The sequence below is a fragment of the Aulonocara sp. 'chitande type north' Nkhata Bay genome, linkage group LG20, assembly GCF_057382095.1.
Source record: "Aulonocara sp. 'chitande type north' Nkhata Bay isolate Kocher_YH1m ecotype deep benthic linkage group LG20, A_spYH_male_GT1.1, whole genome shotgun sequence".
Classification (NCBI taxonomy): Eukaryota; Metazoa; Chordata; class Actinopteri; order Cichliformes; family Cichlidae; genus Aulonocara; species Aulonocara sp. 'chitande type north' Nkhata Bay.
The window spans coordinates 2875517-3160805 of record NC_141363.1 but is presented as its reverse complement, the minus strand read 5'-3'; the positions used below and the strand labels follow the sequence as shown (position 1 = coordinate 3160805).

The following is a 285289-nucleotide window of genomic DNA, read 5'->3' as shown; positions in this document are numbered from 1 at the left end:
TACGGTTTCCTTTGCTTGAGCTCCACTTGTTTTGAAATGAGTCGTCTTTATAATCAAATATGCTTTAATTTCAATTAAATCTGTTAATCTCATTTGCTCCAGGCCCAGAGAAACAATGAAGACGTAAATGCCATTCACCCTCTCTTCTCTGTCAACATTGACCACAGGGTGAGTTTCTTCTAGGATCTCAGACTGAACACATCACTTGAGTCATGATCCTGCTATCTTGTAAATTAAAAGCCAGTAAACGCCCTTAAATTGTATCAGCTTTAGTGAGCTTACATCAAGTATCACGTAACTTCCTGGCATGTTTGAAAGGTCTCCAGTGAATGAATAAACCCAGAGAGATTATCGCCTGACTGCACACTCTTACAGGCCTCTATTTTGCAGAGTAGTCATATTGTTTCCTTAAGAATTAGTGAAGCTTAAAGAAGAGCAAATGGCAAGTGAACTTTGGACTTAAGTACACATGATTACCAGAAATTTGACATGATAGTGTGCAGGTAACCCTCTAACTTTATTTACCTCCCACTCATGCATCATACCGTCATACAATCAACAGGATGTTACGCTCTCATTAGCAGTGGCTTAAATTGCTCTCTTTAGAGTTGCAAAAAGTTTGACTCAGGGGTCCACCAATTTCATGTTGCCAGCATTTTTTTGCCCCTCGTTGCTTGACGTTACCAAATGTCACTGACTTGCTGCTGTCTCTTTGCTGTTTCCTGTGTGGATGCATCCAAGGGGCCAGTGTCTGATTTATGGTTGGAATCTCTGCATTCATTCAAAACAACAAACTCATGTAAACATGAAACTCCAGTTCCACCTTTAGCTTTGTGTGATTCTCATTTAAAAATAAACCTTATCTGCCTCTTATTGGCACTTGTGCAGCCCCACAGGCCGTTCACTCTGAAACTCTCTCCATTTAAAACCATAAAACTACTATTTAAGCCAACTTTCTTCTGATTGGCTGTCCCTCATTTGCCTTATTTACTCTTGTCCTTAAACCTGTTTCCTTTCCCCCCCCTGCTCACTACAGGGTGCATGGAATGGCCCATGGGTGTCTACTGAAGTGGTTGCTGCCCTCATTGGTATCCTGGTCTACTACTTGGCTTTCAGCGCAAAGAGCACCATCCAAGCATAAACTGACCCAAAACAGCTTTTTAAATACTGGATCATTAAAGACTGATTTCTGATGGGGCTCGACCAATTATCCATCATCCAGTGTTGAGACAAACCAACAGGATTTTGCCACTTGATCTGCTTTGGGGCAAGGAGCAGAAGTAGCAGTCTTTGTATTTTTTTATTCAGACTGTGTCTCTTATGTGCTTTTGAGTCTTTAAAGATGAATTTTGACACACGATTGACTCTCGGTATGGGTGGAGTTTTGTAACAATGGTTTCTTCTTTTGGAAACAACAGATCAATAAACCTGGACTTTACAAATAAAGAAATCACATAGAGCTCATGCATTGTATTGGGTCCCGCTTAAACAGTGGAACATCCTGACCAGATTGTGCTGCAAAGGTCAAAGCTTCCATGCAAATGAAATGTCAATAATGTGGCTGCGCAGACTGGCCTGAACAGGTCGAGTGGATGTGTCTCCTCCAGGAAAGTGAATAAATGACTTTTATTTTATTGGTTGTAGTAAAGCGAAAATCTATAAATTCCTTTTTCTCTAGACAGATGGGAAGGTCTGTTATTTCACAGCAACACGTCATCTACAGTGCTTCTTTTTATTTTCCAGTCTAGAACTAGCTGCAATTAGTCACCTGAACTCAAGTAACAACCAGCTTTAAGCAGATTTATCTTTCACATGCTGAAGTAGTTGAATTGTATCCCATCTATGGGTGGCCAAGTCGCATGAAAATGTCTCCACCTTTCCTAACTCCCATGCAGCCCCAAAAACAGCATATTTAAATCTGCCTGTTAACGTGTTTACTTTGCAACACGTACAAAGCTACAGGAATTCAAGACGGCCTTGGGGTGAGGGAAAAATAAATCTATCTCAAGGAACACGAGCAGGATAAACCTACCCAAAATTAACAAACCAAAATATCTGTGGAGTTGGCAGAAAAAAAGAAAACCACATGTCAGTGTGGTTTTTCTGCTGTAGTCAGACAGACTTGGTTGGATGATGAGTAAATCCTTTGTGACAGTAACCATCTTGGCCGTTGCAGTCCACTTAAAATCTCTCTTGATAATCTAAGCATTTATGTTCATAAATCCGGTTACGATAAAAAAGTTTTAAGGCTTTGTGCGTAGTAAATATCATTTGTGCTAGCTTGCAAACTCTTGAAAAACAATTCCTTTTTTTTCTGTAAACATGTTCAGCTTGGAGGCTGTGGCTGAACTCTCAGTGGACATGATGGCTATTTTTGTCAGCGCAAGAGAGGCAGCGCTGTCCCACTGGTATTCCTCGATATTCACGGAGAGCAGTGCATTAAACAAGGCAGCACGTCAGCAGCTTGTGTCCTGTCACATTTTCTCATAACGGGGACACACACATGCACACATGCCAAAAAAAAGAAAAATCTGTTACAGATGTTAATTCTGTGAGCAGGGAGTGCGGTAGCTTGCATTTCCTTTCTAAATTCCTGTAGTGCATTGCCACTGGTTGAGCACACTGTGGCAGCTGTGTGCTGCTGATGGAGACTCGAGGCTGATGCCAGCTTCAACTTTACAGGCAGATTGGATGTGATTTTTACTGGTTGTGGTTTACTAATGTTATTATTATGTTGCCTTATGAACTCCATGCCCTCCTTCTGCATCCAGTTTATGACATAGAGGTGCTCAGGGGAAAGTCATGCTGATGTGATCTAGTTTATTACAGAGACTTAAACTTAGCTTATCTATTTCTGTCTGTGCCCCAAATAAGGTTTAGCAAAGACTCTTCACTCCACAGAAAAACAATTTAGCATCAACAAAAACAGCACAACTGCAGCCTCTCACTTAGTCCTATAGAGTTGATGTATACTGCGAGTAAAGTGATCTGCTCACATAAATACTGCACAGTGTAGAGAACACAAGGAGTTTCTCAGATGACCGCTTCTCTGCTGCTTTGTCATCACACATTCACACTTGTGGTTTAAGTGCTTTCGTCTTCTGGCACCTTGACAAGGAGAGAAGAAAGCCATCGCAGTGTTGTTAATTTAGAATAGGCAGGGGCTGGAAGGAATCCAGATGTTGCCTCACAGAGTCACCTATTGGACTGTGGGAAGTCGCGGACAGCTGGATGGAGAGATATAAATGGAACGGACAAATAAACACTCAATGGAGGCCAGCGAGTCGATGCTAACACAAAAACTCCTGCTTCTCTTTGTTGTGTGATGGAGTTCAAAGTGCGTAACTCCAGCCAGCACATTAGTGGCCATGACTGCCGATGTGGAATGAAATATTTAGAGATAAATGTTGTCCTTTTAGAAGGAATGATCCGACAGGAAGTCACAGTTTATTCTGTCAATGGCAAATTATTGTCCTATATCTTTGGTTTGTTTTTTCCCCATTTAAGAAAGTAATTTACAAGGTTGTGTAAACAATTCAGTCCCATTTCTATTTATATGATTACATAACCCAAGCTTTTAGTCTTGATTATCAGTGCAAAACATAATTTCTTCTTAAACGTCTCTCATATACAGTGGGGCAAAAAAGTATTTAGTCAGCCACCGATTGTGCAAGTTCCCCCACTTAAAATGATGACAGAGGTCAGTAATTTGCACCAGAGGTACACTTCAACTGTGAGAGACAGAATGTGAAAAAAAAATCCATGAATCCACATGGTAGGATTTGTAAAGAATTTATTCGTAAATTAGGGTGGAAAATAAGTATTTGGTCACCTCAAACAAGGAAAATCTCTGGCTCTCACAGACCTGTAACGTCTTCTGTAAGAAGCTTTTCTGTCCCCCACTCGTTACCTGTATGAATGGCACCTGTTTGAACTCATCATCTGTATAAAAGACAGCTGTCCACAGCCTCAAACAGTCAGACTCCAAACTCCGCCATGGCCAAGACCAAAGAGCTTTCGAAGGACACCAGGAAAAGTATTGTAGACCTGCACCAGACTGGGAAGAGTGAATCTACAATAGGCAAGCAGCTTGGTGTGAAAAAATCAACTGTGGGAGCAATCATCAGAAAATGGAAGACATACAAGACCACTGATAATCTCCCTCGATCTGGGGCTCCACGCAAGATCTCATCCCGTGGGGTCAAAATGATCATGAGAACGGTGAGCAAAGATCCCAGAACCACACGGGGGGACCTGGTGAATGACCTGCAGAGAGCTGGGACCAAAGTAACAAAGGTCACCATCAGTAACACACTACAACGGCAGGGAATCAAATCCCGCAGTGCCAGACGTGTTCCGCTGCTGAAGCCAGTGCATGTCCAGGCCCGTCTGAAGTTTGCCAGAGAGCACATGGATGATACAGCAGAGGATTGGGAGAATGTCATGTGGTCAGATGAAACCAAAGTAGAACTTTTTGGTATAAACTCAACTCGTCGTGTTTGGAGGAAGAAGAATACTGAGTTGCATCCCAAGAACACCATACCTACTGTGAAGCATGGGGGTGGAAACATCATGCTATGGGGCTGTTTTTATGCCAAGGGGACAGGACGACTGATCCGTGTTAAGGACAGAATGAATGGGGCCATGTATCGTGAGATTTTGAGCCAAAACCTCCTTCCATCAGTGAGAACTTTGAAGATGAAACGAGGCTGGGTCTTCCAACATGACAATGATCCAAAACACACCGCCCGGGCAACAAAGGAGTGGCTCCGTAAGAAGCATTTGAAAGTCCTGGAGTGGCCTAGCCAGTCTCCAGACCTCAACCCCATAGAAAATCTGTGGCGGGAGTTGAAAGTCCGTGTTGCTCGGCGACAGCCCCAAAACATCACTGCTCTCGAGAAGATCTGCATGGAGGAATGGGCCAAAATACCAGCTACTGTGTGTGCAAACCTGGTAAAGACCTATAGTAAACGTTTGACCTCTGTTATTGCCAACAAAGGTTATGTTACAAAGTATTGAGTTGTATTTTTGTTATTGACCAAATACTTATTTTCCACCCTGATTTATGAATAAATTCTTTACACATCCTACCATGTGGATTCATGGATTTTTTTTTTTCACATTCTGTCTCTCACAGTTGAAGTGTACCTCTGGTGCAAATTACTGACCTCTGTCATCATTTTAGGTGGGGGAACTTGCACAATCGGTGGCTGACTAAATACTTTTTTGCCCCACTGTATAGCCTTTTATCAAAAGTTTATCTTTATTATTCTTACACAAGACAAAACATTTGCTGTGAAATAAGGATAACTGCAGAGGAATTTGTGTGTGTGTGTGTGTGTGTGTGTGTGTGTGTGTGTGTGTGTGTGTGTGTGTGTGTGTGCGCGCGCTCAGAGGTGTGTAAAGCACACCGGCTCAGGCCACAGACCTCGATGGGCTTAGCGGGATTCAGCAATGTGGAAACCGGCATTGCACAAATAATTTTCACATGAAGTCAGGCTTTTCTGTCTGTTCCATAGGCATCGTTTTTCCTGCTCGTTCCTCACACTTTTCGCAAAGCAGAACAAAGTCAACAAAGTGTGGGGCTAACTCAGTAATCACAGAGCAGACTGTATCTTTTTACACTGGCTTCCCCTTCCTTCACTACAATAACAGTTCATGCTCTGGTTACTTCATGGTTTTGTTCGTACAGAGGAGGGTGTTATATGTACAGTTGCTCCAGCCCAAACAGCTTGACAGTGTTTGGGGTTACCATAACTCACTGTAGCTTCCAAACCTCTGCACTTATTTTCTCTGCATCTCATTCTTCTTGTCCTATTTGGGCATCCTCTCATCTGCTTTGCATGACAATGCAGTTTGCAGTAAAAAAAAAAGAACCATGTAAGGGAGGAAATTCCTTTCACTCCTTTTCCACAACATATTAAACATCCCATCCACATGTCACATCAAAAGGACAATATCTGGTGTACAGCTTTTGTTTGTGTTTGCATATTGGCTTGCGTGTGTCTGCGTGTGTGCATGCACTTCTTGCAGCTGGCCCAGAACTATTAAATGGGTGAAGACCAATGTTCCCTCTAAGCTGCGTGCGTGCGCAATTGCGCACTGCTGCCATGGTCTCTGCGCACAGAAAATCTGCGTTGCGCACAAAAAAAAATCTAACCTGAATTGAAATTAAAATTAAAACTTTAACAATTCTGTTTTGCAGTGTTAGTCAGTCAGTGACTGGCTGCTCCCGTATGGGATTAGAACGATGCCACCTTATCCCATAGTCCAGCCAATAACGCGATTCACATTCGTATATACGCAGCTAATCAACGTCGTTGACAGGCTATGACAGCGTCCTTGTGACACCGGTGTTTTAGCGAGCAAAGCGGCGTGGCTGATGTGGAGTGAAGCCACGTTAATGACAACTTGGACAACCATTGGAGATGTGAGCAGGACAGACGGAACAATTGACGGAAAAAGTGTGGACTTCATACCAGTTTTTAAATTGTGTTGATCGGCCACGTAAAACCAGAGTTATGATAAAAATATCTGCAATGTTTGGTTTTCTTCCTGAATACTGTCGTTGTTTATATTTACTGCGGGAAGAAACGGTAAAAACTGAGTTTTATAAGGAAAACGCTCCAAAGCACTCTCCACCTGTGAGCAAAACCAAAACCTCCCACCCTTTCCTATTGGTCAAAAAATGTACCATGTCGACCAATCAAAAAATGATATAGCAACATGGCATTTAGTGTTTAGGAAAGGGGGAGTTTTAGGAGTGATGGCGGTGTTTTGAGATGTGAGAGATTTGCAACGTTTAGTGCAAATCTTGTGTAGTTAGTGTGTAGTGTAGTCAATAGTTTTGTTGTGTGTGTCAGAAAAATGCTGTAATTATATATTCTTGATTTGAATACTGGCTTGTGTGAAATCCCAGAAATAAACCCCAGACAAAGCGATTCTGTGAACTAAGGTGCAGGTCTATTAGGTTATGCTGTGGTGATCCTCGGGTTGGGGGATGGGTGTTCATACTGGAGTGCAAAATTAAAACCAATGGAAGATGGACAAGAAAAGTTCAAAGCCATCAGGTGCTCAGTTTAGAAAAACAGAGGGAGTGTGGCAGTGGCGGCTAGGACCGCCACTGCCTGCAGGTATCAGGCTGTTGTTCTCCTTTATCTCATAGTGGACAGAAATTATTTTTTGGAGTGGCACAAATAATTTGTGTGGCATCAAATTTCATGCAGAACAGCTGATTGTTCTGTAAATAGTTTGAAATACTTATTTTAAAAAACACCTTGGCTGCATTTTTAGGTAAACAGCTGCAAAAAACTTTGTTTTTTTGCATAGCTCAGTTACTTTTTTGAAGAAGTAACTATATAATTAATTGCACAACATTGGTCATTATATCCTGTATTTTGCAGACAGAGTTACAGGACTCTCTCCCAGACCACAGACTCAGAATACAAGTCAGAGCTTTATACAAATAGAAAAAAGAAAGTTGTGTTTTCAAAATTGGAGTTCAAGTTATTTTTACTTCCAATAGTGTTAACATGCTACACAGGTCATGAACAAGATTATTTGTAAGTGGGCTAAAGCAGTTAATTAAAAGTAGTCTAACATAAATGTAAATGCTGTAATTTGATTATTTTTAATAAACCGTGTAACTTCAATGCTGGCGTGACCACAGTGCACACGTCTGATGTCGCTCACAGTGGCCCAAGGGACCGCTCAGGGAGTTTGTGTGTTCGCTCAGAAACATGAAAAATTAGAGGGAACATTGGTGAAGACACATAACAACAAATCATATCTAAGTGCATAAATGTCGTGGAAGCGTGTTGAACAAGCTCCTGTAAAATATTTGTAGATGCCATTTTATCAGACACCATGCACATGCCTGTTTGTACTATTAAGAAAGCAATGTTGCAGGTGAGGTGTGCGCACAACCGTGCCCAAAGTAATGAAAACAAGATGGCTGAAAGCGATAAAAAAAAGCTAACCTTGATCCCTCTGGCTCTCGGAGAAAGAACGTCTTTTAAATCAGTAAACACTTACAGACTAAGGAATCATAATTGCTGCCAATAGAATAAAAGTGTGGCTATATTTAGCAAACAAAGAAAAAATGCCCTTGGAAAAAGCCGCATTTAACTGCCCCCTTCTCTGTAAGCTGAAACAGTAAATGCAGATAAATTTTATGTGGAAAACAAAACAAACTCCACCAAATAGTTTACCATCTGTTTTAAGGCTAAGAGCATATAAACATCCTCTTGGTGTTAAAACATTTAAGATAGAGAAAAAGAGCAAAATGAAACCCTTTTGTGAGAAGACAAGATAAATTGGGGAGCCTGTTTCTCTTGCTTCCTCTGATAATAAAGTATGATGCTCTTTCCTAACGCAGACACAGGAGTCGATCTGGGCCAGTTGGGCCACCTGGTGTCTTGGAATGAGCCTCGGCCATCATTAGGTCTGCAGAGGGGTCTTGGGTTAAGCAATGCAGACGCATTGCTCAGTATGGTAAAAGTCCTGGCTCCAGGTCTGATTTATACCGGCTGTGGTGAAGGCTGGGGGTCTCAGTCATTCTTCAGAGCCACTGGTTGCACTCCTTGGCTGAATTTAAATTGATTTGAAGACGGAACTTGCCCTGTTTTCCTGCCCTTGTGACAGGCTCCCTGAGGGATAATTTATTTCTTTTATACCCCATTGCAGCCACACGGCTGGAAGGAAGTGCTGCCCTAACTGTAATGAAGAAGTGACCTTGAGTTTAGCCGTCACCCATGCTTCTGCATGGAAACCGTGAGCATTAGGGCATTCAGCATAAATATACACACACACACTGCAAGATTATAAAAACAGCAGTGACCTACCAGTTAGACCATCTATCATATGCTCTGACAAGAGAGAGATGGTGGTGGCTGTTTCAGTGAAAAATAGGAAATGCCAAGTCTTTTATAGGACTACTCAGGAAACTAAACTGACTCTATAGGAAATTCTGTCTGATGATGGGTCTATTTTTAGGGGATATTTAAAGATGTTCGTGCTATCTGCTTCTCAGTCAGTTGAAGTGCATTTATTATTTAGCCGTTTTAATGCTCACTAATGGCTGTACAGAAAGCACAATGCACAGCTGAGGAGTGTTCGGCCTCTCCCATCAATCTGAAAGGCTGGATGAAACTGAGGTTTGGCTCTTTGCGTGGAGAAGAATCATCCTCTGACCTCTCAACTTCCTGCTTGGGAGAGAGAAAAATACATGAACACCCTGAAGGTTTGGGAGAAGTTCATCTATTTCCTGATATAACAAAGTGAGACACGGGACATTGTTGCTGCAGAGTTTCATTTGGCTGATAATCAAAGCAGAGGCCTGTGTCTGGGGAACAAGTTTGCAGTGGCGTGCTGTAAACCCAAACACCACGGCCACGCAGAGGAAAAGGTGAGGCTTCTCCTTCGACCCAGACAAGTACTCTTGAGATACCTTGAAAGCATGCCGGTATTGTCCTGCAGACTCGAACAACACTGTTCTCTCACGAAAAAGAAAGATGCACCAAAGTGTCTCACTGTGAGTGCACATCATTAAAAAAAAAAAGATTATTTTCAACAGCATCTAATGGATAGACTGATCAAATACACACAATGTTATCACATTTCCTGTATGTACAGTAGCTTATATAATTATGCTATTGTAAAAACATACCATTAGAATATTTAAGTGTGTCATGCAGCTGAGGGCCATAATACTTTACTCTGTGCACAGAATAAAATGCAATATTATAAAAACTGTACCTGGAAGGCAGAAACAGGGAATAATATACATATATACTATCTAAGTATACATTAAATATATATATATTTGTGTGTACATTTTCATTTACACAACAATAAATAAATAAAGAGATTAAAGAACACATGGCTCATGGTGTGATATAACATATCCTATGATCCCTGCTCTGGAGGTATGCTCTGTCTAAAAATAACTTGGCTGACATCATTTACAGATTAATCCAGTGAGGGAGGCCCCCTCTAAAAATGTCTACTGACATTACAGGCACTTGGTTTGGACTTGGAGTATTTGCAATATTCATGTGAAGTGTTTTCTTAAATAGTAATTGTTTCTAGATGTACGCTAACGTGTAGGTTGGAATATGTCTACTGATAAGACTTTAAAGTCGAGCTTTTAAAAAACAATCTTTGGTTTGACACCGCCTTGTTTTCTTTCTTCCTTCTTTTTTAACTACACTGTACCTCAGACCATTGCAACATTCAGCTTTTATCTAGCACAAAATGTAATATTCTCTTCAATAAATATACTTTACAACGTTGATCACGATACACGGAATGCTGATAAATACTTCTCATGAGTTTCTTCTGTGCTGTGTTCTCGTTTCATACTTTCCGAAAAGCATGACGGGAAGGTTCTTTTATGTGCCTCATATGGCGTGTTTGTATAAAATACAGTCACATAATTGTGTCCCAGTTGAGCAAGGAAAACCAGGTTTATTTTTTTGTGCGGTGCTTTCCTTCTGCTGCACCGTCCTCAGGAGTGAATCTTAAGCCCATCTTGCTAACAAATCACTATTGTTGGAACCTGGAAGTGAATTCTTTCTTTGCCTCAAGCATCCTTCTCTAATCCTTTCTTTCTTTCTGTGGAATAACAAAGTTTGATCACGTTATTAGATTTCAACTACAGTCCTCCTGGGACCACTGCTGTAACATCCATGACATCCCCTGTCTGTTCTCCTGCAGTCTTATTCTCGTGTACTGTCTGCATGTGCTTCTTTTCTCTTCCTTCCAGCTTGGTTTTCTCTGCACCCATAGTTTTGTCTGCTGCTTTATACATTAGGCGTGCCATTAATGTAGCAATCCACCCCTTGCATTCCTGCTGCTCTACTGTATCCGAGCAGAGTAAGAGACTGTCCACAGTTCTGTTCAACAGCTACTGAGGTGAAAATGTTCTCACCTTCCAGTCCATTTCACCCCACAGATCCACCGAAACACTGTGTTATGAATGGTGCTGACATCTTCAGTGACAGCCGTCCTTACTGCTGGGGCGAGTAAGACAGGTGATTACAAATAGAAGTCCTGGTGAGAAGACAGCTGTCCTTTGATGCTGAAAACATCTGGTGGAGGTCGTCACAGTGCGTTCTCAGGCTGCGGCGCTGGAGGCGGTGACATCAGCAGAGTTGTGTGCAAAAGTACGTCCTTGCAGTGGGCGCGTGTGCACCCATGCATGCCTTTCGAGCATGTCTCTGTGTGTCTCGCTCTCCAGCTCATCAGTCTTTGTCAGTACAGGCTGTCCTTGGTGGTGGAGGTGTGTGTGGTGGTAGAGTCGTCAGGCAGGGAGCCCCGTCGTCCAGATCTTGACCCACAGTGGAGCAGATTTTGCAGCTCTCTTGACACGCTGCTGGAGAAAGCCGTGTAGATCCATGGGTTGGTGCACGAGTTCAGACTGGCCAGCAGCATCAGGATAGTGAAGGCCACTCCTGCAGAGGACACATACCGCCAAAAAGACAAGTCCAAAAATACATTTTCAAATGTACAACCTTTACGTTGGAAGGAAACATTCCTCTTAAAATGAGGACAAACTAAGGACAAATCACAGTGCAAGACACATTAGTCTCTCACCCCTTAGGAAACAAACATAAAAATGTGCAAATATTTAGCAGCAGAGCACTGTGCATTATTTTGTTTTTATTCTACTTCAAGAATTTGATTATAAATATCCCAGGGGAACAACTCCACACATACTTCCTCCTTCATATTTTTCATTTCTAATAGCAAGTCTATTGTGCATTAGGCAAAACACACTGAGAGCAGCTGAGAACAATGAATGAGACCGTTCTGATTTTAGAATAAAGCTGACAATAATCAGCTGAGTGTGGGGCTGTCTGCCAATCGGGGCTTTTATTTCATGAGAGTATGCTAATCATGCTTGTAGCTGCATGTGAGTACACTTTGTGTATGCATCTGTGCTCGTGTGTGTGCGTTTGTATTTGCGCTTGTTCCATGTGTTGCTTATGATTTTAACTATGCATGCCAGCTGCTGGCACCGATCATTGTTGATGAAATGTCAGCATCTGGCTCTGTTTCAGACTCTACGGGGGACATAAACAGGTTATTTACTGGCCTCTGGTGTTTGTCTTTAGTTTCAGCTCAGGAAAAAACAAACTTGTTTGTGACCTTGTATTATATTCTCTGTTGAGAGCTGGAGCTTGTACTTAGAATAATGAGTTAGATAGCCTAATATTTGGACCCACCAAGATGCTCAAAAGCATTGATTGGAGTTTTCTGTTAAAAATAGGAGCTTTTCAATTAGCTTTATGCTCTCTAAAGTGCAAAACAGGTAAATTAGCTCCATTAGGGCGATTAAATAGATTACATGAGCTAAGGAGAATCAATCCATCTGGGGTAAACAACATAAATGATTCACCTGACCGCACAGATGTTGCTTTCATTTCTTTTATGGGGTAGATTGGAAACATAAGTGGATGTTGCATCCATTAAGATGTTTATGACTAACCTTGGTCTGGAGGGTCTGGATCCCAGGCTGCCCACAGCTGGACAATGAAGAAAGGTGACCAGCAGATAGTATACACCAGCACAATGACCAGGGTCATCCTCACCGTCTTTGACATGGCTTTAGTGATACTTGGAGGTGGGGTGGCGGGGCGGTGAGGGGGAGCATAATCAAGGGAGCAGCGGGGAGAGTTGGTGTAGGGCTCCTGGCAATCTGAGCCGTTCACTGTTTGCTGATGCGCTGTTGTTCTTGTTGTTGTCACATGTTCCCCGTGGCAACTGTTACACTGAATATCAGGTGGTACATAGTCATAACATTCTCCCACTTGGCTGTTGGGTGTGTTATTGTGGGGGTTGTTATTTGCAACCTTTAAGAGTTGTCCTCCTCTTCCGTCCCAGCCTCCTCCTCCAGACGCCCGTCTCCCCCTCTCTCTGGATCGCTCGTCCTCCTTCCTAAAGCTGTGAAAGCGGAAGAGGATTTCGTTTTTCTTCATCTCAGCCATCACCATCCTCTCTGACTTCAGGTAGATGTTGTTGTGAATCTCGCGGAAGATTCTTATCTGAAATATAAGAACATTTTGAGAAATTACAACAGCTCAGTGAGAGGGAAAACTAGACATGCCATCATTCACGACCTAAAAGGCCCGAGGATTATGTTTTATCATGGGAACGTGGCAAATTCAGATGCTCGTGTTTGCTGCAGACTGTCCTGTTTGCAGTTTAGGTCAACACTGAACGGAAATTTGAAATGTAAAAAAAAGAGAGTATGTGTTGGCCTTAACCATCGGCCATAAACCAGTGTCAGACATTTTTATGTAACATTATTTAACGCCACGATTCCTTCGCTCTGTTACATAGCTACCATAAAACTTTATTGCACCAAAATGATTTGTGGTATTCTCCGGAGAAACCAAAACAACGACATGAAATCCATTACTAATAGGCGATTCATCCTTCCAACTATTTTTACTTTGATTCTGAAGGTTTGTTACAACTGAAGCTACACATTAATCCATCTTTCCATTCAGTTTATGGGATTTAATCGGGCGAGACACTTGAAACTTTCCAAATTACCTCCTTCAGCAGAAATAACATCATTCTCTCTTCCAGAAACGTTCTAAATATCCCTCTGGATTTGAAATCTGATATTCAAAATAGTGGGAAAAAGGTCCAGAATTCTATGTTTGGCACAGATCTGGTACATTCCTCTCCCTGGCAGGACGTTTTCAGACTGGGCAGACATCTCGGCAGTAGACCTCCAAGTGCTGTGTTAATTAGGGGAAAAAGCTGGAACCTAGAAATATCTTTCCCTAAATAGATCAGGACTGATGGGAGGCACCCCAGAATGTCATATCTGCCTGGGGATGCGACATAACACCAACCACAGTCTCCACAGGTTATTGAACAATGCGTGCCAAATACACTCTTGAAACCAAAACAGCATTTCATTCATGCCACAAGCCTCATTACTGGATAATGTTGCTCTGAACATGTAATCCTATAGTCAACACCCTTTGTGGACAGTGCAGAGTTCAGCCAGTACAACTAGAATTACCTGACAGATGGTGATGATGAGGGCGGGCAGGAGGAAGACAGTTACCGTCATCCAGGTGACGTAGGCTTTCAGCCCCCACAGCTCAGCAAAGTGACCCCAGCACTCGAACTCACCGGGAGCCACTTCTGAGCGAGAGAAGATGAACACCTGACAGAAACAACAAGGGAAAAGTGGTCAGCACACCCACAGACACTGATAATCTGCAGTGATCTCTTGAAGCTAAAAATAGACAAACATCTTGAGTTCTCCTGTGGAAATCAAGCTGCCTGTGTGTTCACCCCTTCCTACCTGCGGTATGCTGAGGATCAGTGCCAGGCCCCAGGCCACCATGACAGGAGTGTTCCAGCGGGACACTGTGCCCCCTCGGTAGGCCTGCAACGGGCAGCAGATGGCATGGTGCCGGTCTACTGTCATGGCAACTATCATATAGGAGGAAGCAAACATGCCAACAATCTGCAAGTACTTGATGGACCGGCATAGCAAATCCGGCCCTTGAAACCTCTCTGTAATGTCCCATATTAGCTGAGGAAGAACCTGAACACACAGATAAAAAGCAGTTATTTTTAAAATAAGTGTTTCTAATATATTCAGCGTATCAACAAGAAGTGCCTGTGCAGCCCAAACCCAATTTAGCACTTTGTCCGAGACTGTTATCTGAAAACTGCTTGAGCACATCAGTAAGCCACACCATGGCACTTAATGACATGTTCTTTACTATCCATGACAAGGGCACTGGGCAAGCCTGTTTTTTCATTTGTTTGTTTTTACCTCAAAAAACACCAAAGATATGGTCATCTACATACGAAAGTAGTTCTAAAACAAAAAAATCATTTATCCTGTTTGAATGATGTTTATAATTGCATTGCACAGCTGGACTGGGAAAAGCTGATCTTTTATATACATATATATATTTGACTGCCATTTTAAGAAATTTGTGCAGCTGAGTCACCGAGAAGCCAACTGGGTAGGAAAGCAGCAGAGACTTCAGAAAGAAATACAGATGCATTTCATTACTGTGAAAAGCCCTGACAGAGCCCTCACTCACTGCAGTGGGTTTTTTAAAGCATCTGAAAACAGACATTAAAGTACACTATAAGGCAGACAGTTTGTACAGTTATTACAAGTTTGAAAGTCAATATTTGGTATGACCAACTTTATTCTTCAACACAGACTGAGGTCTCTTAGTGAAACTTTCTTGTAAATTCTTTAAGTAGTCTACAGGAATAGTTCTCCAGGCTCCAGGATAGTTTCTCATTGGCTGTTTTTCTACCTACGTATGCACTGACAGTGTGCTTCCATGGCGGTATTGAAAAAAATCTGATGGTACTTTTCTGTGTTCATAATTCCATCAATTATGACAAGATCTCCACAAAAGCTCCGACATGTTGTTCAGATGGCTGCAGACACTCGCTGTTGTGCTTCTCTCCTGACCTCCTCCAACAGTACATATTGACATTTTGAACTAAAATTTTAAAATATGGATTTGTCCTTCATTCGTCCTGTTGCCACTGATTTTCGGTTCAGTTCTTGTGTAGTTTGGCACACACCATCCTTTTCTTTCTGTTTCCCTTCCTTAAGAATAACTTCCACTGAGACCATCTCTGATTAGGCTTTGGCAGTATAGTATATGAATCAACTGAAGGGCCAGATGCCTTTATCATTGTGGGGGGTATAGCTTAGTGGTAGAGCATTTGATTGCAGCTCAAGAGGTCTCTGGTTCAATTCCAGATACTCCCTGTGGAAGCTTAAAAAGCCTTTCTTAAAAATGGCTTCTTCACAGCCAGCTTTCCACCGAGATCTTTTTAACAAACAGTAAAAGGCTCATTTGAAGGCTCAGATGCACGTGTCGTCTTTGCTGTTTTGTTTTTTCTTATTTCTTAAGGACACAACTTTGAGATGTTGTTCATCTGCTATTGACTGTTTTTATTTTTTTAGGCCTACTGTTTCATCTTTATCTTCCAGACCTAAATTTTTTTTTACGTTTTATTTTAAGTTCATTTATTAAACACTTTTCACAGACAAGCAGCCTGTGAAATGGAGCGAGACAAAGATTTCACATGCGAGAGCAGTTGGGCAGAAGGAGGCAAGAACCTGACTGATTTTAAAATGTAATTCAGCAGGAGCTATAATTATGGTCTCAGTCTTGTTAGCATTTAAAACAAGGTAATTACTAGAGAGCCAGTCAGTATTCTTTCTGAGTTAAGCTGTGGACTCGGGTGGACAACCTATCAAGCTGAATGTCATCAGCATAGAAATGATAAAAAAAAAAAATGTAATTAAAAAATTGAATAATGGCAGGTAGAGGAAGCATGCAGGAAAAAAAATGGACCCAAAATCCCTTTTTAACCCCACAGGTTAGGGAGGAAATGTTAGAGGTGAACTTGTTTGTTCTAACAGAGAAGTTCCTATCAGAAAAGTAAGAAGTAAATAAGTCTAAAGCACAGCCAAATTCACCAGCCAAAACATGAAGCCTATAAAGCAGGATTTTTATGGTCAATGGTATCAAAGGCTTCACTGAAATCAGGCAAAAATGATTACAGAACAATTCCTCCATCAGAGGCCTTCAACAGCATGGTCTCAGTGGAACGCTACTTTTGAGAGCAAGACTGTAAAGGGTTAAAAATATAAAATTTGCATAGTAAAGATCTGAACTTATTTTCTGCTGTTTTTTCTAATATTTGCTTATAAATAGTCTTTTTTTTTCTTTTTTTTTAATTTTAATTACCACATTCCTTTTAAAAAGGTCAGGTACAAGGACTGGACTGAAATAACTGAAAAAGCCTCCAACGGCCAAAGAAATGCTGCATAACTATTGCTCATGACCACTTTAAAAATTACAGGAAAGTTTGAAGGTCTGGAGGCAAAATAAAAAAGAAATGCACAGTATTTATATTATAGGTATTTTTGTGGAACAGTGTATACAGCTGTAACAGATCCAGACAGTATATAACTCACAATTACATAGTTTAACACAGTTAAGTGAAAAAGAAATTCCCATGGAAGATAAAAATCAATATTAAGATGAGCAAGTTTTCAGTGTGACAAAAATTGTTAAAGATGAAATATTTAGACTTGAATAAAGACTCAAAAAGAAATAAACATGTTTTACTTATGGCAAAAACAAAACAAAACAGGCGTTTAACAAACTGAGACCATTTTGTAAATGTTTGTTTCATCCACTGCTGTGATCTATGTATATTCATGTTGCTATAATGCCTCAAAGAAACCCCTGTACTGACCTGAAAGAAAGCCACCACCAGGTCAGCCACACACAGGTTGACCATGAATATGTGCATCGGCGCGTTGTGCTTCCTCCGCCTCAGAAGCACCCACAACACAAAGCTGTTCCCCAAGGTGGTAAGAGCCAGCACCACCGCAAGCACTGCAATCTCAGCCCGGGCCAAGCCGATATCCCTCACCCTGGGCTGGGGAAGGGTGCGAGGTGTGCTATTGGAGCCATTCTCGGCAAAGATGCCAAAGAAGGATCCCCCACTGTGAGACGTGTTGAATGAGTTCAGTTCAGAAATAAACGAGGAAGAGAAGTTGTTTCTTCCTGTGGGGCCCAGAGCGGAGAGGCCTAACCTATCCCAGTCCGTTTCCAAACTGATGCTTTCCATTCCTGGAAGACAAACAAAGTGTTAATTTGGGAAAGCCAATAAAATCTATTGTTTATAGTTTGTATAAATGATGCTCTGCACAAACACAGTCTGCAGGAGTCAATCTGCTGCAGGGCTGTATGACTGTCCACTAGTGGATTTTGGCCAAGTCCAGATTATTATCAACAGACAATGAAATTGCACTGAATTATTACATCTGTGCATCTTATTGCATTTCCTGCAGTTGCCTAAAAATGCACTGTTCCTTACAGTATTGCTGAGAATCCAAAGCAAAGCACACACAGACTTCTCACATAAGCTGATGCAGATATAAATCACAGGAACTCTTTGTTGTTGGATCATCAGTAACAGTTTCACATCATGTACCACAAATAGCTCCTGTTGGGTAACCTCATCACATTCAACTCAAAGTAATGAGAGCCAGACACTCTGCCAATCATGCAAGTGTAATTATGTCTCAGATTTTAATAATTCTCCTGTCTGTTTGTCCCTCTCCCAAAGCTTCCCATTCGATCTGACGCAAGTCCAGTTTGGTTTATTTTCTTTCTAATTCTTTCTCAAGGTTGATTTGACAGCTTTGCCTCCTATCCCACCACCCTTATTCCTTCACGTCCCCTCTCATAATCATTCTCATCCCATGCTTACCCTTGTACATTCCTGTTTCCCCCTGTTTTTGTTCCCCTCTCTCCAGATTTTCTCTCATGCATCCAGGCGTTCTTTTCTCTTCTCTCTCTCTCCCAATCTAAATTAATTTTACGTTTATTTTTCTTTGCTTATAAATAAATGGCTGAAAAGAACAGAAAGTTGATAGGAATTAGATGACAATTTAAGAAACAGAGTCATGGGATGTAGAGGGCAGCCTTGGTCAAATAAACTGCATGTAGAGTAGCGTCTGAGAAGGGGGGGTGGGCGGTGGTGGAGAGTAGCGATACAGGCGGTGAGGAGAAAGGAGAAAAAAACTGCCCAGAAAAGGTAAAAGAATTGATTTTTGAGGGAGGGTGATTGGATGAGACTAGAGGAGTGGCAAAACATAGCTCCAAGGAGAGATGTGCACTTTTAATTATTTCGCTGTGAGTGATGATTGACACCGTGTTGATGTAATATTTTGACTAATATGCTGTGGAGTGGTCGTATATCTAAATGTGCCACTGAATGGGTGATAAGAGAGCTTCCATTTCTGCCTGATCAGAAGGAAAACGTGAGAATATTGAGCAATTGAATGTGACTATACATAACAAGGTTGTTCTCACTATTACGCTACCACCTAATGACCAGTTAGTAACAGTGGACGCACTCCTGGGTGTGTAAGGACGGCTGAACATACTGTCAAGCTTTACATGCTGGCTTTGCCAGAGGAATGTAATCAGATGAATGCATGACAGGCCTGGCCTGGTTGACTTCTCTTCCCAGCACAAATGTACAGCTGTGGGTGAAAAGAAGAGTATCTCAGTGGGATCATTCCTCAGAAAACAGAAAACTGCTCTCATGATTTGAGTGAATCCCTGCCGCCACACGAGGCAAACACAAGACTGCCATAAATGTCCAAACTAAATCAATCATTTTCTTTTTTTTTTTATTAACATTCCTCTATATTTAAAGGGTTGTATTAGTGGGAAGGTCGGTAGAGGAGAGGATCAGACGTAGCAATAACAGTTGTTTTTTTCATCTTTGTTAATTAAGGGTGTAGACAACAGGGCCCTTTTTCTCTGGGCTTCTTTTTGTTGGTTCTGAGGAGCCTTGTGCCCCTCTCTGTAATTACAGTATAATTCATGAGAAGGTTCTTTGTGCGGCTGCACCCCCAACCTAATTTCATTATATATATATTTCCATGTGATTCGTTTTTGATGTTCAGTCTGTTTTCAAGTATGCCTCGGTGCAGATAAGGTGCAATGGAGTTGTTACAATACCTGGAGTAAAGCTTAACTAAAGCTTTACTCCAGGTACTCAAGAAAGTCAAATAAAAGCATTGAAAACTGCTAAGCAGGAGCAGCTGTTAAGGTCCATCTGTCTGTAGATGACCACTGATGAGTACGTGCTGCATTTCTTTCTTCATAGCAGATTTTTATCTTCAAATTTATGACATTGTTCTGAGAAAATCTGAATCCCTTGTTTACCTAAACTCCCGGATAAGAAAATATGCTGAATGCTCATTTGCATTGCATGTGTATCCAAGAAATCTCAGTGAACTGTCTTCCGATTGCTCAAGCTCATCTACAGGAGACCCATGCATAGCCTGAAACCTGTGCCAGGAGTGCTCTCTGTCATATCATGAAATTTCTCAAACTGAAGCTGCACGATGAAGGTAAATAATGTCTGCAGAACATTGCTGGGTGCAGTTTAATATATTCCAAGCAGACCCCATTATTTCCATCTGTCTGACTGACTTAACACAAGTACAAATTATTCTTTGTGTGCTTGATAGACTGTAGACAGTACTTCTAGTAAAGTATGCTTTCTCTCTGATTGATGATGGAGTCTATCCCTCCCTTGCTTTGCTCTCCAGAGGCAAAGCAGAATGCAACCATCCATTTTCATAACCTCTCCGTGCTGTACTGCTGTCATAGCCACGGGGTTCATGCTCACAGAGCCTCAGGGAAGAAAGGAACATGTAGTTAAAGTGCACAAAAACCATTATAGATAGCATCCACTCACATCTTTCAACATCCGTGTCATCATTTCCAATTGTTCACACGTGTTTTGGTCATTCCCTTTCACAAACTACGATATGTTCAACATATGCCAAGATCCAAATACCAGATGTTTGAGACAAAGTATTTTTAAACCATTCTGAGGTGTGTTAAGGAACGAATGTCGTATAAAACCATGTTTTGATGTCAGTATTACAGTGTGTGACAAAATGCTTTTAAAGGAAGTTGAAAAAAAGGGTGCTATTATCCTTTAAGGCAAGACTTCACCCATTAGACACTCTGAAGGAGGTGCTTGTGCACTTGGTGGTTTAATCCAAACATAATGAAAAAGCCATCACCTCTCTGCCTGTCTTGTCAGCCCCTGGATTAGTTTCCTTTGACCAAGTTGACCGAGTCTGATTAATGAGGACCTCTTTGTTCTCATTACCAGCCGCCCAGACGATCTGTGGCTAATTTCTCCTTCTACTCAGTCTTCCTTCTCTTCTACTTTTTCCATCCGTTACCTGTTATTTTCGCTACACTTTCATCCACCCACTCCATTTCTCTGATTCTGATTCCCTCCTAACCATTCCACCACCTGTGATCACAGACAAAAGAGGAAGCCGCTTCTCCTGCAGAGGAAACTGGCTGTGACATGTTTTTTTGTTTTTGCTTCATTTTAATCACTGTCCCCATTAATTGACTTTGGCAGCAGGAAACAGGATTAAAAAGGTCTGGCCCAATCTGAATTCAAGTCAACTGAAACTAATAAAGCAAGCATTAGATGACAGCGTGTTATATATTTACCTTTGGTTTTCCGCTGTTTTTCCTCAATGTGATTCATGCACGACACAAATGAATCATGTGGGGTCACAGACCGGGCTGCGTGGCATTTCATCTGCATGATAAGGCAGCCACGGCCACGTTTTTCTCTTTAAGCCCCACAAATCTGTAAATTAGATCCCCGCTTGCACCCTCGCTGCGGCATTGATTCACCTCCTGAATGAGTCAGGTCAATGACAGCTAGATAGTTTGTGTATATTTATGCATTTCAGTTTGTGGAGGAACCTGCTGTACTCATTAAAAATCACATTCACGGTTCTCTATTTGAGTACATGTCACTCAGGTTCGCTCTCCAGCTGCAGCTCATATGAGCAATAATACAAATTATTCTTTTACTGTCTTCAACCCCAAACAGCCAAATAAATGATAATTATGCAGGGCCACACCTCATTATACACAGCGATTCAGTCATTGCTTAGATTACAGTCATATTGTATCAGATCAGATCAGGTCAGGTCAGGTCAGTAGACAGAACTCGTGCAGAAGGTCCAAGTCCTCTTATCGTTACTGATAAACCCCGTTCATTAGACCACTGGCTGTTTTTCTTGTTATGTATCATTAACTAGCACACCACCAACAAGTGAACCATTCAAAATGGGACCTTTTTTCACATCACATATAGCTGATAAAATATTCAGAGTATTCCCCCCAAAGATTGGAAAGTGGGGTGCAGTGTTACCACATCAGCTAAAACAGGCCTGGAGTTGATTTGGTCAGAGCTGCAGCACATGATGAAATGAACGCAAGTAAATGATTCCCTGTTAGAGACCAAAGTAAATTGACTGTTAAAATAACCGTGATGATGATTTTTTCCTGATGGAGGCTGCAATCAAGGAAGTTATTATTCCTCCATAATAGTTTGTGTGAGGGAGAAAAAAGAAGAAAACTTTGCGATTTATGGTGGAAAAAACCTTTTTCAATGACTTTGGTTGAGACAAAGAGCTTCCACAAAAAACACGTCTGCCAAAAAGCATTATTTGATTTAACTGACAGACAAGAAAGTTTGGCTTTTGTTGTTGTTGTTCATTTTTAAGTATGGGATCTGTTTTTGATTTAACTTAAACACAATTTTTGATTATTTCTTCACTGTTAGGAGGAAATTTACCATTGTGATAATAAGTTGTGTCAGACAATAAATCAATGACACTTGAATATACAGACGCATGCATGCCGTCCACTCACAGCCTGGGAAAACAAATCTTTTGTTTGTCTAAAGCCCTTTGAGTTTCCTTTAAAAAAAAAACATGTGCAGGGCACGTCTCTTACCTTGTTGTCAGTGCATGGTAAGCATTCTCACGCGTGTCCTTTTCTGTTGGCTTTGCTCTTGTCTTTGCGACTGTGGGACAGAGCATTAAAAGCCATCACTGTTACAGCTCATTTACGTTACAGGCAACAACAGATAACATTAACATCGTGACAGTTCCCCTGAGCTTCTGTAATCTGTGGAAAAACAGGACCACATCCATTTTCAATTAAGCTCTGCAATGACTTACATCTAATCAAGCACAATAACATACATGCTTTATGTTAAGAGAAATGACATCCTGAAAGTAGCTCTGGGAAACAATTAGGTTAGAATGATTTATTCACATTTTTTATTTCTGTTATTTAGAAAATTAGCCTAATTTAATTGCGGCGTTCCATCATTTGGAACAATTTTGTTTAATCAACCCAATAATTTACTACTTTGATTTACAGTCACCAGAGCACTTTTTCAAACAGTTGTACTGTTTCCAAAATATAAGATGTGTGTTTTGTTCCTTTTCTTGTTAAATAAAATATGTAAAATAAATATAATAAAATATATTTTCACTGTCTACAAACATGAAAGTAATATTATTAGATTATTGTATTATTATTAATGAGGAAACATGATTCTAAATACAAATATAAAAGAAACTGATAAAGCTCAGCCTGTTTATTAAAATTCTGCACACTGGGCTTTGATGGCATACTTGAGTTTTGAGCATAAATGAGATACTGTAGCCACACAAAGGCATGACCTCGATTGGGTTGTAAACAAATTGGAGGAATACAATGAGATTAAATTTAAGGCCCTGCTGGAAAGTTTTTCAGACAATGTTGAATAATGATTTAAATAATTAAAATAATTGTACATTTAACATAATAAGTATATGTTTAGCCATCAAATCCAGCAGTCATTATGGACTCAATAAGGTACTTACTTGTTCTACTTCAGTGGTGCATTTCTTTTATATGTCGCTTAATTTTACCCAAATTAATTCTTCTCAATCCATGTCTCTCCTTTTAGCCTCAGCTGAATCCTGAATGAATAAGGCAGCACAGGAATAAAAATCACTCTTCATCAGAGTCAGGTGTTGGTCAGTGTTAACAAAAAGTTCTTTAGGGAGCTCTTTGTTAGTCCTTTGCCTGCTGAGTGTACTCTCCTTGAGGTGTTGTAGTTCATTTGTAGTTCATTTTATTAAAGTAATCCATTTGATAGCCATGCGTGCCCTGGGTCCATTTGCGTCAGGTTATGCTTTTGCAATCTGCTGTGCCTTCACTAGCAGAAATGAATTTGATCTCCGTCCGTTCCTACCTCCCCCCTCTTCCCTCCACAGCTATCTCCTCCTCCTCCTAGGTCAACCAGCTTGTCCGCCAGGACTGAGGGTGGAGCCTGCAACCAGGAGTGGTGCAAGAGAGAGGGAGCGCGAGGGAGAGAGAGAGAGAGAGAGAGAGGGGAAGGGACCTGTTTTGTCATCCATAGCATTGCACTGAAGTATGGTGTCCACTCAATCACTGTGAGTCACTGGCAGACACAACCATCAGTCTTTACGTGCAGAATTCCTTTATATAATATTACAAGTAAGCAGTCCAGAACAGATACCTGCTGATATTATAAAAGAGAATATTCAGCTGTTAATTATAGCTCTAAATCCAGCTTCCCAGACACCCTCAGCTCCATTTCCTTCCCAACCCAACAGTTGAGCCATGTCAAGAGTCCCCACATGTCAGCTGAGGCTCAGACGAACCGCCCACTCTCACATTTGCTCTGTCCGGTCTCACAACAATACTGCCGTCAAAACATAAATCATAGCAAACAACACAATGTGCTAGAGACATATTTGAATTCCCAAAGAGAAAAAACTAAGCGCTGAAATAGCCAAATGTTATAGTTTCCTAGAAAATGTTATTATGAATCGGCAGAACATCTGCCTGCAGAGATGGAGACGCACTTCCTTCGACAGTGTAGAAGAAATTGTAGAAATTCAAAGGAGCTTAATCACCTGAAGTCGCAAATGCTCTCAGGGCAAGGAGGCAAAACATATCGTGGGGCCCAAGATTTATATTAATATCCAACACTCTAAAAAACAGTCACTGACAAAGAAACACACAAAATGCACAACCACATGCACACATTTGATATAATAACATGCATAAGAGCATGAATGTAAGCATCACTGCATACCGTCCAGCTTTGTTAATATTGTTTCAAAACACAACCAGAGAAAGTGAGCGCTGGAGAAAGAGACACAAACACACACTCCTGTGTTCAGGCGTGTTTGTGATACAGAGAGAGAGATGGTTAAGATGGAGAGGTACCACCCCGCCCTGTAGTGATTTATTGCTTGTGTAGTCATTGATACATGCTGCTGGTGTTTTTATTCAAAGCTCTCTCCTGTCCTCTTCCCTTCAATCTGATTTGTTGCTCAAGGACAAGGGCCGAAGTTCCACCCAACTAGGAATGCCGAATGGCTGACTCAGCTGAGCCAACCTCAGGTCCCACCTTTGGCACACAAACACAAGGCTGGAGCACAAAAACAAAACAAAGGTGCTTAAATGCCGTCTTTCAATTTGGATCTCAAGGCTCTCTCGCTCTCACACACTCTCACGCGTGTTGCTAAGAAAATTATGTTGGCCTGCACTCAAACACTCCAAGGTGTACACAATGAGCGAATTCACAAATTCATACTGGCAGCCACTTTAATGCGCAACTTTAAATGAAATAAATCGAGTCCAAAGTGGCAAAGTGATCTTCCCAAAATTATTTTGACATGTAAATTGCAGCTTCCCCTTACTTTCCCCCCAAAAGCTGAAGTTAACAGGACAAACTATAGTGATACGACATTTTGCAAATATTATATCGTTCCAATTCTGTGGCCCTTATGCACACATACAAACACACACACACACACACACACATACGTGTTTTCGTGATATATCAGTACGTATGACAAAAATGTGACAAATGGGAACGTGCCTTTCCGAAGGTCCTAGAGGCATGGGGATCTCAAAAAATTTGACCCATGCTTCCAGGAACACACCCATCTGTTGAGATTTTGGCTAGGGCTAAATTTTGGTCAAACCTGAATTTAATGCTACTTGTGAGGACACTGTCAGGTTTATGTGACTTATGAGTACCATAAGGTCACACACAGATATTTCATGTTTAGGTGAATTGTGAAGCCCATGGAAACACATAATTTTCAAGTATACATGACTTATAAGGACCAGGTAACGGTAGGTTCTGCATTTTTAGCTTGGCTCCTTTTGAGATTACAATATAATAGACATGGATGCACAATAGTAATGCTCATCAGTTGGGTAACTTCTGACAGAAATATCAGACATTTATGTGTTAATAAAACAGTAAATCTGAGCTGTGTAAAGACTTTTAAAAAAAAAAAAAGACATGGGTCAAATGTGGTCAGTCTACTTTTTAAGTCTTGATATTGTAATGCATTAATTCATTTTGTAGTGAATGTTCATGTGAATAAAAACGTGGAACATTATCTGCCTTTTTTATCATTTAATTGCAAAAAGCACCCAGCATAAACCACAGATTTATGAGTAAGAACAATGCAATACAGAAAACTGCAATACTGACATAACTGTGGAAGTAACAAAGTATCTCTCTTGCTTGTTTCTTTTTTTCTTGCATCTTTCTTTTAATGCTATGATCCTGTTGTGGCTGTAGTACCTTATGACAACCCAGTCTCTGCCTTTCAGAGCTGCCGGCTCTGCTTGGAGGCAGCAGTCACATTCCTTTTTACCTGGTACTTTGCAGCTTTTTATGAAGTGAAACATGCCGCTCAGCAACCTTCACTTCATCATTTGTCCACTTGCTTCTCACCGTCCCAGCTGTCATAAATGGAAACAAAAGAAAATATCTTAATGTGAATGCAAGAAAAGATAGAAAATATTCTAGTTTATAATGTGAATACAAAATGTTCTTAAACCTTGCTTTCTACTGGAGCACTTTAAAGGAGCAATAAGCACAATTCATCATACTTAGGTTGAAGGAATTAAAAATGACTATGTGAAGAACTAGAGGTGTAATTACATCTGGAGTACAGCATGAAGTCACAATCCCTCTCTCTGTGTTGATCTCCAGCCATAGACTTTGGTTTGGTTCACAGGCAGTGCAAAACAGCACACCTAGCAGTGAAAAGATATTGCTTATTGCTCCTTTAAGGATGCTTGGAATGAACCATTTGAAGTGCTGTGTTCTGCTGGGAATCAAATAAGATGAAATGATTTATGATAAAAGCTCTGAATAGTGTCATGTCTGAAAACAAACTTGTTCTTTGATCACAAGTATATTAACCTAAAACATTTTGTATTTGGGTGCCTTTACCCCTTCTTGGTGAAGTGTTGCTAATGTTTTTGTTGTCCAGGGTGATTGAGGCAGAGGTGCCCTTCATGTTGTCCAGGGCAGCTGAGTAAAGCGTGTGGCTTGGAACCCCCGGAATACTTGGTCCTTGAGCCTTTGAAAAGTAACAGTGAAATATGAGAATCAATGCATGCAATAGGTCTGTTTGCTTTTTTCTCTGCATTGTAGGCAAAGTCAGCGTTGGGCAGTGTGTAATTCTACATTAAGGGGCTAAGGGGCGATCGTGGCTCAAGAGTTGTAATCAGAAGGTTGCCGGTTCGAGCCCCAGCTCCGACAGTCTCGGTCGTTGTGTCCTTGGGAAAGACACTTCACCTGTTGCCTACTGGTGGTGGTCAGAGGGCCCGGTGGCGCCAGTGTCCGGCAGCCTCGCCTCTGTCAGTGCGCCCCAGGGTGGCTGTGGCTACAATGTAGCTGCCATCACCAGTGTGTGAATGTCTGTGTGAATGGGTGGATGACTGGATGTGTAAAGCGCTTTGGGGTCCTTAGGGACTAGTAAAGCGCTATATAAATATAGGATATTTACCATTTGATATGAATATTTTACATGTGAACATAATCTACTAATAATACTCATCACAGTGTGATTGTTTGAAATCGGATAGAGTGTTATTATCTTCATGACAAACATCCCTGCTGTTCAGTTTCAATGTAACACAAACTAGAGTTGTTGGTTCTACCAATTGAGAAAGGCTAAAAACAAAAAAACAAATTCATGTCCTTCACAGCTTAAAACAATCTGAGGACAATGTAACACAGAAATATCAAATTTAGTAGGAATAAAGATCAAGCTGATGCTTTAAAGGGAAAGTTAGGACTAACAAATGATATGCCAATTTCTTTCTCCTAAGATGTTCACAAACAAGTAATGCTAATGTTGAATATGGGAAACTTTCAATCAAACTGATTATTTTAATATAATCAAAGGGCACTTAATTTATGCACTAGGCCCAACTGACACATATACTTGATGCCAAATACAAAAAAATAATGTGTAACCTGTTGGAAGAATGAAGTGGGTGTGTCACTCACCAATTGGTCTGAAGGAGGTTGAGACAGGACCTCGGCACTTGGTGTCTGCAACAAAAGACAACAATATAACGTCAGAAACATTCTCTAGTATAAATCCCGACTATTTAATTAACTACAGATCATATTTGTATCAGTGAATATTATTACAGAAGGATCTGACTTCCTTATACCAGATTCTATAGAAACTTAACACTGTACGGTTCTGCTACCCAACGATATGAGGACAGTGTAACACACACTAGAGTTGTTGGTCCTACCACATGAGGAAGGCAACTGAAACACACTCCTGTCCTTCACAGCTTAAAACAATATGAGGACAGTGTAACACACACACTACAATCACTGGTCCTACCATATGAGGACTTCTACTTAAACACACTCCTGTCCTTCACAGCTTAAAACAATATGAGGACATGACGACTGAACACATGTAGAGTTCACATTCCTGACTTCTAACTTCTCCTGCTGTTGTCAATAAAAGCTCTAAACCCAACACTGATGTACAGCCATCTATTTCCCCAGAAATTAAATCATGTAAACTGATCAGCAGGAGCTTATTTTGACAAAAACATGTGTAAAACGACAAAAATATCAAATTTTGTCAGAATAAAGATCAAGCTGATGCTTTAAGGGAAAGTTTGGACTAACAAATGGTATAGACAATTACTTTATCCTAATGCTAATGTTGGTTTTGGTTAACTTCGACTAAAACTGATTGTTTTAGTACAATTAAAGTGCATTTCATTTATGCACTAGGCCCAACTGACACATATACTTGATGCCAAATACAAAAAAATAATGTGTAACCTGTTGGAAGAATGAAGTGGGTGTGTCACTCACCAATTGGTCTGAAGGAGGTTGAGACAGGACCTCGGCACTTGGTGTCTGCAACAAAAGACAACAATATAACGTCAGAAACATTCTCTAGTATAAATCCCGACTATTTAATTAACTACAGATCATATTTGTATCAGTGAATATTATTACAGAAGGATCTGACTTCCTTATACCAGATTCTATAGAAACTTAACACTGTACGGTTCTGCTACCCAACGATATGAGGACATTGTAACACACACTAGAGTTGTTGGTCCTACCACATGAGGAAGGCAACTGAAACACACTCCTGTCCTTCACAGCTTAAAACAATATGAGGACAGTGTAACACACACACACTACAATCACTGGTCCTACCATATGAGGACTTCTACTTAAACACACTCCTGTCCTTCACAGCTTAAAACAATATGAGGACATGACGACTGAACACATGTAGAGTTCACATTCCTGACTTCTAACTTCTCCTGCTGTTGTCAATAAAAGCTCTAAACCCAACACTGATGTACAGCCATCTATTTCCCCAGAAATTAAATCATGTAAACTGATCAGCGGGAGCTTATTTTGACAAAAACATGTGTAAAACGACAAAAATATCAAATTTTGTCAGAATAAAGATCAAGCTGATGCTTTAAGGGAAAGTTTGGACTAACAAATGGTATAGACAATTACTTTATCCTAATGCTAATGTTGGTTTTGGTTAACTTCGACTAAAACTGATTGTTTTAGTACAATTAAAGTGCATTTCATTTATGCACTAGGCCCAACTGACACATATACTTGATGCCAAATACAAAAAAATAATGTGTAACCTGTTGGAAGAATGAAGTGGGTGTGTCACTCACCAATTGGTCTGAAGGAGGTTGAGGCAGGACCTCGGCACTTGGTGTCTGCAACAAAAGACAACAATATAACGTCAGAAACATTCTCTAGTATAAATCCCGACTATTTAATTAACTACAGATCATATTTGTATCAGTGAATATTATTACAGAAGGATCTGACTTCCTTATACCAGATTCTATAGAAACTTAACACTGTACGGTTCTGCTACCCAACGATATGAGGACAGTGTAACACACACTAGAGTTGTTGGTCCTACCACATGAGGAAGGCAACTGAAACACACTCCTGTCCTTCACAGCTTAAAACAATATGAGGACAGTGTAACACACACACTACAATCACTGGTCCTACCATATGAGGACTTCTACTTAAACACACTCCTGTCCTTCACAGCTTAAAACAATATGAGGACATGACGACTGAACACATGTAGAGTTCACATTCCTGACTTCTAACTTCTCCTGCTGTTGTCAATAAAAGCTCTAAACCCAACACTGATGTACAGCCATCTATTTCCCCAGAAATTAAATCATGTAAACTGATCAGCGGGAGCTTATTTTGACAAAAACATGTGTAAAACGACAAAAATATCAAATTTTGTCAGAATAAAGATCAAGCTGATGCTTTAAGGGAAAGTTTGGACTAACAAATGGTATAGACAATTACTTTATCCTAATGCTAATGTTGGTTTTGGTTAACTTCGACTAAAACTGATTGTTTTAGTACAATTAAAGTGCATTTCATTTATGCACTAGGCCCAACTGACACATATACTTGATGCCAAATACAAAAAAATAATGTGTAACCTGTTGGAAGAATGAAGTGGGTGTGTCACTCACCAATTGGTCTGAAGGAGGTTGAGGCAGGACCTCGGCACCTGGTGTCTGCAACAAAAGACAACAATATAACGTCAGAAACATTCTCTAGTATAAATCCCGACTATTTAATTAACTACAGATCATATTTGTATCAGTGAATATTATTACAGAAGGATCTGACTTCCTTATACCAGATTCTATAGAAACTTAACACTGTACGGTTCTGCTACCCAACGATATGAGGACAGTGTAACACACACTAGAGTTGTTGGTCCTACCACATGAGGAAGGCAACTGAAACACACTCCTATCCTTCACAGCTTAAAACAATATGAGGACAGTGTAACACACACACTACAATCACTGGTCCTACCATATGAGGACTTCTACTTAAACACACTCCTGTCCTTCAATGCTTAAAACAATATGAGGACATGACGACTGAACACATGTAGAGTTCACATTCCTGACCTCTAACTTCTCCTGCTGTTGTCAATAAAAGCTCTAAACCCAACACTGATGTACAGCCATCTATTTCCCCAGAAATTAAATCATGTAAACTGATCAGCGGGAGCTTATTTTGACAAAAACATGTGTAAAACGACAAAAATATCAAATTTTGTCAGAATAAAGATCAAGCTGATGCTTTAAGGGAAAGTTTGGACTAACAAATGGTATAGACAATTACTTTATCCTAATGCTAATGTTGGTTTTGGTTAACTTCGACTAAAACTGATTGTTTTAGTACAATTAAAGTGCATTTCATTTATGCACTAGGCCCAACTGACACATATACTTGATGCCAAATACAAAAAAATAATGTGTAACCTGTTGGAAGAATGAAATGGGTGTGTCACTCACCAATTGGTCTGAAGGAGGTTGAGGCAGGACCTCGGCACTTGGTGTCTGCAACAAAAGACAACAATATAACGTCAGAAACATTCTCTAGTATAAATCCCGACTATTTAATTAACTACAGATCATATTTGTATCAGTGAATATTATTACAGAAGGATCTGACTTCCTTATACCAGATTCTATAGAAACTTAACACTGTACGGTTCTGCTACCCAACGATATGAGGACAGTGTAACACACACTAGAGTTGTTGGTCCTACCACATGAGGAAGGCAACTGAAACACACTCCTGTCCTTCACAGCTTAAAACAATATGAGGACAGTGTAACACACACACTACAATCACTGGTCCTACCATATGAGGACTTCTACTTAAACACACTCCTGTCCTTCACAGCTTAAAACAATATGAGGACAGTGTAACACACACACTACAATCACTGGTCCTACCATATGAGGACTTCTACTTAAACACACTCCTGTCCTTCACAGCTTAAAACAATATGAGGACATGACGACTGAACACATGTAGAGTTCACATTCCTGACTTCTAACTTCTCCTGCTGTTGTCAATAAAAGCTCTAAACCCAACACTGATGTACAGCCATCTATTTCCCCAGAAATTAAATCATGTAAACTGATCAGCGGGAGCTTATTTTGACAAAAACATGTGTAAAACGACAAAAATATCAAATTTTGTCAGAATAAAGATCAAGCTGATGCTTTAAGGGAAAGTTTGGACTAACAAATGGTATAGACAATTACTTTATCCTAATGCTAATGTTGGTTTTGGTTAACTTCGACTAAAACTGATTGTTTTAGTACAATTAAAGTGCATTTCATTTATGCACTAGGCCCAACTGACACATATACTTGATGCCAAATACAAAAAAATAATGTGTAACCTGTTGGAAGAATGAAGTGGGTGTGTCACTCACCAACTGGTCTGAAGGAGGTTGAGGCAGGACCTCGGCACCTGGTGTCTGCAACAAAAGACAACAATATAACGTCAGAAACATTCTCTAGTATAAATCCCGACTATTTAATTAACTACAGATCATATTTGTATCAGTGAATATTATTACAGAAGGATCTGACTTCCTTATACCAGATTCTATAGAAACTTAACACTGTACGGTTCTGCTACCCAACGATATGAGGACAGTGTAACACACACTAGAGTTGTTGGTCCTACCACATGAGGAAGGCAACTGAAACACACTCCTGTCCTTCACAGCTTAAAACAATATGAGGACAGTGTAACACACACACTACAATCACTGGTCCTACCATATGAGGACTTCTACTTAAACACACTCCTGTCCTTCACAGCTTAAAACAATATGAGGACATGACGACTGAACACATGTAGAGTTCACATTCCTGACCTCTAACTTCTCCTGCTGTTGTCAATAAAAGCTCTAAACCCAACACTGATGTACAGCCATCTATTTCCCCAGAAATTAAATCATGTAAACTGATCAGCGGGAGCTTATTTTGACAAAAACATGTGTAAAACGACAAAAATATCAAATTTTGTCAGAATAAAGATCAAGCTGATGCTTTAAGGGAAAGTTTGGACTAACAAATGGTATAGACAATTACTTTATCCTAATGCTAATGTTGGTTTTGGTTAACTTCGACTAAAACTGATTGTTTTAGTACAATTAAAGTGCATTTCATTTATGCACTAGGCCCAACTGACACATATACTTGATGCCAAATACAAAAAAATAATGTGTAACCTGTTGGAAGAATGAAGTGGGTGTGTCACTCACACACTGGTCTGAAGGAGGTTGAGGCAGGACCTCGGCACCTGGTGTCTGCAACAAAAGACAACAATATAACGTCAGAAACATTCTCTAGTATAAATCCCGACTATTTAACCCTCGTTTTACCCTAGCGAAAAAAGGGACCCGCTTGGGTAACTTTGGATTTTTGATTCTCAATATATCAGTCATTTTAAAGACTAGTTGCATGAAACTTGGCCAGGATGTGTGTTTTAGGATTATTTTTGAAATTCAATGATCCCCTCTATGGTGTGGTGTATAGTAAAGAAGATTCACATATGTACTACCTCCTTTTACCCTTGTATCCGTTTGGGCCCCATTGACTCCCATTATAATCACATATTTTCGATATACTGTAATCCTGACATGCGATAATGCCTTTCTCGTGAATACCTAATGGATCTAAGCCTCAGCCTTCAAAATAAAGGAAAAATAGGTTTTGGATCAAATGAGCACAATATTAGGTACAGCACCACCATAGACATTTTCAGTGCTTTTGAATGGAGGACATGGTTATCTTACTATGCAAAATACATGACAATAAAACAGCTGACCACCATAAAATAGTCTTGATGTAGTGGAACTGATATAAGAGAGTGGTGTGAATGTGATTGAGAATATATATATATATACTGTGTGTGTCGGTCACAAACAAAACGGCCCGTAGAGCCGCCTCCTTGAAGTGAACAACGGGAGCCTGCTCCGTTTTTTTCCTCCTTTCTCTGAACCTCTGTCAATGTTATTTTGCTTCACTTTGCACATGAGCCTTGTTTTTGCCCTCAGCAGAGAGGGGAGGGGTGCAAAAGCAGCCACGTGTTTGTTGAGCAGAGGGGGGAGGGGTGCAAAAGCAGCCACGTGTTTGCAGAGCAGAGGGGGAGGGGTGCAAAAACAGCCACCTGTTTGCTGAGCAGAGGGGGGGAGGGGCAGTCGTTACTCTCCCAGTGGCATCTCAACAGAGCCGGAGGGAGAGAGAGAGATCGTTTTGGATTCAAGTGCACACTTGAAGTCTGTGAGAATAGTTTGCAGCCTTGTCTTACTAGTCATTTCTGCACAGACGCCACTAAATGCACAGACTCACGCACACACAACACGAAGCGCACGGTCAATTTAGGGGAGCTTGGAAGCTGTGCTCATCGTGCAAACAGCGCGTTATTATCGTAACGGCTGCAAAAGTTAGGATATGTCCTGTCTGCAACATCCATCTTCACCTGTTGGAAGAATGAAGTGGGTGTGTCACTCACCAATTGGTCTGAAGGAGGTTGAGGCAGGACCTCGGCACTTGGTGTCTGCAACAAAAGACAACAATATAACGTCAGAAACATTCTCTAGTATAAATCCCGACTATTTAATTAACTACAGATCATATTTGTATCAGTGAATATTATTACAGAAGGATCTGACTTCCTTATACCAGATTCTATAGAAACTTAACACTGTACGGTTCTGCTACCCAACGATATGAGGACATTGTAACACACACTAGAGTTGTTGGTCCTACCACATGAGGAAGGCAACTGAAACACACTCCTGTCCTTCACAGCTTAAAACAATATGAGGACATGACGACTGAACACATGTAGAGTTCACATTCCTGACCTCTAACTTCTCCTGCTGTTGTCAATAAAAGCTCTAAACCCAACACTGATGTACAGCCATCTATTTCCCCAGAAATTAAATCATGTAAACTGATCAGCGGGAGCTTATTTTGACAAAAACATGTGTAAAACGACAAAAATATCAAATTTTGTCAGAATAAAGATCAAGCTGATGCTTTAAGGGAAAGTTTGGACTAACAAATGGTATAGACAATTACTTTATCCTAATGCTAATGTTGGTTTTGGTTAACTTCGACTAAAACTGATTGTTTTAGTACAATTAAAGTGCATTTCATTTATGCACTAGGCCCAACTGACACATATACTTGATGCCAAATACAAAAAAATAATGTGTAACCTGTTGGAAGAATGAAGTGGGTGTGTCACTCACCAATTGGTCTGAAGGAGGTTGAGACAGGACCTCGGCACCTGGTGTCTGCAACAAAAGACAACAATATAACGTCAGAAACATTCTCTAGTATAAATCCCGACTATTTAATTAACTACAGATCATATTTGTATCAGTGAATATTATTACAGAAGGATCTGACTTCCTTATACCAGATTCTATAGAAACTTAACACTGTACGGTTCTGCTACCCAACGATATGAGGACAGTGTAACACACACTAGAGTTGTTGGTCCTACCACATGAGGAAGGCAACTGAAACACACTCCTGTCCTTCACAGCTTAAAACAATATGAGGACAGTGTAACACACACTACAATCACTGGTCCTACCATATGAGGACTTCTACTTTCCTGTTGGAGGTTGAGACACGACAGAGGGACAGCAGGGTAGTAGCTTGCACAAATGATTCTATTGACACAACAGGGAAGTGAGATTAATGAACTGAACGCAACAGACTCTTTCAAAATAAAACAGGAAACATGGCATGAAAATACAAACGTGGTAATATACAGCCCTAACATAAACTCCTTAAAACGATATTAATAACGTTAAGCCAAACTCAACTAACCCGCCATTAAACATAAGAAACTCAAAAACCTTAGAATAACATCAGAAACGCTGGGCCAGAGACCCAGACCGTGAGCAAATAACTATAATATTATTGATTTGTGCTGAATAAGAAAACATTAATATTATCATTTAAATCCCCCCAAGCATATCTTGTGTTGAAAAAAAAAAGTGTGTTGCAGTTAGCTACACTGAGCTTAGACTGACTGTCTCTGCAGTTGAAGATGCAGAGCACATGCAAGGCCGCAGGTCCCTTTAACTCCGGTGGGAATTTAAAAACAGTTAAATTTAACTTCTAATATCTATTGTTAAAGATAAATCTTAAGTAATTTTTTAGCATTTATCATCATTCACCACTTTCAATTTGTTCAAATCGGTTGTGTATTGTTTTAATTCCGTTTAACTAACCTTAATTAGCTTGTTAAACATACAACTTTACCTCGCGGAGCTTTCGTCGACGCATGGATATCAAAGGTAAATACATACCTCAAGATAAATCTCTCCTGAGTGCTGAAGGTCCCGGATGTGCCGTTCACGCAGAGCTCCGGCGAGTTTGTATCTTGCCGTGACCAGCAGCTCTTTGGTTGACGCTTTCGAACAATCAGATGCATCTTTACTCACTTTTTGACCAATCAGAGACGTCGTTCTATGCTCCACTGACGAAATGCTGCATCCTCTCACCAGCCACGGTCTCTCCTCGTCCATTTAACAACAAAAACACAGCAACACGTGCTGGATTTGAGGTAGGAACACTTGAGAACTGTCACAATGTTTTGCAAACTGCTGTTACAGTTAATTTCGTTCCGTTAATTTGTTTGGTTCCTATTCTGAAGTAACACTTAATACACATGGGGTTAGCTTGCTGGTCTAGTTTAAGTTAGCATGGGCATGCTGTTCACTGATAGAGTAAGGCTAAAATTGTCCTGATATTGTCAGTGTGTTATCATAAACATGCAGCACCCCTAGACCCCCAAGTTAAAATACAGATAATAGATAAGCAATTTAAGAAAATAAGTATAATGTGTATAATAAATGATTTTACTGTCACTTTCCTGGGTCTGTTGACCCAGCGTTTTAAGTTTTAGTTTGTTTAGATGTCGATGTTTATTTATAAGTTCTTTAGGTTTGCTAAGTTCATTTGTTTATTAGATTACCCTTGTGATGTCTGTTTTATTGGGAAAGTCTTTGTCCTAAATGCAGTGAGTCTAGTTTTGTTTCCCCTTGTCCCAGCTGTTCCTCATCCCCTCATTATCTCTCTGTGTACTTGCAGTGGCTTGCAAAAGTATTCGTCCCTCTTTTCCACATTTTGTCACATTACTGCCACAAACACAAATTGTCATGGTCCTGGGTCGGTGACCCAGCGCTTTTAGTTTATTATTATGATGATGATGATGATGATTATTATTGTTTGAGTTCTATGTGTTATATTTGGTCTGCCTCTGAGTCTGTGTCTCTGTCTATGCTGTCACCCCGTCTGTTTGTGAATCTGTCTGTTTAGTTCTGTGTCTTGTTTGGTTCCCCGTGTCTGAGTTTCCTGTTTTATTGTGAAGGTCTCTGTCTGATGTGAGTGTGTTCAGTTTACGTTTCCCCTGTCCCGTCAGCTCTGATTCCTCCCAGCCGTGTTGCCCTCCTGTCTCTCATCCCCTGATTACTGGTGTGTGTATTTAAGCCCTGTGTGTTCTCCTGCCTGTTACTCGGTGTCCTGCTCGGCGGCTGCCGCGCATCCCTTTGTCGTATGCACCCAGGTCTGTTATTTTAGTTCTTCCCAGTTTAGGTGTCTTCAGTTATTTGTCATGCCCCACTGCTTGTTTGCCACTACACCTTGTAAATAAACTTCACTAGCATTTTCATCCACTGCTTGCATCTTGGGTCCTCCTTCCTCCACACCACACGGCTCGCCTTCCCAGCCGTGACACAAATCAATTTTAATGGAATCCAATTGCAGCAAAAGGTGGTTCTACAAAGTATTGACTCAGGGGGCTGAATAATTGCGCACACCCCACTTTTCAGTTATTTATTTGTAAAAAATGTTTGGAATCATGTATGATTTTTGTTCCACTTCTCACGTGTACACCACTTTGTATTGGTCTTTCACGTGGAATTCCAATAAAATTGATTCATGTTTGTGGCTGTAATGTGCCAAAATGTGGGAAAGTTAAAGGGGGCCGAATACTTTTGCAAGCCACTGTAAGTCCTGTCCTCATTTGTTCAGTGTCAGGTCATCTGTTGTCTTTGGTGCCACGTTTCCATGTTCCAGGTATCTTTGTATCCATGTCAGGTTTCATGGTTTGTTTGTTTTTTTTTTTAATAAAAAATATTTTCCCCAGGTTAGGTTATTGTTTAGCTTCACCTCTGCCTTTTGTTTTGTAATCTTTTAATTTCAATTCAATTTTATTTATATAGCGCCAAATCACAACAACAATCGCCTGAAGGCGCTTTATATTGTACAGTAGATCGCACAATAATAGATACAGAGAAAAACCCAACAATCATAGGACCACCTATGAGCAAGCGCTTTGGCGACAGTGGGAAGGAAAAACTCCCTTTTAACAGGAAGAAACCTCCAGCAGAACCAGGCTCAGGGAGCGGCGGGCATCTGCTGTGACCAGTTGGGGTGAGAAAAGGAAGACAGGACAAAGACATGCTGTGGATTAATAACAAGTATGATTCAGTGCAGAGAGGTCTATTAACACACAGTGAGTGAGAAAGGTGACTGGAAAGGAAAAAACTCAGTGCTTCATGGGAATCCCCCGGCTGCCTACGTCTATTGCAGCACAACTAAGGGAGGATCCAGGGTCACCTGATCCAGCCCTAACTATATGCTTTAGCAAAAAGGAAAGTTTGAAGCCTAATCTTAAAAGTAGAGATTAATAAACGGCTTGCTTTCTGTTAATATTCAAATTTTCTTTCACGTTCCTTTGTGTCAGCATTTTGGGTCCACTCCTCAAATTCATACATATGTCTAACCGTTTTTCCCCACTCGGCGACACACCCGTCGGGGGTCAAACTCTGGTAATTGGCAATTCTGTTCTCAGACATGTGAAGCTAGAGACACCGGAAACCATAGTCAATTGTCTTCCAGGGGCCAGAGCAGGCGACATTGAAGGAAATTTAAAACTGCTGGCTAAGGGTAAACGTAAATTCAGTAAAATCATAATTCACGTCGGCAGTAATGACACCCGGTTACGCCAATCGGAGGTCACTAAAATCAATATTGAATCGGTGTGTAACTTTGCCAAAACAATGTGGGACTCTGTAGTTTTCTCTGGTCCCCTCCCCAATCAGACCAAGAGTGACATGTTTAGCCGCATGTTCTCCTTAAATTGCTGGCTGTCTGAGTGGTGTCCCAGAAACGATGTGGGCTTCATAGATAATTGGCAAACCTTCTGGAGGAAACCTGGTCTTATAAGGAGAGACGGCAGCTCTCATTTCTAGAAATATGGACAAATTAATTAAACCCCCCATAATATGACTATCCAGAGTTGGGACCAGGAAGCAGAGTTGCAGTCTTACACGCCTCTCTGCAGCTTCTCTCCTCCTGCTACCCCCCCAAAAACCCATCTCCATAGAGACTGTGTCAGCTTCCAAAAAGACAAAAAACAAACTAAAAACCAGCAACAAACAACTTAAACATAAACAATCACAAAGAAAGAACAATACAGTATCCACATCCTAACTAAAGAGTAAAACAGTGAAATGTGGATTATTAAATATTAGGTCTCTCTCCTCCAAGTCTCTGTTAGTACATGACTTAATAATTGATCAACAAATTGATTTACTCTGCCTTACAGAAACCTGGTTTTAGCAGGATGATTATGTTAGTTTAAATGAATCAACACCCCCGAGTCATTCTAACTACCAGAAACCTCGAAGCACAGGCCGAGGGGGCGGTGTGGCAGCAATTTTTCACACCAGCCTATTAATTAATGAAAGACCAAGACAGACTTTTAATTCATTTGAAAGCCTGATGCTTAGCATTGTCCACTCCAGCTGAAAAATTTTAGAAACCAGTCTTATTTGTTATCATCTAATTGTCCACCTGGGCCTTACACAGAGTTTCTCTCTGATTTCTCAGACTTTTTATCTGATTTAGTGCTCAGCTCAGATAAAATAATTATTGTGGGTGATTTTAACATCCATGTAGATGCTAAGAATGACAGCCTCAACATGGCATTTAATCTGTTATTAGACTCAATTGGCTTCTCTCAACATGTAAAAGAACCCACCCACCACTTTAATCACACTCTAGATCTTGTTTTTAACATATGGCATAGAAACTGAACATTTAACAGTGTTTCCTGAAAACCCTCTCCTGTCTGATCATTTCCTGATAACATTTACATTTACAATAATTGATTACACAGCAGTGGAGAGTAGACTTTATCACAGATGTCTTTCTGAAAGCGCTGTAACTATGTTTAAGAATGTAATCCACCCACTGTTATCATCTTCAATGACCTGTACCAACACAGAGCAGAGCAGCTATCTGAACGCTGCTCCAACAGAGGTCGATCATCTTGTTAATAATTTCACCTCCTCACTACATATGACTCTGGATACTGTAGCTCCTGTGAAAACTAAGGTCTCAGATCAGAAGTACCTGACTCTGTGGTATAATTCTCAAACACGTAGCCTAAAGCAGATGACTCGTAATCTGGAGAGGAAATGGCGTGTCACAAATTTAGAGGATCATCATAATTGGAGAAATATTTTGCTGATTTATAAGAAAGCCCCCCGCAAAGCCAGAACATCTTACTATTTGTCACTGATTGAAGACAATAAGAACAACCCCAGGTTTCTCTTCAGCACTGTAGCCAGGCTGACAAACAGTCAGAGCTCTTTTGAGCCAACCATCGTTAACTAGTAATGACTTCATGAACTTCTTCACAAATAAAATTCTTATCATTAGAGAAAAAAATTACCAATAATCATCCCACAGATGTAACATTATCTACAGCTACTTTTAGTACCGTTGATGTTAAGTTAGACTCTTTTTCTCCAATTGATCTTTCTGAGTTAACTTCTATAATTACTTCCTCCAATCCTCCGTGTCTTTTAGACCCCATTCCTACAAAACTGCTCAAAGAAGTCCTGCCATTAATTAATGCTTCAATCTTAAATATGATCAACCTATCTCTAATAATCGGCTATGTACCACAGGCCTTCAAGCTGGCTGTAGTTAAACCTTTACTCAAAAAGCCATCTCTAGACCCAGCAGTCTTAGCTAATTATAGGCCAATCTCCAACCTTCCTTTCATATCAAAAATCCTTGAAAGAGTAGTTGTCAAACAGCTAACAGATCATCTGCAGAGGAATGGCTTATTTGAAGAGTTTCAGTCAGGTTTCAGAGCTCATCACAGCACAGAAACAGCTTTAGCGAAGGTTACAAATGATCTTCTTATGGCCTCTGACAGTGGACTCATCTCTGTGCTTGTCCTGCTAGGCCTTAGTGCAGCGTTCGATACTGTTGACCATAATATCCTATTAGAGCGATTAGAGCATGCTGTAGATATTACAGGTACTGCACTCCAGTGGTTTGTATCATATCTGTCTAATAGACTACAATTTGTTCATGTAAATGGAGAGTCCTCTTCACCCACTAAGGTCAATTATGGAGTTCCACAGGGTTCAGTGCTAGGACCAATTCTGTTTACATTATACATGCTTCCCCTAGGCAGTATCATTAGAAGACATAGCATACATTTTCACTGCTATGCAGATGACACCCAGCTCTATCTGTCCATGAAGCCAGATAACACACACCAATTAGTTAAAGTGCAGGAATGTCTTAAAGACATAAAGACCTGGATGGCCGCTAACTTTCTGCTTCTTAATTCAGATCAAACTGAGGTTATTGTACTCGGCCCTGAAAATCTTAGAAATATGGTATCTAACCAGATTCTTACTCTGGATGGCATTACCTTGGCCTCCAGTTATACTGTGAGGAACCTTGGAGTCATTTTTGACCAAGACATGTCCTTCAATGCACATATTAAACAAATATGTAAGACTGCTTTCTTTCATTTGTGCAACATCTCTAAAGTTAGAAATATCCTGTCTCTTAGTGACGCTGAAAAACTAGTTCATGCATTTGTTACTTCCAGGCTGGACTACTGTAATTCATTATTATCAGAATGTCCTAAAAACTCCCTGAAAAGCCTTCAGCTAATCCAAAATGCTGCAGCAAGAGTACTGACAGGGACTAGAAAGAGAGCAGATTTCTCCTGTTTTGGCTTCCCTTCATTGGCTTCCTGTTAAATCCAGAATTAAATTCAAAATTCTACTCCTCACATACAAGGTCTTAAATAATCAGGCCCCATCTTATCTTAATGACCTTGTAGTACCATATCACCCTATTAGAGCACGTCGCTCTCACACTGCAGGCTTACTTGTTGTTCCTAGAGTATTTAAAAGTAGAATGGGAGGCAGAGCCTTCAGTTTTCAGGCCCCTTTTCTGTGGAACCAGCTTCCAGTTTGGATTCGGGAGACAGACACTATCTCTACTTTCAAGATTAGGCTTAAAACGTTCCTTTTAGCTGAAGCATATAGTTAGGGCTGGACCAGGTGACCCTGAATCCTCCCTTAGTTATGCTGCAATAGACGTAGGCAGCCGGGGATTCCCATGATGCATTGAGTTTTTCCTTTCCAGTCACCTTTCTCACTCAGTATGTGTTAATAGACCTCTCTGCATTGAATCATATCTGTTATTAACCTCTGTCTCTCTTCCACAGCATGTCTTTCATCCTGTTTTCCTTCTCTCACCCCAACCAGTCGCAACAGATGGCCGCCCCTCCCTGAGCCTGGTTCTGCCAGAGGTTTCTTCCTGTTAAAAGGGAGTTTTTCCTTCCCACTGTCGCCAAAGCGCTTGCTCATAGGTGGTCATATGATTGTTGGGTTTTTCTCTGTATCTATGAAGCGCCTTGAGGTGACTTTTGTTGTGATTTGGTGCTATATAAATAAAATTGAATTGAAATTGAATTGTACTTCTGTGACATTTACAGTTGCTTAGTTAATTAAGTGACTTAATTACTCACTTTTATTTACTAATTGAATTACTAAATGAAGCTGGAATTGTGCATTCTGCAGTTTTTAATAGTGTGTTATTAGTTTTTAAAGAAACAATATGCATTTTATACTATATTGTAAAAAGTATAAGGTAAGTTGAATTTAAAATATAATTAATAAAGTGTTGACTTTTTTCATCAATTCTTGTAGATACACAGAGTCGAGACTGAGCCTGATGATCATACTGAATCAGATGACAGCGGCAGGAATCTCCAAGTTCAACTGCAGATTGCAGATGCAATTATATTAATGTAGATTAATATAAACTCTTCAAGGGTCAAAATCTGCACACACATCATTCTGCATAGTGAAGGTCAGACAATTTGTGCATTGATCTTGAGAAGTAAGACTCATTAATTAATAGTAATATAATTAGACAAATGTTGAAACTTTATATTTCGATACATTTTGTCAACAACAAAAGAAACCAAGCTGTGCAGGTACTGATAACTGAATCTAAAGACCTTCATTTTTGTCAAGATTTGCCTGATTTAACTGTTGTTACCCTTGCTTATAGCTCACCTTAATATGTATAAAAATGTGAAAAGTTTTTGATGTGTGTTAGAATGATTGTTTAATTGGCAAGGTTTGAACGAACAATTTTCAGAAGCCTCAAAATTCATCTGTTACTATTCCACGAATGATTGAAATAAAGTTCACCTCCATTTCAACATTGAATACGACTTTGGACATAAGAACTAAAAGGTGCTGTCCACGCATGTGTCCGCTAAGCCCCAGAAGGGTATAACCTGGGTCAAATGTGTTATTGTGTCTGACACACCTACAATATGAGGACTCGCAGAGTGACGTCACTGAAAGTGTGTTTAAAGTGTGTTAAGTTCCAAAACTGGCCAGTAGGCGGCGAAACTGAAAGTGAGCAAAAACGCTAAACACACTTAAACACACTTTTTCATAAAATTGTGATGTTTCAGGACTTTCGAGATTTTTGGTTTGGGAGCATGTTGGGAGCCTCTAGAACACTTTAGAAAGCTCAGAAAAATGAGGACCTCAAAAATGTCCTCATTTTTCTGAGCGTCCTCATTTTGTGAGTGTGTTATCATAAAATTGTCCTAAGATGTCATGAAAACAAGTACACACACACACACACACACACAGATCTAGGCACAGATAGCATGGTGCACTAATGAGTGACTTTCAACCCCAAATCCACTGATTGCTGTCCAGCAGACTCTGGATTGTCCCATGATGTCAGAAAACCTGGCCATTTCCCCCAGTGCTGCATCCAGGTTTACAAACGAACCATCCCTCAGCCAAACCATTTCATCCTGCTGCTGACAAGGTGGGACTTTAAGCTCCCTGGGAATGTCTCAAATCTGGTCTTAGAGGACATTTTGTCCCAAATGTAATCCACAGTCCACTTAATTTTTTTTAACAGCCATACATCACAACGGATGGCCACAGGAAAACTGAGGGAATTGTAAGGATGGACATTAGCCGTATAATTAAATTAGCTCGACTGGGAGTAAGTTTGGTCAGACTTTTGTTTCTTTTTAAGGTCATGTCAAGAGAACTTTGAAAAAAAAGTTACACTGTATGAAATATTTTATTTGGAAATGTAGAAGCTCATCAGGGTAGAACATCTTTAGTTAATTATATCCAGTCGCAGGGCAGCACTTAAGTTTAAAAGGAATGTGGGGACCTTTAAATGTTTCAATGTGTGACAAACCTTTCCTCTGACATTTTTAACTGGATGTTCTCCCACATGTTTGGGCTTATTTCCAGCTCCTACGATTGCGCCAAAAATAAAAATGACAGCTGTTTTCCTCTGAGATAGTGTCTCTTCTGCAAAGACCTTTTAGTGAATCTTCTCTGGCTGCTCTTAATTTGAACATAGGTGTTGGAAAATAACAAAATTCTGCACTGAGGCAATTGCTTAATGGGGTGTTTGGCCAATGTGTTTGGCTTTATCTCCCACACCTGTTACAGACCACAAACACAGCTACCCTCAACCTCAAAAGACAAAGAGATGAGGCTTAAGCGATCTTTGCTCAGAAGGACAGCAAGTACAGCAGGGCCATTTCTCTTCCTGCAGAATGGCCTGAATCCACCCGTGCCTTTGCTTAAGAAGCGCATATCACAGAACAACACCTGGTTTGACAAAGTTGGCGAAGAAAAGTTAAAAAAACATCTGAGGGAATTGTTAACTGTCAGATGAACCACAAATAACAGAGACAAACGAAGAATTTGAGATTTATCTTCTCTGAGTCTAAAATTACCAGAAAAGATGCCGAGGGAGACGTCTTTGCCATCGACGTGCAGTTTTACTTCTATTAAAGGCCGCTTTGCTGTTACTGCTCTCAGAGCTCCTTTCCAGAAGAATGCCAGAAACATGAAAACAACAGTCCTTTGAAATCCTCATAACTAATTTAACAGAGCTGCAGAGGTGAAAAAGAAGTCATTTAACAAACTTTTTTTTTTCCCCTCACAAACCGAGTGGTAAAGAAACTATATGAATTGTTTTGACTGGCCTTTCTGCCTGCACACCAATACAATGGAAGTGAAATCAATGTGTGGTGTTCACTGCAGCAGTTACATAAATGAGCATCAAGGGAAACATCCCATCCAGAAATAGTTTTTCTTTGATGCTAGCTAAACCACAAAACATTTCTTTGGGAGAGTAGTTCCACTGAACTTTGAGATTTTTTTTAACGTTCAGTATATTTCCATTCACAAATAGTAAAGCAGCGCAGACATATCTGATATGAATATCTCATGCACCTGGAAAAAAAATATCTCAGTGGGGATTTATGCACCTGAAATGGATCAAAGTGGATCCCGTGGTGGGATTATAAAAAAAACAAAACAAAACAAAAATGCATTCTTATGTTTCGTTTTTATAATTTTTATAATTTTATTTTATATTTGCCTGATTTCATTTTTTAAAATTAATATTCCATTTTTCATATCCCTGCATTTGCATTTAGAATTCTTAAAACTTAACTCTTCCCCTCCCTGACCCTGGCTCTGCTTGAAGTCTCTTCCTGTTAAATGGTAGTTCTTCTTTCCCACAGTCACCAAGTACCTGCTTATAGGGTTACCTTAAAATACGAGGCAAAGCCTGAATAATCCACATGAAGATGACTGATATTGTCTCAAGGTGTAATGTATATAAATAAAACTGAACTAATTAATTTCAACACTTCCTTTGCACTTTTGTAATTTCAGTCCCTTTCAAAGTAAGCGCACAGGTGGCTAGACAAAATGATAAAGTAATCGTTTTTCTATGAGCCCTTCAAATATCTTCAGTGATGGAACTGCAGCTAGGAGATCAGTGTGGAAAGAGGATATTGATGAAGCACTCTGGCAGGACATTATGTTACTGTTGAGATCAGGTTTGTGGTCTTTCAGCTACAAGATAATCTCTGCAAACAAATGTCCTGCTGATAGAGAGTGAAAACATTTCTAATATGTTTTGTTTAGTTCATATTAATTTCAAAAACTGTCCATGACATAATCTGTTCTGTGAAAGAACACATTAACGCAGGGGTGAATTAATCTGTCACATTATGTAGGGAGCTCTGCATCTGGTCACACTATGATAGTTACAACCACTTTTCATGGAAGAAATAGAGCTATTATCTGTGAGCTTTGACATTCTAATATCTGTCTAAGACATAGATGAATAAGCTGAATGGCAGACCTGCAATTCTCCCTGCCAAGCTGGATATTTATAGAAGCTTGTGAAGACAGATCTAAGCCACTGGCCTCACACATACAGATGGAGCACACAGCAAAGTCATTAAGTTGATAGCACACAAGAAGTTTCACCAAGCACTGCCGTTGTTGTTCCTGATCCTCACTGCTCTGCAAATGTAGGTGCAGAAGCGCGTTGATAATTTTACAGAATGTGAAAAATACATGACATTTCAGACGTTTCAGACCTTTATTTTATATTACAGTGTAAGAATCATATATCCCAGGTATAGTCTAATGTCTGTTTATAATTGTCTCGATTTATGTCACATAGTTACAGAGCACTTTCAAAAACTTTTTGCGTCTTTCATCTGTAAACTGTTGTTTTCTCAACACTGGAATTGAAGTAACGGCAGAAACCAGTATTTTTAGTACCTGATTCCTATACCCAGTAGCACTGTAAATTGTCAGCTGTGTTATGAAGTGAAGAAAGAGAAACTGTGAAAAAAAATACAGACAGGAACAAAAATCTACCGGTTAAATGTGTGCATGAGGAATGTGAGTCCTGAGCCATCAGAAGGATCGGGGTCTGCCCAGTCCAGGCATTTCGAGGAGATTAATAAATGCTGACTTAGCTTTTTCCTGATCTGCTGTTCATATTGACCGGACATGCCACCTGACAAAATCTCCTCTAAAAAAAACCCAAAAACACTGCTTTGATTGAAATGCAGGTCTTTCTGTTCATATTTTGAGTCCAGCAACATTTCACAGATGGCCATGCTTCTGCAATTTATGGAGGGAAGCTGTCATCATTCACTCCAAACTTTCCTGCCACAAGAATTCCAGGCAGACACTCTCTCTTCCCACAAAAATATTATAAAATATTACAGCACACTTAATAAAAGGAAACTTGTGAAAGAAAGCTTTGATGCCTGATGTGTGTATGTAAATCTTCTTAACGGAGAGATAATTCAGCACTCATAGATTTGAGCACTGCTCTGTCAATTTACAGTGTGAAGGATAATATCAGTAACAGGTTTTGTGGGAAAAATAAAACAAAACAAAAAAAACAAGGACGCTCCAAAATTAGAGCATGTGTGCAATATCAATATTTACAGTAAGCCTATAGGGGACCTGAGAAGTGAGCTCTTCAGCGGAAGCTGCATATAAATTTTTCCATCTAAAATTCAAACTTGTTTTTATTCATCTTTTTCTCTCTTCTGGTGGGTGCTCACTTTATTGGTCTGTTCAAGTCCCCCTACTGCACGACGCCATTGATGGATTATCTGTGTGCACAGCAAACACACAAAAGGCTTAGATAAGCGAAGGATAAACATCCAAGCATATCGACAGAAAAGACAAGAGACCAGAAAAGAATCAGGTAGGGAAGAGACGCAAAAGAGAGGAAACGAAAAGAAGCCTGTGACAATCACCAAAGCAAAGGACAAAGGGCAGTGCTTTTGTGGTCATAACACAGCATGAAGATGTTTTCAAATTGTTTTATTTGTGATGTTTCAGCTGCAATCAGAAAAAAAAAAATCAAAAATCAACTCTGAAAGCTCTCTGGCTCGAGTATTTTCTTCCCTCCTTTCCACTCTCCTTTGCAAACACTATCCATCCTGCCTAAACCTACATCTCCTCTGTGGGAAACCAAATGTTTGGGAACAGGAAAAACTAGATTGACTGTAATTCAAGCATAAAAGATGGATAGAACACAGCGGAATGGCAGACATCTGCAACCTAGGCAAAAAATAAGAGACACCATGAGGAAAAAGAATTAGAGAGATTAAGTGGGGAAAGGATGGCAAATTAGCAGAGAGGAAACTATCTGTCAGCGTTTAGAAAAATGAATAGATCTGTGACATCACAGTGGAAGACAGAGGAGAACTGTGCCAGAGGAGCCTCGGACGTGATGGTCCAGAAAAAACAGACTGTAAGCACAACGTGATGGTTGTGGGTTGGTGTGTACACGCAGCGTGTACATGAGCGAGGAGTGCAGCACATGTTTCCGTACAAATGGAAGTTTGTTTACAGTAGCGTAAGTGTGAGAAGTGGGTATGCAGATGGAGATGCAGATGTGGTGAATAGCACTCTGTGCTCTTCAGGGGGCTCTGGCATAAACTGGCAGTGTCAAGGTGTTTTTTTGCTCTCCACATTTCTTCCACTTTCTCAATGTCAGCCGACTCCCCACTGAATCTGGACATGATCTGTGGATGCATGCAGTGGGTCAAGGCGGCCTTGGTGCTACATTATGTTTGCTGCGTTTACTAGAATGATAATGATAATGAAAAGCCCTTATGATGATTTCTGCCTTTTGATTGGTTTGCATTCATGCGGGACCACGCTAAAAACAATAGGTTGGCTACAGCTATAACTCGGGCTAACTTTTAGATCTTGTCGATAGAAATGAAATGGGAACTGATTGTTATGTTTGATTATTTATCCTATAGTCTTTTAAGTCTGTGCTCTGTTTAGCAGGACTTCCCGGTGAATACCTCTTTCCATCCACAACTTTGGTCGAAACTGAATCATCGCAACAAGTAACGGATGCAAGAGAATGTGTCACCCTAACTTTGCCATACCTCTGACTCCTCTCTTTGCACCATTATCAGGTCCATGCCTATTAAAATGTCTGAATATTTGCTTCCCCACAAAACTTTGCTCATCCATTACCAGCTGATAAATTGCAACTTTGCTTGAACCCTGAAGTCACCACCAAAGTTTACATTTCTTGTTTGCTTGTTGGTTTTGCAAATCATCTTAGCATGGATTGGGTGATTTCAATCAAAATTTGGCAAAAATAGTGCATTTTCTCCAATGTATGAGAAGTATAATCTCATGATATCTAATCCATTATCACAACTATTTATTTGAAAATGAATAACTGCATAGTATTTACAACCTGTCAAACTGTCTCGCTTGTATGTCTGTGTTTTTTTAATTTATTTTGTATGTTATGCACAAACTGGTACCTATAAAGCACTTTTTACTACAAGCCTCATTCACCCAGTCACACACACACATTCATACAGCACTTTATTCTATGCCTAATAGCCTTGTATTACATTCACACACACACTCACACTCCAATTTATGCAACAGAAGAAAATTGGGGTTCAGTATCTTGCCCAAGGCCACTTCTACTTGCAGACTGAAGGAGCAGGAAATCGAACCGTCGACCTAAACGACCCAGTCTACCTCCTGAGCTATAAACTCACATGATTGCCCATCTCAAAGTCCTGCAGAGGGGCCATGGTTCAAAATCTTGTTTAGATTACACTTTTAAGTTTGTATTAGGTGTACATGGTACATTTTTCTAAATGATTTGTCTCTTGAAATTACCATGAAACAGCTGTCAGCCCGAGGGCAGGTTCAAGGAATGCAGTTAGAGCTAGTTTCTAGTGCTGCAGGCAAAATGTAATTAAACTGAATTGTGTAGGCAGTGGTGTGCTTGATTGATACTTGAAGGCAAAAGGGAGGGTGTATGCACAATGCACAGAGAGTGGGAGGAGTTGGGAGGGTCAAAAGGAACCCATTAGCTCAATTTTTGCTAACAGGATGCTTGCAGCAAGCTATTCAGGACATAAAAAAATAAATCTTTACCTGCATGCCTTAATGCAGTCCAGACTTTTAATGATCAAGAACAATAGAGTATGAAGAGAATAATGACACTGACGGAGTAAAGATAACTACCAGATGAACTGCAGCTATTTGAGTTAGACTCAGATAGGCAGTGTTATTTAAACTGGAAAAGACAAATGAAGAGTTACAGCTGGGGGAAAAATAGTGAAAATGTAGATCTATCAGTTTTACTTTGTGAATAGTAAAAGTCAGATAAAGAGGAAGCCCGGGGAAGAAAAGCAAGCCTTCCAAGGGAGTTTTTTTTTATGATAAATGGATGTAACATAAACACTACGAAGGCAAAGTAAACCCAGCTTGTAAATCCACTCTAACTGTTCAAGAAGTAAAGATGGAAGATGAATTGTAGCCGAAATGTAAAATAACCCACACGTGCATGTGAAAAAATAATTTTATATTATAGATGTTTGTGATCCCCTGTGCAAAACCACCATTCAAACCCACAAGTGTGTGCATAGGTGTGTCTTTGTCTACACAGTCCTGCATGCATGCAAGTGCTGACATCATAACTTTAAAGATGATTATGGGAATGGTGGAAAGAAGGTGAATGGGGTTGAATGAGTGCAGCGTCAAGGGCTCCACAGAGCTGAGTCTGACTGAGGACAACCAACAGATCGAGGAAGAGGGAAAAGAAGGGGAAACGGGTGAATAGTTCCCTGTGTCCACAGTGAAAGAAAAAGAGGGAGCTGCTTGGTATGTTTACATGTCACTGTAGTCCTTCAGTCTGATTGATTAGGCTTATGTGTTTGTGAACCTCTGTGCATGTGCCCCCGTGTGTGTTTCTGCATTAAAACACTACGCTTTCCCATCCCATTATTAAATGGAGTTATTATGTCTATTATGCAGTAAGTGTCAAACAGTGATATGTTGCTGAGTGTTGTTTCATTTAGTAATTCTTGGACACTGTAAGCAACGTCTGGGATATGCTAAGAGGCAAAGTATGCTAATAGGCTATAATTTATAATACCTTAAACTGTAAATCTAAGCTTGGCTCAATGCTGTTTTTGCCAGAGAGATGACATGGGAGGTATAGTTTACAAGATAATGATAATGAAGAAAATCTGATGCGGTTATTTGAAAATAAAAGTAACCACAGGTAATAAAGCCACAGTAACCAAAGCTGTAATTGTATCCAACAGTAAAAAGGATTATCTGTACTCTTAATTCATGTTTTCCCAAACAGCCCTGACCAGTAAGGTATAATCATCCCTTACAAACACTCTACTTAATGAGACATGGGCATTAGGGTGTTATTATAAGCATAATTCCATTATGCACAACTTCCACGAGTCACTGATCCGAGCGTGTCCTGATTTGTTCACTTATAGGGGAGCATTTCATTATAATAGCAGAATTTATAGCAAAGTGGGAGGCAAGCGCAGCTATTTACATACAAACGCAAACATTATTATATACGAGTGGACGTGTAGGAAGATTGTTCTCATCTCCTGTTACAGTCAATTAAACATTAAGTGTGTCAGTCACAATAGTGTTTGTGAGGTGTCGGGTTAGTGCCCTTTGCGGAGAGGCCCTCTTCACTGTTGGGGGTGTTTCTCTGTGTGGGAGCATGTGCATGTACCAACAGTCATGTGCACGTACATATATCTGTTTATTTAATGAATCCCTCTCGTGTGGTAAATGAGTCTTAACACCTGATCAGCCTCGGGGTGTCAGCCTGGCCAGTGGTGCTAATCTGATAGGTTAACTGTGTTAAGCTACACTAAACACACACGTTTGGTGACTTTGTGCTAAAGATACTTGGGATTCATATTAATGGGGCCCGATGGTTCCAATGTCAAGCTTTAGTGTGAGTGATTTCTATGGCACTGTGCCTTTAGGCACATGACCCCATAGTTCCCAGGAAGAGAGGAAAACGGGCTGTGGAAACCCAGCAGCAGTTTGACCACTCAGGTCATAAAAAAAGATCTCTGTGTACTGTTTTTTTTGGCGTTTCTCTCCTGGGACAGAGATGGCACTCGAAGTAGTAACTCAGAGTAACTGCATGAAACAAACTGTTCAGCTTGTTTAATCTGATGGCAAACACCTACAGAGCTGTGAACAAAATTTCCTCCCCTCCTGATCTCTTTTTTTTTTTGTAGGTTTAAGGGGAAATTACTTTTTCACTTAGGGTCAGGTAGGTTTGGAATTTTGTTACTTAAATGCTGCATTTTTTTTTGTTTACTCGTGTTGTCTGTGTCTAATATTAAAATTTGTTTGAGGATGTGTCTTTGCTCTTATTACTGCTTACTTTGGGTATCTGTGTTTGTAATGACAGGGTGATAAAAGGGCGGCGACTTTATCTCATCAACCGGTGAGATTAGATGAATAACACGTTTCAGTGTGTTCACTGTTCTTTCGACCACTTCTTCTGTGCTCTGATGATGCATTTTGAAGAAGTGAATACAATTTCTTTATTACTAAATTTTTAATTGAAGAATATTTAGAGACTAGAATATATTATAAGGGCACGAGACAAGGTCCTTAATAGGGAGTAAACCGTCTCTGGGTGGAGCCAGTTCTTCCGAGCTTCGTAGCAGATGTCCTGGGTGCACAAGGTCATATAGTTTAGAGTAACATAAACAGCACAGTCTGGGATCACATTTTATCTATCATGCAGGCTGTTAGCTTGAGTGATTTTAGACTTATTTATACAAACATGATGCATGCACAATCATACAGGTAAGGAAATCCCAAAAAGTTGTTTCTGTTTATTTGGACATAACGCTACAAATACTTTAAGATTAAATACATCCTGATGTGTAGTCCTATGTCAAAATAACATCATAGATTTTGATTACACATTTGTGGGCATGCATAGTGGTTAATGAGTGTGAACAAGGACGCAAAGGTATACGAAAGCAATATATTTAGTGTGCAGTCTTTGTGAGTCTGCTGTGCAGGGACTAGAGCTGATTTCTGTATTATATTTCAGTGGAACATGAGATGGTGATGGGAAGAGCTGACAGGGACTGAAAGGTGCCAGTGCATAGGGTAACCTGATTGCCCCGACTTGCTACCATTACTATTAAATCCTGTGCCACTTGCTTGCAGCCGATCTCCATGGTCACTGTGCACCTGACCTGCAAGACCCACTCTCCCTCTTTCTACAGGAGGAAGTGTCAGCACAATTGAGTGGAGCAGAGCAGAGCAGGAGCAAAGACCCACACACTGTGAAACACTGAGAGCAGCAGCACCGAGCTGAAATGAAACAGGTACACGTGACAGTTAGACCTTTTTTGCAACACCAACTCTGACTCGTTAGTCCCAAAAGATTTGTTTTTTGGGGGGGGGGGGGTTTATGGATAACACTGCAAAACACCATATTTCTGAGACTTTCATCGGTACACTGGTTTTTGAGCATGACGACATGTCTTCAAGCCCAGAAAAACAACATATAGTCTTGTGAGCAATAGTAAAAACCTGATTTTTATTAGAGGCCATCTTAAAAACAAAAAAACATTCGGGGGAGTTACATAAACACATAGCTCGTCAGAAGATTCTTTCCGTGATTTGATGTAATCGTTTAATGGTTAATAATTTCATTTTGGCAGGTTCACAAAGCGCAGAAGTGTTTGCTTTCTTGTACGAGCTGAAATGAGCCAGAACGCCTCACACTGAGCACCACGCGGACACAGTGTGACTTTGCATTGCTGGAGCGAGTGCAAGAGCTGAGGTGCACACACAAACTAAGCTGCTAGAACTCAAGCCTTCGGCTGAGTGTTTTATCAAGTAACAGCTTGCCGAAATTACAGCATGAGGTCATAATCTGTAAAAATCTGAAAAATGAAGCCATATGTAGAGAATATAGGCCATCAACAGTTGGCCTGTGCGCATTGTTTTTCTAAGATTATACAACCGGATGATGGGAAGCCACGGATAAGACAGCTGGGGGAATCTTTGAAGTGAGCAAATTAAGGGGCCAGGCAGGTATGCGCACTTGAAGGCCTGCTGAAAGAAACTTCAAATAAGCAGCAGCAGGAGAATGTGAGAAAAAAGTAGTCTAAGAGTCTAACCTTCACCCTAACGGGTATCATTCTTCATTCTTATAGCAGACCTATTACAGGGTAAACAAGCTGCATGTCATGATACATGACTTCGTCTGTTATTCCATCTTCATTCTTTCATGATCCTCCCAGCTGTTCCACAACAAACCTTCAAACACAGGATAACATTTAGAAATAAAAGCAGAATTATTAGATATTTCAATATTATTGCTTGAACAACTAAGAAACACTTTGAGTGATAAAAACTATCAACAACACGAGGCTTTAGAACTGTGACGTCTGAGACGCTTACAGCTTCATTCGCTTTGGATTTACCCAAAGACGGGTTGACTGGAGCTATTCAGAGGTGGCAAGATAAAAGAGTTGATGGAAGCGCAGTCAATTCTAGACTGTTTTCATATCTACTTCATCTCATGTGGTTTCGCAGCAGGTCACATCTAGTATGGTACTAATTAGCCTGCTCCTGAGGCCAGATCTGTTCTGGGTGCTAGTTAGGACTGTACTGCTTCTTTTCAGCTGATTCGCCAGCATCAGATCTTCCCTAAATTCACTCCTACAACCATGGATCAATACTCCTGACAGAGAAAACTAACTTTTTAAAAAACACTTTTTTCAGTATATATATATTCAGGTCTTCTTTGTATTGACTCAACGTAAGAACAGTCAGATGCCACGCATTTGAGGTTTTTTTGAGAGAACAGCATTGCCGGCCCCTTCAAATTTCATTTACGAACAGCAAGACGCAAGAATCCCACTGAGAAGTCACAGTGACGGCAGAAATATAATCAAAGTTAGGTTTTCTGGTGGATTTGCAGAAATCTGCTTTCATCAAGTCTTTTGAGATGCTTGAGTGGAGAGAGTAGAGCAGACATTCAAGGCAAAGGAGGGGGTCAAAACATATATAAATCAAGAAATGGTGAAATATATGAAAGGCAGAAAAAGGGAGTGGCACAAGCAAAAAGCATGAGCCCTTCCTTTGACAGATGTATGATCTAGATAATCGCAGAAAGAACTTTGGTTTAAAACATGAAAAATGGATAGCAAATTTGTCATTTTGGGGAGTTTTAGAGGGGTAGCATGACATATTTAGATTCTTAATAGCATGTATCTGGCAACAGGTGGGGGAAGAACAGTCATTGTGTGAACTGTAAGCTGAATTGCAGAACATGCATGAGATTTAGTAGAATACATGAGTGTCACTGGGAAATAGGGTTTGTTTTGGCAACCAGGAGAACAGACTTTTTATAAGCTGGTGAACACAGAGCTGGAGGGGGAGTTGTCAAAGTGCCAAGATGCTCCAGTTTCAGGGGAGCAGAGTTGTAATGACATAAGAGAAGTGTAATGTGGGTTGTCAAGCATGCAGCATGCTTGCCTTGATATAATGCAACTCTAGCAACACCCCCTGAACCCTGAGCAAGGGCACAGACGGTAAAACATTTAATAGCATCAGAGATTAGTAGAGTAATCAACAGAGTGAAAGAGACAAGAAAGGGAGCGAACAGGAAACGCTGGCAAGAATGCCATGTATGTTTCATATGGAACAAATCGCACACCAGTAAACAATCAATTACTGCTTCTCGTCTCTTTCTTGCTCCTCATCTGGCTGTTTTTTTTCTCTGATACAAGACAACAAATCAATCTTGTCAAAAAAATTTATTTTTTTTTTAAACAGCAAGGAAAATAAGCCAGCAAATTTATTATGAACATAAATCCAAGCAGAAATGGCTCCCAGGCTCTCTGTGCTCACGTTTTGCCAAGTTTCTCAGTGGGAGTGGGGAAAGCAATGCGTGAGGTACAGGAAAAGTGCTCAAGACATCAGGATTCTATTCAGAAACAATGCAGAAAGTGCCCCATGCTGACACTTCTTCATGCAAAATGTAACCACAGTGTGCCTCTGAGGTCAGGTCACAAAACTGAGAGAAGGGCAGTGCAAAGGGCTAAGATAGTGTAGCACGGGTGGAATTACTTTCTCTGGCTGGACCAAAGGTTACAGCGGTAATAAAAACATATGCAGATGTGCACACATAATCACATACATAAAATCAGATACTGATCATATCGGTATGCACATCCACTAGGACACGGCTATGCCTGGAGCCTTGATTTCCTCCCAGGGGATGAAACAAAAAACATTATGGCTTACAAATTAGAAAGCATGTGTGCTTTTCTTCAAATACTGTAAGTAACTATGGTTTGACTTTGAGCTCAGCGTAGTATCTGTTGTGTTTCAAGGGGAGTCAGGGTGGCCACCATAGTCAAAACTCCGGGAACTATGAGGTCAACATTGTGCTTGAACAAAGAGTCATCAAACTTTGTACAGATGCAAATTCATCAGGTAGGCTTAAATAGGATAAGGAGGAGAAACCACAGTCAGTGGAAAACACCTTATCAGAGCTGCAGCGATAAGAGTCATATGAGCTCACTCGGTGGCATTCTGCTGGTGTTAAAACCAACTGTGCAAAACGAATATATCAATTTTAAGCTCCTGATAAAAAGATAAGACCGACTCTAGTGATTTATCTGGCTCCTTTCATTCTGAAAGATAAAAGATGAAATTAACCAGCAAACTCCCTGATTATCAAACTGTATTCCTGCCCAGCAGGCATCACCCCAACTACCTATTCTTCATTTTCCTTTGATTACAGATGTGGCTAATAAAAATCACAGTGGAAGTCCCTGTGACGAGAAATCCAAGAGCGACCAAAACACACAAAAAGCCAGGCCAAAGAAACAGAGAATAGCTGACCTCTGACGTAGCTTAATGTAGCTAAGCCATAGCTGATGAGCGGGGGAAAAAAGTCCCATTAACAGAGAACAGACTAGACTAGATGCAGCTGTGCTCAGCAGTGGCTGATCCGAGGCAAGATGAATGATTACGATCACCTGCACTGCAAAGCGCAGTAGAGCTGACGTAACGTTTCATTGACTGCACATATATTTGTGTGCGTACCTTTGCTTCTGGAAACGATAACCTAAGTAAGATAATGGGATACGTTAGGTAGGTATTAATATGGTTAAATTAAGATGCCAGAGAATTACTGTAAGTCAGTGTGTAAGCTGTGTATATGTGTGGACAGTGATGGGGGCACATTAAGGACTGTGGAAATGATCTGAAGCAAACTAGGGCACTATCATGGGCCACAGGCTAATGAGCTCACATGTTTTAGAGCCAACGTCATATCACATGGTTTAACTAAAATTTTCAGATTAACATGCATCTTAGAGAGGTGGATGAAAGATATTAAACAAGGATTTCAAACACAGATGAAAAGGAAATGAGGGGGGAGGACGAAGATAATTATAAGTTGGTTAACCGGGCAGCAGCAGGAGGTTTAGTGAATGATATCAAGATTAAACATGCCTGTATTAGCAAATTAGCAAAATTTCTCGCATTAGTGTGGCCGGCGATCTAGAAATGGATGGTGTGCACTCTCATTTCGTTTCCTAGCTTAGCAGGAAAACTGATATGAACGCGAGTTAGATTACAACAAAGGTTACCATGAGCCACTTCACAGTAACACTGCTCTGCACAAAGCTATGCTGTTCAAAAGCACCAGAAACTCCATGCCCCTCAAGTTAATTTAGCACTTTTAAAAAATAGTTTTAAAAACAAAAACTTTGAGTTACACTGAAACAGATGTTTTAACCAATAAACAAGCACAAGCATACATGTGGAACATGTTAAGTATGAAAAATGATTTGAAATTAATTGAAATCTTACCTTGCATGTGCTTCTGGTTGTACACAGAAATATTTCCAGCAGAGTTTTGAGATATTTGTACGTCAGCCTAAACCAGGGGTCGGCAACCAAAGAGCCATTTGGAGCCGGTTCCCACGCAAAAGAAAACACTGGGAGCCGCAAATACTTTGTGACATCTAAAATGAAGACTGCATATATTGTTTTTTACCTTTATGCTTTGTGTGAACAACTAAGGTGTGTTGCCATGAAGTGGATAATTTCATTTGAATGTTCTCACTGAAACTATTTTGAGATCTGTAGATTATTTCTAACCAAGGACAACGTTTCAGCACAGAAAAGATTGTGTTGAATTTTCCAAAGGCGATTATTGAAAATTAAATTCCACGCACCTCAGACACTGATCACCATAAATCTGGGCATTAAAAAGTAACCATTTTGATGGCAAGATGATACTTTATGTAATATGGTTGCACCAGCCTTTTACGTGCAGCGTTTGCAGCAAAAAAACCTACAGTGTAGATTTTATACAGAGTTCCTACAAGGTCTGAATAGTAGCCCATAAAGGTGAAATGTCTGGTGGTTTATTTCAACATCTCTCTCACCCCTCACAACACGAGATCATTTGCTTAATGGCTTTGGCTCCAGTGGAGGCGCAGAGAGGAGCAGCTCAGGAGAGGTAATAAGACGGACAGTGTCTAGTATATCGACAGTGATGAGGAGTGACGGGAGATGTAGTGAGGTAAAAAGCCTGTTCCCCTGAGAGGAACAAGACCATTCAAAAAAACAAAAACAAAAAAACTAGTTCAAGGTAGGAAACCTCGCACAAAAACTACAACATTTAAGAGTGAATCCAAGTAAAACGGAGCACATGTAAAGGTCTGTCCATCAGTTGTGTCCGTGGAACAGACAAAAATAAAGACGAAGCAAGAGATTTAAAGAGCCAACTGGCAGGAGTTAAACTACATGCAGCACATTTCACACACTACACATCTTGATTCCCTGTGACAAGTAAATCTAAAAAAGGATGTGCCTCATCACAAAGGATTTTTCTCCTCAGTATGCAAATGTGCACACAGGGAGAACAGCTTGTAAGTTTCCCACAGAACTGCACAGATGATAAATTGTCTACTATCACTACACTGGGATGTGCGCCTATGACTGGAGGCCTTGCTGACGATAGTGAGCTAAACCACGATTGTTTGTATTCTGTAAGCAGCAGGCCGGTGCTGTGCTAGATCTGCTGCCTCACAGGACCGGACAGTGTATCTCAAAGCTGTGTGAGCAGAGAATTTTAAATAACTGGATCAATCAGTGGCAAAGGGTTTGGTTCGACCACATGAAACTATAATAAATTGGTTTCTAACATTTTCAGGCAGTGATGATAGTAAAGCCAAAATCCTTCACATTTTTCTAAGAAACGCGTGGTCTAAGCCCAAGAACCTGCTTCCTAGAAATTACATAAAAAAGCACAAGAATTATCTTAATATTCCCATTTTTATCCAACAATCTTCCTGCCAGATATTTTTGCATCCATGATTCCCCTACTGTGTTTACGCAATGCAGACAAAGAGCACACTGTGTGTTCTGCATATTGTCAAGACAGTGTATGTAATGAAGCACACATCCAAGCAGCTGTGAGTTTTTTGAGTGGCAGCTATAGAGAGTTGTGTTGCCACCTGGTGGCAACATGTAAAACAGCAACCTACCATCTAATTTTGAAGGTTAAGAAGTTGATGGAGCATGAAATTGTAAAACAAACAGAAAGATCAGCGAGCTTTTCTTACTTACTAATCTTTATCCCCAGCAAGAGGCCAGAACACAAAGCTTCAGAAGCACAGAGTCAAAGTAACAATGAGGCTTCCTCTTGAGCACATATCTGTACACTCAGTTGTCCATTTATGAGACACAGCTACTCAAAACAAATCCCAGTTATTAGAACAATCAGTATGACTTGTCAGCATAAAGCAGTACAGTTCTACAGACTCACAAATTAAAGCCTGAGAAATTATCATTAAAGCATATTAAACATTTCCAGAACAGGTTCAACAAAAAAAAAAAAAAAGAACTGTTAAAGAAACTATTTCAGTGGACAACCTTAATTTCAGCTAGGCGTATCTAACAATCTGGCAGCTTGCTCTCTCTGCATTTATATCCAATTAGTTTCTAGAGTGCATGTCAGCCACGTGCATCCTAATCCTTCGTAGTACTCAAAATACGTCTCAAATATGCTGAGAATTCAAACCTCTCTTCAAAAGAAAGATGTTAAGACATATAATTACTTTATTGATTACATCTTATGCTCACACACATACAAACAAAATGAAACCATTCTTTTCATATCAGGCGTTATGAGCATTTTCTTGGACAGACCCAAAAACAACAGTATAATATTGTGATATCATCCCTAGACCAAAAAAAGCCATTATGGCACAAGCAGTAAAGTTCCGGTTTGACAGCAGTCACGCTCCTCTATAGTGTATCACCTCTTCAAAGTACAGTTGCTGTGATAAGAACATAAATGATGTAACAGGACATAATGGGCACTTTACATTTATATTAAGCATTAATGACATTTTGGTTATTTAAAGTCTGTGATGTAATCATACAGTGAAAAATAAATAATGGCTGCTGCAGAAGGTATAGTGGAAGATGCGTGCCTATACTTGTATATTTAAATATCTAAAGTAGGCCCTTTCATGTTTCATACGAATCTCTAAGGAGATTCATATTCAGCTGAATAAGCTCCAGCAGTAAAACCGATGCTTGCAGGAGTGATAATGGAATTTTATCAAAACCCACCTTTTTAAACAGGTCATGTGAAACCTTGAAGTGAGAAAGCAGGCTCATTTGTATTGTGAACAGGTAAGTAAGCTGTGTGAAACGAGATGCTATGGAAACACGGACATCCTCTCTCAGAAGGTACACCTGTTTAAACTCAAACCACCTGATAAGAGCGTGGGTGCGTGAACCTGCCCGGTCATTCTTACAGCTCTGCCGTGAACTGTCCTTTACTCTGGATGACCCTCATGACGGACTGCACCACCTCTGATGTGGTTCCTTGACCCCCGAGATCTGCTGTGTGCAACTGCAAATAAAGAGAAAAAAAAAAATCATAAATAAGCTACAACAAACAAAAGAACAGGGTGCTAACAGATATGGTCCAAAATCCGTATTAAATTATTTAAGACCTTAACGTATGCTATGAAATCGTAGCACTGTGGATTGCATCTCATGCCGCATACTGTATTTGGATAGACGCTTTGTATTTTCTTTGTGCGTGCAAAGTGTAATCCGTTTCCCACAGTAACTAGTCCGATGCTGCACATGATCAGCAGGTTTTGGAATTTACTCAAGAAACAATCAGATCCCATAGAGTGTAGAGCTGCACAAGAGCTTTGTGAAAGGAAAAGGGGCACAATGCTGCTTTGTGTGAATGTATTGTGATGCCTTCTAGGAAGCATGCCAGAATTGTCACTGCGGCCTTAAATCCTATGTCACGCAACAATGGCCTGTGAGCTTCATGGCAGCGCGATAGGTGAGGAACCCATCAGTGAGGAAGGCTCACCCTGGTTTCGTTCATTGTGGTGAGGACTGCATTCCGGATCAGACTTGCATAATCATTAAGGCTGGAGACACAAAGAAGAAAAACATTATTTAAATATAATACAGTCACACCAATACACACACACACACACACACAGAAAACCAATGAAGAAGAATTTTTATCCGGAAAAGCTTACTTAAGGTGGTCCAGCATCAGGCAGCTAGCTAGCAGCATGGCAGTTGGGTTTGCAATGTTTTTTTCTGCAATACTTTTTCCTGTGTTTCTTGTGGCCTGAAACACCAGACAGACATGACTCATACATTTTCCATCCTTCAAAATTCTGAGAGAACTGTGTCCTACAAACCTATTCAAGCCTCCAACACTCACCGTTTCAAAGACAGCATAGTCACGACCATAATTGGCCCCAGGCACGAGGCCAGGTCCTCCCACCAGCCCCGCGCACACGTTGCTCACCACATTCCCGTACAGATTGGGCATGACCATCACATCAAACTGCTGTGGTTTGGACACGAGCTAAACGGCACAAATGGAGTTAAGTAAAACAAATAAAATCAGAAGAAGAACATTCCCCGGATTCCCTAAAATGTCATCATCTGTTACCTGCATTGTGGTATTGTCCACAATCATGCTGTCGAATGTGATGTCTGGATAACCCGAGGCCACTTCTCTGCAGCACTGCAGGAACAAGCCATCACCGAGCTTCCTGTTGAAACAGAAATGCCACACTCAGCATATCCAGGACTAAGAAACTCACCGTAGTAAACAAAAGGCCAGACGTGTTTGACAGGATACGTTTCCCAAAAGGTAACTTACATGATGTTAGCTTTGTGTACAGCAGTGACCCTGCGGCGACCTCTCTCCCTGGCCAGTTTGAAGGCATAATCAGCAATCCTGATGGAATTATTCCTGGTGATAATCTTTAGACTCTCCACTACCCCGGATACACTCTGGAAGTAGGACAAGAAGACAACAACAAATGAAATACAGTGACATGAGTTTAAACTGTACTAGAAAGATCAATAAGACTGTAGTGGGAATAAAGTGTCGTCTCTAAGACTACGCGTAATACTACATAAAGTAAAACTTCTGTCTACAAGGTAACACTAAACATTGAAAAAAACGATTAAGTGCAACAAACACAGAACAAAATTAGCAGTAAATAAAAAATAATCATTTTAATTAGTACTAAGTGGTTAATAATGTAACAATACGTTTCTGTACAAATTGTAAAACAGCATCTATAACTGTATTGTGTAAGCAAACATGGCTCAACAACTACAGTTACTGTGCTCAGAAGTTTATATACATTCATCATAGAGAATAAATGTAACGGAATGATTTCTTTGAACTGTTCTGTTTTCCCAGGGTGGAATGATTGTATAGCATCCATCTTTAATGACTTACAAAAATAAGGATTGGGTGCACAGGTTTTTATTTAGTTTCTCTGATTTACATACGGCCAGAACATAAATATGGGCACAAATATAAACATATACTTACTTAAATCTTTTAATAAGTGGTGCTGAATCTTCTTCAGTGTCTTTTAACTCGACAAGGTCAAGGAGTATCAACTTCTTTTTAGTCATTATGATTGACTACTGGTTCTTTCTCTTTACCAGAGCAAAAATGATTTGTCTGAGCACTCATTGGACTGATCAGTACTCTGAAAAAACTCACTGAAGATCTAAGAATGAAAACTGTAAATTTACACAAGGTGTGAAGATCTCTCTGAAGAATTTTAAACAACAGCAGATTCCAGGATCCTCAGTTCAAACAACTGTGCATGAGTACAAGTTATTCAGAGATGTCATCACTTCCACCAAGATCTGGAGGAAGACCCAAACCGTCACCCACAGGTGAGAGGAAACTGTTCAGGTACAACCACCAAGGCTCAAGCCTAACATGAACCTGAAACAGACAAATAACTAAGGGACAAATAAACAAATAATGGACTATGTTAGAGCCTGAATGTATACCTTTGACCATGTGTGCATTAGAGAAACTGAAATAAATTTGGACTTGTGCACCCAATTCCTTCTTTTTAAGTCATTAAAGATGTATGCTGTATAATCATTCCACCTTGAAAAACAAAACAAAACACTTCGAAAGCCCAAAATGACAACATTCACAGTGTAAACCTCTGAGCACAGTGGTAGCTTCGTGCACAGCAGGTACACATCCCGGCACACCAATGCACATTTTAGTCTGCTGTAGATTTGGATCTAATGCAGCATTTTCATGTTTCTTTGCAGCCCAGAAGTCTTATTTAGTTTCAGATAATCGTATTTTATCTGTTGCATTCTGAAGTCAATATTGTCTATATTAAATTCTATCATATGACCAAAAGATTTTGCACAGTTATTTTGATTTGGAAAATTAATGATGCATAGATGGCACCCAATTCCCTTTTCTAAAAAGAGACAGATAAGAAGTGTTTAAGGGACCATAAACATGTTTTTCAGCAGACAGTAGTATTGATTGTTTTTCCTCTTGCGTCTGACCTCATGCTCCAGACTGCTGTACTCTCCCTCTGTGTTCTCCCTGATGATCATGATGTCAATGTTCTTGTGGCGAGTCTGGACCCCGGGGAGGGACTGACAGTGCATCACATTGGCATACAGGTCCAAGCTCGTGCTGGTAGTCCACACAAAAGACCAAATTACGTAAGAAATGAGAGCTATTTCACACAAAAAAATGACCCTAATCTAGGAAACTAAAGATTTCATCTAAACTTACCGCAGCACATTATTTCTGGATTTGACAGACGCTGGCAGGGTATGTTTGGTTTCTATGTTACCTATCAAAAGAGGTAAGCAGTTTCACAGTTACTTTAGTTCAACTGTCTTATTAAAAATTATACTCTGCTTACAGCTATGTTCTGTTTTTCATGCTTTCATACTTTGATTGAAAAAAAAGAAGCTGTTTGCTTACCCTTCAGGGCAACTCCATTTCGCCGGATGGCAGTGATGGCATTATTCATGTCATCATCGGTCTCCAAAGCAGAGTTGACATTCACCATCTCAAAGTCAACTGGCACACAGGTGAACCTGCAGCACAATGTTCACAAACCACACAATGGATTCAATTCTTATGTGACTGTAGATGACATGTAATCACTCAACAGGACTGAGATTCAATCTAACCAACCTGAAAACTTCTCTGACATGATTGAGAAGCTCTGGACCGATCCCATCACCAGGTATGAGGGTCACAGTGTGCCTGCCTCCATACTTTGCTGGAGGGGGCTGGAAGATTGTTAAATGCCAAAGAATCAACTTCAATAAATAGAGACAATTGAAGGTTTGGCACCTTTTAAAGACAGATCATCCACTACAGTAAACATATGTTATGAAAAAAAAAGTTTACCTTTCTAAGTCTACAAATAATCTCATGAAAATAAGGTACACAGTGAATTTGATAGTTTTTGGTGTCTGCTTATGTCCACATTACCAATGACATAATAACAAATAGATATGGTGTAGTAATGTTCACTGTGGTGGGTTGACAATATCATGCAATACTTTAATACACAGAAGCAGTAGGAATTCTGAAGTCAAAAGAAAAGAATAATAGTAATAGTAGTAGTAGTATTAATAACAGTAGGAATTGCTGAAAATGCTGACAATGGACACAGCTTACAAATCACTGGCCAAAAATCAACCAGCACATGTCCAGAGCACCAAGTAAGTATGTTTGAGAGATTATTCTCAGGCAGTTAATAGTGTTTTTAGGTTTGACAAATATTTAAATAGATTTGATGATGTCATTACTGTGTTTATTATTGTGACTCAAGATGGTTAGAAATTCCAGTTGAAATTGATGGTAACAAAATTTCCATGCATCCATGCAACATGATGTTTAAAAACTGTTATATTATTTTGATCATGCTAGTGTTTTTATTCTCATCACACATCTTTTTTCCTATATCATAACCCCGTTATAGAAAATATTCTCGTTTAAGACATGATGCAGTGAATTGCAGTGAACCGTGTCACGAGTCAGCTACTTACAATGTTTTCTCCCTGTTGTTGAAGGTGAACAGAGGAAAGCAGAAGGACAAGAGTCAGTTTGATGTTTAGAAGAACAGGTTTGGTCCAAATAGTGGCAAACAGAGTAGTGTCATAACCTTCACCCCACAACAAAGTGGAAAAACACATATACACACACACACAGTTACACACAGTTCAGTTACACTGAAAAAGACAACTTCCAATGCAAAACATCCCGGAAACTGACAACAATCCCATGTACCGATCTGACTCACTCACAGTAAGCGAGGTCTTATTCCGGTGTCTGATCAAAGTTGTTCCAAATACCTGGAAAATACAAAGTGCAAATGATTTAGAGCGTGTTTTTAAATGGATCCCGTGTACGGATGCCGTAAAACCTGTGACCAACCCACAGATGTGGAAAAGCCCGCTAGCTTTGCTAATCAAATGATGTTAACAGCATGACCTTGTGTTAAAAAAATTATAACGGAGTTTAAATTAGAGCCACGCAACACCATTCACAAGCGAAAGAGCAAGGGCTGCGTGTCTTGTCTTACTTTAGCAGTGTTTCCAAGGCGTCCAACCCAGAAAGGATTCATTATTTTGGACGCGGAGAGTACGGCACTGTGGGCAGCCATCTTGATTTTGCAGCGCTGGTCGCGTGTTTAATAAGAGGAGCAGATGTGCCGATGTGACAGAAAGACTGTTCCTTTTTTTATTTATTTAATTTATTTTATTATTTCTTAAGTGTGATGTATATTGTAAGAATTTGAGTAAAAAAAACAAAACACTAAAAATAATTTTTAGAATCTTTTTTTTGGTCACGTGAGCCACTTCACGCAGACTCTGTACTGACGGGTTGAGGTCCGTGGAAAAGGCTCGGGGTGGGCTGTAGGTTATATCCGGAAGACAAATGGGCTAAATTAAACCAGGTCTTTTTCCATGTTCGTCGAAAGAGGATACCAACTTCAGCCTGTCTTCTTACTGAAAGCGTATTTATGTCAGGGACGACTCAATGAGGAAACAGCGCAAGAAATAGCAAAAAGTCCAGGGTGACAAGAGCAACAGCTCCTCGTTACTGTTCGTTACAGCCGGGCAAAGGCGGCAAAACAAGGCGATCCTCGCTTGTAAAGGTAAACAAGTGAACTTTTCCGGTTCTAATTCTAGTAGAAATGTAATTGACAACATCGCTAAGGGTTCATTCTTCAGTGTCTCGTCTCTGAGATTGTTTGGGTTCATTTTAAAACCTTTAAACGTCATCTCTGCAGAGCCATTTTGCAGGGCCACTGTAAAAAAAATTAATAAATAAAAACATAAAGCTAGGAAGAGAAACGTCACACAGAGGAAAAATACCCTTTTAAATAATTTAAAATAATTACATTTTTTATTCATGACTGTGTTTCTTTCAGATTTTATCATCTTTTAAAACTAAAGGTAGACTACAGGCAAAGACTATAATATTTGGTATAACTAGAAGCTGGGAAATGGTATTTTAAATAAGAACGTTTTACTAAAAAGTCTCCTGTCTTGTTAAACTACTTAAGCCACTCTAATGTCAATGCTTTTCTTCTCCCCAGGTCTATGAAAGAGTGAAGCATGAGATTAACAGGTGGGTTGATATTTTCAATGGGGATTTATTGATAAACCCATATGTTTCTGGCCTGAGCTGATGTGTCCTGATCATTGTGACAGGCCCCCTGCGAGCTGTGGCTGTGGTGCTGCTGGTGGGTTTCACCTGGCTGCTGGCAAACACCTTATTTGGAGGGGAGAGTGCGTCCTCTGTGCTGCATTTCTTCAGCGGTAAGAGGAATCAAGCGGAAACCAGTTAACTGACAAGCAAATAAAATTTACCAAACATGGAGGAAAATATGACTTTACACGTTGGATTGTTAGGTGTGTTTTATGCGAGTTAAATCTTTTGTGTTTGTATTGCTAACTGGTCAAAACAAGCAGTTGTTAAACTGCAATCAGTTTTTAATGTGTCTGCCATCTTAGTGACGAAGCTACAGACAAGTTATGTGTGTTGGTTTAAAGTTGATGCATGTTTGATGGCTGGATTTTCGGAATATAACATTGGTAAGTTTAATCAAGAAATCAGTTGCTTTTTGTTTGTTTGCTTTTTTTCAGGTACAAGTGAAGACGCAACACCAGGTAAGCAAACTGTACAGCATAACCTTACTCATTAATTAATACTTTCACAAAGTTGCATTCTTATCTTCCTTCTTATGATCAACATGTTTTTTAACAGAACCCCACCCACGAAAATATAAATGTGGACTTTCAGCCCCTTGTCCTCCAAAACATCTGGCTTTCCGTCTGGTGTCTGGTGCTGCCAACGTCATTGGCCCTAAAATCTGCCTAGAGGACAAGATGTGAGATTCAGTGTTAATTATTTCTGGTTCTTCATCTATGTCTTTGTCTCTCCTTAGTCCCTCCTTTTCCCCCCTTTTTTTTGTTTTGTTTTGTTTTCACACTGTTCTGTGTTTTTTCCTCTGTGCTGTCATAACCAGGCCTTCAAGCCTGTCTGGGGAGCTGAATGCAAGTATTGTTTCTTTCTGCTGGTCCCTCTCACCGTTTTGCCTGTTGTCTTGGCCCATATAAGTGTTACATAGTGTGAATAAGAGTTTAAATAGCTATGTATAAGCCTTGTGGTTTTGTCTAACAGGTTAGTGAGCAGTGTGAAGAACAATGTTGGCAGGGGACTAAACATAGCCTTGGTGAATGGTAAGACTCTTATTCTTCACGTTTTAGCAGACTATATTGTTTTTGTTTTTTAGCTCCTTTTTATGGTGCTGTTTTAACATTTTACTGATGTATCTTTGCTCCAGGGGTGACTGGCGAGCTTTTGGAGACGAAAACCTTTGATATGTGGGCAGGAGGTAATAAAAACCAGACATTAATGTTTAATATCCTGTAGTCCTGTAGTCCATACACTTTGGCAGTAACAACCCATAAACTGCACTTCAGATCTCATTTGATGCTCATTTTCAGATGTTTCTGACCTGTTGAAGTTTCTCCGGCCTCTTCATGAGGGAACACTTGTGTTTGTGGCCTCCTTTGATGATGCAGCTACAAAGTAAGGATTTGTGTTGTGCTCCCAGTTCCTCCCCTTTCACATTAGCCAATTTTAATAGAAACCTGGGAATAGTTCATATTATGAAGTATTGTGTTATAAATATTTAGTAGAGTAAAACAAAGAGGATTTTGCCTCATGTGCTGTCACATTTTCATGTATTTAATTTCTGCTATAAAATAAATTTGAATGCATTTATCTGGGAAGCCTAACAAGTTAAACAGTCACTGAGCAGTGCAAGGAAGAATATATGATAATGTGACAGTGAATGGCAGGCTTGACACAAAAGTTTTTCACCTTTTAAGATTTATCGGGGGTGCTACATGTGAACACCGACTTCATGATTCGATTTAAATTAGATTTACAAAGTGTAGAACTGAATTAAATCAGACTGATTCAATTAATTCTTGATGTCTTGGATGATGGTTATTAAAGTGTTCATGATGAGAATTTATTGCAGAGACCACCATATCTTCCTTATTAAGCAAATGGTGTTTGTAACTTTGTGGTTTCCTTGAAATAAAATTGTGCAGAGAGCATGTTTAAAAAAACCCTCTAAACTTGTTTGTTGTCTCTGGTTTTTTGTTTGTATTTTTCACTATGTCAGGCTGAATGAAGAGTCTCGACGGCTTTTTGAGGAGCTCGGGAGCACAGCTGTGAAGGATTTGGCCTTTAGAGACAGCTGGGTGTTTGTTGGAGCCAAGGGTATTGAGAATAAGAGTCCCTTTGAGCAGGTTTGTTCCTTTTACTATTAGTGCTGATCGAGGGCTGAAGGTGGAGTCGGTGTGCTGTCTTTGATGTGACGCCAATGTTCAGTAGAAAATATTCTTCCTGTGCGACTAGATCACAGTGCAACTGTCACAACAGTATTACAAAACAGCATTATCTATAACCACTCCTCTGAGATTATGGTCCATATTGATGTGATAACATCACACAGTTGCTACAGATTTGTAGGCTGCACATCCATGATGTATGTTTTTCCATTCAACCACATCCCAAAGGTGCTCTGTTGGATTGAGAGCTGTGACTGTGAGACTAAGACTGCAGAGGCTCTGTTTGCACTAAAGGCCAGCACACAACCACATTCTGAACTGTTGATACAAAGCAGGATGGATTCATGTTTTCATGTTGTTTACGCCAAATTCTGGCCCTACGGTCTGAATGTTGCAGCAGAAATCGAGACTTATCAGACCAGGAAACATTTTTCCCATCATCTATTGTTAACTTAATGTCAGTGACCCTGTGTGAATTGTAGCCTCAGTTTCTTGTTCTTAGCTGACAGGAATGGTACCCAGGGTGGTCTTTTACCACTGTAGTCCATTTTCTTTAAAATTCAACTTTTATAGATCCTCTTCTGTAAACCTGCATTTTAACAAGTCATAATTTAAGTTAATGCTGCATTTCTACAATGTGTCAGTTCTTCTCTGGCGTTGAGCTGCTGAGGAAAATCCCAGCAGTTTCTGAAATACTCGCAACAGCCTGTCTGGCACCAACAACCATGCCACGTTCAATGTCACTTAAGGCATCTTTCTTTGGGTTTCAGAAGTTTAAACATTAACCTGCTTTAAAAAAAAAAGATTAACCTACTGAAGTTTAAAGTTCAACAGGTCGTGTTGGCCATGGTAGCAACTCTGTACCTACATGCTTGGTGTTGCTGCCATGTGATTGGCTAATAAGATATTTGCATTTTTCATTTGATTTAGGGGTTTTTTTGCATCTGGACTACCACATGATAATGCAGATTTTTTTTTTTTTTTTTTTTTTTTTTTTTGGGGGGGTTTTTCAATGGCTGTTCAGCACTCTGTGTACAATTATTCAGCAGCTACTGTGCTATAGGAACCTGATCCCAGTCTGTTTTGCTGACATCATTTACGTTTGTCTTTCCCCCTTAGCGTATGAAAAACAGTAAAAGCAGCAACAAATATGAAGGCTGGCCCGAGTCACTGGAGATGGATGGCTGTATTCCTCTGCGGCCACCACTGGAAAGTTAACTCTGCCTGGTACCCCTCATATGCATTGCAACAGAACCTGGAGGAACTGTCAGAAGGTCCAGGAACTGCTTAATGGGTGACAAAATTCAAGCTCTGGACCACAAATAACTTTTTTATTTGTCCTCTCATGGCAGAGGCATGAGCTCAGTGCAAAGATCGTCTTGACTTGATATATTTAAAGTTGCTGAAACCTGCTGTAGAGGATTTCTGATTTAAGCTTTGTGAGCCACTTTTGAGCTGAAGTAATGCTTTGGAATCAAGTAAGATTATGTTAGGCTGTGGGAAACTTCAAAGTCCAACTCAGTGTTTCCATTATGAAAATTACTGCACCTGAGAAGAAAAAAAAAGATATGGAAAAGTTAGTAGATCGAGGCAGCCCTATACTCTCACTATGCAAATGTATAGAGCTTTTGGACTTACGCAATTCCTCTGCTTCCGCTCTCACATGAAACGGTTTGTCAGTGTACACAGCTTTGATGAGAGGATGAAGACTAATTATCTTGTTGGTTATAAAAACCAATGGACAAGTATGGATTATAGAAAGAGCTATCAGGTGAACTCAGTTGTCCTCCAAGTTTTATGTCCACATATATAAGGCTAAACTTGTGGTTTCCTTTAAGTTTCTATAAATGTATTTTTTTCTGTTACAATAACAAAATCAATTGATAATAATAATGTTGACTGATAATGAATGTTCTGCTAGGGTTATGAGTGTGATGGCAGATGGAGAAAAGAGAGAGTGAGCAGAGATAAAATGCACAGGCTTTAGGGCTGGGTAAATGCACACACACACACACACACACACGCAATGTGTATGATACTTATCAGGGAAAAGAACGTGCTGCCAGCTAGGCTGCAAACTTGCCAATGACTTAATTCATAGTGCCCTCTGTACATATTTTCTTACATTTCTTTTCCAGTAAGGCACCGCTTTTTTGACATTTACGGTGTGATTTATTCACTTCAGTCATCACCCAGGTATACTTTCCCTGAGCGCTGGAAAAAAATCTTACAGGAAACACTGCAAGTGTCAGATAACCAAAGTGTAACAGTGATGAGTGGATGAATACAGCTAGAGTAGGTCTTCCAAAGCCATTGTTGGAAATAGGTACATTTCTCTCTCTTCAGGACTGCCTATAGGTTTGTTTTGTTTTTTGTACTTGAGCAACAGCATAGATAAGTGTTTAATACTATGATGTAGAAAAAAATAAACATCTAAGTTAGTGGTTTCATGCTGGAAACCCTAATTCAGAGTAGAAAGAAAAACTGGGTCTGTGGACGTATTTTATATTTCATACTTTAATATGTTTTTGTTGTGTAATGTCAAATTCATTAGTAATAGTGCTTAGCTGCCATTGTTTCCGTAGAACATGATGTACACTAGTTGTTGCTCATCACAAGTTTACAGTTTTGTTTTTTCGTCTGTTTTTTTCTTTTTAAAATTATTCTTTGTCATTGTCCTTTAATAAAACTATTTATTTTTAAATACTTAAACAGAAAGCAAACTATTTGTGTGGGTTCATCACAACACTGCCAGTGGTTCTGAAGCTGTCCCAGGCCTGCAGGCATCTTTACACTCTTTGCTTTGCTTAAAGATTATTGGTATGGTTATTGATTGTTTTTTTTTTTTCTTTCTTTTTATGTTGAACGGATTAATTTTGCTTCTTGAAAGTCTAATATATATATATATATAAAGTGTAAAGACCTAGTTCTTCTCTATCGCTCTGTATGGTTACGTCTGTTTCAGTCGCCTTTCTGAATTAGGTTGTGCTACCAAAGTGTAATTTTTTTTTCTACAAAAGATTACAGTCTGTGCTTTTATTGTGACGACAATGATGATGAATAAAGTATGTTCTAATATCAGTGTGTTTTTTTTTTGTTTTTGTTTTTTTTGTTTTTTTCCCCGTGGGCCCTAATATTGAGTCATCTGCCATGCTTGGAGAAATTCACCAGAGGGCGACAAAAGGCAAAGTCTCACTGGGGTTACTCAGTTCATCCTGCTCAAGGCATTTGCTTCACTAATACGCTCTGCTGGGGATAAAAGCTTCGGACTGAATGCACCGTTTCTGCTTTGACGGAGTTCAGTGACAGCAAAGAATCGCGATGGTCGTTGAATCGGTACACTGTAACGTAGTAATGTCAAACACGATCAATTTCATTGTTTCATTGAAATGTGTTATGAGGCATTCAAGTCGTGGGAGAAAAATCGTGAATTCGCAATATGCGTTATTTGACGTTCAAAGGCACAAACTGGGGTTGAAAACCTGAGGTAGAAGAGCAAATCTGCACCCCAAATGCCTGACTTCTATCTTTTAGAATTAGATTGGGAATTGTTTTCACTGTCACAAAAGTAGAACTAAATTTAGTGCTGGATAGAGACCGGAAAGACTTTTTGCTCTCGTGGAAATCTTGTCATTAGCGTCATACCTTGCAAGAAAAACAGTATAACATGGATGTATATGCATGCATGTGTCCATATGCAGTTAAACGAGTAGTATAAACTAATTTTTATATTCCACTATTGCATTAAAATAAACTTTGAGGTACTTGAGCATTTCTCTTTAATAGTAAGTATTTATATTAAAAGCTACTTTGCGCTTGTACTAAGGTGTGTGTTGTGGATGTGCAATATCGTACTTCTTATCTGATAGTTAGAAGTTTCTATTTTAATTTATATGGATAATGTGGTGAATTGTTACAGAACAGAGAATGAAAGCTATAGTTAAAATCAGCTTCACCTTAACCAACTAATTGCAATGAAAGCATGAATAATGTGATGCAGGCGTGTCAAAAGACTCCAATCCGACCCCAATAAAAATGTTGGAAAACACGAGAAAGGCATAAATTATGGACTTTTAACTGTATTTTCATATAAGTTTTACAGAATTATCTTTACTGATAAAGGCCAAGCGTTTGCTCATTCTTGCTACACCAAATTCATAAAGCAATACATTATTTTTTACGACAGAGATAGAAATAGAAATTTATAGAACTATCTGGGGTTTCGGGGGGGTGGGGGGCTTGACACTGTTAGTTCATACGGTTAAGGCCAACGAGTAGTGCTGACACTTTTTTTCTTTTCTTTTTTTTTTAACTATAGCAGCATTTATATATCATAAAGGGAAAAAAGCTGTCATGTTCTGTTGAAACTGTGCTTCTTTTTCTTATATAAAGACATCCTAATGATTCAAAGTGGGATGTATGTACGAGGTAACGTGAGTTAGTCATTCCTGATCTAATGTATCAAATGAAAGTATAACATGCACATGATTTATTTAGAGTTTTCAGCTTTTTAAGTTTTTATTATTTTACCTCTATTCATGCTTTTGGTTTTAAACTTCAGATTTTTAATTGAGAAATTTCTTGTAGTTCTACTGAATACTTCTTCCACGAAAAGCTAACAAACACACATATAAACATAGTGTTTGAATTAATTATTTTTTATAATAGTATATAGATTTATGCAGCCGTGTCTCTGTCAGTCACACATAATGTTTCAATTGCCTTTGCAAGACCGCTGAAAACCCTGCTTCCTCCCCTGAAACAGATTTTTTACGACGAGCATTTGAATGCATCACCATATCCACACGATAAACTGCGGGCATAAACACGCGGCGTATCGCCCTCTAGTGGCGTAGTAAGCTAACTGTCGGTTTGTGTTGGTCCTCTGGCTGATGATGAGCCCTGTGGCAAGTGAGAACTGGCAGGCGGCGCGCGCTCAGTACACGCGAGAAACTGCAGAAGGCCGTTGGACTCGTACGTTGTAAATTATGTACATAAGTTGCTGATATTTTCCGGATACACATGAATGGCGTGTTGGTCAACTTTGAGCCAACAAACCGAGCAGCGAGTGAGAAAATCTGTAGACCGACGGCAAGCATCGTCTAAACTGGATACACGTATCCCAAGTGCTCCGCGCCCGTGTCTCACACAGACCGAGGATCGACGACTCCGGTGGGGATTTTCAACCTGACAACACCGCGAGAAGCCTGTAAAATGTAAAGAGGAAAAAAAACGACAGCAACAAACGAACCCAGCGGATTTTTTATTTTTGTTTTGCCGAAGCTTTTTTATTATACATTTTTTGAGCGTGTGTAAAATATTTTTGTAGGCAGAAAGTCCAGTGTAAATCTCCTGTAAATAACACCAAGGTTTGTAGATAGATAGCCGACTATATCCAGTTTTCTGTGAGTTTGCTAGCTATTCAGTCTAAATAACGCTGGACCGACGAGCTGCGATGTTGCATTTGGGTGAGTGATGTTTGTTGTTATTTTCATTTACAGTGCAGATAGTAATTTGCGTGATTACTGGACTGTGGTGCCCCGGTGAGGTGCTGTTGTTATTTTGTCCGTCTGTTTGGGCATTAAGAGATCGCTCAGGAGGTGTTTATCATCCCGACACATAATATTCCATTTTAATTCACGCGGTGTTAAAACACTTAGTGCAGACCTGCGGGCCCTCACACACCAACAGTGAGCCCATCATTCGAGTGATTTGAAATGTGCTCAGGGCAAGTCCTGGAGGTTTGATGATTTATTTATTTATTTTTTGTGATGGTGTCAGCCGTCTCAGTCACTATGCTCTCGCCCTGTATCGTGATTGTACTCTATGTTATGCGTGGCGTTTCCAAAGTCAGCTGAGCTATCTGCTAGCCAATAGCTGTACATCATGGTGCATGCACATCCAGGCATCACTGTGTTGGTACCATGTATTTATATACCTATGAATAACATACACGAACCAGTGAGTACTGCGTGACCGGCCACATCATGGGGGCTTTAAGCAATTTGCCAATTAATGTTAAAAAATGAAAATCACCCCTGCTGTCTCCCATCAGCAGCAAAAGGTATTGATATAATATTTATAAATGTATGCATTCCCTTAACTTCACCATTGATCTATAGCAAAACAGTGGTTTTATCCAGATGAGAGTAGTAGTGGTGCATTCAAAACATTAGAGAGGGCACTTGCTAAACTCCTGAAATCAACACTATGCTGAGCTCAGAGTACTCCAGCATCCATGAAAGTTCAGTGACTGAGGGAATGGGAAGGCTCATAGGAACTCCAGGAGTGGTAAGCCAATTTAGTGACATGTAATCCTGTTTCAACTTTGGCTGATTAAGGAGCCTTTCCCACACCTGGACCATAGGAATCTCTCAGAACTGGACAGCTCTGCTCGCAAAGGGGAATGAAAGAGAACAAAAAAAAAAAAAACAGGGTTAGATAACATATTCCCTCTCTCAGTGAACAGTACTCCGTGTGTGCTACCTACACTCTACTCTCCCATGCTTGACCTGGATTGGACAAAAGTCCTTGTTGTGTTTTCAGCCTTGCGTTTCCCTAATGGGAAGAGAACAAATAATTGTGTGTTTGATCCTGGTAACCAGGATTCGATATTTTTCATTGGGCTCCAGAGAAGAAAGCAACATGTGCGGAAGCACTTGTGTAGTCGAGGTGGAGAAATAATCACTTTAGTCTCAACTTTTTTTTTTATTTTGTATTGAAATTTAAAAAGTATTTATACACGTTAAACACAGACACATCTGCCTTTATATTTTATCTGTGGCCAACAGCTGAGACCTGTGTTGTTCTAAATAGCTTCCGCTTGACATTGGGCCCATTCAAAATTTGGCCAGCAGCTCTCAGACCTTGTGTTACCTCTAGCCTGTCTCCCCATATCACTCGGCCTCCATCTCCTCTTTAACCTCCTAAGACCCGAACTCTTCCACGGCATTAATTAATAAATTAAAAATGTAAAAAAAATTAATAAATGAGAGCCACATATGAGGATATTCGTTTAAAATTTTGATAGAACAGTAGCAGTATAACGTCCTCGTAAGAGGATATCAGGCCCTTGTAGAGCAACATTGAGTATTTTGGCCTAAATAACCCAAAATGTGATGTCCACATATGTGGACGCCAGGTCCTAGGAGGTTAAATCTCTGTGGGACGAATTTGCAGTTGTGAGAATTTGGACAGATTCAAGTTGTTGTATTGGTTATGTGTGGAAAAGTTAGTGTTGCAGACGGGAAGTGGTTTTATGTGGTTAGGTTTTGATCTGCACATGAGACATATTCAATGAATCAGTCACTTAAATGCAGCCAGATTTTTTCTTGCCAATTGGATCTTCTAAACATTTCTACTAATCCCTGACTCCCTGGTACACTGTAACCGGGCTCATTCAGTCAAGAAAATCAACAAAGGGATAGTATGCAAAGTTCTGCCTCTGACTAGACTAGACACATGCAAATGACCTGATAATACACTTTGCTATAATAACTTCATGCCTAAACTGCATCTGAAACTACCAGTTTAGCCTTGGAAGTTTGATTACAAGGCATTCGTTTTGTTATTTTAAATGAAGAACGAGTTGATGGAAAAACCTTTTGCCCCGTGGTAATTGTGTCTCTGTAGTAATGCGTTATTATCATTTCCATTCCAGAGCAGCGAGCGCAATCTCCCATTTATTTGCTTAATTAACTTTTTTTGATCTACATTATGCAAATGAAAAATAAAAAATAGCGGAAAATTTCACAGTTTCTAAATCCAGTGGTAATATTTTCACATGGCCTCTTCTGTCTTATTTTAACCGTGTGAGATAACCGCTCACATGAGACCAAGAGCGAGTCCTAAGAGTCGAGACGTTGTCACGACGGGACATTTGGTGTTTATTGCTTTAAAAATGATGGGATCAATGATGAATGGAGAACTGAGCTCTGTTTATTTAAATATTTTTTAAGAATTTATTTCTGATTTTAGGCGTGCACTTAAAGTACATTTATATGTTTATGGTCCTTTACTCTGCTCTCCCTCAGCCTTCTGCACCGAGTCGGGCAGTGACACAGAACATGCCATTGGAAACTATTCCTGCGCTAATATAATCACCTCATGTTTTCAGCCTTTTCTAAACACTAAAGGTATGTCTCCACTCCTCTCCGTGCACAACTGTAGCTGCTTTTGTTGGTGCAGAAATTTAGCTATAGTCACTGCTTTCATTCACACAAACATTGGCACATATTTTATCAGGCCGCCCCCACCTTTTGTCTGTGCCAGCCCACCGCCCTCCCTTTTCGCTCTCTTGTTCTCTTTCACACACATTTTTCCCACCCCTTCTGCCCCCACCCCACCCCCACTCAACTCACTCCTTCCCTCTGCCTCTGCTGACCGCCCGCTCCCACCAACTACAATCCCTTGCTGTACCCCTCGCCACTTTATAGTCGCTCTTTTTTTTTTCTTTTTTCATCTGTATGTCCCCCTCAATTGCAAAAACATAGCCGTCTGCACTTACACGCACACACGCACACAGTCCCCTGGCTCTTCCTTTGTATGCCTGCTTAATTTTTCAGCGGCTTTTTGTTTTGAGGGATTATTCTGCTTCCCTGTGAAGTGATTTATGGAAGTTGTGCAACCGGATTGCAGCATATTTGTTGTGTTTAAAGATATATGTTTGTCTAGGACTTGTGCTTTTGTCTTTAATGAGCGTAAACACAAGTTGCACAGAGCACATTTTTCCTGTGCTTCACACGTTTAAGCATAGAGGTAAAAGTTATAAGTGAAAACAAATAGAGGCTTCAGTGGGTATTGAGAATAGAACAGAAGTCACATCACTGAAGCAAAGTTGTCACATTGATTTTTGGTGCACATTTCAATAATGATTAGGCAGCAGCAGGTGTTCTCCCATGCAGGAGCCTCACCGTAGCCTGCAGGGCAGGAGGATTGCTGCACGTCAGTTGTTTAGTTCTCATGTACTTCGGCACTGATAGAAAACTGAACAGACAACGGCTCTGACACGGGAACTTGATGCGCGCTACGCACCAGAGTCATTTTGCTGCCAAAGCAAGATGTCATAGTTTTAGCTGCAGCATTGGTTTTATTATCTTTAACTTTAGTTTACCACGCTTGCCCACACGGGCAGTTGCTTGGTCATTTGGCTGGTGTCAGGAAATTCCTTTCGGCATTCTTTCATTGAAAGGGGACATGCAGTTTGGGTGCTAGTGACAGTTTGCTTTCGATGTGTGTCTGTGTGTGTGGTTTTTGTCTGTGTATAAAAGATACAAAGAGTGCTGAAGGGACAGAGGGATAAAGTTTGTTCTAACCTGCCGTCTGATATCTGTATCGTGAGTCTATGTGGGTGTGTTTGGAAGGGAGACTGATCGGGTGTGAGAGACAGTGATGGTTGAACGTGTTTGATGTGCTGTGATAACTCTGTCCGGTATGTGGCTTTCATGGGAACTCCTTGCCCTGGGGACATGGGCAAATAAGCTCTTGCTTAAAGGGCAACTTCCCTCTCTTTATCGGCTGTTGTTTTTCCCCCTTTATGCTCCCTACATCCTGTTAGCCTTTACCTTTTTAGACTCACTGTACACTACAGTATGTCCTCTGTGGGTTACCCAAACATACCCAGTTTTCTGTAGTTTTTTTAATCACTGTGCAGCAAGTCTTCGATTAGATGCATGCTTTTTGATAGTCTATCTAGTCTATCTAGTGATAGTCCGGTACAGGGTGCAGCACTTAAATGAGTAGACGACTGAAAATGAAACAGGGTTATGGTAATTGAATCAGTTCATACTTACTAGACTCAGCTTTTTAAAGCATGAGGATTTTCTGCTCTTTTTCTTCTGTGTTTATCATTTTAAATTTGGATACAAAATAATAGGACCTCAATTTTGAATTGTAAACACATACTGTTAGCTCCATTAGTTCTTGAAACAGTGACACAGCTGTGCTTCTGTACACCAGATCAGTCAAGAAGTAATTGAAGTGCATACTTTCAGCTTTTTTTTCAAGGGGATTAAGAAAAATATTGCATTAACTGCTTAGGAATTACAGCTGTTTATATGTAGGCCGAAAAAAGAAATGAAAAACTAAGTAAGATAATGTTAGATTTAACAATTGTTTTTAATACTTGGATGAAAATCCAAGTCTGATACTTCTATCAGCATTTACATTATCTTTTTTTTTTTAATTCATATTTTTATTAAGGTTTCAAAAGCAGGCATTCACAGTATGTACATCATGTAAGCATTCTTCATACTTAGGTTATCTGCCTTAAATACTGAAATAGTATTTTAATTTACATCCAAGTCATAAGGGAAGAATACTTACAACGATAGAAGTAATTGAAACCATCACATAATCCGAAAATCAAAAAACAAAAAACAAAACTAACAAACCTAAGAAAAGAGAAAAAAAAAGAAACAAAAAACAAAAAACAAAAACAAAAAAAAAAACAAAAAAAAACACGGATGTGTTGGTATGGGGTGATCCTATAAATATATATACATACATCATAATTATTGGTTTGTAATAGTAAAATCTGGCCTATGAGGCGTGATATATTTAACCCAGTTTTCCCAATATGATGTAAATTTCTCCAGCTTGTGGTTAACAGAAGCTGTTATCTTTTCCATGTTATAAATTTCCATTGTGATTTCCATCCATGTACTTATGTTTGGGCTCTCTGGGGATAACCATTTTCTGGTGATATTCTTTTTACAGGCCACCAATAAAATATTTATTAAATGTTTATCATATTTAGGCCATTCCTGAGGTATATATCCAAAGAACATAGTCTTACTCTCGAGAGGTATTTCACGTTTAAAGATATCTTGTAAGGCATTATGTATTTCTCTCCAATAATCCCTCAAGATTGAGCAGTCCCAGAAAATATGGTAATGATTTGCACTTTGATTTCCACAGTTCCTCCAACAAGCAGGGGGGTTATCATCATAATGAGACTTCTGAGAAGGTGTTATAAAGTATCTAATTAGGCACTTCCAGCCAAATTCCCTCCACTTTTGTGAGCTGGTACACATCCACTGATATCTCCATATTGCCGTCCATTCTTCCTCTAATATTTTTATCCCTCCTTCCTTCTCCCATTTTGTTCTAATATATGAAGTCGAATGTGGTTTCAAATCCATTAGACCCTTATAGAGACATGATACAATTCTATCAATAGTTTCTGAGTTATAGCTTTTTATAAACAGTTCCATCAAGCGTGTGTTTATCATTGTTACGTTTCTCATCTTCGTGTCGGCATAGTGCCTTAACTGCAGATATCGATAGAAGTCTTCTTTTTCTAATGAAAATGTTTTTCTAAGCATGTCAAAGCTGAACAATTTTCCATCCTTCATTATACTGCACAGGGCTGTTATGCCCTTACCTGTCCAGTCCTTGAATCTAGAATCCAGTTCATTAGGTTTGAACTCTGAGTCGTAAGCACACCATTTAAGAACTGTAATATTGGTCTCGAGTTTATATTCCTTTATAATAGTTCTCCATGTTTTAAGGGTCCTTTTCACCCACATGTTATCAGTATTTTTTATATAGGTTTGTAAGTTATTGTCAGCTAGAGTTGCCTGAATAGGTATAGACAGCATTTGTTCCTCAATGGTTTTCCATTGGGCAGTGTATGATTGGTTACACCAGCATATTATTGCTCTCATCTGCGCTGCAAAATAATAATATCTGAGGTCAGGGAGGCCCCATCCTCCCTTTTGCTTAGCCAGCTGTAGTGTTTTAAGGCGAACCCTTGGTCTTTTACCTTGCCATATATATCTAGATAACATTTTATCCCACTCATTAAATTGACTTTGGTTAATCTCTATTGGTAGGGTTTGAAATAGATACAAAAATCTTGGCAATACATTCATTTTAATAGAATCAATTCTTGAATTAAAACTAAAGAAAGGAATTAAATTCCATCTTACTATATCTTCCTTTATTTTTTTGTATAAGGGTAGGTAGTTCTGTTCAAATAGTTTTGTAAGGTCTTTCGGTAAATTTATGCCTAAATATTTAAAACACTCCGTTTGCCATACCAGAGAGTAGCTACATTTTATTTCTTCTGGTGGGCTGTAGTTATATGAGAGTAGCTGGGTTTTACCTATATTAATTTTATAGCCTGATAATTGGCCGTATTGTTCAAATGACTGCATCAGCTTGGGTAAAGAATATGTTGGGTGTCCAAGGTAAATCAAAATGTCATCCGCGTAGCAAGCCAGTTTATATTGTGTCCCTTTGATAAAAATTCCCTTAATGTCCTTATTTTGCCTGATGGATTGAGCTAGTGGTTCCAAGTATAGTGCAAAAAGTAACGGTGACCGTGCACAGCCCTGTCTAGTGCCCCTTTTTAGGGTAAAACTGTTGGATAGGCATCCATTAATTTTGATCCTGGCTGTAGGATTATCATATAATGCTTGTATCGTTTTAATAATCATATCATGAAAGCCAAATTTATATAGTACCCTGTAGAGGAACTTCCAATTGACAGAGTCAAAGGCTTTTTCAGCGTCTACACTCATCACAATTGCTTTGATTTTGTGTTTTTGTATATGGTCCATAATGTGTAGTGTCTTTCGTATATTGTCCTGTGTTTGGCGTTGATGTATGAAACCTGTTTGATCATTACATATCAGTGTTGGTAGGAACTCTTCTAGCCGTTTGGCCATGATAGATGTGAAAGCATTTACATTATCAATAAACACTAGTGACCAGTTCCACTTGCAACCATACATCTCCATGCCACAACATTGCCTCTGCCATGTTTGCAAATAATGTGCTTTAGCTCATGAGCTGTTTTCTTTCTTGCTCCATACCTTTCACTCCCTTTCATTCTGGTAGAAGCTCATCTTGGTTTCATCTGTCTGTGAAACTGCTTACTTTTTCAGTTTCTTCATTATTTTTTTGTGTCGTTTTTTGCACGTTATAATGGCTGTAATTAGTAAATTACTGAGCTCCTAAACAGTAAATAAATACTTTTGCAAAATAGTCTACACTTCTGTCACATACAGCAGCAAAATTATCAAAAACAGTGTCTCTGTCCAGAAACTTATGGACCTAACTGTGTAGGGTGCCTAGTCTTGCTAAAGGGTAAGGATAAGCAAACTAGCAGCTGTCCCCACATTCTGTTCTCCCCTGTTAACTTTAAGAAGTACACTCTTGACTATTTGTCAGATTCTTCTAAACATAGCTACAGGCTGAGAGCCTCTCACCAGAAGCGTTACCTGCAGCTAGTGAATCAGAGGGAAGTGCAGGGGAGATGCTGCTGCAAACATTAGTTAATCTTCTATCAACTTAATTGAGGACTATTTGATTCAAACACTGTTGATGTTTTTCTTTTAAAAAAAGTTAAAAGTAATAATAACAAACACATTTCTTAGTAATGTCAAGTAATTAATTTTTAGAAAATACAGAAAAGGGTAATATTACAAAGCCCTTTCTGAAAAAGCTGTAAAGTTTAAATGTAAGGGACGTCCTGCAACTAATTATGTTAATTAGATCAGTAACATGATTGGAGTATAAAAAAAAGAAGTTTACCAATCTACAAAAATAAAAATAATAATACTAAAAATCACATCTGAAAATTGTGGAACAATTTCTGAATACCGGTAATGTTCCTCAATGTAAAATTTTGAATATTTTGTCATTATCTCATCATCTATAGCAGCGGTCCCCAACCTTTTTTGCGCCACGGACCGGTTTATGCCCAACAATATTTTCACGGCCGGCCTTTAAGGTGTCGCGGATAAATACAACAAAATGAAAGTAGTACCGGTACCGAAAAAAAGAAGATTTATTCATAACACACGTGAAAAGACCCAGGAAAACCGAGTTAACGGTAAAAACGATAACAAAATAACGCTGAAAACCGATAAAAAAACTGAAAACCACACATTTCACACCTGAGCCTCAACTCTCGCGGCCCGGTACCAAACGACTCACGGACCGGTACCGGTCCGAGGCCCGGGGGTTGGGGACCGCTGATCTATGGTACATAATATCACCAACAGATCTGTAGAAATCAATGCTCAAGGAACAAGGCCAAAAAGTCAATGTTTCATGCTCATGATCTTCAAAAAGATCATGAGCATGTTTTAAATGCATTCTGTTATGGAAACCACTCAATTGGCTCAGAAACACTGCCAGAAATGGTACATGAATACTGTGCCATCCACAAATGTGGGTTAAATCTGTGCCATGCAAAGAAGACCCAGGACTGTTAGAATCCTATATCAGACAAGAATGGTACAAAATTGCTCTCCTCTAAGTCCAGTCTCCTCAGTTCAGAGATGTTTACAGACTGTTGTTGGTCTTGTCCCAACTCTTTTGAGATGTGTTGTTACCATCAAATTCAAACTTATATGTTTTCTGTGTTTTGCTACAAATAGAATATGGGTTTACGGCATTGCAGTCTATGTACATTTTATATAACGTCCCAACTGGAATTTGGGTTGTAGAATAGCCTTATATTTATTATTAACAACTGGCTAGTAGCTGCTGGACTTTGGAAAGAGAAAAAAGAACCCTCACTTGAGTGGTGCTGCTGATCGATCCATTTTCTTTATTACTTAATCTGTTTAATTGGAGAAGTGCAAGAAAAAAGACAGATGGAAGTATTTCATTTGGTGGATATTTGAATATTTTATTCATCAATCGGATTCCTAGAAAACAGCCTAAATAACAACATATTACATCACATTTGAAGGTTATTATTTGATGATTTTTTACAATGTTTGTTTTCTTTCGTTATAGTATTTGGGTGTGTCTTGCTTAATGCTGATGATGGCTTCTCTCTTAGCTTACGTATCTGTTCCTTGGAAATGTTGCTAAACTTGAATTGCTTGTTCTTCGGGAGCTTAGGCAGTTAGTCAACAGACAGTGTATTGCGCATTAGTTTGACTGACAGCTACTAGCATTGCACTTCAGACTCACTGCGTTTGAGCCTGGAGACACAATAGGCTTGATGTGAGTGTTAATGTCATTGTAATAAAAGAGATAATGGCTGTTGTGAGCTTCCAGATGATTCCCCTGTGGTAACCGTGGGCTTTGTTCGAGCTTAAAGACAAGTTCAGATTTGCTACTGTGACATTTCAGGGTCTGAGGCCGGCTGCTTCGGTGGGTTTCTTCATAGCCAAGTCGCTGTAACCACAGATTGTTTGGGTGCATAATTGCAGTAGGTTTCACATGTTCACTTTCAAATTAATATGTGTGAAGGTGTAAACTTATATTTGTTAATATCCTGAATTGGACTGCACTTCCTATTCACTACATTCCCATAACAATCCTTGTCTACGGCTGTTGTTGGTATCCATTAGTATGCTTCCTGTAACTTCAAATGCTTAGTCATAAGGTGACTTTGGGCCTTATTGCAACTTTTATTAGTAGTTAAACCCTGGCTCTAAGATGCACTCTCCAAAGTAACTCCAGGCTATGAGCCACTTAGAGATCATTTGCTGTAAGAAGGCAGGGGAGATACAATACCATGGGACAGGTGGGGAGTGATAGAGGAGAAGTGAAGATAAAGATGCCACTGGAAAGCTGCCCACTTCTGTCCACACAATGACACAAAAATCACCAAAAAAACCTAACAGCAATCTGGTACTTTTTATAGGAAGATCACTATTTCAGAAGAAACTTGCTTTGTTCACTTCTGCCTCACTTTACCTAAGGGCCAGTCAGTAGTTTCAAAAGATTACACTGCTTTAAATGGTTCCCAGGGTATGAGTAATACTGTAGTGGTGATAATCATAATCACAGTTGTGTAATCTTATGAGGCTTTTGTTGCATATGTGTGATAGTATCTCTCATACAGTTCAACAATCCCTCTGAGTATGAATTATTCACACTCAACCGAACTGGCCCATAGTTCATCATCCATTTTTAATGGTTGGGATTGTATACTCCTAACTGCAGCTTTCTGTTCGCTAATGGAGCTGTTGAGCACAACTTCAGACGCTAGACTCTGGTAAACATGTGATTGACGATTGATGAAACCATGTGTGATCACTGACCAGGCTCACGGGATATTCTTCAGAGACTCTTTCGGTTTAATTGTACACAAATGAGGCGTTTGTTGTGTTAAAATTACAGATGAAAATGTTTCTTTCTTAAGGTTCACCCTCTATGTGATTATGATGATATCTTGAAGTCATTCTTTCCATCCATTCACACTGGGCTGTTGGGGCTATTCCAAGTGTATCTTATTAAATATAAATAATGTACCAGTGTTTTTCTCAACAGATTTAAATATGTCAATCGACTGTGTTTTGTTTTTGTCTTGCAGGTTTACTTGAAGATTTCCGCATCAGAGTTTGAAATAATAACAGCGCTGCTTACCCCAGCTGGCTTGAAGAAAACCCTCCTGGTTTCCTGTGTTTGTTTGAGCCCTGAGATGTCTGATTCTTTCTGATTAGCACCAAACAAGTCGCTCCTGAAGAAAATGTAGGCAATGTTGAGAAGGAAAGTGAAGATAGAAACATCTCACCCTGCTTCTGTGCTTCTGTAAAGCAGCAGAGTAAAAGAGTCCGAGGAAGACGACGGAGGAAAAGAGTGACAGAGTGACCCGTTTGATCAAGGACAGCAGTCTCTTAACACGTTAAAAGAAGTGAGAGGGTGACCACAGAAAAAGAGAGAGACGGGGACTGACGGAGGAACAAAGGTTTGGAGGAGGAGGTCTAGCAGGGGTGGGAAAGCCCATTCCCCATGGCTACTGACCCAGGAGAGCCCGCAGGCACCGAGGATTCCTCGGAGAAACCTGATGGACAGAAGGAGGAGGACCCGGAGTGGGAGGGCAGGGTCGACCAACAAAGGGAGAGGACAGACAGCACCCCTATGGACTCATCCTCCTCCCAGACAGAAGCAGGGAGAGCAGCAACAGAAGAAGATGGAGGAATCAGAGGAGGCGGTGGTGGAGGAGAAGCCTCCCAGGAGGAGACCGTACTCAGACCTATTTCATTCTCCACACCCTCCCTACCCATCGATACAGGTCAGAAACGACTAAGAAGGGAGAAGCGCTTCTTCAGGAAGAGTGTGGAGATTTGTGAGGAAGACGATGAGGTGGATGTACCCACCTTGGCATCACATAGTGCCCCCCACCTGGAGCTGCGCTCATCAGACTCAGTCTTTAGTAGTAGTCCTCAGCAGCATGGGGTTGCTTCATCCTGTGCAACCTTGGGACATGAACCGTCTTGCACCAGCTCAGTCCATGAGCCTGGGAAAGATGCTCCTTCATCTGCACCTGTACCGAGGGGGAAGGAGAGGGACCGAGAACAGGAAGAGGAGGCAGAGATGAAAGCTGTTGCTACCTCTCCTGGAGGAAGGTTCCTCAAATTTGACATAGAACTAGGCAGAGGAGCCTTCAAGACCGTCTATAAAGGCCTAGACACCGAGACTTGGGTGGAGGTGGCTTGGTGTGAACTTCAGGTAAGACAGTCTGTTTTCTGCTTTTTTAAAAATTATTATAATCAGTGCACTTAAAGAACACAATGCCGTAGGTTTACTGGTAATACTTATACTTTATTTATCCACTTCAGAATTTAAACACAGTATTACTGTTGTAAAATGAACAGAGATCTGGAAATCTCAGCACGTAGTCTGCTTCCTATTCAGACTGTGTGACTGCAGTTCCGTGGAGACTGAGGTGAAAACGAGGAGCATCACTTGTAGCTGAGTGACAGCACACAGTGAAAGTGGAGGCATTGCCTTTTCTAGGACTGTATGAATAATAGAATAGACTGTCAGCATATCTTCTTGTTGTGATAGGTGTCCTATCAGAAAGACTATGCCATGTATTTACCTGAATTGTATGAAGGCGATTATTGTTTTTCAGGTTTGTATCAATGCTTGTTGTTCAAGGTTCTTTATTTGTATAACTATGCATGTGACAAATAAAGAACCTTGAACCTTGTAGGTGTAGTAATCAGGAAAGAAACAAATAACAGCACACATTGTCATGAATCGCTGTGCGGCAGGCGGGAGTTGGACCCAAAATGCAGGACTCACAGACTCGAGGGAATGAACTCAAAACACAGCTTTATTTGCCGGTAGAACAAACATACAAACTAAACTAAACTGGGAAGCCACAAACTAAGAACTTACAGCGAGACACAGGGAGATCCACACACAGCATGAGGGACGACGTCACGCCGAACAGAGGGAGACGCAGACAGAAATACACAGAGGGTTAACGAGGAAAGTGGGAACACACGGGGAACACAGGTGACACTGATAATCATAACGAGACAGGGCGGGGTGAACTGAACATGACATGTACAGGCGTGAGAGTCACAAAGTAAACAGGAAGTGCACAGAGGTTCAGACAGGAGGAGAGAGAGCACGGGGAAAACACAGACATAACGGGCTGGGGAAACATGAAACAACCACAAAGGGAGACGAGGGCTCATAAATACACAGGGCACACAGGGGGGGAGAGAGAGCACGGGGAGAACTTGGACATAATGGGCAGGGGAAACATGGAATAAAACATAAGGAGAGACGAGGGCTCACAGATACACAGAGGGGCACACAGGGGGTAAAAGCCATGAAGGGAAAACACTTAGGGAACAACACAACAGGGCAACTCAGAAAACATGGCCTAAATAAGGAACAAAATACAAACATACAAGAAAACTAAGAACACTGGGCCAACATGGCCCAGGACCATGACAGTACCCCCCCCTCAAGGGCTGGCTCCCGACAGCCCAAACCCGAAAAAACAAAAACAGAAAACAACCCACCCAGGGCGGGAGGCGGGGGACCAGGACGGAGGGACCAGAACGGGAAACAAAAACAAACAACAGAAAACACAGGAGCACATGACTATAGTCCAAATAAGGTTCAGGGGGCCGACCCAGAGCCCACAGGCACAAGAGTTCACGGGTCACACGGTCGGGGGGCCGACCAGGTGGGTGGCACAGGTGACAGAGCTGGTCCGGAGGCCGGCCGTGCGGAAGGCAGCGGCGATGGCGAAGGGGGGGACGACGACGGAGCAGTTCAGGGGGCCGACCGTGCGGAAGGCAGCGGCGGCGGCGAAGGAGACGACGGAGACGACGGAGCAGTTCAGGGGCCCGACCGCGCGGAAGGCAGCGGTGGCCCTCCAGTCTCAGTCGTGCTGGCCATGGCCTGGTGGGCACAGGACCAGACGAGGCAGGACCAGACGAGGCAGGACCAGACGGCGGCGATGCGGGGGCCGGACCAGGCGAAGCACAGGCTGAGGCTGGACCAGACGAGGACGAAGACTCGGGGGCCGGACCAGGCGAAGCACAGGCTGAGGCCGGACCAGACGAGGACGAAGACTCGGAGGCCAGACCAGACGAGGACGAAGACTCGGAGGCCGGACCAGACGAGGACGAAGACTCGGAGGCCGGACCAGACGAGGACGAAGACTCGGAGGCCGGACCAGACGAGGACGAAGACTCGGAGGCTGGACCAGGCGGAGCTGCAGAGGCTGAGGCTGGACCAGGCGTAGCAGAAGCACAGGCAGAGGCTGGCCCAGGCGTAGCAGAAGCACAGGCGGATGCAGCCGGACCAGGCGATGACGAAGACTCGGATGCAGCCGGACCAGGCGACGACGAGGAGGTCGCAGGTGGCGGCTGGACAGGCTCCTCGGGCCCTCCAGCTGATGCGGCGTGAGGCTGAACGGGCCCCTCGGACCCTCCAGCGGAGACAGGAGGCTGAACAGGCCCCTCGGACCCTCCAGCGGAGACAGGAGGCTGAACGGGCCCCTCGGGCCCTCCAGCGGAGACGGGTGGCTGAACGGGCTCCTCGGGCCCTCCAGCAGAGACGGGTGGCTGAACGGGCTCCTCGGGCCCTCCAGCGGAGACAGGTGGCTGAACGGGCTCAACGTTAAGCTGGCTAGAAAACTGCACTGCTACGGGGAACTGGGCCAAAGGTTCAGGTGCGAGCTGAGCTGCTGGACACACGGGGACCTGAGCTGCTGGACACACGGGGACCTGAGCTGCTGGACACACGGGGACCTGAGCTGCTAACGGTGGAGAAGTAAACGACTGCACAGGGGACTGAACTGATGTCTGTAGTAACGGTGGTGGTGAGAGTGGAGTAGGTGGTGGAGTTAATGACTTCACAGGGGAATGAACTAGAGGTAGTGACGGTTGTGGTGCTGGTGGTTGAGTGGGTGACTGTGCTAAAGGAGGCTGCACTGGGGACACTGGAGACTGCACTGGGGACACTGGAGACCGCACTGGGGACACTGGAGACCGCACTGGGGACACTGGAGACCGCACTGGGGAAAGCAGAGCTGCAGGAGACTGCGCTAGAGACTGCAGTGATGGTTGTAGTGGAGGTGTGACGGGTGGAGGAGTGGCTGAAGTGGCTGCGGGTCGGGCGGCTAGTGGCTCAGCTACAGAGCATATTAACGGCAGGGCTATGGGTTGAATGTCTGACTGAGTAGCAGCCTGAATGGCTGGGTGTAGTGATGGTGGTGGTGGAAGGGAAACAGGTGGTAGTGTGGATGACAGAACTAAGGGCGACTGAGTGGCAGACCGAACTGATGACTGAAGCGATGGTAGAGGTGAAAATGGAGCGTGTGGTGGAGTTAATGGCTGTGCTAGCGGGGACACAGGAGACGCAGCTTGTAGCTGGGCAGCTAAGAGAGCGTCAGGAGGCTGGGCAGCTGATAAACTGTTCACATTACCGTCCGTAGCACAAAACACAACCCCTGAACGAATAGTCCCACGGTTCGACACAGAAAAAGAGTCCTTATTCACCACAGCCGGCGATGTAAAAGTCCGAACGTCCGGCTGTGGGGTGGCGCGCCCGCGGCGTGATCGACGCTTCTTCCCCGCAGATAGCTCCAAAGGGCCGGGCAAAACCTCATCCGGCCGGTGAAACTGACGCGGCTGCTCCAGGGTGGCTGTTGTCTGTTGCTGCTGGGCCAAGTCTGATATTTCCCGAGTTCGCGCCGCCTCCCGGGCTTCATTCAAATTGGCCAATAAGTCCAAACATCCTCTGACCTGGCGGAGATGAGAATTTCCTTTGAGGATTGCTTCGATAGCATTTATCCCCACAATCTTTGCCCTTGTATTGGAAGTGTGGGTTATCCACTCGACTAGGCGTTGGACACGTATCAGATCGCTCTCCCCGGGTAAGTCTGCTGGGTCCATGTTGTGGTGACGTCGTACTGTCATGAATCGCTGTGCGGCAGGCGGGAGTTGGACCCAAAATGCAGGACTCACAGACTCGAGGGAATGAACTCAAAACACAGCTTTATTTGCCGGTAGAACAAACATACAAACTAAACTAAACTGGGAAGCCACAAACTAAGAACTTACAGGGAGATCCACACACAGCATGAGGGACGACGTCACGCCGAACAGAGGGAGACGCAGACAGAAATACACAGAGGGTTAACGAGGAAAGTGGGAACACACGGGGAACACAGGTGACACTGATAATCATAACGAGACAGGGCGGGGTGAACTGAACATGACATGTACAGGCGTGAGAGTCACAAAGTAAACAGGAAGTGCACAGAGGTTCAGACAGGAGGAGAGAGAGCACGGGGAAAACACAGACATAACGGGCTGGGGAAACATGAAACAACCACAAAGGGAGACGAGGGCTCATAATGTCATGTCATAAATGTCGAATTATTATAAATGTTTAATATGGCTCCTCTGTCAAAGCCTTTACACGCTGTAGCCCACCAAACGTAATTATGTGGAGAAGTAATGGGAAACATTGTTATATGGTGTGAATATTAAATATGGTGGGAGGCAGCCTCGTGGAGGAGCAAAGAAATGCATCCCTCTGACTCTTAGCCTCACAATAGACAGCAGTGTTACAGTTAGCCATCTGATCTGACTGCTGGCTTTGTGTGAGGAAAGTCAGTCATGTGTTTGGTTTGGAGCTAATTCCAAAACAAGAGTCTTGGCTAATCCTTGAGATCAGGCTCTTTCTGTTGGACTAACAAGCAGCAGGAATGCCCTCATCACCTTTTCTCGTATTACTCCCAACACTTACTGAAACAGGTTCATATCAGCAGTTGTTCAGAGCTACTTAAATAATCGACTTGCCCTTTTTTGGGGGAAATTTACAGAGCTTGCAAAGGTAGCATGTTTCACCTGCGGTATCAATGTTAGAATTGTGTTTTGCCACCAGACAGTTTTTTGTCATGACATCAGCAACAACATTTTTGTGATCATTTTTTGAAGATGAAAAGCCATCAGTGTTAAACTTCACCCATCCAGTCCTACTGAGAACAGCAAGTTTTGGGGGTAATTGTTATAAAACAGGCTGCTTCAATCCAAAATTATTAAGTCATTTGAGAAGATAATAGATAATTTACTGTATAATTAGATTTTGTATTACAAACAGATAGTGAATTGAGAAAAACAAACAGACTGTAATTCTGACACACAGAGCAACAGCTAGGAGAAGGGAAAAAGGCAGCGTGTGAGAAAGAAAAGTGACAGACACAGGAGGTGATCGTGAAGGGAAGAGAAGGAAAGACAGAGGGGGACACAATGAGCCAAACACAGGATTACCATGGCATCCCTCCCAGTGAGCAGCCATGTAGCTAATGCTAAGCTACCATACGCAGGGAGACACATGAACACACACAAACGTGCACATACACAGAGGCCTGGTCACACGCCTATAGATGCATCCAGTGCAACATTCAGTGCAACATTCTAGTCACTCGGTGCACATGATCTGACCCATTTACTCTAAATCACCAAAGTCTACTCATGGTTTCAATGTTTTCAGGTTGCCATTGACTAGACAAAAGTGATCATAATAATAATGACTTAAAGCCGTGATGGCAATGAAAAAGCACAGGACAGGATGATAAATGACTTGTACATGACTAGCCAGTACACTGTTTGATGCTGTCCACTTTACTGTGAGACTGCAGCCTGGGAGCACCAGACTCCTGTCCTCCTGTGACCATAAAGAAAGGGAAGCCGGGGGATTAGCTGTCCAAATGCAGCTTGAATGAGTGGGTAATTAAAGTTCACAGTGTGGACACCATCCCTCTTCTTTCCTTCCCTTTCCCAGGGAATTCCACACCTCACAGAGCAGAGCTATACATCAACCTTGCTATTGCTTCAGTCGTATATTGCCATCCATACAGGGGAATGTGTTTGTTTGAATCCCATAACTGGGAGCTGTTGCCCTCTTGTCTGTCTGTGTCAACATATCACTGTATGTGTCTGCCTGTCACCCTCCCTCTCTCTTTCTCTCTCACCCCACTTTCCCCCTGCACCCATACTCTCCCCCATCACTTTTTTGTCTGTTTGAGTGAGCATGCAGAGTGATCCAGGGAGTTAATTACAGTGGGTGCCTGTCAGGCTGGAACAAAAATCCTGCACAGACAGCATAACTCGGGAGGCAGAAACCAGACTGGTTCAACCCAGTCATCCCAGACAGGTCCAGCACACCCCAGGCCAGTTACATTCACAAGACTAGAAGCATTTAGTACTGAGTTTAACAATAGTCACCACTTTGGGTTTGGTGATTTTACTTGTTTTGTTTCAGAGAATTTTAGCTCCATATCAAAAGGTAAATGTCAGTGTAGGCACTCAGTAAGGGAATGACTTAAAGATTTGAGTTAACTGATTTGGGTTTTGTTTTTTTTTTGTTTGTTTGGTTTTTTTTTGTTTTTTTTATTATATTTTATTTTGGGGTTTTTTCTGTTGTTGTTTGTTGGTTGTTTTGTTTGTTTTAGTGTTGTGAAATGTTAAAAACAAATAAAGACTTCAATTATAAAAAAAAAAAAAAAAAAGGTAAATGTCAGCTTAGGAGGCTGCCTTCTCCAAACACTGTACCATGTGTGCTGGCTTGGTAAAGACTGCATGCAGTCAAGTCTGACAGTTTGGAAGTGATAAGAGAACACATTTGGATTTTTTTTGTTAACTGTCATATTGTATATGTTCTATTAAAAACTGTCAATTTTGCAGTGATCAAAGTATCTTAGTGAACGTCAACATGCTCATTGACTTGCAAAAGGTGTTTATTCTGGATATACTTCTTTGGGTTGGTCTGATACGACAACAATAAAAACAATAAAGGGAGGAGTCGGGATTGTGTTTGTTGTTTCTCATTGTGAAAGACCAGTCTGATCAGGAAAAGCAAAGACGTAGTAATGATGGGTGACTAAAATTAGTTCAGGCTAAATCAAATAGACTACAGCTGAACTGACTAGACCGATTGGATCAATCTAATCAAACTGGCCAGGCACATATTTGCTGGGTCTCTGATAGCTGACAAGTGTCCCTGGGGCTGTATCCTCCCCCCAGAGTCTTTATTACCTAACCAGCAACCAGAGATTCAGTTGCTATTGATTGCTGGAAACATTGACCGCATAACACTACCATTAACTGTATAGCTTGATTAGAAATCAATAAAAGGTTAGCACTGGTGATCCATTTTTTATGGTATGATAATTGTCAAAGGCAGCCCATTGAAAAAAATCTGTTTGGTCAGATAGCAGTCAGTTGTCACACCATTTCATCTGAAGAGTAGGTTTCTGGTTTGACAACATGTCGAACCAGAAATCTGTGAAGAATGTGGGACTAGCAAAAAGTTTGGTTTGTTTTGAAAACAAAAACGTAGACACATAGTATAAAAGTATAGTCTCTACCACTCCACAACAGTAGTACTACAGTAAAACAAGAAACAATTGAACACATTTCTTGTAGTGGTAAAGGCCTGCGTGTTGGCTAAAGGCTTCTATAGATCTTTGTAAACCTGGCCCACTGACCTGGAGTCTTAATCTGGTATGCAGGCAACCCTTTTGCAGCAATCTGTCTTGTTAGTTTGGGCTGTTGGAGCTTAGAGTAATCTAATCTTAGCCATCCACCACCTTAAAACGCTAACTGCAGAACAAGATACGGTGCATGCACCCTGATAAATGTATAAATATACACCTTCAGTATGAATAACGCTCCTCGGATAGTGCTCCAAATTAGTCCCCTTTATCCTGCTATAGCCATCTCAGATAAGAATGTAACCCCAGTGTAATATACGTATATGTGATACCTATACAGTGCTTGCCAAAATAGATGGTTTAAGACTCACATGGTGCATTCATGATCCCAGCTTCATGCCGTCGACTTATGTACTTTGTAAGCTATATCCTTCCCATTTACCCTGGTGTTTTATGAGGCTACTTAATAACCCGCGGCTTGACCTTCTGCTCTACCAGATGTCTGATCCAAAAAAAATCTCACGGTGCACATGGTGCTTAGATCTTATTCTGTTTACTGATTTATAGTACTGAAGTCCCTGCCACAGATGCACCATGTAAAAAAATACATGATGTTGAAAGTTTTAACAAAATAAGAGGAGCATTACAAAGTATTACATACTTAAATATTTTGTGCAGTAACTATGGCCAAAATCAGTCATTATAATGCAGGGTGAAATAATTACTTCACATGTCTGAGATTCTACAATTACCATTGTGGGCCCATCTATGACACACTTTAAGTAAAAACTGAATATCAAAATATTTCTGAAAGAGAAAGGTTCCTCCTTTTAGGGATCACCACAGTGGATCAACTGCCTCTGTCTCACCCCATTCCTAGCATCCTTCTCTGTAACACCATCCGTTATCCAGTATATCTACTATCCTTCCTCTGCACATGTCCAAACCCTCTCAGCTTTACTTCTCTAACTGCTTAACCAGAGTTATCCAGAGTTACTGCTGTCTTTTTGGTAGTTCCACAATCTTCAAATCATACATCATACATAGAAGACTGACACTAGGAGTACAATAGGTTTCTGGCCTCTCCCATTTATTTACACAGTATATGTGTAAATGTCGAATTTTTATGATTTCTCTATTTGAAAGCAGAAATGTGGAACTGTCTGTGTGTTTATGTTGCTTTGTCATTTAATTGATGGTTAACAAATTGCTTTGCAACTGTTTTTCTTTCCCTCTGGTGTCTATTTTGTCATTTTGTTTGCAAACTCCATGTCTGCAAATTGCTGTTTTACCAATGCATTATTTGTACTGTCATATCTATCCATTTATATTTTTGACCATTAATCTAATTCAGCATCTCAGGGTGGTGGAAGAAAGGGCAGCATTCACCTTGGGCACAATGTCACTGCATCACCGTCCCAACACCGAGTGATAGACAGCCCTTCACACCAATAACCGATTTATAATCACCAATTAATCTAACAATATCAGACTTTTGTGATCTTTTGGCTTATTAATAATACAGTTAGAGGGATTTCTTCATTGATGCTGTGCCTCCATTTATGAGAATATTAGTGTGAATGTGTGAGCTGGTTCACAGTGGGCAGCAGGCTTGTGTGAGTACGTCTAGACAGATATTAACTGAACTCTTAATAACCTTTGCTGACCCTAAGGGTGGCTGATGATGCAATGCTCTGTGGGGAGACAAAATAGACGCTGAGGAGGCAACAGACACAGTCACACTGTTTCACAGTGTGCCAGACAATGAGGTAGACTGGAGCTCTGAACGAGGACACAGACAGTACTCCCTGACAAAATACAGCACAGCGTGAGCACACGCGAAAATATGAGAACAGGTAGAAGCAGGCAGCATTGAGACTCACATTTGCATAAGAATGCTCAAACATAGTAACATGACAGACTTAGTAGTAAAGGCAGGAAGGTGTAAGGGCAAGGCTATTCTGAGGAACTAATTCTTAGTGAGTGCAAAAAGGAGCAGCTTTTTTGTTGATGCTTCTTCTCCGTTGAGAGGGGAGGGTGAAGAGATTGCTTAATATTTCCAGAAAAGGACACCAAACCAGCATCAACACAGAGAGCAAAAGTGCTCTGAAAAGATAAGTACAGAGCTTTTAGTGTAGGCAGAAAAATGTATATCAATATATAACGTGACAGAAGGCTGCATATCGACATTACATGAAAATCTGTTGATCTGTGTCCAAATATCTGCAGTACTCCACCTTCCTGTGGGGAGGCGGGGTTTGTGGGGAAAAAAGCAAGCTTAACATCAATGAAATCGATTAGTGGAAACCAAGTGTTATGATGACTTCTATTTATAGTGAGGTCTGTTTGTGACACAGTAGTGGCTGCCACCCAATCCCCATTGATAATAAGTGAAACATACTGTATTGTTTTGTTTTTATTTCTTCGTAAGTTCTTTGCATAAATGGCATAAAATTAGATTTTTTTAATAATACAAAACCATGACACGTAACTTTCCTGTTAAACCTGTGATAATTCCCTGAAATAGCAGGTCCCTAGGTTAATAAAGCTCAAATGACCGCATACCTGAAAAGATGGATTTGTATACATGGATATAGCAACAGTTGTTAATGACAGAGTCTAAAAATACACACTCACTTAGTGGAGCCAGCAAAGTCATCTCTCACTGTGAAATGCTTTAATTGACAGTTTTATGTGACTCTTAATAAATTCTCAAATCACTATCACAACATAGCATATTCTGAAACATTTTTCCCACCTGCTGGGAAATTCATGTTCGTGTATTTTCTATGTGAATAGAGTACAGCAAATTATATTAATTAAAGTGTTAGTATTTTAAGAAAAAGCAGTATAATGTCTGGAAATGTAAAAAGAAGAAAACAAACATGCTTTATATATTCACAACAGAAGAAAAAACCTTATGCGATCAATCTTAGGGATTGCAAAAGACTATATACCAGTGTGTAACTGAGGGATTAGTCAGTGCTATCTCTGTTCCTATAGGAAGCTGCTTGTGCCAGTGAACTGTATTTCTGCAACAGCCATTCTGTCCGCCATACTAGGGATGTGTGGCAGATGCAGTAGAAATGTGTTTTATAAAGCCAGTGACTGGGTGTTGTCTTTGCAGAGCTACATCTATATGCTGCTAGCACCATCTAGTGGCAGTAGGTGTTATTGCTTCATTATGGGAGTGCTGTCCAGGGCAGGCTTATGTTTTGGTTTCCTGTGAGTAGTCACGGAGTAAGGGAGTGAAACAGATGCTGAGGCTCATGACATGACATGTACCTCCTATTTCAGGATCGCAAGCTGACCAAGGCAGAGCAGCAACGCTTCAAAGAAGAGGCAGAGATGTTAAAGGGGCTTCAGCACCCCAACATCGTCCGCTTCTATGATTCCTGGGAGTCTGTACTTCGTGGAAAGAAGTGCATTGTACTAGTCACTGAACTCATGACATCAGGAACACTCAAAACGTTAGTGTAACCTATCTGCTACAGATAGCTATTATTGAGTCTATGTTTATTACGTTCTAAAAAAAAGAATTATTTCAGTTAATCTATAAAATTTGTTAATCCACATTCATTTGTTTGTCTTGCCAACACCTTGGTACTCACTTCTGTTAATGAATTTGATGAATGGAGATTATTCATACCGCAAAACACAGTTTTTATTGTGCATAGAGTTAATGTACTATTAATTTGGACAGATGTGTTGCTTTATACAGAGATATATAATGTGTTTCAGGTGAAGTGTCATCACATTATCACAACACGTTCAAATTCAGGAAATATAAGTAATTCATAATATTTCGCTATCGCTGTCAGTGTGTTGACTTACACGTTTTGTCTATTGGTTGTTTATTACAATATCCTTTTGAGTTTGATTGCTTTTATTCTCTATCCACAGTTACCTGAAGCGCTTTAAGGTGATGAAACCCAAGGTCCTTAGAAGTTGGTGTAGGCAAATTCTGAAAGGCCTTCACTTCCTTCACACCAGGACTCCACCAATTGTCCATCGGGACCTCAAGTGTGACAACATTTTTATAACAGGCCCCACAGGATCAGTCAAGATCGGTGATCTGGGACTGGCCACTCTTATGAGGACCTCCTTTGCAAAGAGTGTTATAGGTAGGCTGCTTGCAGTTTATAGATTGAATGCTTTTTAGATCACTCATGCCCTGTCTCTACAAGATTAAGGCCTTTCCTCTGCATTCAGCACTACTGAGATTTTACAAAAGTCTCACTTAACTTCAGTAGACATATAGTTTATTTCTATGTTAGTGGTGAATGTAGAAAGAGGGCACTGATGATGAAATGCCAGCTCTCTTAGCCTGCAGAAGCAGTGCCCAGTAAAGATAAATTAGATGATGAGTAGGTAGATTATTATCAGCTTGAAAATTCTTACACTGAGTCTGAGGAAATTTCTGCTTTGTGGATGGTATCACATCACTGTAAATACAAACTCTAATCTGTAGTGAAATAATATTTTGATGTTTGGGTTGTCATAGAGTACTGTTTGGTTTTAACAGGAACCCCGGAGTTCATGGCTCCAGAGATGTATGAGGAGCACTATGATGAGTCTGTGGACGTATATGCCTTTGGGATGTGTATGCTGGAGATGGCTACTTCAGAGTACCCCTACTCTGAGTGCCAAAATGCTGCTCAGATCTATCGCAAAGTCACAAGCGTGAGTCTTTGAAATATTCGCAAGCAAACTCTATGCATTTGTGGTGATGATGCATAAGGATCTAATTGATTGTTGTTTTATTTAATTGTGATCTAAACTTTTTGGCTCAACTCTGAAAATGTTTTAATTGTTAAATGCAGGACTTAAAATCCTAATTACATAAGTTCCTGTAGAATACAATGAATTTCCTGTTTCTTTTATTTTTCAGGGTATAAAGCCAGCCAGCTTTGACAAAGTAAATGACCCAGAGATCAAAGAGATCATTGAAGGCTGCATTCGTCAGAACAAAAGCCAGAGGTAAGCAGAATTTGCTTTCATAACACTATGGCATCCACTCTATTATGCAGAGTGACTGGTAATGTGATCATTAAACGTCCCAGTCTCTTCTATCATCGAATTCTCCTTTCTTGACAGACTCTCCATTCGAGACCTGCTGAACCATGCTTTCTTTGGGGAGGACACAGGCGTCCGGGTGGAACTAGCTGAGGAGGACACAGGCATCCAGGACTGCCTGGCTCTCCGAATTTGGGTTGAAGACCCCAAGAAGCTGAAGGGGAAGCACAAGGACAATGAGGCCATTGAGTTCAGCTATGACCTGGAAAATGATAGTGCTGAAGAAGTGGCTCTAGAGATGGTAAGGCAGGAATAATTAATGCCTGATAAGCTGATCGGGTCCGTACGTGTCAGGTACTGTTGACTGGGAAAAGGCCTTGATTTGATACTTAAAAGCTTAAATGCAGGTTAGGAATTACAAGCCCTTCACTTTATCTATCAGCCACTTCAAGATTTCTCCAGCTGATCTAGATTTCCTCACCTGACATTTGCCCATTAATTAATTACTCTCTCTTTGCCTCTCTACATTACAGGTGAAATCAGGCTTCTTTCATGAAAGTGATGCCAAAGTGGTCGGAAAATCCATCCGGGACAGAGTGAACCTAATCAAAAAGTCAAGGGAGCGTCGACAGCAGCAGGTCCTTCAGCAGCAGGGCTTTGAAGAACGAAGAGACTCCACTCTCACTTCCTACACCTTTACTCATCCATCTTACCCATCCTCGCTGGTGCAAGGGGTAGCTGGACACACGGGAGACGGAGGAGGAGGTGGAGTGCAGGAGTCCGAGGAGCTTCCTGAAGTGGACCAACGTGTCAGGCAGCAAAATATTTTCAGTGGGGCAACCCTAAATCTGCCAGGTACAGTGTGCTCCTTAGTGACATATCCCATGTGCCAGTAGCTGATCAAAATGTATCTATATGAAACAATTATAATGGTGAAATTTTAAATGAAAATTTTAAAATACATGAATATGATTTGAACAAGTACTTTTTGTGTAGTCTGAATTTTTATAGTGTCTTATTTTTTAAATGTCTTTGACTACTCAGAAGGGGAGAGCATTGGATCTGCAAGCTGTGAATCTTATGCGAGTGGACAGAGCCAGGCATACTCTCTGCAGGGGGACTCATATACCCACTCACAGACCTCATTACCCACAGTTGCATCTGTAGGTGTATTTTTATATCTTACTGATAAAATTATTGTTTTTTGAACTTAAATACTATATATATATTTATATATGTGTTCATTATTTTTCTTGCACAACAGAGCACTGGTGCATTGCCTCATCCTCAGATGCCCCCCATTGGTGAGAGTACAAGTGTTGCTACTATACCTCTTGGGCCGAGTGTTAGTATGACAAGCATGTCCTTAGGACAAAGTGGAGGAGGACCCATGGGTCAGACATTTCTTCACTCCGGTACCGTGGTTCCGCAGGTATCACCAAGTGTACCTCAACAATACTTTCAGGTGAAAATGGTGATAATGTGCAAACTGACAGCCTAATTTAACATAGGGGCAATGAAGGCTAACATTAATGTTAATATGTTCTTTTCCATTTAATAACTGTTTGTGCCAACATAAATCATCCTCATAATCATCTGAGATTCGCCATCTGGTTTTACACTACACAGGGTTTCCCCCAGGAAGTTGTTTGTCAGAGGTGGTGAGATGTCTCTCTCATTAAATACTATATTAGCTTGGAGTGTGAAATTGTGATTCTGGTTAATTTTGTGGGGAGGCAGCCAACCTCTGCTATAAAGCACTGTGGGACACCCTGATTAAAATTAAATGTGTTGATAATTGATGCTTCTTTCCAAAGCTTAATCTTAACCCAATTTTTCTGCTACTTTCTTTTCCCCCTTCTTTCAACTCCAAACATCATTCTCCCATTATCACTCAATAGTCACAAACATTCCCATCAGATGATTTTCAAACCGCCGCTCCCCACGGATCAGTTGCCCCTTCACAGTCATACATACCACCTGTTTCCCCACAGGCACCCATTAATGTTCTCACTGCATCCATGCCAGTCAGTGATACTGCTGGACTAGCAAGGACAATTGTGCCCCACGCTCAGCAGACCCAACACCCTGCCACTCCCATGCAGATCACTGACATCATTTCCCAGGCCGCACCCCAACAAACACAGTCTGTCGTGATCCCCCAGCAGACTATTGTCCCACAACAACAGATGGGAATGGATCCCCAGACCTCCACCCTTCATTTGCAGCAGCAGCAGCCACAACTGCAAATAGGGGGGCAGTCAGCTGAGCTTGAACAACAACAAGTTACTGCCGCTCAGCCTGCAACAGAACAGCATCAACACAGCCTTTCAGCTACGTCCATCGAGAAACATCAGTCTGAGACTCAGCAGCAGATCTGTGTACAGCAGTCTGCCCCACACGTCCAGCCAGCTTCACAGCAGCATGTGTTCACACCACAAACAGGTATGGAGCAGCGAGCTATGCAATCAACAGGGGATCCCTGTGAACAGATAATGCTACAATCACAACAACAGCTTCAGCAACAGCAAACTTTGTTACAACAGCAGCAGCAAAAAGAGCAGCAGCAACAAGTTTTACTGCTTGAGCAACATCAGCTGTATGTCCAGCAACAGCTTGATCAGCAACAACAAAGAGCACTGCTTCAACAGCAGCAGCAAGCCCAGCTGCAGCAGCAGCAAGCGCTTAAACAAAAGCAACTGTTGGATCAACAGCAACAGCAACAAACTCTCATTCAGCAGAAACAAGAGCAGCAGCAACAAGGTCTTGGACCGCAAGAGCAACCAATTTTTCAGCATCAGTTAGAGCAACAACAACCAAAGCAACCTCCTTCACAGCAACAGAGTCAGTTATATCAACAAATTGGACAGCGCCAAACTGGAACACAAAAGGAAACAGAGAATCAGCAACAAAGTGGGAAAAACGAGCAACAAATTTTATTGCAGCAGCATCCCCAGCAGATGCAGCAGCAGAATGAACAACAACTGCAACAGCAGGCCTTAATCCGGCAAATGGAACAGCAGCAGGCACTGATACAACAGCAGTTAATGCTACAGCAGCAGCAGCAGCTTCAACAGAAAGCTCAGCTGCAGCAACAAGAGCAGCAACAAGCGCAACTCAAACAGCAGATAGAACAGCAGCAGCAAGCTCTGTTGCAACAACAGTTAGAGCAGCAGCGTCAACAGCAAGTCCTGTTACAACAGCAAGCAGAAAGATTACAGCAACAGGCTCTAATGAAGCAGCAGTTTAAAGAGCAGCAGCAAGCTTCCATCATTCAACTTCAGCAAACTGAAAAACACAAAGCTGTCCCTATACCACAAAGCAACAGTGAGCAGCAGATTCATCATCAACCAACCGATATACAGCAGATGTGTATCCCACAACTGAACTCTACTCAGTTTACACCTCATGCTTCTCAGATGATAGAGCAACAGCAGCAAGTAGCACTGATGCAGCAGCAGCAGGCATTTGTTGCCCAACCACAGCAGCACACATCTGTAATGGAACCTCACATATCAGTTGGCGCACCAGTCAGTACTGAGGTAATTCATCACCAAACTTATATTATATCTCAGGGCCAAGTGCCCATGACCATTCCTACTACTGTTCAGACGCCTGCAAGTGTCCCAGCTCAAATCCTTACACAGCAAGGACAAAGTGAGGCTCAGCCCCAGAACCAAGGCCAGAGCCCAGCCAAGTTTATAGCTCAGTCTGCAGCCCAAGCACCTCAAGCTATGACAGAGGGCCAGGTAACTACCCCATTATCATTGATTCAGGGACACACACAAGTCATCCAGAGCCAGCAGGTTCCTTCCCAAAGTAGTTACCCTGGGCCTGTTACTCCCACACAGAGTCAGGTAACTTCTCAGCCAATCCAGGCTCATCCTCTGACCACAACCTTTACTCAGTCACAGCCACTGCATGGCCAGGTCCCAAAGGCTGATGTTCAAATGATGGGCCAACAAAGTCAAACTACTGTCCAGCCTCCAGGTGCAGTTGCTTCAATCCCCAGTCAGATTCAACATGAAACTCTTATTCAGCAAAATGCTCCAATGCCAGCGCTCACCCAGCCCCAGATCCAACAACAAACTCAAGGCCAGCAAGCTAGCCAGTTGCATGCGCAGTCTGCTGCTGGTCCTTTGACCAGTCAGTATGTCCCTCACCCTACCCAGCAAGCCATACCACCTGTACAGTCTGATATAACTCATATTACCCAACAGCTGGAACAACAGCACCCAGTAATCCAGTATCAGCAGATGATTCTGTCACCTGGCTCAGCTGGAAGTTGTGGAACTAAAACAGATGGTCTCAATTCAGTAACTGCCCCTCTTCATCCTATACAGACCAAACAAGCACAAGTCCCAGGCCAAAGATCACTACATTCAGTTGTTCAGGGTGACCCTTCAGTAATTCAGTCCATCTGCCAGCCTGCTGTTCCTCAGTATACTGAGCAGTACCAACAACAGCTGCAGAAGCTTTCTCACGTGCAGCAATCTCTCGCCATGCCACCCCCACAGACCCAGCTACCGGCACTACCCAGCTCAACTCCCGTTCAGCAACCACTTCCTCTGAAACCAGCTTTGATAACCTTTGACGAGAGTCAGCTTCCCTCACAGTGTCAACCTACTTCACCTCTAATGACCATTGCTCCTGGACAATTAGGCCCCAATAATGTGGCTGAGCCTCAGTCCCAGGGCAAGACCCTGTCTCTGTATAGCCACCTAGTGCTAGGTGCCCCTCCTTCTCCACAGCACCATCCCAAGCAGATGCCACCAGCTCACACACAAACACAAGCCAGCAATCAGGCCCAAGCACACTCTCAAACACAGATACACACTCAGACACCTATATCTGAGCAGCCTATTTTGCCCCATGCTGTCTTTCCTACGCAGCAAGTGCCCCTAAGCCCTTTGCATACCTCATGTCCTTCTACACTATCATCTCTTACATCCCTGCCATCCACCTATCCTGCTGTTGCCCCTGCTCCAGAGCTGCCCACATCTTCACCAGCAGCCCAGGTAACCTTACCAGCGCAAGTCAACTTTATACCCACCTCCCCTCTGCCTGTTACTACTCTACAATCACTTGATTCTAATGCCCCCAAACCCAAACTGACCCAAGGCTCGCTGCAAGACTGTGACCTTTCCCTGCTGGGCATTGCTCAGGTACAAGAAGTATGAAAGTTTGCTTTATAAATTTGATAATAACTTTACTGACATGCTGGCACAATAAGTAAGCATACTGCTAAATCGAAATATTTGACAATAAGCTTTGACTGCACCTTTTTGATTCATACTAACAAATTTTGATTCCTAAGTGTATTCATAGAACGTGTCCTATATGTCATTTGTCATAATCACACTATTGCTTTACTTGCCGTTAACATAGCTAATCTATTTTTGCATTCTTTTCTTCATGCTGGCATGGTTTGTGTGTGTGTGTTTGTATATATGTCACTCTACAGGATGGTCCTTGTAAGACAAGTGCAGATCGTCATTCTTCATCAGGGTAAGTGATATCATTGCAGTCTGATTTCCATATAAATGTAATCTCAGTACTGAGTGAAGCTGTAATTTGCCATACAAGGACTTAAAACATGCTCAGAGACTTGGTTTTTCTTTTAAATTGAATTCATTTTGCAGCTAAGTAGTAGTGCAAAAAGATTGTTTTTTAGAAATCATAAGAGTCTTATGATGTAATAATGTTTTACATTTGAATCCTTTACAATTTCACATTAAATGTTGAGTGAGAGCCTTTAAACTGCTTCAAGCATGGCTGCTGCTTTTAGATCATTTGTGGAAAACTCCTCTGCATTTTTCCCTGGGTTGCACTAGATTTTAAACACTGTGGCCAAATCACAAGCCTTTATCTTTAAAGGCTCATTTTGGGTAACAATGCATAGTCTCAGTGATCTTTCTTTGGCAGGTCAGGAGTATTTGGTTTTGGTTGTTCTGGTTCAGCCAGAAAAGTCCATTGCACTGTGTGCTGACCTGCAATAACACTATGACAGAAACCATAGTTCAGGTGGTTTTTGTTGGATGTTCTTCTCATTGACAGTCTGACCCTCAGGGTCAGATTCCTCGCGCATAGAACTGCCGGTATTGAAAACGATGAGAAGTTTGCTTCTGTTTGGGCCTCTGACTGACGTGCCACATTTGGAATCGGACACACTGGTGTTTGATCTCTGCTTCATAGACAGGAACTTGGCTCTTATTAGCAGTGATGATTCTGGACAGCCATTCACAAATGCAGGTTAAAGCTTTATTATGCAAAGGATAATCCATATGTAAACATCAGGAACACAGACATCTTCTCTGGGCTAAAGTTCATTTAAAATGGACTGAGGCAAAGTGTAAATATGGTCTGTGACAAACAAAGTTTGAAATTCTAATTGGAAAACATGAATGCTGAGGCACCACACTAAACAGGGAAGGGACCATCCAGTTTGTTATCAGCACTCAGTTCAATAACCTGCATCTCTGATAGTATGTGGTTACATTAGTGCCTATGTAATAATAACCCTGAACATCTGGAAAGGCACCATCAGTGCTGAAACATGTATACAGGTTTAGAGCAACACATGCTCCCATTCAGATGACATCTTTCTTAGGGAAGGTCTTGCATACTTTAGCAAGACGGCGCTAAACCACATACTGCATCTTTTACAACAGCGCTGGCTTTTTGGTAGAAGACTCCAGGTGCTGAAGAGGCCTGCCTGCAGTCCAGATCTGTCACCCATTTAACCCTTGTGTGGTGTTCGTATTTTTGTTACTCAGCCAGTGTTCATGGGTCTGGTGGACCCGCTAGAGTTTTGGCTTTCCAAATTAACACTATCAAACAATTTTATGTTAAATTACTCAACAGATGTTTACTTCATCCCAATTACAAGACATATGAACAGCAAACATGGTTAATTTTTTCCCTTTACCTTTGTTAGATCACATTTATGAATTAATGTGCTTCTCGTTTTTCTTTTATATAAAATGTTATAAATAAATCAGTTATAATCAAGTGGAGTGAGTGGAAAGACACAACACATTTACACGTGAAAAAATAATTAATTGTTTAATTTTTCTTTTGAAAAAAACTGAACACGGGTCTCACAGACCCGAACACCATACAAGGGTTAAAACATTTAATGCATCATGAAATTAAAAATACCACAAAGAAGACACAGGATGTTTGAGCAACTAGAATCCTACATGAGACAAGAATAGGACAATATGCCTCTCCCAAAAGTTCAGCAGCTGGTCTCCTCAGTTCACAGATGTTTACAGACTATTGTTAAAAGAAGAGGGGACGCTACCAAATGGTAAACAGGACCCTGTCCCAACTTTTTTGAGACATGTTGCTCCAATGAAATTCAAAATGACCTGATTTTTGAGATTTGGAAATCATTGCATTCTGGGTTTTTTTCTATTTTATACAGTATCCCTACTTTTTCATAATTGAGTTTAGACATTTATACACACTTAAGATTTACAATACAATTTCTAATCTCCATGACACCTTTAGGTGTATACCAGCCAGTGGTGAAGACCCCTTGCAGCTCTTGGCGAATGGAAAATTAGAGAAACTTAAGTCTCAGAGACGAGCTTCCAGCCAGAAGTCTGAGAAACACCATTTTCAACTGAGCATTATTCAGGTGAAAAAATATAGGAAACACCAACACCGACTTTATTACTATATTTGTTAAAGTATATTTATGGATATTAAAAGATTAATAGCAAAGAATAAATGTGATTATTTGTCTTGTACTTAATAGGTGTCCGGCAGTGGGGACAATATGGTGGACTGTCAGTTGGAGACTCACAGCAACAAGATGGTGACATTTAAGTTTGACATTGAAGGGGATGCACCCGAGGACATAGCAGATTACATGGTACATTACTGTATGATCCTGTAGTTTGCACTTATTTTGAAAAGTATTGTTTTAATTTTTGATGACTGCCATTTGATAAAACTTTGCAGGTGGAGGAGGACTTTGTCCTTGATGTGGAGAAAGAAACATTTGTTGAGGAGCTCAGAGCGATAGTTAAGAAAGCCCATGAAATGCTTCAGACACATTCAGAGGTACTATCAGTCTAGCCTCTTTAGTCTTTCTGTTTTGTTTGAATAATGCTGAATCTGAGAAAACGTGAATATATATACAAAATGATAAATCCTTATTTTCGTACTAGACTGGATCGACTGACCAGTTACAAGTCAGCACTCCCACTTACTCCAGTAAGTTTAGGCATATACAAATGTTCTGGTAGAATGGGAATATGTTCTATGTGATGCTTCTCAACTTAGTAGAAAACAGTAATCAATCTTTACGGTTTCTCAGTGGACCCAGTGCCCCATTCCTCCCCAGTGGGACGTTGGCGGTTCTTTATCAACCAGACTATCCGCCACAGAGACTCTCTTTCCAGTCAGGGAGCAACCACACCATCACCCACTGCAGAGACAAGGATTCCCCAGTCTCCTAAAAGAGAGAAAGGTGAGCACTCCTGGAGTCGGTTTTATTACTTTGGCTTATTAACATGGCCCATTTGGCCACATAACAAAAACTTAACTCCGTGTTCATTTCTGCGGCTGTAGAAAGTGAAGGATCCCAAAGTCTGGAGTCCTTGAGTGGAATGGGCTCTCCTTCCTACCCCACCCTTTCTGCCACCTCCCCCCCAGACTCCACTGTTTCAGTACCTACTTCCATGAGCCCCTCTGCTACCGCAGCCCCTGTTCATCACACAGCACCTGAAACCAGGCCTGGACCAGCCTCTGTCCCTGTCACCACCTCAACTGGCCTTATCTCAGCTTCTGCTGACCAAATTTCTATTGCTCCTTTAACTATAGCAACATCTGCTGCTGCTCCTGATGCTAACCTCACCAGCTTGTCCACTGCTCCTGCTGTTGTGTCTCCCTCACCCATCACTATTCATCCTGATAACCTGACTTCTCCTGGAACCAGTGTTTGTTCCACTGCGAGTCAAAGTGTAGATGATACTCTGATCTCTGCTTCAAGGCCCCGTATGTCTGCCGTGGACCAATCTTCAGCCTCTTTTCATTCCCCTTCTCCTGCTGTAGTCATCCCTTCTACTGTAAGCCAACTTGGCATAGAGCAGCAGCAGACATACACCCAAGTAGCCCAACCAGCCCCACAACAGCCACACCAACAGCTACAGTCTGCATCACAGCAGCAAGTACCATCACCACAACAGAAACTGCAGTCCCAACATCAGGTGTACCACGAACAAGTACCACTACAGCAGGAACGAGCACTTCAGCAGTCTCTCCAGCAGTTGCATCAGCAGCAGCTAATTCAAACACAAATACCACTTCAACAACAGCTGACTGAGGTGCAGGGAATGTCTCAGCATTGTCATTCAGAGGTGTTACAGCAGTCTCTGCCTCTGCCACCTTTTCCTCAGCAGCCAACCGAACAACCCCTTGTTCAACAGCAGACATCAAAGTTTTCCCCACAGTTGCTGCAGCAGCCTCAGTTACAGCAGTTACAACAGCAGATTATGAGTCCTGCTGGTCCATTGCCCCCCAAACAAGCCCACATTGATCAACAGCAGCAGCAGCAACAGTTAAACCTACAACAGACATTACACTTACAGCAGCAGCAGCTACAGCAGCAACAGCATCAGATGTTTATGGGTGCTGCAATTTTGAAACCAGATCAAAACCAAATGCTGCCCCTATCAGTTAGTCAGCAGTTTCTTCAACAGCAGACACAGCTAAATGTTTGCCCAGTACCACAACAGCAGGTCCCACAACAAACCCAAGTGCCTGTTGAGCTGTTATCACAACACATACAGGCACAGAAACAATCACAATATACTGAGCAGCAACAGGAGATGGTTAAAGCTGTGGACACGCCCCTCAAACAGCTGCAGTTTCCACTACAGAAGCAGTCCTCCTTACAGATGTCAGAGTCAGAGGTGTCCACGGGAGAGACAAGTGTTACAGAGGACACAGGGAGTTATTCTGCCCCCTTTCATCCCTCCTCTGACTCCTCTCTGCCACCTCTGCATCTGGGAACTGCTGAAACCCCCTTACCCACATTCTCCCACGTAATGACGCCATCCCCTGTTCAACCTTCCTCCGTAGCCGAGTCAGACAGCGAAGGCCCCCCCAAAATTGAATTTGTAGACAACCGCATAAAAACCTTGGATGAAAAGCTAAGGAATTTGTTGTATCAGGAGTACAGCAGTGGGACAGCACTGGCTGGGGGGGCTACCTCTGGCCCAACATCAGCTGCCTCCACATCAGCAGGTGGTGATGAGTCATCAGAGCCACAGTCAATCCACCACTCATCTTTCCCCCCACCTGCCTCCATCTCAGATACTTCTCCACAGTCCTCATCCTCCACTACTTCCTCCACCACCTCCCGTTCATCTTCCACTTCTCCTGACCCAGAGAGAGAAGGAGGTGGAGAGAAAGCTTCCAAAGAGGTGCCCAACTCTATGGAGTTGGACCCAGTGGAGCAGCAGCTTGGCCCATCACTCCTCACCACCTCTGTCTCATCCAGCCCACCCACCCCTCTTCTGCCTCCCAATCAGGATGACTCTGCTGGGCCCCAACGCCCACCTGTACCAGGAGAACCAACCATTCTTGTGAGTGAATACCACAGATTAGATTTCAAGTAAATTCTCCTTCAGTTTGTCTTTCACTGTAGTGAATTATAATTATTGTTCTGTTTCAGTGTGTAAATGTGACTCCACTATGTTTCAGCTGTCCGCAATTATTTGTATTATATAAATGTTTGAGTATCTCTGCGTTTTTTTATATCTCAACTCCATGCAGCCACTCTTAATTGTCTTAACTGTTCTAGGCTGTACCCTCACATTCTGACACCAGTGCCATTGGAGATGCATCATGGCCCCCCAATCAGCAACCGATCCCCCTCCGGCACGGACAGCAGCAGCACAATGCAGGAGGTGGATATTTTGGCCTAAACCTGACATGTCCTAGTATCAGAAATCCTGTTAGCAAGAAATCCTGGACTCGAAAATTCAAAAACTGGGCATGCAAACTGCGTCACTCCGCCAGCTTGTTCAAGAAGCCCAGAGTCCAGCAAGGTAGCGTCCTTTTAGGGAGTAAGCGCGCGCGAGAGAGAGCGAGAGCGAGAGAGAGAGAATGGGATGTTGGGGCATGGACCTAAATCTAATATCTAGTACTAATTTTAACATAGCAAAATAACTTTTTTAACCTTTAAGGCTTTAAAGTTAATGTTAATGGACATTAATGTTTCCAGCTAAATAATACTGTTTTATGTATGTTTTTTTATTTGGTTATAGTCCCCCCTGTAAGTCCCTAGTGTTGACATCACTGCATACATTACTGTTTGTTTTTATTTATTGATTTTTTTTTTTCTAAATTCCTTTTTACTAAATTTCATTTTCTTGGCAGTCTTTCTTTTTGCATGACTTGCTCACTCAGGGGCGAGAACAGTGGAGCGTAGAGGAGGGTGGGAGATTGGCACAGTGTAGGAAGAGTTTGGCATCACAAATCTGATGTCCTCCCAGTGCTGATGAACTATGGAGTAAAGACAAGCTGTGCCTGTGCCAAGGAAATATTCCTTCACATCACACCTCAACCGCAACAATCATCTCAACTGCACCTGCTGACTCAGTGTAGACAGCGTAATGCAACTCACATCATTACACAGATAGCATAGATGCTAAGTTACCAAGCTGATGTTATGTAATTGTTTGTAGTTCAGAATACATATAGGCTTATCCTGTAAACTCATACACAGTAGCACTGCTCCAAAACAATAACATATGATGTAGCTGTAGTGAAGTAAGTGAAGGTCATAATATGTTAGAATACAGTGTGTGCATTACCAAAGGATTGTAAGTTACTGCCGGGCTCTTTTGCACACGTTTAGGCTTTCCATATGGCTACGTTTTATCATGCTTTTCAAGTATTCCAGTCATCTTGCATGTAATCGTGTTTATGTGTGTAAAGTGTGTAGCAGTAGCTTAGATCTTCTGTTACAAGAGCACATGCATGAGCATGTATGTTATGTTCTACACGCGTGACTAATAATGGACCATTACCTGTAAGTAACACATATACCAGGCTGTATATATTTTATGTTAATTTTTATGTTTTATTTTTCCCTTAAAAATGGCTGTGGTGATCCATGTACACACTCTAATGTCGCAATCCCAAATATCAAACACACTGACCAATATCACTGTTGCTCTGACAAAGATCTTAAATGTGATATTGGGCTACATTGTCTAATGAGTGGGTGGAGCAGTGATGACTTGGTGAGAATGAGAGCGTGGATGTGTGGGTGGGCTATACTGTATTTAACTGGTATTTTAAAATATGTTTTTGCTTTTAATGAATGCATTTACCACTACTCCCCACACCTCACGAAGTTTTTTTTAACAACTTTAAATTCACAAAGACCTCATTTTAAAATTGACATCCACAGAAAGTATGTTTACACAGTTTACAGATTTGCATGCATGTTAAAGAAGTCACAATGTTCTGTGATTTGAATGGCCAATTCTTAACACTGTGCCTTTGTGTTTGTTCTCCGTGTCTGTCCTTTTGCATTTGTATGTCTCACTGTCATGTGCATTTTTCTGTTTCTGTTCCTTTCTTGTATGTCTGTATCATCATTTGTGTGTTTTTTATACGTGTGTTTGTGTTTTTGTATCTTTGTCCTTGTCTATCCCTTTTGTTTTCATCCCTTTCTCATTATCAGAAGCAGATTCAAGCAGTCAGCTGTTTAAAGATGGGAAGGCAGGAGCACCACTTAATCCACCGCAGCCTTCTAAAGGACGTTTTCAGGTAGGAGCACATTAGCTGATTCTTGTTAGTCTCAGTCTTTGGCACAGTCTGAACTAGGGCTGCAACAAAAAATTTTGGTAGTCGACTAATCTGCCAGTTTTTCTTTGATTAGTTGATTAGTCATCGATTAATGTTTCATATTCATATGTTTCCGGGTCAAAATAATGACCCAGGAAGCGCTTAGCAAGTATCATCCTGAGCAGTTTCTGACAGTTAAGCTAACATAAACATGACGGTACGAACATTTACATGAACAAGGTATCAGTGTGACGAACTAACTTAACTTTCTAAAACTGACCCATTCAGAGTTGATGTCACAGCTCCAGGGGGCGGGCCTTAAATGTTCGTGCACAGCAGTACTGCTGTTGTGAAAGGAAAGCGCTGCTTTGCACAGTCTGCATTTAACTTTGCTTGTTTTCTGTGAAATGCTTTCACATTTTTTAAAATCTCTGTTTCCATTTTCTGCTGACCTCCTGTTTTGCAGTTCGCACTACATTCTTTTTCCTTAGTATTGTCTTCAGTCTTGGCAGACGATATAGGTGATAGCTTCCTGTAGTGTATTGCAGTTACAAAAACACATTTACTTGGTATTAGTATATGAAGCGTTGACAGTAAAATTTTGCATCAACTAATTTTTATAGTTGAGTCATGAATTATGCCGACAAAATGTTGCAGCCCTGGTCTAAACAAGCAATGAAGATTTCTCACATTATTAATCACCAGGTGACTCCAGTGCCCCAGACCTCTCCTCCAAAGGATCGCCCGTCGGGCCATGGTGGTGGCACTCACAGAAAAGTTGGCCGTTTCTCTGTGACCCAGACTGAGACTAAGAAAGATGACAGGCAGACTGACAGCTCGCCAGTGTCTCCTGATTTGGTGAGGGAGAGGAGGAAATCTCGGGTAAAGGAAGGAGATAAAGAAGAAAGTAAGAGAACGCCATCAATGGCCCACGCTCCTCGAGGTCCTGGCCACAGCCACTCACCCCTTGGAAGCAGTGATGATGATGATGAGAGTGAGCTAGAGGATGAAGACCTGCGAAGAGAATTACACAAGCTCAGAGAAAAGTAAGTCAACAAGGGAAAGAAGTTTTATTATTGTACAAGACTTTTGCCTCTCCATTTATTGAATTTTCTTCTTTGTGTCTCCGTTTATTTTTGTTTCTTTCCCACAGTACATAACCGTTCTCTTTCTCTGTAGGCACATCAAAGAGGTGGTTTCCCTTCAGGCTCAGCAGAACAGAGAGCTCCAGGAGCTGTACAGACAGCTTCGTTCCCTCAAAGACCAAAGACAGAGTCTGCCTGCCTCCCTATCTCGTACCCCTCCTCTTCCTGCAGCGCCCCCTGCCCTCTCACCTCGCAGGCCCAGGCCAACCAAAACAAAGTTTCGGGCCAGGCCTCACTCTCACATAGACAACAATGGAGTTACACATGCTGGTGAGGCTTTTACTATTTCTTCCTCACTTTCTTGTTTTGTTTTTTTAGATTTGCTCTCTGCGAAACTGTGTCTTGTATGTCTCATCCAGGGATTCAGCAGTCAAGCAGCTTTTCAGGTAGTGAAAAGAATAGGCTGTCACTGTACTGCAAGCCAGAGCACCTTACTACGCTACCTGCTAAAAGAGGTACGGTTTATCCTCGTAGTGCTAAAATCGGGTCAGCATACCATAATTAATGTCAGTTGGTGCCATGACGAGTCGCCTTGTTTTTCCACAGATCACAGTCCTCTAAGAAAAAGTACATTCACAGACGAGCTGCACAAACTTGTTGATAATTGGACAAAGGAGACAGTGAGCACCACCCCGCCTAAGCCTTCACTGAATCAAATTAAGCAGATTCAGCAGGTGCAGGAGTTGGGAGGCTGGAGCCAGGGAACTGAGGTAGGACTAAAAGTGTTGTTGGTATATCAGGCAAACAATTCTTCATGGTTTTTGGTGATGATGATACAACTAAGTCAGAAAGCTTTAAGAGTTTTAGACAGTTCTTGAGCCAAAAGTACCAAAAGGTTTGTTTTGTTATTGTAGTCATAGTCTCTAAGTATTTACTGCTATATTTGTGCAGGTGGCTCCCCCAGGTTGGTTTCCAGTGGCACAGGCGCCCACAACCCCTGCCAGTTTGACTGTGGCACCCTCTTCCCATTACACGGGTGGAGGAAGCCTGTCCACCCTGCACTCTCCAGGACCTCCACCACAAACACACTTGGCTCAAGTCCCGCAGATGCAGCAAAGTTTACACCTTCATCAGTCTCTCCCCCTCCAGCAGATTAGCTATCCACAGTCCCAACTCTGCCAGCAGATACCACAGCCCCTGATGCAAACTCCCATGCAGTCTCAGTCTTTATCACAGACACCACCCATCGCCCAGCCTCAAAGCCAACCGCTGCTGCCTTCCCAAATGCCCACATCACCAGTGTCCACCGCTACATCTTTGCTGCCTGGTAGTGGTACCGCTGCACCCACAGATAGCGCTGCTGCTGCTGGTGGGGCATTTTGCTCCTGTTCCTCACCCTCTTCCACCTGTTCCTCATCGTGCTCTACTGCTGCTCTACCTACCAGTGCCAAAATTCACCAAACACCCCCCACCTCTACTCTTCCTCTGGGACAGAAATGAAACCAGGTGAAGTGTGAGGCCAATATGAAGGTCCAAGAGATGGACGTAAAGCAGATCCATTTAGAGTGTTAATTCTGTGTACGTGTGCGAGAGTTGTGACTGCAATGACATATGGGTTCTAGTGTACTTGTGGATGTGATGGGAAATGAATGTGAAAGAAAGGTGATAGGTTGTAGCATGTACAGGCAGAGGGTAATGTGAAGCATGGCTGGGGTTTCTGAATCAGTATTGAGCTGTATAAAGTCTTTGATGTATGAGTGTGTGCATTTATGAGTGTGGGTGGATTATTTGAGTACATATCACTTCTGTCTTTGGACACAAAATAACATTAACGTTTTTGTTTGCAAACCAACTCAGCGGGACCTGAAATCTCCCTAAGCAGAGACGAGAAGGACAAAATATTTGACGGTGTTGACATTTTTCTTTGGATTTGTCAATGCTTACAGTGAAAGGACTATCAATTTTTAAAAGTGCAATTAGTAATGATCATCTAAATTGATCAGCACGTATTGTTTTCATTTGTCTTTAAGGCATAAAATATTTTTGTAGAAGCACAATGATTAATACCTGATGCATAGGGGATTTTGTTCATCATATTTTAAAACTGTAAGCCTACAGATCAAGTGTTTCAAAGGCAATCAGAAAAAAACCCCCAAACTGACAGCAGCATGTTTCAGAGGTCAGCACTTATCCGGCTATCCATTTAACTGCAGTGCAAACAAACACACTGTCGAGGTGTCGTGTACCTGTACAGCATGTGCTTGATTTTATATTGTTTTATGTTTGTAACAAAATTAATATGACCAGATGAATCCATAATATGATGGTAAATTCAAATCTGCCATCTCTGTTCAGTAAATATTTGGGTGCATTCAACCCAGGACTGCATGATTTTATGGCTGGCTTGACTTGCCTAGTGCAAACTGCTTGCACTCGCTGTATATTCATGAATCTCACAGTTACTGTTTGCAGCCCACTGAGGTAACGAGTCATATACATTTGCTTTCAATATGATATGATTTCACATTTGACATTTTCCTTTATTTCTGCTGCATATCATCTATACCAGTGCTGAAGAGGACGATTTAAAAGGAAAAGAAAAAACTGCCAAGTTATCATTAACTAAATTATAAAGGTATTCTCATATTGCCTTTTTCTAAAAATACTGCATTTTTGTGAGCGTGTGAGTTTATTTTTTTCTGTGTGACAAAGTGTTGTAATAGTCCTGGTATAGTGCATTAATTCATGCATCAAAGCAGCCTCTCAAATGTCACTGTAGTCAAGTGGAATTGTTTACGCTGCCTATGTTTTAGGCTTACTTTCTAAAAAAAGAAGAAGAAGAAGAAGAAGAAAAGGAAAACAACAGAAACAAAACAAGTGAGCGCTTCAGTCATACACCAGTTCTAAGTTTGATCAACACCAATGTGAGATCCTCACATGCTCATGTGTCAGCTTTGTTTGGCATTGTACAAATTCCTTGTTTCAATTGTGAGCAATTTAATTATTAAATATAGCCTGTTTGAATTCAACGATCAGAAGATGCAATGTGGGCCACTGTGCTTTATGCACACAACTAAAGGTTTACTCGAGTCAAACATCCTTCATTTCTTGATTTCTAAACTCATTTTGTAGTTGAAGACATTCAGAGTAATATATCATCAGCAGATATATTACTGTACACTCTGACAGCTTATCAGCCATACACACATTAGACCATCGATGGTTAGGTGTTAATACATTTTTTTGGTCTAATAAATAGCCAGTAGTCAAAGCGGTATTTCTGATTTATTAATAATAGATTGTGTGCCACAGAAAACATGTGATTTAACAGACAAAGACTGCTAAATGTAAATCAAAGGCATGAAACACGAGTGGTTAAGAGGAATAGTTCATGCCAAGTGGTATGGTTGTTCAGAAGCGGCATAATCTAGAATATAAATTTACAGTACTCAGTATGTGTTGCTTTTCAAGACTACCCACATTTTCACAGAGATGTACTGTAGTTCATTATTAGTGAAGGTGTGTGTGTTGTCATGTCTGATACTAACATGCATCTAACAAGCTACAGCTTAATGATTATGACTCATGAAGAGAAGCTGACTTTGTCCTTGAAGTGTTACCAAAATGTTATCGAAAAGACAAAGATTATTTTTGTATTTTGGAATGAGGTTGTACAAATTGTAAAATTGTGTTCCCCCCGCTACAAATCAGAGGTTATTTGAAACTAGAAAACTGGTTTTCATCCATGTTTACATGGGACTCCCTGTCTTGCTCTAACTCTGACAGGCGAAGCTCATTCCGGATCATATTCAGATCATTTTTGGTTATTTTGCCATCATATTTTAGTTTTGAACCACTGCAGCCCAGATGGTACATAAAGTAATGACACCTCACCTTCCCACTGAGCTTTAGGTCACATTAAATGAAATTAAAATAAAATTAATACAAATTAAACAGAAAATCTGGGGGCTCCCAAAATGACACGATTGAGAACCATGGTTAAAAAGTACATTTGGGCAGAAAAGAAAACTAAAGGAATAATGTATGTTGCGGGTGATTTAGCCTCTGTAAATTCTAACTAATTCATCTGTTGATTTTATTTATGTTTTGTAACTAATCAAAATAAATGATGTCAAACATCAAATGACACCAGTGTATAGGAGGTTTATTTGTACCGTAAGTTCACTGGGCACGTGGGATGTTCATATATATGCTATATATATGTGTTATTATGATGATAAAACACAATAATCATTTGTAAAACAAGTAAAACCTGGGCTACATTGCCAATCAAAAGTTTTTTTCTTTAATTTCATGACTATTTACATTGTAGATTCCCACTGAAGGCCTCAAAACTGAATGAACAGATATGGAATTATTTAGTAAACAAAAAAGTGTAAAAAGTCAAAACATGTTTTATATTTTAGATTCTTCAAAATAGCCACCCTTTCCTTTGATTACTGCACCCTCTTGACATTCTCTCACTTAGAGAAGCTCATTTAGAGAATGGTAAATGGTAAATGGCCTGTATTTATATAGCGCTTTACTAGTCCCTAAGGACCCCAAATCGCTTTACATATCCAGTCATCCACACACCCATTCACACACTGGTGATGGCAAGCTACATTGTAGCCACAGCCACCCTGGGGCGCACTGACAGAGAAGGCCAAGGGTTTGCAGGGCTGTCAACAAAGCGAAGACTTGCTAATTTCAGGAATCTAAAATATAAAACATAATAGAATTATTTATCATTTTTTTGTGCTACATATCTCCCATATGTCTTGCTTCATGTATTTGATGTTTTCGTTATTTATCTAGAAAAAACATTAAATGAGAAGGTGTACCCAAACTGCTAGTCTGACTGGCAGTGTATATATATCTGTTAGTGCCAGACGTTTTTCTTCATTCTCCAGAGGAGCCTCACAGATCACAGCAGCTAACACCACTTGACCTTCGGTGGATTCCTGACCTGGAATCGCTGTTAATCATAATGCCAGGATGTGAGAAAGAGTGCCAGGGAATAAAAATATTTTTTATAAATAAATTTCATAAGTGACGAAGGGCCTTAGGCAAATTAAAAAGAGAAAAAGATAATTGAATTATAAAATATATGTACACTTGAATCACAATCCTGATCACGACACTCCACCAGTTGCACTCATAATGTGTGGTTTGCATTTCTTAACACAGGTTCAATAAAATGACAACGTGAAAAATAATGACGTAAATACAAAACTTTTTAAATTATAAAATCAGGTTACTGAATGTTGGCAATAATTATTTATTTTACTTGAAAAGAAATATCCGTTTCAAATTATAGTTTGTATTCTGACTGACATAAAGTGTGAAGGGAAAAGAGATTTAAAAAATTACAATTAAACGTTATGAGGGTGTGAAGTTATTTGACAAATCGTATGTACTCGCATGCTGATAATTATGTAGTACATTTCTGTTTCTATGAGATGACGGAAAAAATACATGTTTGCAGCGTCTCCTGACGCATAGAACTGAATTTCCGCACCGTAACGTAGTTTCCTGAACGCAACTCAATTTTTGACTGTCTACAACTTTATTGTCCCCGCCACGGCAGACAACGACGAACAACGGTCTGACGTTACTATCTTTGAAATGGCGTCGATGCAGTTAAATACGATGTTATTTGTTGTTGTTTTGTTAGTTTAGGTCGCTTCGTGCTACAATTTTCTGGTCCATTGTGAATTTCTGGACCTGGCCTTTATATTTGGGCATTACAAAGTTGATAAGCAAAAATGTGGTGAAGCAAATTGGTAATAATTTACGTTGCATAATAAGGCCGCAGCTAACCCCGAGCTTGCGTAGGGATTACAACGGCTTTTCAATAGTTGGCCCAGCCGCAGCTACATTTTGGTGAGTTGCTATCGTGGAAAGAAAAATCCAAACGTCTTAACCAGCAACAACGTTTTCCTGGCTGAAATATACTAGCTGCATCAGATACATATAAGGGTTCATTCACGCTTCGTAGCTACTTTTGCTTAAGTTAACATCTTGGCAAATAATTTTCTTCTCTAACTACATCGCTTGCTAACGCGGCTAACGTTAGCGTTAGCCTACTTGCTGTATGTATAAGTGCGTTGATAAAGCTAGCAGCACAACATTCACTATGCATAGAGTGTTTACAAACGGAGCTAACGTTAGCGTTAACAGCTGTTGAGCAGAAGCGATCTTGAATTTTCGTCCGGGATGAGTCTGAGCTTATCTGCAAAGATTAGTATTTGACCAATATGCACCGATGCTCATTAATTCATGTACCACCGAAACAAAATGCTGATCATTCAAGTAAACGACTAAACTTATTCGTTATGACGGGAACAGGATTTATATGTTGCTCTAATCAGCTCTCTACTAGCGAGTGTGGGGTCATTATGGTGAGCTGCTAACAAGTTTTGTTTTGTTTTTCTTTTTTTCCCTTTATTTTAACAGGTTTTCAAGTAAACCTCTGGACATGTGCATCAAGTAGAAGAATCAGAACGTGAAGTGACAGATTTCACCAGCCTTACCATTAATACATAAATAATAATTCCTTTTGTTGATTAATTAGTCTCTCCTCACTCGTTTCCATTAGATTTGAAAATACTTTACATAAATATCTTGCACAAACACACTGAACATGGCATCAGTGCCCGTGTATTGTCTGTGTCGTCTGCCATATGATGTGACACGCTTCATGATAGAGTGCGACATTTGTCAAGACTGGTTTCATGGAAGGTAGGATGTTTTCCTGCTTTGACCCACTTTATTAGATTTATGATGTGGTTACATCTGTTGTCTTCACTGTAAAATTTCTGTGTCTATATTGGGTAATGGAGCCATTCTTTGTTTTGATATAAGTATGCTTTTTTGTAGCTGTGTTGGAGTAGAGGAAGACAAAGCGGCTGAGATTGACCTGTACCACTGCCCCAACTGTCAGGTCACTCATGGGCCTTCTGTTAGTAAGTTATCATTTCTTAAGTAAAACTCTCAGGGTTGGTGTTATTATTAGTTGACTTTTTCATAGAAATGTACAGGTTGAAAACTGTTTTCTCCATTTTCTTAGTGCGCAAACGCCGGGGAGGCAATAAGCAAGTAGATGGAGGTGCCACTGGAGGAAGAGACCCAAGTAAGCCTGTTAAGACAGGGAGCGCACAGTTTGTTAGGGAGCTACGGAGCCGAACCTTCCCGAAGTAAGTCTCACCTGCCATCCTGCTAAAACAAAAGTTTGAAGAAAATCATGGTTTGTAGTGTGTTTTTCACATTGTAAGAACTTAATGTACTATTGCTGTTATAATACCTTGGCAACTAATTTCTTAGTCAACTAAACAAAGAAAAAAATGTTGCACATAGTACTCCAAACACACAAGAAGAAGAAAAACACTTAAACCAATGTTAAATATGATATGAAAACGTTACTTCAAAACATGTTCACGTTTTATTAAAATGTGACAAATTAACATTCGAAAAACAAATAAACAGCGACTGAAAAGTGTGATAGACTGTGCCATGCATAATGAATTCCCTGGCCATCCAATAGATGTAATCTCTCCAGCATGTTCCAGGTCTACTCCGGGGCCTCCTCTCGGTAGGACATGGCCGGCCAGAACACCTTACCCTAGAGAAGCTCGCCTTAACTGGCTCCTTTCAATGTGGAGGAGGAGCAGCTCTACTCTTAGCCCCTCCCAAATGAACTCCTCACCTTATCGCTGAGGAAAAGCCTTTTCACACCTGTGAGAAAGCTCATTTTTGCAGCTTATTCTCACCTTTATATAACTAGAAATAATAGTGTTGACAAAAAAAATCAGGCAAAGATGAACAGTTTAATGACGATGCTCCATCGGGTGGCAGATGGCTGCATAACATTTAGGACACAACAATTTACCAGCATTTAAAATGTAAAACAATTAGATAGTAGGGCTGGGCCATATCATACTGTTCACGGTAATACCGGTATAATGTTGGGCAATAATAAAAAATTAAATATTGCGATAGAATATGGGTAAAATGCGCATGCGTAGTGCCTTTGTTTTCATACGCACATTGCGGAAAAAGCATGGCGGCGACAGAGAATGAGAAGGGCGAAAGCGGATCGTTGAATGAAACGGACGAACCAGAATTGGTTTGTAAAAATGCTGCAGCTTCAGTGGTGTGGAACTGGTTTGGCTTTCGTCCGTCAGATACACAACATAGAGCATGCTAGCAGGCCGTCGTTGTTACTGTGTTTTTTGGAAAATACGGCACACTTAAAATCAATCCTTTGATTTTTCTGAAAATTGACAGTGCCCCTTATAATCCCGTGTGCCTTATGTATGAATCCTGGTTGTGTTTACTGACCTCGAAACTATTTTATGTACACGGCGCTCGAAAATCTGTCAAATGTTGTAGTACGACTTTGCTAAGCTACAAACCCGCACCGCTTGATGGATTGTCGGTGCATTACAGCTATCGTAGGCAGGCGCCTTGCGGAGTGATACGTACTGTGCTTCAACATAATGTTACCGTATTGTGTGTATATAACCTCTTTTTAAGTTTTGTGGATATTATACATGGTTATGCTGAGGATATGTCGGCCAGTTTCCACTGGAAATGCCTTTTGGTTAAACTGTCAGCGAGGAGTTTGCACTGTTACAATTTTATATAACTTTAATGCACATAAAAAACAGCTGCTTGTTTAAGTGAAAATACATTGATGTTTTTTTTTTTGCACTAATAAAGTTGTGGAGTTGTAAAGTATTTTGTCTTCTGTCAATGATATCGTCAGTTATATCGTTATGGCAAATTTTCAAATGTATATCGTGATTAATATTTTTGGTCATATCGCCCTGCTCTATTAGATAGATTATAGTGACAGTTAGTTGTCTGGTTGACTAGTTGATAACATCCCAAATACATTACTATTAAAGTTGATTGCATTACATTCTACTAGTCTTTATCTAACACTGGTCTTGAAACCGGTTGGTGAACCAGCAACACCGACTACTGACTGAATAAATATTATAATTTCAGGAATTTAGTGGTTGCTGGTTTTTGCAAGGACTTTAGGTTGCCAGCCAGTCGCTAGTCCTCTGTGTATGTGTGTGTGTTAGTAAGGGAGACTGGTGTTATAGTTATTACTGCTTACTCCATGTGTCACTATTTTAGTTAGCATCCTGGGTTTTTGATCTTTAATGTAATAACACTGTAAATCACTCTGTCCTATTATTGTTTTTGTTTTTTTTCTTGTGATCAGAGTGAAAACGTACTTTTTGTTTTTCTGTGACAGTGCGGATGAAATATTGCTAAAGCCTTCAGGGGCCCAACTTACAGTTGAGTTTCTGGAGGAGCATTCATTCAGTGTACCTGTCATGGTTCTGCGGCGGGATGGCCTGGGTATGACCCTACCTCCATCATCATTTGGCGTCAGTGATGTGGAGCACTACATTGGTAAAGTTACAGTTACAATTTAAATTATGGTTAGGTTGTGTTTTTGTAATCAGTAAATTCGTTTTTGTTTGCTTTGTTTTCTGAAACCTGTGCATTTTGTTAAATTCAGGTTCGGATAAACAGATTGATGTAATTGATGTTTCACGCCAGTGTGATCTGAAGATGCGTTTGGGCGACTTTGTTGAGCACTACAACAGCCCCAACAGAGACAGGGTCCTCAATGTCATCAGCCTGGAGTTCTCTGAGACCAGGTATGAAAAGACAGTCATTCTACTAAATATACGTTTAAGTAACACATTGTCGTTACTGGTGTGGAGTTTTGAAGACTAAATAAAAGTTTTGGATTTATCTTAGACTGTCAAACCTGGTGGAGACGCCTAAGATTGTGAGGAAACTTTCCTGGGTGGAAAACCTCTGGCCTGAAGAGTCTGTTTTCGAGCGTCCCAATGTGCAAAAGTACTGCCTAATGGGAGTGAAGGATAGCTACACAGACTTCCATATTGACTTTGGAGGCACCTCAGTATGGTACCATGTCCTCAGGGTAAGTGTTAATTGTTTCAAAGGTTTCTGTTCACATTCATTTTTTGTGTTTGTGTTTTAAACGAATAGTTTTGCATCTTTTTAAAGCTTCCCTTATTGTGCTTACTCAGGGTGAGAAAATCTTCTATTTAATTTCCCCCACCCCTGCCAACCTGGCACTTTTTGAGCGATGGAGTTCATCATCTAACCAGAATGAGATGTTCTTTGGGGACCAGGTTGACATGTGCTATAAGTGTTCTGTCAAACAGGGAAACACCTTGTTCATACCAACAGGTAAGCACTTGGGTAATTCTTTTTGTTAGAGCAGAGTTTTGTTTTGTCAGATATCTCAAACTAATTACATTAACTCAGCTACAATATGAACATCAGGCATTTCATCTGGTTTCTACATGGGCATACATGATGACAACACAAAAAAGCCGTAGAAAATAAGTAAAATAGAAACTGTCTATGTTTCTGTGGCGCAGTCTTGTTTCTACCAAGTATATTGCAACAATTCAGCTTATAGTTCAATATCCAAACAGAGGTCAAACAGCTTTTAAAAGTTACCAGTGAAGAAGAAGATGATTGGTGTGCATTCTTTCTCTTTGATTTAGATTATGAAAGCAATAACATGCCACAAAATGTTTTGTGAGCAGTAAAGATTACAATGGTGTTTACAACACTGTTTTTGTGTATGCACCATAATGCCTAAGTTACATTTTTATATTTATACACAGTTGTGTAAAAGCCTTGTTTTAGAGAGACGAGCCAAAGCTGAGAAAAAATGATCTGCTTATAGTGTGGATTTTTATTTATTTATTTTTTAACCAGGGTGGATTCATGCTGTGCTCACTCCAGTGGACTGCCTGGCTTTTGGAGGAAACTTCTTGCATAGTCTCAACATTGACATGCAGTTGCGGTTAGTTTTTTGATAAACTTATGTATGTCAAGTATATTTAATTGAGCATAATTGTATTCCTTTTGACTGAAATGTTGAAATGTCAGTGTTTAGACATGGCGGACGAAGGAACTTGCACCCTTAATTGTTGTGGTTCCTCACTTCTTGTTCCTCAAGCCTGAAGTTCTGTATTTGGTTAAAATTACTATACTTGTGGGTTGTTGTTGTTGTTGTTGTTTTTTCCTTGTCTGCAGAGATATTTTAACCTGGTGGCAATAAATAACTTTTTGTGATGTGGTATTGTTTAGGGCATATGAAATAGAGAAGAGACTAAGCACAGCAGACTTGTTCAAATTTCCCAACTTTGAGACTGTGTGCTGGTATGTAGGAAAGCACCTTCTCGATACTTTCAGAGGTAAGGGCTTTGGCTTTTATTATGTTTTTATTTGAACTACTTGGCTGGTCTGTGTTTGCTGTTAATAATTGTTGTATTGCTAACTTTGTGGTGTTTGGTCTGACAGGTTTGAGAGAAAATCGCAGGCATCCTGCCACTTACCTGGTTCATGGGGCGAAGGCCCTAAACAATGCCTTCCGCAGCTGGACCCGCAAAGAGGTAAAACCTTAAACATTTGCAATGTAATGTCCCATTTTAGTCCGGTTTTACTGATTCTCTTATTGCTTGGTTTATTTCCCTTCTAAAGTTGACTTTGAAATATGGGAAGTTTTTTTTTTTTTTTTAATTATTATTGTTTTGGCCCAGAGAATGCTACTGATTGGATCAGAAATACAGCTCTACAATTGTTTTAATACATTAACTTTAATGCAGTAAAATCTATAGTGTCATAAATGATTACCGTATTTCCCGGACTACAAAGCGCACCTGAATATTAGCCGCACAAGCTAAAATCAGGGGAAAATCCTGTTTTGTACATACATTAGCCGCACCTGACTAAAAGCTGCAGGTGTTTCAATGTTGACTTATCATATATAAGAGAATATGCACAAAGCGAATTGTCAGGAAAGAGATGGCTGTTTGGAGACACACCCCTTTTATTAATATTTTGAAAAATAAGTTATGGGTACATATTTGCACATGTGCTGTGCTTCATAAATGAGTAACAAATGTAGTACATAACAGTAACCTACAGCACACCAGAAAAATAGATTCGGACTACCTTTCAGGCTCAGGTGCAGTGACACGGCTTTAACAAGAAGAAAAGTCAGTCATTCACCATCTTTCTCTTCTTCCTGCGCACTAAAACCACCAAAGTCCTCTTCTCCAGTGTCGGAAACGAACAGGCTCAGGATGGCTTCGTCATCCACTCTCAGCTTCTTTCCTTCGTTGTCACTTTCAAAACCAAAGATAATCCTCATTGTCATTGTCAGTGTCGGAGTCGAACACCCTCTGAAGGGCCGTGGCGGTGTCCTCCTCTTCATCATGCAGCAGTCCAGCCCTTCGAAATCCGTTGGTGATCGTGGATGTTTGCACACTTTTCCACGCTGTCAGAATCCACCGGTAGAGTTGAGCACAACTTGCTTTTCGCAAGTTTATCGCCGCTCATCATCCACGACTCCCGCTGAACGCGTAGCGCTACTTTGAAGTTTGTTTTTCGCGCTACTTGTACGGCACTATGTTGCCTGGCGGATGGACATGTGACCAACATACCACTCTTGAACCCCGATCCTTCCGCCAGGCAACGTAGTGCCGTACAACAGCGGAACAAACAAAACAAATCGTCTTACGATATCACAAAAATCATGGAAAATCCATAGAAAAGCTGCACCTGACTAAAAGCCGCAGGGTTCAAAGCTTGTGCAAAAAGTAGCGGCTTATAGCCCGACAATTACGGTACATAAAAGTTACTGCATGGTATTTTTCTTGTTTAGAAGCAAAACATTAAATTGCAGCAATGCTGTTAAGAAAACTGCTAATTTGGGATGTGTTTTTATTTGCTCCCTAGCAAAGAGTTAAATGAGAAAATCAGCCACTTTCATGTCTGCCTCTGTCAGATGGCCGTAAACTGCTTATACCTCTGAAGCTTGTTTGTTTAATCAGTGTAGAAATGACGTCCTGTGGCTTCGCCACGGTGTTATGTCTGTTATGTCTGTTTGCCTACTGGTGGTGGTCAGAGGGCCCGGTGGCGCCTGTGTCCGGCAGCCTCGCCTCTGTCAGTGCGCCCCAGGGCAGCTGTGGCTACAATGTAGCTTGCTATTGCCAGTGTGTGAATGTGTGTGTGAATGGGTGAATGACTGAATGTAGTGTAAAGCGCTTTGGGGTCCTATGGACTAGAAAAGCGCTATACAAATGCAGGCCATTTGCCATTATGTCTTGGTTCTGAGCACTTGCCAGACAACCAGCAGAGACTCCAGGAAGTTACCGATCACTGACAGGAAATACTGCTGCATGACCAAAGTCATTACACTAATCTTACCCCTCGGCAGCCATCATGGCATTGCCCTCAGGCTCTGAGCCTGTAACTTTTCCTTGTAACATCATTTGTGTAACTGATGTAGTGACATTTCTACAGTAAAATGATATATGGCCATTTCCCCATTGTGACAGTTTGTAATGTGTGAAATAATGATAAGAATAATAATCATAGTAACATAAAAAGAGCATAGTATCACTTGTAGCTTTGGAAAATGTTGTAAGGAGATGATTGATGATTATCTCCTACACTCAGGCTTTAGCAGATCATGAAGTGGAGATTCCAGAAACCATCAATACTCAGGCGCTGGTGAAGGACCTGGCCAAGGAGATTCGTCTGGTAGAGGTAAATGAAATCACTGAAAGCTTCTACATTCTCCAAATGTTAATGTTTAAATGTTTTTCTTACTCTTTCTGTGTTTTAATGATTTTAAAAAATAATCTGTTTTTCAGGATATCTTTCAGCAAAACATTGGCCGCACTGGTCCTCAGTTTCCTGGTTCGCCACTCTCCAAAGCTCCCCTCACCACCTCTCAGAATTCAGGACGGCCCCCTGGAAAAAAGAAAGGGCCCAAGCCCAAGGAGATGACAGGGGGTGTTGGGCCCCCAGGAACCAAAAAGAAGAGTCAAAAGGGACTACTTAAAGCAGAAGCAGGAGAACTCGATCTGATTGAGATCCACACCAAACATACACTCAAGAAATTTCAACCTGGAAAGTCAAAACACAAGAACAAGGTATGATGTTTGCAGATGTTTGTGATGATAATGGGAATGCCTATCCAGCATTTTCAGTGAACAAGTTTCATTTTCATATATCCTTATAGTGATGATCTCTCTTTGCAGTTGGAGTTACCATTAGAGGAGTTTGAAGGGAAGATAAATAAAAGCAAGCTGAAACTTGTGTTGACCAATGGAAAAATTCAAGGGTAAGCTTTACAGCCATTTCAAGGGTTCCTGTTGGTTCTGTGATCTTACTACAGGTCGATGTGTTTACCTGCTGTTTTTTCTGGCTTCAGTAAGAAGGATGGCAGCAGTAATGGTGCAGGAAGTGCTAGAAACTACAAACATCTTGCGACGGAGGGATCCAGTCTGTCCGACTTGGAATCTGAGGATGAGTTGCAGATTGATGAGACCCCACCTCCACGACGGAAGACAGCTGGACTGAGTAAGAAGAAGAAGCTGAGTGGTAAGTGTATTATGCATTCTTGAACGAAATATATACATGTGTTTAATCTGTTCATTCATCTATTCATCTATTGCAAGTAAAATTTATCATACTTAAGTAAAGCTGTTTGAATGCTGGGGCTAATAACAAAATGTGGTTTCTAATATAATTCAGTAGTAGTTTCAAAGCTGTAATTTAATAGTGTTAAAATGTACCTTCAGGTCTTCCTAGAAAGCTGCCCAGAGCCAAACCCTGCTCTGACCCTAATCGCATCAGAGAGCCCGGAGAAGTTGACTTTGACATTGAGGTGAGATTATTATTGAAACGGCCATCCTTTCAGGTCTTTGAGTTCCAATTCAAATGTGTTCTTTACTTAAAACAGTCAGAAAAGGTCAGTCCCAAAGATTTAAAGAAACTATTCACTACACTATAATTAATGTTTCATAAATCATAAATCGCTTATATTGATTTTGTTATCCCCTGCTGAGCAAACAAAAGCTTTATTTCATAAGACAAGCCATGGAGTGTTGACAAGAACTTGATGTTCAGTTTTTAAACAATTGATGTGGCTTCAGGAGGACTACACCACTGATGAAGAGGCACTGGCTGCTCATGGAGTGAAGGGTGGTGCAGGGGGCATTCTGGACTTACTGAAGGCTAGCAAGCAAGTGGCAGGCTTGGACTCTACAGCAATCGGGTAAGATTGCCTGGATCATCTGTGTGTTGGTACTTATAAATAATCATAATAAAATGGTACTGTGTGAAGCTGTGCAGCGGAAACACCCAGAAAACTTTGTATACCTTTGTCAAGAGTGGAGGCGGGTGAAAATGACTCATATTGTTGATGAAGTAATCTTGAAAACCTTTGTTTTACAAATTTGCAATGGGTTTGGGGTCCCACTTTGTGTAAGAGTTTTATATTGCGAGGTGATTAGTGATGGGCTGTGTACTTTTCTCAGTGAGGAAGCCCCAGCCTCTCCCAGCACTCGTGATGCCATTCAAGGGATGCTCTCCATGGCCAACCCCCCTTCGTCATCCTCCTCCTCATCCTCTTCATCTCCTTTGTCTATATCTGGAGGCCTGACAGAAGGATTAGGGGTCGTCAAGGAAAAGGGCGGCAAGGCTGTATGGGTGACAGGAGGGGTCAAAAAGACAGCAAATTCTGAGAAGAAACCTGTCATTCAGCGACCTGGAAAACGTCCAATTAAACGACCAGCCCGTCACCTTAGTGACGAGGAAAGTCCAGATGAACAGGAGACTCTGGGAACTTGTTTTAAAGATTCAGACTATGGTGAGCAGTACAACTTTGATTAATTTTCCTGATCAAGCCAAAATTTAATTATGATAATTTTTTTAAATTATTTATTTTTTTAAGTTTACCCATCCTTGGAATCTGATGAGGAGGATCACACCAACAAGACTAAGATGAAGCGGAAGAAAAACTGGGATGACACACCATGGAGTCCAAAAGGTAAACATAGCAGAAGGATCGATCAAATTTCTTTTTAGCTTTCTGATGTTTAGTCACTCAATAACTTCTTTTCATATACAGCCAGGGTGATGCCCACCCTTCCCAAACAGGATCGTCCAGCCAGGGAGGGAGCTAGAGTTGCCTCTGTAGAAACTGGCCTTGCTGCAGCTGCTGCCAAGCTGGCACAACAAGTGAGTGGGGGGGAACTAATAAAAAAAATCTTGTCTTCTAATATTCCTTGGAAAAGATGAAAAACTTTGTTGTTTGTGCAACAGGAGCAGCAAAAGCCTGCTAAAAGGAAGTACACGAAAAAGCAGCGTCCCCCTGCTCCTGTCATCACTCCACCTCCTGTTCAGACCGAGCCAGCCCCACCCTCTCCAACACCTGCCCCAGAGTCTGCAGCAGACGTCAGCCCAGACAGAAGAGTGGATTATTACTCTGCTAGTCTGTTGGACCATGAATATACAGCAGGACCAGGACCTTTTGGCTCAGGAGGACCTAGAGGCAGTGGAGCCATGGCTCCGGGTGTATTTCTTACATCAAGAAGACCTTCCCTGTCTCCACAAAATAGCAGCTCTCACTCCGGTGCATCCCCTGCAGGTTTATCCAGTCAGGGCACAACAGGAGTTGGTCAAGGTGAGCATAAACTTGAGTAAACTTTAGTTTTGACAGCATGATTTCATATTTTATAAAGTTTATTTGTTTTTAATGTTTCCCTTATACCTTGATTTAGGGAAACGTCCAAAGAAAGGACTTGCGACTGCAAAACAGAGACTTGGAAAAATCCTGAAAATTCACCGCAATGGCAAACTTCTCTTGTGAGAGGTGTTGGAAATGTGGCTGAAGACTTGAAGAATGAGAATGAAGAAAAGACCTGAAGTAGGTCTGAAGGAAAAAGAGACAGTAATCTATATTTTTTATTCCAGATAAATTTGTTTACTGTTTTTACTCGTTGCCGAACCTCACAAAAAAAATTCTTGCCCTACACCAGTTACTCTGCCCAGTTCTGCTCACCCTCATCTGCATAAAGGTATTTTCAGAAGCACATGTGTGGCTTTAAGTGAATCACTGTAATATGCTGGACAAGCACTTAACGTGGTAATTAACTGTTAATTACCACCTATTTGACGTCACATTTGAATTTCAGAATGTCAGGTGGATATTGATTTAACGTGGTAATTGACAAAGGCAAATGGTTTCTTTTGTTTAGGCCATTTTAGAGGTTGTATTTATGTTTGTACTATCATCATACATTTTTTTTTTCTTTTTTTAAAGGGAAAGAAAACAGTTAATGTGATATTTGTATAGGCCCCTTTCCCATGCAGAAGATCCATTGGTGCAAATACTGACAGAGTTGTAGTATTATTTTTGTTTAGTTTCCTTTTTACCTAATTTTTATTACAATAGAGGTTGTACAAAACTCAAGTGTGTGCATATAATATGCGACATGTATTAATTCTTTTTGAGAAATTTGCCCCTGATGTTTGTATAGAAAATAGATCTCCATATATTGTAGCTCTACCTATGACAGCTGACGTGCTAGACTAATGCCAGGACTTACCACCATTATTCTATTTATTCTTTTCATATTTATTTAACAGGGCAGAACTTTTGCCATCTCTTATCCTGTTTTAATGTTGTATGTTTTTACAATCTCATCTTCTGGTCCCCACGTCAAGTATTTTCAACCACTTTATGCTTGTACAAAAACTGTAGCCATTGCTTTGTTGTCACTGTAAATACTTGTAATATTTGTAATTAATATAGCTGCTTAAATGCAGAACAATTTTAGACTTAAAAACAAACAAACAAACAAAAAAAATGGTTCCTGCATGTTGCCGTAAATTGCGCCCCGGATGTTAGCAGGACTCTTGGGTCAGAAATAGAAATGTGTTTTTGTATCACAGAATGTACTAGTCCTAAAGTGTTGGCAGAGATGTAGATTTAACTTTGTGAAGGTGCAGGACATGAGTTGATATGTAAATATATGTTGTAATTTAAATTCTTTTATAGTTCAAAAACTTTCAGATCTTTCGTAACATGACTTGTACATTATACATTGCTGTATTTGGGAAATATCTGAAATAGTTCTTTTTTATATTTGTATGCAGTAACTCTCATGCTAAGTCCATGTTGTCTTGTTAGTGTTATTGGAAGCGTGCTGGAAAATGCCCTTGTTAAATTTCATCCATTTAGTTTTATATTAATTATTGTTGATTTTCACTCTTGTGTTGGTGTGAACTGTGCATTTTAAACATGATGTGTTTTAAATACGACCTGGAAATGATAAAATATACCTTGGGCAAAATTTCTTTTTTTCTTTGAGTTTATTTGATGATTGCTGAATCACCAAAAGCATTACCGGTGGGTCTTCTGATTTCTCATGTCTGCTGGAGAACCAAGGTGTCAGTGCATTCATGAAGGTGTCATTTAGGAACGTTTTTGAATACACAAACAAGGAATGTTGTGTTGTATTAAAAACATCTACACTTAATGATTTTTTTCCAATAAAAGTACAGTTTCATTAATTGTAGAGATTAGCAACCTACTTGGGTATTTTTAATAAAGGGTGTAAACATATTTTCTCATGGTTTTTTTGATCTATGAATTACTGTACTATTATTATTTTAACATCTTAACATCCCACAGTTTAATTTTAGGGTTGAATACATTTGTTAATACAATGTCCAGTCTTTTTTCCACAAATGTCAGTAAGTTTGAATGCACTTTGATATTAAACTATATTTTTCAGAAAGCCTGGAGACTTTTGCTGTGTGCTTTCGTTTGCACATTTAATTAAAAAGTCGAGACTGGAAATGCCATTTACTTCCAATCTGAAATGCCTTAGCATTTGTTTTTGTTTTGTGTGGTTTTTTAATAGCAATTACAAGGGAGTGCCCTGTGTAAACGCAACAGCAGGTATTCTCGCGAGAACTAAACTGCCATACCACTCGTTAGTGCAAGATGGAGAAGCAAATGTAACACGCATTCGAGGTAGGCAGAAAGACTTATTCTAAAGTGTTGACACAGGGTTTAGCAAAGCGGTGATGGGCGTCTATCGTCCGTAAATTGCTGATTGCTTCTCGTCACGGGATCCGAGCCACCAAAATAGTGTATTTTTAATGGTAATGTATGCGTCTTTTGCAGTGTAAACCGCCATTTTTAATTTAGCCGTGATCCCATGGATAGAGCATTGTGCGGACTCGGAGCCCTAACGGCTAGCCGATTAGCTCGCGCGAAACCCTCTAACACAGAAGCCGCACACTTAACACGCAGAGTCATGTTCACTGTGTGTGGGTATTTGCACCTCTGTGCAAGTAATTCAAAGCCAGTTTTCTCCCTCTGTTGCGGCTTGTTCTCTTGGCGGGAATGAAGACAACTTGAGTCAAAGTGTGTGTTGCAGATTGACTTTTCGTGATGTGCTAACGTTAGCCGTCAAAGCTGAATTAAAGCCGAAGTAGCAAATGTTAGCCAAAAGTGCTAGTAAACCTAGCTAACATCAGATGACTAGCTGTTAACTTTGTGTACGTTAGCGCCACTACTGACTGATCTTTAACTGCGTAGCAAGCTACTTAAACAACACTTAGAAACAATGGGATAGGAGCTGAATGAACACGCTTTCAACTTGGAGCTAACTCAGTTAACTTGGGAGTAATAATAGCCTTTACTTCACTTTGTGTTTCGGATGATGACTTCAACATTCCATAATGTCAGCAGCTATAAATGCTACAGGTTGGTTTTAGATTAAATGTGCGTTCATCGGTAGAATCAGCATGATTTCGTCAAAGAAAATATTGCACTCGGCTACATTTGCAAATGTTATTTATCCTTTATTTATAAATGTGATGCCGGTGAGTCTCACTGTCTCATTTACATATACAAGTCTTGAGATCAAGCGGTGAAACCACTTGGTGAAAACATACCGAGCTGCTGAAATGTGAATATTTGTTACCTGTCAGATTCCCTTCACCATCTCATCATACTCTTAATCGCTGTTAATTGTGATGGTATGACAAAGAAGTAGACCACTTCTCCGTCATTGGCTTAAATCTCCCCTGAGTGCCTCATGGGTTTTTGTATTCTTTATTATTGAATCAAACTATTGCCGGGATAATTCATTAATGCCAGGCCTCAGCTCGCTCATTAAAGGTGATCAGCTTATTAAAGTATAAAACAGTTTGAAAGTGGAGATGTGACAAGTTTTTCTGCAAATATTTTAATGTACTTTAAAATCTGGGTAATTAGGGTAATTCTGTTCAGTGATATGGAGGTTGTGATATTAAAGTACCATATGATTTAATGAGAGAGATTGCCGAAATGGAAATTGTTTTATGCGGACTACTACTCTCTCTCATGGATTTTTCATAAATAAAGTTCTGTTTGGTTGGCATAAATAAGGCATGCACATCAACAGCAAGTCTGTGCTGAACAGTGTAGTTTAATGGCAGACAAATAAGTTGAACTTGAGAAAATTTTAAACAGTAAGGATCTGTTGATTGTTGTCCATGTTTACAGAAAAAATAACTCCCATAGCAGTTATGCACACTGTCCAATTAGTAACAAGATATCAAAGAATTCAGTTTGTTTAAAAATAATGACTTAAGGAAGATACAGATAAGTTAGAAATGTCATTCACATGTGCAAAACCACATACATCCTGAAACCTGTGTCTAAAAGGAAACTGTTAAGGCCCCAAAGTTAGAAAACTGGAGGTACAGTGAAACAGAAATAAGTGTTTAACTATATTTAATTTTACAAAGTAGAAAATCTTTCAGTTTTAATGGAATTCTTCCTGAAACACTGACATGACGGACGTTTGGAGAAATAGAGATGGTGTTTCAAGTGTCCAAGCAGTTCCATTTTCTTTTCTTCATTCAAAACTAATTTCATTGTTTGTCATATGTTTTCAGATTGTGTAAAGAAACAGCGTAGTAAATCAAGGATGAGAAAGGTGGAACCACTGAACCAGATCAGATTCTGGTGAGTACTGCCTCCCCCCCTTTCTTTTTTTCTGCTTTGACTGAACTGAGCTGGTAATGCACACTATACATGAAGAATATACCTGCAGGGATAAATTGATGTAACAACTTAATATCTGTATCAGTCGATTTTTGCATCGCCTATTGGCAAATAAGATGGTATTCAGAGATGGCAGTGGTTGATGTTTATCTGTTGTGTTAGAGGAGATTTCCACGGGCTAAATGCTTTGGTAGTTTGAAGGGCTGAACGACATAAAAACAGTTCAGTATTTTTAAAAAAAATAATGATTTCTTTGTCATCATATGGCACAAAAAGCACTAAATGTCAAAAACAAAACACCCCCTATAGCCATTGGCAGAGTTTTGGCACATTCTAGTTTGCAATAAGAAGAAGAGGAGCAAGGTATTTCTGACAGTAAACACTTTGGTGTATTTGAAATATTTTTCCACAACTCAAACTAGCAGAAGTTATTGAAATTCCTAAATAAGAAAATGTGACCTTCTTTTCTGGTTCCATGTGGTTATATCTGTCTAACCAGATGGTCTTGGTGAGATTTACTGTGATTTCTATTTTTCAGCCATTGTTCAGCTCTGAACAACTGGGCTCAGTGACAGTGTTTGTGCTGCTCATCATACCCAAATATTAATTTAGGGAAAAACCATAACCTCTCACAGGGTGTGTGGAGCTTTTGGAAACTTTTTGGTTTTATGTCCGTGCTGTAATCAATATTGGCAGACATCCATATTTATAATTTTAAAAAAACCTGTAAATACTATTTTAAATAATCACCAATATACAACCAATGTCAGTAAAATATCCACTGATATTGCAATAAAATATTTAAAACAAAAACATCCCTTAAGATAATGCCTAGATATGGCAGGGGTTTAATTTAGTCCCCACTCATTTTGTGTAATTTGAATTTGCCTATCAATAAATAATGCATGAATAATTCAGATTAATTTGGTAAACAAATATAGTGCCAAAAGAAAACAATGCTTCCCTTTCCCCCCCCTTTCTTCTTCTTTTTTTTTTAATGACACTGAATTTTGTTGAATTAGGCATATGGAGAAAACTACACTTAAATCATATAAGCTATAATGTAGCACTGAGTAACTGAGCAAGGTCGGTGTTCTAACATCAGTATGTTAGCTCTTAAAGGTTTGAATTAAGTACTTGCTTACTTCATCAGAGAAGTCTTACACACATAATGCAACAGTGAGTAATCTTAAAAAATATCAATGAACTAGACAATTAGCAACCTCTAAGCTTATTTAGCTGAAATAAAGTGTATACTCCTGACTTGTCCAGGTTTTGTAAACAGGCTTTTAAAAATTCTGATTTATTTATTTTGTAAATATTCATGGATCAAATACCTAAAGTTGTTTTGATGCAATGTGCTTGTGTTTTCTAAGTGTTCACGGTGGCTAGCACAATATTTTGATGCACATGTAAGTTCGTATGAATATGTCGGCGCTTACGCTGGTGTGCCTGGTATGCTTTCATGAAAATAACTTGAAGAACTGTGTCGACTTAATATGATAAGATGTTTTGGTGGTGCATCCCACAGAGGGCCCATTGCCCCGTTATAAATACGCACTGCATCGATACAGACAGCAGTGGCTTCTCATTCCCAGCCGTAGCGTTATTCACTTTTTGCACACTACCCACACTCATCATGACTGTGCCAAGAGCTAGTGCCTATGTGCTATGGAAACAGGCGGGGATACTGTAATACTCCGGACGGACGAACAAACTTCTTAATTGATTCGGTAGTCAATTTTCCCTTCTGCAAACTAAAAACAAAACTCGCAGTGTCACGTTTGACCAGTCCGACAATGATTCAGCGAGTTGTTCTGCGTTTCTGCTCACTGCTCAACTAACGGTAGCTAGCTCGCTAGCTAGCGCGTGCAACGACTGTAGCTTTAGAGCCAGGAACTCCGAGCCTAAGAAAAAAAAAGTCACGTTAGTGTTTCCAGGTATTTTGCACACATTCCTCTCTTTGTCGCTAGTCACCGAGTTGTTTACAGATTCATCTTAACTGGAGTAGGGCCAGCACAGAACTAGGGAGTGCGGGCTCCTTTTTGCGGCCTGTGCAGCCCCGACCTAAATTAGTCAAGAGTCAGGTCAGGAGAGGATGGTGAATCTGTAAGGTCTGGTTTGACAGCTGTGCCACAAATGGTCCTAGCGGTTTGAATTTTGTTTAGTTACATTGTGAATGGTTATCGCTGATGACACGCATGACTTGATTATGACTTGGCTGACTTTTTAAAAAACGTTTGGTGACTTAGAATTTCAGAGGAAGATCGTTTGCTAACGGTACCGGTAGCTCGGTGTTAGCTGGTCAGGGGTTAACATCTCCGCAGCAAACGTTGCCGATCGATTCTGTCGCTACGTTGAGTTTTACAGGGGTTCTCGTTTTCTTAGACGTGTTGCTACCTGATTACAAACAAAACGCATCACGTTTATGACCTATAACTGCAGAGTGGGCTTTGAATAGGAACTTGTTAACGTTAGGTAAATAACGTAAAGCTATTACCGACGCTAGCTTGTTAGCTAGGTAGCTATAACTTTAACCTGTAAGCTTCGAGTCGTTTGAGTTTATGGAAAAGCAAACAGAGAGGCACACTGTTTGGCTTAAATCTCCCCTGAATTTGAAAGTGATGAAACGTCGGGCTAATGTTTTAGGCCAATAAATGGGACCCAATATAATTTGATTAACTTTGTGTCGTACATTGCTCGCTAGCCGTCAGCTAATGCTCTTCCCGGTTTGCTTTGTGATCATCAGACTTTTAGAGAGCCTGAGAAAATGTCAATGTTTTCATCACCTTTTTAACCACTGGTGGTGATCAATCATATTTCGCTGTAACAGAATTTCGAGGATTATCGCCATATCATCTACCTTTGCTTATTCATTGAGTGCCCTGCCAAATGTTGAGATTTGTAGTCGACTGTCTGTATTTTGTTATGTGTATTTCAAGTACATAATGTACGAATTTACCTAGATATATAGCCAGCAGGTACTTTTTTGTGTTATATTATGTACTGGATATTATCCAAATAATTTACATATTTACCTGGAGCATTTTTTTTAAATAACATATGGAACACTGTTTTGATGTAAGGTTTTGATTTTACAGATAGAGCAACTGGAACATGCCCTTAAGTGGGCATTGCCAAATATTTTTTTGTAAGTATGTATCTTATTTGTTTTTTTAGTCTTTTTTTTTTGGGTTTTTTTTTTTGGTTTTTTTTTAAGACATTTTAATGTTAATATTTCAATATCTGAATAACTGTTTGGCTGGGAGTATTTAGATATGTAAAGTCCAAATGTATATTTACCCAAGTGCTATAGAAGAATATCTGCATCACAGCACACTGAAATTCATTATTAGATGTTGCTTTATGGGTTACATTAACATTTCTCAACAGGAGCAGCAAATAGAGATTATTGACAATGAAGGTCGACAGAAGCAAGTTAAAGAAAACACCTACGGAAGCTGTGAGTATATTTGATGCTGGCTGCGTTTTCTTTCATAGCTCCTAACCTCACTACTGCCTAAATTGCATGTAGTTGGGATATTTAGGATGACTTTTCTCTAGCCAATTGTGATAAGAGTTCATAATGGGAGCAGGGCCTAAAAGAACTTGTTGAAGATGCTTTTTATTTTTATATTGTAAGAAATTTACAGTGTGTCATGTCCAAAAATGCGCGGGGGGGGGGGGGTCTATGACTGCAAGCATGATGTGTACGATACAGTTGACAACTCGGATAACTTCTCTATTAAAAATCTGGGAATTTTCTTATCTGTAATGTAGAGCTGGGCGATAGAATGATAACGATATGTATCGCGATATAACTTTTACTCGATAGAGAAATTAAGCTATCGCGATAGACCTCGCCGCTCTTGTCCTCTTAAAATAAAAATAAAAAAATTAAAATTAAAAAAAAAGGTCAGCCAATCCAAACTAAGTTGCGCAGAGCCGAACCAATCACAGCCGCAGCGTCACGTCGCGTGACTTGTTACGTACAGCACAAGTGCCAAGCCGCACGTGTGTTTGTTTGGGAAGCAGCCAGCGGGTAATGGCGCCAGCGCGTAATGGAGGAAATGAGTGTGCCGACTAGAAAAATCAACCGAGCGTGACCGAAGAGAAAACAGATGATGGTTCCAATGCCGGAGAGATTGTCGAACGGAAGAGCCATAGAAGTTCCGTAGTGTGAAGGTATTTCGGCTATTTCAAGTCTGACAAAAAACAGAGTAGCGTGCACTGTAAATTGTGCCGAAAGCAAGTCTGGAAATACAATAAACTGGTGCATGCGTCACACTGCGCGCCACGTTATTGTTTCGGTGAAATGAATTTCTACAATACTGTTACTGTTAATTCTACTCTCTGCAGTGTTTAAATGCTTACATATACACACAGTTACTGTCCGTCCACACATACGACTCTGTTCTGCTTCTATGCCCCAGCTTTGTTTACTTTTTCCCACCGAGGCTTCTAGACTTCTGATTGGCCAACATTTCTGCACGGTTAGGAATCTAGCGCCACCTGCTGCTTTGGCATGTTCATAGCAGCGTTTTCCTTCATTTCTGCCTTTATGTGTGGACGGGATTATTTTTTTAAAACGAAAACGGAAAATCTCCGTTTTCAAAAATACCCGTGTACGTGTGGACGTAGCCTCAGTCTCTGACTGGAAGCGCTAATTCGTCATTTGGCTTTTGTCAGACTAAAGTAACTGTTAAAACTGTTTGAAAAGCTCAGCTATACAACAAGGAGAGATTGAGAATTTCCTTTTAGTTCTCACTTTATTTGATATTGACAAAAGTTAGTCAGTTTTGTCTGTTCTTCTGTAAAACAAACTAAGATTTATTTTTAGAATTAATATTTTGTTTCTAAGTGGAATTGACAATTTAGTAGTCTGTTTCGTTTGTTCTATTTTGAAACTTAAACGCTTTAGCGGCTGCCTTTTGTGTAGTTTGCAATATTTGCCTTTATTTATCTGAAAAAGTCTCATGTTCCTTAAGTACATCTACCCTGTTGAACTTATTATGGGAAATAAATATTTAAATAAAAACAAGCTGCTGATTATTTCACATTTTACTTGTGAGCAACGGCACATTTAAATCTTACAAATATAGTTATTTGGCTTATATCGTGATAGATATCGTTATCGCCTGAAATGAAAAAAACATATCGTGATATGAAAAAATCTCATATCGCCCAGCTCTACTGTAATGTTTTGATAAGCAGGAATGGCTGTTATCCTTGTTTAATGAAACCCCAGTTAACAAAACTGGATACAGAAATAACTTTATTCCAATTCTATTAATTACTGTGGGTCTGGCTGTAACTGTTTTGAGCACCAAACATTTCTACAGGAAAAATTCTGGTATTTATCTTAGAAGGATCTTGAACTCTCTGAACTGAATTTGGTTAAATTGAACTGAAATACTTTAATGTTGGAGTTTTTAAGAATGGTAAGGGGTTAGAGCTGAAGACTTAATACATTTAACAGCCATACTGTTGTTTACCTTGATGATAATGCCTGCTCAGCTGATTGCCGTGATAAGTAAACAGTGACAGGACACGTCTTGTAGGATTGTGCTATTCAGAAATGGAAGTATTGGTCAGTTAAACCAAGTAATTCACTATGCTTTTTAACTGTTGGTTCAAAGATGTTGAACAGTCTTCCACCACTAGGCAGACTGCAGCACCCCTCACTTTTTTGAAGGGAAGTTGTAAACAACTAGGTGGAAAGTAAAACAAGTCACGGCCCTGCTAAAGCAGAGAATTCTAGCAGTACTTTGTTTTAGAAAATAAATGCCTGTATCTAAACTGTTTCAGAATAAAATGGCATTCAACCACATTTTGCACAAGGGTACTGGCATTAAAGAATGCTGTGGTGCTAGCATTGCTAATGTCAGGCTCACTTTGTTTCTCAAAGAGTGTGATTACCAGCTTAAAGTAGCTCAAATACACACATAGTATTTCTATGTACAATTTTAAGCCCAGTTCATTAGATTGTGCTCAGTTTGACTTTGACTTGCTTTTTGACTTGTTAATTGATCTTTTTCTTTTCTCTTCCTTCTCATATTTAAACAACTTGAGTGAAAGTATTGTGGGTTATTGTGTTTGCCCAGAGTTGTTAGTTCAGTGTAAATGGAGATTTTCACTGTCTATCAGCATAGATCATCTGTTTAGGGTGGTATATTGTGTTTTGAGAAGACTCCTAAGGATCCAGGAACTGTGCTTGACCAAATATTTTCCTAAACCTTCTGCACCAACAGCCTGCTGACTGCAGGATACTTATAGAGAAGCTCAAGGCATGCAACGATGAGCAGCTATTGGTTGAACTGCAGCATATCAAGACCTGGAATATTGGCAAGGTAAGAAGATTAGGCTGAAGGAGAAGCTACTCCTTCAGTCTTTTATAAAACACAAACTCTTATAACAAGGTTCCCATCACTCTAGAATTGTGTGGAATATCATCAAATATATTTGAGAAATTTCACAATACCTGTTGACACAAGTTCATGACATCATTTCCGCACCACACTCCTAGAAACATCTCCCTGAAATGAAATTATGTCTTAGCAAGTGTAGTAATAATACAGATTAACAGAATGCAAAAGGGAATGGGGAATGAGAAATAAATTGACTTTGACTTTATTAAATTTATGAAAACTTATGAGCTACAAGCAAATATAAAAATAATTATGTATGAATGTCACTGGCACTTGCCATTGGTCTGACTTGCTGTCATTACAGAATCCTAATGGCCAGAAGTACTACTAATTTGAGAGTAGAATACAAAATCTAAAACTTTTTTTGGACATTAAATTAAATCAATGATATGTAATATTTGTTTGAAATTAGTTTTTTGTTTTTTTTATCTCTTTCAACAGTGTGAGCTTTACCATTGGGTGGATCTGTTGGACCGCTTTGATGGTATTCTGTGTGATGCAGGCCAGACAGTAGAGAATATGTCATGGCTGCTGGTGTGTGACCGTCCAGAGAATGGACAGCTCAAAGCCTTGCTTTTGGCAGTGCTCAACTTCACAGCTTTGCTTATTGAGTACAGCTTCTCTAGGCACCTTTACAGCTCCATAGAGGTATGGTTCAACCAATTCAGCTCTTCAGTACTACTGATACATATTTGTTTATTTTTTGTGCTGTGGATATATCAGAGAAAATGAAGTTCACAAACTTAAATATTTCTTGTTTTATCTACCATCCACCCCCTTTACAGCACCTGACCACCTTGTTAGCATCATGTGACATGCAGGTGGTCCTGTCTGTGCTGAACCTACTCTATGTGTTCAGTAAGCGATCCAACTACATCACAAGACTGGGATCTGAAAAAAGGACTCCTCTCCTGGCCCGTCTGCAGCACTTGGCTGAGGTCTGGTGAACATTTGTCATTGTGATTCTAGCTGTCCCTCAAGAAGTGGAGTTGAATTGTTTAGTCTCTTTGTTCTTTTCTTTTCTGCAGAGTTGGGGTGGGAAGGAGAATGGCTTTGGTCTGGCTGAATGTTGCAGGGATCTGCCTATGACGGTAAGATTTTTTTTTTCTTTCTTTTTTTTGTGAGTGAATGATGTTTCATAACTATAATCTACATATTACTGTTGGCCAGAAAGTTTTATGTTTCTAAATAGATGCTGTCAAAAACTATTAAATTACGCCTACTTATAAATTATGTGCATATTCCCACTGCAGAAGTATCCTCCCAGTGCCACCACACTTCACTTTGAGTTTTATGCTGAACCGGGCCCTGAGGTCAAAGTAGAGAGAAAGGTATAGGCATCAACATTTACTAAAGCAACCAAAGTAAAAACTGAATAATATTTGGAATATTCTGTTGACCACCTGACTGTGTCCCAATCATTTCCAAATGTCATATTCCCTCCGCAGACAAGTAGTAACACACTACATTATATTCACATCGAGCAGCTTGACAAGGTACAGTCAAATTAGAATTGCATCATTAACAGCTTAAAAGCCACATCTTGGCTTCTTGACCTAATACATAGCTTGTTTTGTCTCATAGATTTCAGAGAGCCCATCAGAAATCATGGAGTCACTGACAATGATGTACAACATCCCAAAAGACAAACAGACCCTACTGTTTACTCATATTCGACTAGCCCATGGTTTCTCAAATCACAAGAAGAGGTTGCAGGCTGTACAAGCCCGACTGCATGCTATTTCTATACTGGGTGAGCAGAAAGCTTTTTCCCAAGAAAGTGACATGATTTTGGTCCTAGTTTTATGTTCTAACCTTTTCTCTCTTTCTTTGCCTCTCCCCACCAGTGTATTCAAATGCACTCCAAGAGTCAGCCAACAGTATTCTGTATAATGGCTTGATAGAGGAGCTGGTGGATGTCTTGCAGATTACAGACAAACAGCTTGTGGTAAGAAAGTAATTTTTTTTTTTTTTTTTTGCCCCCCTTTTTTTTTCCCCCTTCAAGCTCGATCACTGTCATTACACTAAATGTACTTTCATTGTATTAATAAAATGTCTTTTGATGTGTTTTGTGAATGTGTGAGAAGATGATTACTTTCAGTGCCTTCTTTATTCTTAGGTCTGCACAATATCTGTCCTTTTTCATTGTCTTTTCTCTGAAGTGCTGTATTGGATTTTGTTCTTCAGGATATCAAGGCGGCCTCTTTGCGCACTTTAACTTCAATTGTCCATCTGGAGAGGACGCCCAAGCTTTCCAACATCATCGACTGCACCGGCACTGCCTCATACCATGGCTTCTTGCCCGTGTTGGTTCGCAATTGCATACAAGCAATGATTGGTGAGAACATAGCAGAAATTATGACCCAAATTTTTAATGAGTGATGTGCAAGAAATTTGGTAAATAAAATCAGAGCTTTTAACCCCCCCGCCCCCCTTTGCTTTCTAGATCCTCTGATGGAACCTTACCCACACCAGTTTGCAACAGCACTCTTTTCATTCCTTTACCATTTGGCTAGCTATGATGCTGGAGGGGAGGCCCTTGTGTCCTGTGGAATGATGGAAGCCCTCCTTAAGGTACATACAGGCCCTATAGTACATCGTAGCCATTCATAATGTTGTCTTTAAGAAATATATCAATGATTATCTTGTACTTCATAGGTGATCAAGTTCTTGGGTGACGAGCAGGACCAGATCACCTTTGTAACAAGAGCAGTGCGGGTTGTGGACCTCATCACCAACCTTGACATGGCTGCCTTTCAGTCCCACAGCGGCCTTTCCATTTTCATCTGCAGACTAGAGGTTTGTTAGGCATATTCCTGACCTAGCCACTTTTGGATACAGTCACTCAGTCCTCTGCATTTGCTCATTCCTCTCTCTATCAATTTCTTAAAATAGCATGAGGTGGACCTGTCGAGAAAAGAGTGCCCTTTTGTCATCAAGCCAAAGATCCAGAGGCCTAGTGCAGCAGTAGAGTCTGAGGACATGGACACAGACATGGAGAGTAAGTGAAGATATGGAATGTTTTGAACTTCAATAATATACCAAAAACTTGATTAGAAAACAACCAACCAACCACATGACGTTATGTTCCGTACTAACAGAAGATTGCTCTAAAAGGTTTTTTAAAACTTTTAACTAAAAGCACTTATTTCTTAAATTCAGCTTCACAGACAGTGTTATATCTGTGTCACATTTTGAGAGCAGGGCTCAATGGTGTATATTAGCCACTATATGTATAGTGTTTCATGTCCTCTTTAATGTTTAACATCAGGGTGGTGGTTAAAATGATCTCAATGGACTGGTATTTACATAGTGCTTTTCTATTTATACTGACCACTAAAAATGCTTGACACGACACATGCATTGATAGATTTATTCCACAAAATCATAGCGCTTTGTTGGTCTCACCTCTACATCCAATTTAAAATTGATTTGACCTCACATGGATGTCTCTAAACAAACGGAGCAAACCCACCCTGGCACAGGGAGAGCATGCAGGCTATGTGCATGATGGCTCCAGGAAGGTGTGAACCTAGAACCTTCTTTCATGCTGTAGATGGTGCTAGCTTTTATTTACTGAAAACACATACCCTGGATGGAATCTAGATTGCTCAGGCATGCGGATGGTATGGTAAGAATTTGTTGTCACCAAATTCTGTGACTCCTTGGATGGTGTCAAACATTCAGGCTGGTGCAGGTTGTATAATGAGGGGAATCTTTGTGGACCAGATTTAGGGCAACTTTAAACCTGTTATTGATTGAATGCTGCTGCTGACTTGAGAATTTTTGTTGATAAACTCAACAGTGAGTTCTTAGTGCTTCACCGGCCTTTCCAGTCTTTGAGTAGAACACTTCTCATTTGAAAAGAGGGTTGTTGGATGAATGCGGCGCTGACAGATCTTCTAAACGTATTGGGGTAACTCCTTTACAGAGAGAATGTTGGTATTTTTGAATTTTAGTTGGCATCAGAGGAAAATCACGTGTTCCAAAATAATCAAGCACTATGTGAATGTGTTTGATCAAACATGGCAGGTGAACAAGGACATATGACTTCTTTGCCAAAAAGTTGATTCTTTTCATCTGGATGTAGCGTTTTCAGTGGGAGAAATGTTTCATCATTCATCCAAGTGACATCTTCAGAAGTCTTGACTTCTTGATCCAGATGAACAGAATCAAATTTTTTGGGTTTTCCTTACCTGGATGATTGAGCGTGCATCAAGATATGGCTTTGTTGTAGGGCTGTTCGATATAACGATATATATCGGATGACGATATAAAAACGTCTATCGTTTCATTTTACGCTATCGTTTGTTTCTTGGTGTCGCAAAATAAACTGTTTACGGCAATGTTTTTTCATTATTTTGATGGTCACTGTAGTGGCTATATTAATTTCTTCTTTCTCTTATATTTAATATAACCACACTACAGACAGACAAGCGTTTGTTTTTATGCGTTGTCGTTAGCAACAACGAAGGTAAAACCACCGCGTGTCCGCTTGTTCCACATAAACCTTTCGCAATAAAGCTCAAGATCCTGTGGAGACTTTTCAAAATAAACTGAATCACGTGAAAGATGCAGAGTGTATACGGATGAGAAGCAAAAAAGAGCCGCCAGGTCGTTACAGCGACACGACAAAGACGGTCCAAATTCGAAGACTCCGACAAATGTGGCCCAGAAATGCGCCCTTCATTTCCCCTGATTTGAAGGATGGGTCGGGTGTATACTTCGTGGCCCAACCTATCCCAGAATTCTTTGCGCGGCCCTGCTTAGTTTCCAACAATGGCGGCAGCTAGTTAGTTTTAATATTACTCTTATTATTCTTTCTGGGTCACAAAATAAATGTTTAACATATTTTCAGGCGAGAATGTAGCTGTATAAACCTCAAATATCTGCTCAGTTTATCAAGACACCACATATTTTCAAAAGCACTCTGACGTTTTCGGAGACGTCTGTTACCCACCAGCTCGATAGCTAGCCGGGGTTCAAGGCTCACTAGAGCCGGTGAGAACACCAGACTGCCGGCAAATCGTTTTCAAACCCACCGTTGTCTTTCGCTGCTCAGGTTAAACATGATGTAAGTCACTTAGATAACTCAAAAATGTTATTGTTTGGCTTTTTTCAGTATTTTATTTGTTCCTGAGTAAATCTGTTTGGCTGAGATTAAAGTTATAGTTTTTACACAGATGGATAAACGTCAAGCAGACAGCTGATTATCAGAAGTGTGAGATGCTGGAGAATATACTCCGGTGTCCCGTTATATTTTAGATACCAAGGAGCAGACGGCTGAGTTTATTAAACTCCACCTGTAGCTCAGGTGGCAGAGCAGGTCAGCCACTAATCAGAAGGTCGGTAGTTCGATCCCAGGCTGCCTCCTGGCTGCATGCCAAATATCCTTGGGCAAGATACTAACCCCATGTTTGCCTACTGGTGGTGGTCAGAGGGCCCGGTGGCGCCAGTGTCCGGCAGCCTCGCCTCTGTCAGTACGCCCCAGGGCAGCTGTGGCTACAATGTAGCTTGCCATCGCCAGTGTGTGAATGTGTGTGTGAATGGGTGAATGACTGAATGTAGTGTGAAGCGCTTTGGGGTCCTTAGGGACTAGAAAAGCGCTATACAAATACAGGCCATTTACCATTTACCATTATGCACATTTCATTAAAATTTAACAAACTATCATCTTGTCTTATATTTAGTTAGCACATATCTTAAACACTTAAAGCTGTAAGCTAATAATAGTTATATAAGAGCAGATGCATGCTGGTGCAATAAGCTGTACGTTGCACGTCCAATGGATGCATGATCTGATTAGTCGACTAATCGCAAAAATAATCGGTGACTAGTCGACTATCAAAATAATTGTTTGTGGCAGCCCTATTGTTTATATGCCCTGCTGCCTTTGTTGCTAGATGACTGTATGCGCATCAGTGACACAAGTGACACCCATTAAGACTAATGTACTATGCACTGAGTGATGTTCTGTTGCACTATGTGGTACAAAAAAGTATAGTGCTTTTAGCATTAAAACATGCAAACCAATTCTAGTAGCTCCTCCAAAACACTGAATCAATAAAGGGCCATTTCACCAAATGCCAATTACTAGAAAGGCCTCCCTAGTAGGGAAAATTGAAATATTTCTAAAACTTAACTTCTAGAACTTTTAAATACAGTTGTACATATTTATTTTTACACTATAATACTCATGTATAACAATAATGATGATGCTTTATACCTTTTTTTTTTTTTTAATTCTTTGTCAAAGAGCTTTTAGTCCTGTTTTCAGTATTCAGAGAGGGAATCATGCCTAACTTAAAGCTATGGTTTTCCTAATCAAGTCCTTGGTTGGTCGTGGCCAGATTTTATAAGCAGTAGTCTGTTTGTTAGGGTTATATAAAATATTCCCCTGTTGTTTATATGGAAACATTGTGAATTCTCACAGTGTCAGAAGTTGCTATGGAAAGCAGCCCTCGACCATCAACATCTTCTAGTTCCAGAGCTGAGGGAGACCACCGAGCACAGAGCAGCACTACTAACACACCTCGTGCAGGTACGCACATCGCAGACAAATGAATATATGAATTTTATCACTCCTGCGTTCTTCAGTTTCTATGATTCTCATCTCTTTAGGTATGCAGTGTATCCCCCAGAGGGCAGCTCTGTTGAAGTCGATGCTAAATTTCTTGAAGAAAGCCATCCAGGACCCTGCCTTTTCTGATGGCATCCGCCATGGTGAGTCATTGGAATCCACTTCTTTGTTGTACCGATGAACTTGAGATCATACATCTTGTACTAATCTTGTTTACATATGTTGCTGTACATCTGTATTGTATTGTGAACCCACTTTTTTTTTTTTCTTTTTCTTTTTTCTTTTTTTTAACTCCAAGTAATGGATGGGTCCTTGCCTACCTCACTCAAGCACATCATCAGTAATGCAGAATATTACGGCCCCTCACTGTTCCTCCTAGGTGAGTACACAGTTACACTCTTTCACTTTACGGAGTCTTCCTCTTCTGACTTCAGAAATGCAACATTTTTCTCATATTAAACTTTCTGCTTCATCAGTGTTGCAATACAGGGAGTGCAGAATTATTAGGCAAGTTGTATTTTTGAGGAATAATGTTATTATTGAACAACAACCATGTTCTCAATGAACCCAAAAAACTCATTAATATCAAAGCTGAATGTTTTTGGAAGTAGTTTTTAGTTTGTTTTTAGTTTTAGCTATTTTAGGGGGATATCTGTGTGTGCAGGTGACTATTACTGTGCATAATTATTAGGCAACTTAACAAAAAACACAAATATACCCATTTCAATTATTTATTTTTACCAGTGAAACCAATATAACATCTCCACATTCACAAATATACATTTCTGACATTCAAAAATAAAACAAAAACAAATCAGCGACCAATATAGCCACCTTTCTTTGCAAGGACACTCAAAAGCCTGCCATCCATGGATTCTGTCAGTGTTTTGATCTGTTCACCATCAACATTGCGTGCAGCAGCAACCACAGCCTCCCAGACACTGTTCAGAGAGGTGTACTGTTTTCCCTCCTTGTAAATCTCACATTTGATGATGGACCACAGGTTCTCAATGGGGTTCAGATCAGGTGAACAAGGTGGCCATGTCATTAGTTTTTCTTCTTTTAGACCCTTTCTTGCCAGCCACGCTGTGGAGTACTTGGACGCGTGTGATGGAGCATTGTCCTGCATGAAAATCATGTTTTTCTTGAAGGATGCAGACTTCTTCCTGTACCACTGCTTGAAGAAGGTGTCTTCCAGAAACTGGCAGTAGGACTGGGAGTTGAGCTTGACTCCATCCTCAACCCGAAAAGGCCCCACAAGCTCATCTTTGATGATACCAGCCCAAACCAGTACTCCACCTCCACCTTGCTGGCGCCTGAGTCGGACTGGAGCTCTCTGCCCTTTACCAATCCAGCCACGGGCCCATCCATCTGGCCCATCAAGACTCACTCTCATTTCATCAGTCCATAAAACCTTAGAAAAACCAGTCTTGAGATATTTCTTGGCCCAGTCTTGACGTTTCAGCTTGTGTGTCTTGTTCAGTGGTGGTCGTCTTTCAGCCTTTCTTACCTTGGCCATGTCTCTGAGTATTGCACACCTTGTGCTTTTGGGCACTCCAGTGAGGTTGCAGCTCTGAAATATGGCCAAACTGGTGGCAAGTGGCATCTTGGCAGCTGCACGCTTGACTTTTCTCAGTTCATGGGCAGTTATTTTGCGCCTTGGTTTTTCCACACGCTTCTTGCGACCCTGTTGACTATTTTGAATGAAACGCTTGATTGTTCGATGATCACGCTTCAGAAGCTTTGCAATTTTGAGACTGCTGCATCCCTCTGCAAGATATCTCACTATTTTTGACTTTTCTGAGCCTGTCAAGTCCTTCTTTTGACCCATTTTGCCAAAGGAAAGGACGTTGCCTAATAATTATGCACACCTGATATAGGGTGTTGATGTCATTAGACCACACCCCTTCTCATTACAGAGATGCACATCACCTAATATGCTTAATTGGTAGTAGGCTTTCGAGCCTATACAGCTTGGAGTAAGACAACATGCATGAAGAGGATGATGTGGACAAAATACTCATTTGCCTAATAATTCTGCACTCCCTGTATTTTTATCAATTTAATATTTTATTGGATTATGATTTCTTTCCCCACCACCCCCATTTTTGTTTTTGTCTTTGTCTTTCTGTTTTTTAGCGACAGAAGTGGTGACGGTGTTTGTGTTCCAGGAGCCATCTCTGCTCTCCTCTTTGCAGGATAATGGTCTGACTGATGTCATGCTGCATGCCCTTCTCATCAAAGATGTGAGTTTCTAGCTCTTTCTTTTCTTAATGTCTTTGACCACTTGTGGCAGTTCAATATCAGTTTTGTGTCTTTGTACACTCAATAGATTCTTAGAATTAATTATTTCTTTGTTTTTAGATATGGATGGATGATATAACATGGTTACCTATTATCCAAACGTCAGGAATCAGACTTGCACATGTGTTGATTTATAAATTTGACTATTATAACAACAATTCAGTCATAATATATATTTTATAAACAGGTTAACATTACTGGAAAGCATTTCAATGTATGCAACCACTGTTCTTACAAAAAAAAATACAGGCTAATAGTGGGCCTTTAACTTGAAAAACAGTAAAACATTTCAAACGCTTTTGCAGGTTCCTGCTACCCGCGAAGTATTGGGTTCTCTACCCAATGTGTTCAGTGCCCTCTGCTTGAATGCGAGAGGTTTGCACTCCTTCGTTCAGTGCCAGCCCTTTGAGCGACTCTTCAAAGTGCTTTTGTCTCCTGACTACCTGCCTGCAATGCGACGACGGCGTAGCTCTGACCCTTTGGGTGAGGTTCCCCTGTTGTTTATTTTTTGTCTTTGGTGTTTTTTTGTCTTTGCCTGTGAACCACATTTCATTGCATAACATGTTGTTTGTTTTAATTCAGGTGACACTGCATCCAACTTGGGTAGTGCTGTGGATGAACTAATGAGGCACCAGCCCACTTTGAAAACAGATGCTACTACTGCCATTATTAAGGTAGTCCAAATTTGATTTAAAAATATTTCAAGTGTTGAAACAGAACATGTCAAGGTATCTAAAGCAAAGTTGCTGTTACAGTTGCTTGAGGAGATCTGCAACCTAGGTCGAGCTCCTGAGTACATCTGCCAGAAACCATCTATCCAGAAAGCAGATGGTACTGTTGCAGTTCCACCAGCACGCTCCAGCCATGCTGCCGAAGAAGCTTCAAGTGAGGATGAAGAGGAAGAGGAGGCCCTTCACACATTCAGCCAGCAGCAGGGGGAAGCAGAGAGCAGCAGACAGTCAGTGCCACTTGAACTGTATGACTCTGAGTTCATAACACAATAGAAAAGAAAAAAACTGTCTTTACAGACTTTAATTACTTTTCCAGGTTAATTGACAAAATTTCAAATATACGGTTGGTGGTTGAAGTTTTGATCATGTGTGCATTCTTGCAGGGTGGTTGGCACTGAGGAACGGATACCCATTCCTCTAATGGATTATATTCTTAATGTGGTAAGTCTTTGCACAGTGGTTGTACTGTCTGGTTTATGGTCCAATATATTTTAAGTAATAATTGGGAAATGGTGTAAGCTATTAAAGCAGTGGATACCTTCATCACTTAAGTCCATAATTTGGTGTGCATACGTTCTCCAGATGAAGTTTGTTGAATCCATTCTAAGCAACAACACCACAGATGACCATTGTCAAGAATTTGTCAACCAGAAGGGGCTTCTGCCCCTGGTCTCTATTCTGGGCCTGCCCAACTTGCCCATAGACTTTCCCACCTCAGCTGCTTGCCAAGCAGTTGCTGGTGTCTGCAAGTCGATACTGGTGAGCATAACCTAAAGATCACTGGAATTTATTTCCAGTTTCTTTATTTTTCATTTCTTTTTTTTTTTTTTTAAGAAATTGGCACACATGGAATGCACATTGCTGTTGCACTCCGTACACTTGTTTTAATAGGCAGTTCGTGGGCAATTTGAAAATGACTCAATCCTTCCCTTTAGACTCTCTCACATGAGCCTAAAGTACTCCAAGAGGGCCTGTGCCAACTGGACAGTATTTTGACATCTCTGGAGCCACTTCATCGACCAATTGAGGTGCCTGGTGGGTCTGTGCTTCTCAGAGAACTGGCTAATGCAGGCCACGTCACAGATGCCACATTGTCAGCTCGGGCAACACCCCTTCTACATGCTCTTACTGCAGCGCATGCTTACATCCTCATGTTTGTCCATACCTGCAGAGTCGGACAGGTAAACACAGAGTGTGTGTGTGTGTGTGTGTGTGTGTGTGTGTGTGTGTGTGTGTGTGTGTGTGTGTGTGTGAGAGTGTGACAGAGAGAAAAAATAAAACTACTTGACCTCAAAACACTACAGTTCAGAAGGTGGGTCTCCACCCATGTTGTGATTTCCAAAAACTATTAGAAGCAAGTGCCTATGCAGCTAATTATTTTCTGTTCAGTCCACTATGCAGATGCCTTATGAGGACAGAAACACATTGAAATCCAAATGTTAGATCTCAAAAACATAGAATTTACTTTTCTTTTTCTAATGAATGAAAACTCAGCCTTTGTTTGACAAGTGAGAGCCAAATTGATTCAACAACTCTAAATATTTCTGTTGTCTTCTAAACAGAGTGAAATCAGAGCCATTTCAGTAAACCAGTGGGGCTCTCAGCTTGGCCTGAGTGTTCTCAGCAAGCTCAGCCAGCTCTACTGCTCTCTGGTATGGGAGAGCACTGTGCTACTGTCCCTTTGCACCCCTAACAGGTGAGTAATCTTATCCTTTACTCCTTTACCTAAACTTTGTAGTTATCACCCCTAACAACCTATTGCTTGTTTCTTAACAGTTTGCCTCCAGGATGTGAGTTTGGCCAGGCCGACATGCAAAAACTTGTTCCCAAAGAGGAAAAGCCATCTGGCAACACGACAGCATCTTCAGCCTCTGGCTCTAGGAGAACTGGTAATGTAACCATTTAAACTTGTTCATTAAAAACTAGGATGTCCTTGGAGCACCCTTTAACAAATACATACTTGTCCACATTCATCCAGCAGAATCAGAGGCAGTGTCTGTGGATTCCTCTGCTGGTGGTCTATTAGAAGGCATGGGTCTAGATGGGGATACCTTGGCTCCCATGGAGACAGATGAACCCTCTGCAGCAGACCCAAAGACCAAGTCCAAACTTACTCCAGCTATGGCCACCCGCATCAAACAAATTAAGCCCTTACTCTCTGGTAGGAGTATGTCCAAGGCACACATATTATATTTTTGTGTCTGTAATTTTTTTTTATTTTTTCCTTTTATCTTACAATATTTAACACTTTTTTTTTGAAAGTCAAAGTTTGTCTTACCTATCCACGTGTGTCTTTGCAGCTTCATCTCGGTTAGGTAGGGCTCTGGCCGAGCTCTTTGGCTTGCTAGTAAAACTGTGCGTGGGCTCCCCAGTGCGCCAACGTCGCTCCCACCATGCCACAAGTACAGGCACTACCCCAACACCTGCTGCCAGGGCCACTGCTTCTGCTCTCACCAAGCTGCTCACCAAGGGTCTAAGTTGGCAGCCTCCACCCTACACACCCACCCCTCGCTTTAGGTAAGAGGAATTTGGCACTGCCACCTCTTTTGCTATTATGTGCTTATCACAAGCAATGATATTGAACAATATATATTTTTTCTTTCCCTGGCAGGTTGACTTTTTTCATCTGCTCAGTGGGTTTCACATCTCCTATGTTGTTTGATGAAAGGAAGTACCCTTACCACCTTATGCTGCAAAAGTTCTTTTGCTCTGGAGGACATGATGCCTTATTTGAGTGAGTCATATTGTATGGTGCAATCAAGTTGTAGAGCACAATTATGGGCAAAAATAGAAATGTTATGTTGTTTGTGATGAGAAGCTTATTTTAACATGCAGTGAAATTCTTGCCACAAGTCGGGGCCTTTACTTTAAAGAACACGAGTACCTCGTTGTTTGTAGGACTGCTGTTTATGGAAGTGGGTGACTTTTGTGTGTTAAAAGACCACTGCGTAGCTGCAGCTAGCAGCCACCAGGCCTTTATTCATATGGGCATATACTCAAACTCAAATGGTGTGACTTTGGTAGAGTTTGCCAAGCAGACAACATACAACTCAGAAATTCATCTTACTTTTGGACTTGGTATGCTTGATATGACTGCTCTCTGCCATCTTTGTTTTTATGTACTGTGCTGGAAATGGGGAGACTAGACACACAAGTGTTTTTGACAATTCTCATAGAATTCTTGAAATAAATGGTTGTCTCCCGCCATTTGTGACGCAGGTTTTCTTCTAAAATTGTGCATTCATTTTTTTGAAACTTTATAAAGGCATTGGCCTCTGCTACTTTACGTTCTACTTGACACTCCTTCTCACTGACCTGATCGCTAATTATGCAGATAAAGCTTTACTTCAATTAAGACCATACACTTTCATTAAAATGAAATCCTAGTTTCGTGATCTATCCCCACATCCATTTTTCTTAACCGCTTGTCCAATTTAGGGTTACAGGGGGCTGAATCAGTTGTCGTAATGCGTGAGGCAGAATGCACTGTGGACAGTTAAGCACTCTATCACAGGGCTAATGGAGAAACAGACACTCATTCACACTTATATTCACAGCTACAGCCAGTTCAGTATCGCCAGTTAACCTAACGTCCATGTCTTTGGACTATGGGAGGAAGCCAGTGTACCCAGAGAGAACCGACACACGTACAGGGAGAACATGCAAGTTTATGTAGAAAGGCCTTAGATGGCCAATGAATTTGAATCCAAAACTTTGCTGTCAGGTGATGGTGCTAACCAATATACCACTGTCACTCATGTTTCATTTTTTCAATAATTACAGACATCATTTTTTTGCCCATCCCCCAAAAATATTATTTTGACATTTACTTAGTTTAATTGGTTGAGTTTTGTTTTTTTTAACAGGACATTTAACTGGGCACTGTCAATGGGAGGGAAGGTACCTGTATCTGAGGGTCTGGAGCATGCTGATCTACCAGATGGGACAGGGGAGTTCCTGGATGCCTGGTTAATGCTGGTGGAGAAGATGGTGAATCCAAGCACTGTGCTGGACTCACCCCATTCCTTGCCAGCTAAAATGCCTGGAGTTACACCCACCATGCCACAGTTCAGTGCCCTAAGGTTCCTTATTGTCACCCAGAAGGTCAGTATTAACTAAAATAACCAATTTCTAAGTGATTTCTAAGAGATTTTGTCTTTTGAAAAGATGAAAGAGATGAGCATTTATCCCTGTGTTTTCAAAAACAGTTGCTCAGTTGTATTTCTGCATTTTTAGTACTGTGCAGAGAAAAATGAAAAAGGATTGCAACAAATGTCCATGATCTTCATGCCCCCTAGAAATTCTTTATACTGTATTAATTTTTTTGTAGGCTTTAAATATGGTAGTTTTTTTGTTTGTATTAATCTAAGGATTCTGTTGGTGTTTTATTATTGTAACACAGTTTCTCTTTCATAAAGGCTGCATTCAGCTGCATTCGCAATCTGTGGAATCGGAAGCCACTGAAGGTGTATGGGGGTAGGATGGCTGAATCCATGTTGGCTATTCTCTGCCACATACTAAGAGGGGAGCCTGTTATTCAGGAGCGCCTGGCAAAAGAGAGGGAGGGAACAGTGCGCCCAGATGATGAGGGAACCTCTGCCGGTTCGTTGGGACCTGGCACAACTCCAGGAGCATCTTCATCAAGTGGAGAGGCACCGCCAGTGAGTGGATCAACTTCTGGAGGGCCAACAGGAGGACCAGCTGATGATTCTACCAATTCTACGCCTCGCCGCGAGCCCCAAGTTAACCAGGCTCAGCTAACACAGGTATGTAGGCAAAGCTGTGGCAAATTGATCTTTCTCACCTGATTTTAGTCACAGTTTGGGGGACTGCCTCAGGAAGGGCATTTGGTGTAAAAAATCTACCAACTCAAAATATGTGGAACTTCTCACTGTAGTGACAGATATTTTTTTGGTTTGTTTTTCATAAGTTGTCTGATGTAACATTATTCCATTATATAACATTATTCCAGCAGCAATATTTTTTTTAGCTTGTTATGCTAGTGCTGCAGGTAGATGTGAGAGTACAGGTTAACTGCGTAATTTTATATCTAGATGCCGATGATTCTGGGTTTAGGAAATGTAACACCACCACCCTGCAGCCAGAGAAAGGGAGAAATTGAGAAACAACTTGGAGAGAGTAAGGAAATGAAGGAAAGAGTCATATTGAAGAAAAAAATAAGGACTTGAGAGACAAATTTCAGTGCTATAATAATAGTGTTGGGACAAGGTTTGTTTGGGGGCTTGAGAGAGATTAGAGAGAGAATTTATAGAGGCCTCTGTCATGTTTCAGAAAGAATGACTTTTTTTTTTCTCCTTCAGCATGCAAACTAGTTTGCTATCACTCACTTATGTGACATTGTTATGTAACGTCCTTTTATAGTTTCTTTTTTCACAACCTCATCTCTCTCTGTCTTTCTGTGATGTGGTGTTCCAGCTGATGGATATGGGTTTCTCAAGAGAACATGCCATGGAGGCTCTACTGAACACCAGCACCATGGAGCAGGCCACCGAGTACCTCCTTACACACCCTCCTCCACTTCTTGGTGGAGCAGTAAGAGTAAGCTTTATACACAAAAACACACACACAGTACTTTAGTCCTTTACAATGTTTGAGAGAGACTTGGGTAGCTAACATTGTTGCTCTTATTCCATCTAGGATCTAACTATGTCCGAAGAAGACCAGATGATGAGAGCAATTGCCATGTCACTCGGGCAAGAGGTTAGCATGGAGCAGCGCTCCGACTCTCCTGAGGTGTGTTTCTTTTTTCGAGAAAAAAGCGTAGTGCTTTTTATTTGTTTTTGTTTCTAATGTCTCTGTAAAGCACTTTGAATCACCTTGTTGTTGAATTGTGCTATACAAATAAACTTGCCTTGCCTTGCCTAGTGTAAAACATTTTTTGTTCATTGAAACTGAATGAAGGATTAGTTTACTGTTTAGCTAAATAACTGTTGATCGTTGGTGTGTCTCCTTTAGGAAGCAGCACGACGGCGAGAGGAGGAGGACAGAAGAGCCAGGGAACGGGCAGAAGAGGAGGAGGCACGATGCTTGGAGCGCTTCATGGAGGCTGAGCCACTGGACCCCCAGGAGCTACATGCCTTCACTGACACCATGCTGCCTGGCTGCTTCCATCTTTTGGATGAGCTACCTGACACAGTCTACCGACTGTGCGACCTGCTAATGACTGCCATAAAGAGAAGTGGCCCTGAATACAGGGATCTCATCCTTGGCCAAGTTGTCCAACAGGTCAGTAGATGTTAATACTGTAGCCTGCTCTACAAGTTTATTTAAATTTAAAATGCAGGTTTTTCATGGACTTGAAAAAGGTAGGCAAGTCTCTTACTTTGAACCTTCTCAGGTGGAATGTTGTTAGTACATTTTGAATGCAGGTAAGGCAGTAATGCAGTTCATAAGCACCTCTGTACATTTGAAAGATGTGATTGTCGTCACTTCTTTTAAAAAAGAAAAGTTAAGCATCATAGTGACCCTAACAATAGCCATTTGTACACTTGTATAAGCCTGATTGTTGACATGTTGTGTGTAGGTGTGGGAGGCAGCAGACGTGCTGATCAAAGCAGCTGAGCCGCTGACTACCAGTGACACAAAGACGGTGTCTGAGTGGACCAGGCAGATGGCCACACTGCCCCAGGCCTCCAAGCTGGCAACACGAATTCTGCTGCTCACGCTGCTCTTTGAGGTACCAGAATTTTAGGTTCTTGTCATAGAATGTTTATCCATACAGTGCATTTGAAAAGTGTTAGGCCCGCTTAAGGTTTCTACATTTTGGATTATTACAGACTCCTTAATCAATTCTTTGCTACAAATGTTTTATTTGAAAATGGCAGAAATTCCAATTACAGAAGCATTTTTACACTTTAACACCATATGGTCTTTAAGTATTTCTTAAACTGGATTGAAGAAGACGTGCGCCTAAGTGAATTCATTGGACAGAATTGGAAAAGGCACACCTTGTTATGGAAAACCTCAGTTTAATGGTTTATGTAAGTGAAAAGCAATCCATTACGTTGAGAGACCTGCAAGATTAGATTATCTCTAGGCACAGATCTGGGCAAGGATAGAAATACATTTTTGCAGTATTTAATTATCCTAAGGCACAGTAGGCTCATTCATTTTTAAATGAAGGAAGCAACCACCACTACCAAAAACAACCCAAGCCCCAGTGGCCACTGAATATTAATCCAAAGTTCCTTTATGAATGAATATGGATGAAAAATGTATTGGATGACAACCATTGGTTAGAGCATTCCACCATTAAAGCCTTTATGGTATAGTAGTCACACGGGCATGACTCCTCAATGAAAGGCAAATGCCAGCAAATTCGTCTTTCACACAACATAAAGATTGAACTCTTGCCACATTTCAGATTTTGTGTTTATGAATCACACTTCATTAAAGTGAAACAAAACATAGATAATGTAATCTTAGGTAATACCATTCCACAAAAAAAAACCCCATAATACTATCCTTACAGTGACACAGATTGAGTGCATCATTATGCTTTGGGAATGATGTTTTTAGGGAGGATTTTTAGAGACAAAACGGTTGTGCTTGTGCAATGCTTCCAGGAATAAGAGACACTTGGAAAAGGAACGTGGGCCGAGGTTATAGGACCGTTCCAAGAATATTATTTTGTTTTTGTTCTTTTGGGGGGCTGTCCATGTTACAAAAGTGTTTTTACCAAGTACTAAGTTGCGGCGGCATTTATGTACACGTTTTTCTTTCTTTTGTTTAAATAGATTAGGAGGAAGTTCTGAGACTAGGCAAGATTGTTTTTATAGTGTGCTTCACTATGTCTGAGAGTTCAGACTCATTTTTCCTCATCCTCTCACTCTCTGTACTTCATGCACAGTGATTGTTGAAAAGCACAAAGAGTTTGATGAATTCATGAATTTTTTTTCTCTACATCAAATCGAGGCATATTTTGGAAGACATGACACATTGTCCTCTCATGTACCTTTTATAGCGCCACATACAAACAGCAATTTGTCATAGAGGAAGCATTACAGTTTCACGCTTTGGTGCGGCTACAAATCATGCAACATGCACACTGTGCCCCAGTTCATCTGAAGTGAACCAGGGAAGGGTATGCACAGTGTCCTTAAGTCCTTTGTACACCTTAAGATGAGTCTGAACAGTAATGTTGAAATCTTATAAGGGTTTGAGTAGACAAATGAAGTGTCGCTGATTACCTATGCATCTCATGGAATTACTTGTTTTCGTTTTCTGTAGGAACTAAAGCTGCTGGGTGCCAGAGTGATTGAGAACAGTGGAATTCTTGATTTGCTCATAAAGCTGCTCGAGGTTGTGCAGCCTTGTCTGCAAGCAGCTAAAGAACACAAAGACATCCAGACACCGAAGTGAGTTTTGCACACCCCTACAAAGATCTTATCACTTGCAAATATGACACCAGCTTTTCATCATCATAGCGCTGATATGTTTTTTGTGATGACTTTTTTCTGCAGATGGATCACACCAGTGCTGTTGATCATTGATTTCTATGAAAAGATGGCAGTCTCTTCAAAGCGCCGGGAACAAATGAACAAGGTAAAAAAAAAAACAACAACAACAACACAAAGCCAAAACAAAATGTAAAAAACACAGCTACAAATTATAGTAGTGAAGTAAAAAATGAAAAGATCAGCCTTGGCACAGCAATAAAAATGAGTATATATGAGGGTAAGGGTGGGGGGAAGAGCAGCATTTTGCTTGTATACATATTGATTACTCTTGGATTTCTTTATTAGAGTCTTGTGTAGAATTAGCTATAACTATACACAAAGGTATTTTTACAGGTAATGAGTGTATAGGAATTGGACAACATGTATGTAATCCTGTACAAACCTTTATCCACAAATACTGATTTAAGTTGTTGAGTTTGTTTGTTTTTAAATTTATATCAAGATTTCTTGCATAAACTTTGTTGGAGGGTATTTGTGTTATTCTGCTACATCTCTCTTGTACAGTTATGAACAATTTGTCTTGGTTGCCTTCTAGTATTTGCAGCCAAATGGGAATAACTGGCGATGGTTTGATGACCGCTCAGGCCGTTGGTGCAGCTACAGTGCTTCCAACAACAGTACCATTGATTCAGCATGGAGGGCTGGAGAGAGCAGTGTCCGCTTCACAGCTGGACGGCGGAGATACACTGTGCAGTTTAACACCATGGTGCAGGTATACATATTCCTTTTATATTTTTCCAGAGAATATCCCTTTTTAAGGTTAATTGTGTTAATAGACTTGGCTGGTTCCCTTTTCTAACACAACTTTATTGGGCAGGTAAATGAAGAGACCGGTAATAGGAGGCCAGTTATGCTCACTCTTCAGAAAGTGCCTCGCATCCCCAAGCCTTCCAAAACTGGTAGTGTTACGGATTCTGAGCGAGAGGAGAGCGACCGGGGCAAAGTGGAAGAAAGCCAGAGCGATTTAGATTCGGGAACAGCAGTGGAGATGAACGCTCCTAAGGATGATACCAGCCAGCTGAAGGAGGCGACATCTGGCCCCTCATCTTCCCTGGAGTCTGACTACTCTCAGGGATCTGATATTGTTGTGCAAGGCCTAACTGAGGACATGACCACCGTTCTTATTCGGGCCTGTGTCAGTATGATTAGTGTCCCTGTGGACCCAGACACCCTTCATGCTACACTGCGTCTCTGTTTGCGCCTCACACGCAATCACCACTATGCAATGATGTTTGCTGAGCTGAAGAGCACACGGATGATTTTGGGGTTGACACAGAGCTCTGGCTTCAATGGCTTCACACCACTGGTTACTCTGTTGTTCAGACACATCATAGAAGATCCAGCCACACTGCGACACACCATGGAGAAGGTAAATCTAGTTTCATACTGAAACTTTAAATAAAACTCAACATGTTTAAAAGCTTCTGGTATTTAAACTATAGCATCATTTAAACTATATTGTCTAATAACATAAGCCAATTTTTGTTGTAACAGGTGGTGAGATCAGCAGTAACAAGTGGAGCAGGTAGTACCACATCAGGAGTAGTATCAGGCAGCCTTGGTTCCAGAGAAATCAATTATGTGCTTCGTGTCCTGGGGCCGGCTGCCTGCCGTAACCCTGAATGTTTTACTGAAACTGCTAGCAACTGTATCCGCATTGCTCTACCTGCACCTCGTGGAGCTGGCACCAGTAAGTGTGCAAACTTCTCCAATATGTGAAGTTTCTTTTTAAGTAAATTAAAAATAATTGAGCTATAATACACATTGCTTCCTGTAATATATGTTCTTTGCATACATTCTTTTTCCTCCAGCTTCTGACGATGAGTTTGAGAACCTTCGAATTAAGGGACCTAATGCTGTGCAGCTGGTGAAGACCACTCCTCTGAAACTATCACCATTACCACCGATCCCTGACACCATCAAAGAGGTCATCTATGACATGCTTAATGCTTTGGCTGCCTACCATGCTCCTGAAGAACGTAAGACATTTTAACAAGATATTGACTTGAGAAATTTTTGTGTAATTTGCACCAAAAGTCGTTTGAACATTTCGGGTATTAATGCATTTGTGTGTGTCTCAGCCGAGCGTCCAGAAGAACGTGCAGCAGCTGTACCCGGTGGTCAAGACCTTTGCCAGATTTTGCAGGATGTTGGTGATGATGTTTACCAGCAGTATCGGCTCACCCGTCAAGGAAGTGACTTTGACTCCCAGTCTGCATTCCATATCAATGTGAGTCTTCAGTGACATATAATCCTATTGTGCATGTGCACTGGAGTGTGCCATTTGTATCTGTTTCTAAGTTGATAATAAAACCATTTCTTCTTTTCAGAGTCAAGTATTTGCTGCTGATGGAGGCGTTGCAGAGTCTTCCCAGTCTGGTACACCACAAGGAGAAGGTGAGACTAAAAGCTCTTAACACCTGCGAATAGAGAGTTTTCTTATTTTAAGTGCAAAATAAATCGCAGGGCTGAAACATTGCCTCATGTGAATTCGGTGAACTTCACTGTGAACTCACTTCTTGTGAGTTCAGTTTTTTTTTTTTTTTTTGCCTGTCCCATTTGGTTCTTTAGCCGTCAGAATTGTTGTCTGAAGACCAACAAGGATACCCAACGGATTTACTTTGCCAAATGGATCATCACGGCCTTGCCGTATTGGTCCATTTGATCAACCTTTGTTGTTATTGTTTATTTTATTTTATTTTCACTTGTTACAGATGGGACAGACATGACTGAGGGATAGGAAAGGGAGAAAGAAAGATGAAGGGAAAGAAAAACAGAAGGGAAGAGGGACAGTGAGAAAGGGCACTTAAAAAGAGAAACAGGAGAAAAAAATCTCCTGGATCACCTGTTGAGAGAAAAAGAAGAAAAAACAAGCAAAAAAAAAAACAGAGCAACATACTAAACACAACACTATCATCTTAATCTAGCTAAGTGTAAACAGCAGTAAACACTAAATATTGAATTTTGTTGTGCAGCAAGCAGGACCGACAGCGCATAATGTGCTTGGAAATAGCAGCCAATAGAGGTGTAGTTTATGTCTATGAACAGTGAACACCCGTGTGCACACCTGTGTGGATCAGCGCGCTTGTATTCAAAAGGTTTCCCCATGTAATGGTCTGCTAGAGGATGTAGAGAGCCATAGCCCCGTCCCCCAGGGCATGAAGCAGGCATGGAGATCCAGCCTCCAGACATCCAGAGGCCCCAGAGTGCGAGAGCCCAAGGAGGACCACCGGAGGGGCATCCGTGCCACCCTCCTAGGAAGAACTGAGAGCCCCAGATGAGGGGTCACCTAGTAGCCACGGAGCAGAAGCCAGAGGGGGCTGCAGTGGGAGATAGGCCTTTGGAGGGCCTGGGAGTTCCCAGAGAGGTGGAGTCTAAGACCCGACCTGACCTATAGACACAGACAAACAGGCACACACAGACACAAACATGCATTCCCACCCTCATGCACACATATACAAATACTCAGCACTGACTCAACGTAGGGATAGACATACATGGACACTGTACACACAATCACACTCCCCAAACAAACTCTATACCCCGGGTCCAGGTACCCTCACCCCTGGAGGGGGAAACGGCACCTAGACCCAGGAGATGTTACCCTTTCCCCCGGGGTGGAGGCAAGCAGACAGCCCCAGGCTCCGCAGCAGCATCCCAGATCCCAATCGGACGACCAACACCTCCTCCCAGCCCCCCCGCCCCGATGGCCAGCAGAGAACAGGGGTGTGTGAAGACCCCAAACCTCCCTCCTCTCGCTCATGTGTAGTGTTGTCTCGCTCATGTGTAGTGTTGCTGCGTGTTGTTCTAAGGTGCACTTAAAACACGGGAGAGCATGGTGCTGCTGCCAGAGAGCAGCAGGTGTTAGCACGGCCCCTCAGTGTACATGAATTTAAAATTGAGAGGTGGACACCGGCGCCAGAGGTGGGGTTGAATACACAGACCGTCCACTGGACGCCGTTAAGTGAGTTCAGTTTTATACAAGGCATAACTTATTGTGTTATGCTAACTTCCTCAGCCTCCACACCAGAAGAAATGCGGGAAGAGAAGAAGGAGCAGGAGGGAGAGAAGGGTACCACTTCAGATGAGAGTAAAGCAGCTAAGGTCAAGGCAAGCAAACCTCTCATGCCTACTTCTACCATCCTGAGACTACTGGCTGAGCTAGTGCGCTCCTACGTGGGAATCGCCACGCTAATCGCCTCCTACTGTTATACAGCTGGGCAGTCTGAGCTCATTAAGGAGGTGGGTAGCTGAACAAACTCTTCTCAGCCATTCACACATTGTATTCTCAAGCCTCTCAACTCATTTTGACATGCATGTATCCTAACAGGATTGCAGTGTCCTAGCCTTTGTGCTTGACCACTTGCTGCCTCACACCCAGAACTCAGAGGACAAGGACACCCCAGCATTGGCACGTCTTTTTCTAGCCAGCCTAGCAGCTGCTGGAACAGGCACTGATGCCCAGGTGTCCTTAGTGAATGAGGTAAAGGCTGCCCTAAGTCGAGCCCTAGCGATGCCAGAAGGTGCTGAAAAACATGCCAGGTAAATGGAATAGAAATGTCATACAACCCTGACTGTGTGTGGGGTTTTGTTATTGTTGTTGTTTGTTTTTTCTAAATCTATGCCAACCCATTTTCTCTCATCTTGGCAAACCTATTTTACAGGCTTCAGGCAGTGATGTGTATCATTAGCACCATCATGGAGTCATGCCCTTCAACATCCAGTTTCTATAGCACAGCAGCAGCCAAGACGCAACATAACGGCATGAACAACATTATAAGGCTCTTCCTTAAAAAAGGACTGGTCAATGACTTGGCACGTGTGCCACACAGCTTGGATTTGTCCAGGTATAAGATTAGCCTGAAAAATTAGCCAGTAGTTATCTGGTTTACCAGTTACTACTCATATAACTTAGGTTCACTTCTGTCATAATACATTTTTGTGAGTAGTTCTGTTTCAGAATCAAGTTGGTTTTTCAGCAGTTATTAATACTAAAGAAATTAATCTGAAAGGGCTCCTTATTTTCCCTTTGTGTCCTTTGCTTTAGTCCCAACATGGCCAACACAGTGAATGCTGCCTTGAAGCCACTGGAAACTCTCTCACGAATTGTTAACCAGCCTAGCAGTCTCTTTGGGGGCAAGGGAGGCTCCAGCAAGAACAAGACTGAACACGACCCTGTGGGCACTGCCAGGGACAGCAACAGCAACACTCAGGACCAAGGTATCCACATGAGACAGATGAAATGCTTTAATAGCCTACTTTTCAAATGTATGATGCTCATGTGGGCCATCTGTTGTAGGAGAGTCGGGTGAGGCAGAGCCAGTGGATGGCAGCCACAGGGTCCAAGGAACAGACACTGATCTGATGGATGGAGAAACTGAGGGAGATGCAGTGGTCATTGCTGGCCAGCCAGAGGTTCTTAGCACACAGGCTATGCAGGTAAATAATGTATTAACATTGCATTACACACAACGCACACAATAGCTCAAACTACACTCAGATCCCCTGATCTGTAACATTTGTAATTAAAGGTCAGCACATAAGTGTGTGGATACCCATTCATTTTGTGCACCATGTGAAGGCTGACTGTGTATATCATTTCCTTTCCATGCAGGTAGAGAATGAGTTGGTGGATCTGATTGATGAGCTGTTGGAGAGAGATGCTGGCACTGTCAACAGCACAATTATAGGTAGGCAACTGGATTCATTTCAGGGGTGACAGTGAGTGTTGCTGGGCAATGAAAAGTATGGAGCAGTTCTCTGCACTGCTTGTGATAACTTAACCTTTCTGTAATAGGTGTAGGAAACAAGTCAGTGCATTGAAGCATTGGGGCGATTGTGGCTCAAGAGTTGGGAGGTCGCCTTGTAATCGGAAGGTTGCCGGTTCGAGCCCCGGCTCTGACAGTCTCAGTCGTTGTGTCCTTGGGCAAGACACTTCACCCATTGCCTACTGGTGGTGGTCAGAGGGCCTGGTGGCGCCAGTGTCCGGCAGCCTCGCCTCTGTCAGTGCGCCCCAGGGTGGCTGTGGCTACAATGTAGCTAGACATCACCAGTGTGTGGATGTGTGTGTGGATGGGTGGATGACTGGATATGTAAAGCGCTTTGGGGTCCTTAGGGACTAGTAAAGCGCTATATAAATACAGACCATTTACCATTGAAGCACAAGCAGTTTTATTTATTTATTTATTTATTTATTTATTTATTTATAATTATGTATGATTTCAAACTGAGTTCACTCTTGATTACAAACAGGCAGAACAGCCCAGAGCTGATGTAGCGTTTGTTTGTTCTGTTGATTAGTTGGACGCAGTGGTGAAGATGAATCGCAAGAGGACGTGTTGATGGATGAAGCCCCCTCCAATATTAGCCAAGCATCAACTCTTCAGGCCAACCGGGAAGGTACAACATTTTGACAAAATGAACAGTTATAGATATAACTTCTGTTCCCGTTCAGTCGATTCACTCGGTACAACACATAAGTACGAGATATCACGCCCCTGTGTGACCTGGGGAATGTTGCCATTCCCCTGGTGGAATGAGCTCTCGCAGCCCGGGGGCAAAGCGAGACCCTTGGTACGCCAGTGATATAGCTTCTATAATCCAGTGAGACAGTCGCTGTTTAGACAGAGCTCTACCTCCTGGCTGGATTAGCAAAGCAGACAAACAACTGGTCACATAAACGCACATTCTGAGTGCACTCAATGTCGGTATGTAGCACATGCACTGCGCACAAAATGCATCCTCCTCTGCTCCTTAGATGCAAAAGAAATGGAGCAGAAGCTGAAATTCCATTGAGCTGTAAGCTGCAGGAATGACCTTTGGCATTTAGGCACAATATGATTTTGAAGCCATCAGGAGAGAACTGTGTGCAGGAGGGATGCACAGACGGAGCATGAAGGTCAGAAACCAAAGCGAAAAGCAATGCAGTCTTTTATATGAAAGAAATTTCACATACTCAACGGGTTCAAAGGGGGGGCAGCAAAGGGCTTCTAGCACCAAAGACAAGTCCCATTCAGCGACACTGGACCTAACCATGGGTCTCAGCTGGTGAACCCCAGCTTAAATATAAACCTTATAAACCTTAATTGTAGAAAACGAAAGGGCCTTATCCAGCAGCTCCTTAAGTAATGTCAAAACATCCACAATAGAGCTTGTGGATCTATAACAGTCCTAGTCGTGATCATAGATGCCATCATGCCCAAAAACCATAGTATCATTTGGAAATGTAGTCTGCATATGAGCTGAAACTGAGCGAGGCTGCAATGAAACAAAGCCACTATGTGCTGCGACAAATGTGTGTGACTGGAAAGCTAGCATATTTCCAAACCGAGGAAAGAAATCTGCTAAATGTCGATTAGCGTTGGGTTACTTAACTTAATCCCTGGTTCTTTGATAACAGAGTGAGGTGTTTTTGAAAGTTCATAGAGAAACTCAGTGACAGCTGTGTCGCTCTGGAGCAAGCGACAAGAGCCCAGTCATATAGATGAGCTAGGATGCGGACGCCCCTCTTTCTGAGGGGGGCTAACGATGACTCTGCGCATTTGTTAGGAGGCACATTTGACTTGACCTTGTTAAGGAGAGGTGTCAGTGGGCTGTCTGCAGGAACCAGCGACTCTAGCTCTCCCAGGCACATCGCCTATAACGTCTAGAGCAAGGGTGTCAAACTCAAATACACAGTGGGCCAAAATTCAAAACTGGAACAAGGTCGCGGGCTAACGTTAATATTTATGGAAAAAAAAAAATCTTCCTCCAGATTTAAGAATGAATCTCTTCTTATGGACTCAAACAAGTTTTGCTGAAAAACTGAATATGGAACAAGCAAAGCTTAATACTAAACAATATATATATTAGCTGTATAATACTAGTAGGCCAGCTCTAATAGTAATTTGGTATGGCTTCGCGGGCCAATTGTAATTAGGCTGCGGGCCAAATCTGGCCCACGGGCCAGAGTTTGACACCTATGGTCTAGAGCATAGTGACGGGGCTCATGACGCGGACAGTGCCAGCCTGAGCATGATAGATCTTGTTCAACTGCGATGCGGAGAATCTGCAGTGCTTGGACAGCAGAGTTGCAGGGTCACCGACACGATGGTTGTGGGACAGGGCCAGGTAATCAGCCAGGGAAGACTCCATAGGAGGTGGGTTAACAAAGCCAGCCTCCTCAGCGCCTTCCAGCTCTATGTACTGTCAATAGTAATGCACAGTGACGCGTTTCCATGATGCGGTTAGCTTGGAGACAAATTCTGGGAACATGGCTAGCACCACCAGGGGCAGTTAAGCTAACTTCAAGCAGCAGACAACAGAGCTAACAAGCAGCAGCAAGCTGCAACTATGCAGAATTGTTTTAGCGAGGTGAAGAGCATAACAGCTGAGGGATGACTGATGTAAAGGGGTATATGTGCAGGCAGGGTCATGCACATGTCATCACAGGTCATCTGTGTGCCTTTAAGGAGTGAATAAAGGTTTCTCTAGCTAGGACACGTGGGGTGTGATATCTCATACTTATGTGTTGTACTGAGTGAATTGACTGAAAGGGAACACTATTGTTCTGTTATTTGTTGAGATGTACATGTAAAGTATTGACGGGCTCTTCCATCAGACTCCATGAACATCTTAGAACCAGAGGATGAGGAGCACACACAGGAGGAGGATTCTAGTGGCAGCAATGATGATGAAGACAGCCAAGATGAAGAGGAGGAAGAGGAAGAAGAGGAGGAGGAAGATCAGGTAGGGGTTAATGCAGTGAAGCTCGTTAAAAAACCTTGATTTTTCTTTATGTTTAAGATTTATTTCCTGTACCATTTGTTAAGGATGATGAAGAAGGAGATGAGGATGATGATGATGAAGGTTCGGAGATGGAGTTGGACGAAGACTTCCCTGATATTAATGCTGCACCACACATTCGCTTTGAAAGGTTTGACAGGGATGATGACCTCATCATAGAGTTTGACAACATGTTCTCCAACAATGGTAAGCGGGATAATCTGATAGTTTTTGTAAGGTCACGTAGTTTTCACGCCCTTAATCCCAAAGGAGTCCTTTCTAAGCAAATCTATTTTTATTTTTTTGGTATAAAATTGAGCTTCCTGATTAACAGAAAAGCTTCAGTTTGATACACGTACTGATGTTTCTTGCAAAAACCACCAGTATGCAGAATAATAATTACACCCGTTGTGCTGATACCAAAATGTTTAGCTCTACTAAGTGGTCCTGTTCAGTAGCTTGTTAAAAATAACAAATCATAAGATACAGAAAATGTATTTAAATAAATTTTACTTTTCATGAACGTTTTTAGGTTTATGCTAGAGGTTTCTCCCTAATGTCTGCATGCTGTGTTCTGTTTTTCTCTATCAGCTGACATCCCTCCTTCCCCAGGCAACATCCCTAGCTCCCACCCACTGATGGTGCGTCATGCTGACCACGGATCCCTCACCCTAGGTGTGGCAGGCACTAGCAGCCGCTTGGCGCAGGGCATGGGCCGCAGCCAGCGAACACTACGTCAGCTCACTGCCAACAGTGGACACACAATCCATGTCCACTACCCTCATAACCGTCAGCCCAACCCTCCACTTATCTTACAAAGGTTGAAACCATGTTTGTTTATGTGGCTCTATTAAGCAGCTCCTGTTTTACACCAGCTTTCTTTGTCTGCCTGAACATTAAAAAGGCATTTCCTTCTTTTCTTTCTTCTTCAGACTTCTAGGTCCCAGTGCAGCAGCAGACATTTTACAGCTTTCCAGTTCTCTGCCTTTACAATCACGTGGTCGCGCCCGCCTTTTGGTTGGAAATGAGGATGTGCATATCATAGCTCGTTCTGATGATGAGTTATTGGACGACTTCTTCCATGAGCAGAGCAGTACTGGAGGTCAAGCGGGTATATATTACCATAGACTTCAGCGCATTGTAGGGGTCGGGTTTATTATTAACCTAAATGCGTAACATTTTTATCCTTTTGTTTCTTTAGGGACCCTCTCTAGCATTCCTACTGCCTTGACTAGATGGACAGATGAGTGCAAAGTGCTGGATGCAGAGAGTATGCACGACTGTGTTGCAGGTAAACTAGAGGTTTCTTTTCAGTGGTAGTAAGGTAGTCATATGATTAATGAAAACATTTTATGACTTCCTTTATTTATTGTGTGTGTCATCTTTTTGGTACCTTCAGAAAATATTTATATTCCTGAGAACTGGACCATGAATAATTTGGATATGGTAGTCAAGTGGTTGGACATTCCCTGTTAATTTCAGACAAATCTATAGTTAGCATATAGGCTTTTTATTGCATTTTATTTAAAGACAGCAGTTCACATAGTTGTGATCTGATTTTTAGTGAGATGGTTAGAATTCATTACATTTTTTTGGTGACCAGTGAAAAACAAAATGTTTTAGTAACTTGACCAAAAATTACTTTGACTTGGTGACATTTCACAAACCTTTTGAGTTTAAATTGAAAACTATTTTGATTTGAATGCCCCCATCTGCTTTTAGTGGTTAAGGTGCCTATCCTGCAGCATCTGGAAAGTCTGCGAGATGAGGAATTGGAAGAGCGCAGAGAGAAGAGAAGGCGGCAGCTAGCTGAGGAGGAAGAGTCCAAACAGAATGAAAGGAGGGCCTCTGGAGCAGAACAGGCCAGAGAACAGAGCCTGCAGGTGAGCAGATGATTGCAGTCTGTGCACAAGGATGTATTTTCAGATACAATAGTGCATGCATTTTTGGTAGATACACTCATGTTTTGTTTTGTTTTTCCTAACATCAGCATTTTGTGTCCACAGGGTTCTGGATTGGGGACGGTTAATGGTGCAGAGAACACAGCAGGTACTGACATTTATAAAGATTTTGCTTTTGTTTCTGTTTTAATGTTAAATTCCTTGACCTATGTGGATTGGACAACCCAGAGGCAAGTGGCCAGCTTGCTGTGCGTGCTGTGGGATGAGGTAGTAGTTTGTATAGTTTTAGGATCACACCAGATCTGGGAGATAACTATACAGTCTACTGTCTTTCTTATGGCAACGCCATACCAGCTCGACATCTTCATTTGTTTCATAGGAGATGATCTCTTAACTCGTAATTTTTTTTTTGAGAATTATTGCCGCTACATTGTTTTAAGAACCTTATTCTAAATATTTACATTTTTGATATACAACATGTATATCTTTTGTTCAGTGTATTATTTTTATTGTCTGTGCTGTGGTGAGGTAGTAAGTTGTGTTGTTGTTGGGGATCAGGATTGTGCACCCCGTTAAGGAGATAACTATACAACTTACTGCCTTCCTCAGCAGAGGCCTTTGTCATCTGTTAAATAGCTATTCACCAGCTAATCACCACAGTGTTATTTCTGACATATCTGTGCCCTGATTTTCCTTTTTTGAATATTATTAACACCTTTTTGAAAGGGTTTTGAAAAATTTTTGGAAGCAGTTGTGTGAATGGAAAATGTTTACTGTAATTACATATTTTTAACAGGAACACGTGCACAAGTAGCTGGCAGATATAGCAGAAAAGTGATATTAAGATGCAACAGTCATGTTGAGGCATTGTCAGATATGTAAATTGTTTTTAAGACTTGAATCTATTCAAATAAAAATAATTTAAACTGTCCCTTTTCTTCACACAAGTGTTTCTTTGAATATTGCAGAGGGTGAGCAGGCTCAGGGTGGTACTGTGTCATGTCTGGATCCACCCAGGGTTTCAGAGGGCTTCCTCACTGCCCCACCATCTGGAGAAGTCACTCCAACCACACCTGCTCCTCATGAACAGGCCTTAGTCTCGCTGGAGACTGCTATTAGTCAGCAGGTCCACCAACCAATAGCTGACCTTTTACTGGCTGAGTCGCATGCTAGCTCACTGGCTGCTTTGGCAGGGGCTGGCCTTCCACCCTTGTCGACAGCCGAGAGGCCAAACAGTGAAGCGGAGGCATCTCAGATGGAAATGTCCCCAGCACCTGCAATCGGTGAGAGAGTCGGAGGTGGTGGTGGAGGAACGTTGGATGAAGGCAGGGAAGGTAGACTAACTTTGAAAACTCTATTTATACAGACTGGCTAACCGTAAGGAAGCATATTTGTAATTTAAATAATGGTATAGAAGCTATCATAACACATAATGAAACCAAGGAATTTAGATGTAGTGCATTAAATGATCAGATAACTTCCTAGCCCGAATGATAAGCTCCCTTTTCTTTTCACAGCCTCTCTAAGTCCAGACATTGTAGAGAACTCTGAGCCTGCAGCAGCTGGTGTGTCACAACTGGAAGGGTCACCAATGGATACCAGCAGCCCTGCCTCTGCCACCCAGGAAGAAGCTGCCCCCAACCCTGCCCAGCCCACCCAGCTTTCTCAGGAGCTGTCTGGAAGTGGGGAAAGTGGCCTGACTGACAGGCAAACTGATGCAGAAACTGGGTGGGTAGAAACTAGAAGTTCATTACTGACCAAGTCTCTGTTTAAAAGCAGTATATTCTGCCATTTGAACCTCTTGGACTGATGTTGAGGAAGTTTGACAGAAAAAAAATCACGGTCTATACGTATCTTTAAAATTGTTCCAACCTTTTGTTAAATTTCCACATAGGATTCAAAAGGCATCTCATGCAGTTAGAACTTTGAGATCAATAGATGGTGCACATAATTTTGATAGCAATGATAGTCTTTGGTTTTTTGTTTTTTGTTTTTTTTTTGAATATGTGCAGCTCTACTTCTGTTTCATCTCCTGGGGAAACTATGCCCAGGAGTGACAGTGCTGACAGCCAGTCTCAGGCCATCCAGGAAGAGCCCCTTCCCTCTACAAGCAATGAGGAGGAGGATCCACTTGCAGGTAAAGTACTCTGCTACTTCTGCAATTGTTAATTGTCATGCCTCAGGAATACCTGAAGGAGATTTGATTACATTTGGTTTAAATGTTCACTTGGATGAATTGATGAGAATATGGTAGTCAGAGGTCCATGTTAACATTAACCTCACAATAATGTTTTTGCCACATTACAGTCATTATGATTACCTCAGACATATCAATAATTTGATGACAGTTTTGACATTTTATTTCTATCTTTGCTGGAGTAATTATAATGCTTTGCAAAAAACTGTGTTCTGGTTGTTTTTGTGACCATATTTCACATTTGGTCAGATACTGATTTTTGCTGCTGCTGCTCCTTGTTGATGGTAATCTTTTGTACCCTCTATTTAATTCCTGCCAAGTCTTCATTGAAACTTGAGATACTTGAATGTAAACTGCAATTTGGATGGTTAGTGGATATATGACTGAAGGGTAGAATCTCTGCGTATGCCACCGTCAGACTACGTGACATTTTTATCTGTTGTGATGGTTACTATGTCTGATTGGACAGCCATAAAATGTTGGATTTATTGATTGAGAGACAACAGATTACACATTGCTCCCCAATCAATCATGACTTCTATCATTTATTGATGTGTGTGACGTCATTGGAAAGGAGTAACTAACTAGCATGTTTAAGATAAAAAGTAGTAACCAAAATAGTTTGTGAAATGCTGGCTCTTATTTTAATCTGTTTTAGTATTCCATCTAGCTGCTTTGTTGTCATCATTCTGGTTTATCGTGTTTATAGTATTACACAGCTTAGTGGTATGAAAAACATCAGTGTGTTTGTTTTGGTCAGGTGCCAAAAGCGATACAACCTTCATGGAAGAACCATAAAAATTCTAATGTGAAATTTTGGACATATCTTGCAAGAGGAGCCCTTTTGTTGCCAACACAAACAGATGCTTTACGTTGCCTGGATTGGTCGCAGTCTGGCTGATATTCTGTAGTGAACCCTGCAATAATAAACTGTATAATATTAATTGTTTCATTTTGGGGGTTTGTTTTGTTCTACTTTGTGATGGCAGGCATCAGCCTGCCAGAGGGTGTAGATCCCTCCTTCTTGGCAGCTCTTCCTGAGGACATCCGCCGAGAGGTGCTGCAGAATCAGCTTGGCATCAGACCACCCTCCCGTCCTCCAGCTGCTACAAGCTTGCCATCCTCTACTGCACCTGTATTGGGAGGGCCAGGGGTTACAGAGGTCAGCCCTGAATTCCTGGCAGCATTACCACCTGCCATCCAGGAGGAGGTGAGAAGTTATGTTTTTTTTTTTTTTTTTAATTGCGTGAGTAAGCAAAATGCTTACTCATAGATATTTCGAACAAAAGAAGTCACTGACAATTGGTTCTATTTACTAAGCATGCCATTGGTTGTCTTAGGTTCTTGCCCAGCAGCGAGCAGAGCAGCAGCGTAGGGAACTAGCCCAGCAGCCTCCCCAAGGAGACACACCTTTAGATCCCGTAACTTTCATCCAGACACTGCCATCAGAGCTCCGTCGCAGTGTTCTTGAAGACATGGAGGACAGCGTGTTGGCTGTCATGCCTCCAGACATTGCTGCTGAAGCTGCTGCATTACGTAGAGAGCAAGAGGCACGTCAGAGACAACTGATGCATGAAAGGCTTTTTGGTCATAGTTCATCTTCAGCCCTCTCAGCCATCTTGCGCTCACCGGCCTTCACTAGCCGGTTAGGAAGCAATCGTGGCGTCCAGTACACCCGACTGGCTGTGCAGAGAGGAGGGACATTTCAGATGGGTGGAGGAACAAACCACAGGTATAATAACAGTGATCTAATTTTTTGAAATGTTTTCCTTTTTAAATAAAATGTCGGTTTGGCATTTAGGAAATCTTACAGAAGTTTTGACAGGTGACATACTGTTACTACTTTTTCTTCAGACCATCCAGTTCAAGTGTCGACTCCCTGTTGCGCCTGCGTGGACGATTGCTTCTGGACCACGAGGCTTTGTCCTGCCTGCTGGTTTTGCTGTTTGTGGATGAACCGAAACTCAACACCAGCCGTTTGCACCGTGTGCTCAGGAACCTCTGCTACCATTCTCAGACACGTGGGTGGGTCATTCGCAGCCTGTTGTCAATACTCCAACGAAGCAGTGAGAGTGAGGTATGCGTGGAGACCTCACGTCTAGAGGACTCTCGCGGCAAGAGGACCAGCCAGGGAAGCTGTGGAGGAAAAGGCACAGCCACCTCGTCCCTCTCCTCATCTTCATCTTCTTCTTCTTCATCCCCAGCTTCCTCCTTAGAGTTATTGAACAGGGTGGAGTCTCGCAGTTCCAGTCAGCTTTCCTGGCTCTCTGTTTCTATGGATGCAGCATTGGGTTGCCGAACAAACATTTTCCAGATTCAGCGAGCATCAGGTAGGAAGCACGCTGACAGGCATTCAGCTGGAGGCTCTTCAAGTTCTGGGACATTGGGAGGTGTGTCAGCGGGTGCAACGAGTGTCACATGTGCTGGAGGTGGAGGCTCCACTGTTCACATCCACCCACAAGCTGCTCCAGTGGTCTGTCGACATGTGCTGGACACACTTATTCAGCTAGCCAAGGTGAGGGTTTAGCTATATTGATCTAAATCTTTGTCCATTCTGTGTTCTAAGACTTGAAATGAAGTTGGTTACGCAAGTTATTCAGTGTCCTTTTGTTTTTTCTTTTCTTCTGTAGGTGTTCCCCAGCCACTTCACGCAGCAGCGTTGTAAGGACTTGTCAGCTTCGTCTTCTGACCTAGACTCTCGTCTTTGTTCAGGCTCCTCAGGAGGAGGGGGTGGAGGTGGAGGCTCTAGGTCAGGGTCACAGTCTCAGACCAACCCTAATGTCTCCAACACCCAGAACTCCCTGGGGTCTACTGCCTCTACCCTCCAGTCTCTAGGAATCTCCACCGATTTTTGGGACCTACTGGTCAAGCTTGACAACATGAATGTCAGCCGTAAGGGCAAAGCCTCAATGAAGACGGTGCCTCTAGGTGGAAGTGCAGAGGCAGAGGGAGCCCAGTTCAGCTTGGAGACCTCTCCTCTAGGCCAGCTGATGAACATGTTGTCCCACCCTGTGATCAGACGGAGCTCCTTGCTCACTGAAAAGCTGCTGCGCCTGCTCTCCCTCATATCCATTGCCCTCCCTGACAACAAGGCCACAGAGGTGCCTGCTGGACACCCAACTCCACAGGCTCCTAACCCCAACACGGCAACCAGCTCAGGAGCCACAGCCTCAGTCACAACACAAGGCACCGCCGCAGTGGGCGCTATGCAGTCCACTGTGGCAGGCCCAGGGGCTTCTGTAGGAGCTGTAGCCCAGGGTACATCCTCAGGGACAAGTATAGCAACCTCTCAGACATCCTCTACAACAATCTCTATACCCACGTCCACTGGAACAATCTCTACAGGTAGTGGTACTTTATTCCTGAATAAAATGTGATCAAATCTTACATTTAAATCTTACAATGCAAGAGATTTTATTAGAAAATGATCATTTTTATTAATGAAAATGTTTTTTTGTTTTTTTTTCAAAACAGGAAAACAGAGGGGTGCTGTTAGCAATACAGAGAGTGAAAAGTTGGCTTCCACTGGACTGACAGAAAAACAGCTTCAACTGTCTGTGGAGGTATGATGAAATGATTTAAAGAAATGTTGAGGGGTTTTCCAAGATATTTCTCTGAATAACTTCTAAGGGTCAATTAAGGCAAGCTTGTTGGTAAACGGAGTTAAGTTGAAGTCAGGATACATTTAGTTTTTGGGCTCAAAACTAAAATTCAGTAATATTTTGCATTAAGTAGCTCTAGATCATCAGGCATTTCAGTTTTTGAGGCAAGGACTTCAGATATTGAAAACACATTTTTCTTTTAATATCCTGTTAGTGGAAGAGTTGCCTGATGTTTGCGATTCTCTCGTGGCAGAGACACAAATGTTAAAACACATTTTAGGATGTTGTTTAAAAAAAAAAAAGCCTGTCTTCTTTTTTCACAGTCTACAGTAAATTCTTCAGTAAAAATGTGTTTTAAGAAGTAACAAAAGTACAGTGGTTTGTCTGTTAAACACTATTAGGGAAAAATAAAATGCTGGACTCCCAGATAAATTAACCAGACTACTTTGAGAATGTTGACTGTGTTTTCTTCATCCAGAATTAAGAGTAGATTATTATGGCTGGATAATATTACTTTATGTGAGGAGGGGGGAAAAATCAGAGCAGAAAAGGGTTTTTTTGTTTGTTTTTTTTAAGTCAGATTACATAAAAAATTAAAAAAACAACAACTCTCAACTCCTTTCTTGTGACCTTTGTGCCAAAGGTTTCTTGGCATAATCGGTGTTTGGGTAAATGGGTGAATGAGGCAAGTTGTGTAAAGCGCTTTGAGTGCTCAGAGTAGAAAGTGCTATATAAGAACCAGTCCATTTACCAAATATATTTGTAAGCAGCCATCAAGGAAGTTTTAGTGCTGTCCTTGGGTGTTAGTGCTGGCCAAGATGTTCAAGTAGGCCAGGGAACTATACACAGCAATCGCACTTGTCAAATACATGCTTGGCTGCAGTACGGACAGATCACCTCATCTGGTTACGCCCTTATTGGTAGCTTTTTGTGTTTAGGAGCATAAACAGCAGCTTGTTCATGACAGTGTGTTCTTGGAACCTGGATTCATGCAGAAGTAATGCAGCATAACATGTGTCGATAGTTTTAGGAAATTGTCTTACTGCTTGTTCATAATGATCTCATTTGTTAAGATGTCTTTAAGTCTTTATATATTTTTCTGTTCTTTGTTTTCAACATTTATTTTTGCAATGATGTGTTTTCACAAACGATTCTTTTCCTCTGCGAAAGGTGTTGACATCTCACTCGTGTTCAGAGGAAGGTCTGGAAGATGCAGCTAACATTCTGCTGCAGCTTTCTAGAGGAGATGCTTCCACCAGAGACACTGTACTCAGACTGCTGCTTAGCGGCGCAAGACATCTCGGATACACTCTTTGCAAACAGATCGGTAGGTTTTGGGGAAGAGCGTAGGTGCCAGTTCATATTCCTGTTTTCAGTTCAGTGCAGTTTTTTTTTCTTTACAAACTTTTGGAACATTATTTTTTTTTTCTTTTTTCTTTTTTTTTAAAGGGACATTACTGGCCGAGCTTAGAGAGTACAATTTGGAGCAGCAGAGACGGGCACAAGCTGATTCACATTCCCCTGACGCACCTCCCGAGGATTCCTCCATATCAGCTAGACTGAAGGGCAAGATGACAAGCAGGTTAGCTCATGACAATTCTCATCGGTCAGTGGCATTATTTTGTCAGCATAGATGACTGGCAGATTAGAAAAAAAATATACTCATTAAATTTGCATCGTAATGATGACTATAAACTCCTATGCCTTGTATGTGTCTGTTGATTGGGACACAGGTTTGACGGGTCAGAGAGTGTGGTGATTGTTGCGGCACAGAAGCGCACTCTTGGGGGACGTGAACTGCAGCTTCCTTGTATGAGCTCACTAACATCCAAGACATCAACACAGAAGTTTTTCTTGCGAGTGCTGCAGGTTATCATCCAGCTCCGTGAGGACACAAGGCGCGCCAACAAGAAGGCCAAACAGACAGGGCGCTTGGGTAAAAAACATGCTACATATACAGTGCTTTCTTGGTTTTTGTGTACAATATAGTCATCATGTCTCAATGATTAAAACCCCTTTCTTCCATTTGTGACTGGCAAGGCTCCACCAGTTTGGGCTCAGCAAGCAGCATCCAGGCTGCGGTGCGTCAGCTGGAGGCCGAGGCTGATGCCATCATCCAGATGGTGAGAGAGGGGCAACGGGCACGTCGGCTGCAACAGGCCCCCCCACCCACCGCCCCTTCTGCCTCTGCCGCCGTCGCTACCGGATCCTCAATGGCTGCCCCACATCCTCCTGCTGGGGCTGCTGCCCCTGTTGGCACGGCTGCTGCTGCCACGGTTAGCATGGGCTCCACTGACAGCAGGCATTCTTACTCACACAGTCAATCATCATTTTAATGAAAAGTCATCATTGACTATGCGGTGTGACCTTCACAGTGAATTTATTCATACTTGGTGTGGTGGTCATCAAGATACATACTATTAGTCATTTGCCTTGAATTTGCCTGTTTTGGATTTGGACATTTTAATCTATTAGCCAACCCATTAATTATATTGCACATGCCTTTAAAAAGTAGGAAACTCCAATTCTAACCTTTGTATTGGATTTAATTATTTGTAAACACATTTTACATTCACCCTATAGTTTGCTACTTCAAGTAATTTATGCATTGTGACATCTGCTTTGCTGCTATGATGAACATTGACAGCTCCAACAGAGAGACAGATGGGCCAGTGATTCATTGCACTCTTTATCATTCTTTGCATTGATGTAGTCTAGTTTTGATGGTGCCTAGATGTGAATGTGCTGCCTGCTCCAAATGGTTTGATTTGTTTCACTGAAGTCGTCTGTTTGCTGGCTGATGTTGCTTCATGCTTTTGGCCCACCCTCCCCTTCCTCCCGCCCTCCTTTCCTTCCTTACTTGCTGTGTCAGTGGATCATGGGAATGTCATTTTGCATGACAGTCTCAGTCAAGATTGAACACTATTAGGGATGCTCTGATGTTCTTGGCCAATACTGTATCAAAAACAGACTGGATGAGTGTATTCTGTATATACTATTTAATTTTCAGCCTATTAAAAATGTAACCATAAATGTACCTAAATTTGTTACACAAAACAGATAAATATTAGTCACTGCTCTATTGGCCAATAGCTCAGTTTCAGTAAACAAGATGATTATTGGCAAATAAATCTGTGCATCCCTAATTATTTCCAAACAAGCCATCATGTCAATCATTATTTTGTTTTGTTTTTTCCCCCTGTTGTTCACATTCTGTTTCTGCCTCTGGTTCTGCCTGGTTTATTTTCTGTAGTCTGAAGGCCAGTCGGTTTCAGAATCCCAGTCAGCACAGAGAGATGATTCTCCAATGGATGTGGACCAGCCGTCTCCTCTAGAGCAAGACCCTGCACCTCTGGGTATGACTCACAAGCATCCTGTTAATTATACCTTAAAACACTCTCTGCTTTACTGTGATTTTTAACAAGCAGCTGCAATACAGATAAATACGTTTTTAATCACAGACTAGAGAGCAGTCTTGTTAACAGTCAAAATGAAATGTACATGACAGCTGACAGCAACGTTGATGCAATGATTCGGTCTATACTGTAACTTTATTAGATGAAGAAGGAAATGGTCAATCAGAGAGTGAAGAGAGACTTCCAGATCTCCCTCTGCTCAGTGAGCAGCTGTTGTTGGATGAATTATGGGATATGCTCGGGGAGTGTCTGAAAGAACTAGAGGAATCACATGACCAGCATGCCGTCCTGGGTAGGTGGAAATTCAGAAATGTACTTACTGTGATTTTTATATTCTACTAATTGCTATCAGGGATTAAGTAATATGTTCTCCTAATGCTGTTTTCCCAGTTCTCCAGCCTGCTGTGGAGGCATTCTTTCTAGTCCATGCCACAGAGCGAGAGAGCAAACCTCCTGTGAGGGATACGCGGGAGAGCCAGCTTTCTCACATCAAAGATGAACCTCCACCACTGTCTCCAGCACCTCTTACACCTGCCACACCTTCATCTCTAGACCCATTCTTTTCCAGGGAACCATCCTCCATGCACATCTCTTCAAATCTGCCACCAGACACTCAGAAGTTTCTCCGCTTTGCTGGTAAGCCTAAAATATTCAAATAAGGAGAATGATAAAGCTTTGTTTTAGTTTTCTTTTTTTTCTTTCTGGCTCTTGACGAAGGCGGTCACACTTTTCTCCTCTCCTCCTCTCCCTTAGCTTCCCTGCTTAGCCTCTTGTGTCCTTGTCTAGTCTCGTGGTTTTTTTGTATTACTTTCACTGGAATGCTCTCACAGTCTGTTCTTTAAAACCTACAAGAGGAATTATGGATTTGATCAACTGGTCCCTGAATGCAATTGACACCCTTTTCTCAACGAGAAGCCTGGGCTCGGGTGAGCCTGAGTGTCCTGGAGGGACTTTCCGTGCCGGATACACGATGGACGGGTGGCATAACTGGAGGGTCGTGTGCCTGGCGGGACTGTCGATCGAAGACGCTGAAGATATCTACCTATTCGGAACCATGATAACAGGGTTCTTGCTGATTGGAGCTGGCTTGGCCCTGACTTATCGAAGAATTAAGAAAGCGGAACCAGCTGTTCAAACCCCCACAAGGCTGCCCGCTGGGATTGAAACGATGGGACGAGGCGTGAGTTCTCAAAATGGGCTCATTGAGTGCAGCACAGATAAGATCTTGGAGAAGCTTGTGGCTGCCGTGAACACTCAGAGCTCTTATTCTGAGCGCAAATTGGATCACATCTTGGAGAAGCTCACTGCGGTCGAGTTCTCAGAATCGGCTCTTTGAACACGAGAACGACAACATCACAGAGCGTAATTTTGATAAAATCATGGAGAAGCTCGCAGCTCTCCAACGGAAGATTGAGAGACCAGTGTCGGACTGTTAGAACTGCTTTGAAATTCATACGAGTTGTTCGCACTAAAGTAAAAACCACCATCACTTCATGCAGATACCACTTAGGCGCCAGCTGTGATCTCAAGGCTAGAGCTGAACAAAAACACCCTGATAACAGTCTGTGCTTAGACTGTTCTTCCTATCCTACGCAAGGCCACCTGGGTTGGCTGGAAGACACTCATCCCCCCTCCCCCTCCAAACGCCTTCGACGCTTATTCCCTTCCGATGCAGATGGTGGATCAAGGAGACCAGCGCATAGGCTGCAGGCCCGGATGCACTGTCTACACTGGCTGTCTCTCACCCTTTACCCATCCTTGTTGCTTGTCATGTGTTTCTTTGGTGTATTAAGAGTTTTTCATGTGCAGAGGTGGGGTTTTTTTTCTGTTCTCAAACTGATCTCTTGGAATTCAGTCTGGGGGGGTATTTTTTTTTCTCCTTATCTTTCCTCATGTTGTGCATTTTCCATTGTTATACCTCTCTGACCTGTCTTCCCCATGTGATGTTTTTGTGTAATGTATGTATGGTCAGAGGGTAAGATGGCGCCGCCATTGCGCTGGCAATGGTCGGCAGCCTTAACATGAAATTTGCCACTCGTGGGACTAATAAAGGTATCTTATCTTATGGTATATGTTCTAATGGGAGTCCTTACTCTTTATTTCTAGAAACTCACCGCACAGTACTTAATCAGATCCTGCGGCAGTCAACCACTCACTTGGCCGATGGACCTTTTGCAGTACTGGTTGACTACATACGCATCCTAGACTTTGATGTTAAGAGGAAGTAAGGAGAATTATCTTCAGCTTAAATTTTGTACTTTGAAGTGTTCCTTTTTTTCCATCGTTGACATGCTGGAATTTTTATTTATCTCTGTAGGTACTTCCGCCAGGAATTGGAGCGGCTGGATGAAGGCCTGAGGAAGGAGGACATGGCAGTACATGTGAGGAGAGATCATGTGTTTGAGGACTCGTACAGGGAGCTGCATCGTAAGAGCCCAGAGGACATGAAGAACAGGCTGTAAGGCTTCATTGCTCTTTCTGTCTATCTGCATGTCTCCTCAATTCAAACCCACTCAACTTGATCCACTCACCTTCCCTTACAGGTACATTGTTTTTGAAGGGGAGGAGGGTCAGGATGCTGGTGGCCTCCTGAGGGAATGGTACATGATCATCTCCCGGGAGATGTTCAACCCAATGTATGCCCTGTTCCGCACTTCACCAGGGGATCGTGTCACCTATACCATCAACCCATCATCGCACTGCAACCCCAACCATCTCAGCTACTTTAAGTTTGTGGGTCGTGTTGTGGCTAAGGCAGTCTATGATAATCGGTTACTGGAGTGCTACTTCACCCGCAGCTTCTACAAGCACATCTTGGGCAAGAGCGTCAGGTATTTGAGCTACTAGCATTTAAACCCAAGTGACCTAATTGTCGACACGTTGCACCAGTTAGTGTAATGATCTCAACAAACCCATGCCTAGTTAAATACAACACTAAATGTTGTGGCAACCGGAGAACCAGTCAGCAATAATATGATTACATTTCTGTGATATTCCTAGGTATACAGACATGGAAAGCGAGGATTACCCATTCTTTCAGGGCTTGGTTTACCTGTTGGAAAATGATGTTTCCACCCTGGGCTATGAGCTGACATTCAGCACAGAGGTTGGTGTCTATTCTTTATGTATTTTTTTCTGTTTGATGGAATTTAATATGTTCCTTAAAGGTTCGAAGTTCTCATAGAAGTGCTGTTAAGGTTTAATTACCTGAACCCTTAAAAATGCTGCTGCTATCTAGGGCAATGTTTTTGACTGTCTTTGACTGTATGTGTAGGTCCAGGAGTTTGGGGTATGTGAAGTCAGAGACCTTAAACCAAATGGAGCCAATATTTTGGTCACAGAGGAAAACAAAAAGGAGTATGTGCACCTGGTGTGCCAGATGAAGATGACAGGTGAGTTTTTTCTTAATACTAATGCTGCATCAGTGAAATTAAATGCTAAAATAATTGGTGTAGGCAAAAACAATAAGTCATCAGCAGATGCCATTTTATTGCCATGTTAAACCAGCATATAATGCAATCTAAATGATGCCACTAGGTGGCAGCACTGCAGCAGCATTAAAGATGCAAAGTTGAGCTACAACCATACATTATTGAGAGATGCTTTGAATTTTCAGGTGCTTAACTGAAAAATAAACAAATTCTCACTCACTAGGTGCAATCCGCAAGCAACTCGCAGCCTTTCTTGAGGGTTTCTACGAGATCATCCCCAAGAGACTGATCTCCATCTTCACTGAGCAGGAGCTGGAACTGCTCATTTCTGGCCTGCCAGCTATTGACATCGATGACCTCAAGGCTAACACTGAATATCACAAGTACCAGTCCAGCTCAATCCAGGTAGGGATGAGGAAATGTTTGCAGTGTTTTTAACTGTTTGGTAAGATATGTGCACGATTCCTCCTGGAGGACTTAACAAATACACTAGCATGCAGCTGAACAGCGAATACTATTTTTTTTTTTTTGTTAATATGATGCAGCTTGAACTTAAGTTTCCAGCTGCAGAAGTGATGCAGACACATTTGATTCGATAAAGCGTTTCATTTGAACTTTCACACATAGCGCTGAATATGATTTGGGAATATTGAAAAGCCTTATAAATTATCTTAAAATGTTTCTTGACCACAAGACACTTGCATATTGCTTAAGAATCACATTTTCTTACTATAACTGAAACAGAAATGTATGTTTGTAACTCGGATAATTTTTTTTTCTTTCTCTCCTTTAGATTCAATGGTTCTGGAGGGCCTTGCGGTCATTTGATCAAGCAGACCGGGCCAAGTTCCTGCAGTTTGTCACTGGCACATCCAAGGTTCCCCTCCAGGGTTTTGCAGCTTTGGAAGGCATGAACGGCATCCAGAAGTTCCAGATCCACCGTGATGATCGATCCACTGACCGCCTGCCATCTGCTCACACTTGGTGAGCATGTTGAAAGTTGATATGGCACAAATATTTGTAGATGGTTCAAAAGAGCAAAACTTTAAAACTGTAATGTTTTGTTTTTCATCCTCAGCTTTAACCAGCTGGACCTTCCAGCCTACGAGAGCTACGAGAAGCTGAGACATATGCTGCTGTTGGCCATTCAGGAATGCTCCGAGGGATTCGGACTGGCTTAAACTCTGAGACTCTTAACACACAGACATGCATACACTTAATTTTAGGTTTGCCTACTCCTTACACATTCACATTGATAACCTTTGAACGCACACACATGCACACACCAACATAGACATTACTGGATTACTTGTTGAATGGCCTAGACTTGCTGGTTTCTATTCCACATAAAACAGATAAAACCAGCAAGTGAAATAGACTGATTGACATTGCGTACAACACAGAGAGCCTCATTCTGACACTGTTGTGTCTCCCTTCCCAATTTAATGGCAAATGCAAGAGGGGATTCAAAGGATAAAACATGGACTAATATAAGAGATGTTTTCTTCATTTAGTTTGATTTCTCTGTACAAAAGGTTTGGGAGTTTATTATGTTCAATCTTTTTTGTTCTCTGGCTGTGTAAAAAACAAAAAACAAAAAAAAGATTGTTTGAACAGGATGGTTATAAAACCTTTGGGGAAAAAATGTTGGTGGTTTCCTGTTGCAAATTTGTGACCTCACAAGCTTTGATGACGGGGAACATTTTTATGAGGGGTATATGAACAACTTGAAAAGTTTTGGAGCTATTCACAAAAATGCACTTTTCAAAGTTTTGTGGCATTTTTAAGGATGGTACAAAAATGAAGAGAAAACCTGAAGGAGATTTAAAAAAGAAAAGAAAAAAAAAACATTAACCACATAAACTCTAGAGTATTTTTGGCTATTAAATCGCTGACCCAGCCTTGAGCCTTTGAATCAGAGTGGAATAACTACATGAATAAATGCATAAAAATGCGTTCATTGTCTCTTTTAACAGTGTTTTAACCACTATTTGCAGCAAATTAATTCCATCAAAGATGTCTCTATTCATAATTCTACTTAGCAGTTGAACAAACACAAAAAAAATTGTTGCCAGTCCGACACTCTAGTTTGTGTAGCACGAGTACCAAATTGAACCCTTGCAATGCTACGAATCAGACTGACTGTTGGGAAAAAAAAAATCACTTAAACATGTAATAACTGATGCCATCGTGAGCAGAGTGCCTGCTGGGTAAAGGGATCAGTTGGAACCAGAAGAGGAGCCCAGCTTGACCCAGTTTGGCCTCCATTCTCAAACCTGTGTGTGGTTTTCATTACTGATGAAAGAGAGAGACAACAAAACGATGGTATACACACATTTTCACCTTCACTGTCAGATTGCCACCTTTCCTTGGTTTTAACCAACCTGAAAACGTGATCGACTTGTGTGTTCAGTTTTGAAGTCAACCTGACCATTGTTGGTCCTTTATCTTGTCGTTTTGCATCATCACAGAGTTTATTTAGGTTTGTCGTTACTTAAATGGGTTGTGTAGTCTAAACAAAACAAATCTGTTATAAGTTTAACTCTCATCGTCATTGCATGGTCATATTTAGTATGAGTACAAGGAAACTGTAGTCCTCTCCCACATCGGTGCTGAAATAAGACAAGCAAAACACAATTTCTGGAGTCTAGCAGCTTTGGTCGTTTAACAGTTAAACGTGTTGACATACCACATAGCAAAAAAACACAATGGGCACAAATTGTGTAAGTTTTTCTTTTTAGTTTAGACCATTTCAAACCACAGGCTACCCAGAAACCAAGTGTGTGAATTGACTGAAGTCCAAAATATTACTGGAAACCAGACCGCATCACCACAGCTGGACAGAGAACTGTACACCAACACTTAATCTCGAGCCTTTCTGCTCTCTGTGTGCTACTCACATGTTTTCATTTGTTTTCTTATTGTCTTACCTCAGAACCCCCCCCCCCTCCAAAAAACCCTCCCAAAAACTGATATTACACTGAAGTAAAAGTTATGGTAAACGATACTGTTGATGATTTAGTGAGAAAACTTAAAAATGATTCAGTAGCTTGAATAACTGTTTAGCTTGGATTAATTTGACTTGTCAGTCTCTGATTATTGTGGAGGGATTTTGGCCCACTTTTCTTTGAAAAATTGCTTCGCTTCATGTACAGCCATTCATTCATGTACAGCTCTCTTGAGGTACTTTCACAGCATTTCAGTCTGGATTCACTGAACCACTGCAACACCTTGAGTCTGTTTTTTATTTCATTTCCTCTCCCTCACAGTCATTACGTTGTAGGTATGCTACAGTGCTTCGGATCACTCTCATGTTCTGAACCATTATGGGCCACGCTTTAGCTGTCAGATAGGTGGCCTCACGTTTGACTCTGGAACACTTTAATATTCATCAGAGTTCATTGATAACTTGGTGACTATAAGGCTCTCCAGGTCCTGTGTGCCATCACCCCTCTACCACGGTGCTGACACCAGGTATGATGTGCTGATATGCTGGGTTTGGCTCTGTGCATTTCAGAGGTTTTGGGGTTTCTTTAGATGCAACTTTGCAAACCTAAACCGTCCGGTGACAACTTTCTCTTAGCAGCCCTTCAGTCTTTTCGTAATTGTACTGTCATAAGCTTTTAATATTTAACACACTCACTGAGGCCTGTGGAATCTGAGGTGAAGCTCTTGGGCTGGGAGATAAAAAGATTGGGGCGTTGTTTCAACACCCAACTGAAAGCTCACGAATAGCAAACTGCAAACATGTCTTTTAGAGATGCTCACGATCTCTTATTCTAGTGCAACATCTGGCTACTGTTTAGCCTCTTAAATCCTATGGCAGCAGTAAGGATGCACAGAGTCCTGTGAATACTTTTCTTTTCACTTGACTGTCCCTTTTTGTTTTAACAGCCGCACATCACTCTGAATTACCAAAGTTTAAACTTGTGATATTTGCTCTGGTGCTTTGTGCTATTTTTTTTTGTTTTGTTTTTTTACTTTTGTTTGGGTTTTTCTTAAAGTCAATTTTTTTCACAATGCTGAACAAGAAGAACAAAATCGGATGTCTCATTTCGTGTTTACGAGGACATCGTGCCAAATACTCAGTCGCTGGAACAGAGCAGCATCTGGTCAGTCTGTTTTTTCTAAATATGTTCTAGTGCTTGTAATTTCCTGTCATTCCCATTATCTTCTGCTTTTCTAGGATAATTCATGCCTTGAACCACACACTTATTCAAGACCTTTGAACTCATGGACTTTTCATTCTTAACTCTTAAGAATAACATCTTAACATCCCCAAGTTCCCTTCTTCTCCACAGTTTTTGTCACATCCACATTTTAGGCTTAAAAATATGTGGTTAAATATTCCTTGTAACACCCTGTTATTAATTCAAAAGAGAAATAATCTAATATCACCATTTACTTTCAGAAAACTTTTTAGTCACAGTACCAGCGTGTTTAAGAATATTATAAAAGTGTTCCCCCCCCAATGTGGCTGAATTTCAACAATTCTGCAGAGATGAGCCAAAATTCATCCACAGCAAAGCAAAAGACTCATTGCCAGATGTCCCAAACACTTGATTACAGTTGTTGCTGCTAAGCATGGCCCAGCCAGTTTTTCCCCCTTAATAATAAAAACCTTAATTCAGAAACTGCATTTTGTGTTTAATTGTGTCATTTTTGTCTAATATTTAAATTTCTTTGATCTGAAACATTTACCAGCTTAACACAAACATACCAAAAATAGGAAATCAGGAAGGGGGCAACACTTTTTCACACCACAGTATCTTGTTCTGCTTCCTTGGGGTTCCCTGCTGCTCCTCTAAACCCCTCGCATGTCTGCACCTGTCATTCCCTCCATTTCTCTCAGTAATCCCCTGTGTATCCACCTTCTTTTCACTGCTCTCACACGCCAAATTTGTTCCACTTCAGGACTCCTACAACACCAGAAATCGAATTGAACCCACCCACCAATGTTTCTTTGACCCTCCCCCCACCTCAGCTCCCGCCACAAACCTGCACACGAGTGGTAGAATCGTAAGCGTCCATGTCTGATTTGGTGCGTGCTGAGGCGTGATAAATGAAATTACAGTGCTGTCATGCAGGGATTTCAGAGCCCCGCAGTAAGACCTGGTTTTACAGTACAATGGCCGGCCACATCTCCTGCATGTATGAAACACAGATGCCATTTTCCATTTGCCACACTTGATTCACATTCTGTAAGCATCTGTTGCTTTGTTAAGGCTTTGGTTTCCAATTAAATGGTGGGAAACTAATTAATGCTTTCAGGGAATTTGCCTGGCAGAAGATTTCAGTGGGCTAACTTCTCTGCTAACCGGGGGGATATTTGATTTTTCTTGAAGAAAAGATGTTGCACCTCTGGCTCAATATGTTTCCCGTAAGCGTATATTAGGGATGAAGATGTCAGCAGTGCTGCCAAATGAGCTGTTGCAATGCATTGCGCCGGCACCTCCACTGGGTGGGGATGATTAGACTGTGCAAGACTGAACAAGGCGTTGCCTGTTCTCCATGTCGGTGCATTTTGTTTTATTTCCATTTCATGCTCTGGAAGTGATTTAGGGGTGACTGTTGTGAGAGTTTAAAGTGTGTGTGTGTGTGTGGTGTGTGTGTGGGGGGGAGCATCTGGTGCTGCCAGTCTGCAGTATGGCAAATTCAAATTTCACAGTTCTATGTTGCACTTTGAGAAACAAAATACCCTGTGATTGTTTAAAAAGACAGCAAAAGACCCCAACAAACTACATCATGTGTCGACTGTTTTAAGAAAAGAAACTTTAAGTTAAAGCACGTCAAAAGAAAAAGTGCTCCCTCCTCATCAGTGATAGTGGAGCTGAGGAGGAAATGAATGCCAATGGAGTTCATTAACGATGTCTGTGTATGAGCCAGAAAGCTCTCAGCCTAATTCATTTTACTTCTGTGGAATAAATCACAATATTTCTGCTCTCACAGATAAAAGGTTTTCTTTCAGTACTGAGCCCAAACGGGCAGCGGGACAAAATCAGTTCATTAGAGTAATTGGTTTAACGTTTCTAATTACCTAGAGATATTTATACTAAAGAAAACTCAAGACGGTGCATAACCCTTTCTTTGCAGAATTAATCAGCCATTTATTTCCAAATCAAGGGTTTGATGATACTCTGAGGTGCCACAAGGAAAAGCGAGGCTTGAATATTCATAATCAATAAACTCTGGCTTTGTTTGCAGTGTGAACACTGTGCTAACAGCTCACCATTAAGTTGTGCATTAATCACTGGGTAGGTGTTCCAATTGCAAAGTATTCCAATAGAAAGTTTTAAATTGAGAAAAATTACTTTCTTTTTTGTCATGTTTATCTCTACGTTCTGAACTTCTTCCAGCTGGTGATGGGAACACTGTGTACCAAATGTGCGGATGAAGGAGAAGCTTGACATATCAAGGAGGACAGGAGCAGTCCTCAGTTTTGACAGCAGTGCAGCGGGTTGGGGAGGCTGTTGTGTGCTGTTGTTGAATGTGTCGGCATTGTCATCACCTCCTGATTAGGCTGCTATCTCTGCTCTGCCTCTGAGGACAACGTCTGCAGAGAGCTGCAAAAAGTGAGTGTGTATTTCAGGCAGATGAGCTGAACTCCATGTAGTGACAAATCTTTGTGCTTCTGTTTGTGAAGCAGAGGGAGACTGGAGACGAGGAAGAGGAGGAATTAAAAAAACAAAAACGTTGGGCTCAGGTGGGCGTACATAGGCTGGCTTTGGGTCACAGAAATGAGCACAGCGCAGTGACTGCACAGTCCAGACCCAAACCAGAAGTGACAGTCTGTCTACTGTAAAGGTCATAGTCTTTATTACCTCTGTGGTCGCTATCGCTCTACGCACATCTGCGACCACCTCCCCTTCAAGCTTCTCCCTCACCTCCCCTCAGGGGCACAGCAGTAGGCACCTTGTGGCATTTTAGAGAAGCCAAGCCACCGTGTGAAATTCAGCCCTGCTACATTACTGATCACGTAGTGAAGTAATTTTACTGAGCCACAGAGAGACATGTGCCACGCAGAAGGCAAAGACTGCGGGACGATTTAACGGCACCACATAAAACCTGCGTATTTATCTTCAAATAAGGCACAGAAACCTTATCAGTGAATAAGCTCCATGTCTTTGTGGGACTTTTTTCCATCTCTACTATATTACATTAGACTTAAAAATGCAAATGATTAGATGATGCAACTCCCACATGGTCAGTAGTAATACAAGATCAAGATGGTAAAGGGTCGTTTCTATTTTTGAGGTTTGGGAGGGAAGCCTTTGAAGTGAATGACTGTAAACAAACATCACAGTGATTCCTTTGCTTTAACAACACAGCACGCAGCAACAAGTTCTATGCAAACGCCTCAATTTGAATATCAATGACATGAATTTGAGTATACATAAGCTGCAATTGACCATTTCTGATCTGACTGCCTGGCCTCGATTTCTGGTACCAATGTCTTATCTGTATCTGTAGTGGTGGTCTAACCTTTGGTGTACCACATCTGGTTTGTCTGAAGCTATTTACATTTAGTTAACATGCATAATGAGATGGATTCTGATGAGTGGAGCACCGGTCATATCTAGCAGCCATACCACTGCAAGCATGGGCGGAAACTAAATCAGAGTCATTTCCCCTCAATTACTGAATGATTAACGCCAGGTCAGAGACGACCAGCTGACCTTCTGGCCACATAATGACTTTACATGGATCAATGGATCTCCAAAAACCAGACACACCAGCAACCCAAGAACTGTGTAGTCAAAATCTCAGGGAATGAGAGTTGGTGAAACCTGCTCTGACTGCTCACTTCTCACTCTTGGTTTGTCTTTTTTTTTTATAACTTTTGTTACCTGTCACCTTTCTCCATTTTTTCCTCCTTTATAAAATTGTCACATTGCCCCCCCCCCCCCGTCTCTTTCTTTTTCCCAGCGCTGGCAGTACTGTTGACTCACTGCTATTTTCCTTTGCGTGTCAATGTGTTTAAAACATTTTTCTGTCACTCTCTGCGGCTTTTCCATGAATTTCCTCAATATTTTCTACTTGATTTAACTTCCTGTCAACCATGAACTCCTCTGTACTCTAGAGTCAGATTTGAAGCCATCTGTCTGACAGCTACATCCTGGCCCTAACTGGGTCATGCCACTGGACAATGATCCCAGCAAAACAGCAAGAAAACAAGTGTTGCAATGGCCCAGTCATAGTTCAGACCTCAACCTTGTAAATCCTTAAGAGAGCCGTAGAAGCGCCTTGAGGCGACTTTTGTTGTGATTTGGCGCTATATAAATAAAATTGAAGAAACTAATAAACTTACAAAGAAACTGCATTGTTCCGAGAGGCATTGACTCATGGGCTGCACTGCTACCGTACTAACAAAATGCAATATGTCACGTGTTGTTCGTGTAGAACCTGGTGAGAGCAAGATGATTTTTAATTATACCCAAAAGATTTTTCATGTGACTGTATATATATTTACATATATATTTAAATATGTTGGATTTAACAGTAGCAACATTAGTTGAAAAAGCTGGGGGAAGGTTAATAAAGGTCTGGAAAGACGTTAACGAACAAAATAAGTTTTTAGGAGTCTGTCAGAGCTAAAGATAGTGAAGGGTTCATCAGTCAGTGAAGAACTAGGGGCAATAGTTCAAGAATTTAAAAACCTTTTTCAACATAAAATAAACTTATTTCATCATCTTACATACAGATTACAATTAAAATGTTCAGAGGATACAGAAATATCTCTGTGCGCGAGGGACAAGGCTGAAACCCCAATTTTCAATGGCTGTGATCTTTAGACCTTCAAATCTCACCATATTTAACTAGAAAATAGAGTTGCAGTGTAAAGATTAGTGCCTGGGCTCAGAAACACCTCTAAAACCCACTGACAGTGATAACTAATCGCTGCATACACATACAGTTGTAGTCAGAAGTATGTATCCACTCATCATGGGTGTGAATGTCATGGTAATGTTTGTTTAAACATGCTTTAGCACCTCGATCAGATGCTTTTGATCCCCATCGACAAGCTTCTGGCATAATTCTCACTGGATATTTGAACACTCTTCTAGGTAGAGTTTATTTCAATTTCCTGGCTTTTTTTGTCTTCTGATAAAGAAGGTGAAATGCTTCTGTTCACTTGGGCAGCTACAAACTTCAGTCGAGTTTAAAGGTGTCGACTGTGGAGAAGGAGCTTCTTCTATTCTCTGAGGACAGTGACACTGGTGCTCCAGTTTTCACTTCACGGTGAACCTGAGCTTTGGTTGGTTGCAGGGTTGTCTTAAAAATCTTAACCCATCTCCTTCAGTCTCAAGCTAACAGTTTGGGTTTTCTTCTAGGCCTCGGCAAAGGGCTGACACATCAGAATAACTCGTATGTAGGTACAATTGTTTGAACCGATGATCTTGGAATCTGCTTCTTTGGAAATGACTCCACACAGGCCTTCCCAACTTTTGTAAATCTAAAGAAGTTCTTCTTAGATCTTCACTGAGTTTGAAGAACCATCAGCACCACTTTTTAAAAGATTTGATGTGTATACATAAAGTTTTGTGTAGTTCAGAAAATCCCCCCAAAATTTCCAATTCTTGTGTTTTAAAGTCCTTAAAGATGTTTGCTGTACAATCATTACACGCTGAAAAAAAAGGTTCAAAGAAAATTACCATGACGTTCATACCCACGATGACTGGAAAGTTCTGAGCACAACTGTATGAAAGCTAAAACTACAACGCAAAGAAAGACACAAGATCTAGAAACAACAAGACTGCCTTCAATGCATCCTTTCACACAGACTCAGGTAAAACGGGAAAACTGTGGACTTTTTTTTTTTGCACATCTCATAAAACCAGATTTTGTATTGACAGTAGAACACAAAAAAATATCAAATGGTTAAACACACATCCTGCGATTTTAAGAGAAACACCAGCTCGTATCTGAATGGGACGGCAGCGACACATCCCACAAAAGTTGGGACAGGAGCAACAAAAGGCTGGAAAAGTAAGAGGCACTAAAAAGTTACAGCCGGAGGAGCATTGTGCAACTAATTGGCTGCTGATGTGTCAAACTGTCTTCAGGCAGCTTGCTGTGATAGACGAGGGATTCAATGCTTTTCGCATGACATTTGGGCTCATTTTACAGAAGATGTTTTAACATGACACAGTGGGAAGATCAATTAAACACGTGCAAATAATAAAGTTTTTTCCTGTAGGAAAAGGAAAGATGCTTTTGTCAGGGCACATTTAGGATTAAACCTTTAATTATTATCTTATATAGTTATTATTATATATAGAACCATCTGTTTCTCGTATAATTGATATGTGTCTCACTCTTTTTAACTCTATCCTAATTTAACCATGAAGAAAAATGTTTTTTTTAAAGCTTTTTTTGCTTTTCGAGCCAACCAGGAAACACTTTACAGTGTTTGTAGCTTTTTTGAGGACTATCTGTATTTATTTTTCCACCACGCCATCCTTGGTGACACACTATTCTCCTTTTCCTCCCTTAATCTCTTGTTCCCTCCTCCATCTCAGTACCTCTTTTCTCTCTCTCCCTTGCTGAAACTCCACACCCACATTGCAGCCCTTTGCTGTACTGCCCCTGTCTGCTCGCTTCTTTTTAAGCTGATGAAATTGCCCCACCTTCCCCGCTCCCTCACCCTTCTCTGTCTTTTGCTGACTGCGTCTGTTTTTCCTGCAACTCCAGGATTTAACTTGTTCATTCATAACCTTTCCTTCTCCCTCTCTCTCCCATCCTCCTCCTCATATATCATTCCATCTCTCCCGCCAGTCTGCTAGCTGACTCACTTACAGTCAAGTCGGGAGGAAGGAAAATGAGCAGAGAGCTTTTGCAAGGGCAAGTGGGAAGTCTCTCACAGATGAATGGGTTTGAGTGAAGGCCCAGCCAGCGGGTATGAAGAAGTGACAGCTGAGAATAAAAGTCTCCTCACAGATATGTTTATACTGCAAAGGTCGTGGAGGTGATTTTTATTTTATTTCTTCCGTTTGCTCGAGTCTCTTTAACATGAAACTGCTTTTAGGGAAGTGAAACGATCAGAAAGAGGGAGCAGAGACATCATCCCTATTGATTTACTTGAGTGCAACTTCATACAAGCTGCAAATTTTCCAACATCCTCCACTTGCAACTGCCTCTGGAATATTACTGCACTGGAATTTAGCTGTGGACTAAAAATCACTAATGAACTATAAAGAGAAGAATAATTATGATCCAGCTTTTGGGCTTCTTGTAAAGTTGTTGCATTTTGGCTTATTGGCCTAAGAGTTTTATTCACCGCTTTTCAACATCTGTTTAAAAAAATGTTACCAAACCCAGATTTTCTAAGGTAGCACCGTCATCTCTGCTCCATGTTCTTGTTCAGCCTGTAACCCAGTTTTAGTCTCCACTCCTGGCATCCAACCAAGCCCAGATTTCACTTTGACCTTGCAGCCTTTCTTCAGCCATCCAGCCTCTCCTGGGAATAATGGCTGGGGTTTTCACCTAACTAGCATCATCAATCATTATTCCCATCCTGTCTGCTGCTGTAGCGGCTTTTGTCTGAATGCTTGGCAGATCCTCGGACACCAGCGGCAGATGGGCACGCTGGCACCCTCATGTTGATGAGGAGCACAAAGAGAAACTACAGCAGCTCAGAAGCTACTCAGCTACATCCAGAGATGGGCAGTAACGAGTTACAAGTAACGCGTTACTGTAATCTGATTACTTTTTTCAAGTAACGAGTAAAGTAAGGGATTACTATTGCAAAAACGGTAATTAGATTACGTTACTTTCCCGTAGGAACGCTGCGTTACTGCATTACTAAAACCGTGATTTTTTGCGAGAATGTCTCATGACAGTGACGTAAGCGAGTGCGAGGTTCGTGACAACAGCTGTGTGCAGATCAACAATGGATCCTATATCGATTGTGGGAGAGAGTATGAGCGTGCAGCGTTTAAAGCGTGGAAGTCGCGGATTCTTCAACTGACCGCGGCACACCTGCACCAGGGTAAACCTCCGCCTACCCCCACTCCTGCTTTACAGGTGAAAATAGAGCAACAGGGCCGCTGAGTCTTTGACTTTATTTATTTTCTGCTGTGTTTTACTTGCATCTATTTGAAAGAGTGAGTGTAAACACACAAAAATATTTTATTTCATGTGCTGGAATGTGCAGAAAATAGGTTTAAATGTTAAACTAATTTCTTCCAGTCAGAGAATGTTGCATATAATTAAATTTTTGCTTGATGCATAAAGTTAAAAGATTAAAACTAATAAAACAAGTTAAAAAAAGACACTTTTTCATTTGATTACATTTTGTATGATGGATTATGCAGAAAAAGTAGAATTGGGCTGAAAGATCTATCGCTTTATCACCTCTTCAGGTTGTAAATCGGGTTTTTAAAAAGTAACTAAGTAACTAAGTAATTAATTACTTTTGAAAATAAGTAATCAGTAAAGTAACAGGATTACTTTTTGGGGGAAGTAATCAGTAATTAGTTACTGATTACTTTTTTCAAGTAACTTGACCAACACTGGCTACATCAATGTTTCTGGAAGGGTCAGTGATTCTGCCAAATGTAGAGTACTGTGAAAAAGTCTTGAGCTGCCCCTCATTTCTTTAAATTTTGCGAGGAAAATGGGAAATACGTGCAGCAATTTTATTGAAACATGCAAATGTACATGTAAATACAGTATATGAGGCAAAAACAGAATTTGTACAATTCTAATGAGCTTGAAAATTAATACTTGGTGTGACCACTTGATCCTCCAACACAGCGTGAATTCTGTTAGCAAAACTTTCTCATAATTATTTAAAGGGATTTCAGTTCTCCGGGCTTCTTGAAGGACATTCAAAGCTCTTCTTTGTTCCGTTGTCTGTCAGGACGATCCCAAACAGCTTCGATGACGTTGAGGTCTGGGCCCTGGGGAGATCAATCCATGACTGACAGTGATCCATTGTGTGCTTTACTGTGCATGTATCTGCACTGGCAGTGTGTTTGGGATCAGCTGAAAAATGAAGCTGTTGCCAGTGAGAACTCTTGCTGATGACACTGGTGCACAAACATGAGACATGCAGCTCCAAACCAAGACAGAGCTTCCACCATGTTTTACAGTTGGCGCTAGACACTCACTGTTATAGCTTTTTATAACAAATTGAACCAAAACTCTCATATTTTGGATTAACAACTCCATAATATGTGTTCCTGCTGATTTTCAGTCCAGGTCTTGTGTCATTAGTGTACCTTAGGTCTTCCTCTTTTCCCACTGCCTGGCAGCTCCATATTCACCATACTTTGTCCAGTATATCCAGTATCCCTCCTCTGCACATGTCCAAACCATCTCAGCCTCTGTGACGTTGTCTCAAAAAACACTCAGCCTGAGCTGTCCCTTCTCATTTCTAATCCCGTCCATCCAGGTCATTACCAATGAATTTTAGCATTTTGATTGGAAAATGTGAACATCAAACAAAACTGGGTATGTCATCTGGACCGACCATTTTCCAGTCTTCATCTTCTATATAGCTGCCCTCACTTCCTCCTTACTAATCCTCTGTGCTTCTTGACTCACTCACTGTCCTCCATCCCTCCTCCTCGTCCTCTCATCCTCATTTTCTTTATTCATCAGCTTGTCAGAGTACTCCTTCTATCTTCTATACACACTCTCTTCACTCTTTAGAACATTTCGGTCTCTGCCTTTAATCACTCTCACCTGTTGCACATCCTTTCCAGCCTTCTCTCTTTGTCTAGCGTCAACCTCACATATCCCACTTTGCCCATCTCTCTGTCTCTCTCTTTGATTCACAAAGGGCGAGATGCACTGCAGCATTAGTTTCTCTGGGACTGCTACTTCAAAAACACATGTAAGAGAATTACAAAATAAGTATGTAGTAGTAGAAGTAGTAATGATAATCTTAAAACAGCATGAGGGAAAACATTTAGGCAGCCTGAAGGCAACACATGTTTGAGTTCAGCTAGGGTTGTGAAACTGTGTGAAATTAAGAGGGACAGCTGCTTAAAGGATTGAAACGTTAGGTGTCACCTTTTTATAACGAGCTTGTTGACTTGTGGTTGTACTTTGTATTAGAGGGTCCTCGAGATAAAGAAATGTTAGAAATGTTGTAATGTTCTGTCTGCTTTACACGGAGTCAAGCAGGAGTCCTGCACGATCAACCATGGCACTTCTATAGAATAATTTCATTTATATGGATTATAGCATAAATGTGAGTTTTTAAATGTGAGCTGGGTGGGAAAGAATTATCTTTCCATGGAAAGATAATTCTTTCTTTTTTCAGTGCCAACCCCAGCCTACCCCTTTGTCCCATAATCCTGTGTTCTTTTGCAGGATTAATACACGTTTTTGTTTGTTTAACCTGACTCCTCTGTGTTTGCATTTTGGATCCTCCTTTTGAACGCCTTGCAGCCCTAAAGGGTTTTAGAGAATGAATGGGGATGGAGGAGGTTTTAAAATAGTGCCACTTTATTCAGTGCTTTAAAAGCAAATAAAAGAACATTCAGTTCGACATTCCTTGATTTTTGGATGAGCTGGAGGGGGAACAGAGAAGACTGAAACACAGATTCATGCTAGCAGGATGCAGCAGATAAAAGGACGTAAAATAAAAGACCTGCTTTATCACGTGCGGCAGATGATCATCAACTATCATCACCAAGTTATCTTGGCCCCGACAACAAGCACATCCACACAGCCCCTGAATTACCCAACAATGAAGCCTCGAATCAGGACCTCTTCCCCCAAACTCAAATAAGAAATGGCAGATATTCCTGACACATTTTTATTCACCAGCGTTATGTAACATTCATCTCAGCTGTGCCTGCGATTACTCTATAATGAACTGAAGTCCAGTGAAATTCTTAATAGTGCAATGAATTAAAAGAGCTTATGAAAGTTGAGCTCAGTGGAGCGTAGAGATTACAAACACAAAACCTCATATGGACGTTATTTCACCCTGTAGTCTATTAGCCTCTGAAACGGTGCAGGGAGAACAAGTGCTGGAGAGCCATAGGCTATTTCCTCTATTATTATTATGCCTGGCACTGCCCAGGTGAATACAAGAACAGTAAAAAGAGCTGCTGGACCCTTTAATCCTGACCGTGTGGAAGGAGAAAGGGGAGGACAGAGGGGTACAATAAAGGAATGGCCTGAATCCACAAGGAGTGAGGTGAGGAGAGTGATGGGAGGGAACAGAGGAGGAGGAGGGAGGGAGGCAGGCAGAAAAGGAAGGGTGATGTCACCTCTAACAGGCAGCCAATGAGAGTCAGGGAGGGAGAGTGAGAGAGAGAGAGGCCGAAGGAGGGTGTGTTTTTCTATCACTGCAGCATCAGCAGAGGAAAGGGGCACGATCATTTTCATAGAGAAGAGAAAGAAAAGACACAAGTAGATCAGGAAAAGAGGGCGAAAAGGACGGGCCGACAGAGCCAAGGAGCATCACTCTGCAGGTAAGAGCATCTTTTTGTGACGAGGTGGGCAGTTTGTCATCACATGGAGAGAGAGCAGGAGTGTGCTGGTGAGTGGATTAATTAGGCTGCTAGGTGGAGGTGGCTTGTTTCAGAATCGCACCTTTGGCTCGTCTCATGCTGGCGGTGAAAAGACGACCGTCTGGTTCGTGTAAATCACTTTATTCTTACCTTTCTTATTTAAATGTCTTCACATTGGGAGGACATCGTATTTCCACCAGACTTGTTGATGTTTGGGGGAAAAAATCAAATTACATTTTTTAAACACATTTAACTGAAAGAATTAGACAAATGTAAAAAATTTCACCAGACGTGTGTATTGCAGTGTTTTGGGGGAAATATACTGTAACACTGAATCACTTTTAATTGTTAAAGGAAAGTCAGGTGCCAGGAGTAACCTGTTGGTGTGGAATACTTTTAGAGGAAATCTCTTCTCTTTTGTGGCTGGATTTATCGCTTGCTGACTGAAGAGCAAGAACGCTGCATGCAACAGGCTCTCCTCTCATTATATTGAACACAGAACAGTGCCGATTGCCATTGAACCTTTACTGGTCGGCGTTACATTTCCTTTACCTTTTTAGCTAATGTTCCTTAAAGCTGGTGTTTGTCTTAAATAAAAACTATGAAATATTGATTAATGGATATTTTTAAGTGCACTGAACCATGTTTTACATTTATAATACTCTGTCAAGTGCAAAATAAAGCTGCCCTCTGCTGCAACTGTCTACTGCATCACATTTGTAAAATTCTTCGCTTTGCTTCTCTTTCTGCCTTTTTAATTTAATATGAATATTCATCTCCTTCATGCATTCCCCTCCCCCAGCTGATATCTGGGTGGCTTAATGTTAAGTACAGTCTATGATTGCCATGTCCTCATCAGATTTTCACTCGGGTGTATGGAAAACGACAAAGCGGAGCAGACCCCAGCAGTTTTTCTAGTTCACCAGTCTTATTTCCTACACACCTGCAGTGAGTGTGTTGTGGCAGGTTGGTGTCAGGCTGGGTAATTTAAACCTGCTGAAATAAGAGAAGAAAAGGAAAAGGAAGTGGGGTGGTGAAAGAAAAGCAAAGAAATTCAGAAATCAACAGGAGACAGACTGAGAGAGAGATATTTAGACTGAAGGAGACATCAGAGTGAAAATAAGGGTGGGGCAGCGCACGCAGCAGACAGTGGAGGTGTGCCGACGGATGGAGGCGCTCACCTGGCTGTATGCCATACAGATGCCTGCTGTCAGCCTCTGCGACCTGTGAACCAATAGTTTCTGAGCCCAATGAAAACAGATGGTTGCACCAGTTGTGTTAATGCTACAGATCATATACAGTATATCAATATGTATTAAATGGATTTGCCAGAGACAGCTGCTGATGGTCGTGAGATTTTCCCCACTTGACGGTTCTTCACTGCCTGTCTCATGTTTTGTAAGTAACGCATGCATATCATGCACAGAGATGTGACTGGATTTTTAATAAAGCAGTGATTAAAAATCTGCGGGTATCACAAGTGTTTGTGTGCTAGTACTGCCGTGAACCGACACGCTCCCCCTTCCTCGATGCCTCAGTAGCCTGGAGCTTGTCCCAGATGAACCCAGTCGAGGGACTGGAGGGGAAGGAAGGCGCTCTGTCTCACAATGACTGTAACCATCTGTACAACATCCATAAACGCACTGCACTGCACACATCCACACAATAGATCACGATACAGCTGCTGCTGAAGGGGCACGTTGGAGTGAATGAGAGTGTGTGTGTGTGTGTGGATCCTCACTGTGGCAGCGATGCTCCAGAGACCCACTGCTGGTCATATTATCATACTATTAAATGCAGCGGATTTTGTGTGGCAGCGAATCTCTAGACTGCGCTGGGAGCTGCTTGTGTAGCAGTGATATTGTTGTCAGAGTAGCCAGACTTGGACTCCGTCATTACCCTTGCTACAGCATGGTGCAGAATGTAATCTCCCCTCTGACGCTGGCTGGTTAATTGAGCTGTTTCATCAAAGAGATGGATGGAAACAGGGATTTATGTGCGGAGAGAAGGACGGACGAATGGGGATGTGCAATAAAAATAAGCAAAGTAGGATGGTGTAAGCAACATTAAAAAAAAAAAAAAAGCTGAAGGGGAAGAAGAGGAACGTCCTTTTGAAAGGCAAATCACTTTGCGTCATTTAAAGCATGGTCACTCCTTTCAGGGAGCGGAGAGAAGAGCACCAGCTAGGACGAACAAAAAAAGCAATGCCATAAGAGAAGACACCAAAAGGAAGACTTGTTTATTTAAACATAAATGCTCTAAATATTATTGAAGAAGGTTATAAGTAGAGCCCTGCAGTGCTTTGTGACATATTCATGCTTTTGCTGTATACGGTTTTTAATGTCAGGGACTGGCCCATTTCCAAATGCCTTTAGTCCAGCAGTGGAAGTCGGGAGCTGTGTTGTGTAGGAGGAGAGGAGTGATTTGCTCTCAATATGCCAGCTAGGAGCAACTCCAGAGTAGAGCAGCACAGCTCTGGCCCTTCAGCCCCTCAGCCACCTGTTATTGCCTTGGGGCACATTTGTCAGTCATCCCGCTCACCAAACGCAGATATACGAACACACACAAGCAGAAACACATCTGTAAGGCACATCCTCAGCAACCCAAACAAACACTCTGCAAATACACGCTGCAGAGGTCCTGTTGCAGTGCGCCAAATTAAAGATTCTCTAATGTTGCCTACACAGTCTGATTACTTAAGCGTCTGCGACTGATCAAAGACCACACTCATCACTTTCTGGGGATTCAGCCATTAAAGCAGCAACGGGGTAAAATAAGGGTTATGAGGAAACGCTCGCTCCTAGACTGAAGTGTCAACAATAACACTTTCAAGTCTGAGTTTCTTTTTATCCTCTTTTGAGAATAGCGGTTGTAAAGTTACAAACTCACAACTGCAGATTCAAAGGCTTGTGGTGAAAGGCTCCCTTGAGTTATCTTCTAGTGTGTGTGTGTGTGTGTCTTTTCGATGCTGTGTGTGTGTGCGCGTGCACTGTTCAGCATCAGGATCCTGTTCCTTCAGGATGCTGTCAAGATGGAGAGTGAGCCCCCCCTTCCCCTTCCACCAGCTGCAGCTCGGAGGCTGTTTGATTTAGACTGTGCAGATGGGAGTCGACCCACTGGGTGTCAAGTAGAGGATCGTGTCGACATGCTGTCAGGGTTTGGTGGGGAATACATTGTGGTGATTTAGGGAGCCAAGGGTCAGATAGATTGACAGGCCAGCAGGGGTAAATTATTATGGAAAAGTGAGGAGGAGGAAATGAAGCGAGCAAAGGGGAGAGGGAATTTTGCAAAGGTAAGGTGAGGCAGAGGGGGGGGCGAAACCATAAAGATGTGAAGGACTGATTTAAAAGGCAGGAGGATGGGAGGAGATGGGATAAATATGAAAGTTGTACTGGAAAGTAGAGAAGAGGCGTTGTGATCTAAAATCACAGTTCCCGCTCTTCAAACCTTTAAACATGGCTAATCCCTCGGACGGCGTGACCGTCTGTAGAGTCGGGGGAATTCCCAATGGGACGGCTCCCATTCACCTCTCCTTTGGGCCGCCTGGGTGGGGAAAAATGACTTTTTCAAGAGAAAATTACATTTTCTTCACAATGCCCATTCTACCATCTACCATCGCAGTAGATCAGATGGGATTTACCATCTGAAGGAGTTACCCCCTCCCAAATATTCAAGTCCGTTGGTGATTATGGAGAACAGGAAGAGGCCGAGAGGAGCTGAAAAGGCTAGGCTCAAAAAAAGAAGGGAGTTGGAGGAAGCTGTCAAATGTGCTGAGTTAACCTGTTTACCACAGGATAGATCCCAGATGCAGCCTGTAAGCAGACAGCCTGCATAGACTATAAGGCTAGCACAATTGATATAAAACCAATTCATATAATAGAGGTGACTAGCCTAGTTTATTTCGTAGAGCCCAATAGGTACACGATGAATCACAGATGTCCTACCGTTATAAGAAGAACATAAATGGTTCCAGGATGATCTGTGTAACATTGAATTACTGCTTTTAATTTAATGTTTTTGTAGCATCAGAGCAGCAGATAAGCCCATCAGACACTGTTGAACCTGATAAGCTTGGACAGAGGGGACAGGTAGAGAATAGTCTTAACAGAGTTAAGTCATTTAAATTAAGTTATTCATGTCTAGTGTAAAATATAACACGCGGAGAATAGACGAGATAGACTCTATATCCTATCAAGACTGAATATATCAGCATGATGGTAGCTAGCCTAATTCATTTTAGCCTGTCAAGTCAAATAGTCTAAATTGTGCATCACAAATATTAATTATAAACTATTATGATATGTAATATATAATTGTAAAAAAAGAAACAACCCCAGAATAAATTCCTCCCCTGTGGAAAAAAGCCCCCACTTCATGTTGCTGCCTTTGAATGTCTTGTTTTTTCTCCTTCCTCCAGTCTTTCATGTCGTATCAGTATTCATACAATGATCAGACAAAACCGCATCAGGATCTTAATCAAAGTAATGGCTGAGGCTCCGATTAGCCTTCCCAGAAAAAGACTCAGACAAAGACTCATAAATCCACCCCTATTATACAATTGAACCTGTGACGGAGACCAAGGCCCAAATAGAGGCGTCATGTATGGAAACAAATTTAATTTGGCAGAGTGAATTACTTTATCACTTTAATATAGCTTTAGAAGTGATGGTATGGGCGAGGAGAAATGGCAGTATTCCCCTGGGTAACAAATATGATATTGGCAGTTAAAATTGCAAAACTGAAACCCAGGAGAGAAATTAATTACTGACAAACCAAAAACCCAGCTGGAGGCCCAAGATATTGTGGAAAGAAACTCTTTAAATAAGATAATTAAAAATAAAAAAAATCGTTATCACTCTATCATTACGTTGCAAATCGTTCTAATCCTGTGACTTAAATTTTTTACTCGATGTGTCTTGAAATGAAAAGATGTAAATCACACAGAATCATACTGAAAAGCTGCAAAGCAATAAAGCTGCACACTGAATATGAATTAGGGGAGATATGAAACTCTGTCTGTCCTCCCGGATGCTCTCCTCATCCTTTTTCTGTCTCTTGCAAAATTATCTCTTTGTCTCAGCAACATAGAGAATTCCCCTCAGTGTCACTCCTTGTGGACCACAGTCAGCTCTATGAAAGAGGCTTTATTGTCCACCTCAGTAGCTATAATTAGACTAAATTGACCCTCTGTCCAGTGTATTTCCCCACTGCATGTATCTGTCTCTATGAAGTCTTCTGTTTAATGTCGAAGATGCTCCTCTGCCTAATTGTGTGCATCAGTCACAATTCACAGTGACCAGATGAAGGAATTAATTATTCATCAAATACCAGTGTTGGAATATTATTTTTTAATTTGTTAAAGACAATGTAAAGTATCTTTTGATGGATTATTCATTATTCACATTAAAATTTATGTGCTATAGCTTCTAGATAGCTGCGAAATTACGCTACATTAAACTATATGAAAATCACTGATGTTGTTTTATATATACACACATATATATACATATATATGTGTGTATATATAAAACAACATCAGTGATTTTCATATAGTTTAAAATAGAGAAAAAATAGAAAATAGAGATATTTTCTAAACAAAAAATAGAGATATTTTCTTATTTTCCTTCTGATTCAAGCTGAATACAATTATAATTAAAAATTAGGCATCTTCTAATATTATGTTATTATGACATTAATGTAGCACAAGGCTCAGGTAGCGCATGAATAGCTGGTAGAAACATCTTCTAATTTTTGATTTCTTACTTTGAGTATATTTCAGAGCCTGTACTTTTTTACTTTTTACTTGAGTAAAGTTGAATCAGCACCTCAACTTTTACTGCAGTATTTTTTAACACTAGTATCTGTACTTCTGCTTAAGTACAGAATGTCTGTACTTTTGCCATCTCTGGGTTTTGTAGTCACAGTAGTGGAAGTGGCCGAGTGTTATAGCATCTCACAAACACCCTTCATTTGCATTTCATAAAGAAGTTTTGTAGGCGGGGAGGTATCTCAGCGTGTAGCATCAGCATGTAGCTCTGGACTAACATACCTTCTGAAAAATGCATTTGTAGAGTGAGTTGTCTTTAAAAATGCATTTATAAAATGTAGGTCCTCTGGAGGAAAGCATTGTCTTTTTTTTGAAAGCACTGAATTTGATTTTTCCTGACTGATTTTTCTGATTTTCCTGGTTTTTCCTTTTTTGCTGGCTCCACGCTACCAAATTGAGCTCTCATCCGTCTCACGGTTGTGTTAATAAAAGCTAACACATTCGTGTGACGATACTGACAACATCTCCGACCACATTATGATACTTTGGGGACTTCACATATCATCGCCCCATTGTGGCTTTCATTACACTGGCTGTTTATTAAGAAGACACGGCCTCGTTGGTTTACTAATTTATTGATTTGTTGCTAAGAAGCTGGCTGCATTTTTAATGAAATTTGGGTTTGTGATATATCTCAGAACTGTAGGCTACATCTGCACTGTTGCTTTAAGTTACATCATGCAGCTCCTCTGAGATTTTGAGAGGGTTTCTCAATGCTTCTAGAATTTATTCTTCATCTGTACTCCGTGCCTCTCTTCTTGTTTTCCCTTCGGACCGTTCTTCTCAGTGTCCTTGGCATAACTTTCATGCCAGCTCATTTGTTTCCCATCATAACTGGATACACTTTTAAACAGTTTAGACAGACAGGCAACATTTTACTTGTACAAATGTATCTTTTGCACAGTTAGTATTTCATAGACGTGGCTGAATGTTTGAAATGATGGGGAGCCCGTTTGCCACACGACATGCATAATCTGGAGCACAGACAATCCGCTTTTCTTCAGACATTAAGGTAAGTGTGCTGGATGCCGTCCAGTGACGGAGTCGCACTCTCCATTTTCTCACATTTGAAATACAGTGTGCTTTGAGTGTTTTGAATCCCTCTGAAGGCTTATTTATTTGGAGTGTTGACATTTAAGTGTATTGATTTGCTTTCACTTGCCTCATTCTCGCGGTACTCCTACACCTCATTTGAATGAGCCATAACTGAAATAGATGGGGCATGAAGCGCAAGCATGAGGACAAACTTGCACTGAAACGGCATCTTCAAGTACTTCCGGCGATGCAAGTATCAGACTGTCTGTATCTGTGATGGAAAATGTTGGTAAAAACCAACATTGCTTATGTCTGCACGAGAGCAGTTAATCATGATGTACTTGCAAAAATAACATGTGAGACAGGAAAAGTGTGGTTGAAAAAGAAACCAACAGTGACACTAACTGAAAACATGATGCAGTGGTGGGAAAGGTTGAGATGAGATAAGAAGTAATAAGGATACGATCATACAGTTCTGGCACGTCTGCACATTGAAGTACTCGTAAACACTGTGTAACTCAGGATGCGACTCCCACTCCTCGCTTCAAGTAAAACTTGTTGAAAATGCGATTCTGTGACTCTGTGGTCATCGCTTAAATGTTTGATAAAATTGCTCCCAACAATCTGTCTTCTCTTCATGTCTCAGTGATGTTGTGACTCTACTTTCTTGGAGGCGTTTTATCTGCTGTGTCAGGCATGATATATTCATTAGGGTTGGATTACAGAGAGTGGGAAAGGATCAGGTTTTGAGTGGGTTGTAATCCCCATACACAGGCCTAATTTAATCTTACCTACTGTGCCATCCTATTACACACTACACCCACCGCATGTATTCAAGTGCTGGCCGGAGGGGAGCAGATGGGGGGCATACAGGGTTAAAACAGGGTAACGTCAGACAAAAGAGTGTGAGACAACGAGGACGGATCGTAAGAAAAGACCTACGGAGAAGGAAAATTGATTATGAACAGCAGGAGAGAAAAAATCAAATGCAGAGGAGAAAAAACGCCGAAAACATCAAAGAGAAAAGAATTATCTGGTAGATGAGATTTGGTGAAAGGTGTCCAACTATAATGGTTGCTGGTTTCTTTCCTGCATGAGCAGGCAGAAGACATTTCTTACAAAAACTGTTTATCTGCGAGATTTCATTTTTATGTAATTAAAGACTTTAAATATCCCTCCCGCTATAAGACTGCAAATCCATCACACTGTGCTAGAAATTATTCATTGCATTTATTAGAAATTCTAAACAGGGATGTCTAAAGAGTTAGTGAAGGAAACTGCTTAGGCATATTTTGTTTGGCAACTTCTCCTATCTGCCTTCTGCCCAGTGTATCCAGGGATGCTTCGCCACCTCATTATATTTATTTGGCCAAGTTGCAAAATAATTTGCATGCCACAGAGACTTTACACAGCGACGAGAGAGGGTTTATATAATGTAACCTAACTTCTGTTGTTTTTGCTACCATTTCTGACCTACATCCCTCTCATCATCCATCCGTATCTGCTCTTAGCCAGAATAAAATAGGCCACGCTTCCCTGCTACACAATCCACACACTATCTACCTGAAAAGGATCCTGTATGTGAAACTGTTCTTCTTATTCCCCCCTCTTTGTTTTTAAAATCAGGTTGGTGTTGCAGTCGTTTCAGTCTGCTCTCTGAATTGATTAGGGGTAATTGGGCAGAGCACTACAGAGAGCCTCTCACAGGCCCAAGTTGCAATAACTCAACTCTATATTTTGCTTTAAAACTGTCTGTTTACATCAGCCACTGTGCTCTTCCTGCTGAGCAGTGTTTGTGGTCAAACTCACAGGGCGCACTTGGTGCAGCTATTTTGTAAACCATTTGTTTAAATCTTTACTGAAGAGAGGATTTACTTGTGTAGCAGGACGCCGTGAGGATTGTTAATGTGAGGAAAAGATGAAAGGGACAGTCCCCAAGAGAAAACGCAGGAGCAACAAGAAGAAAACAACACAGCTTTATTCAGGGGGGCGCGTGCCACATGCAGGGAGATGAAGAGGGAACGGATGCGGAGCATAAACAAACCGCATGGAGATGGATAAAGAAACTGGAGAGAATAGACCGAGGGTCCGGACATTGTTAATGAGCTTAACGAGGTAATTACACGCAAACGCAGAGACCTCATCCTCCAGGCACTCACGCAGGTTGGGAGGGGAAAGGGGAAGCAGGTGAGAGAGCTGGCAGAGAAAGAGAAGACCTTTGTTATCAGTCACCTTTTAATCGTTTTGATTGAACAATTAAAGTTTGATCCTGCTCAGGGCGTGCGTAGGAACTGCGAGAATGTGGAGGTTGAGATGGAAAGGCGCTGAGAGAAGATAAAGAGGAAAAGACACAGGGAGCAGAGGGAGATGGGAGGGTAAAGGACAGAGAGCCCGCAGCGATTAAAATGTCACCGCGAGCAGAGGCAGATGCACACCTGTCAAGCACAAATTCGCCTGCACACCTGCAGACTGAACAGACAGCATGCGCTCTCTGCTGGAATGACTTTAATTCCCAGTATGCATCTTCCACCTTCATATGTCTCTCTAGATGTTTTTCGATGCTAGTCCCCCTCCATAATCCTACGTGTCTTTTTGTTTCTCCAGACAGTTTATGTTTTATTTATGTATGCAGCGAACGCTGTTTTGACCAGTCTGTGGTTCAGAAGGGGGACAAATAAGCCAACAATAAAACGTTCGTGACAGGGCTGTTACCAGCTTTGCAGCCATCACACACGCGTCGCTTCCTGTGCTTCGACCCCTCGGCCTGCCTGTGGGGCCCGTCCGCCTCCACAAGTGTCAGGACAGCTGGTTTGTCCTTTCAGTTTCAATAAAGGAAAGATGTCTCAGAGTTATTTGAGACATGTTGTCATGCAAAACCTGTGTTTGTCTGGCTAGTTGTAGCAGGCGGGAGTTGCTGACGTGTGTTGTGGGTGTCCTATATAGAAACCAGCAGAATCAGCGGGTTTTAATCCGTACTATCATGGGGTGAAGATGAATTAGATATCTGCCACTGTTGCAGGGGATTTAGTGTACCAGAGCGTTACCCCGGGTCTTTTTCTCTATGAGAAAACATGTATCGTTATGCTCTGCATGCTTAGATCAACAGTTGGTATGCGTGCACATATAGACGTGCATTGTCAGAACATGTTCCTCAATGAACATAGCATCTTGTTGTTTAGCTGCAGGCGAAGGTTGCTAGAGTGTTCGGTGCTTCCCTGTGGCCTTTCTCTCTCGCTGTTTTCCTCTCCTGCTCTCATTGGAATTGGAGACAAACTCTTTCTGTCACCTTTCATAACTGAAGCAAAATGGGAAGGAAAGAGATATGAGAGACTATTTTAGGGACAAGGCCAAGGCTGGGGCCTTTTTGTTTATGGGGCAATACCCCAAGTGGATAGGGAAAAGAAAAGTGATGTGATGCAGGAGCAATGAAGCAAGGAAGATAGGAGCTGCAAAAGAGATGAAACAGCATCCTCACTTCTGTCTTTTTGTATTTATTTATTTTTTGCTTATTCACTCTGTCTGCCTCCTGGAATAGATGATATAAAGCCAGATATGCTTGTCACTCCCTTTAAATGTCTGATGGGAGATGATGCAAACAGGCTGATGCGCACACAGCCAAGACAGAACAGGTTGTCTGTTTACCCTCTTTCATATTGCGCCTCGCTGAAAATTGATGCACGCGCCGCAAAATGTCACGTCCTTGATCTCTTTGCACCACTACACACTGGTGCGTGGAGGGGCTGGAGCTGTGCAGAGACGCGGGGAGGGGGATTTACAGAGGGGTCTGCAGAGGAAACAGGGCTGTGCGCCTCAGATAACACTGCAGCCTTTGATGGAGCCTGGCCCTTCTCTGTTGGAGAGCGCAAGCTGCTCCGCCTCAGATACATCCCCACCTTGGACTCCGCTGGTAATGATTGGATTTAGTTACAGAACAGAAATGGTTTTCTGATGATAATGATAACAGATGCGAAGGGAGTTAGTCAGCCACTTAGGGTCGAGGGACCGTATCGATGCTGTGCCAGCCTGCAGATTTCCCCTTAGACTCCCCTGCCTCTCGCAGGCTTGATAGAAGCTGATGGTGGAGGTTGATAGAACGCTACCTGTAATTGCATTGTGTATGATCCTAGAAGGGTGGCTGTAATGAAGATGTAGTGCAGGATAGCTGCATTCCACAAAGCAGCAGAAGCTTGGTAGGGGGTCTGGGGGAGTTTAGAGAGAGAAAAGGCGTGGTTTTCTACTTATAGCACGAAGCAATCAACAGGGAGCAGGGAACTGACAATAGAAGGGTAAGAGAGACAGGAGTGGAATTAAAAGACTTAAAAGTTGACAGCCGGGAATGATGAACTCTTTCAAGTGTTGGTAGCATGTAGACAAAACGAGAGAACTGGAGAAAGACGGGAGATCGGGGAAAGCGCAAGTGAAGGCGACACGCAGGAGACAGAAGATGAAGGTAACGAGTATAAAAGTGCACATCTATGACGAAGGAGACAGGGGATGGGGGGGATGGGGTGAGGAGGATGAACATGTGGGAGGGGGCAGGGAGAGAAATATTTGCACTGTGCCAGTGAGCTGGAGTCAAGAGGTTGTCATGGTGATAGTGAGGTGAGAAAGGAAAAGGGAGGCAGGGGTATTGACACCTACACACACACACACTGAGAGACACACACATATAAAAGCTCATACACACAAACTACAGCAAATAAAATTCGTCTTTCACAAGAATACTGACCTGTCACATCTCAGGTAAACAGACTTTTTCACGGGGACGCACACAGAGTGGGTGTGCACGACTAAGCTGAGGTCATGTATGAAGCCTGGTAGTCATATTACTATGCAAACTCTGTTTCCCAGATCGCTTTGCTTTCTTTTATCCTCAATCAATCCCATTTGAATGGCATGCAAATCCTTTGAAACTGACTTTAGCGTTGCCTTTATTCTGCTGCTGCATGCACCTGCCTGTGTGTCGGTGTGTGTATCTGAGCCTTTCTGTGTGCGCAACAAGCAGCTCTAGTCGGGCATGTTTGTCTGAGCCTGTGCACATACTTACATAATAACCATCTGTAGTTTCATATAAATATTAAAAACGATAAACCTACAGAGGCAGCAGAAGGAAATGTCAAAATTTGAGGATTTTTTTGGGTGTTTAAGAGAGTCGTTTTTACAGTCTGGAACCCTGTAAACATAACAGCTTGCTACGATTAAGTCACAGTTCTTTCTCCTCCTAAATAAAACCAGCTTCACGTTAACTGTTAGGAATTCATCAGACTCGGCTGAAACCATCTTCAGTCCTTATTGACTAAACCAAACGAGTGACTTGCCTTGGTAGTGTGGGGAAAAGGTTGGGTGTGTAAAAGGAAAAAAAAAGCAAGCACAGCAGGAAGAAAATACATTTCCATATTGAACAACAAACAAATCAATGCCACTGCTCGTTGGTAATGCTGGCTCTTATATGAAATATGCTTTTAGTTGTGCACTGAGTGCTGGGAGGCAGTGCTACCTCAAAAAAAGTGCACTGCAGCTGATGACTCGATAATCATTTTTTAAACTGTTTGAAGTTTTACAAAAACCTAAAAAATACTGCAAACATGATCCTTTCTTTAACCCTGTTCTTCCTCCTTATCACAGCCACTTTTATTTTCCCACTTTGTTTCCACTCCATAGATATTTACTAGCTGTTTAGGGATGTTATCTCCGCTCTTGTCCCTAGAAGACCTTCTATTTGATTAAATGAGTAGCACTTAAAATGAGTGCAACTTTTAACAAAGTTAATGGGTTTGTCGAGAAGCTTTTTGTGTAACCCGGTATTTTAAACATGTCAATCAGTGGATCTTCCAAGCTGTTTCGGTAACTCTGCATCTCCTCTACTTCTATTACTGCAGCTAGTTTAGTTTGTGTTATATATTTTTTTATTTTTTTTGCAGGGTTTCTCTTGTTTGCTTTGTTTTAGCAATGAAGTGATGAGTAGGAACATTTTGTGTGTGGGTTGTGTATGTTTTCATTCATGTGATTCCTGTAATTTCCTGTGCGATTCCTTCATGTCTCTACAAGCCCAGTGTAACGCTAGAAACAAAATCCATCCTCTTTCACACAGTCGTTCGGCCACTGGGGCTCTTCCATGCAAACGTGTTAGCAAAGCACTATGTGTGACCTTGCCCTGCCAGCAGCTCATTTCCCTGAAGTGGTGGAAAAAAACGGATTACATCCAACGTAAGGAGACCTTGACAAATGCGTCTGGCAAAGACTGAAGTCTTGGCATAAAGCATTCTGCAGAGAAGCCCACGGGCAAATCTATCTACTAGAAATTCAAGCTAAATAAAAATAAAAATACCTGCAAAACCTGGAAAATGGAGACACAGAAACAACTCTCAGATTTGTTTGGTATGAATTTCACTCAGGTACGGGGCTCTCTGCTATCTATCCTGTTATGATGGGGGTAGTAGGCGACATAAACACCCCGCCCATCTCTTCAGGTTATGGCATGCTGCTTTTCCCTATGGATGTGGCCACGTGTTCTTGTGTGTCACACAAGTGGCTGGCAGCTGAGTCCTGCAGCGCTATATAGGCCACTTATCACCTACCCGAGGGACCACACCCTTTTCTCTGTCAGATGAATGACTGAATGCACAGCACTTCTTTAGAAATCACTACCTGCAGCACACAGCAGGCCTCCCTCCACCTGCTCTCTGCACTGATGCAACCCACACATATGCAGACATATGCTCCTATTCACACCTGAGGCTCATGTGATAACTAAAGCACTACAGCCTTCCCTTTTTATTTTTACAGCTTTCACTGCATTTATGGATGGCTGATTCAATAACAACACGACCTATATGGAAAAGTTATCACAGAGTCAATGTTTTGTGCCCATCTAAATAAAATGGTTTAGCTTTTCAAGCATCATATACAATGCTTCAGTGCCTGGTTTCCTGCTGGCCCCCTTTTTTTGTTGCTGTAGCGTGTTTGTGATCTGCAGCTAAGCTGCTGCGTTTGGCTTCGAGGCTAACAGTGACAGATATACTAATGTTAGCTCCTTTTCACAGCCCAGCCTATCTCCAGTTTGATCCCCAAAGGCTTTACTAACAAACAAACATAAAATTTCCTTTTCCCCCATCTGAGCTGGTATTTTTATTCATTTATTTATTTTTATCTCTAAGGGATGAATAGCTGCATACAAACACAATTACTCAAGTATCCCCCCTGAATCTCAGTTCCCAAACAGAATATGTCCTCACAGGGGAACAAAAAGTGTCAGTGAAGGTCAAAATGCATGTCAAAATAAAACTAAAAAGAAGCAAGTTATTCACTCTGGGGGATGAGGAGAGGGAGGAAGAGGCTGACTGTCAGAGATAAAAAACAAACAAAAGAATGCAAGGAGTGTAGGATGGAGCAGGAGACGTGAGAGGGGAAAGAGAGAAGGTCACTCGTAATAGCTCTTCCACATAATTTCATAATGCCATGATTGCCCCTATTTACTCTGGCTAACACCATTAACTCTCTGCTGTATGGACACTAAACCATTATGGCACAAGAAATAGCTTCACAAGCTGTATACGATCACCACTGGATGCTCCTACAATACAGTTTACACAACAGTGTGCCTATAAGATATATGATGTGCATAAGTGTGGAATTATTCGTAGTGTGCTGCAGAACCATTGTGTGTTTTATCTTACCTAAGAGGAAGTGTGGTGTGTGTGTAGGAGGGGTGGGGGGTATCTGGATGCAACACATCTTATATCTTCAGCGTGACACTGAGGGTGTGTCTGTAATTAGCGGCGTTTGTGCTGCAGGCACAGACTCTGACTGATGCTGTTGCTAATGAGGCAAATGACGCCCACGAGCAGAAGTTCAGCAGCAGTAAGGGTTTATATTTGAGTATGTGTGAGTACGAAGTCACAGCGTGTGTGTGAGTGTTTGCTTGCACATACAGAGTGCACAGCAGGCCTTAGTGTACAGAAAAGATTTGATTTGCTTCCTTCGCATTATCTGTGTGTGTTTGTTTGTTTTTTAAGATTGGGTTTTCTGTTTTCTTGTAATGTTATTATGTTTAATTTGCAGGTGAAATTAAAGGAAATGGGAAGTGATTTTCATTGACCACATGTTGAACCTGTTTTACTCCCTCATGTTTTTAGCTATCCAGTCACAAAAACATCTCCATTCAATTCACCCCCCCCCCCCCCCCCCCCCTTTGAACATACATACACTTTCATTTCCCACAACCAGCTGACTGACAGGCAAGACAAGTAAATTGTCTTATCAGTTTTGTACTTAAGTGCGCAGCAACTAGCATGCCAGAGTCAAAGGCAGGTCTCCATCTGCTAGACTGGCTCCATTAGCTGATAAGAGCGATTAGCTGACCTGCTGACACACAGACTGATCTTCACTGATACACGCAGCAACAGAGACGGGCTTATGTGCACCTAAACACATGCACCCCCCCCAACACACACACACCGGGAATCTGATACACTATTACAGGGGGTAACACCCCTATGTTGATCATTAAAGAGCTTTTACTGGTCCGGGTTCCCATAACTAGATCTCTCTTCCTTTAATGTCATTTAGGATTCACCTTTCTTTAAGAAAAGAAATCTCTGCAACCTATTTCTTTCTCTCTTCGCCTTCATTCACGATGAATTTTTAATTTTTCAGACTTTTTTGTTCTCAACTTTGTTGTTAGCTCCACCCATCTGGTCTCCCGTCGCTGCTGCCCTTCTTTTCCCTTTCTCCTGCCTGCATCCCTTCTTCCCTCCATCCACCTCTCCTGCCTCTCTCCGGACCTGACGGATATCTTAATGAGTCCACTCCCTTCTCCTTGAATTATTCACCACTATTTTTTCTCTCTCTTTTCTTTTCTTTTTTTTTGGGGGGGGGTGTTGTTGCCACCATTGCCATTGTATCTTAAGGGGAAAAACATCAATAAATAAACCGCGCCAGAGGTAGCTTCTTCTGCAGTCTTGGTAATACGCTGAATAACTGTGAAATAAAGAGAGAGAGAGTGAGAATAGAGAGGTGAGGCGCACTCTCAGCACTGCTGTTTTGTAATTTAACTTTCTGTTGTATAAGTTTGTAAATTATTTAGCCTTATAATCCTTGAATTTGCAAGCTATGAATATGTGCAAACAGTGAATATATGAGCACACCCAGTAATCACACTTGTGTGTGTGTGTGCTGAGAGGAAAGTCTGTCAGTTTGCACCACTCAGTGCCTACGTGTGTGTGCATATGTAAGTGATACCGCAAACCCGATAGTGTCCATGTGTGTGAATAACTGAATTTGTATGTACAAGGGGGGATGCAGTGTGGAGACCATGTTGTTATGGCAACCAGGGTAGGGAGGGAGTGGGCGGTTGCCCTCACGGCTCCTCTGACAACCTTTATTTTCTCCTGTGTTGAGCCACTCCAATATTAAACCCTAATGCATGTCAAAACGGAGGGAGGGGGGTGAGGCCTGTAGTGAGGTGGGGTCCTCGAAAACAGGTGCGCGTTTTGGAAAATGATGGCGATGCTGCGCGGTGTGCCTTCTGCCACCACGTTTGACACCAGTGGGAGTAGTAAAGTATGCAACTGCTGCGCTTATGCTAATAGTGGTATTGATAAATTCGCTGTCTGTGTATCGTGATTTCAGATAAGCTGTAGCTCTGCAGCTTTTTCCAGCTACTAAATTTCCATTTGGAGTCGACTGTGGATCATCAGTCTTGAGATATATGTTACTGGGCCTTTCAACGAAGGGTGCTGGCATGATGGCACTGGGAAGAGGCTTTATAGCACAGTGGGAAACCACTGTGCTATAAAGCCTCTTTTCCATTAAAGTTGCAAATATTGAATTAACCAACCACGCTGCCTATTGTCCAAGCTAAAGTGCTACACCGGCAGTTTATTAAAGTGATGGAGTGAAAAGGGGTTCAATGCAGAGAAAAGAGGAGAGAGGAGGAGGGACTCTGAAACGTATTGTGAAAAGCGATCAGAAGGGAATTGAAGAAAGCTTTTAGTGTCGGCTACCAAGAGGGCTGACACTGAAAGAGAGGAGAAGACTGATGAAAAGAAAATGGTGACAGGAAAATAGGTGCTCATCGTTCTTGGACAGTTCCTATTATAAAGGTGGGCTCTTAAGTAGAAATGCTTTTGCAAAATGCGAGAAAGTCTTATGAGAAAGGCAATCTTCCCAGCGGTGAGTGAGTAATGACAAATGACTGAGTTAAAGTTGGGGAACAGAGCGGAAACAGGGAGCTGGTATTATTTCACATGATTTGTGGTATTTTTCTGCTGTAGCGACAAAATGGGCCGAAGACTGTTCTCACTGCAACAGGCTCATGCATTAACTATGACCCTGCCAGAGAGAGGAAGAGGGGAGGGTCTGAGGGAGAAAATCAGACAGCCACACCAAAGGCAGCAGGTATGGACGGTCGCTGTCAGTCTGGGACCAAACCAAATGTATGGCAAGGGGAGTAGATGAATTATGAATTTGGGTGAATTTAGGGCAAATTGTGCCGACAGGAAGAAGAAATCTATGAATAATTCACTCTGTAGGACGCCTGATCATCTACCCCCCACTAGCATCACCTTGTTTCACAGACACCCCGCCTCACTCGTACTCATCACTGACCTTTGCAATTTCTCACTGCCCTTCTCCTGTAACGCCTCCAACCATCCGCCCTCTTTCTTTAGGTACTGCTCCCTTTGCTTTTGTCTAAATCACGCCATCTCTCCCCTGTCCCTCTATCCACTTCTCTCTCTTCAAAACAATAAAAAAATCGGATGCTTCTTCAGACAGAAGAACCCTCAGGGAAGAAGAAGGGGTAAAGGGGGGCACGTATTCATTTATTTTTCTCCCCCCTCCTTCCGTCCTGCATCTTCTCCTCCTACACGTCTTCACAGCTGGAGGTAGTTAATATTTAAAAGCAAGGCATGACAGGACACGAGACCTGCACACATGCTTGAACACACCCACACATGTTCACTCGTGAATCCAACAGAGCGGTTGTATCTGATCAAAATGTGCTGCAAACGAAAAAAAATTAAGATAAACGCATATATCTATATTTATGGTGGTTTTCTTCCCGTTAAGGGGAAGGAATACCAGCTATGTTCATTAGGATGAGTGAAATGATGTACTTGTGGCTGACTGGCATAATGGAGATGAGAATATATGTGAAACTCAAGACCTGATTAGACTACTGAGGTTTAATCTTGTGTTATTGCCCCACCTTCTTCAAAAACAAGCGAGCCTATTAAGCACAGGAAGTGCCCGACAACGCCCAACATGTCTGCTTAATGCTAATTAGAACATTTTGCAGAGGAAGGATGGGTGGGATCTTCTCTCTAATGGGTAACAGGGGGTTACACATCACAACAGCGCTGCAGTGGTTAAACTTTACTAATGATGGCAGTACTAACAGCATAATGCAAAATGTTTGAGTTATTTGCATTTTCTAGGCAAAATGCCTCAAAGCAAAGCTTGAATATTTAAAGGAGCTGCTAAATCGACTCGGTCGACTCGGCTTGTTTGATACACGACCTGTTGGTGGCTAATTTTCAGCAACGTTGTAGCAAAGCAGAAATGACCTTGCCCTCGGATCTCAACACAATGCTGCTCACTCTCCGGTCTCTCTGTGATTGAATGACTTTTGATGGTGCCCGTTGACATCCCAGTGGTGATAATAGTTTTTAAAAGCACTCAAACACCGTGAAGGTTCATCTCAGCCCAGCTGCGAGCAGCCATCCCAGGCATGACCTTTGACCCTGTCAAATGAAGCAGGTAACAGGGATGGGATTGGATCACTGACAGCTGCACAGCAGACGCCCTGAAGAAGTGAAATCAGACATCTGCTTCAATGACAGTCTCTTGCTCCTGTGATAATGGAGCGACCACGAGGCTTCATGCTGTGTACACAGTGTGGAAGCTGTGTGTGTGTATGCGAGTGTGTTAGTGGGGCTGAGTGGGGCTTCAGTCTGGGCGGCATGTTTGGGTGGCAGGGTTGGCCTCGTTACATGGCAACCTCGCAGCCTCAGTCTCATGTGACAGTCATTTCTTCACCATTCCCATCCCATTATAGTGTTCCCCTTTACTGCTCCTCCTCAACAGGACTGGAATATTCCTCTGCAAGCTTTGCCTCCTCCTGACTAAAGCCCACTGGACCATGCCCTTTTATCTTTTTGATATCCTCTGTCAGACCACTCCAAGTGTCTGTCTGTCCTCTTTCCTTTCTGTCGGTCTGGTCATGCATTACAAGCTTCTTTTGTGTGTATCCCTGTGCGTGCGTGTGTGTGCGTGCATGTAGCAAACTCCCTTGGTGAACTGTGATTGGCAGAATGACAAGGTATAGCATGCCTAATCATTAATCAGCGTCTTGCTTTGCTCCACACAGCGCTCCCTTGCCATCTCCTTGAATGCTAGGCAAGCTCCCACTTTAGATTACATTAACACCAGTATTAATACCCTGACTAGTCCTGCTTTATTCATCCCCCTCTAATGGTATTTTGGAGAGGCCGATTTAAGACCGGATCACTGTAATTGGCTCCCTGTTTCCTAAGAACAACAACAACTAAAGAGGCTTTAAGCCGACAGAAGGACTGAAGAAGAAGAGGACTATCAAGAAAGTGAATGATGCACACTGATTTGAAGATCTTGCACATGTGTGTCTATGTGTGTGAGTGGATGGATTAGCGTCACAGCTGTCACCCTTTGTCATCCCTCCTCTCCTCCCTCACATCTCTCCACCCATCCCATCAACCTTTGCTCCCCCCTCTTTTACTCTGCCTCTCTCTGTCTCACCCCTCCCTTGCTCCCCTCCTCAATCCCACTTTCCACTTTTTATCCTTGCTAAAGTCTTCCACCTACTTCACCCCTCCTCCCCCTTCTCTCTCCATGTTTTCCATTCTTCTGACAAAGCAAGCAAGTGAGTTTAATGGCTCATTTAATCCCAATGCTGTTAGTTTAAACAGCCTAACTAAAGACTTCTGTTTGGTCTTTAATTTAATCTGAATAGATCTTTTGATGTAGACAAATCCCACATTCCAGTGTCCTTTTGTAGGATATTGTTCAGTGCAATCTCTGCTGAGTGACACAAAATCCACAATAAACACATGACCAGCAATTATCCACTAGATACAAGAAAATGACCGATAATCACCACTCTCTATCGTCCTCCCACCCACCACGCTCTTCATGCTCTTCATCTCCTCTTCTCTCTGACCTTCCCCCCACTCCCCAAGGTCACTCATCATCACTCTGCTGTGGCAGTGCCAGCAAACAACGGTGAGCGGAGCCAAAACTCCTTCGATCAGGCTGCAGAGCTGCCAGATCAGCCCCTCTCTCTATTATCGCCACTTTCTTTTGTCTCACACGCACGTCTTAATCATGGCGTGCTATAACAGCTCTTTGTGTGTGATACTGAGTAGTGTAAACAGTCAGCGGGCTGCGCCACGTGGTGCCGCGGGGGAGGACAGCCTGCATGTTGTGGCGAGGACCGACTCCAAGGATACAGATGGAGAATAGATAGACTAAAAGGAAGGGGTGGTTTTCCTTACTCACCAGGACTGATAGCATCTTTATCGCATACTTAGCACAATACTATCACCCCAGTACACTACAAACTGTTCAGTTCATGCAGTGCAGCCCTGACCAGTCAACCTAATTATCAATTATTTGTTTGTCTGTCTTGCGTATCGTCAGATTTATCACTTCATCACTCTGCATTTGTCTGTCTGCAGCCCATCTGGGTGCTGGGAGGCTCTGTTCAGCTTCTTGTTGTGGTATTCAGCCCATCTGTCCTGCTGACTGGCCTCTCAATACGGGCCACTGGTCATGCAATTAAAAGCAAATAGTTTTTTTCTTTTTTTCTTAATAGGAACAGGTTGGGCGATAGGCTGGCTGGTGTTTTTTTTTTGTTTTGTTTTTTCGATGGGATGAGCATCGTTGACTGATTGGTTTGTTAACTCTATATCTCAGTCTGTCTGTTGATCTAACCACATGGCTCTGGGTATTTTTTCTTTCATTCTGACACATGGCCTCTCTGTGCATGTCCTTCCCTTTTTTCCTCTCTATCTTTCAGAGCAGAGACCAGCAGGAGGGCGTGGACCTGGTTTGAAGAACACTGAAGGAGAGGGGAAAACAGAGGGAGAGGACAAGAAGATCAAAGGCATAGGAGGCAAAGCCAAAGCCTCTTGCACAAGAAACATAGCCTCACACTTGCACGAGTCTGTGTGTGAGTGAAGGTGCTCTCTGTGTGCATTTTACTGTAAGTGTGTGAGCAGGTGGGACTTTGATGGGACAGTGAGCAATGCCTGACACGCAGCGACAGCAGGTTGGCAGTAGGGGGCAGTGCTCCAGCTGCCTCCTCCCCCTTGTCCTCATCCTTCTCTCCCTTGCAACCCAGCCCAGCCAAGCAGCCATAAATATTCCCCCCAATTGTGAGTACTGATTCATAATATTCCTATTAGTGGGTTGTGAATGCTTCCATGTGGTTCAAAGATCTATTTGTTGTGGTAATTACATTGTTGCCTCATCAAAGGGCTCTAATAATAATCTTTTATCATGATTAATTAGTGCAAATGAGCTGAATGAACACGCGTTTCTCTTTCAGTAACCTCAGTATTCAGTGTTACAGAGCTCCGTTATGCTGTAAATACATAACAGGACACTAGTATTTAGAGCTGGGGTTTCTTTGGTTAGGCCTCCTTTGTGCCTGTGTGGCGTCTAATTGCTTTGCAGTTGATCCTCCCCTACTGTATTGATTAGTCCTACTATTGATCTGGTTTCTATGGTGCAAACCAGAATCTGATTGGGGAGTAATTCAATCAACAGTTGAGTTATACAACAAAAAATCCAGTGATGTTTATCCTCACTCACCTCCTCGATGTAATATGTGGGCATTAGAAATACAGCTGAGTTTGTGGCCCCACAGGGAAATTGATCTTCATCTTCTCTGCTGCTGTCAACCTGCCCACAAAGCTCCAGCAGAGAGACAGAGAGAGGATATTTCCTCCACTGCTGCTTTTGTTGTTAACTCTTTATCTAAGACTACTTGCAGTGAGTCACAGCCGCCTACACTAATTTCAAAAGTGCCTGTATACAAACACATGCGCATCCCTCAAATGCTGATGAATGCATTAAATCTACCCATATGGGTCCCCGAGGAGGCTAGGTGACAGCGAGGTGAGAGGGTTGAAGGGATGAAGGGAGGATGATGGTGAGGAGGAAGAGGAGGAGGGAGGAGGAGGTCAGAGATGCAAAAGGTCAAGGTGTCTGGTGCCTTCAATTAGGAAGCCTGTGCCATGTCAATAAGAGTCACTGAGAATGAATGATTAGGATCAATAAATGGCATACCTTAGGATCTGTGTCAAGGAGACAAGGGTTAAAACCTACGCCCTATTAAAGGAGATATTACACCGCTGCATTGTTCATATGTGATAAATACTATTCAATGCAATCTATCTATCTATCTATCTATCTATCTATCTATCTATCTATCTATCTATCTATCTATCTATCTATCTATCTATCTATCTATCTATCTATCTATCTATCTATCTATCTATCTATCTATCTATCTATCATTAAAATATTTTCCTTCATTTCCTTGACTCTGCCCACCACTGTGGACTAACAGACCGCATAAGAGATCGTAAGTGCTTTTACGTTTATTGATGTCTTAATGTGGATGCTGGCAATGTTTACTGCAAACACTTTAACCGTACATTTAATTTATTAGCATGTTTTTGTTTTCCATCCAACACGCATCAAACAAAATATACTTCAGTGCTGAACTTAAATGAGTCCTGGCATCTGTGTGCCCTTTCAGTGTTATGCTGCTAGTGTCTGTGTTTTATCCTGCGTTTGTGATCGCATGTGAGGACGTGTGTGTTTTATTTTCAACAAGCACCTGCGTGTAGGTTTGGGTGTGTATATGTGTTTAGCCTCATTGGCTCCCGGTAGGTGGAATTCCTGCAGGAGAAGGGAGGAGGAAGTTTGAAGAGCTGCTGTCGGTTAGGAGGCAGCAGGGCTGTCAGATCAAAGACGCGAGGAAATAAAGAGGAGTTAAAGCACTAAGCACCAGCTCCTCTCCTCCTCTTCTGCCAATAATGGAGCAACGCCCGCAGCCCAAACTTCAATTTGATCAGCTGAGGAAATGGGCTTATTTCCCTGCATCACTGGGAATCCTTTCATTAAATTTCTGCAGTCTCCCTATCCGTCTCTTTCCAAATCTCTGCAAACTTGCCCCTTGTTTGTTTTGTTCCCTCTCTGTCTCTGCGTCTTTTTGCTCAGTTTTTCTGCCGCACTGCATGTGCTCTCTCTTTGCTGCACGTTCATCTATCTCCGCTGTCTGCTTAGCTCTCCATCTTCATCGCCTTTTTCTCATCTACCGCGCCCCCCCTCTGTCCTGTGCCTTCCTTTACCCATTTACCTACATAATATAAATTTATCTCTGGCTGCAGCGCTGTCTCTTTCCTTTAAAGTCAAATTAAAGACTCTACTCACAAGTATCAAGCTGTGGCTTCTGTTCCACTGCAAAGAAGAACAGTGTGAATAGTTCCTGAAGATATGATATGAGAAAAACATTTAAATTTGAATTGATTTCAAGAACTATATAACACAGTACTGTGGTTTATAACATATGTTAAAGACATGTTGGTGTTGTGCCCAGCAAGTTGTTTTTTTGTGCATATGTAAATGCCGCATGTGCTTTATGGCTGCTGTGCACAGCAATGATAAAGAAAGGGAAACCTGTTCATTTGCTCTTTAAAAAATCCCTACTTCATTTCCAAGCCCACTTTTTCCTCCCTCTTTCTGTCTCAGTCTCACAGGGGACACTGTGCTATATACCTCTTTTATATGAACTCTTCCTCTTACATTATGCTGTATCAATTTTCTCTCATCTCAACCCATTTATTCCTCCTGCTCTCTTGCTCTTACTCTTTCCCTTGGCCTACATTTCATCTCCATCTCAGGGGACTCTTTTTAAGAGATATTGACTATATAGTTTTCTGCAGCTGTTAAAATATGGAAATAAGTGGTGTCTCTAGTTATTCTGTGCTATTTGCTATGAGTCTGAGATGCGTCTTATGCAATCTGTGTGTTAAAGCTAGAGATATAGCAGCATGCATCATGGACACTCATCATGTGAATTTAACAAAGCAAAGCCTGCAAGTCAGTTTGGGGTGTGTGCATTTACATGTCTGTGTTGTGACTCGACTAACTATGACTTTTTATGTATGCAGTCAAGAGGCCTCCAGTGATCAAAACACAGCCGGAGTCTGTCACCGTATTTAGCACTGAAGACTTCGTCATGAACTGTGAAGCCTCTGGCAACCCTTCACCCATGTTAGTCAACACGCGCGTGCACACACACACACACACACACACACACACACACACACACACACACACACACACACACACACACACACACACACACACACACAAACATAAAGATCATGATTTGATTACGAATGAAAATGCTATATTATTCACAGGGGAGACCAACTATTGGTTATCTGGAACGGTGACCTTCCGTCTCCTTGTTCAGCTGACATCTACATATTAGCATTACATGAGAGCACAGCTTCTCCTAGTCAGATTTCTTGTTCCATTTGGGGATAAATGTCATTAAGCCCTCGAGCAATATTTTCAAAGTGTCTTAGCTGCTCTGAAGTGGAAAAGTGCTCCGATTGCCAAGGAAAAGATGAATATCACAATTATAGCACGAGTTCTAAGTCTGACTGGGGCATCTTGTGTAAATTTTGCAGCTATTCATTTGTGCCCTTAAATTAAGCAAAATGTAAGGACACCCTATTTGTGTCATTTTGTGTCATCAAAGGGACAGAATATTTGAAAGAAGAAAAATTCAGGCTCTTCTGTTTTTTGTTTTAGCTTCCGATGGGCAAAGGACGGGGAAGACTTTGACCCAGGCAGTGACCCGGAGCTGAAGGTCTCTGAAAGCTCTGGCTCATTCGCATTCTACACACTTAGCAACACCATGGACACACTGAACAAGTACAAAGGCAAATACGTTTGCTACGCATCCAATGAGCTGGGGACAGCTGTGTCTAACGAGGCCATACTGAACACGGATGGTAAGAGCACGTCGACGACTCGTGAACCACCGACCGCTTGTTGAAAGATATAGCCGTGAAATATTTGCCCCAATTTGTAATTGTTTGTCCTTGCCCTCGAGGCAAGAACAACATCATTGAAATACTATCAAAGATATAAAACATCTCTATGCTAAAGAGCAAACTGCATCACACCAGAGGAATTACAAATCTCTTAAATGTCATTTCCTGTTAGCTCTCCTATAAATGCCTTCAAGGTTCAATTTTGAAGCAAGCTGCGGTATTTGTTGATTTATATATGGTTGATTTAAAAAGCTGTGAATGGAGACAGTGCTTTTCCTGCTTTATACAGCGCTCATCTGTTAGCAGATGGGGCTCACACTGAGAGCTAAGAGTATTGCCACCTGGAACATAATTAGACGCAATAACGTGATAATCATATACACAATCATCCACACACATACATGGGGACCCCTGAGCAAAAGTAAAGAGTACCTCTGCACATCCATCTACCTGAGTGACTGGCTCTCTCCTGGACGACCTCATCCCTCCACAGTTTCCCTGACAACGGTTTCCCCAGAAACGCTCTTGAGTTGATGTCATGTGAAGAAGCACTCTTCAGTAGCTCCTGTGAGGTTATCAACGGATGGGAGGAGGGAAAGCAAACATGTATCACTCACAAATTAAGTCTTCTACAAGACAAAAATAAAACAAACAATGGTTCTGTTTCTGTTTTTGTAGAATCATCAGAAGTCAGTATTTTTAATGTTGCATAACAGCAGAAGAAGCTGATGCACATCAGCTGAAGAGCAAATGTTACTAGAAAAATTGTAACTCTATTGATCTCAATAGATATACCGATAACACATATTATACCACTTTTACATAGATACATGTACAACAATCAACACACCAGACTGCAGTCTAATAGTAGCACAGACAAATTATAGTTATGTGAAGACTAATTAAATGCATGTACACACAGCACTACAGTGGCATGGTGGTACGCACTGTTGTCTTACAGACTCCTCCCACAGTCATGTATGGTTTGGTGACTGGTAATTCTAAATTGCTCATAGTGTGAGTGTGAATGGTTGTCTGTCTGTGTTAGCCCTCCAACAGACCGCCTACCTGTTCAAGGCGCACCCCACCTCTCACTTGATGGCAGCTAGGATAGACTCTAACGCCCAATGACCAAGAAGTGAATAAGTGGAAGAAAATGGTTGTAAGCGTGTAGGCACAACAGTTGAGATATCCATAATCCCAATAAACAAGACAACTTATTGAAGCCCCACAATACGCTCTCCACGTGTTATACCCAATAGGCCTGTTTTTAGAAATGTTTCTGACAATAGAGAATCTCCCTTTGCTGTTATTAATGCAACTCTTGTGCTAAGAAGTCCTTAATCTCAATTTGCATGCTATGTTACCCACATACTGAAATAACCAAGGGCGTTTTATCAGGTCGACTACATATGTGGTCTTGTGTGAGAATCTGCCCAGCAGCTTAGTTTTTTAGGCCTGTCTGTGGATGTGAGACGTGACCTTAAAGTTCACACAGTAAAAAAAGAATGTTTGTGGGGGAAGGAAAGAAGTGAAATTTGTCTTAATAAACATGCCGGACAGATTACTGGACTGCTTCATAGCCAGCTCTCAGCTGACAGTGTTGACAATGAGCAGGATGTTTTCTGCTTATTCGAGCAGCTGGAAAATAGGCAACAGGCAGTGATCAAAACACCACGAGCTCTTTTGCAACACTCCTTTCCAGAGATTCTTCTCACAAAATCTTTAGAATTACTTTCCTTTAAATTTCAGAACTCTTAATCTGTTTGGCTCATCCACAGACACTGCTATAGTTTGTCTGTTAAACATTAGTTTTAATTATTATTTCTGTAGCTGTGTCATGATTTGAAATAGGATGTAAAATTTTGCTATGCATTCATAATTAATAAGAAAAGGGAACCATCAGTTTTTTTTCCTGTTAGAGCCATCACAGAATGATTTTTACAATCACCAACTACTTCCACCTGTAAACTTGTTTTGTTTTTACCAATTTGGAAAATGTCTCTATTTTCACACACAGATAAGGAGCACATTGTCCTGGGATAATGGAAAAGTTGGTCATGTTTCACATCAAATGTGTACAATTTCATTGAAAACAAGGACTCTCTAATAAGAGAAAGTTTACTACATATCAGTTTATTTGTGTTTTTAATATGATGTATTTTTAAAAAACCAAGTATTTTTTATAATTAAAAGAATGCATCTGACATATAACTGAGTACAACTTCCAAGACAAAAATGTTTCTAATTTATGCATATCAATGTTTTGCATATAAGCCAAATGATGAACAGCGTGTCATTTACTACCACGGACACTCCAGCCTGAAACACGCTGCACAAAACTCACCTCACAAGAATGAAGCATAACTCATCCTCTTACCTGCAGCAATATCATATGCCTGGGATACATAGCATTTATAAATAATCAAATATAGTAAAGTAATGTTTATATTTGTTGTTGTTGCAAGTTGACAACGTAAAAAATTACACGTTGACATGAAGATAAATTCATATATTCAAGTGATCCTTCTAAGCCTGAACCTGTGAGAACTTTATCACTAGGACCAGCTCTTTATGATCAACACCAGCTCATATAAAATTACAGTATTTCCTGGAATATAATATTGTTTTACACGTGTACAGTAAAGCTGATTTTGCCGTTTTTGTAGTGCGACTGACCCGCACTGTATTCGTTGTTCACGATGACTTGTGTAAGATTGTCTCGTTGAACATCTATATGAGCTCGTCCATCACCTACGTGTTTACTAAGACCTTTTTTCTGTCTTGCCTCCCTTTAAGTTCCCCCCTCCCAGCAGAAAGATAAAAAGGTTGATGAGACGGCTGACGAGGGAAAAAGTTTTATTCTGAAGTGTAACCCCCCACAAAGTTCTATGGAGCCTATCATTCACTGGATGGACTTAAGTGAGTACATTATCTGTCCATCTCTCTGCTTCCATTACATGCTTCCTGTCTCCAAGATTTTGTTGTGCATTTACCACTTCAGAGAAAGCAAGTTAGCAATTTATTTCTGCATCGAGACATCAACATTTCTGCAACATTTTTCCTCTAGTGCTTTTTTACAATCCATGCAGGATCTACATTTTTCAGTTCCTCTCATCCTGTTGCATCTGTATCTCCTGCCCAATCTATATCCTGCTGTTAATAAGCTCCTCTGTTATTGTAATTTTTTCCAATTCTTTTAAGCAGTTTCAATCATTTTGTCAACATTTTTCTCACTCCTTTTACTTCTTTCAGGGTTACGTCATATCGACCTTAGTAAGCGGGTGATGGCGGGGAAGGACGGCAATCTGTACTTTGCCAATCTGGAAAGTTCGGACAGCAGGGATGACTACACGTGCAATGTCCAGTACCTGGCAACACGCACGATTCTGGCAAAAGAGCCCACCTCTCTGAAAGTCACCCAATGTGAGTTTTGTTGAAGATTATCTAAACTCATCTGACTCAGATTAAGCTGATCTAACCTGAATTAAGGGTGGGTTCCAGTTAACAACAGCTTTATTCAAAATGTAAACCAAAATAAAATGTCAAGGTCTTAAGGAATAAGAAAATTCAAGGCAATTTAGTTTACATTGGTGATTTTCTGATTGTGTGTAAAACAGGATCAGAAACAACAAAACAACAATTGATCATCAGGTAATCGATTCGATGGCTTCTCTGTGGTTGAAACATGTCTTTCAGAACAGTAAATGTGAGTCTCATTGTGGTGCTAGATAGAAAATAAATCAGAGGATCCCAGTCAGTCTGGCCTAATGTCTGGAAATCTGGCTTATCTGTACCAGCGTTCCTTGAATCCTACAACTATTGATACACTCAGAACTTTAAACAGGAATTTAAATTATTCTCCAAGCGCGTATCATGGTTGTAAAAGTCATTCAGTTACGGAGCTGTTTTGAAAAATAACCAGTTTACATTCATACACCTCTTAAAATCTAACTTCTTTCATTCTTAAGGACATAAATGCTACATTTAAATGCCATATGCAGTATATTAGTTGAGGCCACATAATTAAACTACACATCACCATGTGGTGGCATGTTGTGCTGACCGAAGCAGTGACCAAATCCAGTAGGTCCCACTGAACCAGCAGGGGGTCTTCCTCTGCTCAGCCCATATTATAATGAGATTCAGCTCACACTGTGATGTGGCTGCCAGCAAGTGCGACCCAACTAGAGGTCAGAAAGATGAGCACATGTTAACATGAGACCTCTGTGTGTGTAGAGAGTCTAGATGATGATGTTTTGTTAGAAAGCTAAAGTCTATCAACATGAATCCATGCCCTGCATCTCTACTTGTGTTCTTCAGAGTCTTTAAAGTGGTTGCTGTGTCAGCAGCAGAGCAATCTAAAAAAATGACCCATGCATATGTATGAGTGTTTCTCTTTGTCTTTGTGGTTCCTCCTCTCTTTGTCCAGCCAACTCGGTACTGCGGAACAGAAGGCCCCAAATGATGAGACCTACTGGACATCACAGCACGTACCATGCCCTGAGGGGACAGACACTAGACCTGGAGTGCATCGTCGAAGGCCTGTGAGTGTCTCAGCGTGCACATGTGTGTGCGCTTCCAACCCCTTTAATTGGAAAACTTAAGCCTTCAATCTTACCTGTCTCTCATCCATCCACCCCACCCTACGCATTATTCCATTATGTCTTTCGCTTCTTCCTGCCAACTCTGCTTCCTGCTGCCATCTTGTCTTAATGGTCCTTATCATTCCTTCCGGCATTTCTCTCTCTGCCTGCTTGCTTTACTCTATGTCTACTTCCTCTCATTGTTTTTCTCTCTTCTCTTTAATCCCTCCATACATGTCATCCTTTCTAGTCCAACTCCAGAAGTGTCCTGGATGAGGAGGGATGGCGAGCTGTCAGAAACTCGGACCACCAAAGATATGTTTGACCGCCGCTTGCGCTTCACTAATATCTCGGAAAGTGACGGGGGTGAATACCAGTGTATAGCTGAGAACTCCCAAGGAAACACCAAACACATTTACATGTTGACTGTGGAAGGTATATCTCTTGCGTTTCTCTATTACACTCTCATTCCCTCACACACACATGCACACATATATATATCTTGAGAGATAGTGAAAAAACACACAGCATGCTATTATTTTCCATTACATATTTCTAGGTTGATATTTTAATCTCAATATATATGATGTGGTTTGCTGACCATTGGAATGTTTTCGGGGTTTCTGTGGGTAGCTGCATAGACAGAAACCTCCCTCACTAACTTTTTTTGGAACTGCCATAAATTTGGGTTGTTAGTGAGAGCCTGTTAAAAATAACATCAGTCACAAGAGATGCCACAGAAGCAGAGACACCTTGTGGTTCACACTACACAATCAAACTGCAGAAACACCAGATCCTGCCATTTCCTCAGCTCCCCAGTGTCTTTCATAAGAATAGCTCTGCTAATTATGTCCAGACTCCAGACATGACACAGAGACTGTTGTTATGTCGTTTGGCCTTATATCGCCGAATGCTTTCTCTAAGGAGGATGTTGTTTGGGTGGCAGCATATGTCACACAAAACTTTTTACATCGCCGGGTATTGATGGTACCTTCACAGATTTGCTAATTATAGTTATGTACACCCATGCCGCCAGAGATTACGGCTTTTGAACTGTTTAGTCTCTTTACGGTTTAGAGTGGAGGATTCACTTTTCATTCTTTCCAAGGAGGAATTTTTAGAATTTGAGAGGACAACTGAAATTAATGGAGAAAATGAGACTAACACAAGCTCCAGAGAAAAAATGTTACAGAATACAAACCAGGAAACGATAACACACAACAAAACACATACACTTTGCACAAGAAATTCAAAAACTGAAAGCATCAATGTAATTAACTAAAAAACTCAAAAAAACAATCCCCCAAACCAGAATTAATAATAAACAAGGGCACTCAGAGTGTGCAACTGTCCCCGAAGGTCTAAAACATCCAGGTTTTATGCTGATGTCAGCATTGGTAATATGGAAATTTAGTTTAGTGTAATCTTTTTGTGTCATTGTGAAGTCATATAATGGATATTAAGGGGCTCGTGGCTCAAGAGTTGGGAGTTCGCCTTGTAATCGGAAGGTGTAGAGCGCTTTGGGGTCCTTCGGGACTAGTAAAACGCTATACAAATACAGGCCATTTACCATATTAAAAATTAATGTTTTAAAGAGCTAAAACATGACTGGTATATTGCTTGAAAAGTCTGGAGATGGAAACTAAAGCTTTTTCCTAATTCATGTGGTCCTGAGCGTTGCCCTATTACCTTGAACCATTACATACTAAAATGGTGTATTTAATTATTTTAAACCATATGTTTGAAGCAGGACTTGAAGAAGTCTTTGGCTTCTCTAAGTTGTAAAAACTTGTGATTTTAAGATATATTCATGCAGTGTGTGATTTTGCGTAAGTGTATGACCTCTTTGTGATGTCATAGGGTTTTATATATAAAAAGTGTGTTGTGAAGCTCCTTCCATGACCTTTTTTCAATCAACAATTTTGACAAAGAGCAGTGTTGTGGTCACTTGCTTCATTTTTTTGTGCTTTTGTTGATACCTACAAGGTAGTAGAAACTCAGTCTTATAGTATTTTGCTTGTACTATTTGGAACTGATATATTCTGTCACTTGCAGCTGCACCTTATTGGATCAAGGAGCCAGTCAGTCAGCTATATGCCCCAGGTGAGACAGTCAGATTAGACTGTCAGGCAGATGGCATTCCCTCTCCTATCATCAGCTGGACCATCAACGGGGTCCCCATCTCAGGTCAGTGCACACACCTTAACATGCGCCACCACCATCTCCTGGCACTTAAGATGTACTGACAGCGTGTACTCTTTAACAGGAGTTGATAAGGACCCTAGGCGTACTCTGACAGCAAGCGGATCTCTGATCCTAGAGGATGTGAACTTTGGAGATACTGCCATCTATCAGTGTCGGGCCTCCAATAAACATGGAACCATCCTCACAAACACCAATGTTTATGTCATTGGTGAGTGCTAGTCGTTACGTGCTGTTTGTTTAACTGGATTTTGAGTTTGTTCTCTGTGTATCTCATTTGTCTTTGTGGGATGTTTCAGAGCTGCCTCCCCAGATCCTTACCGATGATGGGAATACATATGCGTATACAGAGGGCCAGAAGGCTTTACTGGAGTGTGAAACCTTTGGCTCTCCTAAACCAAAAGTGATATGGTGAGGCGGTATTGCATATTCCATCGTTTGCTGGCAGATTTTCCCATTAATACATTCTAAAAAGGTGATATTATTGCGTGGGTAGGTCTTCATGTGCATAAATTAACAGCTAAGTGTTGTTACATCTGGGCTGTGACTGTGAATTCTGTCAGTGTGGCAAATATCCAATCAGGCTTTGCTCATTGTAGTAAAACAGGAAAAGTGGCTTTTAAGTTATTAAATTTATCAGCCGCTGCAGTTGCTGAAAACCCTTTTTTTTAAAAAATCACCCGCCAAATTTCTGATGTGTGTGTTGGTTTTTAAATTGATGAGTGTGTGTGTCTGTGTGTGTGTGTGTGTGTGTTTCACAGGGAAAGAAACAACGGCAGCTCCTTCCTTCTAGCAGATCGCAGAGTTAACCCTCTCAGCAATGGGTGGCTCGAGATCGCTAACGTCACCCACAGCGATGACGGGATCTACACCTGCACTGTGCCAAATTCCAATTTGTCAATCAGTGTTGAGCTGGAAATATTCAGTCAGTGACACTCACATGCTTAGAGACATAGTAACTCTTGCCAACTTTATTTATTACTTGTACCTCCTGCAGCTTGTCTCAGCATTGTATTGTTTGCTTTCTTCTGCAGATAGGACCGTGATACTGTCACCCCCACAGGCTCTGAAGGTCCGGGCTGGAGAGAGAGCCATTTTCACCTGCCTGGGCCTCGTCGACCCCAGACTCGACCCTCCTTTCATTCAGTGGAGAAAGAACAACCAGAAGCTGGCTGATTCCAACAGTGATGAAAAGTGAGACATTTTTATATCTGAAAATAAAGAGGATCATTTTGGAAATCATGAAAGGATGATTATGCTTGTGAGCCATTTGTTTATTGGGGTGGGGAATGAAGAGTTAGTGGGGAAGGATGGTGATAATAAATTGTAATTCATGATGACGATGACTGTATTTCCTCAGGTATACAATGGAAGGACCAGATCTCAAAATAACTAATGTGCAGCCAGATGATGAGGGAGTGTACACCTGTGAGATCATCACAAAACTGGATGTAGCAGAAGCCAGGGGTACCCTCACCTTATGGGGTAAGACCACTGACCACATATGACCACAAACCGACAAATGTCCAAACCCTGTAAACAACAGGCCTAAAATCATTCTGTAGTTATAAACTCCACCCCCACAAAAACAAACTCATTTAAAACCTTTATTGTGCATGTAGTGCATAGGTAGTCATGCTAGTAATAATACTGATGTCCCCTATCAGATCGTCCAGACCCTCCCATCCTCCTACAGATCTCTGATCCTAAGGATCGTACTGTCACCCTCAGCTGGACTCCTGGAGATGACCACAACGGCCCAGTGACAGGTGTAGTACAAACACATATAGTTGCACACTTTTAAGCACTGACATGTACAAAACCTTATACTTCACCTAACCTTAAAAACTACATATTAAGCCTATCTCTGTCACCACAAGGAGGACACATCCTCATGACTGCAAAACCCCCACAACACAATCATACAGACATGCACAGACACAGCTGTCTTTCTCCTACTTCAGAGTATTGGATTAGACATAGAAATAGGGAAAATGGAAGAATTAGGTCAGGACATTGTCCACAGTTGCTCTTTCTCACATGAAGCACACAGCTGGAGATCTGCCATATTAGATATGTTCTTACTGCTAGAAACACAATGTTTGATTTAGGCAAGCGTGGCATCCTTTTGGGGTGGGCGGGACACATAACATGACAACCTGTAAACAGATTGTCTCTACAACAATAACAAAAATACAGACACGCACACGGTTTGAGTGCTCAAATCGCTTAGAAAAGCTAGCTATCCTTATAGCTATACAATAAATCCAGTTCAGTTGTATTTATGTAGCACCAAATCACAACAACAGTTGCCTCAAGGTGCTTATATTGTAAGGTAAAGACTCTACAATAATAGAAAGAAAACAGAGAAAACCCCAACAATCAGGTGACACCCTATGAGCAAGCTGTATGGCGACAGTGGGGAGGAAAAACTCCCCTTTTAGCAGGAAGAAACCTCTGGCAGAACCAGGTTCAGGGGAGGGGCAACCATCTGCCATGGTCGGTTCGGGGTGAGTCGAGAAAGACGGGACAAAGGCAGACACAAATGCAGCTTTATGAGTGTTGAGTGTTTAGTTATGTTTCCATTACTTCCTTGGGATAATGTCCTTTCTCCATCATTCCTTGACTTTTGTCGTAGAGTATGTGGTAGAGTTTGAGGACCACCGTTCGAATGAGAGCGTCTGGAAAATGCTGGCCAGAGTTAGCGGAAACAAAGAACGTGCCGTTCTCTCCCTGTGGCCCTTCATGTCCTACCGTTTCCGGATCATTGCCATCAATGACGTGGGCAAGAGCGACCCTAGCAAACCATCTGGAATATACAACACACCTGCTGAAGGTAAAAGCCATGGATCTGTAGCTATATGTTTATGAACTGTCACAGTAAATCCCAAACAACACTAAACCATCTTGTTTGCTAATCCCAGCTCCAGATAATAACCCTAAAGATGTCAAGAGCGAGTCCATTGAACCGAACACTCTGGTCATCAGCTGGAAGGTATATCTCTTACCTGAATGCACCATTTGGTCAAAGCGGTTACTGATAATATTTGAGAAATGGTCTTATTTGGCTGCTGCTCCCATCTTTACAGAAAATGAACAAAACCGAGGTCCACGGACCTGGCTTCAAGTACTGTGTGCAGTGGAGACAAGCAGTGGGTGGTGGGCCCGACTGGCACGAGAAAAATGTAACAGAGCCGCCATTCCGTGTTGACAATGTCGGGAACTTCTCTGCGTATGAGATTAAAGTTCAGGCTTTCAATGAGATAGGGAGGGGACCTGAGCCAGACACAGTCATAGGCTACTCAGGAGAAGATGGTACTATATTTTTAAAAAAACTATTACTTTTTCAGCACACTTTTCTTTTCCTGGGATTTCTTCTACTTGGCATTCTAACCCGTCTCCTTCCTGTCTGTCATTGGCGCTCAGTTCCTTTAGAGGCCCCGATGGATGTGGGTGTTGAAATAATAAACAGCACTACAATCAAAGTGACCTGGGCACCTATAGACAAAGACACGGTCAGAGGACACCTGCTGGGATACAAGGTACTGCCCTAGTATCTCATCTGTTGTTTGGCCTGACTTATGCATGAATAATACATGAGTGGTTTTAAAGTGGAGGCAGACAGATTGTAGCTTAGTGGCGTCAGGGTACTTTGTAGTTTCAAGGTTGTAAAGCCCTTTCTCCCCCTCAAAATATATCTCACACTCTAGAAATACTCCTTTTATTTTGGTTTTTTATGATTCATGTTTTAGTAAATGCTCTGTCCCTGCTTTTAAAGTCTTAGAGAACCAAATGAGAACATCAACAGAGTCATAATATAAATGTAACTAAATGCAATAAATGTTACAGTTTTCCTCATTTGCTTGGGCTCAGTTAATGAATGAGAGCTAAACCTGTCGAAAGGATGAAGAGCATCACGAAAAGCATTTTGTTTTCTTTGTTAGGTCTTTCAAATGTTTCAGAACACTTAAACAATTGTCTCATCCCAGCTTTGTGTGTTTTGAGATTTAATTATTGTATATGTCCTTGTGTTCCAGATAGGTCACATTTCTATCATCCAGATAGTTTTTGCCTCCAAAATATGTTGGCATGTAAATCATCCATGCAGAATACTCCATATAAATGTCCAAATCTGTTGGCGTAAGCCATGAGTATGAGAATTGATTACAACAATGTTAGAGAGGAATAAGGATGTGTGGTGGTGAAGCAAGGAGAAGATGTTTCAATACCTGAGGCCAACCATCCAAAGCAAAGGACAGAGCACATGAGAGGGAAGAAGAGAGTGCAGGCAGGGTGGAGTGTCAGGGTAATTTGTGACACAAGGATAGCAGCAAGTGTGAAAGGGAAGGTCTACAAGATGGCAGTGAGACCTGCTGTGATGGATGATTTCAAAACTGTAATTTGGAAACAAAAATAATTTGGTTAGGAGCGATCAGGACGTACACGGTTAGAAATGAGAACATCAGAGCAACGGCTCAGGTTTGGACACAAAGTTAAGAGAGGAAAGACTGAGATAGTGAGGACATGTGCAGAGAAAGGAGTGGATTTATTAAATAAAGCTGCCAGGCAGGAAAAAAACAGGAAGACCATCAAGGATGAGGTGAAGAAGGACATGAAGAGGGTGGTGAGGATACGATGAGATAAAGGGGGATGATCCACTGTGGTGACTTGTAACAGTAGCAGCCTGAAAGAACAAGAAAGAACAGAGGATGTTTATAATTTGTTATCCTGCCAAACTGAGTTTTGGGAGATTCATCTTCAGATTCAGTGACTTCAAAACTGTTCAAAGAAATGTGCCTGAGCAACTGAGATAAACTGTAATTTTCCAAATATAAATAAAAAAATAAATCCTCATTTGTGATGTCCTCTTTTGCCAGATCCACTATACCAGGAAAGTGCATAGGAGCCACCACCGAGGCCGCAGGGCACAAGAGTTAGAAAGCACTGTGGTGGTGAAAACGGAGCCCAACGAGAAGAAGAAAGTGATCAGTGATCTGAGGCCGTTCTCCAACTACACCCTTAAGGTGACTGTATACAACATAAAGGGAGAAGGACCCTTCTCTGAGGCGCTGCCCTTTGAGACTCCAGAGGGAGGTGAGAATAAATGGGTTAAAGAGGCTAGAAATAAAGCTAGAAAAGGGAGAAGTGATGACAAAGTGGTTAAAGATGTTTTATTGCAGATGATACAAATAAGAGGTCAAGAAACATGGCAAAGGGAGAGGGAGAACTATATGCATGAAGAAAAAAGAAATGAGACTGGTAGCAAGGGGTGATGATAGAGTGATGTGATGATAGATATTACTAAGTACATTATCATCATGCATTTTTTGTATTTTTGCTAGTCCCTGGTCCTCCCTTGACCCTGACCCTAGACAGCCCATCAGAGACAGAAATGACCCTCCACTGGACACCTCCTGGACAGCCCAATGGAGTGCTTATTGGATATCTGCTGCAGTACCAACAGAGTGAGCATGTGTCTATTTCAACCTTGCCAGCAAAGTGAACATTGAGTAAAATCCTTCAAGTTGGAAGTTCTTCTATGCTGCAATCAGACATTGGAAAAACGAGCAATGCATCTCCAGTGAAATCAATAGTGCTAAAAATGTCAAAAGGAAAGCATCCTAATGAGCTTATCAGTCAGTTACTTGTCACCATGAACAATACAGTATCCATACATGTGTTGACAACCAAAAAGTGATTAAATGGTTTTTTGGCACTGCTGTGGTCAGTTACAGAGAGTGATGACAGCCCCATGCAGGTGGAGACAATAGATGACCCCACAGTCACCCACATCACCCTGAAGAACCTGGACCATAAGAGCCACTACCGTTTCTACCTCAGGGGGCGGACTGCTGCTGGGGATGGAGTACCAACAACGATGAAGGGTGCCACTATGCTGGATGGAGGTATAAAGCCGATTCAGTCTTTTAATATGTAAAAGCTATTAAATTAAACAAAAATTTGATTTGCACTTGTCTGAATGCATTACAGTAGTTCCTATGAACATCAGCCTGTCTGTGGGGGAAAACGCAGTGAACTTTAGCTGGGTACCAGAAAAGAGACGCAGGAATGTTGGCTTCCAGATCCAATACCGCAACAAGAACGGTATAATATTCACACTAATCTGTGCATAAGTTACGCATCTTTGCATTCAACCTTTTAAAAGGATTATTACCTTGTGGGAGTAGCTACACAATCCTGAACAAGAAAAGAAAAAGACAGGTTTCTTGTTGTGCTTCTGCAGATGGCAATAAATGGAAGACGACAGAGAAGGTGAACTCCTCTCAGTCTTTCTACCAGATCCAGGGCTTGACTCCTGGCTCCTATTATTCTTTCCAATTTATCTACAACAACACAACCTTCTTCAAGACTGGAATCGAGACAGAAGGAACAGGTACTATGAGCCTTCATTCATCCTCTTTCCTTTTATCCCTACTGCTCTCTCCTCTGGGTTTCCCGCAGCTAAAAATATAAAGCCTGATCCTACAGAGAGTGTCTTGCAGTTCTTTCTCTGCCTGTGAAGTGCTTTCAAAGACTTTTGTGAAAAGAGAGCTTGGTTAGCCATATGAAATGATCCATTACTTGTGTTTGTTTGCTGTATTTTGCTGTATTCTTTGGTTCCCTGGTGAAATGCCAGCCTGTCAGAATGCATAATGATCTGTCTCCTTTGCTCTAGATTCTACTCCTTCTTTTATCTTGGTCTCCCTATCTGTCTCATACTTTCCATTTGCCGTGTATTTCATTCCTGCTTCCTGTTACCAAAAAAGCTCTAACTCCTCTTTCTACCACCTTCTTTTTTCCTCTCTTAAGGAGTAACAGAGATGCAGCCAAGCTTTGCAACACAGGGCTGGTTCATTGGCGTTGTGAGCGCCATTGGGCTGTTGTTGCTGATCCTGCTCATCCTCTGCTTCATTAAGAGGAGTAAAGGGGGAAAGTACTCAGGTCAGTGTGACCTACCCTAATAACTGTTTAATATTAGGAGCTATTAAACTGAAGCTTGATGAGCAGCAAGTTTTGTGTAGGCAATGCTGGCCAGTCTGGAGCCATAAAGCTGTCCGACGCTGCTGTAGAAAAAGAAGTGAAACGCTTACTGGCTTACTGCACCACAGTAAATATATTATATTGACTGGGGAGAATATTACGTGTTCTTTTAAATCAATCCCAAACAGTTTGATTAACTTTCTGATCTGAACTGTAAATATCTGTCCCATTTCACTCAACCTGCTTTCTCATGCAGCTGTCATGTCAAACATGAGACAGACCTCTAAGCTTACACTTCCTTGCTTTGACAGTAAGGAATAATCTCTGGCTCTTTCTGAAAAAGACAAAAAACGTAAAATAATGGTCCATGTCTGACTGAAAAAAAAAAACAGACTTTTAGCAATTTTCACATGAGAGAGAAGTGAAGACAAACCAAATAATAAGGCTGATGATACCTACCGCCATTCTAATTGGCTGTTATATTTTTAGAAAATCAGTGAGAACTTAAAACTATAATACAGATAAACTGATACTATCTACAGATAGTCCAGCTTTTTTGCTCCACCTAAGCATCCTTTAATAAAACTTCACTGTTGAGATCTGAGACTTACAGTGGCTTTAGATAGAAGCCAGATTAAAATCTGACTATAATGAAATCTGTCACATTCTCAGTGAAAGATAAAGAGGAGGGCCCAATGGACTCAGAAGCTCGGCCCATGAAGGATGAAACTTTCGGAGAGTACAGGTGTGTCATCTGAATGAACGCTGTTTCCTGGATGCTTTGTTACGTTTCTGCACATTGATTTCTAACACAGCCCTGATTCCCTCAGCACTGCTTGGTTTTCCTAACCCTCTCTGTTCCTTTCATTGTCACTCTCCTCCCTAATGCCTGCCCCTGTTATGCAGATCTCTAGAAAGGTATGCTGCGATATGATTTAATATCCTTAACCCACTTAATTTTTACGTCTGCCAATGCCTCACTTACCTTCTGCCTTCCCATAAACATTCAGACTAATTTTAATGTAATATATTTGTTTACTGATTGCATTATGTTCAACAGTTCAAAATCCAATAATGTTCACCTCACTGTAATGTGAGACCCTGAAAAGCAAATAGTCACGATTTATAACCTGGAACTGACTATTTTTAAAAAAATTACTTAAAATATTAGTACATAATATTCAACCTTTGGCATGTAGCACTGCATTTTTCGTATGTATCATGTTAACATTTCTTGCTTTTGACCTCTTCTGTTCTTCATGCTGCAGTGATCTTGAGGAGAAGCGAACAGCCAGCCAGCCGTCCCTGTGTGAGAAGAGCAAGCTGTACAGCGAAGACAATCTCGACTTCAATGGCAGCAGCGCCATGACCACAGAGCTCAACATGGATGAGTCTCTGGCCAGCCAGATCAGTCGTCCCAGTGGCGGTCCAGGAGGTTACCACGGCCTGCCAGAGAACGCCCCGCTGAACCCCACTACCTTCTCTCCCGCCACCAATGGCGTGCCCAACTCAGTCACCATCCTTGATTAACCCCCACACATCCACCGGGGACCATCAGACCAAAATATGTCAACACGTATGTGCCCATATGCTCCTGTTCCCTACTGACTTGCTGATCTGTACTCCGACGACTAATAAACAATCATATTCAGATGTCCCTGGCAGCCATCTGATTGACTAGACTATATTGACCAAAGGAGTGTCCAAAGTAGTGGACAGCGATAGTGATATAAGCCCTACTGACATGAACATGCCCTTTGACCTCCCTTCATTTTCCTGTGCAGTTTACAACTAATGAAAATGACTAACATTCATTTCTCTCGCTCCTCTTTCGTTCTCTCAGCAAACAACAGCGCAGATGCATAAAGACAGAATGTTGTACAGTTAGAAATATCAGGGGGTGTAGGTATGGTCATGTAAAGATGCAGAGTAGTGCATTAAAAGTAAAGGATGATGGTAGAACCCAGTGTAGGGAACAAGACAGCTAATGCTGCTGTAAAAAAAAATCTTGAATCTTAGATATGAATCATGTTTGATGTACTTCCCACATGATTTTGTCTGTCTAATTGCCATTTAATGTCTCCGATTGTACTTGCCAGTGACATTTTTTTCATTTTACGAGCGTGTTTGAATACCAAACATCTTTTTTTTGTTGCTGTTGTTGCTGTTGTGTCATTTTTTGTTACGTAATCATTTTTCATATTGTTTTCTATACTATTTATATAAAAAGCTACGGCACATTTCATAGATTAACATGTTTTCAGCAAAATCAAGTGAAGCCAAGTTTCTTACTATTTGGATGCATTAAGTGGAACTTGCTGTGAAAATGCTGAGTAGCATCTGGTGTATATAGCTGCATCTACACTTATCTATTTAGCCATATTACAGTATTATAGATCCTTATAAGTTCCTGTGCCTGCTGGGTCTGCATAAAGCACCAGATTGATGTCATTACTCTCTCGCCTTCCCACCAGAAGTGTAATGTCATTTTTGAAAACGATGTTGTAATTTTTTTGTGTGTCGAGACCTATGTGTAGTTTCTGTATCGCTGTCTTTGTCTCTTTCTACGCTGTATTAAAACATTGTCTCTAATTAACAACCTTTCATACCTGCTCATCTCATACTAAACAAACTGAGGTGCAGTATTTATGTATATTTCAGATAAGAGGGTGGCGTCTAGTGCGCAAACACTCTCTCACGTTTTATTTTCAAACCTTCCTCAATGCAAGCTGATATTGTTGACAGTTGTAAAGGCTGCCATTTGATATATGACAAAGGTTAAAAAATAGTTGTTTATATCAAACAGAGAATGTATTCCTTTCAGGGTTAGGCAGACACTGTATTTACTTGCTTCTGAAAATAATCTGAGCTAAAAAGGTAAAAGGAGAGTAAAGTCACAGGAAGAGCCGGGACCATTTGTTTTCCCTCTGAATGTAAATACAACCCTTACAGAACCATGTTTGATATGAAAATGTGAAAAATGTGCAGGTTTAAAGCCACTTCACTTAATTTTAAAATGTTGCAAATTGTAGTTTTTTTCCTTCTCTGTACTATTGCTATGAATTCAGACTTTTCTGTTATCGACAAACGATCACAGTGAGATTTGGGTGTAGCAAAAACATACTCCATAGTTGAATAAAGGAGAAAAAAAAAAAAGGAAAAAAAAAAATCACATTGTTATGTAGATGTTTTTGCAAACATATCGAAATTTGAAAACGGGAAAAAAAAAGAGTCAATTTAGTGTCACTTAGTGAAAGTAGTTACATTACAATTTAAGCTAGGATTGCGCTCATGCCCTTAATCATCCAGCAATGCAGTGCAGTGAATATCTGTGGAGTTTTTGTCTGATGAAGTTGTGCGGGGCAGAAATGCAGTGAGCCACAGGGAACACTTAAACGCGATACTCTCCCTTCTCAAACAAAAGCTCGCCACTGGCCAAATATCAACTGTAGTCTCCGAGGTAGAATATGAGATGTCTAAAGAGGCTAGTGGCACTGAAGGAGGTTTGTGTAAGCTCCCTGTTGTTGGTTAAACAGACACACTCAGGACAAATAAAGCTTTTAAAAAAAATCTATTTTCATACAGGAGCGACGAATGACGCAAGATATGCCAATATTCTAACTCAACTATCTGCTGCTAAACAACTGTGTGTCAGTGTTTGGGGGCAAATGTTAGCTCTGAATGAGGAATGAGTGTACACACACAGATACTCACTCGACTGCCGCTCACTGCTTTTCATGTTTTGTAGGGGAAACCTGGGGATGCTGGCCTTTGCTTTCTCACTGTGGTTGTTCTTTCTTTTTTTATATAGCTAAAGAAGAAAAATCGATTGAAAATGAATTGGTTTGTGTAGAGAAGCTTCTCTAGGACTCAAAAACAGACATTTTAAGTGGAAGTAAGACGAAACAGAAGGGGCAAGGGAGGCCAGGGGGTGTGCGCCGCTGCTGGGGATGATATGCCTCTTCACAGAGTGTGGGGTGCAGTATTAGCACAATATGATGATGCCTATATTTGTCATGGGTGGATGACTGGAGCTGTGGGTCTTCTGCCACTTTTGGGGCCAATATTGTAACTGCATTATGAAGCTACTGCTGTAACTGGATATATGACTGAAAAATAAAGTACGTGGAACAATCTGTACCAAAACAGGCTCCCATTTTTTTGTCACTAATCAGAAATAACCGTGTTAATCGGGAGGAAATCTATGTCACTTATGTTATGATTAATGTTCATCCAGTTCACACTGATTCATTGATTAACCAGGTTTATTTAGCCCAATGCCACAGGAGGACAAGCTAATGTCAGGTCACTGGCAGTCAGCGGGAGCTGGTGTTGAATTGATAAAAGTAGTCCTTGGTGGGTTTGTTGGTGTACAGTCTCTTATTCAGGTACTCTTGCCTGGGGCAGAAACAGAAATTTAAACACAGTAAGTAGCTTGTCCCCCTAAATGTTTATAAAATCTGAAATCTCTATTTCCATATTTTATCACCTAAGCCTAAAACACATTTGCTGATTAGTGTCTAATCAGAAAGTGTATGAATATGTGGGCAGTGCTTACTGTGCCAGCTGCTCTCGGGCCAGCTGCATGTTGTAGCGGTCCATCTGAATTCTCCGCTCTCTATTCAGCTCGGCTGCTCTCAGGTCCTCCTTCTCGGTTTCTCTGGACAGCTTCAGCAGCTTCAGGTCCCAAGCTGCTTCACGGATCTTTTCAGCATCTCGCTGTTTCTGAAGGCAGAGAGGAAATAAATCTAAAAACACACTAAACTTGTTCTCCTAAAGGCAATTCTGCTTCATTATGATTTAGGTTCCCAAACTTTCATGCTGATTTTGGGTGACTTTAACATGCCTGTAGATAACACTGAGAAATGCAAAGCTTCAGAGCCAAATAATCTGCTGGAGGTCTTATGGCTTGGTAACTGGATCCACCCAAATGTTTTTTTCTGTGTTAGCACTTTATGTTTATGCTTATTCTTGCCACTATTGCATCTTGAAATCAATGTTGATCATGTTAATCCAGGTCCAGGCACTAATGGAAAGTTTGGGGCCTTATTTTAGTACACTAGAAAGACTAGAAAGATACCATCATCCTGAATAAGGAGAAAACTGATATACACTGGTATATTTTTCTAATATCTCCAGCACACTAAAATAAGACCTTTTATTACTTGTTCAAACCAACTTTCAGTGCCTGGATGCTGGTTTGAGCACCGCTGGCTTGATGGACACTAGTAGTGCTCCTGTTACATTTACTAGCTTCCAATTAGTTTTAGAATTGATTTTTAAAGGTTAGTGCTTTTTTAAGGTGACGCAATGTTTGCGACCTCAATATCTATCTGACAAGCCAGTAAGCTACCCGCAGACCTCATGGATTATTTACAGAGTCTTAAGCAACACTGGTGATGTGGCTTTTATCTTTTCGCTGCTGAAACAACCTTCTGAATCACATCAGGAGTACTCCAACATTTGCAGTGTTTAAAACAACACAAAAAGGAGGGACAAACCTAAGTTGAACACCATTTCCACTGTGGGAGAAGAGCTACAAAAACCTGGGTATTCACATCAATAACAGACTGGACTGGAAATGCAACTCTGAGGCTGTCTGGGTCATTTAATGAATTCAGTAAAACACTATTGTCTGTTACTGCTAGTGCAATCTTCTTTGTAGGTTTGTTTTGGGGTAGCAGCGTCAGAGCCAGTGACGCTGGAAAGCTGAACAAGCTGATTAAAGGCTGAGTCTGTGCTGGGGACTAGCCTGAAGCCCCTAGAGGGAGTTATTAAGAGCAGGATGTTGCACAAACTGCTAAACATACTGGACAACACACGACATCCCCTTCATGACTGTTGTCAGCAGGTGACTCCCTTAACTCTGCTTTAATAATGACTGACATTAGTATTTTAATGTATTTTTTAAAGTTATTTATTTCTTTTTGTTTTATGAACTTTAATTCTACTTATTTTATTGGTTTTAAATGATCATTTATACTCATCTGTCAATAGTTTTAATTATCTTAATATATTTCTCTATTTTATGGACTGAAGGTATCGATCTCATATACATGTATATTTTTACTAGTAATATTGCACTGTTGCTTTTTTGGTTGTTTTTACTTGTGAATACAGACTTTGTAGGTTTCACATTCCCGTCTTATGTTTTTGTTTTTTCAAGTCTAGGATTATTTTCTTTGTGAGTAATCTCCTCAAAGCTGAAATCCTTTTTGAAAACAACCTGTGTAGAAAAGTTGGCACAGATGTCAAAAACTCTTTCCCTTCATCCCAAAATGGTCGCGGCAGATGGCTTGCCCCCCCCCCCCCCCCCCCGAGCCTGGTTCTGTCTAAGGTTCAACAAGAGTTTTTCTGTCCCACTGTCACCAAGTCGCTCGATTGCTGTTGTTTATTTAACTAATATTTTAGGGTCTTTAACCTACAATATAAAGTGCTTTGATGTGACTGCTGTTGTGCATTGCTGCTGACAGAGCTGAATTAAATAAAAAATAATAAAAAAGAAAACACTAATTTCAAATCCACACATGCAGTACCCAAGCACAAGTACTTGCCCTGCCCAATTCCCCTGCTGGCCACCTCTGTACTCAAGGGATTATGTGGACATGGTATTCTACATAACATATATGGAATACCATGTGCAGCTTTGACTATATTACTGTGGAGTACCGAGTGTAATACCTGTCTCTCAAGGCATTGTTGTTCTCTCTCCTGCTGAATGCTTTTCAGCTGTTCGGGGCTCATTCCTTTCCACCTGTCTGGTAGAACCTGTGGTGGCCTCCCTCCTCCCACCTGTCTCTCTGTTGCCTCTGCACACTCTGTCATCATGTCAGATGTCATTGTATGCCACATCTCTGCCAGATTTTCCTGTTCCTCTCTCTTGCGTTGCTCCTCCAGTTTCTCTGCTTGCTCTTTAGCCTGTGTGTACAGGACATGGTGAGGCTTTAACACAGATCCAGGGACAGTTAATTGATTATCCCACTGATGACTGATGATTCAGAAGCATTGCAAAACCCAGTCTCTAAAATGTGGTTACTCCTAGCATAGAGCTACCAGTCAGCCATATGGCGAACGTCGTCCTGAGAGAGCCACTCAGTCAGCTGTATTTGCTTGTGCATCATGAGTGGTTATTAGTGAAACCACTAAACACTATGAAAAAGTACAGTGACCTGAAGGATTTACAATGATTCCTCCCAATGGGGGATTCAGCCGAGTGCATTCAGGCAAATGAGGGAAGAGCTAAATGGAGGCTTTTAAAAACAGACAGTAACCATGCATACATCAAAGCCGTTTAACCATCCATGTTGCCTGGTGCCAAATAATATGATTGCCGCCATCCTGCACCAAGTGTGTGTATGCATCATTTGACATTTTCAGCTTGCAATTCCCACATGACAACATCATGTCACAGCTTGCCCCTTCCCACCCCCACCCCTTTTAGATTTTGCCTTGAGCATTCACATTAGTGAGTGGTGTGTGCATATCTGTTTGCCCATCTGTATACTGTACCAGAGCCTGATTGTAGTTCTCGAGCGCGATGCGGCTGGCTCTCTTACACACCTCCTCGAGGGCAGCTTGTTGAGCCCCTCTCATGTCTTGTTGCACCAGCTCTTTGCTCGCAAGCATCTCTGTGACACACATGATTTGGGGATCATCTGATGTGTGTTTTTGCACACCTGCCTTAGCTGTTGTATTTGGCTCTTTAACTGCACACTTCACACTTACAGTAAAGCTCTTAGGGATAAGCATCCATCACTGTCACCTGGTAATAAGGGCTGTGCATGGGAGTGTATGATTGTTTGTGCAGGAAAGCATGAAGCATGTGTGTGATGTACAGAGGTTGTAGAGTAAATGATGTAAACTCATTAGGAATGCTAGTGAATGTGTGTACTTGTGTGTGTCTCTTTTCACCTATGTGCTTGTCTCGCATGTGCCGTTTTTCATTCTCGTCCATCTGTGCTCGCAGATCTCGTTCTGTCTTTCTTATTTGTTCTCTCATCCTCAGCTCCTCTCCGACACCCTCTCCCTGTGCATGAAACAAGGACAGATGACCATAAGAGGTAACAATATTACATATTTAACCATTAGCTGGACCCCCCTCCCGGTCTTTAAAGCTTACAAATCCCCTGCTTTGTCAGAGCTGCCCTACCTTAAAGATTTGCATACTGGCAGGCCCTAGCTCATTCTCTGGAATGGCGATCTTGAATGCCCCCTTCAGGCCAAATTTAAGATCAGCATCACGAGAGTCCTCTGGTCGCTGATGAGTAGCCCAGTAATTGGTGAGTTCAGAATTCAAAACTCTTCGCTTCTCCTCTTCAGCATTGTTCTGCTGCACCAGTGCTTCATCTTGGTATATTCTCAACTTATCTGTAATACATTAAAAATACACCTATGACCAACCAAAGCTAATTAATGGAGAGGGCCTGAAATAATAAGGGACTAGGGGACTTGCATTTATAGCGTCTTGCAGGAATTATGTCTGCAATTAAACTGCTTTAATTCTAACTCATCCATGTCCTTCAGTTTACCCAAAGCTTTGTCCATTTGTTTCTCCATGTTTTGCTGGTGTTTCTTCTCCTGGACTTGTTGGTTTAGTGTATCTAGGTCGAGACCCATCACACGAAGCCGGGTGTTGAAAATGCGGGCCTTGCGTGCTGTTTCTGCAGCCCTACGCCTCTCCACAGCCTTTTCCGTGGACTCGTCTACAGGCAAATCCACTTTGAACATGTTCAAAGTTTCTAGTGACTTCCTAAAGAGACAGCATTACGAGACTTGTTATCGGAGCTGATAATCTTGCTTGAAAATAAATTATTAAAGAAATGATTGTGCCGATTGAAATATAAAATCCTGGTGGGGTTCATCTTCAGAGCGATTTGCTCCTGTCATCACCTGATAACATCAAAAACCAAAGGCAAGGCAGAAGTAGACTAAATCAAATGTCTCTTCCTTAAAAATGGACATAAACCTCTGATCAACTTACCGCTGACGTTATAAATCTGTTCAGTTTCTTTCAATATCAGTGAATGAAAATCTGCTCCTGTTGTGTTTGGAGACCCTTGGTAACCATGGAAACAAGTGGCCACATATCGCTATGCTGGAAACACATAACAAGAGTGACAGGACCAGCTAAGGAAATGTCTTTTTATTTTTAATAATGTGTATATTCTGTAATAAAGTAGCATTAATAGTAGTAAAAAGTGATATCCAAGGTCGATCACAATCAAAACACGACAAACTCCAGACAACTAAATTTTGTCTCGCGAGAAACTGTGAGGTTTCGTGTCTCGCGCGCTTGTGGGTCTTCCTGTTGGATTGTAAAATGGCGCATTGTTGTCGCCGCCGTACCGAGTATATTTGATAAAGATTATATTTTTCATTTTAATTTTTAAAACGCTTGCGCAGATCATAATGTAACTTGTGCATAGAGCAGCAGTAGATTGACCAGAGCGGTTCATTCATTTCGTGCACACTGCGTCTTTGCAACAGCTTACCGGGTAAACATTGGTTGTTAGCATTAGCTAACTGCTAAGCTAATATTCACTGCAGACCAGCTAAACAAATATAACGAGATGGGTTATTTAAAACTGATAGAGATCGAAAATTTCAAGTCGTATAAAGGAAGGCAGATCATCGGACCTTTTCACAAGTTTACTGCAATCATCGGACCCAATGGATCTGGTATGTAATAACAGCTAACATAAACTCGAAGCTAATGCGAAATGCAAACTGCTAGCTGTGCCTAACGGTAAACACAGCTCCACAGCCCCTTTCTCTTTAGATCATAACTCTCAGTCTGTGCATAGCTGAACTGTATGGGGGTTCAGCTGTTGGTAGTGTGATGTATCGTATTGTTTCATATCCATATTTGCCACTAGAGTAGTTATTTAAATTTTATTTCGGTGTATTAATCGTTGTCAGTTTGTAGAATAACGTATTTGCATTTTAATTGAAGTAATTCCTTTAGACTGCTTAAGCACTTATGTCGTATAGGCACTTAATATATTTGTAAACATTGGGGTTGGACCTACCTTTACACTAGAGAAAGACGAAGTCTTTCAACGGTCTTTTCTCGTAATACAGTGCAATGCATCATCAAAATTATCTGGCCAACACAACGTGTAAAAACTGCATACTAATAGCCAATAAGATGCATTTTATTGCAGAACTGCTGTTTTGCACCAGACTGTACAAATAAAAGGTGAACTTTCCTATTATATTTACAGGACATGCATATTATCCCCATTCCATAGTGTACAACTAGAATAAATCAAAAATAACATTAAATAAAACAGAGATATAAGAATATGAGATGGGATGTAAAAATGAATATTAGGTAACAAACTATGTTTTACATAAGGGATATTAAAGCCTATATACAGTTGTTGTTTATGTATAGAAGCAAGCAGCAACATGGTCTTAACATGTGTGTTTTAATATAAAAAGGTCCCAAAGTTTACTAAGATTTCAATGTCATCATAATGTTTGTAGGAAAGTCCAACCTTATGGATGCCATCAGCTTCGTGTTGGCAGAGAAGACAAGTAACCTGCGTGTGAAGACTCTGAAGGATCTAATCCATGGAGCGCCTGTAGGGAAGCCAGCTGCCAACAGAGCCTTTGTCAGCATGGTGTACCAGGAAGATAATGGAGAAGAACGTGCCTTCACAAGAGTCATTATTGGTACAAAGCTCCATTACCAACCGTCCTTTAATATATAATTAACTTTCTTTTTGAATAGTTGTCTGTGTGAATTAAAAGACACTGATCTAGTAAAATTTGAATGCTTTTCAGCTGAATAAAAGGATAGTAGTAAAGCTGCATGGATATCAGTTTTCAAAAATTGACTCATCGTCTAAGAAAACATTTTTACATGTGTTTGCAATTTGGTGGGTCAAAAATATTTAAAATCTGTTACATTTATAAATGTATATATATATAATTTGTGTGTGTTGATGATGAGCTAATGCTTGTTTTGTTTTTGGAATATGCACCAGGTTCTTCCTCTGAGTATCGCATCAACAGTAAAGTAGTGGGCCTGCCTGAATACAGTGAAGAACTGGAAAAACTTGGAATTCTGATAAAGGCTAGGAACTTCTTGGTCTTTCAGGTAAGATTTCATTCTTGTAAATGTTGTCAAGATCTTTTCAAGAGCAATTTACGCACAGGCAGTCTTTCATAGTACTCCTGTACTAATCCACTAGGTTATTTTGATTGGAGAGTGCAGTAGTTTTTAGTGTGTGTGTATCATTGGTTTGAACGTGACTTGGTCAGTTACACCAGAGATTAAATTAACACCAGGTAACATTTTATTTGCTATTTCAAATCTCAGTTTTGTCTTTATTTCCCTTTAAGGGAGCCGTTGAGTCTATTGCCATGAAGAACCCCAAAGAGCGTACGGCGCTGTTTGAAGAGATCTCCCGTTCAGGAGAGCTGGCCCAGGAGTATGACCGGAGGAAGAAGGAGATGGTGAAAGCAGAGGAGGACACGCAGTTTAACTATCATCGCAAGAAAAACATCGCTGCAGAGCGCAAAGAGGCTAAGCAAGAGAAAGAAGAGGTTTGCCATTTTTACTGAGTCTGCATATGACACAAAGTGTCATGATCAGTGTCTATGGTTATTTGGCATTTACTGAATTCCTCCATACAGGATCCATTGAGTGGTATAGCCTGTTTCTACTCTAACAAATTTTAGGTAATATATAATTCCAGATAATGCAAATATTTGTCATTCATATGAATGCACCAAATTTCAACAGTAAAAGACAAACTAGGAACTTTTAGCTAAGCTCAACATAAGCTTTCAGCAATGTAACAACTGCACATCCTGCATATAAATCTATCCCACATATATTTATATAAGAGAGAAAGTCTGGTGTTAGGTGAACAACACAAAGATGAAGTAAAGATTGTTACACTGTAATCGGCAACAAATCTGTGTATTTCTTATTTGAAATGACTCAAAAATAGCCTTGAAACAAACTTTTGAATTTTCGTGATTAGTTTTTTGGGTTATCTGATGGAAAAACCTCAAATTCTCATTGGTCATGAAATGTGGAATCAGTTACATCTCTAATCATGATTTTCTCGCTTCTCTCTTTTCCTTCATTTTACCAGGCTGAGCGTTACCAGCGTCTTAAGGATGAAGTAGCCAGAGCTAGTGTACAGTTGCAGCTCTTCAAACTGTACCACAATGAGACTGAGATCGAGAGGCTGAACAAAGAGCTTGGGCAGCGGAACAAGGAGATTGATAAGGACCGTAAAAAGATGGACCATGTGGAGGAGGAGCTGAAGGACAAGAAGAAGGAGCTAGGCAGGCTGATGAGGGAGCAACAGACCATTGAGAAAGAAATTAAGTAAGTGGCATTAAATAAAATAAGTTTTGACATTTAAAGCTTAATGCACCATTAGTCATTTGACTTACATTAAACGGTTGACTTGACTACAGGGAGAAGGACTCTGAGTTGAACCAAAAGAGGCCTCAGTACATCAAAGCCAAAGAGAACACCTCACACAAAATCAAGAAGCTTGAGGCAGCAAGAAAATCACTGCAAAATGCCCAGAAGATGTACAAGAAGCGGAAGGCAGACATGGATGAGCTGGATAAAGAGATGAGGGCAGTGGAGCTGGCTAAGCAAGAGTTTGAGGAAAGAATGGAGGAGGAGGCGCAGAGTCAAGGCCAGGATCTCACCTTGGAGGAAAATCAGGTCTGATGTGTGAAAACTACATTTTAGACATTTTATCTTGAAAAAATACCAAATTAGTTACAGGATTTTAGTAAAATGATAATGTTTCATGAAATTGAAAAATGCACACTCTTTGTCTCCCTTCTTCCAGGTGAAGCAGTATCATCGTCTGAAGGAGGAGGCCAGCAAACGTGCTGCCACGCTGGCACAGGAGCTGGAGAAGTTCAATCGTGACCAGAAGGCTGACCAGGACCGCCTTGACTTAGAGGAGAGAAAGAAAGTGGAGACAGAGGTAAAGGAGAGAAAAATGGAAGATGATGGAAAGGTTTTATGAGCCAGAACGAAATTGATTTGATAGAAGTTGTTGTTTCTCTTTAGGCCAAAATTAAACAGAAGATCCGTGAAATCGAGGAAAACCAGAAACGTATTGAAAAACTGGAGGATTATATTGCCACCAGCAGGTATGCTGCTCTTAATTTTGGATTGTTTTGAGCGGAGCTGTGGCAAACTTATTTTATAGGTTTCTCTGGTTTACTGTGTGATTCACATCCTTTTTTTCCCTTCTTTCCCCATCAGGCAATCACTAGATGAGCAGAAGCGTATGGAGGAAGAGCTGACTGAGGAAGTGGAGAGTGCCAAAAGGAGGATCGATGAGATCAATATGGAGCTTAATCAGGTACTCAATGCACAGGAAAGAAAGAAATCAGCACCAACAACAAGTTGAATCTACTCTAATTGAGTTAGTTAATTTTTGCATGTGGTAACTCTGCTCCTAAAGACATCAGCCTTTTTCTATAGCTCATATTTTCCTGAACTGTACAAGACAAAGCATTATTTCTTTTTGTCAATCAGTAGACTTGATTAAATAAATCATTGCTTTGTGGGTCATTAATCCATGTTAGCACCCTAGCTTGGGTAATACTGGATTCTATAAATTCTTACATCCGTTATGGGAAGTGAATACGTCACCTATCGTAGCACCTCTGATGAACCCCCTTATTATTGGACTGTGGTTTAGGTGATGGAGCAGCTTGGAGACGCCAGAATCGACAGGCAGGAGAACAGTCGCCAGCAACGCAAGGCCGAGATCATGGAGAGTATAAAAAGACTCTATCCTGGCTCTGTGGTAAGGCACCTTTGGCACTATACCCATGCCGGGTCTGCTTTTCTTTTCTTTTTGGTGAAAGCATTTAAACATTGAGCATAAGAGCACTAAACAAACAAACGTTTACTGATTGTGTTTTCAGTATGGTCGTCTGATCGACCTGTGTCAGCCCACTCAGAAGAAATATCAAATCGCTGTGACTAAAGTGTTGGGTAAGAACATGGACGCCATCATTGTTGACTCAGAGAAGACTGGCAGAGACTGCATTCAGTACATAAAGGAGCAGAGAGGAGAGCCGGAGACCTTCCTTCCTCTTGATTACCTTGAAGTAAGTATATAAAAGTAATGACTCCAACTGAGAGCTTTGAACAATTCATAATAAAATTATGTCCTTGATGGGTGTAGCCTGTGAGCTAAATTGTCAGTCTTGTAAAACTTGGGGAAGCACAAAGCGTTGTCTGTCCATCCATACATCCATCGACTCAGATGTAGTTCACAAGGTGAACTACTTTACCTACATTATTGGTTTGAATTTGATTAAAATGTTATTTAATTTGAGTGAAATGGTAAAACAGGATCAGCTGTTGTTCTACGGAGACTTTCCAAAGAATCCTCATGGGTCACGTTTTTAGGTTTGTGGGCAATGAGCTGTGAATTGTGATGGGTCCTGAACTAGATAAGCTACTGCGTTGCTGGAGTTCTGATTTTAAATCTCTGCTCTGCTCTGGAGAATAATATCCAGGGTTCTTACGGGTGCTTGAAATCCTTGAAAATAATATTGTCTTTTCAAGGTTTGAAAAGTGCTTGAATTTCAGATGTGGTGCTTAAACGGGCTTGAAACTGTATTTCATTCACTACAAATAACTATCTGACCGAATATTTTTCTTATCAGATAGAGAAATAAAATGAGTCTCGATGTGTAAAAGTAAAATTTCTCTGCCTGGGCTGCACATTACATACACATTAAACAACTTAAAAATTATAAATGGCTTCAAGCTCACATTGACACCTGTGGGGCCCAATCAGCCACTGAGACAACAGACAGATTTAAGTGTTTTAATATATGAATGTTTCATGCTTTAAGGCTGCCTGTTTATTTAAGGGAGATGAACAATACATTATAATTTTACATAATTATACCACAGATGACAGATTAAATAAATAGATTTTAGGTCGATGTTTGTCTTAAAGTCTTATATGTTGAATTGAACTGAGTGTGTCATCTGTTCAAAGCCTCTCCCAGTCAGCGCTGTTCTCCATGCCTGTCTTACTGTACAAGATGTTAGTAGAACAAACACTTTAAAGGTGACTTTAACAATAATACAGACAGCAGTGTAGTCAAACATCTCACAGTAAGTTTTATTGGGAATTAACTTTAACCTGTTAGGCCCTCAGGGGTTTTCTGAGCTGCTTGAAAATGAAATGACCAAAATAAATGGAGCATTTCTCTGCAATTACAAACTGTGCGTAAACAGTCTTGGTATCAAAATAAAGCTAACACTGGTGAGATGTCATCAGAGGTGTAAATATTACTGCAGATGTTACTATGTTAAAAGTTACTGTGACTCAAACATATAAAAATTGCATTTTTTTATTTCCCTCCCTTAGATTTTTTTTAAAAAGTAACACCTTTGAAAATATGCTTCGGTTCACATTTAACTCCAGAAAATCATAAATCAAAATATGGATATTACTGTGACAGTCCTCATGTCTGCACTTATATTTCTGACCTTGTGTTTTAAACAATTAAACTTGATCTTCTCCCCTTTGCCCCAATTTTTCTGGGCGTGGGTGCTTAACTAGTTAAAAACAAACAAACATGTGTCTCCTATTTTTGTGTCACATAGCTAAGAAGCGTCAATCGCTGATGAGAAGACTTATTCATTTGGCCTTGCTGTGTATTATTGTGGTGTTTGGTGCAGTTTTCTTGTTATGTGGGGTTGCTGTTTTTTTCAAGTGGAGATGAATATCTCTAACGAGTTGATTTGTTCACATTTTCACATCTTAGTTTTTAAGAGAAATGTGTTTTTTGAGTTTGTACCGTATTTGCATATAAGGCGAGCATTTCCTTTTTCAGTATTTTTGTGTGGTGCATTTTTCTCTGTTCTTACACAAGGGGAACAAAGGACATTTAAGTCGACCTAAGATGATTTGTTTTAATCTTTACTTGGTCTTATTTAGTTAAACGAGTGAATCATGCATTCTTTTTTTGCCAATCTGGAAAAGCTTGAAAATTGACCTTGAAAGTGCTTAAAAAGTGCTTGAATTTGACCCTGAAAAATAGGCGTGAACCCTGAATATCCCTGTTGGGAGAAATTGAAGGTGGTCAGCTGGATGATTATGTATCCAGATAATATTTTGTTAAAGTTTCTCAGAGTTGGTCCTCACTTGAAATATTTGGCTAACCTAATTTTCCCTGCGGACAATTCCTGCAACATGTTTTAATGTCATAGAAAGAGCAAATTCATGGCAGGATGGGCAACATTGCTTTCTGCAATTTTTAAAGCCAAAATTATACTTCTGTCTTTATGTTTTGTTTTTTTGTTTGTTTGTTTTTTTTGGGGGGGGGGGGGGTTAAATGTTGTCACGTCTATAAATAATCTTTTTTCACTGACAATTTGAACATTTTTTTCCCCGCAGAAGTTCTTTATATAAAATGCTACTTAACTCTAAAATAATCCCAACCTCAGGTCATTAATGTTCTTTCCTTAGTGCCGTTCACACTGTAAATATTGTCTAGAAAATTTAAAACTTGTCTTTTCAAAGGTGAAACCAACCGATGAGAAACTCAGAGAACTGCGAGGAGCCAAGCTGGTGATTGATGTGATTCGCTATGAACCTCCCCACATCAAAAAAGCTCTGCAGTACGCTTGTGGCAATGCTCTGGTCTGCGAGAATGTTGAGGATGCGCGAAGAATTGCTTTTGGAGGGCCATACAGGCACAAGGTACTTAGCCTAATTTAAAGATGGATGATTGGATGATTCATAGATGTGAGAATGCATAATAACCACTTCTACCTACTAACTACTTATTCATCGGTGTCCAGACGGTAGCCCTGGACGGTACTCTGTTCCAGAAGTCTGGAGTCATCTCTGGAGGTGCCAGCGACTTGAAAGCTAAGGCCAGACGATGGGATGAGAAGGCAGTGGACAAGCTCAAAGAGAAAAAGGAGAAACTCACTGAAGAGCTCAAGGTGACTTTAAATATATGACCCACATCAGAGAGTTTGTTGGGACGACAGATTTTTAGTAAGAGTCACCATGAAGCACTTTATGCTGACTAACCTCTGACTAAAATAATTGTTGTTATTTTGTACTACCTTAATTATTAAATGAACAATTCATGAATATCCACTTAATGTTAATGTTTTCCTCTGCAGGAGCAAATGAAGGCCAAGAGGAAGGAGGCAGAGCTCCGTCAGGTGCAGTCTCAGGCCCACGGTCTGCAGATGAGACTCAAGTACTCACAGAGTGATCTGGAGCAGACAAAAACCCGTCACCTCTCCCTCAATATGCAGGTACGGCTCAGTAACAGCTTTCTTTCCTCTTACCGTTAGAAACAGTGACCCTTGCATTAAATGTTTTTCCGTTACTCTGTGATACAGGAGAAGTCTAAGCTAGAGAGTGAATTGGCAAACTTTGGCCCTCGCATCAATGACATCAAGAGGATCATCCAGTCCCGTGAGCGGGAAATCACTGACTTGCGCGACCGCATGAACCTGGTGAGACTGGCACAGAGTGAGCTGCAGTTAGAAGTCCGTTTATGAACATGTAACATTGCACAACATTGTTTCTGTTTCCCAGGTGGAGGATGAGGTGTTTGTGGAATTCTGTAAGGAGATTGGAGTGAGGAATATCAGAGAGTTTGAGGAGGAGAAAGTGAAGAGGCAGAATGAGATTGCAAAGAAGCGGTGAGTTCAGTAATCCAGTCGCTTCTGATGCAGGACAGTTAGCTAATAGTGAATCTGTCTCTGTTTGTTGAAGCATAACTTCATTTTTTTTTGTCTTAGTCTTGAGTTTGAGACTCAAAAGACCCGCCTGGGTATCCAGTTGGACTATGAGAAGAATCAGCTGAAGGAAGACCAGGAGAAGGTCATGATGTGGGAGCAGACTGTGAAGAAGGACGAGGCTGAAATCGAGAGACTTAAAAAGGTGAAAACAAAGTTAGACGATGAAAATGTTTTGCCCTTGATTTTGACATCACTTTTAATCCCTCTTGCGTGCTTTGTAGGAGGAGCACAGACACATGAAAATCATTGATGAGACAATGGCCCAGCTGCAGGACCTGAAGAACCAGCATCTCACCAAGAAATCTGAAGTCAATGATAAAAATCACGAGATGGAGGAGATTCGCAAAAAACTGGGTGGTGCAAACAAGTCAGTGACTGCAGACATATGCACTGTAGTTTTTTTTTTTTTTTAATATCTTCTTAATATGATTTTATGTTTGAGTGAGTTTGTTCTACAAACAACTTTTTATTATTCCAGGGAGTTGACTCAGCTCCAGAAGGAGGTCACTGCCATCGAGACCAAACTGGAGCAGAAGCGCAGTGACCGTCACAACCTGCTGCAAGCCTGCAAAATGCAGGATATCAGGTTGCCTCTTCGTTCTGGAACAATGGATGATATCAGCCAGGGAGAGGTACATTAACAAAACCATCGTTGCTCTAACTGTAATTCCATTAAGACCGAAGCAGAAAACGACAGCCGTCTTTTTGTTTTTACTGTTCAAGGGGAGTTCCCAGACGGATGAGTCCAGCAGCCAAAGGACATCCAGCAGTGTTTTGGCCAAAGAGGCTCTTATAGAAATTGACTACAGCAACCTGTCTGAAGACCTCAGGGTGGGTCCAAATAATATTATAAAAATTTTCTTTACACATTAAAATATACCAAGTAGGAAAATGAGCAATTTGCCGCAGAGGTGATCTCTATAGCTGAAGTCAGATTTTGTACTTACATTTTGTAGATGCATGTAAATTAATACATTTATTCTTCGATCTTCCTAAAGGATGCACTGTCAGAGGAAGAGATCAAGGCTGAGACGAACACACTGCAGCAGCGTCTGAATGAGCAGCAGAGCATCCTGCAGAGGATCAGTGCACCCAACATGAAGGCTATGGAGAAGCTTGAGAGTGTCAGGGACAAATTCCAAGAGACCAGTGATGGTGAGATGGCAGTCTCATGTTAGAAGCTGGGGTGAAATGTGGAAGGGGACAGGAAGTTGAAGACCTCTTGTTAAACTTGTATCATATGCTTTTTTTGGTTTCCTTTCTTCTTTCAGAGTTTGAGGCTGCTCGGAAAAGAGCCAAAAAGGCCAAGCAAGCCTTTGAGCAGATCAAGAAGGAAAGATTTGATCGCTTTAATAACTGTTTTGAGTCGGTGTCTACCAATATCGATGAGATCTACAAGGCTCTGTCACGCAACAGTAGTGCTCAGGTATGTTTTTAGAGACTTGCCACATTACATATCATTAACTATGTCTAATGCCATGACAGGAAGCAGTTTTATGTGTGGAATTTGGTACATGGTAAATTTTATATATATCCATTTGTGCATGTGCCCAAGTTGCGTTTACCAATCAGCGTATGTTTCTTCTTTAGGCATTTTTAGGTCCAGAAAACCCAGAGGAGCCATATTTGGATGGTATCAATTATAACTGTGTGGCCCCAGGCAAGAGGTTCAGACCAATGGACAACTTGTCAGGAGGAGAGAAAACTGTTGCTGCCCTGGCTCTGCTCTTCGCTATTCACAGGTGAAACAAGGGAGATGTGCAGAGGAATTTTTAATACATGTTTGACTTGACGGAAGTTGACTGTTTACATCTTTCTTGCTTCTCTGTAGCTACAAACCCGCCCCCTTCTTTGTGCTGGATGAGATTGACGCAGCTCTGGACAACACTAATATTGGCAAGGTCTGTTTAGAGAATAAACGTTGATATAATGAGCTGTTTGTTTGTTTTTAAATTAATATTTCTTGTGATTTTAGTGCATTAGCCTTAATGCTTTCTCTTTGTACCTTCAAGGTGGCCAACTACATCAAAGACCAGTCAATGGAGAACTTCCAGGCCATTGTCATTTCTCTGAAGGAGGAATTCTACACCAAGGCAGACTCTCTCATAGGTGTTTATCCAGAGGTGAGTCTTTTTTTTTGTTTTGAACTAGAGACGGATAAAATCCCCAAAGAGCGGATCAGCTTAGATCCGAATTAGTACCACTTGAAGCACCACTTAAAAAGTGCAACTGTGTAGTTTCAGCATTGTTTTACAACAAGAACGCTACCATAACAAAACCACAACAAAAAAGAAGCCATAATAACTGAATAAAAGTCGATAAAGATCAAGCATATGCATTGCTTTGTGATATTAAATTTAGCCCATAAAATAATGCATATTATTATGTGTCATATAAGGTTATGCTATAGATAAGTTTTTATGGTTTGTTAAGAAAATGTCCCCATTTCATGCATCATTTTTCATATAAACTCTACTCTAGCACTCACAATACGCCAGTGTCACGAGACTGACATGTATTGACTGCAACAGATGTCTCCTGCTGAGCATAATGGCTGTTGAATCTATTCGCAAAGCAAAGAAGGAATTTACCCAGGATTCATCAGTGTGAACTAATGTCTGCAACAGAAACTCCTAATCAAAGATTCTCTGGATACAGTTATGTATTGACGGTCACAGTTTCTGACTGGGTGGCTCATCTGTATCTCCAGCATGCAGGGTCATTAACCTGTTATCACCCGAGTATCACACAGGCTGTGTTTGTGATTTCGCCTTTAAAATTATAAAATAATTCTCATCTTTCAGGAACCATTTGAACTTTCTTAAAATAGTGGAGGATTTGCAGTAATGTGAAGAGCACATGGTAAAATCTGTCTGTTTAGACTGCGAATGCTTTGTGTTACCACGATACACCAAATATCCCCGTGAAGCCCGTCTTCTCTTCTTTCTGAAACTGCTCAGAAAAAAACAAACAAACAAAATAAACAGAAAAAGTTCTGCTTCTCTGCAGGATATTCATTGCACATTGTACTTCCTAATATTGTATTGTGACCTGTGACCAGCAAAGTGTTGACCCAACCGGCGAGATGCATTTCTGAGTATTATGCATATAAAGCTTTATGCAAAATACTAAAATATAGCCTTGAGATGGCTGAATTTTCAATAGTCAGGCTGTTTTTAGACGTTAAACTTCTGAACCTGGAGCTGAGACAGCAATAGAATGGAGTTCATTAGATTCATATAACACTTTATATTCTTCATATACAGACATGCAATAACATTCTCATCATAAACCACATGCAGTGTATCTAAGAATTAAAAGATCCTGTTTGATATTTGGCCAATAAAACCTGAGCATCTTGAGCTGTGAAGTCAATGCTGATTCGGAAACAATGAACTAATTTTCTTTTTTTCTTCCATCAACAGCAAGGAGACTGCGTCATAAGCAAAGTGCTAACCTTTGACCTCTCGCAATATCCCGATGCCAACCCAAATCCAAATGAGTAAGACTAGCTCTCCCAGCACTGCTATTTTGTGAAGTTGGATGTTTCCATGGTTACTTTTTCTGGATTGCTCATTGTAACCTTGTAGTCACAGATGATGTATCCATTAGGTCTCACATGTTATTTCCTTTAAAAAAAACAAAAACATTAGAGTAGTGACTTATTGAGCTTCAGTTGTTTTATTTTCTTTATAGACCGTAATGACCAGGATGTATGTACATTTATAAAAACCAGTCCTTTATCAGTTTTCCAATATAATTGTGTGGGGTGCTTTTTAAGAAGCTGTAGAATTTGTATCATGTGGTTAAGTGTCTCGAACATCCCTAAAGCCAATTTTTGTTTTCATAACTTTTATACTGTTCATGGCCGTCTTTCCAGCTGTGTGCTTTAAAGCTCTTGCTTGTTTCCTCTTCTCTGTACTTAACTGCAATTTCATATGTGCGCCTGTGTTTGTTTGTTTTTTAAAGCTTAATGAGGAATCTGTTGTTACAGTATGATGGATACATTCCCATGTGCAAAAGCTAAATAAAACCTGCAGTTAGCAGCAGCAGCTGGCAGAGCTGTTATGAGATCATGGAACTGAGGCTATCACTGCTCTGCTACTTAGAAGGTTTTTTATTCCCTGAGTAATAATCTGAATCAACTTTGGTAGGCAGAAAACTCAGCATGAGTTCATGCTGAAACTGTTTGGCCTGTTTTATCGATTGCTTTGCTTCAATAAATTTTGAATTATTTAAACTCATTTATCTTGTTTACTTCATAATACATTCTTGCAACTCATGTGCTGTTTTGTAATTTCATCGGGCTGTTTTTAAAGTAGCTTTCATATGAATATGTTTGAACCGATCCTCAATGTAGCATTTATTTTGCTGCACTAGTTTATATTCCATAAGGGGGAATAGGGCTTTGGTAGGCGAGGCTATTTATAGTCCTTGTTTTCACACAAACGTCTACAGAGGCACCAATGAAAGCGTTCACTTTGCTTCTCAATAAAGCCTGTGTCTGCATTAACTCGTTGCACAAGTATATTTCTCTCATTAGTTTTGATTATTTGAACACTTATCATTTCGTTGTCAGACATCAGTCATTAAATAAAACCTCAAAGTACATTTTTTGGATGATTTATTTTTTTTGCCAATGGTGAACATACCAAAGTAAAACCAACCCTTAGTGGGACAGATTTAGAACTTTAGAATTATGATGGGAGGATAACTCAAACTACTAGTATCTCCATAATTTTAAACAATAAGTATGCATGACAGCAGGTCAGAGGATAATGTATGAAACAAAACAGTCCTGTCGATACCTGATGTTAAGCACAAACATGAAACAATGCAACAATCCTATCCACACAGTTATGAATAAAACGACAAGTTTCAGTGACATATCAAGCTAAATCAACCATACCCCAGGTATGCTGATAAATCTTTACTAAATTTCTCCCAACACTTATTCATCACAAATTTATGTGTGAAGCGTTAGAGTGACGTAAAAACTGCAGGCACCACTCAACTGCTTCAGTTTGTGTTTGAAATTCATAAAATACTTATTATAGCTTGATCAGTAGTTAATAATTCCATTAGATTGACCTCAGTTTCCTTTCATGGTTCATATAACAACATTTGTGAGCAAAAGAAATCTCGTTCGAGACTAACAGATTACAACACAGTGAAATCCTAATAGATCAGAGGACACTGCTTCACAACCTTCATCTTGCACTGTTAGCACCAGAGCCCCTTTAAGATGCTTCAATATTTTGGGGCCTGAATGCAAAGAAACCACTGGTTCCCCCTAGTGGAGTCCTGTGCCATTGTCTTGTTTGAACTGCATCACAGTAAAGATGCAGTAAAGTTACCTTCTGTATGAATTCACTGAGTGACATTTCCACCACAGGTCACTTTCCGACTTTCCTCATTCCTCATTAGTAAGACACGCGGCTCACTGACGTGGCTGTCCCAAAGGCTATGGAATGGATAACCTCAACAAACACTACAAAGAAAGAAGTGCATCAATCCATTTACTCTGAGACAAGTACAGTGTTTTTATTAATTCGTCAAATCTGAAGTATTAGATGTTTCATTAGTAGATATATTGTTACTTCTCAGTTAATGTTTCAACCAAAACATGAAACCTTCCAACTGTCTGCAGGCATTGAGCCATCCTGACTGTTACAGATTTTCAAAGAAGCAACAAGCTTGGTAAAGTGATGTGAGTTGGAGTCACACACTAAAAATACAAAACTGTCATGATAACCATGTAAAATCCAGGTGACAGTCCCTACACTCCGGAGTCGGTTTCAGACGGTCCCTGTGCGGAGGGAACCGTGGGAATCGGACGTTTCTTTCTCCTCACAGCTGGATCTGGCCGGCCTGTTACCACTGTTGCCGCCGCTGGGGCAGGAGAAGGGACAGGGATGGGACGCCTCTTTTTAACGGGGGTCATGCTGCTGGAGCGTTCTTTGAGGATGCCCTGAGCCACACCCTCCATGTCAGATACTGAGATGTGCATGGCTTCAGCCATCTCTTTCTTTGTTAATGAGACGAAGCCCGGGTCCCTGGCCAGGGAGACCAGTCCACTCTTCTCTAGAGCCTAAAGAAACAACAACATTCAGGTTTGTGCTCGCGTACAGTATTATTTTTAGTGTATTAATAACCATTGTGTTATGTTAAATCCTTTCAGTTATTGTACAGGTTAATTCAGTCCAGAACTAGCTTTAACGTAACCCATCTCTGACAAACCTGACAGCAGATGTTAGACGTGGCATTTAATTAGAGTAGAAAAGAAGACCTGATCAGCCACTTTGACACCTACCTCTTGGACGAGGTGGTCGGCTGCAGTGTGTGAACTCTGACTCTGACTGTCACCATAGTTAGGGTCATAAGGGAACTGCATAGAGAAGGTAAGTATTCATATATCGCCTGCATAATCTGTTGTTGGATGAGTCAACCTTCAATAAAATATTACCTGTGTTCTGCCTGTTCTCACTGTGAAGTTCCAGGCATGTCTGCTGGCTGAAAGAGGTAAAATAATTACATTAATGAATATATAAATAAGCAATTACGAAGCATTCCTATGGCTCATGTCTCAGTTTATTAATTTGGAGTTATTATCCGTCCAGAATTTTCCATGGCCACATTAAAAAGTCTTATCAAAGACCTTCATCTTTGATTGGACTTCTTCTGTGGTTTCGATTTAACATATGCAGCATATCATCTCTTGCTTGTGCCATACCTGCCTCCTCATCCTCACAAGGATTGTAAAACTCATCCGGAGTCCTTTCTCTTTCAAATGAAAATCTGAGAGGGAACAAAAATGATCACTCATAACGGCACTGGTACGCCATCATACTGATCAGGAGAGCACTTTGGTACTCACTCTGCAAAGGCGTTGTTGTTAGTGTTGCTCTTTGGTGGAGCTGTGGGGAAAAATTCTGTACCAGACACCAAGGCTGAGGCTGAGCTTGGTGGGGACTCGGGCTGGCTTTCAGAGAAACTGAGTGGCCGCATGTTGGTCACCTGTTGGGACTGAGTGTTAGCCGGCTCAGTGGAGAACGACTCTACCTGGTTACCAAACAGGTGGTGTGAACGCTGCAAATACAAAGCAAGATACATATTAATAATGAAATAGTATGCAACAACGTAAAGGCAGGTTTAACGAAATGTTGATGTCATCTGACTGCTTTTCAGAAAGGTTTCTAATGGATGAAAAGCCAAAAAAAAGTCTCCATCCACTAAAGATTTTTTTATTAATAAAACAAATAAAGGAGGCCATAACAAAGGTGCTGCAGAATGGGAATACGAATGCACCGTATCGTTGCCGACGTTGTTTTGCACCTGATAAATGGCCTCTTCTCCTGCCTCCTCCATGGCTCTTTCCATCTCTTCTTCATTCTGCAGGTCTCCTGAAATGGCTCTGTGCATTTCTGGAGCTGCTTCTTCCTCTATACTCCTCAACCCCGCCTAGAAAAACATGGAGAATGTGGATAAATGAAGGACAGAGGAACATATCACCGAGAGATAAAGCTGAGTACTGCTGATTTACAGTATAGAGTACATTTACTTGCACTGTAAGCGGAAAAGGAAAACCCCAGCTCACCTGGATCTCTGGACCTGAGGCACTCTTCTTAGTTGGACGGTAGCCGTAATACTCCTCTTGACGCTTGATGAACTTGCGCAAATGGTCTTGCAAAAGGAAGGTCGCGTAGAATTTCCCCACAGTCACCTCATCATCTATAACCAGACATAACATAATCACAGTGCGCTCTGTGTTCAGAGACGCTGGATTATTTTGTAAATGTGAAACATGACATATACTACTGCCTCACCTCCGATAGGAGGAATGACCTGGTCTAACAGTTTCATGCTGGTGCGCTTCCAGATCTGCTTTATAATGGCTCTCAGCTCCTCATTGGCCTGCTCAAAGTTACCTGTTAGGAACGATTCAAGATAATGGAGCGTTGTTACAGTAGTAGCAGATGAGGCTGAAGGAAACATGTATGTTGCATAAAACATGTATACCGTACCTTCTGTTTTAATTTTGAGTGCAGTCCTGACCAGAGCGAAAAGCGTGGCATTAAAGGTGACCGTGCCATCACTGTTGAGAGGCATGTTCATACCGACCAAGCGCTACAAAAAGCAGGAAAACTTTAATATGGGCTCCTGCATACTTGCAAGCCCCACACAGTGCTACTTTAGGCCTTTCTGTACCTTGCATGCAGCCCGGTGAGGACAGAATTTGCCAAAGCCCAGAGGAGGCTGAATACTTCGCAGCAGCGTCACCACATCCAGATGTTTGATTCTCCCCCTGTTAGATCAGAGGAACATCGCGAGTAATACCCAATTAAACAGCATCCCAAGGCTTATTTGAAAAGAAATGAGTTAAGAAATGAGATTTCACACTCACGTAGCTTCGGGATCATATTCAGCCCAGATCTTCTTAAACTCATCCAGATGGTGTGGACCAAGCAGAGACCAATCACGGGTCAGATAGTCAAAATTGTCCATAATTACAGCTACGAACAAGTTGAGGATCTAGAATAGGCAATAAATAAATATTGTTTGTTTCATATATCATCCCTATAATATGAATATATATAATAGATAAAGAAAAATGTTGAATTCTCACCAAGAAGGCACAGAGACAGTAGAAGCTGAGGAAGTAAAAGACAGCAAAATTGGACCCACAGGTGTACTCTTCTCCTGGCAGGAAGTCAGACTTGGGGTCACACTTTTTTCCATACATTGACGCCATCATGACCTCTTGCCAACCCTCTCCAGTAGCACATCTGGATATGTAAACATAAACCAAACAATGAAATGATGTTTTGTGTTCAAAACACAATTGAAGTCCAGAACCTGGTCTCACCGGAATAACATCAGAACAGCCTGAGGGAATGTCTGGAAGTTGTTGTTGCGGTTGACTTGAGTACCATCCACTAATGCTATCTTTCCAAAGATCTAAAGGTTGAAACAATGCCATTTAAAATTCAGCGTCAATCATCAATAACAAAAAATAGCAAAGTGTAACCAGTGACATTTTTTTTGCAGTTTGAATTCTGTACCTGCATCCCAACGACAGAGTAGATAAAGAAGAGCATCACGATGAGCAGAGCTACATGAGGCAGAGCCTGTAGGCAGAAAACAATGACATTATTAAAAAGTCATCACTGGGAAGCGCAATGGAAATTTGAAATAAAAAAGTCACGACGACAACGATTTCAATGATGACCTGGAAAGATTTGATGAAGGTCCACAGCAGGTTACGGATGCCCTCCGAACGGTTCAGCAGTTTGACCAGACGCATAACACGGAAGAGTCGGAAGAAAGTGATGGAAACAGAAGCATTTTCAGAGGCCTTTGGACACAAAGAAGGAATTTCATGAAATGAAACCTCAAGTAAAAAACAAAAACATGACTGGTTTTAAATGTCTGAAGAGTTCAGGCTTACCGCAATTACTTGCATTGGATTCGTCTCCTGAACAAAGCAGAGGAAGAAGTGAGAGGTTGCAGCGGTATGTGTTGCATTTAATATAATGTTAAATATTATTCAAATATGACTTCAAAATAGGGTTAATATTAGAGTCATTTTCCACTTTTGATGAGTTACAAATCTTTCAGATCAAAGCCGCTTGTAACTCATGCAAAATAGACAAGCTACACACGCTTTATTTTGGACATATTAACTTTGTTTTTGCAGTCAAGCAATGATTAATACTTCCTACCAATATAGTACATAGTCTTGAGACATAGCCGTGTTTATAAAAAACAGTACGAGCCATACTGCAACATAATATTGCCACGCCCTTGAGATTTGTTTTATATTCGCTATGTAAGATGATGCAGACAGTGTAAACAGAAAGGTTTAACCAGAAGGTTAAGCAACACACGGTCTGTTACATTAGTGCGATACTTTAGTGGCGTGCTCACACAGCAGAGCACATGCAGCAGTGGAGATCAGATATTTACACAGCCATGGAGACAGTACAGTCCTCCACTATCGGCCAGGGCACTCTGTAGAGGATAGACAGATGAGTAGTGAGGTGCATGGGTGGCAGAGGGATTGATGGGCTTTGATTCAACAAAAGTGAAACTGCTGCAAGCTTGTGCTCGTGGATGGAAAAAGTCTGGCATTGCAGTGCAACCATGACTGAAAAATAAAAACTGTGATCACCAAGAGGAAACACTAAGCAGCACGAGTAGCATTACCACCTAAAATAAAACTGAATTCTTATTTGATATTGTGCTCTTTTTAAGTGCTCGCACAAGATGTCACATGGTGGTTTTTGTGATGGAAATGCATCCCAGGCTGCACAAGGCACCGAGGACGGGGAGATGGATGGGATAAGGTGGGAAAAGACGACAACAGTACTGACCATGTCCTGTGAACTAGTTCTCCTGGTGCCAATCAGCTGTTGGGCCACAATTATATGCTTCTGGGTAAGATTACTAAATAAATACATGTGGTCATTCTAAATCATATCGCACTAAAAATGTCTTAATATAGCAAACAAAGCAGTTTCACTTCATAATGGTGTTCTTTAATAATGATATAAAATATGCATGTACGTAAATCTTATATGTACTCACATCAACTTCACTCAGGATGACGTCAACAACGCTACCAATAACAATAATGAAGTCAAACACATTCCACGGGTCTCCAAAGTAACCCTGCACAGACAGGTGAAGCATACTGACACATTAGGCAGTGGGAGTGGGTGGATAAGAATCCAGACAATAATCGTTAGAGCGTTTACCCGTGCTTTGAAAGCCATGAGCTTAAGAATCATCTCCACAGTGAAGAGCACCGTGAAGATTAAGTTGAGAATGTCTGACAGCTTTGTGACGTGGTCCGACTGATTACAGTGCTGTTTTAAAGAGGGAACAAAACAAATATATTTAAATATTTTAGCACTAACCAAATACAAATCCACATTCATCAGTCCGATTACTAAACAGTCAACTATTTAGTAATAGGACTGATGCTTAAACTACTCAAATAAGATTACATTTACAACACATAAATCAGGCCCACACTGACATTTTTATAATTAGGTCTGCTACACATCCCATTCTCTGCTGCTTTACAAACCTTTTTAAAAAAATATATATATTAACAAGCACCTCACATGCACATCATGGTGGGATGAATTGTCAAAGAATTATAGGGAATGCTCACGTAAACAACCCTCATGGTTTGGGAAGAGTACACAAAATACTGTTACTTGGTCACCAGACAAACTATTAAAAATAGTCTGGAACCTCTCAGTTCATATTGAATTTCCGAGGGCCGTAATTAACAACAGACTCCATCATAAATAATGGACACAGCCACTGACGAGCTCCTGTGTTTGCCAGGGGAAAATAATTTTTTCTCTAATGCACGCTATCAAAGTAACTATGTTTAACCTAAAAGGAAACTGAGGTGGGTATCCTGCAGAGGTGTCTGTGCACAAGCTGTGCACTGCAGTGTACATGTTGTTGGTGCAATTATCTATGAATAATCAGTAAAGATTCATGCATGATGACATGACCTCAATGTTAATTTTATGTTTGGGACTTTTAGCTTATTCAGAGTCTGTGGGTATCATTAGGTGCAGAAGCCTCTTTGTTAGGCCTATAGTTATTTAGAGCATAAAACATGTGACATAATGAAGGGTGACAGAAGCACAAACAGCCCCCCCCCCTACATCTGCTCAGAAAAATGTCTGTCAGTGTCATCAGCTCCTGCAAGGAGCCAGAGATGTTCTGCTAAAGCATATAAATCAGGATCTCTCAGATTCATCTCGGTCCCAGACTGAAGATACTCAGTAATGACATTTAGTATTTTCTATGAGGACCATTAATATATATTAGGCAACAAAATGTACATACCTGCATCCCAAGACACAAAGTGTTCAGCATAATCAGAAAGAACATGAGGTACTCAAAGTAGCAGGAGGTGACAATGTACCAGACCCTGTACTGGTACGGGTTTTTGGGTATGTAGCACTTCAGAGGACGAGCCTTCAGAGCGTACTGCACGCACTGGCGCTGAAGAGACAACGAACAGACAACAGACACATTAAAGGAAAAAAAAAGAGTTGCAACATGTTTTTATTTTGAATAATTAGACTACCAGTAGTACTGTCCTTGGCCTCATCTCAGTGTACCTGGTTCTTGTCCAGCTCACAGTTCTTATACTCCTGCTCACCCTGCTGCTGGAAGGTGACTATGACAAAGCCCACAAAGATGTTCATCATGAAGAAGGCTATGATGATGATGTAGATAATGAAGAAGATGGACACGTCGACACGGTTGTTGAAGACTGGACCCATGTCTTCTTCAGCTGAATCTATGGCTTTGTATAAGAGTCTGCAAACAAATGCAGATGAAAAATGAATAAATCAGTGAACTGAGATATGGTCAAATCAATGACTTACAGTATTTCCAGTCAATGGAAATACTCGTTTGTCACTTTCCACCTAACTCCTCACTCAGTCAAGCTTATCACAAATGCAGCTGATCAAACCAGAACAGATTGTGTGCTTACTTTGGCCAGCCCTCGAATGTGGAAACGGTGAACAGAGCCAGAATTCCATTGAGCACGTTGTCAAAGTTAAAGTCATTGTTAAGCCATTCTCTCTTAGCCACTACTGTGTCTTGCAGGGAATTCTCCATATGCTTCAAGTAGAAACCTCTGAGAGCAGACACAAGGAACATTAGTTCAAATAGATGATGGTGGAATGAAATCTGCGATAAGATGTTAGTTTCCTTACTGGCATTCCTCCTCAGTCACTTTGGACACATCTGTGCAGCTGTAGAATTTACCCTGAAAGGAAGTGACACAATTCAGCAGTTATATTTACCAAAGAGCAGTTTTGACTTATCACCTCTATGGTATCTTAGGCCACCCAGCTTTAGTTCAGAATTTAAAAATTACCTTAAAGAGTTGGACTCCTATGCAGGCAAACATGAAATTCAGCAGCAGGGTGACCAGGACGATGTTACCAATTGTTTTGATGGCCACAAATACACACTGGACCACGTGCTGTCATATAAGACAAACAAAATCCAATAAACACTGAGGAGAACTCTAGACATACAAGTGAAAGACATGATGTTAATTGATCACTTAAAATCCATATCTATCTGAAAATATCCGGTCATTTTCTCTTACTTTACCCTTATATTCTCTTACATTTATTGATTCCCTTAGGAGAAAATTACTAGTTACTTTGCAGGTGAAGGTTGGACCACTAGACGAAACTACCTAACTCACACCTGGGGAAAATATGACCCCAAAGCCAGCAAACTGTCTTAATATGACCTACAAAGAAAAGGAAAATTATCTCCCCAAACCCAATGGGAGGTGGCCTTATACAATGAAATGAAGGGGACTGAATGGAGTGGGTCTTAACTCAATTTCAATGCACTCAATTTTGCACTGTTTTTTCAGATACCAATGCAGCGTTGCATTTAAACCATTGGTGAGGTGAATTTAGTTGGAAAGGTATAGCATTTGGGTGGATTTGGGTGTTCTGCTTAACTTATCTAGCTCTTGTTTGGGATGCATTTTTATTTTCCCCTGCTACTTATGATTAGTTAATGAAGTATGAAAAATCTAAATGTATTGTCCCCATTTGAGTACTGAGAGTCTCAGAAGGATAAGTCAATGTGGCTCACTTAAAAAAATGCTGCCAACCCCTGACCTTTTTACAATTGTAGTTGCTAAACTTAATACGGCAGTTTTTATGGGTATCAGGCAACTTTCCACTTATTTGACTTTTCCTTAAGAGTCTCTCTGAGGACTCTCACTCAGGCTCACAGCTCTCAAGCAAACTGTGCGTGTGTTTTACCTTTAATCCTTTGGCTCTGTTGATAGCTCTGAGAGGCCTCAGCACCCTCAACACCCTGAGAATCTTCACGACGGAGATGGCACTGGATCTGCGCACAACAAGAACACATGGCAGAAAGCAGCCTTTAAATTCATATCTAAGAAACTAGTATGATTTAAGCATAAAATAACAATGGTGATCTTTTCATTTAACTTGAGCATCATGAAAACTCACTCCATTCCCATAGACAGAAGAGACACTCCGACCACAATCAGATCCAGAATATTGAAAGAGTTACGACAGAACGAGCCTTTGTGCATGAACGCTCCATACACCGTCATCTGTCAGTGAAATAAACAGAGAACAGTTGAATAGAGACTCTTTTTTTAAGTGGTTGACCTTCAGTACAACAAGAAAACTCCTCTAAACTTCAGTCTCAGACAAATTATAACAAACTAGCTGGTTAATCAATAATGTAATATAGCATGACATTAGAGCTGGATCCATCAGTAATGCTCTTTACTACTGTTACACTGTTAAATCTACCTTCAGTACAATCTCAATGGTGAACACAGATGTGAAGACAATATCAGCATAGGCCAAGATCTGAAAGAAGCACACAGAAAAAACAGTCACATTTTGCCTTCATCCAACAGAAATTGTTCAGTTGGATCACCTACACCTGGCTTTTACCTGGTTTCTGGGGGACTTGGGATCAATGGGGTCCTCAGCTGCTAATGAGATGGAGGAGAGCAGGATGAAGAGGAGGATTAAGTTGGTGAAGGACGAAGCATTGATGATCTTGTAGCATAATTTACGGAACCTAGATTGTAAAAACACACAGGCACAGGTAAATGTTTGCAGCATTTATTATGATATGATATCGTTTTCAGGTTGGTGTTGAGCTGGATGATGGTCTGTTTCCTACTTGTTCTGAGGGCCAAAAATGAAAAAGGAGCTAGCTTCAGGTAACGGAACTGCTTCTTCCTTCAGCTGCAGATCCGCCATTGGTCGGGGCCGGGGGCTGATAGGGATTTCAGGCTCTTCCTCCTCATCATCACCTACAATAGATAGAAAAGGCTCAGATTACTGGAGGTATTCAAATGAAAGCCTGAAGCAAAGACCCGTAATGATGCTGTAGGCTTCATATGGTAGTCACCAGGGGAGTGTGCTATAAACACAACACGGGGAATTAGCTGAGTCTAACTGTGATGACAGGTTACTATACTTATACTGTAACACAGCCAAGACAGCAGCCTTGATAAACAGCTGGTGCAAGGATTACAAATTCTTGCAGTTAGTGACCTCCTTCTGCTACAATTACACCGCTGAGAAAGGTTCAAATTATTTTCTTGTATTACCTGGGAAATCAGCAGGTGGAAATGGATCTTTCACTTCATTGACATTAGACTCAAATTCATCAATTTTGAGCTAAAAAAAAAAAAAGAAAGAAAGAAAAGAAAAACAAGGATGTTAATTTCTTCTAGATACTCATGCTGCCAAATTACATACATTTCAAGAGTAACGAAGTGACATGAAGCCAGAAACAACAGTAACCTTGGCTGTGGTGGGCATGCCTTCTATCTTGGCCCTCTGCTTAGTTATCTTCTCTCTCTCCTCATCAGTCTTCTCAGGCATTTTCGCCCTGTACGGCAAGAAGGAAAATAATTAGATCGAGCAGATTATCTCAGCTGGCTTAAACCTTTGGTTTTGCTTTTTTTCCCCTTTCACCTTAGTAGCTTCTTCCTCAACTTCTCCTCTGCCTTTTCTTTCTGAGCTGAAGTCAAACTCTCAGCCTCTGCGAGGTTGTCGACGGCGATAGCGAGGAAGACGTTGAGGAGGATATCTGTTTGCAAAGAGCTCAGGAAAAGAAATGAACCATGAATGTTAACATTATCTCCATGCATAGTTTAAAAAAAGCAAAAAACAAAATAATAGTGTGAGCGTATGAGAAGGATACAGTTTCCACAGACAAAGAGAACAATGAAGTAGATGGAGACCAGGATGCCAGGAATGACAGGCCCTCCATAGGCCATGATTCCATTGTACATGATGGATGTCCAGTCCTCTCCTGTGAGGATCTGAGAAACGGTTAAGAGTTTAAAAAGCAGAAAAATGATGACTTATTGTTATGCATGAATGGATAGGACTGGAAATCAAATGTGAAATGAGCTTCATTTAAACTACTGAATGCAAAAATCTGTTTTAACAACTCAAATCAGTCATTACATCCGAGGCATATAGGGAATGATATGTGGTGATTCCAAATATCACATTACTTTGGATCTTTGACCTCTTCTTCAATGTCAGATAAAGTCAAACTATCATAAAATGCCTTTGATCTTTAAAATTATCCTTGAAATTGTACTGCCTCTGAGGTTTGAGCTTTCTGAGTGCTTCTCGTATTTAAAAGTTTAAAGAAGAGCCTACGAAACGAGTGCCTGGTCTCACCTGAAACACACTGATCAAGGCCTGAGGGAAGTTGTCAAAGTTGCTGCGCCTGGCTCTGTGGTCAGAGAAGTTAAACTTCCCTCCAAAAACCTGCATGCCCAGGAGTGAGAAAATGACAATGAAGAGGAAAAGAAGAAGAAGGAGCGAGGCAATGGAGCGAATGGAGTTAAGGAGAGAGGCCACAAGATTACTGAGTGACTTCCAGTACCTGAAACACAAACGAGAGGTGGTAAATGGCAACGGGTTACGCTATAATAGCTTATACTGATACTACGGGGATATTTTACGCGATCTCGGCTTACTTTGTGACTTTGAGGATCCTCAGCAGGCGGATACACCTGAGTACAGAGAAACCCAGGGGAGCCACAGCACCTGCAGACAGCATGATCATCTCCAGGATACCACATAGTACCACAAAGAAGTCAAAACGGTTAAATAGAGACATGAAATATGCCCTGGGTCCCAGAGCATACATCTTCACAAACATCTCAATGACAAACAGCACCAGCAGCACCCGGCTAGCCACATCTGTTGAGATGATGGAAGAGATGGACAAATGAATAAGTAACTGGAATATACGCAAAACTATTGTTTATTAAAATATATATGTAAATGATCAACCTTGAAAGGAAGTCAGGCTTTCAGGCTGGTGGTGGTACTCTGTGGCTATGGTCAGAGTGTTGAGGAAGACCAGGAACATCACCACCCAATAAAACGCCCTGGTTTTCACGTACACCAGGCACTTCATCCTGAAGAAACGGTTCCAACGCCGAGCCAGGCGGCTAAGCACAAAAACAACTCTAACTTACTGTTTCATATTGAATGCCAGCAGAAATTTTCACAGTGGGAAACTCACTAGTAATAGATTATTCGACTCTTGCCCTCCAGGTCATACAGACTGTCTGTGTCTGAATCTCCACTGGTCAAAGGCAGGAGTCCTGATAAGAAAAAAGCAGCTATAATCCGAGATTTTCTTTGTTGACAAATGTTCAGAGGTTTTTTTTTTTCTTTTCTAGAGCGCACCTTTTCCTTCTCTATCAGCATCCAGGACTTCAGCGTGAGTGATCCACTCCATGTAGCCGTGGAGGTCTTCATCCAGTTGCTGACGCTCTCGTAACTTCTGGAACTCTCCACGTGACCTGGCCTTTTCTCGCTCTTTGGTAAACTCTCTGTGTGGAACAGCAAACACACGTTATTCTATTATTTCTCTGTTTACGTGAAAATGTTAGATTTATGGAAGGAGGGTAATCTTACCCACTGAGCACACCCAGAACCAGATTGAGCACGAAAAATGAGCCCAGCAGAATTAGAGGAACAAAATAGAGCCAGGGCCATTCATTCCCTATGGCATCATTCACCTAAAACCCAGGGTGTCAGTCAAAATCAGTGAATTTTATTTGGCTGCAAACTGCACACTGAATTTGAGACAATATTCAGCCACTGACCCAGTAGAGCACTTTGGTCCAGCTTTCCATGGTGATACACTGGTATACTGTCAGCATGGCAAAGCCAATGTTATCAAAGTGGGTGATCCCGTTGTTGGGACCTTCCCAGTCGGGCCGACATTCCGTGCCATTGATGATGCAGCGGCGTCCATTACCAGCCTGAGCACAGGGGGCAGGCAGTTCACCCTCTGCTGTGGCGTAGATATCTGTGGGGCAAGTTTTAACAGCTTAATGTAAAGACCCAGGTGCAAGTAAGTCTCACTCAGTGTTCTTTTAAACATACTTGTGCCTTTGTAATAGCAGGTCTTATGCATTTTGCACTTAAAGAGCTCCAGCCCCATGATGGCATAGATAGTGACCAGTAAGAAGACGAGCAGAGCAATGTGTAGAAGAGGCAGCATCGCTTTAAGGATGGAGTTCATCACCACCTGTAGGCCTGCAAGTGAACAAATAAACCCAGTTTGTTACAGAACCATAAGAACTTGGTACTGTTACAGACTCATAATACATGCCCATACACTCTAATGTTCAGTGTATCAGATGAATTTAATGTGTATAATCTAGAATCAGCATCTCTCTGTAGCAGGTGTGGATTGGTTCTTACTGGGGACTCCAGAAACGAGGCGTAGAGGCCGCAGTACTCTGAAAGCTCTCAGTGCTTTCATATCAAAGCCCCCACCCTTCTCCTTTGGCACACCTGACACCATGTTTACGGTATCCATAAATAAGGTAAAGAGACTGCAGGAAAAGATGAGACAGCCGTAAGTGCCATAGCCGGTACATTGTTTATGTATATCACATTTTAATATATATTACATTCTTAACAAATAAGCTGTCTACCTGCAGCTAAGACATCCTCTTACCCCATGAAGACGATGACAAAGTCCAATATGTTCCAGCAGTTTCGTAAATAGGCCCCTTCATGGAACACAAACCCATACGCTACTATCTTCAAGAAGCACTCCAACGTGAAGATGACCAGGAAGATATACTCCAGACTTTCCTGCAGCAACGGGAACAAAATGAGAACAAAAAAAACTTTCACTCTCACATAATATTCTCTAATAAAGCATTAAATGATTGATTAAATATTTTAAAGAGCAACATGACATGTGAAGGAAGAGCTTGGTTTTGATGCTGTCTGAGCAGCACACAAGTACAGAAAGATGAGTAAAGCCACTGGAGGTCAGCAAAGGCTTAATTCTTTCTCTTCTTGGGCAGACTTGTGAAACATATGCTAGGAAGAACAGCATAAAAAAGATCAGCAAAACTGTTGCTGGCATTGTCGCAGCTCATTATCTTTTGTTTCCAGTTTGTTCATTCTGATGCAGATTAAACATAACCTCCAGAAGGTTGAACAGAGGGACGGCTCAGTGCCCGCAGAGTGAATGATGAAACATTTTGACACCATGTAGCAAGTGAGACGAAGATGAAGCAGACTGTTTGCAGGAGACAGATAAAATGTGAGTGGCTGAATGAAAGCATCATCTGCAAATTGTCCCCATCTCTGTGCTTTTATTATCAGTGTTGACACAGGGCAGGAACACAGAACAGGGATTTTTCCTCAGACTAGACGTGGTTATATATGGATCTGAATATAAATGTTGTAGAACAAAAGGCTCTTAATATGACAGCAGTATGATAAAGTTTCAAGAATCCAGTAGGAACCCAGTCCTACTTCCAGTGCTAACAATCAGAAATAGAGAATTCATTTGAGGTATGTGCAGTTTATTTCCCTAAATCAGCTCAATAATCTCTAGCTGAACCAGCAAACACTGGTCCCCACATACCTAATCACCGACCCTGCATCCATTAACAAGTGTACACACATTTATAGACTTTTACTCAGTGTTACCCCAAGTAAAACGAATTCACCAAGGAAAGCTGCCCTGCTAGGCTACTGCGCATCAACATTACAAGCTATCATATTATTGGAATACGTGGCTGTGGTTACACGAGGCAACATTGGCGGATTCTCCTGTATCACCTGCATCAGTGGAGTGGCGGCATGTAGGCTGACCTACTTCTAACAGTAAAAGAGGGGGTTGGTCCATCTCTTCTTACATTTTCACCTCTGAGGAATGGCACCGTAAGAACTAAGGAGGATTTAGGAAGAGGGCCAATGAAGAGATCAGGTGAGATTTGGGTTCCTAATAAAAGTAAAATGGCTATAAATCACAAAGACTGACATGAACTTTAACCCAGAGATATGTGTGGAGTATTATTGACTTAATGTAGGAAAGTAACCGATGGCTGGTGATGGCTGACATTTGTGCTAAATGCCAAACCTCTAAGAAAAAGTGATCTATTTATCATACCATTGGTGTCAATAGGACACATCCAATAAGCACTGGCCACATGTATGCACGGTGCAAGATCAGATATATCTTTTGCTCACATGCGCACCTTGTTTGTCTTTGGGTTGTAAAGTCTGTGACCTGTAATACACTACCAACAGTTTCACAGCTTTAAAACACACACCTATGAAGCTGAAAAATAATATTTTTCTGTACACACATCAGCATCGTGCCACCAGCTTTTTTACACTTCAGAACGAGACACTCGATGACTCAGATGCAGACACAGATGGCGCTCCAAATAAAGAACCGAGTTGTTTCTGGACACATTCAAATGGCGTCTGGCATCCCACAGCTTGTCACTGATTCAAAGCTGTAGTAAATTAATATTACTACACTCACTTGCTGATCAGAGCTGCACAGTCATCTACTAGTGATGGTAAAACTGAGCCTTCATGAACCCAAAAACATGAGATTAATTTAGTGTTTCAATTCTTTTATGTATTATGAATATTCTGAAAATGAAATACCGATATAGTCATCATTCACCGCAGTGACTTCTCATACAGTCATGTGACATGCAACAAAAAAAGGCTCAATGTTTATTTACCAAATTTAAGTTGGTGTTGTTGGTGTCTTCTTCAGGCATGGGTAGGAACACAGCCAACGCGATGCAGTTTGCAAAAATGGTCAATAAGATGATGATCTCAAAGGTTCTGGAAGGGGATGCTCAGGATCATGACAACAACAAACAGCAACAAAAATCCCATTTTGCCCCCCCAAATATCCACAAAGGTCTATTGTCTTATGTTTAGTATCTTACGATGTTAGTGGGTGAGAGTGGGAGGGTGACTTAAACTTTCACAAGAATAAAAAGGTCAGTTTATTTATCTGACTAAGTTATTTTACGTTTGTGATTCAGTGTAAGGGATCCAGCTCTGCATCAGCTCTGCAGGCACTGACTAGTGCCTTTAAATGCTGCCTGAAACATCATCCCTGAAACAGCCCCCCCGGGTAGCCAGAAAAGTGTTCCACTTTAATGCAATCTTGCCTGCTGTGCTGCTTCATTCTCACCCTTAGGGGGCTCTGTGTGAGAATTCCCCTGCCAGGTCAGCACCATGTCTCAGTGTGATGCCACAGGACAGCTGCAGAGCCCAAGAATATGACCAAACCATTTGAACACAGACTGTTAACCAGGAAAGAAATAAAGAAAAAAGCGGCTCTTTAAATTTTGTGATCCATGTATGAGGACAGTTTTGTTTTTGGCCTTCAGACTTTTAGTAATTTTCCATAATTTGGCTCTGTATACAGCACCTAAGCCCTGTGTTACCAAACCACATACCATTGTGATTAAACTGTGCCGGAGGAATGACTCATGACGTGGTCCAACATACCAGAATGAAATGTCAAATAGAACAGATCTTTACACATCATCACGTTTTAAAATGAGGTCACTGTTAAACTCAAAGTCTGTGTATCTGCGTTTAAACGCTGTGAACAAGAGGTTCCTCTCACTGGATTGGTATGATCAACTCATTCCAGTCTGGATCCAGGAATGGACATGAGGCTAAAAGCAGAAAATTCCCTAGAGGGGCCACATTCTATCAAAAGCCTGCTTTGTGCTCTTTCATCTTCTCCTACTTGGACGCTGAAATGACTACTTGGACATTTAAAAAAAAAGGAGCGAGTTGAATGAGACTACCTTGCTTTTGTCAGCTGATCTCAGATTAACAGCAGGTGAAACTCCACAGGCTGCAAACTTGACTTTGATACAGATCAGAAACATTACAAAAGTCTTAACACTTCAGGGATCATCTCATCACACATTTGAAAGAGACCTGGCTTGAGCATGCTGACCACAGGTGAACAAGGCTATTAATTCCCTGCCCTGCTGTCAGTATTTTTAAAACGGCGCTCCATGCTGCGCTGACTGTATTAATGTCTTGATATCCTTGAATTTCAAAGAAATATTTAAACTGAAATCTCTGCTAAAATACACACAGTTGTCTGAGGCGTGTGTGTAATGACTGAAAGATCTAAAGGATACTTCCACTCCACTATGTTGATGCAGGCCTTGCGGAAGGGATTTTTGAGGTTGAGCAAGAAGAGAGATCTCGCGGGTCGAGGGTTTCCTCCAGTGGCCTGTAGTTTCTTAAGCTTCTCCCTCTGCTTCCTCTTCAGCTCCTCTTCATTCATGATGACCGGCTTGGCCGCTTCTGTGTTGGACGCCATCTTGATGCCTTCACCTTAGACAGGCTCCAAATTCCTGTGAAAGTTAACGTTTATTGTAAAATCCCAAACTCAGGTCCAGTATGTCTCCCCTTTGTGAAAGCAGATCCTCCTCAGGCTCCCCCTGGCACCCTCTTTCTTCTCCTCCTCCTCGCTCCTTTGTCGATCTCACCCGGGCAGAGCCACAGGCCTCTCTGCCTGGCTGAGGGCCTCTGACAAAATAAGCCCACCGCGTCCAGGAAAAACAGCAGGAGCCCAGAGTGACTGGAGGAGCAGTTGGCCTTGGTATAGTTTAAATTTAGATTATGAACCACCAGCAGGCCATGCTTGGGGATGATTATAAGGGTAGAGTGAGGGGGGGGGGGACGACTGTGTGTCTTTGTGTGATTTTGTTTGTGTATGTGTATATATATGTGTGTGTGTGTGTGTGTGTGTGTGTGTGTGTGTGTGTGTGTGTGTGTGTGTGTGTGTGTGTGTGTGTTTTACTTTAATGTCAACCTCGTATTTAGGATTCATAAGTAGTACACAGACTTGTAGTTATTAAAAAAAAAACCCACTATAATGCAGCTTTTTGGCATTTCTAAATAATAACTGAAGGCTGGTATTTAAAGGAATAATGAACAATAGGTATCCGTAAGCCCACCCTAACCGCTGTAAGCGCCTCACAATACTCGGTAACATTCACTGTGACCAAATTATTTAGTGTTAATGTTCATAACCAAACAATTTAAATGAAAGTCAACCAGCCCACCAATCACCAACCCTTAAAACAGTCGGTAGAAGCAGTGGTGTTTCAAAACGTGTAATTCCCAAACCAGGACGTTTGTAGTTACACATTTCAAAACACCTTTTCAAACTGGCAAAATGTCTTAAACATGCCACAGGTGACTGTTTTCCCAGCAGCTGAAAACCACTCAACATGTGAGCAATCTTCAAGCACCACAGACCAGTGCAAGAACGCGCACTTACTGTGTACTTTGTCGCCCCCTAGCGCCATTAACAGGAACAGCAGATAGAAATTCCAAAACCTTTTTTTGAGGAATTTTCCTTTATTATTTCACATCAAGCTAAACATATGGTTCTATAGCACACTTAGGCCAGAGATGCATATAATACATTGACAGAAGGGATATTAAACAGTAATTACAAATCAACTAATCAAAAATCAATTAAAAAGATAAATTAGAAACCAATAAACTTCAGTAGATCATACTGTGTATGAGGTACAGTAATGCAAACCAGTGTGCCTGTTTTTGCTGTACTAATAATTTCCCAACTGGGAGCTTCAGTAATAGGATGCGAGCAGGAATTCACTGACAGATAATGATGCACACAAGGCCCTGAAGCCACGAAGCATCTGGATTCTGCCACATTATCATCAGCTTTAGTGGTTTAATGCATTCTCCTGTGATTTTTCTGAGAGTCCCTTTAAAACTCTGATAAATGCCTCCTTTTCTTTTTCTCTCTTTGCATGAAAAGAGTGTTACGTCAAATTGTGCTGCAGAAAAAACAACAACAAAAAAAACAAACAAAAAAACCCCACACATGGCTATGGTGCTGGGTTCAGTCAGAAAATGTAAGAATAAAATTAATACAAATGCAAGCACTAGTTAACAATGGGTGAAATTTCTTAGTTGACCTTTCCGTCTGTTATTTTTAGAAAGCTGTAAAGTTGGGAGAAACACGATCTCCCACACAAAGAGAGAAAAGGCACAGAGTGGGGCGCTGCTCAGATGTGAGTATACAAAGTCCAAAATCAACAATCATACATTAAATTCATCCAGATTTAAATACCAATAAATAATTAGTGCCAAAACAATAGCAACAGCATTGCAACTGTATAGACAGAGCAGTCCTAATTAAGTTAGCTTATTCTGAGATCACATCATAAATTATGCTTGAAGGAAAAACAATTATAAATATTAACACACAATAAGCTGAAATGCTTTTGACAGCCAGTGCAAAATGGGAAAAGTTATTATTTTATTAAGACATTCAAAGCTGCACTGATGTGCAATTTGCTGAAAGGATTTGCTGAGATGACTTTAGGTCTTCAGCAGTGCTTCAAGCATCAGTTTTCTTTAAACTGCAGCTTTGCCCATCTCAAGTTTTTACATCTAGTATATAAACCAAGTTTAAACATTGTCGTAGTAGATGTGTAATGTTTAAATATTAATTCGGCAGATGCGGTGCACAGCAATGACAAGAGGTTTTGTGACAGTGCCACTGGTGTAATAGCAGACGGCCCAGGAAGGTTACGCACTCTAAACTTGGCGTTAAGGTCAGCCTTAAGGTTTAACTTAACAACTTGTGGCGGTCAAAGACCGTTTTGCGCTGCTCCTGGACCTGCTTTTTCCAGCGCTGCTGTGCTCCCTCAACCCGCTCCAGCACCGTGTTTCCTCTGGCCTGGCTGCTGCTCTCTGCCTGCGGACGCATCTCCTGAACACAAACCAGAGACGGTTTGAAATCAAGAACTTTAAACTCCACAGAACCCAAATAAATACACTGGAGTGTGCTTGGATGCTGTCTTCTTGAATGGTTACCTCAGAGTCTTCCTCATTGTGCAGCGGCTGGGTGTACGGGTCATGCTTGCGGATAAGAGGATCAACCAGTAGCAGGAAGAGCATGTAGAGCAGCAAGGCGCCCACGACTGACAGGTAAATGATGATGGTCACCTGCAATATTTAGCAAGAGTAACTCATTGAATCCAACATATAAGCTTTGCAAACTATTCTTACAAATCTTTTCTTTAAAAAAAAACAAACAAACAATAAACTAGAAAGGCTTTGCAAGATTTTCAACGACTCATCTTGTATGACAAACAATCACAATGAACCCGCTTTGCTTGGGAATCAAAGCTGAGGAAGATATGTCGTCATATCCAAGAGAAAGTCAGTTGTACCTTAATTGTGTTGCTGCTTCGTTCTTCATACTTGCACTCACAAAGCAGACAGTAGGCTTCCACATCATGGCCAGGAACAGGCATGGGCTCCACTACATGCAGGCAGTTGCTGTGAAAAACATGAAAACGTTTGTCATTTCTACTGAGCTAAGAGAAAGAAAACCCCTAAAAACACTAGCGCAGTGAAAGAGTAACGCCTTTTCTTTAAAAATCCATGAAAGTCTAAATAAAAATATTCTTCTTACCAATCTTTCTGGGAGAAATTTCTGTTATAGATGTGACCGGTAATGTTTCTGTAGGGCGGACAGATGCATTTGCAGCGGACATCCTCAAAGCTCTGCAAGAATTAAGGAACTTTTGTAAAAGTGGCCCAGATTCAGCCCATCTTTCCCCCACAGCACCACTTCAGACGTCTCTCTGTTATTAACACAAGCAGTTATACAAACAAACACTCTGACATATACTCAAGTTATTCTAAGTCAAATGGCACAAACACATAGATAAGGACAAAATTTTGAGATCCTCTATGAAAACTTTATCTTTTGGAGCATTTAAGTGCTGTTTGACAGTGCAAGAAGTTTAAAAACACAGCTTTTCTTTTCTTTTACATAATTTTAATTTGGGCACAGAAACAAAATTATTTCACATTAGCCAAAAAATACCAGAGCCAAAATTATTAGCCTACGATACTATACTTTTGCAGTTTCCAACGAGTCTCACACACACCTCCTGAGTGATCCCAGGACAATTTCTCAAACGCCTCCAAATTCGGTGGTGTTTTGGAGGCAGCTCTTCACAGGAGTGACGCATGTTTTGGGTGATTATCGTGTTGAAAAATAAAGCATAACCCAGACCCAGTTTTGCTGCTGACTGCTTGATGTTTTCTTTCAAACACTTCACGTATCCATCTTTTATGATACCTTCTACCTTAATGAGATTCCCAGTGAGTTGTACACCTTTTCCCTTTTGTCTCATCTGACCAAAGGACTCACTTTCTATGCACACTCATTCTCCAGGTTGACCTTGGCAGACTTCAGTCTGCTTTGAAGGCGTCTCTTCTGCAGAACTGGAGTTTGTGTTAGTCTGCAACCTCGCAGTGTATTCCTACTTCTAGTTGATTGTCTTCTTTAAGACTACAATTCCCAACTTGGCTAAGAAATTCACGAGTGTCCTGGCAGTGGTTCAGGGGTATTTAGACACATCTCTCACGAGTTTTCTTTCCAGAGTCTTTGAAATCTTTCAGAGAGATAATATTATATTATAATAATATTTACCCTAATAATGTTTTTCTGTGCGCAAATAAAACTGATTTATAGTCTCTAAAGAAAATTCTTATGTTGTTTAGTTAAAAAAGCACTTGGGAAAATTCTGACAAAAACTTTAATCAAGATAATCATTATTTAGATAAAATAATGTAAGACTAACATAAACAGGTATTGTTTAAGTAGATGTAATTGCATAATTGTGCTGACAATATCGCCCTTGAACTATTATTTTACATTTCGTTATTTAACTATACAATCTTTATATTTCACTGAATAAAACTGAGCACAGTTTACTGAACATCTTCCCATAAACAAAGCGATACTTGATGACATTTAATCCACAAACACAGATCCTCTGTGTACCAGCAGGTCTTTTACCTTAGCTCGAGCAAAAACGACAACATCCAGCAGAAACACGGTCACCACTGCGGCTGCAGCAAACATCCAGGATCTTCCCCAACCACACGACATTTCCCCAAAGGCAAAACAACTGGCACGACGACTGAAGGATCAGCAGCAAGGCTCTGTCAAAATATAGCAGCTAGCTAGCACTGCAAGGCAGGAAATCCACGACACGAAATGTCGTAAAAACTGAAGAAACAAAGCTCGCAACGCGGTAACTTCCGCTGTGAGAGTGAGGAAAACGTCTGTTTCTGCGTTGCATTCAGGTTGAACGTGTGCTCTCACTTTGTTTAGAGCAAAGATCGCCAAATGAATTTTGTCCTTCCTTATTCCGGACTCGTCACACATGAAGAAAACAATCCGACAGCAAAGACGCAGAGACGGCGCCACCTTCTGGACAAGATAAGAAGTACAATAAAATAAATGCATATTTATCAAGCAGGTTACATTATAATCACTTACTGTCCCTCTTTATGTGGGACTGCACAGCATTTTACCCCCACATACAAACGCACACATATCTTTAGACAGTGTCTCACATTTTGACTGGTTCTGCAGGACATGCGCTTTTCTAAAGTCTGGCTTTTACTAGTTGCATATGAAGGGAAGACTTTTTTTTAATTATAGACAGAAAAAGGAAAAAGGTCAGCCTGTCTGATGTCATACCCATCAAAGAAAGTTACCAAAAAGTCACAAGCTTTGCACATTTTATTGAATATGATGGAAGCTACCAGAAAGAAAAAGAAGATGCAGCATATTTTGGAGAAACAGAGGGTTTTCTGTGGTTTTTTGTTTGTTTGTTTTGTTTTAGTTTGGTTAGTTCGGCCCCCACACAGCGAGAAGGTCCTGGGTTTGAATCCAGTCTGGAGCCTTTTTGAGTGGCCTTTGCGAGGGGATCTGTCCGGGTACTTAAGCTTCCACCCACAGTCCAAAGACATGCATGGAGTTAGGTTCTCTGGTAATTCTAACCTGCCTGTAGGTATTTCCAGAACTGCAGATGATAGAATAAGCAATTCAGCTATGAAATGTTTACATTCTGACCACTTACAACATTAAAATAATGTTTAAATATTAATGTGTCTAAAAATTAGATATATCAATGATGCATAATTCCAAATAGCAATCATATGTATAATATACATGAAGCAGCCTTTATTAATCTTTTTTTTAATGACCAGAATAATCAAGGATGCTTTATATTGTTTCACTCAACACTGCTCTTGAGTCAAATCCAGTTTCCATTTTGGAATTTGAAATATGAGTCTTAGCTTCTTGACCCAATCAATACCCCTATTTCCTGGTAATCCTGCTTTCACATCTCTCTGTATAGTAAGCTACTCATACCTTTAATAAGCCACAGAAATCAATGACTCACAAATTCAGCCTGAACCTCTTGAGCTTTCGGTCATATAGATCAATCGAGACCGTGGTTGTTTCTCTAATAAGCTACGATATCAGCGTGAACAACAGAGCGCCGTCTGTGTGTAAACACTGTCGTTCGTGTGACCTGTGATTCAACCACTTAAATCAGCTGCAATGCTGCCAAGAACTTGTTTATTCTATATATAGTTTGGAGATTTGGAGTGCTGGGATTTCAGTCTCACAAAGGACGTGAACTCAGTCAGTTTATGTCTGCCTACAAGGTTGTTGTTGAGCTATTTGTACGCCTAAAAAATATGAGTGATGGGAGACTTAATCATGTGAAACAAATACACAGACAACAGAAGAAATCCCTGAAATCCATATTTGTACTCATTTTTTCATGCTGTACAAATTACTTATTTTCAAATTCTTCCTTTAAAAAACAACACATTAAAAAAGATTTCCACTCTTTTACTGAAAGATGCCAACCACGATGCTGTTTTCTTGGGTGGGAGTTAACAGGTGATATTTCACGGGCATTTATGTTTGTCAGAAATTTAAATTTTGCTGTTTTATTTTTATTTACAGTGAGCAGGTTTAGTTTTATGAAAAGACAAGAACTGGTCGGATTATGTGGAGAAAACCTTTCACCCAGACAATATTAGGCTGGTGATGTCTTTTATGCTGTCAATGACCTTTTGCTGTTGATACACTTGGCAAGTTAGTTCTGAATGCTTTAAGTGTGTTTTGGTTTTTAATTGATTCCTCAATTGATTACTTCATGAACTCATGCATGTACTTCTTCATTCGTGTAATGATCTCCGTCATAATTGGACTAATAAACGCTTTAGATGGTGATTTGTGCGAGCTGTCTATAATATATTTCATTCTCTCACTTCTGTCATTGTAAGCCACTTAGTTCTCATCTTCTCTGATGCATGGCTGCCCTTTAATCCCCAGGCCAATTACAGCATAAATGACACTGACCAGAGCCTAGTGCCAGGTCTCATTATCAGTTCAGACTTTTTAAGAAAAAGAAAGGAAAAGATTCAGTTCTTCTTTGGGTAGACTTGGTAAAAGAAATATTCATTTAGGAAAGAAAAATGAATGTAGTTGTTTATGTAAAGTGGTTTATTACCACTCAACTAAAAAAAAAAGCACTGTAATTGATGCGGGCAGATACAAATATTTTGACAAAGTCTTTAGCCGGTGAACTGCGAACGCAGCCTGACTATAAAACAGCAAAGGGAAATGATCCATAATGGAAACACTGCAGAGAAATTCAACTCATAAACAACATCAGAGGGTGTCAAGTTCTCTTACTTGTCAAGGTACCTGAAAGTATTGACTGAATCACATTATTCAAAGCGTTCATTTTCCAGGGACCTGAAAGCATCAGGCACTTTGCCCACTAGGAGATGCTATAAGGCCCAAGGCAAAGCAAACTCGACCAGCAGACGTTAGTCAAAGCAGACTTGGATCTGGAGCAATGTGGATACGATATAGGGCATATAAAATAAAACAAGAGAAAATATATTGTGAAATTCAAAGATAGAGCTACATAAAACCAATTAATTATTAGCTAAACAGCTGCAGCAGCACTGTAGATAAATACCTACCTTATATGACTCACCTATAGGATCTACAGGTTTTTGTCCTTAATCTAGCATTTTCAATACACCCCTCAACCTTTCAGTATGTTTCTTTTTGACCTTTATCACATCATCTGCAGTGTCTTTTTGCCCTCCTCTGTATCATGCTTTTGGAGAGAACACTGTTTGAATAACAAGACTATCTCTGAAGCGATATCTCTCCTCTCCGCTGAGGTGATGCATTGTGGGCAGTAAGACTATTCTAATGGACACACGTGGTAATTACAGTAGTGGGAGGTAGCAGACAGTGGTGATCCAGGGACAGCGCAAAACTATAAATCACAACTCCTGGTTCCGCCCTCCTGAGCGTAGCCGATCACAGTCAACCAAAAAGCAATTCTGCCAACATGTGTTTGCACATTTGTCTTCATCAGCCACTGGCTTGTTTTGGGCCCCTGGAATTGAATTTTTCTTTCCCATGGTAATCAAACAAAGACTACTTCTTAGGTGTTTCACTCAAAGTCCCCTGCATTAGGTCTAAATATTGACCACATGTGAAATATACTTGTCATTTTTTGTGTTTAGTTTGATCCTGTTGAAGTTACAGGAAAAAAAAAATATCAAAGAATTATTAAATTACAGGATGTTTTTTTTTAAATAAAAAAAGCTCTGTGTGATCTTCAGTCAGAGATAGAAGATAAAAATCGCCTGTTATCAGTTTCAGTGATGTTGCTTTTTTGGAGGTAGCGTGAGATGCTTGCTAGAGAAATGTTGTAACCAAAAGAGGTGTCAATAGCAAAGGTGTTACAGCAGTAAGCAGTGATGGTGACTCAGAGTACAGTGTGTGCCCTGCTCTGCTTTATCTGTACGGACAGCTGCCTGTCAGCCAGCTGAGCCCATGCAGGGGGAAAGGTGTCTGCTGAGGAGCTGGTGTCAGCAAGGTGAGAGCCGAGCCCGGCTACGCTGAGCTGAGCTGAAATGGATGCAGAGGAGGGAGTGTCTCCTGCCTCTGAGGGACACCGATTTTCAGCAAGGAAACAGAGACTGCTGGAGCAGGAAACTCAGCCAGACAGAACATGAAAGCCAAGAGCGGCCATGACACATGATGGACACAAACCGAGGAAGGGAAGCTGTCCCCACACTCACCCGCCCACCACTCGCTATTCCTCTCCTTCAGCAGTGCTGCACCCCTGCAGAAGGAGAAAAGAGAAACATGCCGATGATGCTTGAATTGCAGTGGCTCTCGGTTGAACTCTGCCCCCGTGTAATGTGTTGTCTTTGATGTTGCACAAGATGTTGCAGAGATGCAGGGAAACTTCAAAGAAAGCTTCATAGGCCAATTGCAGAATTGGTCAAAAAAGATAAATAAAACAGCAAGCTGCCAGAAATCCACACGCATCTTTCAAGGGAGACCAGGGGTCAGGCAAGCAGACAGCTGAAAACAATAGCAAGAAATGAAAGGTGACATGGATTGAAAGGTAGATAAATAGCTGCGGGGGAGGAAGGAAGTTTGTTGTTGGTATATAAGGATGCAATTTAGGTTGTAGTCTTGGAAAAACAGCCTGCTGGTTTAACAAATACAGGCAGGCCGGTCAATAAACTGTCAGCTATTAACGTCTACTTTAAGTGACAAGGCCCCCCAGACTGATTTATAGAGCCAGCGATGCATAGAATCCTTACAGATAAAAAATGTTAGGCACCTGGCCGATCAAGTCAGCGAGCAAAACACAACACACACGTCAGTCAGCAAAAAGCACAGCTATAGATATCGATGTGGATCTTCTTTCAGAGTAAGCTCAAAACAGAAGGAGGAAGGTAAACAGCCAAAAGTCACCAAGAGCCTTTTTTCCCCGACAAAGCGATTCCATGATCAGAAAACTTTGTCAGCTCCTTTGGAAGGAGACTCCATTCCTTCCAAACGGTAGGGACAGAGGTTTCTGTGTGATAAGTTTTCCCTAATGAGGTGATACAGACATTGCCACACCCTTACTCCATCTCCTTGTGTCAGTCTGTGATCTACCTACCCCAGCTGCAGGCCACATCTGGAGGCATGATAGATTTCATCCACAGGGGGCCTCCTTTGCCAAATGTCACCGTGAGTCATCTTCCTTTGTTTCGGCATTTGTTGCAATGTGACCTGGCAGCTCAGTGGTGCGCCACGACGGACTGCCACTG

At 41.2% G+C, this 285289-nt stretch overlaps 13 protein-coding genes and 1 non-coding gene across 40 annotated transcripts in view; 8 read left to right on the top strand and 6 right to left on the bottom strand.

Annotated features, from left to right (window-relative positions):
- The window catches only part of ssr4 (signal sequence receptor, delta), a 3775-nt gene extending 2311 nt beyond the window's left edge, over window positions 1-1464 (top strand). Inside the window, exons 5-6 of the mRNA XM_086276343.1 lie at window positions 103-168; window positions 1037-1464. Coding sequence (XP_086132469.1) covers window positions 103-168; window positions 1037-1141 — 171 coding nt within the window. The 3' untranslated portion in view covers window positions 1142-1464. The remainder of the gene's footprint in view (window positions 1-102; window positions 169-1036) is intronic.
- A 5943-nt stretch (window positions 1465-7407) lies between these two features.
- On the bottom strand, window positions 7408-25289 carry avpr2aa (arginine vasopressin receptor 2a, duplicate a). Its single transcript, XM_086276106.1, has 8 exons — window positions 23689-25289; window positions 23315-23413; window positions 22395-22464; window positions 17281-17660; window positions 14330-14575; window positions 14042-14188; window positions 12491-13046; window positions 7408-11453 (listed from the first exon to the last, which is right to left on the bottom strand). Exons 4-8 carry the CDS (start codon window positions 17656-17658, stop codon window positions 11254-11256), a joined length of 1527 nt encoding a protein of 508 aa, XP_086132232.1. The 5' UTR covers window positions 17659-17660; window positions 22395-22464; window positions 23315-23413; window positions 23689-25289; the 3' UTR covers window positions 7408-11253.
- On the top strand, window positions 15707-15778 carry trnac-gca (transfer RNA cysteine (anticodon GCA)). The gene has a single exon. It is a non-coding gene; the product is annotated as a tRNA-Cys (tRNA).
- LOC147304838 (uncharacterized) lies at window positions 25287-38023 on the bottom strand. Its single transcript, XM_086276107.1, has 15 exons — window positions 36002-38023; window positions 35278-35356; window positions 34928-34972; window positions 34183-34227; window positions 32930-32974; window positions 32090-32134; window positions 31155-31199; window positions 30765-30770; window positions 30315-30359; window positions 29475-29519; window positions 28633-28677; window positions 27793-27837; window positions 26728-26857; window positions 26434-26528; window positions 25287-26231 (listed from the first exon to the last, which is right to left on the bottom strand). Exons 1-15 carry the CDS (start codon window positions 36124-36126, stop codon window positions 26220-26222), a joined length of 852 nt encoding a protein of 283 aa, XP_086132233.1. The 5' UTR covers window positions 36127-38023; the 3' UTR covers window positions 25287-26219.
- Window positions 38024-59839: 21816 nt separating this feature from the next.
- Window positions 59840-65804, bottom strand: idh3g (isocitrate dehydrogenase (NAD(+)) 3 non-catalytic subunit gamma). Of its 3 annotated transcripts, XM_086276891.1 has the most exons (13): window positions 65689-65804; window positions 65411-65458; window positions 65153-65164; window positions 64290-64387; window positions 64074-64189; window positions 63879-63939; window positions 63644-63776; window positions 61956-62089; window positions 61743-61845; window positions 61509-61655; window positions 61318-61412; window positions 61143-61203; window positions 59840-60662 (listed from the first exon to the last, which is right to left on the bottom strand). In XM_086276891.1, exons 1-13 carry the CDS (start codon window positions 65767-65769, stop codon window positions 60561-60563), a joined length of 1191 nt encoding a protein of 396 aa, XP_086133017.1. In that variant the 5' UTR covers window positions 65770-65804; the 3' UTR covers window positions 59840-60560. The 3 variants fall into 3 exon arrangements, with proteins under 3 accessions (XP_086133017.1, XP_086133018.1, XP_086133016.1); XM_086276892.1 differs by lacking the exon at window positions 65153-65164; XM_086276890.1 differs by lacking the exons at window positions 65411-65458; window positions 65689-65804 and having other exon boundaries at window positions 65153-65299.
- Window positions 65805-65846: 42 nt separating this feature from the next.
- fam3a (FAM3 metabolism regulating signaling molecule A) lies at window positions 65847-72061 on the top strand. Its single transcript, XM_086276893.1, has 10 exons — window positions 65847-66264; window positions 66709-66740; window positions 66824-66931; window positions 67259-67282; window positions 67380-67503; window positions 67797-67855; window positions 67960-68010; window positions 68123-68207; window positions 68812-68938; window positions 70100-72061. Exons 2-10 carry the CDS (start codon window positions 66728-66730, stop codon window positions 70196-70198), a joined length of 690 nt encoding a protein of 229 aa, XP_086133019.1. The 5' UTR covers window positions 65847-66264; window positions 66709-66727; the 3' UTR covers window positions 70199-72061.
- Window positions 72062-73876: 1815 nt separating this feature from the next.
- Window positions 73877-116716, top strand: wnk3 (WNK lysine deficient protein kinase 3). 8 transcript variants are annotated; one of them, XM_086276366.1, is made up of 25 exons: window positions 73877-74448; window positions 85266-86404; window positions 96948-97120; window positions 97554-97774; window positions 98176-98333; window positions 98542-98630; window positions 98748-98967; window positions 99200-99521; window positions 99711-99829; window positions 99931-100098; window positions 100568-103831; window positions 104131-104174; window positions 106182-106311; window positions 106432-106548; window positions 106638-106739; window positions 106847-106892; window positions 106996-107148; window positions 107250-109267; window positions 109486-109732; window positions 111379-111464; window positions 112188-112528; window positions 112662-112897; window positions 112987-113082; window positions 113174-113337; window positions 113519-116716. In XM_086276366.1, the coding sequence occupies exons 2-25, from the start codon at window positions 85685-85687 to the stop codon at window positions 114065-114067; spliced, it is 9783 nt and encodes a 3260-aa protein (XP_086132492.1). In that variant the 5' UTR covers window positions 73877-74448; window positions 85266-85684; the 3' UTR covers window positions 114068-116716. The 8 variants fall into 8 exon arrangements, with proteins under 8 accessions (XP_086132492.1, XP_086132494.1, XP_086132496.1 ...); XM_086276368.1 differs by having other exon boundaries at window positions 99931-100131; window positions 100568-103684; XM_086276370.1 differs by having other exon boundaries at window positions 99931-100131; window positions 108996-109267.
- Window positions 116717-118150: 1434 nt separating this feature from the next.
- On the top strand, window positions 118151-131063 carry phf8 (PHD finger protein 8). Its single transcript, XM_086277205.1, has 22 exons — window positions 118151-118453; window positions 119027-119311; window positions 119450-119535; window positions 119640-119766; window positions 121839-121999; window positions 122109-122250; window positions 122354-122540; window positions 122650-122812; window positions 123353-123440; window positions 123728-123834; window positions 123941-124032; window positions 126104-126193; window positions 126301-126582; window positions 126691-126773; window positions 126864-127033; window positions 127234-127319; window positions 127588-127709; window positions 127972-128303; window positions 128388-128483; window positions 128565-128674; window positions 128759-129119; window positions 129217-131063. Exons 2-22 carry the CDS (start codon window positions 119214-119216, stop codon window positions 129303-129305), a joined length of 3072 nt encoding a protein of 1023 aa, XP_086133331.1. The 5' UTR covers window positions 118151-118453; window positions 119027-119213; the 3' UTR covers window positions 129306-131063.
- Window positions 131064-131391: 328 nt separating this feature from the next.
- Window positions 131392-183289, top strand: huwe1 (HECT, UBA and WWE domain containing E3 ubiquitin protein ligase 1). Of its 14 annotated transcripts, none has more exons than XM_086278642.1 (82): window positions 131392-131477; window positions 133394-133463; window positions 136604-136653; window positions 136896-136965; window positions 139754-139852; window positions 140372-140578; window positions 140716-140868; window positions 140959-141021; window positions 141184-141261; window positions 141379-141426; window positions 141515-141683; window positions 141778-141878; window positions 142118-142268; window positions 142377-142504; window positions 142589-142729; window positions 142826-142931; window positions 146364-146471; window positions 146552-146653; window positions 146809-146889; window positions 148650-148756; window positions 149120-149297; window positions 149397-149488; window positions 149570-149772; window positions 149929-149986; window positions 150128-150304; window positions 150481-150726; window positions 151108-151241; window positions 151322-151434; window positions 151524-151706; window positions 151846-152062; window positions 152157-152279; window positions 153412-153649; window positions 153964-154311; window positions 154982-155104; window positions 155204-155299; window positions 155522-155791; window positions 156090-156242; window positions 157796-157923; window positions 158029-158110; window positions 158561-158737; window positions 158843-159394; window positions 159520-159715; window positions 159837-160004; window positions 160107-160255; window positions 160356-160422; window positions 162044-162267; window positions 162356-162567; window positions 162690-162872; window positions 163073-163245; window positions 163325-163464; window positions 163640-163715; window positions 164326-164424; window positions 166625-166752; window positions 166836-166995; window positions 167380-167608; window positions 167721-167899; window positions 167990-168079; window positions 168511-168671; window positions 168795-168837; window positions 169658-169972; window positions 170207-170417; window positions 170702-170826; window positions 171876-172096; window positions 172227-172618; window positions 172741-173401; window positions 173517-174231; window positions 174361-174449; window positions 175659-175815; window positions 175938-176070; window positions 176222-176424; window positions 176529-176764; window positions 177742-177844; window positions 178047-178196; window positions 178295-178540; window positions 180011-180128; window positions 180222-180362; window positions 180448-180735; window positions 180905-181010; window positions 181179-181296; window positions 181559-181740; window positions 182129-182319; window positions 182414-183289. In XM_086278642.1, the coding sequence occupies exons 4-82, from the start codon at window positions 136921-136923 to the stop codon at window positions 182514-182516; spliced, it is 13659 nt and encodes a 4552-aa protein (XP_086134768.1). In that variant the 5' UTR covers window positions 131392-131477; window positions 133394-133463; window positions 136604-136653; window positions 136896-136920; the 3' UTR covers window positions 182517-183289. The 14 variants fall into 14 exon arrangements, with proteins under 14 accessions (XP_086134768.1, XP_086134765.1, XP_086134761.1 ...); XM_086278639.1 differs by having other exon boundaries at window positions 169658-170023; window positions 176210-176424; XM_086278635.1 differs by having other exon boundaries at window positions 149570-149790; window positions 151527-151706; window positions 169658-170023; window positions 176210-176424.
- Window positions 183290-196624: 13335 nt separating this feature from the next.
- l1cama (L1 cell adhesion molecule, paralog a) lies at window positions 196625-238727 on the top strand. 4 transcript variants are annotated; one of them, XM_086276757.1, is made up of 29 exons: window positions 196625-196769; window positions 217727-218084; window positions 219284-219298; window positions 220893-220995; window positions 221545-221747; window positions 224589-224711; window positions 225045-225215; window positions 226222-226336; window positions 226626-226810; window positions 228431-228562; window positions 228642-228788; window positions 228877-228988; window positions 229339-229502; window positions 229612-229771; window positions 229938-230062; window positions 230245-230346; window positions 231216-231413; window positions 231502-231572; window positions 231667-231892; window positions 232004-232119; window positions 233455-233671; window positions 233920-234042; window positions 234307-234483; window positions 234569-234682; window positions 234822-234971; window positions 235388-235519; window positions 236231-236303; window positions 236465-236476; window positions 236827-238727. In XM_086276757.1, the coding sequence occupies exons 2-29, from the start codon at window positions 217955-217957 to the stop codon at window positions 237086-237088; spliced, it is 3858 nt and encodes a 1285-aa protein (XP_086132883.1). In that variant the 5' UTR covers window positions 196625-196769; window positions 217727-217954; the 3' UTR covers window positions 237089-238727. The 4 variants fall into 4 exon arrangements, with proteins under 4 accessions (XP_086132883.1, XP_086132885.1, XP_086132884.1 ...); XM_086276759.1 differs by lacking the exon at window positions 219284-219298; XM_086276758.1 differs by lacking the exon at window positions 236465-236476.
- A 1078-nt stretch (window positions 238728-239805) lies between these two features.
- Window positions 239806-244805, bottom strand: ribc1 (RIB43A domain with coiled-coils 1). Its single transcript, XM_086276763.1, has 8 exons — window positions 244539-244805; window positions 244087-244307; window positions 243708-243925; window positions 243470-243584; window positions 243068-243186; window positions 242240-242476; window positions 240117-240283; window positions 239806-239956 (listed from the first exon to the last, which is right to left on the bottom strand). The coding sequence occupies exons 2-8, from the start codon at window positions 244283-244285 to the stop codon at window positions 239875-239877; spliced, it is 1137 nt and encodes a 378-aa protein (XP_086132889.1). The 5' UTR covers window positions 244286-244307; window positions 244539-244805; the 3' UTR covers window positions 239806-239874.
- Window positions 244806-244837: 32 nt separating this feature from the next.
- smc1a (structural maintenance of chromosomes 1A) lies at window positions 244838-257592 on the top strand. Its single transcript, XM_086276761.1, has 26 exons — window positions 244838-245236; window positions 246047-246235; window positions 246550-246662; window positions 246908-247111; window positions 247669-247907; window positions 248000-248258; window positions 248389-248529; window positions 248616-248698; window positions 248814-248913; window positions 249256-249363; window positions 249485-249670; window positions 252109-252288; window positions 252390-252536; window positions 252723-252860; window positions 252948-253064; window positions 253147-253253; window positions 253353-253494; window positions 253574-253719; window positions 253831-253984; window positions 254076-254183; window positions 254351-254507; window positions 254624-254778; window positions 254943-255094; window positions 255184-255253; window positions 255365-255475; window positions 256778-257592. The coding sequence occupies exons 1-26, from the start codon at window positions 245128-245130 to the stop codon at window positions 256856-256858; spliced, it is 3696 nt and encodes a 1231-aa protein (XP_086132887.1). The 5' UTR covers window positions 244838-245127; the 3' UTR covers window positions 256859-257592.
- Window positions 257593-258854: 1262 nt separating this feature from the next.
- LOC147304829 (dihydropyridine-sensitive L-type skeletal muscle calcium channel subunit alpha-1-like) lies at window positions 258855-275824 on the bottom strand. 2 transcript variants are annotated; one of them, XM_086276756.1, is made up of 45 exons: window positions 275410-275824; window positions 273973-274078; window positions 271929-272068; window positions 271670-271803; window positions 271349-271501; window positions 271066-271271; window positions 270875-270978; window positions 270644-270789; window positions 270477-270558; window positions 270242-270402; window positions 269923-270148; window positions 269621-269828; window positions 269130-269250; window positions 268901-269015; window positions 268727-268814; window positions 268531-268600; window positions 268098-268230; window positions 267863-267992; window positions 267716-267775; window positions 267404-267510; window positions 267191-267278; window positions 266275-266382; window positions 266111-266163; window positions 265885-266031; window positions 265505-265706; window positions 265227-265385; window positions 264110-264220; window positions 263940-264023; window positions 263319-263363; window positions 262801-262827; window positions 262582-262707; window positions 262415-262480; window positions 262219-262310; window positions 261979-262138; window positions 261757-261884; window positions 261561-261657; window positions 261377-261479; window positions 261179-261280; window positions 260950-261083; window positions 260688-260813; window positions 260230-260441; window positions 260086-260150; window positions 259819-259865; window positions 259666-259740; window positions 258855-259443 (listed from the first exon to the last, which is right to left on the bottom strand). In XM_086276756.1, exons 1-45 carry the CDS (start codon window positions 275592-275594, stop codon window positions 259132-259134), a joined length of 5544 nt encoding a protein of 1847 aa, XP_086132882.1. In that variant the 5' UTR covers window positions 275595-275824; the 3' UTR covers window positions 258855-259131. The 2 variants fall into 2 exon arrangements, with proteins under 2 accessions (XP_086132882.1, XP_086132881.1); XM_086276755.1 differs by having other exon boundaries at window positions 261179-261479.
- Window positions 275825-276620: 796 nt separating this feature from the next.
- On the bottom strand, window positions 276621-280534 carry tmem9 (transmembrane protein 9). Its single transcript, XM_086278363.1, has 5 exons — window positions 280137-280534; window positions 278739-278830; window positions 278494-278602; window positions 278135-278266; window positions 276621-278030 (listed from the first exon to the last, which is right to left on the bottom strand). Exons 1-5 carry the CDS (start codon window positions 280227-280229, stop codon window positions 277887-277889), a joined length of 570 nt encoding a protein of 189 aa, XP_086134489.1. The 5' UTR covers window positions 280230-280534; the 3' UTR covers window positions 276621-277886.
- Between the last annotated feature and the right edge of the window lie 4755 nt (window positions 280535-285289).

What these genes read in the sequence shown, in the direction of transcription:
- tmem9 (XM_086278363.1), bottom strand. Translation starts at nt 280,229, where the DNA reads ATGTCGTGTGGTTGGGGAAGATCCTGGATGTTTGCTGCAGCCGCAGTG. An exon ending in AATTTCTCCCAGAAAGATTG is followed by an intron (nt 278,603 to 278,738) that starts GTAAGAAGAATA and finishes TGTTTTTCACAG; the next exon opens with CAACTGCCTGCATGTAGTGG. An exon ending in ACAATGAGGAAGACTCTGAG is followed by an intron (nt 278,031 to 278,134) that starts GTAACCATTCAA and finishes GTTTGTGTTCAG; the next exon opens with GAGATGCGTCCGCAGGCAGA.
- LOC147304838 (XM_086276107.1), bottom strand. Translation starts at nt 36,126, where the DNA reads ATGCATCTGATTGTTCGAAAGCGTCAACCAAAGAGCTGCTGGTCACGG. An exon ending in AACCTCCTTCAGACCAGTTG is followed by an intron (nt 31,200 to 32,089) that starts GTGAGTGACACA and finishes CTTTTGTTGCAG; the next exon opens with ACACCAAGTGCCGAGGTCCT. An exon ending in AACCTCCTTCAGACCAATTG is followed by an intron (nt 29,520 to 30,314) that starts GTGAGTGACACA and finishes CTTTTGTTGCAG; the next exon opens with ACACCAAGTGCCGAGGTCCT.
- idh3g (XM_086276890.1), bottom strand. Translation starts at nt 65,299, where the DNA reads ATGTGTTTTTCCACTTTGTTGTGGGGTGAAGGTTATGACACTACTCTG. An exon ending in TCCAGAAATAATGTGCTGCG is followed by an intron (nt 63,777 to 63,878) that starts GTAAGTTTAGAT and finishes GTGGACTACCAG; the next exon opens with CACGAGCTTGGACCTGTATG. An exon ending in CTGATGCTGGACCACCTTAA is followed by an intron (nt 61,204 to 61,317) that starts GTAAGCTTTTCC and finishes TTGTGTCTCCAG; the next exon opens with CCTTAATGATTATGCAAGTC.
- l1cama (XM_086276757.1), top strand. Translation starts at nt 217,955, where the DNA reads ATGCCTGACACGCAGCGACAGCAGGTTGGCAGTAGGGGGCAGTGCTCC. An exon ending in GATTCCAACAGTGATGAAAA is followed by an intron (nt 229,772 to 229,937) that starts GTGAGACATTTT and finishes GTATTTCCTCAG; the next exon opens with GTATACAATGGAAGGACCAG. An exon ending in TCTGCTGCAGTACCAACAGA is followed by an intron (nt 234,043 to 234,306) that starts GTGAGCATGTGT and finishes TGCTGTGGTCAG; the next exon opens with TTACAGAGAGTGATGACAGC.
- avpr2aa (XM_086276106.1), bottom strand. Translation starts at nt 17,658, where the DNA reads ATGGAAAGCATCAGTTTGGAAACGGACTGGGATAGGTTAGGCCTCTCC. An exon ending in TGGTGGTGGCTTTCTTTCAG is followed by an intron (nt 14,576 to 17,280) that starts GTCAGTACAGGG and finishes CTGTGTGTTCAG; the next exon opens with GTTCTTCCTCAGCTAATATG. An exon ending in TCCAGACCCTCCAGACCAAG is followed by an intron (nt 11,454 to 12,490) that starts GTTAGTCATAAA and finishes TGTCCTCTGCAG; the next exon opens with GAGTGGCCTTCACTATCCTG.
- fam3a (XM_086276893.1), top strand. An exon ending in AAACATAGCCTTGGTGAATG is followed by an intron (nt 67,856 to 67,959) that starts GTAAGACTCTTA and finishes TCTTTGCTCCAG; the next exon opens with GGGTGACTGGCGAGCTTTTG. An exon ending in CTTTGATATGTGGGCAGGAG is followed by an intron (nt 68,011 to 68,122) that starts GTAATAAAAACC and finishes GCTCATTTTCAG; the next exon opens with ATGTTTCTGACCTGTTGAAG.
- huwe1 (XM_086278628.1), top strand. Translation starts at nt 136,921, where the DNA reads ATGAAGGTCGACAGAAGCAAGTTAAAGAAAACACCTACGGAAGCT. An exon ending in ACACCCACCCCTCGCTTTAG is followed by an intron (nt 152,063 to 152,156) that starts GTAAGAGGAATT and finishes TTTCCCTGGCAG; the next exon opens with GTTGACTTTTTTCATCTGCT. An exon ending in CTACCATGCTCCTGAAGAAC is followed by an intron (nt 160,005 to 160,106) that starts GTAAGACATTTT and finishes TGTGTGTCTCAG; the next exon opens with CCGAGCGTCCAGAAGAACGT.
- LOC147304829 (XM_086276755.1), bottom strand. Translation starts at nt 275,594, where the DNA reads ATGGCGTCCAACACAGAAGCGGCCAAGCCGGTCATCATGAATGAAGAG. An exon ending in TGCTGATAGAGAAGGAAAAG is followed by an intron (nt 270,559 to 270,643) that starts GTGCGCTCTAGA and finishes TTTTCTTATCAG; the next exon opens with GACTCCTGCCTTTGACCAGT. An exon ending in ATTTTTGGCCCTCAGAACAA is followed by an intron (nt 267,993 to 268,097) that starts GTAGGAAACAGA and finishes TTTACAATCTAG; the next exon opens with GTTCCGTAAATTATGCTACA.
- wnk3 (XM_086276365.1), top strand. Translation starts at nt 85,685, where the DNA reads ATGGCTACTGACCCAGGAGAGCCCGCAGGCACCGAGGATTCCTCGGAG. An exon ending in CAATGGAGTTACACATGCTG is followed by an intron (nt 112,898 to 112,986) that starts GTGAGGCTTTTA and finishes TGTCTCATCCAG; the next exon opens with GGATTCAGCAGTCAAGCAGC. An exon ending in TACGCTACCTGCTAAAAGAG is followed by an intron (nt 113,083 to 113,173) that starts GTACGGTTTATC and finishes GTTTTTCCACAG; the next exon opens with ATCACAGTCCTCTAAGAAAA.
- phf8 (XM_086277205.1), top strand. Translation starts at nt 119,214, where the DNA reads ATGGCATCAGTGCCCGTGTATTGTCTGTGTCGTCTGCCATATGATGTG. An exon ending in TGATGTGGAGCACTACATTG is followed by an intron (nt 122,000 to 122,108) that starts GTAAAGTTACAG and finishes TGTTAAATTCAG; the next exon opens with GTTCGGATAAACAGATTGAT. An exon ending in GCAGCTGGACCCGCAAAGAG is followed by an intron (nt 124,033 to 126,103) that starts GTAAAACCTTAA and finishes TCCTACACTCAG; the next exon opens with GCTTTAGCAGATCATGAAGT.
- smc1a (XM_086276761.1), top strand. Translation starts at nt 245,128, where the DNA reads ATGGGTTATTTAAAACTGATAGAGATCGAAAATTTCAAGTCGTATAAA. An exon ending in TGCGCGACCGCATGAACCTG is followed by an intron (nt 253,065 to 253,146) that starts GTGAGACTGGCA and finishes TCTGTTTCCCAG; the next exon opens with GTGGAGGATGAGGTGTTTGT. An exon ending in ATTCCAAGAGACCAGTGATG is followed by an intron (nt 254,508 to 254,623) that starts GTGAGATGGCAG and finishes TTCTTCTTTCAG; the next exon opens with AGTTTGAGGCTGCTCGGAAA.
- ribc1 (XM_086276763.1), bottom strand. Translation starts at nt 244,285, where the DNA reads ATGTTCAAAGTGGATTTGCCTGTAGACGAGTCCACGGAAAAGGCTGTG. An exon ending in AGAACTACAATCAGGCTCTG is followed by an intron (nt 242,477 to 243,067) that starts GTACAGTATACA and finishes CTGTACACACAG; the next exon opens with GCTAAAGAGCAAGCAGAGAA. An exon ending in AACAATGCCTTGAGAGACAG is followed by an intron (nt 240,284 to 242,239) that starts GTATTACACTCG and finishes CTCTGCCTTCAG; the next exon opens with AAACAGCGAGATGCTGAAAA.